The 288,358-nt window shown below is 44.1% G+C and overlaps 1 protein-coding gene and 2 pseudogenes across 1 annotated transcript; 1 reads left to right on the top strand and 2 right to left on the bottom strand.

Moving 5' to 3' along the window:
• The first annotated feature begins 35,124 nt into the window (after positions 1 to 35,124).
• Positions 35,125 to 42,001, top strand: LOC148511719 (N-alpha-acetyltransferase 40-like; annotated as a pseudogene).
• An 89,691-nt stretch (positions 42,002 to 131,692) lies between these two features.
• CHRDL1 (chordin like 1) lies at positions 131,693 to 288,076 on the bottom strand. The gene is made up of 10 exons (XM_088482924.1): positions 288,029 to 288,076; positions 246,047 to 246,146; positions 221,704 to 221,816; positions 219,443 to 219,536; positions 173,874 to 173,941; positions 164,243 to 164,420; positions 160,283 to 160,477; positions 147,891 to 148,052; positions 147,679 to 147,768; positions 131,693 to 132,612 (listed from the first exon to the last, which is right to left on the bottom strand). The coding sequence occupies exons 1-10, from the start codon at positions 288,032 to 288,034 to the stop codon at positions 132,482 to 132,484; spliced, it is 1,137 nt and encodes a 378-aa protein (XP_088339050.1). The 5' UTR covers positions 288,035 to 288,076; the 3' UTR covers positions 131,693 to 132,481.
• On the bottom strand, positions 258,020 to 258,138 carry LOC148511718 (5S ribosomal RNA; annotated as a pseudogene).
• Positions 288,077 to 288,358: the final 282 nt, after the last annotated feature.

The following is a 288,358-nucleotide window of genomic DNA, read 5'->3' as shown; positions in this document are numbered from 1 at the left end:
ATATTGCCCGAAACACTTCAGAATTCATTCTGCTGCTTTTGTCAGCACATCATCAATAAATACAAGGGAACCAGTTCCATTGGCAGCAATACATGCCCACGCCATGATACTACCACCACCATGCTTCACTGATGAGGTGGTATGTTTTGGATCATGAGCAATTCCTTTCCTTCTCCATACTCTTCTCTTCCCATCACTCTGGTACAAGTTGATCTTTGTCTCATCTGTCCATAGGACGTTGTTCCAGAACTGTAATGGCTTTTTTAGATGTTGTTTGGCAAACTCTAATCTGGTCTTCCTGTTTTTGTGGCTCACCAATGGTTTACATCTTGTGGTGAACCCTCTATATTCACTCTTGTGAAGTCTTCTCTTGATTATTGACTTTGACACATATACACCTACCTCCTGGAGAGTGTTCTTGAGTTGGCCAACTGTTGTGAAGGGGTTTTTCTTCACCAGGGAAATAATTCTTCTGTCATCCACCACAGTTGTTTTCCGTGGTCTTCCGGGTCTTTTGGTATTGCTGAGCTCTCCGGTGCATTCTTTCTTTTTAAGAATGTTCCAAACAGTTGATTTGGCCACACCTAATGTTTTTGCTATCTCTGTGATGGGTTTGTTTTGATTTTTCAGCCTAATGATGGCTTGCTTCACTGATAGTGACAGCTCTGGATCTCATATTGAGGGTCGACAGCAACTGATTCCAAATGCAAATGTCACACCTAGAATCAACTCCAGACCTTTTACCTGCTTAATTGATAATGAAATAACGAGGGAATAGCCCACACCCTCCATGAAATAGCTTTTGAGTTGATAGTCCCATTACTTTTGGCCCCTTAAAAAGTGGGAGGCACATATAGAAACCGTTATAATTCCTACACCGTTCACCTGATTTGGATGTAATTACCCTCAAATTAAATCTGAAAGTCTGCAGTTAAAGCACATCTTGTTTGTTTCATGTCAAAGCCATTGTGGTGATGAATAGAGGCCAAAATATGAAAATTCTGTCAATGTCCCAATATTTATGCACCTGACTGTATATCTCTATATATCTCTATCTATCTATCTATCTATCTATCTATCTATCTATCTATCTATCTATCTATTGATGGCTTGGAGTATTTAGCTCAGTAGATGGGTGTCAGTGGTGCAGTGTTTAGAGCTCAAATGAGGACCCATGCAGCTTTTCCAGGTAAAATAAATGGAAATGGTACTTTAATGTCAGCATAATCGGGAAAAAAAAATAACAAACGTCTAGCCCAATCAGGGCAACTAACTCACTTCTTCAACCCTCTCTACCGAGGGTGCAGCTAATCTGCTAACAAAGTCTCTCACAGTCTCTGTGCCTTCCCTCTATCCTCCAGGTATACAGTTGGCCCTGGCTTCCTCGGCCTGCAGCCCAGCTGCCTCAATGTCACTCAGTCTGAGAGTTTGTGGTCCCCCCTTGCCTCCTGCAAGGTCCAGACACAGGCCTCCTGGCCCCCAATGGATCGCTCAGCTTCACTGGGCTCTCTACTGCCACAATCCCACATGGACTGTTTCCCACAGCAGCCTGACTGGTCTGCCTTCAAATCAGCCCACACCTGAGCTCTATCCACAAGGCAGCCCTTACACAACTTCCCAGAATCCTTTTCTTCTCTGTGTGGGCGTATCTCTCCTGCCCCACACAGAATCTGCTGCTCACCAGTGCCATCTCTGGTGATACTGCCTCATATCCCCATCCCCAGTTTGAAACCCCTTCATTCAGCGACATGGGACGAGGCATTCTCATTACGAAGTCCCTCTTCATTATTCTCAGAACCATCCATCGGATCCAAGATCATCCCAACTCTAATCATTTCTGGGGGTCGCATCCTCCAAGTTCCGGAGGTAATTTTTCTCCTTACTTTATTCCTAACTTTATAGTACCAATCGTGGTGCTTGCTTTCTTTATGCAGTACTTGAGGCTTACCCTTGGGTACTGCAACAGGCATTAAGAACTTGAATGTAATTTTTTCCAAAGGGACATACTTCATCTTTACTCTTGTCACTTAAACCTATTAAAGGTACATCTTTAACCTTCAACCTTAAAGCCCTGTATTGGCTACTGGCATATTTCACTGATGGCCCCTTGAAAGAAGAGTAGCTAACGTTATCCTGAGAGTCACCAGCATCACAACTTATGGACCTTGGCTTTATGTCAACCGACAACGTACTGGCACAGTCACCCTCAGATTCCGGACTCCCGTGTCCACGCAGGATACTTGAATATTTACTCCACTGATCCACATCATTTATCTCACGGCTTTGATGGCTATCTGCCACTTCATTAAGGCATAGATCTCTTGGATTTTCTTGTGCTCCCAATTTTTGAGCCTTGAAAATATAATGAACAATTTCAACATGTTCCACCAGCACAGGTTGAAGTTCACTCTCCAAAGAGGTCTTTATTTTCTAATTCACTTTAGCTGGACTTCTTGCTTCCCGCAATTCATTGTTTGTCTGTTGCTCATCACACAAGACACTCGGCACCGGTAGCATATCACTCTGCATGCCAGCCTTTTCAGGATCAACTTGAACCAATTGCTGCTTGTGGTTATGTACTTCTGCCACACTGGGTTCAGCAAAGACATCAGACGCCATTTTAGGTCCAGAATCCGACTTCAGAATGTTATTTAACTTCTTTTCCTGTTCTGATATTCTCACTACCATGTGAAACTTTATTTGAGTCATAGACAGCCGCTCTTCCAGCTGAGCAATTTTTGCCATTGCACTTTCCAACTTGTTCTCTGATTGCCACAGACTGCGCTCCACAACTTCATGTTCAGCAAGTCTCAACTTTTGTACAATTATTTCAGAGTCTGCCAAGTCCAATTCACTCTGCAACTCCAGTTCTTTGGTACTCCTCTCCACTTGGAATCTTTACAACTGGTTCTGTGTACTTAGTAGACACTTCTCCAGGTTCTCACTCTATTCTTGCAACTTCCAAGACCTGCCATGGGCAAGGTTAAACTCTCTCTCCAAAGATTCACTTTGCTTTGCGGCTTTATGCAGACTTTCCTCGAGTAATACATTTCTTTCTGTCAGACATTCTGAAACTGCTTTAGCTGCAAGTAAATTGGAATGGAGAGTTTGTACTTGCTCCTTACACCTGACTTTAAGACAGACCATCTCCATCTCTTTTCCTTCATGGTCAGTTTCCCACTGAGCGCGAGTCTGCAGCATCTGGAGATACTTCACTTTTACTTCACAAAACTTTTCCACCAGAGAATTTCTCTCAAATTCACAATCTTCAAGTTTTACTTGAGTGGACACAATTAAAGAGTCTTTTTCTTTTAACACCAGAGTCAGATCCACCACTTTCACTTGCGTGTGCTCTACATCACTCTGATGTCTCTGGACACATTCTTTCAACTCTTCTACTTCCTGCTGAAGTACCACACACTGTTGCTGCATTTCAACAATATCTTGCTCTAATACATCATATATTCCTTGGGTCCTTGTATGGTTTATCACCCACAGTGCAACCTTCGTAGTGCGCCCACCATGGCTGCCTCACCTGGTACACTCGTGGATGGGATGAAAAATACATGGACCTGACTATTATGTTGAGATTCTACTCCTAGCATCAGGATTTTGCAACCACCCATTTTGTGTCATCTCTTCTAGGCATAACCTATTCCACCCAGGGTAATCCTACGTAGTGCACCCAAGATGGCTGCCTCATTTGGTACCTTTGTGGGTGGAATATATAACCCATGGAAGTTATTTCTCAAATGTCTGCACCAACCCCACAATATGCTTTTTGTGCTCTCTAGGTTTTGGTTGATTTAAATTATCTCGGTGTGGTTTTCTATTCTTTTGCAACACCAAATCCTTGTACAATGTACCATGTTTTCTGATGTCTGTAAAGCGACTTTGAGCCCTATGGGAGAAAAGCGCTATATAAATAAAATGATTATTATTATTATTATTATTATTATTATTATTATTATTATTATTATTATTCTCTGCTAGGAGCACATCATTCTCATACTTTGTAACACATTGGAACATTTTAGCCTCCTCAAGGCGTTCAGACATAACCGCTAATTCGAGGTCTGTCTCTTTAAGAACTTCACATTTTTTTATTTCTTCCTGCTCAAATGCCATTTTCAAAGACGACAACTCACTCTGTAACGTCTTTTCAATTTGCGCATGCAAAAGCTTCTCTTTTGTAGACTTGTCCTCCAAGTCGCTTATCTGGTCGCAATAGCGCATAAGTGTTTCATGCCAAAATTCACACAGAGAGTCAACTTTTTCCATGCTGACATAGTCCTCTCTGGACGGACCTTGCACCATACACTGGCCACACACACTGACATCTTTATTCTGCATTATAAATGTCTCTTTCAAAGTAATAACATTGTCTAGCACATCAATTTGAAAGGATTCACCACAGAGAATTTCAAACAGCTTTAAATCCCTTCCATATAACTGACTTTCTTTACATTCAGACTATAAACTCCAGCCCGGGTTTTCCATCTCTCTAGATTGAGAATGCAACTTTGTAGAATATTTCTTTTTGTTTCCCATGATTCTTGGCACAAAAAATACACAGAAACAATTTGTTTTTTGTTTTCATTGTATCACTTTGTCTTCACAAGTATTTTTAACACAGCAAAACATTTTTCTTCATGTGGCACTACAATTACTAGCATGTATCAAACAGCCTTTCAACAGGAACCTCTGCTCCCTCAGTACCACACCTTGACTTGAGCATGAGAAATTCACCAGGATAAACCACACAATTTCTTTTAACCCTTCCAATGCCGAGGAAGTGCACATTTCTCTTCACAGGCACAGTATATACTGCATAACTGGTCATTTCAATAAATTTGCACACCTTTAAACCAGGATTTGTAGGCATGCATACAACTTTTCCACAAAATACTTCAACAGATCTTTCTTCACTCACCATCTTGACGAGCCTTTCATCACGAAGGTGCAGTGAGCCTCCTTTTGTCCACTTACTTGCTGTAATCCATTTTTTCCCTTTGCAGAGCTGTCTTGCGTAGATGTTTGTGCATAGAATCTTTATGCCCGCATTCTCCACCAAACTGTGATGACTTGGGGTATTTAGCTCAGTAGATGGGTGTCAGTGGTGCAGTGTTTAGTGCTCAAATGAGGACCCATGCAGCTTTTCCAGGTAAAATAAATGGAAATGGTACTTTAATGTCAGCATAATCGAGAAACAAAAATAACAAATGCCTAGCCCAATCAGGGCACTAACTCACTTCTTCAACCCTCTCTACAGCTAATCTGCTAACAAAGTCTCTCACAGTCTTTGGGCCTTCCCTGTATCCTCCAGGTATACAGTCAGCCCTGGCTTCATCAGCCTGCAGCCCAGCTGCCTCAATGTCACTCAGTCTGAGAGTTTGTGGTCACCCTTACCTCCTGCAAGTTCCAGACACAGGCCTCCTGGCCCCCAAACACCCAGCGCAAGCGCATCCACTAATGTCCAGCCTGCTTACCCAACGGTTACTCCAGGGCACTACACGCGGATAATATCTCTATAAATCCAAACATTAAAATAATCTAATAGCCATATAATAGAGCGCACATCCATTATGTCCCCGAGGTGAGTGACTCCAACAAGGTGCCATATGTGACAATACATAAACTAAAACTTACACATTTCCCAAAAAAAAAAAATAACATAAAACAATAATACCCATGAACAAAGAAATATTCACATAAAAAAAATAAAAAACGAATAATCAATAATCAAAGCATGAATGAACCACTAATAAAGGACTATCACCTATTGCTCATAAAAAACATCTAAAATTGATGTTCTCATTTAACCCTCTTGGGGCAATCGTGTCCAATTTAAATAGCAAGTGTGCTTCCCTTTGCAGCAGCATTTTGTTCCTGTCACCACCCCTATCAGGCTTAGAGACATGATCGATAAGATTGGACTTTAGTGTAGCCACCTGATGTCTGCATTGCAGAAAATGACGTGCCACAGGTTTGCCACTCTGCCCATCATGCAAGGCTTGCCTAATGGAGCTCCTATGGTTAGCTATACGTTCACGAAAACTTAGGGATTTGTGTCAATGGCCGCAGGTACAGTGCGAGCACCTTGCAGGTGGAAGACAAGAAGGAGGAGTTCATTCATTTTACATACATAATAAATATATACATTATATATATGTATATATATATATATACACACACACAAACACACATATATATATATATATATATATATATATACATATACACACACATACATATTGTCGAAGCTGGATGATTGGCTGAGATCAGATCTTTGAAAATATCTGAAGACACCATGTTTGCGTTGTCTGCACAACGCCATCTGGCATAGTCTGTATAATATTGTGTACGGCGCTATTTAGTGTTGTGTACATCTGCCATGTTACTGCACACTGTTAAAGTCTTTACATAATAAATGCGCGCGGATACACATATGTATTTAAAGTCTTTATATATATTTAAAAATGCAAGGTTTGGTCAGTGTTGGGAGACAAGTCTTGTGGACATGTCTGTGACTAGTAATTGAAAAACACACACATATTGTGAGGTGCAGACGAGTGTTTTGAATGAACCATTGTCTTTAAGTCTGACTATCATTGTATGCCTAAAGGAACTAGCATTTACATTCCAAATAGGCTGGAGAGGCCTTTGATTACATTGTGATTCCATCAAGTATCTGCTGGCCATCTCTGATCAGAACAACTCCATTGTCTGTCATTTTTGAACTTAGGCCCTCATTCAGAGCCACTCGTAAGCGGTCGTACGCTCGTACTCATCCAATGTTGTTAAACCACGCATGCGTCGGTGTAACAGTGCGTATGTGCGTACGGCTGTTTGCGATAATTTTTTCAGTCGTTCGTCGAATAGCGAACAGGAAGTGACATGTCAAATGTTATTGACAGAACTGTCCGTTTTGGGGCAGTGACGGGGGTGGAGATGGGAAAACGCAGGCGTGACGAGGCGTTTTTTGGGCGTACATAAATTATCTGATGCGAACGGCCAATGTGAACGGAACAAGTGTTACGTCACTGTCTGATCCACTTTCCATTCAAACTGCTCGCTCAGCTTGTGGTCTGGTATTCTCTACCGCAATGACGATGGTCTTTTCGTTCTTCCCGTGGCTCATCGATGGTTTCCAGATTTATCAATTGAGGCCTCAAAAACAATCAGTTTTGAATTGCAAAAATGCTTGTAAGGTGTTTAGCAAATAGCCTTTTTTTAGTTGCAAAAAACCGTACGCAGGTGAACTACTCAGCTGATAATTTCTGGGTCAGACAACCAATTATCTTACAAATTTATTTTACATTTGCGTGTTTTTGCCAAATTTTTTTTTTTTTTTTCCGGGCAACAATGTTGTACGCAGGTTTGTTGTTTTTCTTCATTTATTAGGGGCCAAGAAAACAATCGTCCTTTTGTTTTTTGCTAAGTGTTAATTAAAACTCATAAATTGTTTTTTACCCTTGGTTTATTTTTCCCTAAAAAATGTTTAGATTTCCGTTGTATTGTTTGTAATGTTGTTTGCGGGATTACCTTTTTACCAGTTTTTGAATAAATTAACAATAGAATTGTGCAGATTTTCAACAGTATTTTTTTTTATTTTTGTTTATTTCTAAACAAATTTTGGGGAAATAAAAAAAACTTGATAACGTAAAAACAAATAACAAATGATTTTAAAAACACACAAACAAAATAAGTGGCATTTGAAATCCACAAACAAACACAATTAATAAAAAATTCACAAGATAGGAGAGGGAGGTTTTGGGCATTAAGGAATATGAGGCAAACACTGAGAAGGATTGTGGGAAAATTAGCCAGTGCTGTCATCGCCTTTTGGCACGTTTGGCCGGGTAGGGAGGGAGCCTGAACGGGTCCGGGATGTCCTTCTGCTGACCTGGCCAGAGGCAGATGTTGTGGCCTCTGGACTAGGCATAGGGCTAGGCACGTTTGGAGGGATGGCTGATGTTGTGCCAGAGGTGGAGGGTCCTGATGTTCCGGCAGGAAGGGAGGCTAGCTCCAACATGTGCTGGCGAACGAGCTGCTCCAGGGCATTTGCTATTTGCATGTTGGCCCCAGTATTTTCCGCCAGGGCCTTAGCAATGGTCACGTTGGCCGCAGCACTTTGCTCCAGGGCGTCCGCCACCCGTAGCAGATTGGCGTCCATCCTCAGCAGAATCTCGGTCTGCTGATCCGTTTTACTATTGAGATCAGTGAGGAGGCCCACTGCCTGTGAGGGGGAATGCCCTAGACTGTCTGCCACAGGGTCTACAGCCGGATCTACTGCTTCCTCCCCTGCAGAGCCAGCAGAAATTCTGCGGCCAAAGCTCCCCTCTGGAGCAGACTCATCCGCCTGTGTCTCTGTGAGAAAAAAGAGAAAAGAGTAACATTATAATCTAGATATTGTCCCAAACACATTTCTGAGTTGTTAACATTACAACATTTACCTGGGGCAACATGAGGAACCTCAAAGTCTGGCATGTCGGTATCCATGTTCGACACGCCAAACACCTCCTCATCCTGCACACACCCCTTGGCCAGCTCCTCCAAATCTGTGAGCTCCAGTGACACAGGGGTGGGACCCCCACCTGTCCCCCCTGTATACCTAGCCCTATCAGCCAGTTTTTGCTTGAGCCGATATCTGAAGTCTCTTCATCTGTGGGGTAAAAAGTTGTCATTATTCCTGCAGTATTTGGACCTGTAAACACTTTTTACTAAAATTTAGTTTTAAGTACCGGCGTTTGACCTCCCGGGTTGAACGTTCACAATCACCCACCCTATTGACACCACTGGCTATGTCATCCCACATTTTCCATTTCTGGCTTGCACCCATATTCCTTGGTGCCTGTGGCAGGTTGTCATCGCACATTTGCACCAAAACCTCCATCTCCTTTCTTGTGAATTGTGGCCGCCTTTTTTTTTTTTGTTTAGTTGGCCTAATAGGCCAGCAGCCTCTTCCATGGCATCCTCCACTCCTTTTTTTAAAAAGATTGTAAATATTATAATGTCAAACGTTGCCCAAATTATTGTTAAGCATAATCCTTTAGTCCCAAAAAGACAAATACTTACCTGGTGCCTCTTGGCCAGTGCTTTGCTGCTCTGTAGCCATTTTTGACTTTCAGGTCTCACTACAGCAGACCGATTGGGGTTTTCAGTGACGTTTTTATACATGCGTCAGCATTATTCAGCCGCATCATTGATTGTACGCTCCTATTGTCCGTCCTTAATTTGAGCAGGAAAATAAAGACTATTTATGGCTTGGTGTGACTCGAGTCGAGGTGGCGGGTTATGAATGTTGGAGGTTTGGCGTAGGAGTTGATTGTTGGCGGTATTTGGAGTTTGATGTGGATTTCTTCACTTGTGATCGTTTTGTTTGTTTTCTTACTTATTTAATTTCCGTTCGCTTTTTTTTATTGTTTAGCTTTTTTTTTTGGAGTTTTTGAGTAAGTCATTTTAAAAACCACCGTAAAAAATAATAGTAAATAGTTTACAAATGTTAGTACTTATTTTTAATTTTTTTCTTTTTACAGTTATTTTGGCATTGCCCCATTGAAGTTTTTGTACTTTGGGATATTTGTCTGTTTTTGGTAAGTGTTTTTAGTTTCATGAAGTTACAATTTCGATGTGTTGGTCTTCGCATATGTTTCGCTAAGTAATCTTGTTTTTTTTCTTGGACCAATCATGTCTTACCACTAAATATAGCGTACTCTTTTGCTAAATAATGTTTGAGTTGTTTTTAATTTAAAATGAACGTACTATTTAGCGCACTAATGTCTCCTTATTTTACTGTAAAAAATGCGTACTATTTAGCGCACTAATGTCTCCTTATTTAACTGTATAAATTGCGTACTATTTAGTGCACTAATGTCTCCTTATTTTACTGTAAAAAAATGCGTACTATTTAGCGCACTAATCTCTCCTTATTTTACTGTAAAAAATGCGTACTATTTAGCGCACTAATGTCTCCTTATTTAACTGTATAAACTGCATACTATTTAGCGCACTAATCTCTCCTGATTTTACTGTAAAAAATGCGTACTATTTAGCGCACTAATGTCTCCTTATGTAACAGTATAAATTGCGTACTATTTAGCGCACTAATGTCTCCTTATTTTACTGTATAAATTGTGTACTATTTAGCGCACTAATGTCTCCTTATTTTACTGTAAAAAAATGCATACTATTTAGCGCACTAATGTCTCCTTATTTTACTGTAAAAAATGTGTACTATTTAGCGCACTAATGTCTCCTTATTTAACTGTATAAAATGCGTACTATTTATCACACTAATGTCTCCTTATTTAACAGTAAAAAATGCGTACTATTTAGCGCACTAATGTGTTTTTTTGTTTCATTGTAAAATCATATTTTACCACTAAATGTAGTGTGCGATTTTGCAAACTAATGTGTGCTCCCTTCTCTATTTTTTACCCAAAAAAAATGTGTTTACAGTCCAAGTTTCCCAAAAAAAAGCTAAAAATATTTTCTACTTTTGAAATGTAGGTTGTTCTACTCATGACAAGACCCCGGCCTGTAAGCATCTTTGGATTTCTTAGAAAAGATAAGTATATTTTTCTTTACACATTTGTCTAAAACAATAACTGCCTGGCTTACCATTTCAAGTTGATGTTGGTCGTATTATATTGGCCATGGTTCCAGAACCCGACCAACCTCAACTTCGTCCCAGGCGTAGCCCTCGTAGGCGTGCAAGGCCCCAGATATATAGAACACGTGTCACCCTTTTTGGAATGCCAGATGATGAGGTATTAAGACGATACCGTCTTCCTCCCCAAATCATCCTAGACACTCTCTCATTAATAGAGAGTGATCTTGAACGGCAAATTGACAGTCCTACAGCAATACCACACTTACGCAATTAATGTCGGTGCTACATTTCTGTGCCTCAGGATCCTTTCAAACCACTGTGGGAATAGTTGCCAGAATCTCCCAATCCTCCTTTTCAAGGATCCCGAGGGCAGTGATGGAGGCCATTTTTAAACACCTCCATCATTTTATTAAAATGCCATTGGATATGGGTTCCCTTAGTGTGGTGAAGGCCAATTTTTACCAAATAGCTGGCTTCCCACACATCATAGGGGTTGTGGATGGCACTCACATACCACTTCAGCCTCCAGCAAGGCTGGAGGCTATTTTTAGGAACCGCAAACACTTTCATTCACTGAATGTAATGGTGGTATGTGATGCCTCCCTCCAGATCCTGTCCCTGAATGCCAAATTCTCCGGGAGTGCACATGATTCCTTCGTAATCTGGCAATCAGGGATTTGGCACAAATTAGACAACCTACAAGCTGGTGATGCGTGGCTTCTGGGTAAGTTGACACCTTCTGTTGCAACCAATGCAAAGCTTGTTACACAATGGTCCTGATGTTTGTTTTTGTTTTTTCACAGGAGACAGTGGTTACCCTTGCACACCCTGGCTGCTCACTCCTTATTTGGCTCCCACACCAGGGCCACAAAGTGAGTATAATTCCATAATTACAGCCACCAGGCAGGTGGTGGAGCGCTGTATCGGCCTTTTAAAAGGCCGATTCAGATGCCTCCACCGCTCTGGTGGCGACCTCATGTATTTGCCAGCTACGGTTTCGAAAATTGTGGTCCTGTGTGGGATATTTCACAACATCGCCATAAGGAGTGGTGTCCCAAGCAGCCAGAGGATGCCTTGCCTGAGGATGGCCCCCCCGAGGTTGGTCGGAGGTCAGTATGTGGGGGGGCCATACGCAATGATGTGGTGGCCAGATTTTTTAGGTAATTATTGTTAAAAATTTAGTTAACTGACACAATGTAGACATGTAAGATTTTAATGGACAATTTTAATTTGTGGTTTTTTTGTTGTCTTTTATTCCATAAAATTAACCGAAAAATCGATGCCTACTAACTGATCCAAAAAATTGACTTCATGTGGCCACATTGGATATAACTTCTGCAACAATTATTTATTTGCCTCATTTGTGGATTCATGTTGGCATGCTACTTCTTCAAACAGTTCTTGATTGTTGTTATTTTGTTATTTTTGGTGTTGGTTGTATTTTTGAGTGTGTTTTCACTGTGTGAATTGATTGTGACAATTCACTGTGTGTTTATTATTTGTGGGGAATACATTTTTTTGTTAACGTTCAAAAAACATTTCCTTCGTAAATTACAAGCAAGTGTAACCTGGTCCAAAAAAGGCAAACTTGCTTAATGGCTAATCCTGTAATGTGTTAAGTTGTAAAGTATTTTACCATGCTTTGTGGCTGAAAACAAACACCAAAGGTATTATGGTGAATCAGTATGTTTTCTAATCTAGGCCTAAGCAAGTTTGATTTAATATTTACATTACCCAACAAAAAAAACAAACCAAAATTGCTGGTAATTCTACAAACCTATTGGTATTGTTAGGTGTTTAATGTGCCAGCTTACATACTTACTTGAGCTTTCTACAATCTAATTTACATTACTTAAAAAAACATGCTCCAATAGTCGACTTATGTAAGGTTAAACAATCTAATATTTACAGACAAGGAATGAGACTTTAATAAATCAAAATATATTTTATTTTTTTAACATTTTTAGTGCGAAAAAACTAAATAATTAGTGGCGCAGGAGCGCCAACATGTGATCCAGGATAACGAGCATGCCTACAACATGGCCCCTCAACCTGTGCAAGCCATCCTGCATTTCTTGCATCTGCCTCTGGTCCTCTGTGGGTTTAAAATATGTGTGGATTACTAAACTGACACCTTAATTTATGTGTTACCAAACAACTTAAACATCAGACTATACTTTAAAAAAAGAGAAACAAATAAAAAAAAACAAAGTAATGGCAAACGCAAAGATTGTATAAATAAAAACTTAAAAAATTACACATAAAAATACAACAAAAAAAAGGGAGAAGTACGCCAAAATACTACATTTGTTGGTACCGTAAACAAGAAAGACACAAGTATGAGTGTTTGGACATGTGTGATATGTGTAAGGGGAAACATCCTAGACATTGTTTGGCAAAGATATATATCCAAAACATTAGAAATACTTAACAAATTGGAAATGCACAGGCAAAAGGACAACATCACCCAAAAACAAAAAAATCCAAAAGCAACCATAGTTTAAAAGGGAAACATACCGGTCAGAATGATGACTGGTCCAGGAGCCCCAACATCGTCCTCCTCTGAGGTGGGCCAGTGCTGGTCGGATGGAGGAGGGGTGATTTGGCTTGGTGTGGAGGGGGAGGAAAAGAGAGGGGAGGGTGATGAAAAGAGAGGGGGGGTGGAGGAGAGGGTGAATTTTGAGGGATGGGAATATTATGAGAGGGAGGGGCATCACGGTCTGGCCGGGTCTGTGGTGGAGGGGGAATTTGGGGAAGGTTGGGGAGAGGAGGTTTGGGTGGGAGTGGGGGATAGGGGACGAGGCCGACGTAGTTGATGTAGTAGACGTCGTAGTCTGCGCTCAGCCCCTAAATGATGGATAAAAATTTTTAATATTAATAATTTTTTTGATCTTGTAAAAAATTTACACAACCAAAATTTTTCAAAAAAGCACAATACGGAAAACATTCACACGCAGGTATGTCCTAAATGAAGAAACAGGGCTAGACGGAAAACATGCACACGCAGGTATGTCCTAAATAAAGAAACAGGGCTAGACGGAAAACATGCACACGCAGGTATGTCCTAAATAAAGAAACAGGGCTAGACGGAAAACATGCACACACAGGTATGTCTTAAATAAAGAAACAGGGCTAGACGGAAAACATGCACACGCAGGTATGTCATAAATAAAGAAACAGGGCTAGACGGAAAACATGCACACGCAGGTATGCCATAAATAAAGAAACAGGGCTAGACGGAAAACATTTCTGACGCAAATTGGCCAAAAGGCGTGGGGATCTGCGGTGGAGATCTGACCAGCGCCTTTCGAGCTGGCTGATATTGCGGCGGTAGCCCAAGTTACGCAGCCGGCACCGCACGTCCGCATAAGATTGCCGCTTGCGGCGGTTAGTGATGGGGGGCAGATGCGACATAATTCTCCGGTCCATCACATCTGTGAGGACCAGGAGTTCTCTGCGAGTAAATGCTGCGGCTCTCATGATGGCAATGATTTTTTCAACACAAAACAGTTTTAATAAAGGTACCAGAAAAAATGTGATTGGCTAATGTACTTTGAAGCACTGTATTGGTTATTGTATGAGTCATGTGACCTACACCCTCACAAATATAATGTGAGTTATGATAGGCTTGATGCAGTGACATGCGTAAGCTAATTTAAATATTATTAATAAAGATGAAAAATCTGCATATAAACTAACGCAAAACAATAGTAGCATTCAAACAAACTTTAAAATTTGAAGAACCATCCCCTTGGTACAAACGTGCGTATTCTGCGGAAAGAATGACACACACGAACAATACTAAAGTTTATTGACGGTGAAAAAAAAAACAGATTGCAAAGATGTGAATACCAATTAAGCTAATGAATATAGGCCCTCATTCAGACCCACTCGCAAGTGGGCGTACGCACGTTCGCCGTACGTAAAAAAATATTTAAATTCAAGCACTCGCTCGTTTTTTCCTACGCAGCTAAAAATCCGCCCCAAACTCAGGCGACCCCCTCCTCTGACTAACGAGCGTGCCAAATAGCGAGTGTACATCCCCGAAATGGCTTGAAGGGAACGCACGCACAAGTACCAACCGGAAGTGGGACTGTCAGATTCCAATTACCTGCTCGTTTTTTCGGCCTACCTCCCTCAATCGTATCATGCCAATCAATGTATCAATTAGCTTAATTTTTTTTTTTTTTTCAACACAATGCAATAAACTTTAATCTTGTCCGTGTTTGTATTTGCTCGCAGAATACGTACGGCTGAAACCTTCGCTTTTATTGTTCCAAAGACATGTTAGCCCCAATTAAACAATTGTTCTATTTGTTTGTCCCCCCACAATTTTTCTGTGGTTCATTTCTTTATTTAAATTTGCTTACGCATGTCACTGCATCAAGCCAATCATAACTCTCAAGAGATTTGTGGCCCTGTCGAACACATGACTCATACACTAACCAATAGAATTTGTCCTGTTAATTTCCCAAATACATTAGCCAATCAAATTTTTTTGTGGTGCTTTATTAAAAATATTTTGTAAAAAAAACACCATTGCCATCATGAGATCCGCCGCATTCACCAGGCGCGAACTGCTGGTGCTGACGGAGGTGATGGACAGGAGGATCACCAGTCAGCCTCCACCCATCTCCAACAGGCGCAAGCGTTCCGCATATGCGGAGGTACGTCGACGCCTGCGCTCCTTCAGCTCACGCCGACATATTGGCCAGCTGGAGCGCAGGTGGTCGGACCTGCACCGGCGAACGCCCCGCTTGCTGGCATGCTTTCGCATGCAGATTGCGGAAAGTAAGTGTTCTGGACTGTGGTTTTCAAGTTTATCTTGTGGGCCCTAACTGCGTGTGCATGTTTTCATGTCTGTCCTATTGAGTCATTGTAGTCATATCTGCATGTGCATGATTTCATGTCTGTCCTATTGAGTCATTGTAGTCATATCTGCATGTGCATGTTTTCATGTCTGTCCTATTGAGTCATTGTAGTCATATCTGCATGTGCATGTTTTCATGTCTGTCCTATTGAGTCATTGTAGTCATATCTGCATGTGCATGTTTTCATGTCTGTCCTATTGAGTCATTGTAGTCATATCTGCATGTGCATGTTTTCATGTCTGTCCTATTGAGTCATTGTAGTCATATCTGCATGTGCATGTTTTCATGTCTGTCCTATTGAGTCATTGTAGTCATATCTGCATGTGCATGTTTTCATGTCTGTCCTATATTTATTTATTTATTTTTTTGGTTTCCTGTTGAAACTAACAACAATTTTTTGGTCATTTTTTAGGGGCACAGCAAACACTACGGCGGCATCGCCACACAAGACGCCGGTCCCGGCCTCTCTCTCCAACCCCCAATTCCTCTATTCCCCCCTCCTCCCCAGACCCTGTGGCCGAAATTTCTGCCCTACTTCCCCTCCAGCCCAATTCCCCCTCTCCTCCATCCGTCCCTCCTCCAAATACCCCCTCCCAGGATGGCGAAAACACCTTGCCCCTCGGGTTGGGGAATGTAGCCACCTCCGAGGTGGTCCAGGGAGTGGCTTCTGGCTCTCTCGTTTTGGAGAACGGTATGTTTTTAAAGTTTATTTTGGACACCACAAACTGTTTGTATGTAATCATGTGTCGTCCCCATTTTTTTTTTATTTTTTTCGCCTTAGGGTATTTTTGGGGGTTGTCTTTACCTGTTCCTGCTGATGTCACCATACACATATCACACCTGTGTGCCTTTTTTTAGGGCCCTTGTATTTTTGGCATACGACATTTTGGGGTTCTGGGTTTTATCCGTGTAATGTATTTTTGGCCCACAAGCTTGTAAGTTTGTGTTTGCTTGTTTTTTGTTTTTTTTACAATGTTGCTTCATTATCGATTTATTAATCCCCAAACTTTTGTCACCCACAGAGGAACAGAGGCATCGGGAACAGATTGAGAATTGTGTGGGCCGTATGCGGGAGCAGGTCACCGGGCTAATGCAGGTCCTTGACCATCTGTTGGTCCTCCTTCGGAATTAATTTTTTTTTTTTTTTTTTTTTTTAATTGTTTCTTAATAAATCTGTTTAAAATCAAGCTCTGTCTCATGTGTTTGGAGTAAATCCAAGATTCTTTACACTGACATAAGTAGACTCTTCCAGCAAGGTTTGCCCCAGAAACTCACTACAGATTGTGTGTTGTATTTTGAATGCAAACAGGCACAAGAAACACCTCCCAGTACCAATGTCATTTTCCTTTTTTGTGGTGGTCAACATGATAGTTTACACCATTTTTCAGGTTCCTATTTGGTGGCCAAACTGCTTAGGACAATCTTACGAAGGCAACTGATTGTACACGATTCCTTGTTGTGTTGGTTAGTACCCCGAAAACATATTACATTTTAGCTCCACTTGCTTCATTACTGGGTTACCCCTTAGGTAAAATTAACGTTTGGGATTTTGTTTACACTTGCTTCTAACGTGCCCAAAAAGGAAACAAATTACACTCTCCAAATATTTATTCACAACAGAAATCAAAATACAAAGTGGTCACTCACAAACAAAACACACAGTGATAATCAGAAAAACTCCACATACCAAAAACACTAAACAAACACACAACAAATCAAGAACTGGTTGATGAAGGTCCATGCCCACATGATTTCACAAATATGGCGTTGCAATATTGGTGTCCGAAAATATTCCCGAAGTTTCCACAGAAAGGTTTTTGAAGGGTAGCAGGAAGTAGTCATCGTGGGAGTGCCAAAGATTATGCAAACAAACAGAAGATGGTGCAAGAATTAATACAAAAAAAGATGAACGTTAAAAAACCGTAACACATTGGGTATACACACTGTTGTTTGATCAATAATTACCTAAAATATCGGGCCACCACATCATCGCGTATGGCCCCCCCACATACTGACCTCCGACCAACCTCAGGGGGGCCATCCTCAGGTAAGGCATCCTCTGGCTGCATTGGAACACCACTCCTTATGGCGATGTTGTGAAAGATCCCACACAGGACCACAATTTTCGAAACCATATCCAGCAAATACATGAGCTCACCACCAGAGCGGTGGAGGCATCTGAATCGGCCTTTTAAAAGGCCGATACAGCGCTCCACCACTTGCCTGGTGGCTGTAAGTGTGGTATTAAACTCACTTTGTGGACCTGGTGTGGGAGCCAAGTAAGGAGTGAGCAGCCAGGGCATGCAAGGGTATCCACTGTCTCCTGTGAAAAAGAACAGACAACATCAGGATCACTGTGTATCAAGCTTAACATTGTTATGTACTAAAGGTCTACACTTACCCAGAAGCCACGCATCACCAGCTTGTAGGTTGTTTAATTTGTGCCATATCCCTGATTGCCGGATGACAAAGGAGTCATGTGCACTTCCTGGTAATTTTGCATTCAGGGACAGGATCTGGAGGGAGGCATCACATACCACCATTACATTCAGGTAGTGATAGTGTTTCCTGTTTCGAAATATGGCCTCCAGCCGTGCTGGAGGCTGAAGTGGTATGTGAGTACCATCCACAACCCCTATGATGTGTGGGAAGCCAGCTATTTGGTAAAAATTGGCCTTGGCCACACTAAGGGCACCCATATCCAAAGGCATTTGAATAAAATGATGGAGGTGCTTGAAAAGTGCCTCCATCACTGCCCTCAGGATCCGGGAAAAGGAGGATTGTGAGATGCCTGCCACTATTCCCACCGTTGTTTGAAACGATCCTGAGGCACAGAAATGTAACACCGCCATAAATTGCGTAAGTGGTGGTATTGCTGTAGGACTGTCAATTTGCCGCTCCAGATCACTCTCTATTAATGAGAGAGTGTCTATGATGATTTTGGGAGGAAGACGGTAGCGTCTTAAAACCTCATCATCGGGCATTCCAAAAAGGGTGACACGTGTTCGAAATATCTGGGGCCTTGCACGCCTACGATGCCTACGCCTGGGACGAGATTGAGGTTGGTCGGCTTCCGGGAGCATGGCCAGAACAATCCGCCCTAGATCAACCTGAAATGGCAAGATTGTAATGTAAGGCTTTGGACCCACCCCAAAAGAAAATTCAAAACAACTTAGCTTGATGATACCATCCATTGCTGCTTACATGCCGGGGTATTGTCATGATACGTCCAAACTGAAATTAATCACAAAAATTATTTGAAAAATTTCACTCTGCATTTTTGTTTCTAAATTTTGTGATAGACCAAACTTAAAATATGCGAAACACACATTTGGCAAAAGAGCAAAACGACATTGCACACAGTACATCAAAATGGGTTGAAATGTTTGCCCAAAAAGCGAAAGGGCAACCTCAAAAAAATAAAAATTATTAATAAGCATTTAAAAATGCGCAAATTAGTTCGCAAATACAAGTCACAATAGTAAGTAGTAAAAATGCGCAAATTAGTTCGCAAATACAAGTCACAATAGTAAGTAGTAAAAATGCGCTAATTAGTTCGCAAATACAAGTCACAATAGTAAGTAGTAAAAATGCGCTAATTAGTTCGCAAATACAAGTCACAATAGTAAGTAGTAAAAATGCGCTAATTAGTTCGCAAATACAAGTCACTATACAAACTGTGAAAAATGCGCTAATTAGTTCACAAATACAAGATAAAAAATGGACTTACCAAGAGCAAATATATAAGAGTCCAAATCAAAAGGTCTTTGGGTCCGAAATTAATCAAAAGCTAAAATATATGAAATTATTGATCCAAAATTTACAAAAATGAAGAAACACAATGAAACAACAATTGATCAAAAGTTAGACTTCACAAAACTTACCAAATCAAGAAACGAGGTAAAAAAAATAAAATTCAAAAAAGAGAACGGAAAATAAAAACGCAAATCTACCAAACAAAATAATCTCCAACCGCCAACTCCTTTATACGCAAACAATAAACTCCAGCCAAGGTATCCTCCAACAATCCAAAAACGCCACCTCGACTCAAGACACACCAAGCCATAAATAGTGTTTCGTTTCCCGCACAAATTAAGGAGGGATCATAGGAACGCACAATCAATGATGCGGCCGCAAAATAAGGACGCATGTATAAATACGTCACGAAAACACATTAAAATTCTGGGGTATTTCTTGATTGGACCTCAGACATGGCGACAGACCAGGGAAACAATGCCCAAGAGTCAGGCGGTAAGTCTTTCATGCATTTTGTATCAATGATTTATTTGAAACATAAGATTGGGCAAGTTGTGATTTTGAGAAATCTGAATATTTACACAAAGGTGAGGAGGATGACATGGAAGAGGCTGCCGGGCCCAGTATTCCGGCCAAAGCTGCCAAAAAAAAAAGGCAGCCACATTTCACAAGAAAGGAGATGGAGGTTTTGATACAGAAGTGTGTGGACATCCTGCCACAGGCAGACAGGAATATGAGTCTAAGCCAGAAGGGGAGAATGTGGGAAGAGGTAGCCGTTGCTGTCAATAGGGTGGGTGATTATGTCCGTCTAGCCCGGGATGTCAAACGGCGGTAAGTAAACACTTGCCCCCCCTAAAAACAAACACCATTTTAAACAAAAGGATAATGGCTTCCATTTTTTCCCACAGATGGGGCGACTTCAAATATCGCCTAAAGCAAAAACTCGCGGACAGGGCTAGGCATGCAAGGGGGACAGGTGGGGGTCCCACCCCTGTGTCATTGGAGTTGACCGATTTAGAAGAGCTGGCACAGGGGTGTGTGCAGCCTGTGGAGGTGTTTGGCGTGTCCAACATGGATACGGACATGCCAGACTTTGCGGCTCCTCATGTTGTCCCAGGTAAATCTTTGGATGTTATCAACTATGAAATGTTATTGTGCCAATATGTAGATTCTAATGTGAGGCTTTTCTCTTTTTTCCTAACAGAGACACAGGCGGATGAGTCTGTTCCAGAGGGGAGCCTTGGCCGCCGAATTTCTGCTGGCTCGGCAGGGGAGGAACCAGTACATCCGGCTGAGGACCCTGCAGAAGCCAGTCCAGGGCAATCCCCCTTGCAGGCAGTGTCCCTCCTCACAGAACTCAATTTCAAATCGGATTTCCATACGGAGATTCTGCAGAGGATGGACGCCAGTCTGCTACGGGTGGCTGAGGCCCTGGAGCAAAATGCTGCGGCCAACGTGACCATTGGTCAGGCCCTGGCGGAAAATACCAGGGCCAACATCCGCATCGCCAATGCCCTGGAGCAGCTCATTCGCCAGCACATGGTGGAGCCGACCTCCCTTCCTGCCGGAACATCAGGATCCTCCACCTCTGGCACAACATCAGCCAATCCTCCAAATGTGCCTAGCCCTGTGCCTAGTCCAGAGGCCACAACATCTGCCTCTGGAAAGGCCAGCCCGATGACATCCCGGACCCGGTCTGGCGCCCTCCCTCCCCCATCCAAACGGGTGAAAAAACGATGACAGCAATGGTGACTTTTCCCACAATCGTTCTGTGCTTGGCTCATATTCCTTTCTGGTCAAAACTTCCCTCTCCTTTCTTGTGAAATGTTTTTAAATTTTTTTTGTATGTTTATGTCAACAGTTATGTTGGGCCAATTTGTTTGATTTTGGGACATATCTTTGGCAAAAAAAGATGATCCCAAATTTTTAATTTTTTTTAATTTTGTTTGAGCAATAAATTGAAACAAAAAATCTGACATTGGATTGTGAAATTATTGTACAAATGGGTTAAATTTAATCCTGGACCAAAAGGCAAAAACTGGGAAAAAACAAAAAAACAAAAAAAAAAAAATGGGCTCTTTAAGGAACGTTTAAAAAATCATATAACGAGGCAAATTCAAGAGGCAGAAATAAAATGGTGCGAAAATTAAAACATGATGACATTATTGTTACAATAGGCCCTAACCACCAAATTGAGGGCAAAATAAACCCTCACAAATGTACGCAAATTGATTGTGTCATCCTGACATTAGCAGCTCTGATTTCCACCTGCGTACGGTTTTGTGCTATCCCAAAAAACTGATTTCAAAACACATACCAAGCCGGTTTTCAATCCAACACTAATTGCTTTTCAGCCCTCCCGCGATTAATCGCAACAACATCGTGGAGTCCCGGGACGGAGGAGAAGGCCATCGCCAATGTGGTCGAGTAATCCAGACCCTAAGCTGTGCGAGCATTTTGAAGGGAAAGAGGATCATCCAGTGACGTATGAGTCGGTCCGAACACATTTTACGCTCGCATTTGCTAATGTATGTACGCCCCAAAAACGCCTCGCCACGCCTGCGTTTTTCCATCTCCACCCCCGTCAACACCCAAAAACGCCCTGTTCTGTCAATCACATTTGACAGGTCACTTCCTGTACGCTATTTGACGAACGAGACCAAAAAAGCTCGCAATCTGCCGTATGCACATGCGCACTGTTACACCGACGCATGCGCGGTTATTCAACATCGGAACGCAACGAGCGTACTGCTGTTTGCGAGTGGCTCTGAATGAGGGCCATAATTATTGTTATTAATCGATTCAAGTATGTTTGCAGAATGAAATAGCAGGCAATCGAAAAATGACAGGCCCACTTCCGGATTTGACTTGTGCGAGCGTTCCCTGCAACCAAAGAGGAGACGGACGGTTGCTATTTAGAACGTTCGCTAGCTAGAGGAGGGGTTGGGAGACTATGGGGCGGAAGATTAGCTGCGAGCGCACATACGAGCGAGCGCTTGAATTTACATTTTTTCGCTCGTACGCTGAACGAACGAACGGCTACTTGCGTCCGGCTCTGTATCAGGCCCTTAGTTCAGACAGAAGTAATATCAATAATAACAGTTACTGGATAATATTATATATATATTAGGAATGTGCAGGCTCGGATAGGTTCGAGTTTGCACGTGGAGTTCGGATTTTTCCCTCCAAAAAAACGGAACTCAGAAAGAGGCAAAACGTCATCTTGCACGGACGAACATCATCATTCCTGGACTTTTGTCCAGGAATGATGATGTTCGTCCATGCAAGATGACGTTTTGCCTCTTTCTGAGTTCCGTTCTTTTGGAGGGAAAAATCCGAACTCCACGTGCAAACTCGAACCTATCCGAGCCTGCACATCCCTAATATATATATATATATATATATACATACATACATACACACACACACGCACACATATACATATACAGGTTGAGTCTCCCATATCCAAATATTCCGAAGTACAGAGTATTCTGAAATACGGAATTATTTTGGCATGACTGAGATAATGAAACCTTTGATTTTTGATGGTTCAAAGTACACAAACTTTGTCTAAGGCACAAATTATTAAAAATAATCACCTTCACGGTGATGTGTGTATAAGGTGTATATGAAACAAATAAATTTCATGTATGTACACAAACTTTGCTTGAGCCACAAAATTATTGAAAATATTGTATAAAATGACCTGCAGGCTGTGCGTATAAGGTGTATATAATACATTCTGTGTGTATATTTGGGTCCCATTCCCAAGATATTTTATTATGATATTCATATATTCCAAAATATGGAATATTCCATTATCCAAAATACCCCTGGTCCCAAGCATTTTGGATATGGGAGACTCAACCTGTATATGTATATTATGGCCCGTATTCAATTTGAAGCGTTTAGTCCGTATCCGCGTTAAGTTACCGCCGATTACATAATTATCGCCTGTTTTGGTTTTCCTCCGTATTCAATTTGAAAGACTTTCCGCCTAGGCGGCAAGTCAATGCAATGGAATAGGCGGTAAAGTATCGCCTATGAATAGCAGGCGGTAAAAAGTGCAGAATTGGGGTTTTGGGGTGCAACATTTCGGTAACCCCCCTGCAGCCTTCAGACAGCCCCCCCAAAGGTAATCTGTGTCAAAAAAACTTAAACAAAAAAAACTCAAGGACACCCCAAAAATTTACTTTGAAAAAGGGGGCGAAAAATTAAAATGTTGAGGTACAAAGTTAAAAACTAGCGAACTTGACTCTGGGGGGGTCCCCAAGTATGCCCCAAGTGTTTTTTTATTGCAGGTGTTTGCGGCAGGTGAATTTTTCATGATTTTTCAACTTCACTTTAGCAACTTTTAAATATGCTGACCCCCATTTTCAAGTACCCCAAATTTGCTGGGATAACTTATTTTCTGGAAAAAATACTCCTAAATACTATTCTGCATAAGGTATAGAAAAACGCTATTTAGCAGCTATTGAGCCTATTTAAAAACACCAAATACCTTCAGCAAGCCAAATCGGGGGGTACCATAGTGAACCCACATGTCAGAGCATCATTTGGGGGGTGACAGGCTGATTTCCCCAAAAATGACAGTACTTTCCGCTTCTTACAGTATCGCCGGGTGCCGTTTACGCGTATTTTCAAATTGAATACGGGGTAAAGCACGCACGCAAGCGATACTTTAACCCCTACAAAAGAGGCAAAGTCGCGTTAAGTCCGGGCCGCATTAACTTAACGCGGCTTGGCTCAAATTGAATACGGGCCTATGTATATATCCATGACACTGATCCACATATATATACACATACACTTAAGCGATCGCATGTGTATCCACAATGCGTGCACACATATACTCAGTTGCTATTGTAAATATAAACACACACGCAGCGCATGTTTGCGCTGTACACAACCCCTGCACACAGAGCAACTTTTAGGCTGCGTGTAGACGCACAACGCATACTTACATATAAGCAGAAATATACATGCACTTATAAAAAGTTCCTTTACATTAAATGTGATATTAGAGGTTTTAGTAGCACATCATTATTTTGTGAAATGTATGTATATGATTTTTAAGATATACAACATGGTAGACATGGCATGTTTGGTACTATACAGACACACTGTTTATTTCCATATATATCCGAATCTATCAGCGAGGGAGTCGCATCTTGCGTTCGATGGCTATGGATTATAGGAAATTATTGGTTAGAATGTATACTCTAATGTAGTGCCTTTAGCTAGTTTAAGCCAATTAAAGAAAGACAATGTAATCTCAAGAGACTGTGGAGAATTGGGACATACCCCTAGTGAACTGTCCTATGAACTACAGCGTACTACAAAGACCAAGAGCAAGAACCAATGGAATCATGTTTGTCTGTCTACATTGTTGTTATCATGATCTGTTAGGGTATATAACCTGTGTCCCGGTCCCAGACAGTAGCCATTCTTCTTGGATGACCACAGGCTTCTGGATTGACGACTGTTTACTGGGACCAGTACGCATGCATATGTATCCAGCTGTACCTGCGTTTATTTAGGGGTAACGACAATACAGCATTCATAATTTATACATATATACAATTATACATACACATACTGTATATACACACATTATATATAATATATATATATATATATATACATACATACACACATATATAGTGTGACAGTCAGGATAGGGATCCCTCTCCTGGGGTAGATGGACTCCCTCGTTACACACACAGTAGCCGCAGAAGCAAGATACAAGCCAGGGGTTCTCGTACAAACTGGTCGGCGCCAGTTTTATTGTGCAAAATGAATATAAACATAAACAAAACATAAGTCCTAGCCCGGCTGGGCACTAGCTGCCCACACCATCAACCGAACACATGCACAGTACTTACAAGGATTATCACCAAGTGTCTCTGGACAGGCTAGTCTACCTGCTCTCCCAGGTGTAAGACACTGCACCAAGAGATTACACAGCTCTTATGAGCCACTTCCAGGTAAACCACTAATTGGCCTGCTCCCAGGCCAAAAGGCCCAAAACCTGGAGTGGCCTGTGGATGGAGCCCTCCCTCTCCTCACATCTACACCCCCAGGACCCAAACTGGCTTTTCTCTAAAGCCGACATTTCTAATCTCTTTTTCCCAAGCAGACTTCTCCTGGGGGTTTCAGAACACATATGACAGGAACCTAGGACATACATATAAGCCATTCCACACTTCTCCATGGCTTCTGTCACAATATACACATGCACATGTATGTATGTATATATAAAAATCACACACATGTACACACAGACGCAGCACTGACCAACACCACTCTTTACCCCCAGTATCCAGTGGGTGCCCGCCCCTATCCCAGCTAGAGTTACATTACATATGTCCCTCACTCACCTGCCTGCCATAAATGTGTATGTGCAGCACAGCTAATGCCACCTGGTCCGATGCTGGGTGCCTAGAAGGGAGGCAGAGCCGTGAGTTGTCACGACTCTGCAAAGGCCCACGGGAGGAGTGGCCGCGTCTGGGCATGCGGCTATCTTGTCTCCTAAGTTCTGTAGTCAGAATGAGCATCTGGGCAGAAGCTCATTCTGACCTGGTCAGGCAGCCGCTCACGGTCACGGTCACATGACCGGCCAATCACTGCACTTCCAGATCGGTGATGAACTCCGATCACGGCAGCAGGAGGCGTGGTTAGGTAGAGGTAGGCGGGGGGCAGTGTCAGAGAGCCCTGGAATGCCCCTAGGCATTTTAGTCGCCCTAGGCATTTGCTTATAATGCCTAGTCGGCTCTGCCTGTCACTCACTCTGTGATGGATTCCTATCTGCATGCATAATTGCAGTGCGATGCATACGGCCAATCTGCGTACATAGTTTCAATTGGGTCAGCTGCTGAATCAGGCCCTATATATATATATATATACATATATATATAAATAAATAAATAGATGAAAATTCAGCGCCAATTGAAAAACCACAATAGGATATATAGGAGATAGGGAAATAAGGCACTTTTAAAAAGAGATTAATCAATAATAACCTTGATGCACTCCCCGTCTTTCAAAAGGGTGTCAGCTCTATCAGAAAAATGGTGTCAGTTGGATTCTGACACCTAGAAACTATATCATTAAATGGATTTGATATCGAGCGCCTGAAAGTGCTGAGTGCCTTGTGCAAATAATTAATTAAGTAATTGAGGGTATATTTCAACCACTCTCACAATGCAAGCTGCAGTGTATATGTGCAATAATCAGTGCAAGTTTCATAAAACACATATATTAAAAATAAGAATTAATACTAATAACAATATAAAGTGTTCTGGTGCATTTAAAGTGTCATTGTGCATATATAAAAATCACAATGATGTGCTGATATTACTAAAAAAGGGTATACAATTTATTTCAAGATTACAACAGAAACTGTACAATAAAGGTTTGCATAGCAAGCATGAACTTGGACAACATCAAGTAAGAAAAATATAAAAAATATCTAAAAAAAAATGGAAAAAAAAAAAAACTATAACATTTTTTTTAAAGAAGAATATGGAGCTTATCTCAATTTTAAGAAGGTCCTGGAAGGCTGGATTGCACTGGCCCAACACATTTAATCTATTCTCTAGACTTCTTCAAGGGGATGTCCATTGTGTGCTGTGTCCCTGTATTTATACCCCTTTTCTTGATATGCTGAGTTACAGGGGCGGGGTTTTAGTGTGACATCACTTCCGGGTACTAGATGTGCTATGTAATGCACATAGCAATCGATGAGGGTCTATCCACAGGACTAACAACTGTTGTTCATATTGTGCCCTTTTCATCAGGGCCCTAGCAAGTAACATTGCCAATCGTGTATAAAAAATGGTGCTTTAAACTACATGTCCATAGACATTCAGTGGCAGTCATCTTTTTGGATCCCTTATGTTCATTAAGACTCTCTTGTGGTGGTGGCCATTTTGCTGTATCCCATTATGTGTACTTCGGCCATTTTGCTGGATTCATCTCTGTAGATCTATTGTGCACTCATTCCCATGGAAATTTATCGGCAACCATCTTTTTGGATTCTTTGTACTCATTTGACAATACGTTTTTTATGTCCTATTGTGATTATTTCAGCCAATTTACTGGGTTCTCATTTAGTTCTGTTGCCCATTTTGTTATGTCGGATATTTGTATATATGGCAATTCTTAAATAAAAAAATATGGTTATGACATCTGTATCCTACCAAGAGTTTTTATTGTGGGATGGTTTTTCCTAGATATAAAAGGTGTCTCGTGGTTGATTCCTAGGTATTCAAAAAATAATGATTAGAAAGCGTAAATACAACACAGACCCATAAGGTTTTTTTTTTTTAACTAACAGACTTTATCATGAACCAATAATTTTTCTATTTATATTTGAAATTGATATAAGCAAATGAATATCCCATACACTTGTCCATTAAAGACAAAAAACATAGTTAATATTTGGTTACATGAACCTACATATACACATCTTAGTATAATGGAGACTTACAATTTGGAAAAAACAAGGATGAAATAAGACTCAGAGCCTGACCAATTATGAAACCAGATTTATTATATGCATATATTATAACTACAGCACCTGGTATTCTTGGGAGGTCCCCCATCCCAATACTGACCAGGCCCAATCATGCTTAGCTTCCAAGATCAGACATTTACATATTGGTATGGCTGTAGATGAAGTAGGCACTTATTTTATCCTTTTAAAAGGGTTCAGGTTTAGAAACTATTTCAAATGACTTGTTAAAACAAATATTTTAAAATCAATAAGAGTTTAAAATCAATTTGTTTATAAAAAAAAAAGGAGCTATCTCATCGTTGTCATTAAAACCCATCGGAGTTAGAGTGTTCAGCTCAAATATCCAGAACATCTCCCGTTTTGACAACTTATTGCTCAAATCGCCTCCCCTTTCTCCCAATTTGACATGTTCAATAGCTTTAAATGTAAATTCTTCTGGATTGGATCCATGATGCGAAATAAAGTGTTTTGAAACCATGTGGCTTTCAATTTTATGTTTAATATTTCTGATGTGCTCCTGTATTCTGAGCTTCAAAACTCTCTTCATTTTGCCGACAAATTTGATGCCACATGAACATTCTAATAAGTAAATTACAGACGTTAAATTGCAGTTCATGAAATTTTTCATTTTGTATTCCTTTGTGTTATAGTAATATTTGAAAATGTTCCTTTGTGGATGTAAATACCTGCAGACATTGCATCTGCCATATTTGTAACATCCCAAGCACATTGGTAGCATCTCATTTCTATTCAGGGGGCCCTTAGTTAGCATCCCGGGGCCAGAGTATCCTTTAAATTCTTGGCTTTTTTGAATACCATGGGGGGTTTTGGAGGTAGTATATCCTTTAGTACCGGATCCATTAATAACATTTTCCAATGTTTGCATAAACTTCCCTTTATTTTCTGTTCTTGTGCACTATAGGTTGTAATGAAGGGAATCATTTTATTTGCTTCTTCTTTTGCGTTATATGAGAGTCCGATCTTACTAGGTTCTCTGTTTTCTGGGTTGCTTTTCTTAACAAATCACTCGGGTAGTCTTTGGTTCTAAATCTCTCTTGATACACTTCAATTTGCTGGTTACATATATCTTTGTCACTGCAGTTACATTTGATCCTATGAAATTGGGAGTATGGTATGTTGTCCTTCCATCTCCACAAATGGTTGCTTTTATAATGAAGGTAACTGTTGGTATCCACTTTTTTAATTAAGTTTTTTGTTGTGATGCTATTACCTTCTCCCATTAATACCAGATCGAGGAATTCAATTGAGTGTGCGTTTATGGTTGATGTGAATTTCAGGTTCATGTTATTCTCAGAAATGTGGGATAAAAAGGATTTAAAAGTTTCCTCAGGGCTTACAGCGCACCCCTCCCCAGCGTGCCAAAGTGATTTATTTTTATTTTTTTGTGGCCATGCCTCCCACAATTAGGCCACACCCACTGCTTTACCCGGGCTTGGCCGGGCTCTCTATGGCCCTGCCTGCAGTCACTCCTCACCAGCCCTCAAGGCTGTAATGGCCGCAACTTGCCAAGAGTTCCAGGCCTCAAGGCTGTTGCAGGACTGGTTCCTTCCTAATCATAGCTCTGTATTCCATTACTACTCATCCCGGAGGCTGCATCAACAATCAACTATCAATTCTTCAGTCAGTGGCTGCACCACCAATTATCAATTATTCAGCCAGGGGCTGCACCAATTATCAATTCTTTAGCCAGCCAGTGGCTGCACCAATTATCAATTCAGCCAGGGGCTGCACCAATTATCAATTCTTCAGCCAGTGGCTGCACCAATTATTAATTCAGCCAGGGGCTGCACCAATTATCAATTATTCAGCCAGCCAGGGGCTGCACCAATTATCAATTCAGCCAGGGGCTGCACCAATTATCAATTAATTTATTCAGCCAGTGGCTGCACCATTTATTCATTCTTCAGCCAGGGGCTGCACCAATTATTAATTCAGCCAGGGGCTGCACCAATTATCAATTAGTTTCTTCAGCCAGTGGCTGCACCAATTATTAATTATTCAGCCAGGGGCTGCACCAATTATCAATTCAGCCAGGGGCTGCACCAATTATCAATTCTTCAGCTAGGGGCTGCACCAATTATTAATTCTTTAGCCAGCCAAGGGCTGCATCAATTATCAATTCTCCAGCCTGTGGCTGCACCAATTATTAATTCTTCAGCCAGGGGCTGCATCAATTATCAATTCTCCAGCCTGTGGCTGCACCAATTATTAATTCTTTAGCCAGGGGCTGCACCAATTATTAATTCTTCAGCCAGCCAGGGGCTGCACCAATTATCAATTCTTCAATCCTCATCTTTGCACAGTCCTCAACTCTATTTATCACTCAGTTTTGAGCCAGCTAGCTGGATGCAACCATTTGGCCCTTAACTAGATGAAAAAAATCATTATTGTGAGCTGTGAGGTGGTCAAAATTGACTGGAAACGAAAGGAAATAATTATTATTGAGGTTAATAATACTGTAGGAATAAAAAAGGCCAATTCTATGTGATTTTAGCTGTTTTTATGATTTTTTAAGAAAAAATCCAGATCCAAAACCAAAACCAAAAAACAAAACACGGAGGTGAGGTTTTGGCAAAACCCATCCAGATCCAAAACCAGGGGAGATCCAAATCCAAAACCAAAACACGAGGGTCAGTGCACATCTCTAATTTAAACTAGGGGTGTGCGCCGACCCCTTGTTTTGGTTTTGAATCTGTATCTCCTTCGTGTTTTGGATCTGGATTTGCCAAAACCGCCCTTGTGTATTTTGGTTTTGCATCTGTATTTTTTCTTTAAAAAAAGCATAAAAACAGCTAAAATCATTTAATTTGGGCCTGTTATTGTTCTTACAGTATTATTAACTGATGAGGGGTGTTTTATTTTCCTCCTTTCTTTTTGTGTTTGGTTCTGTTGTTTGTACCTGCCGGCAATTGCCAGCTTGTTTAATCCCAATATTTCTGAAGCAAATATTCTATTATTCGTTAAATAACTAACATCAAGTTATACGTAATATATAAAAAGAACCGAACGGAACCGAGTAGAACCGAGCCTGCACATCCCTAATATATATATATATATATGAACTCGCAACAGGTTTAACCAGAATTATATACCCTTTAAATCATTTGGATAATAACATTGCACGCAAAGGGGGTCATTCAGAGCCGGTCACAAGCGCTGAGCACTCGCAACCGACTCGATGTTGCCCCACTGGGCATGCGCACGACGGAGCCGGCTCTGTCGTGCGCATGCGCTAGTCCCGGCTAGCGACGGATGCTCCGTCGTTAGGGGTCTCGCAGCAGATGGGGCGAGCTGTCAATGGTGAGTGACAGCTCGCCCCGTTTGGGAGGCGGGCAGGGTCGTGCCTGCCCAAACTGAGGCGTTCCCACTGGAACGCTTGCCGTTTGGGGGCGGCCCCACTGACATCATTGCTGATGTCAGTGGGGAGCTTCCTGCTCAATCAGAGCAGGAAGCTCCCTGGGGCTTACGAGTGCCCAGACCCAACCTTAGGGTCTGGTCGTAAGCCGCGATGGTCTTGACTGTTGCGATCATCACCCATGTCGGTCGCTGGAGCTGTGGGTGTTAACCCACAGCTTAGCAATCGACAAGGAGGCGGTCATTCAGGATGCAAGCGGCCGCCCTGATTCAGTGCGACAGCTTGCAACTAACGACCGCCTCTGAATGAGGTCCTAAATGTGTTGAAGTAAAGTGTTTTTATATTCATCAAATCAATCCTCATAAAACAGTGTTTAAACTTAACAATACTAGTCAAGATGCAATCAGTGATGAGAGAGAGAGAGAGGAGAGAGAGATGTAAGAGAGATAGATAGAGAGAGAGAGAGAGAGAGAGAGAGAGAGCGATGCAAGGGGGATGGTGAGTACTATATTCAAGATGGCTGCTGAGAAAGCATGGTGAGAGTGTGTGTGGGGGTTGTTAGGCCCATGTCCTATTGTCCAAACCGCATGGTGCCTAGACAAACTCAATTTTGAATGTAAGAGAAACCCTCATTGAAACCTCCCCTAATGCCATAGTTAATTATATAAGCAAGCTGAATATTATATACCAATTGCTAACACATCAGGCAAACACTGCACCATATATTATTCCAACATGCACAACACAAGCTGATTCCAATGTCCAACAATATCATCCCTTCACAGACCTCATCCAAAACCCACTAATCGTGGGGAGAGGGAAGGGCCCAAGCACATGTTCTTCCTTTGTTTGCACAAAAACTGCAGACTCCATCTTGGAATGTGGGGGTCACCATTATCCCATTCAAAACTGTTATTAATTCAACTTCCATGATATAACACTGATACCAGCCTATGATTACATCCATGATACTATACAAACTTATTCCGATACTATAACTTTGTATATTCCATTTCCATCAAATCCCTCTAGTGAGCACCATATAATAGCTACTATGATCGCAACACTAGCAATTCACAACTCCATTGAATCAAGTACATGGTACCAGGCCCATATCACAAAAGGAACAACACATGGAACCAAGTATGAATGTATATCTCAGTCAGGCCTCATCCATAACAAAACAAAGACTCCAATATGAACATTACTCTAACAGACTAGGGGGCCTATTCATTAAACCTAAAAATTCTCTGGAGATAATTAGCTTTAGAACTCTCATGGAGTTCTAGCTAATCATAGGTGGAATTCATCATTCCACCTCTCCATAAGTATCTATTCCGAAAAGCTGTCATTTTTGCGATGACAGCTTTTCGGGAAATAGATACTTTTCCCTGCCTACCCTACCTTATCGCATCTGGAAACAGTGCTGCGCATGCGCCGTTACATCTGTAAAACCAGCGCATGCGCAGCACTGCCTACAGATGCGTTAAGTTTTAAGGACATTTTCCTTAAATAACGTTATTTTGGTGTTCATGAACAGACTTAACACAGGAGACATCACAGATATCTCCTTGCTAAGTTCCCCTGCGTTAATTTCCACACTCCCCATACATTAGTATGGGGATGTGGAAATTGTGGTATTCATCAAATTCCGAAAATTATCAATTTTCGGAATTTGATGCAGTTACTATTCGCCACTGTGAGGTGGCGAATAGCAGAATCCACTTACCTGTATCCGTGTGTGCAGGTCCCCTGACGAGTCCCTCCGGCGCTCTGCTCCGTCCTCAGGCTCCGGAGGCTGGTCTGTCATGTGTGCTCCCCAGCACAGCACAAGAAAGGTTAGAAAAAGAAAAAAAAATATATATTTTTTTCTAATCTGTCATGTGGTCTGCTGGGAAACCACATGACAGACCAGCAGGACGGAGCTGGAGGCTGCTGCGCGGACAGGTAAGTCGGGGGGGGGGGGGAGGTGAGCGGAGGGGGGTGGGGGGGTCGGTGGGGTCGGGGGGGTACGAAACTTAACGCATCTGTAGGCAGTGCTGCGCATGCGCTGGTTTTACAGATGTAACAGCGCATGCGCAGCACTGTTTCCAGATGCGATAAGGTAGTGTAGGCAGGGAAAAGTATCTATTTCCCGAAAAGCTGTCATCGCAAAAATGACAGCTTTTCGGAATAGATACTTATGGAGAGGTGGAATGATGAATTCCACCTATAATTAGCTAGAACTCCATGAGAGTTCTAAAGCTAATTATCTCCATTGAATTATTACGCTTAATGAATAGGCCCCTATAATACAAACTTGTTACACATATCTCACTATCCAAGGCATAACCAATGTATTACAGCTTGATAACATTGCTGTTATCACAAAGATTCCACTATGAATTACAATATTAATCAAACTATCACCATGTTACTAACTACAGTAGAGATTATTACCCAATATCATTATGCCATTAATCCAATAATTTAGTGTATTTAGTCAAATACTTATCGTAGTTTGAGAAGATATCTCCAGGCCTCCTGGGGACTGAAGCTGCATTCTTAGACTTTGGTCATCAGTCAGAGAGGGAGCATATCTTTCTGTGTCTTCCTCCAAGTGTGTGTGCCTGCATCTGTGAGGGACCCTTTGTTTGATCTGTGAGCCTGATTCAGACCCGCTCGCGAGCGCTGAGCGCTCGCAAGCGGGTCGATGTTGCCGAAGTGCGCATGCGCACGACGGAGGCGGCTCCGTCGTGCGCATGCGCGAGACCCGAATAACGACAGCCAAGCCGTCGTTATGGGTCTCGCACCAAAGGGGGCGGCTCCGTCGTGCGCATGCGCGAGACCCGAATAACGACAGCCAAGCCGTCGTTATGGGTCTCGCACCAAAGGGGGCATGCTGTCGATGGTGATTTACAGCACGCCCCCTTTGGTGGGTGTGCCGGGGGCGTGGCTGCCCAGATGGAGGCGTTCCCATGGGAACGCCTACCGTCTGGGGCCGGCCCCACTGACATCACTAGCCAAAAGCACTCCAGGGCTTGCGGCAGATGAGACCCTACCTTAGGGTCTCGTCGCAAGCCCGATGGTCGCGATGGTCTTGACCATCGCAACCATCATTTTGGCAGCTCGCTATAGCTGTGGGTGGTCACCCCCAGCTATGCGAGTGGCCAGGAGGCCGCTCCAAAAAGTAAGAGGGCCGGCCCTAATTCAGAGCAAGCGTTCTGTCAGAGCGTCCGGCTCTGAATCAGGGCCTCTGTGAGAATCCAACCGTTTTGCTATTACCTGATAGGTGTGTTCAAAAAGGGGGTGTTTCAATCCTTTACTTTGAAACTCATGTCCAATCACCTGTGAGGAGGCTTGAAGAGGAAAAAGCCTCTTGCCGTGGGTATGCTGTGAAGTGTGAACACCTTAACAAATGCTAATTAGATTGTAGTTTCAGTTAGCATTTCTATTGATATGCTGGTTTCTATGTAAACTTGTTCTGAGACCTGGCTCTGGGATGTGATTACACACATATATATATTTGATTCTAGTTGTACAATGAATTATTATTAATATATTCTATATATATGGTGATATTTTAATATACACACTGTAACATTAACCTCAATAACATTATTTCCAGTAATTTCCAGTCAATTTTGACCACCTCATAGCTCGCAATATTGATTTCATCCAGTTTAGGCCAAAAGGTTACATCCAGCTAGCTGGCTGACAAAGCTAAGTGACAGCAGTGGGCGGCACTAACATGTGGCAGTTCAGCTTCTAACATGGCACAGAGTGGCACTACAGTGGTAGAAAGGATGGCAGTTTAATAAACTAAACGACCCCTAGGAAGTTTAAAAACCAATAATGTGTTATTTAATCAAGAACTAGGTCAGAAGCCCTAGGAAGTTGGAATATGTTTATGGAATGAAGACAGGGAAAGGATGGAAGGATTGACTTGTTTTTAATTTATTTGTTTTAATGTTTTGATTCTTAAAAAAAATGCATGAGCTTCTTCTCCCCCTCAAACACTGAACTGAACTGGGCTTTAGAGTATTACGTCATCAGCTACGTCATGGGGAGGAAATCTGTATGGGCAAAAGAAAAAAAACAAAAATGCCAAGAGGAACGTGCTGCAATGGTAGCTGTGTGTGCCATGGTGCAAGCAGCCAATCAGCAGGGTGACGTTTGAGGAGCCTTTCCAGTCTTTAAGCATAAGAAGTTTGACAGAAATGGGTTGAATCTGTCTATAGAGTGCTGCAGAGTAAGACTCTAGACTGGGTATCAGGGGTGTATCTAGGGATCCGAGTGCCCCTGGCAAGGTAATGGACTAGCACCCCCCCCCATTATTTCAGGAAGTGCCTCCAGTAGTAGTCCCCTCTATGCAGTTCCCCCAGTAGTAGTCCCCTCTATGCAGTGCCCCCAGTAGTAGTCCCCCCTATACAGTGCCCCCCAGTAGCGGACATCCCCCCATAACGTACCCCCAGTAGCGGTCTCCACAATACAGTGCCCCCAGTAGCGGCCATCCCTCCTCAAAATGTGCCCCCAGTAGTGGCCCCCACAATACAGTGCCCCCAGTACCGGCCATCCCCCCCCAATGTGCCCCCAGTAGCAGCCCCCAAAATACAGTGCCCCCAGTAGCGGCCACCCCCCCAAAATGCCCCCAGTAGTGGCCCCCACAATACAGTGCCCAAAGTAGCGTCCATCTCCCTCATAACGTGCCACTCCCTATACAGTGCCCCCTAGTAGCCACACCCCCCCGTGTTGTGCCAGATAAAAAAACACAAAGAAAAAAAAAGCAACTTACCTGATCCCCGCTCCTGCTTATGACTGCCACTGTCCACTCCTCCGGGCCCGCTTTCACTCTGCACTATGGGATGGGAGAGACGCCATGATGTCTCTCCCATCACCCACTGTGGAGGGAGCCGGAAGACGGAGCTCATGAGTGAGCTCCAGCCGGCTCCCTCCGTGGACGATGCAGTAGCCAATGAGAGTCTGCCTGACTCTCATTGGCTGGCTGCTCTAACAAATAGACCGCTCTCACTGCTGTCTGCCCTACACTTGGGGCCCAGGAGACTAGTGGGGCTAGTTCAAGCCCCTAGGGTAGTCTACCCATTGGCTGCTGGTGGCACTGCCGGACGGCGCCCCCCCTTTGGCCGGCGCCCCTGGCAGGTGCCATCCTGGCCAATGGGTAGATACGCCCCTGCTGGGTATTTGAACTCACAAAGACAAATATGCAGCTGCTATGTGAACAGAGCGAGTGGGGATGGAAGGAGTGGGAAAAACGCATAGAGCTGACAGATGAACGTGCCTGGTACCTTATTGCCAGAGATGAGCTTTCTGCGCCTGTTGCTTTTGTGCACTTCAGATTTGACATGGAGTGAGGGGATGAGGTCCTTTATTGTTATAAGGTGCAGTTTAAGATCCATGTCCACAGGAAAGGATTGGGGAAATTCCTGGTACAAATCTTACAGATGAAGAAAGTCGTCGTTACAGTGTTCAAACTAGGGGTGTTTTGGTTTTGGATCTGGATCTTGCTTCGTGTTTTGGATCTGGATTGGTTTTGCCAAAACCACCCTTCCAGGTTTTGTGTTTTGGTTTTGGATCTGTATTTTTCTGGAAAAAAGCATAAAAACAGCTAAAATCACAGAATTTGTGGGTTTTTCTGTTCATATGCTATTATTAACCTCAATAACATTAATTTCCACTCATTTTCAGAACACCTCACAATATTGTTTTTAGGCCAAAAGGTTGCACCGAGGTAGCTGGATGACTATGCTAAGCGACACAAGTGGGCAGCACAAACACGTGGCCCATCTAGGAGTGACACTGCAGTGGCAGACAGGATGGCAGTTTGAAGAACTAGGCCCCAAAGAGTACATAATGCAAAAAAAGAGGTGCAAGATGGAATTGTCCTTGGGCCCTCCCACCCACCCTTATGTTGTATAAACAGAACATGCACACTTTAACAAACCAATCATTTCAGCGCTAGGATCTGCCACACGACTGTGGCTGAAATGATTGGTTCGTTTGGGCCCCCACAAAACAAGCTGGCAATTATTCTGTCCCTGCACAAACTGGCTCTACGGAGGCAAGATGTCTTCCTCATCCTCATCCACTGATTCCTCACCCTCTTCAGTGTTGTGTACATCCTCATCCTCACAGAGTATTAATTCGTCCCCACTAGAATCCACCACCACAGGTCCCTCTGTACTTTCTGGAGGCTGGTCTAACCGGAATAATTGATAGTTCATTTTGATGAACATCATCTTCTCCACATTTTGTGGAAGCAACCTCCTACACCTTTTGCTGACAAGGTTCCCAGCTGCACTAAAAACTCTTTCGGAGTGCACACTGGAGGGGGGGCAACTTAGATAAAATAGAGCCAGTTTGTACAGGGGCCTCCAAATTGCCTCTTTTTCCTGCCAGTACAGGTACAGACTGTCTGACATGCCTACTTGGATGCTGTCACTGATGTAATCCTCCACCATTATTTCAATGGTGACAGCATCGTATGCAGCGACAGTAGACATGTCAGAAATTGTTGGCAGGTCCTTCACTCCAGACCAGATGTCCAAACTTGGTTCTGCCTGCCCTTTATCACCGCCAATGGGTTGGTTAGGATATCTAAGTTGTTTCCTGGCAGCCCCAGTTGCGGGAGAAAATGAAGAAGGAGCTGTTGCCATGTCACGTTCCACTTCAGCTGACATGGTTTTCACCAGCAGGTCTTTGCACCTCTGCAGGCTTGTGTACACCGGAAAGAGAGAGGCTTTAAACCTTTGGATCAAGCATGATGGGCAAAATGTAGTGGTCTGATTTCAACAGATTGACCACCCTCGAATCCTGGCAAAGCAAGTGAAGGGCTTCATCCACATGTCCCACATACCGAGTGGAATCGCTCCATCTTAGCTCCTCCTTCACTTTCTTCAGCTGCTTCTGCAAAAGCTTGATGAGGGGAATGACCTGACTCAAGCTGGCAGCATCTGAACTGACTTCACGTGTGGCAAGTTTGAAGGGCTGGAGAACCTTGCACAACACGGAAATCATTCTCCACTGTACTTGAGTCAGGTGCACACCCCCTCCTTTGCCTATGTCATAGGTGGATGTAAAGGCTTGAATGGCCTTTTGCTGCTTTTCCATCCAAGCATATAGAGGGGTGAGTTCCACCACGTTACAACCTCTTGCTTCAGGTGATGGCAGGGCAGGTTCAAGAGTGTTTGCTGGCGCTCCAGTCTTCGGGACACAGTCGCTGAATGGTGAAAGTGGCCCGAAATTTTTCGGACTGCCCAAAGCGTCTCCTGCACGTCCCTGTCATTGTGTAAGCAAAACATGGGACGTGCTGGAATTTGCCCAAATGTAATGCCCTCACAATATTGGTGGCATTATCAGAACTCACAAAACCCCAGGATAGTCTAAGTGGGGTAAGCCATTGGACGATGATTTCCCTCAGTTTCTCTAAGAGGTTGTCAGTGGTGTGCCTCTTACTGAAACCGGTAATACACAGCATAGCCTGCATTGGAACGAGCTGGCATTTCTGAGATGCTACTGGTGATGCTGCTGTTGTTGCTGCATAAGGCAATACATCTACCCAATGTGCTGTCACAGTCATATAGTCCTTAGTTTGCCCTGTTCCACTTGTCCACATGTCCGTGGTTAGGTGGACATTGGGGACAACTGCATTTTTTAGGATACTGAGGACACTTTTTCAGACGTCTCTGTACATTCTCGGTATCGCCTGCCTAGTGAAGTGGAATCTAGATGGGATTTTGTTTGGTACTGGAGACACACTACCTCCATCAATTGTCTAAATCCCACTGCACTAATGGCGGATACCGGATGCACGTCTAACACCAACATAGCTGTCAAGGAATCAGTTTTCTGCTTTGCAACAGAATGAATGCTGTCGTACTTCATCCTCCTCGCATAGGCCTGTTGGAGAGTCAAGTGCTTAATAAAAGCACTTGACTCTGTAGGATGATGAACGACTCCCAGTAGCAACAGCAGCAGTAGGCGTAGCAATGCAGGATCCTCTGGAGAAATCCCGGATAGGAGAGGAGTCAGTCATGCCAGTGACATGGACTGCAGGACTACTTCCGATCCTGATTGAGGAGGAAATTGATGAGGAGGGTTGTGGTTTGCAGGCACCTGGATACAATAGGACAAAGGGATTTAGGTGGCACTGGACTGCTTACGGTCTTAGGCACAGTTTCTGAACTTGACAGTAACGTTTTATGAACGCGCTGCAGGTGACGTGTAATGGAGGATGTTCCTAGGTGGTAAACGTCCTTACCCCTTCTTATTACACCTTTATTTATTATTATTTATTACCAGTTATTTATATAGCGCACACATATTCTGCAGCAGAATATTACAGAGAATATTTGGCCATACACATCAGTCCCTGCCCCGGTGGAGCTTACATTCTATGTTCCCTACCACATGTGCACACACATACACACTAGGGTTAATTTGTGTTGGGAGCCAATTAACCTACCTGTATATTTTTGGAGTGTGGGAGGAAACCGGAGTACCCAGAGGAAACCCACGCAAACATATACTAACTCCACACAGTTAGGGCCGTGGTGGGAATCGAACCCATGACCTCAGTGCTGTGAGTCAGTAATGTTAACCATTACACCGTCTGTGCTGCAATAATCTACATATGGCAAGACAGTTGTTGTCCTGATTTGGATAGAAATATTTCCAGACCAAAGAGGTGGATTTTTTGGTCTTCTGCCCAGGCATGACGATGGGCTTTTTCATCCCACGGACAACAACTGTCTCCCCCGGTGCCTGATTTAAACAAACCACATCACCATCAAAATCCTCCTTGTCAAGTTCCTCCTCAGCGCCAGCTACACCAATATCCTCATCCTGTTGTACTTCAACAGTGACATCTTCAATTTGAATATCAGCAACCGGACTGTGGGTGCTCCTTCCAGCACTTGCAGAGGGTGTGCAAATGGTGGAAAGAGACACCTCTTCCTGTCCAGTGCTGGGAAGATCAGGCATTGTAACCACCACCACACTTGGACTCTCCTTGGGGATTTGTGATATCTTCTTAGAACGCACAGTTCTTTGCTGTGCTTTTGCCAGTTTAACTCTTTTCATTTTTCTAGCGGGGAGGGCTTTCATTGCCATGTGAAGCTGAACCACTAGTCATGAACATAGGCCAGGACCTTAGCCGTTTCTTGCCACTCTGTGCCGTAAATGGCATACTGGCAAGTTTACGTTTCTCCTCAGATGATTTAAATAAAAATTTTTGGGTCATTTTACTGAACTTTGGCTTTTTGGATTTTACATGCCCTCTACTATGACATTGGGCATCGGCCTTGGCAGATGACGTTGATGGCATTTCATTGTCTATGTCATGACTAGTGGCAGCAGCTTTAGCACTAGAAGGAAGTGGTTCTTGATCTTTCCCTATTTGATCCTCCAAATTTTTGTCCTCCATTATTTTTATGGAGTGCATTAATTTTGTGGAGTGAATAACCCCTGTAAAAATTCTTTGGATGAATTGCAGCTTACACCACACAGGATAGCCCCTATAAAAATTATTTGGATGAAGGACAGCTTACACCACATGGGACAGCCCCTGTAAAAATTATTTGGATGAAGGGCAGCATACACCACACAGGACAGCCCCTGTAAAAATTATTTGGATGAAGGGCAGCTAACACCACACAGGACAGCCCCTGTAAAAATTATTTGGATGAAGGGCAGCTAACACCACACAGGACAGCCCTTGTAAAAATTATTTGGATGAAGGGCAGCTTACACCACACAGGATATCCCCTGTAAAAATAATTTGGATGAAGGGCAGCGTACCCCTACACCACATGGGAGAGCCCCTGTAAAAATTATTTGGATGAAGGGCAGCTTACACCACACGGGACAGCCCCTGTAAAAATTATTTGGATGAAGGACAGCTTACACCACATGGGACAGCCCCTGTAAAAATTATTTGGATGAAGGGCAGCATACACCACACAGGACAGCCCCTGTAAAAATTATTTGGATGAAGGGCAGCTAACACCACACAGGACAGCCCCTGTAAAAATTATTTGGATGAAGGGCAGCTAACACCACACAGGACAGCCCTTGTAAAAATTATTTGGATGAAGGGCAGCTTACACCACACAGGATATCCCCTGTAAAAATAATTTGGATGAAGGGCAGCGTACCCCTACACCACATGGGAGAGCCCCTGTAAAAATGATTTGGATGAAGGGCAGCTTACACCACACGGGACAGCCCCTGTAAAAATTATTTGGATGAAGGGCAGCGTACACCTACACCACACAGGACAGCCCCTGTAAAAATTATTTGGACTGAATATACAGCACAGGATAGCACCACTGGACTGATACAGCAGAGCAGGTCACCCCCAGACTGATACAGCAGCACAGCACTACTGGACTGGACTGATACAGCAGAGCAGGTTGATATGATACAGCAGAGCCACTTTCCCTCAGAGACTACACTACACGTCCTCTCACTACACTCTCCAAGACTGGACTGAAGATGGCGGGGCGGGAGGTGCGAAATGTGCAAAGTCCGGGTCTCGCGAGAATCCGACACCAGAATGATGACGTTTTGCCTTGTTCCGGGAACCAGGTATGGCGGGAAAACCCGAGCTGGACGGTTCCCAGCTCAGATCGGGGGGGCTCGGGGGGTTCAGATTTCGAAAATCCAAACCCGCTCATACCTAGTTCAAACACAATCACGGTGCTTACCACTTCTTCAGAGATGTATTACAGCTTGAGATAGATGAGACCTCTCCCAGTGTATCAGGGTGCTGGAGTGATGATTGCATGTATGAGATTCGGAGCCACAAGACAAAGTTTGGAGACACTCCCCATTCACATTCAGGATATTGTGCAGGCTTCTGCCACTGAATAAGGTGGTGGATGATCACATGGGAAATTATGGGAGTTCAAGAGGACACAGCGATTGTCAATATCTTCTGTTTTGTGGGGGGTTCTACTCACCTAGATTTTTTTTATTTTAATCTAGTGATGTTTAAATACTGCGTTATTGTGTACATGCGTGTGACTTACGCCACCGCAAGTCCCTTTAACAGTAAATAAATTCTTGTTTCAATCCACAAAAAAAATGTTTTTGAAGGTAGATCAATGTAGGATCAAGTTCTTCAGTTTATGAAAGACATCTTTGATCTGGATGAGGTTTTTTTTATACATCTAATAGAAATGTGGTGGCCTTGCTTGTGGAGGTGCTGCTAGTACACACTGTTAACAGACGTTTACTTTGTGCTCAGGGAGGTTGTTAGGGATAATGGGACCAAGACTTGCTGTTTACATCAGAGGGAAGCAGCCTGTAGCTCTCCGGCTAAACTAGAACTCCCAGCATCTGTGATGTTTGCTGGGCCTCCTGGAAGTTATCTGTCAACAACAGGTGGCATGCTTCAGGCTACCTCAGCTGGAATTACTATGATTTACTGCTGGCCGCATAGCTGGCAGTTCAAATCCCAACAGCGGAAGCCCGGAAGGGGTGAAAATCCCGAAGCTACAAAGGGTAAGTATCGCTAACCTTTTTTTACCCCCTAACCCTAACCCTTCTTTAGGGGTGACTCACCCTAACCTCCCTCCCAAGTGCCTAACCCTAACCCCCTCTAAGTGCCTAAACCTAACCCCCCCCTTCCCCGCTGCCTAAACCTAACCCTCCCAGGGGGGGTGCCTAACCCTAACCTCCCCCTGGGGTGTCCTAACCCTAGCCCCCCTTCCCCTAACCTAACCCTAACCTCCCCCCGTGTGACTGTCTGCGCCATGCGCCCGGCTTACCTTCAATCGGTAAGCCAGGTGTCGGGCTCCCGATGTAGGTCTAATGACAGGCGTCGGGATTTCGACGCCTGTCATTTGTACCTTGCCGGGATTAGACAGTCGAGAAGCCAGTGGTCGGGATTTCATCTGTCGGCTTCCCGACTACTTCCCCCTCAGACTGCTGTATGCACTGTATGTAACATGTAAATATGTATGTAATTTGAATGACCAATATACATAACTAATTTTTGTATTAAACATATTTGCACTTTATTGCACACATTCTGGTAGGAAGATGCTCTGTGCTGCTGCTCATATTTCTGGTTTCTCTCATGAGACCCACCATCTACATTATCCAGTTATTCCACTTAGAGTCACCTACAAACAGAAGGGGCAGGCATTTATTGAGCCTAACCGTTATTTATAACAGCCTATCAATTCACAAGGGTCCCGGGGAAACCGGTTGGGGTTGGGGGAGAGCAATTAAAAAAATTAGGTACATTTGAAAATCTACCATGTTTTGCCCACCCCATCAACTTGGTAATTCAGATTTAAAAAAAATATAAAAATGAAAGAAGCATATAGGAGATGTTGTCTGTGGCCATAACAATTTCTGGACATTCATAAACTATAAAATTAAAAATGTAAGGCAGCAATGCCCCAAACAGCACATAATGCCAAGAAAAGAGGTGCAAGATGGAATGGTCCTTGGGCCCTTCCACCCACCCTTATGTTGTGTATAGGACATGCACAGTTTAACAAAGAAATCACTTCAGCGATAGGGGCTGCCAATTGTGGCTGAAGCGATTGGTTTGTTTGGGCCCCACAAAACAAGCTACCAATGGGCAGGTGATATTGCTGGCAATGATCTCTCCATGCACAAACTGGCTTTACATAAGCAAGATGTTGTTGCCATTATCATCTGATTCCTGACCCTCATCAGTGTGTGCATCATCTTCACACAATATTAATTCGTCCCCGCTGGAATCCACCATTACAGCCTCCGGTACCTCTGTCATTTTTAGACATAATTGGCAGTAAAGGTCTTCCTCGTGGAATTTGTAGATCATCTTTTCCACATTTTGAGGAAGTAGCCTCCTATGCCAATTGCTGACAAGATGCATGGCTGCGCTGAAAACTCCTTCTTAGTAAACACTGGAGGGTGGGTAGCTCAAGTAAAGCAGAGCCAGTTTGTGCAAGGGCCTCCAAATTGCCTTTTTTTCCTGCCAGTAGTCAAACGGACTATCAGACATGCCTATTTGGATGCTATCATTAAAATAATCCTCAACCATCCTTTGAATGATGACCATATCACATTAATGGTAGGCATTTCTTTTGTACAACTGTAAGCAGGACCAAGAGAGCAGCAAGCCGCCGGCAAGTGACATCATCACCAGCTGCTGTGGCATGCTACAGTCGGATCCCCACAGAGTATACTGGACAGCAAAGGAGGAAAAGATCGCATGCTGCAAGAGTCCCAAAGTAACCCATAGGTAGGGGCAGTCAGGGACAGTAGCTAAAATATCTCAATCCCTCCTAATCATCTGGACATTTAATATCATTGCATCTCCTGCTCTAACATTGTTTTTAAAAGAGTTTTAAACATTGGAGTCTCTCTTTTTACCTATCCTAATACCCTTTTCCCCTCCCTGCTTGTCTTGCTGGTGCATACTGTTTTTATTTATTTAATTATTTATTTTGCAAAAGGAAAAAAAAAACGTTTTTACTATTTTTAACATAGATCAATAGGAACTAACAATAGTACTTAGCGCTCAGTCATCCTATTACCTTGTCTAAATTGCACTACACTGAGCTGCTTACATATAAACAGCGCAGCATACTATTATCTACCTCAATTTCTTTTAGACCCGACCAGATGTCAAAACTTGACTCATCTGCATCATCAGTGGGTCTTTTGGGAAAGTTTTTTTTTTTCCGGCAGCCGCACTTGCTGGAGAAACTGAAGGAGAAGCCATTGCTGCATCACGTCCTGCTTGTGATGACAATTTGCTTACCAACAGCTCTTTGCATCCTTCAGATCTGTGTCCATTGGGAAGAAAGACACAACGTATGACTTAAAACTAGGTTTGAGCACAGTCGCCAAAATGTATTGCTCCGATTGGAAGATCCTGACAACCCTTGGATCTTTGCGAAGCAAATAAAGGATTTGATCTAGAAATCCGACATATTTAGCAGAATCGCTTCATTTCAGCTCCTCCTTCAGTTTCTCAAGCTGGTTTTCCAACAGTCTACTGAGGGGAATTACCTGACTCAAGTTGGCAGTGTCTGAACTCACTACACAGGTGGCTACTTCGAACGGTTTCAGCACTCTGCACAACACAGAAAGTATTTTCCACTGAGCTTGAGTAAGGTACATTCTCCCTCCTCTTCCTATGTCATACTTCGCTGTGTAGCTTTGGATGGCTTTTTGCTGTTCCTCCAGCTACTGAAGCATGGAAAGGGTGGAGTTCCACCGTGTAACTACCTCTTGTTTCAGCTGGTGACCGGGAAAATTCAACATTTCTTGCAGGTGCTGCAATCTTCTACATGCACTTGCTGAATGGCGAAAATGCCCAGAAATTTTGTGGGCCACAGAAAAATTTTTTTGCACCACCAAGTTAATAGTGTGAGCAAAACATGAGACGTGTTGGAATTCACCCAGCTGTAATGCTCTCACAATATTGGTGGCATTGTCAGAAATCACAAATCCCGAGGAGAGTCCAAGCAGTATGCCTCTTAGTGAAACCTGTGATACACAGAGTAGCCTGCTTCTGAATGAACTGCTTCTTCTTAGATGCTGCTGCTGCTGCTGTTGGTGCTGCTGAAGGCAATACACCCACCCAGTGGGCTGTTACAGTAATGTAATCTTGCGTTTGCCCTGTTCCACTTGTCCACATATCTGTGGTTAAGTGGACAGTGGGTACAGTGGCATTTTGGAGGACAATAATTAATTTTTTTAACGCCCCTGTACAGGCTGGGAATTGCTTTTCTAGTAAAGTGGAACCTAGATGGGATTTGGTAGCAGGGACACAGGGTCTCAATTAACTGTCTAAAACCCACTGCACTAATGGCGGATATCGGATGCACATCTAATACCAGCATAGATGTTATGGCGTTAGTGATCCACTGTGCAACTGGGTGACTGCTGTCATATTTGCTCCCCCTTGCAAAGGATTGTTTAACAGTCAATTGATTTTTTTTAACTACTACTAGTAGTCTTCCTGGCCCCCTTCTGGGATGAAGATCCACTCCCAGCAGCAGCAGCAGGTGTAGTGCTCAATACATCTTCTGAGGAATCCAGAATAGGAGAGGACTGAGTTAGCCTTATCAAATTGGAGGCAGGACTACTTCCGATCATGATTGAGGATATTGTTGATGAAGGTGTTGCTGGTGAAGATGGCATGTGTTTGGATCTAACAGAGGGAAGGGAGATAGCTGACGCTGGACTGCTTGTTGTTACTTTTTTCACAAAAGTTTATGAATTTTGCAAACACTTTTGATGGATGAGCTGTAGATGACGTAACAGGGAGGAGGTTCCTAGATGGTTAAGGTTCCTACCTCTACTTACTCTGGCTTTACAATGGGTACAAATGGCTTGACAATTGTTATCGGATTTGGGTAGAATTATTCTATACATAACGAGTGGATTTTTTTGTCTTATGCCCAGCAACAACTGTTTCCACTGGTGCCTGATTTACATAAACAACATCTTCATCAACAACATCCTCATCACTAACATCCTTATTAGAGTCAGCTACACAAATATCCTCCCAATCCTGGTGCACTTCCAAATAAGCATCCTTGATTTCTATGTCAGCATGTTGACTTGTGCTGCTTATCCCCACATCTGAAGAGGATGAACAAGTGGTGGAAGGAGGCTCCTCTTCGAGTACAGTTTTGGAAAGGCCAGGCTCACACGTCACCTGCCGACACACTTAGACTCTCCTCAGGGATTTGTGACATTTCTGAGCACACATTTGGTTATTGTGCCTTAACTATTTTCATATTTTTTAACTGTCTACAGGTAGGAGGGCTTACATTGTCATAAGAGGCAGAACCACCAGTCATAAATAAAGGTCAAGGCCTTAGCCTTTCCTTACCACTTTGTGCAGTGAAAGGCATATTGAGAAATTTTATGTCTTTCTGCAGCTAACTTTCCCTTTGATGTTTTTTTCTTTACCACTGTAAAAGATTACTTCTTTGATTTTAGATGCCCTGACTTAAGCCCTTAGGCACCGGCCTTTGTAGATGACGCTGACGACCTTGTATTGTCATCATCACTGCTGTAAGCAGCTGCAGCACTAGTATGTGGTTCCTGCTCTCCTCTCATTTGATCGTCCTCCATATCAATAAACTTACACTGTGGTCTGGCTGGCAGTGTCACCAAACAATAATAGTGTAGCTAAAACAAACACAAAATTTTTTTTAAAAATATTTATTTTTTTATTTTTTGTGGAATGATAATTTTATGTAACTTTTATTTATTTTTTTAGGATGGGGAAGAGCACCCCTGGATGAGGCAGCAGCCCCTTGATGAACAACACAGCACCCCTTTATGGACAGCAAAGCACCCTTGCGGAGTGCGGTCAGACCTGCAGAGTCTCAAAGTATCAAACACATGGATGATAAACTGCAGTCTGGCTGGCAGTGTCACTGAACAATACTAGCGTAGCTAACACACACAAAAAAGACTTAAAAAAAGATCTTTTATTTTTTATTTTTTGTGGAATGATAATTTAACTTTTATTTTTTTTACACTGGGGAAGAGCACCCCTGGATTGACAGAGCACCCCTTTATTTACTGCAGCCCTAGCCCCTTGATGGACAGGACAACACAACAGCACCCCTTTATGTACTGCAGCCCCCCTTTATGTACTGCAGCCCCAGCCCCTTTATGGACAACACAGCAACAGCCCTTTATGTACTGCAGCCCCAGCCCCATGATGGTACTGCAGCACCAGCCATTTGATTGACAGCACAACAGTGACACAGCAGCACCCCTTTATGTACCGCAGCCCCAGCCCGACAACACTGCACCCTTGAACAACAGAGAGAGAAACAGAGAACACATGCAAAGACAGAGCAGCACAGAGCACGTCTGTCCTGTACACTCTCCACAGCTGGAGTGAAAATTGGCACCGATCACCGGGACCTTTATACAATCCAAAACCTGTGAGACTCTGTCAGTGGGATGATGACCTTTTGCCTCATTTTGGGATCTGAGTTAGACGGGAAAACCCGAGCCGGACTCGGATCCTGGCCCGGATTGGGAAGTTTGGGTGGGTTAGGTTCTCGGAGAACCGGACCCGCTCATCTTTAATTTAAACATTAATAAGTGAAAAACCCTTCTAACTTCCATGTGCAAGTTAAAGAAAACAATTTTCAATCTATGCAACTCCCCAAAATACATGGCCTACATAATAATTAAATCTAGAAAATCATATGAACAATGACTTTATTTGCCAAATCATTCTAATTAAATGCCTCCAAGTGCATGATTATTCATTGGGAGGGGTGTACAAGAGGTTCTGCACTGAGGGCCTTAATCAGACTTGGGAATAGAGTAAGAAAGAGCAAGTAATACCCCTTTTCCACCAAAATCCTGGGTCCGACCCTTGTTTTCGAACATGGTTCCAACCTGTGTCAGATTCGTGTCAGACCCTGTTTACACTGCACCTTGGACTCGGATTATTCTCAGGTCAGACCTCGTTTACACTGCACCTTAGTCCCAGGATATCCCTGGGTCGGCCTCGTTTACACTGAATCCGGATGTGCCCTGCAAAATCTTTGTATGTCATTAGCAATTACCTTTTTCAGGCTCACAAAAATGAGGTCATAAAAAGTGGGTGGGGACTGCTCACTGAAGCTCCAATCAGCAGCTTTTTTGCATGACCCAGGTCGGATAACCCAGGTCGCGCTGCTTACACCACATCGTTACCCGGGTTCGACCAAGGTAGCTATCAGTGTTGGATTCCCTGGTCACTTGACCTGGGTTATTTTTTAATGACCCTTTTACACCAAGCCGTGAACCGGCAATAACCCGGGTTATTTGGGCAGTGGAAAAGAAGTATAATTGTGCATCTTGGTAAAACCATGCTGCATTGCACGTGCGGCAGTATTAAAATGTGCAGAGAGATTTAGATGTGCGAGGGGTGGCCCCGATGATAAAAGCAACAGAAGGGTAAAAATATGTTGCACAATTCTTCTCACATGAAGCAGAAACATCAACTACTGCACCAGCCCTGGCATATCCAAGCTGCCCAGAACCCTCCACGGACATGGTTTATTAGGGTTCCAGTCAGAAATTCCATACCAGAATGTTGACTTGGATGACATCCACCAATGTCAACATGGTCAGCATATTGTCATTTTATATGTTGATACCAAATTGTCGACATATAAAATGTTGACATGTTGGCCATGTCGGCATAGGTGGATGTCAACATTACGTTCATGTCTACATTCTGAATATCAACATTCTGGTGTTGAAATTCTGACTGGAACATTCAGAATAGAGCTGGGATGACAATGGTCAATCACTTCTGGTGTGTCATATGTGTTAGGGTTGGACTACTGCAGGAACACTTAAAGCCAGGGTCTGCAGAGTGAGATGTGAAGATCTTAATCATTTCTACCTACAGCCCTACTCTCAGCCCAAAAGTACATTATAATGTACTAATTCCATTATATGATCCAGTCTTTAGAACACCACACTTAATATAATGTGAGTTCTGGTTTGTGTTTTGTGAGATGTAGAGAGCATTGTACTACTTTACATTATTTTTCAGGGTTGGGTATGGGATGCCGGCGGTCAGAATACCGACACCGTCATCCATAAACAGTTAAGATACCGACAGCTGTCGGTAAGTATCCTAACGCTTACCCTACCCCTAAACCTAACCCTCCCTCCACCCACTCTAAACCTCCCTCCCTCCCTCCCTCCCCCTAGTACCTAAACATAGTTCTCCCCCCCAGTGCCTAACCCTTAATCTCCACCTAGTGCCTAACCTTAACCCTTAATCCTCCTCCTAACCCCACTACTTACAACGGGGATGCCGGCGGTCGGTATGGTGGCATCAGGATTATGATCTGTGTCGGGATTCCGGCGCCGGCATTCTCAGCATCAGCATCCCGTACGCCAGGATATAAACTACATCTCTTTTTACAGACTTAAAATATGCATTCCCTAAATTGGGATCTGTGTCACTGTAGTTATCATTTCATTGGCTAAACAATATAATATACAACAACAACAATAATAATAATAATAATAATAATAATAATAATAATAAGAAGAAGAAGAAGAAGAAGAAGGATAACAATAATAATAATAAAAATAAGAATGATAATAAAAATAAGAATGATAATAACAATTATTATTATTATTGTTATTATTACTGGGAAATCCAGCAGACAGAAGGTTAATTGCAGTTGAAGTTGGTGTTAAAATATTCCAGAACAGTCACAGTATTTGGACTCTCATCCTTTGGATGCTGACCTGGCACACAGACCTGTTTTATTTCTGATATATTCACTTTTTTTTTTCTCATACAGAGCCAAACCTAATGAAAAAGAAATCCTTGTTTGGTAGTGTACTGTAGGTTTTAGGAAGTGTTGAGTTGGTTGCTTCCGACCCCGTCATCATTACAGGATCCTGGGGAGTACAACAGCTCTGGAATCCAAGTACAGCTCAAGTCCTCTTCTGCCAGGAGTGTGATAGGCCTCATTCATAAGGATCAAACACATCCACTTTGCACCGAAGTGGAACTACAGGAAACCTGATATTTGTCTGTTTTAAACCCATTTTATTTTTGTTATAGCCCATAAACTATGTTTTGGGTTTTTTTTGTAACCAAATTAAGGGTGATGAGGTTATAATATGTGGCGTAGACAACAATGATACAGTATGCATATACTGATGTGGTTTATGCCCATGCAGAGAGCCATGTATTGTCAGTCTGTCTGTCTATATAAATGTAATATACCAACGTGTAAAACATCACTCACTTATAAAAGGTTTACTTCTGGAGTGACTAATTAATACATATTCCATAGACAAAAAACCTTACAGTTTCACATGTCCCATTAAGGCTTCATCAGACTTGATATGAAATGTCACAAAACCAACTGAATTTCTGCCACTCAAATTTAAAAAAGCAATGAAATTCTGATCATTAAGGCTGATGCCTTAATGGACATGTTCCTTGCGCAATACAGATATGGTATGTCATCACACCCTGTGGTTAAATGCAGATTCAGCACTATCACAGAATGAGATTGCTGTCATTCACAAAATGGTGGAGCAGCTAATTCACAGAATTGTGTGCTCACTGGAATACACACATAATAGGGCGGCCAGCGGGACATCTGGCGGAAGCAGGGGGATCCAAGCTTGTCACCTAGCAACCTGCTTCCGCCGGATGTCCCGCCGGCCGTGCTACATGGACATCCAGCGCTGCAACAACCTGAGTTATTCAATTGTTCACTCCTTTAAAAGGTAAGCACTATTGCATTTTCACGTTTGTTAATGTACAGTCCTGATGAAATGGTCTTAGGACCTTGAAACGTCGATTTCATCTGTGCCTTATGCTTTTGTTTATTTAAACACATTTGAACACCATTGGAATCAGGAGTGCCACTTCATTTTTTTCTTACAAATGTGGTGCTGCCATGCATCGCTATAGGAATTCCTTGCCTACATTAATTTAGGAGGGCACCCTACATTACTCAGTTTGGCCGGGATGTACTAAAGGAAAAATGCGATAAAAACTCTGTTTTCTGGGGTTTTATAGCATTTTCGTATGTACTAAGCCCCAGCCGCCCTATTATCGGTGCGGAGGGTTACCCTATAGAAGCCTATGGGCTTCTTACTGCATCCTGCACCTGATGCTTCGCCACCGCCCCGCAGACGCCCAGCACTGGCCCCCACTCACCTTAGTTTACTGGTCACCAGCCCGTGCTCCTCCTAGGTCCTCCGCTTCCTTCTCCTCCTAATCTTCTTCCAGGTGCAGGGAGGAGGAGGAGGAGCTCGGGACTTCCTGCAGAGGTCACCAGTAGGAAGTTCCCGGGGCTCGGAGGGGGCGGAGTCCCACGCAGACCCCCCTCACCGGGTGTCGGCTGCTTCGCAAAGGGCAGCTCTTATCGCAAGAGCTGGTGGAATGTACCCCGCAAGCTTAGTACATCCCGCCCTTTGTCCTGAGTGCCGAATAAAATAGACTTTATATATATATATATATATATATATATATAAAATTCAGAGGGGCTCTACACTCACCATAATAACTAATATTAATAATAATAATGAACAGTGGGGTTTGAATTGAAGCATTTAAGCATTTACGCTTGCAGACCCCGTTAGTTATGGTGAGTGCATAGCCCTGTGATTTCTATTTAAACAATGTGGCCACATACCATGTTGCACCTCAAATCTAGAAATGGTGAGTGCTGTGGATTAGTGCTATCTATCTATATATATAAACTACATATATTATACAACTGAGTGCAATTTAATTTTGATACTTTGTAATTTTGCAGGGTAAATCGGAGTGCAAAACTGTGTTGTTTTGTGGGAGCAAGTAACGAGGTACAGTGTCCCTGCATGTCCCGGATGATACATCCGGCCGATAGGATCGCTTTTTGCAATGCGATCATGGGCGTTACTGGCATGCCTGATGCATAGCTGTATATACTCATCATTACCACCAGGGCTGTATCTGTCAGTGTGAGGTCATTCTTCACACAAACCTTCAGTGCAGTCTCCATCTTTATAATATAAATTACTGCTGTTATCTCTTATCTCATGTCTCTGGTATACAATGGGAGAGCTGTAAAGCATTTTTCTGTGTTACTATGTACATTAACAGCAGGGGATCTATACACAACTCTAATGCGATCACTTCACCTCTCGTTTAGCACTACTGCGCATGCAAGGCCTGCTGACCACAAAGGCGTGGGTGTAGAGTGCCGGGCATGGATGCTACGAATCCCTCTCCATAGGCTACAGTGGCTTTAGATACCAGGGCCAACCTTCGGATGCATCACATTCCAGAGCCTGGTAAATCTGGCAAAAACATCCCCCATAAAAACCTACGGGAGCTGCTTTTGTGAGCGAAAACAGGGGTCCGCAGCAGATACCCCCTATTTACTTTAGTAAACAGGCCTAACAGAAACAAATTCATATATTCTATGTTAGTGTGTTTGTATATATAGATAGGTATATATATGCACCATATTTATTTTCTCTCTTTTGAAGGAAGGAAGGCGCCAAACTCTAACTTGCTGTCAGAGTTCAGCCGGGGATCGGCCGTCCCTTACCGTCCCGCCGGCTTCCTCTGACTTCCCGGGCAGTCGGGCAGCTGGTGTGGCGACGTGGGAGGTGCTGAGCATGCTCCCTGATGCTGGTGTCTCGGGCGGCCTGGTGCGCGGGGATCGGAGTCCCTGTCATGGGCGCCGCCATGACACTTCCTTTTCTGACTGTCCTTCCTTCCCTGACAGTCTGGCCGGTCAGCTGATGCTGTGGACCAATCAGTGGGCTTCCAGGGGTATATATCCGGCTCCTATGTATCAGGTAGTTGCCTGAACAACCATTGTCGCTGCTAGTGTTACTAGTGGTCTCTCGTTCCAAGTTCCCTTGCTTCCAGTGATCTATTCCTGTGTGCAGCTATATTGTTTATCTCACCAGTGCTTTACCACCTCATCCTGTGTACAGCTATATCGTCCATCTCACCAGTGCTTTTCCATCTCAGCCTGTGTACAGCTATATCGTCCATCTCACCAGTGCTTTACCACCTCAGCCTGTGGCCAGCTATATCATCAGTGCTTTACCACCTCAGCCTGTGTGTAGCTATATCATTCATCTCACCAGTGCTTTACCAACCCATGCCTGTGTGCAGCTATATCATTCATCTCATCAGTGCGTTACCACCTCGCCTGTGTGCAGTATACCTACATTCCACCACAGCGTTACCACCGCCGCCTGTGTGCAGTATACTATCCATTTCACCAGTGCTTTACCATCACAGCCTGAGTGTAGTTATACGTACCAAAATCTCCAGCGTTATAATCTCTGGCTGGCTCCAGTACTACTACCCACCTCGTTACTGGACTCTGTGGTCCCGACCTACATGTTACAGTATTGCACCGTGGTGCACTCTTTCTGACTGGCAACCCGGTAGAGTGTGTCCGCAGTGCACACTTCCTTGTACCTCAAGTACAGTGTCCCTACGTGCCCCTTACTGGCATCGACCCTTTGGGCCACGAGTGTTCGTCTCTCCTTTTTCCCGCAGACTTTGGTCACCTAGTCAAAGGACCGCGACCTGCTTACGAGGTGCAGCTCAAGCCCATATCCCGATTGGTGGGGTCACTGGTGAACACCATCTCGTGTGTTAGATTCCGCACCTTTGACTAGGTCTCGCCAACGACCAAGACCCGTGGATGCGGAGGTCAAACATTCAGGCCCCTTGCCTCCATTTCCTCCCAGAGCCTCAGGCCTCAGCTTCCAGAAAACCGCCTCCCAGCGTGACAGTTTGTTCAGGCCCAATGGAAGCTACAGGCTCCCCAGGTACTGGGAATCTCCAGGAGCTAACGGCTCGCATGGATAACCAAGAGGCGGCACAGCAACATGTGGCTCAGTACCTACAGGAATTATCTGGTCAGCTCCTGTCTATTCAGAACACTCTGGCAGCTATGTCTCATGCTCCACCTTCTGTCGCTCCTACGGTTTCTCCTGTATTACCTTCGGGGGTCGTTCCTCAAAAATCCCGTTTGCATTTGGCTACTCCCGAGAGGTTCGATGGTACTCCTCAATGATGTCGTGGTTTCATAAACCAGTGTGAGATCCAGTTCGAATGCCTACCCCAGAATTTCCCTACCTCCCGGTCTAAGGTGGCCTATGTAATTTCATTACTAACCGGTGCAGCTCTGGATTGGGTCTCCCCCTTGTGGGAACGATCAGATCCGCTCGTATCTAGATATGAAGAGTTCATGGCAGCTTTCAAAAGGATCTTCGATGAACCCGGGAGATCTGTCTCTGCTTCTTCAGATTTGCTTCGTGTCCGTCAGGGTACCCGGTCCGTCGGGCAATATGTAGTACAATTTGAAACCCTGGCGTCCGAACTAAAATGGAACGAGGAAGCACTTAAGGCAGCCTTCCTACATGGCTTATCTGAGAGGATGAAGGATGAATTGGCATCTAGGGATTTACCTCCCACCTTCTCGGATGTTATATCCCTCTGTATTAAAATTGACCTTCTCCATAGAGAGCGGTGGGGAAATAGGGGGCGTGGAGATCGTCCTCGGGATCGCCCATCCTTGGGAGGTTATTCCTCTCCTTCCTTCTCTAGCAGTGAGGAGCCGATGCAAATTAACAGATCCCGGTTAAGTACCGCCGAACGGAACCAGCGTTTTCAAAATAAATTGTGCTTGTATTGTGCTGCTCCGGAGGACATATTAAGGAATTGTCCTGTATTTGCGGGAAACGCAAAACCCTAATTGATGTTGGGACCATGCAATTGGTGGTTATTTCTGACTCCTCCCAAATAAATGACAGTTTATTGCCTGTGTCGCTCTCCTACCGGTCCAGGACAAGGATGGTTAAAGCCCTTGTGGATTCTGGGGCTGCCGACAGTTTTATTTCTAAGTCACTGGTTCAGACCCTAGGCATTCCGGTGGTTCCATTGCCAAACAGATTACTGCTCTCTGGTGTAGATGGCAAGACCTTGCTAGGGAGATCTATTTCCTCAAAAACCCTGCCAGTGTTCCTCCAGATTGGATGTCTGCACCAGGAGACAATTTAATTTTTTGTTCATCCCGGCCTATGAAGTAGTTCTAGGCCTCCCCTGGCTACAAAAGCACAATCCTACGTTTGAGTGGTCCAGTATGCAGATTTTATCGTGGGATCCAAGTTGTTTCCATGGATGTCTCATCCAAGACGCTCTGTCACTGTCCGCACTAACGCGGTGTCCTCCAGTGGAAATATAAGCTTCCCCCCCGTCTGACAAACCCAAGTGTTCCTCTGTTCCCGGTCTACCAGCAGCTTATCAAGATTTTGCCGATGTATTTTGCAAACAGGCTGCGGATAAACTTCCACCTCATCGTTCCTGGGACTGTGGTATTGAGCTCCTGCCAGGGAAGAACCCTCCTCGGGGTCGAACCTACCCATTATCAGTTCCTGAAACAGCCACTATGGCGGCATATATAAAAGAAAATCTAGCTAAGGGGTTTATCCGGCCCTCCATTTCTCCAGCAGGGGCAGGGTTATTTTCTTTTGTTAGTAAGAAGGACGGCGGGCTTCGGCCTTGTATTGACTACCGTGGTCTCAACCAGATTACTGTAAAGAATCGATATCCTCTGCCTCTGATTCTGGAGCTTTTTGATAAAGTTCGCGGTGCCTCTTTGTTCACCAAACTTGATCTGCGGGGTGCGTATAATTTAATACGTATTAAAGCTGGAGATGAGTGGAAGACAGCTTTTAACACCAGAGACGGCCACTTCGAATATCTCGTTGCCCTTCGGACTCTGCAATGCCCCAGCGATATTTCAGGGTTATGTGAATGAGATCTTCTGGGATGTCCTCTACAATTTTGTTATAGTCTATTTGGATGATATTCTAATTTTTTCCAAAAATTTGCAAGATCATCGCCAGCATGTCCGCGAAGTCTTGTCACGCCTCCGGAAGCATAATCTTTATGGAAAAATATCCAAGTGCCTTTTCGAACAAACCTCGGTACCCTTCCTAGGGCACATCATTTCTGGAAAGACCCTCCGGATGTATCCGGAGAAGTTAAAAGCCATTTCTGACTGGCCGTTACCAAAATCCTTGAAGGCTACTCAACGCTTCTTGGGTTTTTCAAATTATTACCGGAGGTTTATACCAAATTTTTCCACACTGGTGTCACCTATCACAAATCTCACAAAGAAGGGTGCCAATCCCATTCGCTGGCCAGATACTGCCATCCAAGCCTTCCAAAAATTAAAAGAAGCCTTCTCCACTGCACCTATCCTGTGCCAACCCCAATTGGACAAACCGTTCACAGTTGAGGTAGATGCTTCTTCAGTAGGGGTGGGGGCAGTACTGTCTCAAATCTCAAGTGATGGAAAGTGCCATCCCTGTGGGTATTTTACTCGTAAGTTTTCCATTGCCGAAAAGAACTACGGAATTGGTGACCAGGAACTACTAGCAATGCGGTTAGCTTTAATGGAATGGCGGCATTTGTTGGAAGGAGCCAACTTTCCAGTTACCGTGATCACGGATCATAAAAACTTAATCTACCTCCAAACGGCTCACCATCTAAATGCTAGACAGGCCCGTTGGTCCTTGTTCTTTTCAAGATTTAGTTTAAAACTTCAATTTTGTCCTGGCAGTCTAAACAGAAAAGCTGACTCTCTCTCACGGTCTTTCTTGTCCAGCACTCAGGAAGAGGATCATGAATGTTCCCGACCAATTTTAGATCCTGTAGTCTTCGCCTCTACTCAAATTTTGACTCCTCCCCCAGGGAAAATTTTTGTGACCCCAGAACTATGGGGAAAATTACTAACTTGGGCTCATAGCTCTCTGTTTGCTGGCCATTCTGGTATCCTCAAGACTTACAAGTTCCTTCAGCGTTCCTATTGGTGGCCCACAATGAAAGGGGATATTCGAGAATTTATTCTTTCATGTGTAAAATGCGCTCAGCATAAGACTCCCCGCAAGAAGGCAGCAGGTCTCCTGTGACCCCTGTCCATTCCTAATACTCCTTGGACCCATATATCCATGGATTTCATCTCTGAACTACCATGCTCCCAAGGATAAAATACCATATGGGTAGTGGTGGATCGCTTTTCTAAGATGGCACACTTTATTCCATTGATGGGTCTCCCTTCTGCTCCTCAGTTGGCAAGAGTCTTTGTTAAGGAAATATTCAGGTTGCATGGACTTCCTAAAGAGATCATTTCCGACCGCGGAGTTCAATTCGTAGCTAAATTTTGGAGAGCCTTATGTAGCACTTGTGGAACCAAGTTAAAATTTTCTTCAGCCTACCATCCACAAACTAATGGGCAAACCGAAAGAGTTAACCAAGAGCTGGAGACTTTCATAAGACTCTTCGTTTCCTCCTCACAAGATAACTGGCTGGATCTATTACCTTGGGCAGAATTTTCACACAACTTCAAATATCACACTTCCTCCAAAGCCACTCCTTTTTTTACCGTGCTTGGGAGACATCCTCGAGTCCCAGATTTTCAAAATTTACCTACAGTACAGGTCCCTGCAGTTTCTAAATTGGAGTCTTTCGCAACCATTTGGAAGAGGGTTCATTCTTCTCTGAAGCAGTCGTCTAAGAACTACAAAAAATTTGTGGATAGACGACGTGTCGCAGTTCCACTGCTGAGAGTTGGAGATAAAGTCTGGGTATCCTCCAGGAACATCCGATTGAAAGTACCCAGTATGAAGCTAGCCCCGCGCTTCATTGGTCCTTATCGTGTTCGCAAGGTCATCAACCCAGTCGCGTATAAGTTGGAACTCCCTCCTCAACTAAGAATATCCAATACCTTTCATATTTCTTTGCTGCATCCTCTAGTGCTGAATCGTTTTCAAACTTCTGCTCCCAAGTTACCTCAAGTGCAAACTTCTCAAGGTACAGAGTTCGAGGTAGGGAGGATTTTGGACTCTCAATTTACCAAATCTAACAACCTCCAATATCTCATTGACTGGAAAGGGTACGGTCCGGAAGAAAGGGCATGGATCAGAGCCACCGATGTTCACGCGCCTCAAATGGTTCGAGCCTTCCATATTAGATTTCCTGGTAAACCTGGTGGGTGTCCAGTGTCCACCCTGAAAGGGGGGGTACTGTCAGAGTTCAGCCGGGGATCGGCTGTCCCTTACCGTCCCGCTGGCTTCTTCTGACTTCCCGGGCAGTCGGGCGGCTGGTGCGGCGACGTGGGAGGTGCTGAGCATTCTCCCTGATGCTGGTGTCTCGGGCGGCCTGGTGCGCGGGGATCGGAGTCCCTGTCATGGGCGCCGCCATGACACTTCCTTTTCTGACTGTCCTTCCTTCCCTGACAGTCTGGCCGGTCAGCTGACGCTGTGGACCAATCAGTGGGCTTCCAGGGGTATATATCCGGCTCCTGTGTATCAGGTAGTTGCCTGAACAACCATTGTCGCTGCTAGTGTTACTAGTGGTCTCTCGTTCCAGGTTCCCTTGCTTCCAGTGATCTATTCCTGTGTGCAGCTATATCGTCCATCTCACCAGTGCTTTACCACCTCAGCCTGTGTGCAGCTATATCGTCCATTTCACCAGTGCTTAACCACCTCAGCCTGTGTGCAGCTATATCATCAGTGCTTATCCACCTCAGCCTGTGTGCAGCTATATCATCAGTGCTTTACCACCTCAGCCTGTGTGCAGCTATATCATTCATCTCACCAGTGCTTTACCACCCCAGCCTGTGTTCAGCTATATCATTCATCTCATCAGTGCGTTACCACCTCGCCTGTGTGCAGTATACCTCCATTCCACCATAGCATTACCACCGCCGCCTGTGTGCAGTATACTATCCATTTCACCAGTGCTTTACCATCACAGCCTGAGTGTAGTTATACGTACCAAAATCTCCAGCGTTATAATCTCTGGCTGGCTCCAGTACTACTACCCACCTCGTTACTGGACTCTGTGGTCCCTACCTACGTGTTACAGTATTGCACCGTGGTGCACTCTTTCTGACCGGCAACCCGGTAGAGTGTGTCCGCAGTGCACACTTCCTTGTACCTCAAGTACAGTGTCCCTACCCTTACTGGCACCGACCCTTTGGGCCACGAGTGTTCGTCTCTCCTTTTTCCCGCAGGCTTTGGTCACCTAGTCAAAGGACCGCGACCTGCTTACGAGGTGCAGCTCAAGCCCATATCCCGATTGGTGGGGTCACTGACGAACACCATCTTGTGGGTTAGATTCCGCACCTTTGACTAGGTCTCGCCAACGACCAAGACCCGTGGATGCGGAGGTCGTACATTCAGACCCCTCGCCTCCATTTCCGACCCGCAGCCTCAGGCCTCAGCTTCCAGAAAACCGCCTCCCAGCGTGACACTTGCCTCCAGGCAACTAGGAGGAATCTTTGCCACTGCTGGAGATGATATCTCATTCCAAACAAACTGGCTACTCCTGTTGGTGGTGTAAGCAGTATTGATCATACATACATATCTGGCGACACATGTATTTTCTGTGTGTGCTCAAAGAGGAAGATCACAGATGTAACGAATTAATAAGTCGTGTTTATTGATTTAGAATACACACAAGGTAGAGAGTGCAGCGAAATGAAGTAAGAATAGGTCACAGATGAGTAATCAAGGTACTACAGCTACACACATGAAATATCAACGGCAGATATATCACTGGAGCAGGTCTTGAAGTAGAATAGAGTACAGAATGCATAGATATCACACAAATATCAATGAAAACGAGATGCAGGTGATTGTCAGGAACAGGGGCGTAACTAGGCGTGTGCGAGCAGTGCCGGCACACAGAGTGCAGGGCTCTGTGGGTGGTACCATTGCTGCCCCATGGCCCTTGCTTCTGGCTAGCAGAGTTCCTGGAACATCACCCTGAAGCCACTATCACTGCGGCATTCCTTTGAACGCTCTAGAAGACACCATGCCATCTGTGCAGCCACTTGGAGCATCCTCAGAACGCTCCAGGCAGTACTGCACTTCCAGGTACCGCACCCTCTGCACAACATAATGACATCATGCGCTCAGGGGGCAGGGCCGGCACAGCGTGCACTGCCATCCTGCTACAGCACTAGTCAGGAATCATGTATCAGCATGGGTCAGGTTGCAGAGTAAAATAACGGGAAGCAGTCGGGAAGCCGACGGACGGAATCCCGACCGCCGGCTTCCCGACTGTCTAATCCCGGCAAGGGCTAAATGACAGGTGTCGAAATCCTGACGCCTGTCATTTTACCTATGCCGGGAGTCCGACACCCGGCTTACTGATCGAAGGTAAGCCGGGTGCCGGGCGCGGACAGCTGCGGGGGGGAGGGTTAGGTTCGGGGGCTCCCAGGGGGGACTTTGGGTTAGGCACCACCCGGGAGGTTAGGGTTAGGCTAGGGGAAGGGGGGGTTAGGGTTAGGCACCCCCCGGTGGGAGGTTAGGGTTAGGCATCACCCCAGGAGACTTAGGTTTAGGCACCGGGGAAGGGGGGGTTAGGTGTAGGCACTTAGAGGGGGGATTAGGGTTAGGCACTGAGGGGGGAGGTTAGGTTTAGGCACCCTTAAGGGAGGGTTAGGGTTAGGGGGGAGGTTAGGTTAGTTTATACTTACCTTAGTGCAGTCAGGATTTTCACCCATGTCGGGCTGCCGCTGTCGGGAGTTGGGTAAATCATACCGAACCCTAAAATAACATATGCAGGACAAACTACTGTAAGATGGAACAGTCCAGGTTTACAATTTGGTAGTAGAAATAACACCTCTAGAATACAGTACAATGATTTCAGGGAGACTGAATTTGACAATGATCACATACCTCATATACCTTATCCACCTCTCTGAGCACCTTCTCCCCAACACTTTGTATCTCCAGCACCCCCCCTTCCCACCCCATCACTGTGTCTCTCTGGCACCAGCACCCCTGCCACTGTGTCTCTCCAGCACCAGCATGTCTCATATTTCCCCTGTGTCTCTCTGGCACAAGCAAACACCCTCATTTCTCTATGACTCACCAACACCCTACCCCGCTGTCTCTCCGGCTGTACCACAATCCCTCTGTGTCTCAACAGCCCATAACCCACACTTACCTTGCCTTTCTTATGCTGCTCTTTTTCACGGTTCCTCTTCCATCAGCAGTGTGGCATGACATCATGTCACACATGCTGTGAAGCAAAAAAATAAAAACTTTATTGCACCGACCACTGGGGACGGACTCTCTCTTCATACTTGTACCACTTCAAAGGCACACACAGGCTGGGCAGGCGGCAGCAGAAAGGTACTGGGCTGGACTCTGTGGACTCCTGAATGGCTGGGTCCCTCAAAGTCTCAAGGCCCAATACAGGTGTTCCACCTAGTCATCGGGTGTGCCAGTCAAGCAATAGTAGAAAGAAACTTGTAGCAGCTCCAGTAACAGGAGACCAGACATGAGGAATATAACCTGAGGAACTGGTAGGGAATGCTAGGAGAAGCTGCAGTGTATCAGATGTGCACAGGTGATGGTAATCAGAGGCTCTGGATGAATATTAGCTACTTTATTGCATGTTCATAGCAGCACCTGGCAGAAGGAGATATACTCAAAAAAACACAGACACAGAGAACAATCCATAGAAGGCAAGCACTAATGTCTCTTCCTGCAATGGGCATTAGCAGAACAATAAATTATATAAGGAATTGTTATCAGCAATGAGACACATGTGATGTCAACTGCACAGGTCACTGCAACAAAGCAAGAACTATCACCAGCATGAGACCCACTGTCACTTCTAATACTTTCTCATGTCATCGCACCTTTATTTAGTAGCCAGCTCCCAGCTTGAATCTCACCCACATCTACCCTTGTTTCTCCCCATAGGAATATAAACTGGATAAACATTAATTTGTACAACAGTGATTACAGCTCGAGTCACTCGTAACTGGTTCCTGAATCTACATACTCTTCTGTTATTATATTTGGGGGTAAATTTACTAAAGTGAGAGTTTTTAGAAGTGAGTTTTAAAAGTGATGTTGCCCATAGCAACCAATCAGATGCTAGCTATTATCTTCTAGAAGGTGCTAGTTAAATGTTAAGTAGAATCTGATTGGTTGCTATGGGCAACATCACTTTTAAAACTCACTTCTAAAAACTCTCACTTTAGTAAACTTACCCCTAGGTCTCTATTTGATTGACTGAACAACAGGTATTTTTGTTACTTGATTTGTATCCTTCTTAAGTAAAACGTAGGAAAAAATTGCTGCATGTTTATTATAGAAGAAACACTAACTTTACCAGATGTGCACACTCATGAGTTACCAATGCCCATCCTGGTGTCTCATAATTTATCTGCAGCAGCGCTACTGAGGCAGCCATCCAATCAACACTACTACCAAGAAAGGTTAAGTCGCTGGGTACCCTCTCTCATTAATGAGAAATATCAGTGCAATATCCCTTCACAATCTTAAACATAGCCATATGCAATCACAAAGGCTTTGTATAACATCACCATGTTATTATGTTCAAGTACACAGAGTATGGCCACGAAGGGTCAGACACTACCTTACAATGCTATGTGCTTTGTCATGGCATGAGTCAGGGCCACAACTAGGGGAGGGCTGGGGGGGGGCACATGCCCCAGGTGCCAGACTTGAGGGGGTGCCGAGGAGACGTCAGAAACAGGACTGGACAGAGAGGGGCCTGGGTGGCTGCAGGGTTGATTTGGAGCCGCGTGCCCACATCGTAAGGCAGCCCCCTGCAGCCCTTGAGATACACAGTGCTGCCGTCATGCTAATGTAGTGCTGGTTCGAAGCCAACCGGAGTTCGCAAACCAGCAGTCAATCAGCATCGGCTGCTGATCCGCAAGCTCCTATTGGCTTGCAACCTGCCGTCACATTTGAATGATGGTGACACTTTGTCTCTCAAGGGCCGGTGCAATCGTGTGGCACTAAATCCACACCTGCTGATGCAGGGACACAGGGACAAGGTGAGAGGCTGCTGGAGGGACACAAGGGGGGGAGGGCATAACGTGTAAGGAGCATTACTTTGTGTTGCATAATGTTATAAGGGGCATTACTGTGTGTGGCATAATGTGTAAGGAGCATTACTGTGGTATAATGTGTTGCAAGGGGCATTACTGTGGCATAATGTGTTATAAGGGTCATTACTGTGTGGCATAATGTGCAAGGAGCATTACTGTGTCAAGGAACCACACACCATTTTTGGGAGCAAATGTCCTCTTTGGGTTTTTTTTTTGCGGTAAGCGGGGGTGGGGGATATTACTGCCTTGCACCAGGTGACAGAATTTCTAGTTTCGGCTCTGGCATGACATACCTTGACTTCTTTATGTCAGTTCATGGGACTGGGAACCTTAGTGGCCAGTTGTTGAATACTGGAAGCAGAGACATCAGTGAGGTGTCTGGAGTAAAAGACCCAGGGGTTAACTTACAAACTCAGTGAGATATAAGGTCATCAGGTTGGGTTCCATTGCTAAACCAAGCTCCAACCCAGACCATACTTATCTCCTCTTCTAAAATTACTTGGAGACTTCGGAATAATGAGGAATGCTCCTGTTCTCCAAGAGAGTGGATTAGCCTCCCAAGCTCAGGGCCTTAACTAGGGTAGTGCGACCTGTGCCATGGCACAGGGCACCGCAGGATGGGGGGGTGTTATTTGGGCCTGTCAATCTTCTGTTTATTGTTACAAGTCGCCGGCAAGACTTGTCACTCTCTGACACTGCGGACATCGCGTCCACTACTTCTGCCTCCCGTGTGCGAACTGCACCATCAGCTTCTAAGCAACCTGGACGCCGTACGACGTCATGGGTTACTGGGAACACGGGATGATCATCCATTTATCTGATTGCTTCCTCACCCTTTTTATACCAGGCAGCTTTGCCAGCTATAGCATCTCCGTACGTGCCTTTCCAGTTCCTGTTGCCAGACTCTATTTCCTGTGAGTTCTCCCAGCTTTTCTGCATGGTCTGTTGGCTCTGCAGCCACACTACCGGCTCTCTAAGCCACACTACCTGCTCTCAAAGCCGCATCTCACCATCGGCTCTCCAGCCACACTACTGGCTCTCTAAGCCGCATCTCACCACCGGCTCTCCAGCCACACTACCGGCTCCCAAAGCCACATCTCACTACCGACTCTCCAGCCACACTGTCGGCTCTCAAAGTCACATCTCACCACCGGCTCTCCAGCCACACTACCGGCTCTCAAAGTCGCATCTCACCATCGGCTCTCCAGCCACACTACCAGTTCTCAAAGCTGCATCTCACCACCGGCTCTCCAGCCATACTACCGGCTCTCTAATCCGCATCTCACCACTGGCTCTCCAGCCACACTACTGGCTCTCAAAATCGCATCTCACCACCAGCTCTCCAGCCATACTACCATCTCTCTAAGCCACATCTCACCACCGGCTCTCCAGCCACACTACTGGCTCTCAAAGCTGCATCTCACCACCAGCTCTCCAGCCACACTACAGGCTCTCAAAGCAGCATCTCACCACCAGCTCTCCAGCCACACTACCAGTTCTCAAAGCCGCATCTCACCACCGGCTCTCCAGTCACACTACCGGCTCTAAGCCACATCTTTCCACTGGCTCGCCAGCCACATTACCGGCTCTCAAAACTGCATATCACCACCAGCTCTCCAGCCATACTACCGGCTCTCTAAGCTGCATCTCATCACGTGTTGCCAGGCTCAATGTTTCCTGTGAGTTCTCCCAACTTTGCTGCATGGTCTGTCGGCTCTGCAGCCACACTACTGGCTATAAGCCACATCTCACCACCAGCTCTCCAGCCATACTACTGGCTTTCAAAGTTGCATTTCACCACCGGCTCTCCAGCCATACTACCAGCTCTCTAAGCCGCATCTCACCACCAGCTCTCCAGCGATACTACCGGCTCTCTAAGTCGCATCTCACCGGCTCTCCAGCCACACTACAGGCTCTCAAAGCCGCATCTCACCACCGGTTCTCCAGCCACACTACCAGTTCTCAAAGCCACATCTCACCACCAGCTCTCCAGCCACACTACTGGCTCTAAGCTGCATCTCACCACCAGCTCTCCAGTCACACTACTGGCTGAAGCCGCATCTCTGGCCCTCAAAGCCACATTCTAATCTACTGATGGACTAACTGTGCTTCAGTCACTGACTCTTTAGCTGTCACTATCTACTCTGGTCTTCCTAGGGGATCTGTGTAAACCCTTACTACCCTGAGTGTAAGTCAGTACCGGAGAACGTAATCTGTTCTAAGGGAACAATGGGCAGTTGTTAGTGGTGGAATACTCATCCACTGGGTTCTAGGGGTTTACATGGGGTACCTATGGTAACCGTAACATTTATTATCATTCTCACTTGTAGCTTCCTCTTACTTTATCCCCAGCATGTCCTGGCCTCCCCTATCTCTTCCCTGGCCCTTCCCCATGAGGCCATGCCCCTTTTTTGTGTGCATTATGTCTCTATTTGAAAAATAAGGGGGGTGCCAATGCTCTTTTTGGCACAGGGCACCAAAAAGTCTAGTTACGGCTCTGCCCAAACTGGAGAATTGGAGATCCGGAGGCTTGATGACGCTCCTACCGATAATTGGGGTCACCATTGCCATGCCCTCCATGGCCTGAAGCCACAAATAGCTAAATTCTACAAAAGGATGGGGCCACAAAGATGCAATTCCAGATGCCATGCCCCCCCATACTTCTAACCTGCCTGGATCTACCAGAGAGATCATCTTCAAAGTAGGCAAAGTATGATTCCTGCTCTCAGGGAACAGGAGGAAACATGAGATTGACCCAATCAAACTCCCCAACAAATGAGTGTCACCCAATCACTACTGCCCCAGGACTGTGGAAATTCAGGGGTGTGAAAAGGATTGTGTTCATATCATTGCTAGGTTCTTTTGCTACTTTGATTGATTTGGCTGGAAGTTATGGCTTTTGCTGGACTGCCTGGACAAGATCACTTGAATAAAAAACTATTTATATACTATTCTGTTTCCCTGATGAAAAGGTGTTAGTTGACTTTTGTGTGTGAGGCTGCATCATTTCATTTCATTTCTCTGGAGAGAGCAACTCCACTGCCGGACATCCCACTGCCTCACTGATTGCAGTCCTCACAGCGTAGCTTTGGCTGTGTCCCACGACCGCCGGAGCGGCCAGTCCTCCTGGTACACATGTGTGTAACCACTCCGCACACTCCTTGGCACTCTCCAGCTGTGTACCAGCCTCTCACCAACAGGCTGGCGCCGCATCCTTCTCTGGAGCAACATACCATCATTGCCTTGGGGTGAGCTTTGACATGTGAGCTATTTAATATAGGACTATCCATATGCTATCCGGAAAATTTGCTTCATTTAACTGACTTTTATATACTTACTGCAATTCATTTTTACCATCAACCATATACGGATCCATTTAATATTTTGGTCTATCCCAACCAGGCTATCTCCTTGGAGCTTTACATCTTGTATTTGGGAATAGATATCTAAACTAGGGGTGAGCGGGTTCGGATTTCTGAAATCCGAACCCCCCCCCCGAGCCCCCCCGATCCGAGGCAGATCCGAGTCAGGCTCGACTTTTCCCGCCTGACTCGGATCTGAAATCGAGGCAAAACGTCATCATCCCGCCTTCCGAGTCTCGCGGGTTTTGGAACCTATATAAGGTACCTGCGTCGGCGCCATTTTCTCACTCGGCTGTGGACAGTGAAGAGGGAGGGTGGGAGCTGGGCTGGCTGGGCTGTGTAGTGTAGTGTAGTGCAGAGTAGTGTTGTGCTGTGCTGTGCTGCGCTGTGCTGCTGTTGTCCACTACTTCAAAGTCCATAGGGGCTGGCTGTGTTGTGCTGTGCTGCTGTTGTCCATAGGGGCTGTGTCCACTCCTCCAAAGTCCATTGGGCCTGGCTGTGTTGTGCTGTGCTGCTGTTGTCCATACTAGCTGTGTCCACTCCTCCAAAGTCCATAGGGGCTGGCTGGACTGTGTTGTGCAGTCAGTTGTCCATAGGGGCTGTGTCCACTCCAAAGTCCTGTGCAGAGTCCCAGTCCTAAAGGGGTGCTGTAGTGTTGTCCAGGGGATGCTCTGTCCATCAGGGGTGCTCCCCCCAAGTGCTAAAAAAATAATATATTTTCTGTGTTTGTGAATTGTGTGCGCAGTAGCCGCACGTGCATCAACAAAGTAGTGCCAAGCGTGCGCCTGTGTCATAAGTAAAGGGCCGGCTGGCTTGACCGTTAAAGGGTGCTGTAACCCCCAAAGTACACTCCAGTCCAAACCAAAAAAAAAATTATTTTCTGTGTTTGTGAATTGTGTACGCAGTAGCCGCACGTGCATCAACAAAGTAGTGCCAAGCGTGCGCCTGTGTCATAAGTAAAGGGCCGGCTGGCTTGACCGTTAAAGGGTGCTGTAACCCCCAAAGTACACTCCAGTCCAAACCAAAAAAAAAAATATTTTCTGTGTTTGTGAATTGTGTGCGCAGTAGCCGCACGTGCATCAACAAAGTAGTGCCAAGCGTGCGCCTGTGTCATAAGTAAAGGGCCGGCTGGCTTGACCATTAAAGGGTGCTGTAACCCCCAAAGTACACTCCAGTCCAAACCAAAAAAAAAATTATTTTCTGTGTTTGTGAATTGTGTGCGCAGTAGCCGCACGTGCATCAACAAAGTAGTGCCAAGCGTGCGCCTGTGTCATAAGTAAAGGGCCGGCTGGCTTGACCATTAAAGGGTGCTGTAACCCCCAAAGTACACTCCAGTCCAAACCAAAAAAAAAAATATTTTTTGTGTTTGTGAATTGTGTGCGCAGTAGCCGCACGTGCATCAACAAAGTAGTGCCAAGCGTGCGCCTGTGTCATAAGTAAAGGGCCGGCTGGCTTGACCGTTAAAGGGTGCTGTAACCCCCAAAGTACACTCCAGTCCAAACCCAAAAAAAAATTATTTTCTGTGTTTGTGAATTGTGTGCGCAGTAGCCGCACGTGCATCAACAAAGTAGTGCCAAGCGTGCGCCTGTGTCATAAGTAAAGGGCCGGCTGGCTTGACCGTTAAAGGGTGCTGTAACCCCCAAAGTACACTCCAGTCCAAACCAAAAAAAAAATTATTTTCTGTGTTTGTGAATTGTGTGCGCAGTAGCCGCACGTGCATCAACAAAGGAGCAGCGCCAAGCGTGCGCCTGTGTCATAAGTAAAGGGCCGGCTGGCTTGACCGTTAAAGGGTGCTGTAACCCCCAAAGTACACTCCAAAGCAAAAAAAAAATTATTTTCTGTGTTTGTGAATTGTGTGCGCAGTAGCCGCACGTGCATCAACAAAGTAGTGCCAAGCGTGCGCCTGTGTCCTAAGTAAAGGGCCGGCTGGCTTGACCGTTAAAGGGTGCTGTAACCCCCAAAGTACACTGCAAACCAAAAAAAAATATATTTTCTGTGTTTGTGAATTGTGTGCGCAGTAGCCGCACGTGCATCAACAAAGGAGCAGCGCCAAGCGTGCGCCTGTGTCCCATAAGTAAAGAGCCGGCTGGCTCATTTCTTAAAGACTGGTGTAACCCACAAAGTGCACTAATCTCCAGCAAAAATAAAAAAATATTTTCTGTGTTTAGCCGCACGTATATATCAAATCGATATAACATAAATGGAGAACCAAACTTTCTCCGATAAAAATAAAATAGAGAAAGATCAAGAACCACTTCCTCCTAGTGCTGAAGCTGCTGCCACTAGTCATGACATAGACGATAACATGCCATCAACGTCGTCTGCCAAGGCCGATGCCCAATGTCATAGTAGAGGGCACATACAATCCCAAATGACAAAGTTCAGGAAAATGACCTTGAAAAAAACATTTAAATCAGCTGAAGAGAAACGTAAACTTGCCAATATGCCATTTACGACACGGAGTGGCAAGGAACGGCTAAGGTCGATCCCTAGTATGTTCATGACTAGTGGTTCAGCTTCACATGACGATGGAAACCCTCCTCCCACTAAAAAAATCAAAAGAGTTAAGCTGGCAAAAGCACAGCGAAGAACTGTGCTTTCTAAGAAGATATCACAAATCCCCAAGGAGAGTCCAAGTGTGGTGGTGGTTGCGATGCCTGACCTTCCCAGCACTGGACGGGAAGAGGTGGCTCTTTCCACCATTTGCACACCCCCTGCAAGTGCTGAAAGGAGCACCCACAGTCCACTTGCTGATATGCAAATTGAAGATGTCACTGTTGAAGTACAACAGGATGAGGATACTGGTGTAGCTGGCGCTGAGGAGGAAGTTGGCGAGGAGGATTCTGATGGTGATGTGGTTTGTTTAAATCAGGCTCCGGGGGAGACAGCTGTTGTCCGTGGGATGAAAAAGCCCATCACGGTCATGCCTGGGCAGAAGACCAAACATTGCACCTCTTTGGTCTGGCAATATTTCTATCCAAATCCGGACAACAACTGTCTTACCAAATGTACCATATGTAAAGGTGAAATAAGTAGGGGTAGGGACGTTAACCACCTAGGAACATCCTCCCTTATACGGTACCTGCAGCGCGTTCATAAAAAGTTACTGTCAAGTTCAGAAACTTTGGCTAAGACCGTAAGCAGTCCAGGGACACCTAAATCTCGTTGTCCTGTTGTATCCAAGCGCCTGCAAACCACACCATCAACTCCCTCCTCGTCAATTTCCTCCTTAGTCAGGATCGGAAGTAGTCCTGCAGGCCATGTCACTGGCATGACTGACTCTCCTATCCGGGATTCCTCCGGAGGATCCTGCATTGCTATGCCTACTGCTGCCGCTGCTGCTGTTGCTGCTGCTGGGAGTCGTTCATCATCCCAGAGAGGAAGTAGGAACACCACTACTTTTACTAAACAATTGACCCTCCAACAGTCCTTAGCGAGGAGGATGAAGTACGACAGCAGTCATCCTGAAGCAAAACGTATAACTGAGGCCTTGACTGCTATGTTGGTGTTAGAAGTGCGTCCGGTATCCGCCATTAGTGCAGTGGGATTTAGACAATTGATGGAGGTAGTGTGTCCCCGGTTCCAAATCCCGTCTAGATTCCACTTCACTAGGCAGGCGATACCGAGACTGTACAGAAACGTCAGAAAAAGTGTCCTCAGTGTCCTGAAAAATGCCGTTGTACCCAATGTCCACTTAACCACGGACATGTGGACAAGTGGAACAGGGCAGACTAAGGACTATATGACTGTGACAGCCCACTGGGTAGATGTATCACCTTACGCAGCAACAGCAGCAGCGTCACCAGTAGCAGCATCTCAGAAACACCAGCTCGTTACAAGGCAGGCTACGCTGTGTATCACCGGTTTCAGTAAGAGGCACACCGCCGACAACCTCTTAGAGAAACTGAGGGAAATCATCGCCCAGTGGCTTACCCCACTTAGACTCTCCTGGGGATTTGTGATATCTGACAATGCCACCAATATTGTGCGGTCATTACATCTGGGCAAATTCCAGCACATCCCATGTTTTGCTCACACAATAAACTTGGTGGTGCAGAATTTTCTGAAAAGCGACAGGGGCGTGCAGGAGACGCTTTGGGTGGCCCGAAAAATTTCTGCCCACTTTCGCCATTCAGCGACTGCGTGACGAAGACTGGAGCGCCAGCAAACACTCTTGAACCTGCCCCGCCATTACCTGAAGCAAGAGGGTGTGACACGGTGGAACTCAACCCTCTATATGCTTCAGAGGATGGAGGAGCAGCAAAAGGCCATACAAGCCTATACATCCACCTATGACATAGGCAAAGGAGGGGGTATGCACCTGACTCAAGCGCAGTGGAGAATGATTTCCGTGTTGTGCAAGGTTCTCCAGCCCTTCGAACTTGCCACACGTGAAGTCAGTTCAGACACTGCCAGCTTGAGTCAGGTCATTCCCCTCATCAGGCTTTTGCAGAAGCAGCTGGAGAAAGTGAAGGAGGAGCTAAGACGGAGCGATTCCGCTCGGCATGTGGGACTTGTGGATAAAGCCCTTCATTCGCGTTGCCAGGATTCCAGGGTGGTCAATCTGTTGAAATCAGACCACTAAATTTTGGCCACCGTGCTCGATCCTAGGTTTAAAGCCTATGTGGTGTCTCTCTTTCCGGCCGACACAAGCCTGCAGAGGTGCAAAGACCTGCTGGTGAACACACTGTCAGCTGAAGCGGAACGTGACACGTCAACAGCTCCTTCTTCATTTTCTCCCGTAACTGGGGCTGCCAGGAAAAAACTTAGGTATCCTAAGCAACCCGCTGGCGGTGATGCAGGGCAGGCAGGACCAAGTTTGGACATCTGGTCCGGACTGAAGGACCTGGCAACAATTTCTGACATGTCTACTGTCACTGCATATGATACTGTCACCATTTACAGAATGGTGGAGGATTACATCGGTGACAGCATCCAAGTAGGCATGTCAGACAGTCCATACCTGTACTGGCAGGAAAAAGAGGCAATTTGGAGGCCCCTGTATAAACTGGCTCTATTTTACCTGAGTTGCCCCCCCTCCAGTGTGTACTCCGAAAGAGTGTTTAGTGCAGCCGGGAACCTTGTCAGCGAAAGGCGTAGGAGGTTGCTTCCACAGAATGTGGAGAAGATGATGTTCATCAAAATGAATTATCAGCTCTTCCAGGGAGACCAGCCTCCAGAACGTACAGAGGGACCTGTGGTGGTGGATTCCAGTGGGGACGAGTTAATACTCTGTGAGGATGAGGATGTACACACTGAAGAGGGTGAGGAATCGGTGGATGAGGAGGATGAGGATGACATCTTGCCTCCGTAGAGCCAGTTTGTGCAGGGACAGATTAATTGCCAGCTTGTTTTGTGGGGGCCCAAACGAACCAATCATTTCAGCCACAGTTGTGTGGCAGACCCTGGCGCTGAAATGATTGGTTTGTTAAAGTGTGCATGTCCTGTTTATACAACATAAGGGTGGGTGGGAGGGCCCAAGGACAATTCCATCTTGCACCTCTTTTTTTTCTTTGCATTGTGTACAGTTTGGGGCCTAGTTTTTCAAACTGCCATCCTGTCTGCCACTGCAGTATCACGCCTAGATGGGTCACGTGTTTGTGCCGCCCACTCGTGTCGCTTAGCATAGTCATCCAGCTACCTCGGTGCAACCTTTTGGACATAAAAACACTATTGTGAGGTGTGAGGTGTTCAGAATAGACTGGAAATGAGTGGAAATTAAGGTTATTGAGGTTAATAATAGCATAGGAGCAGAAAAACCTACAAATTCTGTGATTTTAGCTGTTTTTATGCTTTTTTTCAAAAAAATACAGATCCAAAACACAAAACCCAGAACCCAAAACACGGAAGGGTGGTTTTGGCAAAACCAATCCAGATCCAAAACACGAAGAAAGATCCAGATCCAAAACCAAAACACAAAACACGAAAAGTGGCCGGTGCACACCCCTAATCTAAACACATTTTTTCTTTATTGATATTTCTGTATCATTGTTTACAGCTATGTGATACATGAGTTGCTACAACTGGTGCAGAGTGTCTATATACTAATTTAATAAATTTTTACATGTTGATATTATTGCTTTCATTGATATCCAGTACTGTATTAATTACATTTATAATAAACGTTTCATGCAATTACATTTATATCATGGTTTATATGTGATACTAGCGCCATTCCACCTTCTTCTATTTTATACAATGAAATGGTGATATTGTGAACCCATTGCTATTATGCAATCAATCATGCAATGTAGAATCACAGATAAATTTAGGAATATAGAAACAATTGATTGTCTTATCTTTTACAGTAGAAAAAAAATAAATAAATAAATATGTTGTCTTGAGGAAGGGGTGACTTGCACCTTGAAACATCGACCTAATAAATTCCCTCCATTGAGGGTATCTGTTTTCACCAGACTCCGAGTGCCGCTTATACATTGTTGGTATATATATATATATATATATATATATATATATATAGGCTTACCGGGATGTAGTCGGCAACCCGGCATGCGGGATGCCGACAGTCTATATACCGGCGCCAAAACCCCGACAGGCCAGGATCCCGACACCAGTATCCTGACTGACAGCATCCCGACGGTAAGTATTGGGGTGTTAGGGGGAGGTTAGGGTTAGGCATTAGGGGTAGGGTTAGGGTTAGGCACTGAGGAGGGAGTGTTAAGATTAGGGTCCAGGGAGGGGGAGGTTAGGTTTAGGCACTAGGGGGGAGGTTAGGTTTAGGGTACAGGGAGGGAAAGGTTAGGCTTACCATATCATCCCTTTAGACTGGGACACTCATGGATTACACAGGTTCTGTGGCTGATTAAAACCAGGTGAAATCAAGGCTTGTCAGCCAGCCACAGAACCTGTATAATTCATGAGTGTCCAGAATTAAAAGGACAGTATGGTAAGCCTAAAATATGTAAATAAATATATATATATATATATATATATATAATTTTTTTTTAATAAAACAAAGGTTAACAAGCATAAACCACCAATGAAGAGCTGGAAATACTTCTGTCTATATCGGTCTGCCAGATTTTGGGAACTTTTTCAAGACAAATTGGATTGGAAAGGTTCCAGCTGATTTTGCCTTGAGAAGCCCCTGAGAGGAGTGAAACAGGTGCTGATAGTAGCTTTTTATCTGTTCACTAAGGTTTTTGTCTTTTTTACCCTTTGTTTTAAATAAGAAAGATTAATTTTGCTTTATTCTGAACAGGCCAAATGCATTGTTTGTTCTATATTATTGGCATGGGTACAGATACATCTGCAGTGCTATCAACAGACTGAGTAAAAACATCCTGAGAATGCAAGCTCTATTGCTCCTCCTGGTGAAGCAGGGGCCTCATTTATAAGTTACACAGGATAACCGGGGTATACTTCCTTGGTATTACAAAGAAGCAGGGGCCTCATTTATAAGGTACACAGGATAACCGGGGTATAATTCCTTGGTATTACAAAGAAGCAGGGGCCTCATTTATAAGGTACACAGGATAACCGGGGTATAATTCCTTGGTGTTACAAAGAAGCAGGGGCCTCATTTATAAGGTACACAGGATAACCGGGGTATACTTCCTTGGTATTACAAAGAAGCAGGGGCCTCATTTATAAGGTACACAGGATAACCGGTGTATACTTCCTTGGTATTACAAAGAAGCAGGGGCCTCATTTATAAGGTACACAGGATAACCGGGGTATAATTCCTTGGTATTACAAAGAAGCAGAGGCCTCATTTATAAGGTACACAGGATAACCGGGGTATAATTCCTTGGTATTACAAAGAAGCAGGGGCCTCATTTATAAATTACACAGGATAACCGGGGTATAATTCCTTGGTATTACAAAGAAGCAGGGGCCTCATTTATAAGGTACACAGGATAACCGGGGTATAATTCCTTGGTGTTACAAAGAAGCAGGGGCCTCATTTATAAGGTACACAGGATAACCGGGGTATACTTCCTTGGTATTACAAAGAAGCAGGGGCCTCATTTATAAGGTACACAGGATAACCGGGGTATACTTCCTTGGTATTACAAAGAAGCAGGGGCCTCATTTATAAGGTACACAGGATAACCGGGGTATAATTCCTTGGTATTACAAAGAAGCAGGGGCCTCATTTATAAGGTACACAGGATAACCGGGGTATACTTCCTTGGTATTACAAAGAAGCAGGGGCCTCATTTATAAGGTACACAGGATAACCGGGGTATAATTCCTTGGTATTACAAAGAAGCAGGGGCCTCATTTATGAGGTACACAGGATGACCGGGGTATAATTCCTTGGTTTTACAAAGGTGTGCCTAGATGACCTTTCTCAGCACACATTCTTTGATAATTATCGGCACTAGTCACACCCTCAGACCCCAAAAAACTAATTACCGCATGCTGCTCTTCTTTCGTGCAAATCACAAGTGGGGCAGCCAGTTTTTCTTGCACTGCAGTCACAAATTAAATGACGTAACACGTTCAAGCCTGCACAGCAGTGACTGGGGAGACAGCGACCTAGTACGGAAAGCGTTGATGACAATTTTTGACTCACCCTCGTATTATCAACACTTTCATTAAAATAAACCAAATGTACTTTCCTTTACAGTAAGGGGTTATTAGGATTGCCTTTTTACATAGAGCAGAGGTTTTAAAACACCACCATTACAGTCCACGTTTTAAGGATAGCCATGCTTGAGCATAGGTGATTTAATTAGTGCCTCAGGCAATTTGATTTAACCATCTGGACTCAAACATAGATATCCTTAAAACCTGTAGAGCCTTACCAATAGGTGGTATTCAGGTTCTCGTTAGGGCTATTGTTTTAAAGCAGCTAATAAAAACAGGAGTAGTCAACTCCAATACCAACCAAGAATATACAATAAAAATGGCAGCGCTAAAGTATAAAATATGTAATAACTGTGGATTATTCTGCAGAAAGCTCAATATTTACTAACAATTTATGAAACTATTTAGTAATACAACAAATACAGATAAAATCATTTAAGATCAATTCATCACATAAGTTGCAAAGTACAAGAACCAATAAATAAAATAATGCTTGTTCCTATTCAATGACTGCCTGGAGGCCGGGCAAATAAAAAATATGGACGCCCTGCTTCAGAGCGAGCGCACGCAAATAGCGTGCGCCTCTGAATCAGGCCCATAGTCCACCTTGTTATACATATTTATACTCCAATAGTACCAAGTTTTGGTTTTAATATTATGAACTGTATATGTTCAAATAAATGAGTTTTTATTTATGTTACTCTTGGATTATTTATGTATTTATCCATATTTTGCTTTTTATACATAGAAGTAATCCAACACGAGTTTGAGGTGCAAGCAGGTGTGTGCTGGGAATATGTCTTTTTTCTCAATTACCATATCTTTTGGGGCCAGTAATGTTCCCTATCCACCATTATTCCAATAGCAGCAACTGAGCCCTCAGTACTCGTTTATTCGTGTATACAGTATGTGTTAGAAGAACTAGCGCACCCACAACAACTCTTTTTTCCATAATCCACATAATTGGTAATTACCATAGATTCACCACTGGAGGAAAAGTCCTGTGCTGGTAATATTTGGTAATGATCCAAAAAGAAGGGGAGATAAGTCCTCACCAGATATGTGGTATTTTCAGTGGAGCCTCATCCACAATTGGGTAAAGATTCACCAATGTCCAAAAAGGTCCAAGCTTTCGATGGTAAATAGTCCAGTACTGGTCCAAGCATTTCCACACATGGTGTGGTGGTTCTTGATAGGAATGAGCATTGACGCATTTCGCTGCTGTTTCTGTGTAGCTTTATCAAAATCCTTAAAACCTGGACTGTAATGGCGGAGTTTGGGAACGTCTGACATAGAGGACATTTCTGTGCTTGACTAAAGCTGGCCACACACTAGACCAACTTACATCCAACCAGCCAACTAGTTGATTGGTTGGAATGAAAATCTGGTAAGGTATGAAAGCAAATGACAATCAGCAATATGCTCCCAAATGCTGGAAAATCGACAAAAACTGGTGTTTGAACAATTGTTTAGATCAAACATTTAACAAACTTGTCTGACGACTATTTTCATCTGTTTTCTGGCATTTAGGAGCAAATTGCTGATCATTATTTACTCCCAATCCTTACCAGATTTTCATTCCAACCAATCAACTAGTTGGCTGTTTGGATGAAAGTTGATCTAGTGTGTGGCCAGCTTTACATTGTGTAGGATGTGCCTAGAAACGCCACCATAGTGGTACTGTAAGGAGCATTAACATCATAGGTTAAGGCTCGTTTTCCATTATCTTAGAGCTTGTGCAAAAATGAAGCATTTTTGCAGTGTGTAAGTCACAACAAGGAGCAACCCTGCAAAGGCTTATTCATTATTACAATGCTCTCTCCTACTAGTTTATTATAATCGTTTCCCAATGTATTTGCTATATCTATGAAATTTTGAATTCGATGAACCTGTGACCTGTCCATGTGTGCCGAAACTATAGAGTATATTTGTTGTGAAATTTAAACTGAAAACATCTAATTAAGAGAAAGTAAAGAGAATCCTCTAATAAACCCCCATCTCCTCACATTGTGCCACAATGAGACTACAGTATATTACAAATAAGGTGCAGTATAAATTCTGTGCACTTCATTTCAAATAATATACATACAGATATACATTTAACACATCTAGAAATACATATAACATAAATACATGGAATATACAGTATTACTGTATAGTGATCCACTTGCAAGCCGTACCTGTAGGAGTCCTAGATAACATTTCTGGGCTCTGCGCTGTTTGGCAGACTTTCACAGATATTAGATTGTTTGTTGACAACATTTTTCTTTCAATATATCTCGGATAAAACTGAAGACAATTACTGACTGAATTTTTAAATTAGTTTTACAATGAGGTCATTTTCCGCTGTAAACAAATTAATAATTCACAATAAAAAATGTCAGCACTGCATGTTTAGGATAGTTTAGATTATTATGTGCTATTTTGTTATGTGCCAACACTGCCGGAACTCCCACACTGAGGACACCACCAGTACCCCTGCACTGCCGACACTGTCAGTACACATGCACTGAGGACACTGCTGGCACCCCTGCTCTGCTGACACCGCCGGCACCCTGCATTGAGAACACCCCTGCACTGCCGACAAAGTCAGCAAACCTGCACTGCGGATACTGCTGGCACCCCAGCTCTGCCGACACCGCCAGCACCCTGCATTGAGAACACCCCTGCACTGCCGACACAGTCAGCAAACCTGCACTAAAGACACCACTGGCACTGCTGACATCGCCGGTACCCTTCAATGAGGACACTGCCAACACTGCAGCACTGCCATTCCATGTACTGAGGACACCGTTAGCAACCCCTGTACTGCCGACACAGACAGTAAACCTGCACTGAAGACACAGATGGCACCCCCACTCTGCTGACACCACTGATACCCTGCAGTGAGGACACTGCCAGCACCGCAGCACTGCCATTCCATGTACTGAGGACACCGTCAGCAATTTACACTGTATAACACACTGTATCTGTGTTGGAAATTGGTAGCTGAACTGCCACATGCTAGTGCAAAAACAAAACACGGAGGTGAGGTTTTGGCAAAACCAATCCAGATCCAAAACCAGGGGAGATCCAGACCCAAAACCAAAACACGAGGGTTGGTGCACATCCCTAGTAAAAAGTACATTTAACAATATTTCTAAACTTGTGACATGCTTGTGATATGTATATGGTGTGGTCACAATGGGCTCTATTTACTACAATCCGCATATTGAATGTGGATTGTAGTGTGATATTACCGAGTGAATTCGCATTCCGAATTCAGGCAATATCACAGGGATTTACTATAAATCCCTTGCAGGGACAGAGCTTGCGATAAAGCTTTGTCCCTGCGGATCCCATCCGCACTCTAGTCGCGGTATTTTCGGAAAAAATACCGCGACTAAGAGCCCGCGCATGCGCCAACCGACCACCGCTACTACCCCCCCACCGACGCTAAGCCCCGCCCCGGCACTAAGCCCCGCCCCCCACGACCCCCCCTCCCCCCCCGCGACCCCCCCTCCCTTCATTACACTTACCTGCATCCTCCTGGCCTCCGGTGATCTTCTCCGGGCTTCCCGATCAGGTGATCTCCCATACTGCACTGGGACCCGATCACCTGATGACCGGGCCCCAGTGCACTGTGGGAGACCAGCTGACCGGAGAGGAGCCATCACCGGAGGCCCGATCACCGGTCCCTGGATTCAGGTAAGGAAAAAAAAAATGTTTCATTTTTTTTTCTTTTTTTTACAGTAATCAGCTTGCGGTCTACTTAGAACACACAGCTGATTACTGGTACCGGCTCCCGCCTCTGCTCTCTCCGTTAGAGCAGAGTGGGAGCCCGGTAACCGGGGGAGACCCTGGATAATGCCACCTCCAGGTGGCGTTATTATCACAGGGCTTCCCCCGGTATTTTTTTACAATTTATTTTTAGTAACTTGCACACAGATCACATTTCCCATTACAATTATGGGAAATGCAATCTGCTTTACTAAAAATAAGTGATACTGGGGGTTGGAGTAGAATTTTACTAATTCTACTCCAATTGCCCTGTAATAACTACAGGTGAAACTAAAATAATGTGAAAAGGGTGTGAAAACACCCTTTTTCACTTTATTTTAGTAAAAATAATGTTAATAAATAGAGCCCTATGTAACAGTTTCATTATACAACTAGCGACCCGCCCTGGCTTGCATGGGAGCAATAGCCCCAGCCCCCTGCATCTAATAACAACCTACGCCATGTCACCAGAGGCGTCACTAGGGTTGGTGTCACCCGGTGCTGTAACCCCTACCACCACCAAACTGTAAAAAACCCCTCAAATACAGGATTTTTATGGGGGTGGATTCCACATATACATACACACATATATATATATATACACATATATATAGTTCCACAATCTGCTGGCACTCCTTTAGACACAAAGTGAAATGGCTCCGTATTAGTGTATTCAAAATCAACGTTTTCGGGGTCAGCACAACAAAGGGGTGCTGACCCCGAAACGTTGTTTGGAATACACTAATATTTTGTTGATTTAAGCCTCTGAGTGCCGTTCTTTTGCTGGAGTATTATATACACACACAAATATCTATATATATATCTATATCTATATATATATATATATATATATATATATTAGGGGTGTGCACCGGCCACTTTTCGTGTTTTGGTTTTGGATCTGGATCTTTCTTCGTGTTTTGGATCTGGATTGGTTTTGCCAAAACCACCCTTCCGTGTTTTGGGTTCTGGGTTTTGTGTTTTGGATCTGTATTTTTTTGAAAAAAAGCATAAAAACAGCTTAAATCACAGAATTTGTGGGTTTTTCTGCTCCTATGCAATTATTAACCTCAATAACCTTCATTTCCACTCATTTCCAGTCTATTCTGAACACCTCACACCTCACAATATTGTTTTTATGGCCAAAAGATTGCACCGAGGTAGCTGGATGACTATGCTAAGCGACACGAGTGGGCGGCACAAACACGTGGCCCATCTAGGTGACACTGCAGTGGCAGACAGGATGGCAGTTTGAAAAACTAGGCCCCAAACAGTACATACTGCAAAGAAAAAAAAGAGGTGCAAGATGGAATTGTCCTTGGGCCCTCCCACCCACCCTTATGTTGTATAAATAGGACATGCACACTTTAACAAACCAATCATTTCAGCGCCAGGGTCTGCCACATGACTGTGGCTGAAATGATTGGTTCGTTTGGGCCCCCACAAAACAAGCTGGCAATTAATGTGTCCCTGCACAAACTGGCTCTACGGAGGCAAGATGTCGTCCTCATCCTCCTCATGCACCGATTCCTTGGATAAAACAGGAAAAAGGGATTTAGGTGTTCCTAGACTGCTTACGGTCTTAGCCAAAGTTTCTGAACTTGACAGTAACTTTTTATGAACGCGCTGCAGGTGCCGTATAAGGGAGGATGTTCCTAGGTGGTTAACGTCCCTACCCCTACTTATTTCACCTTTACATATGGTACATATGGCAAGACAGTTGTTGTCCGGATTTGGATAGAAATATTGCCAGACCAAAGAGGTGGAATGTTTGGTCTTCTGCCCAGGCATGACCGTGATGGGCTTTTTCATCCCACGGACAACAACTGTCTCCCCCAGAGCCTGATTTAAACAAACCACATCACCATCAGAATCCTCCTCGCCAACTTCCTTCTCAGTGCCAGCTACACCAGTATCCTCATCCTGTTGTACTTCAACAGTGACATCTTCAATTTGCATATCAGCAAGTGGATTGTGGGTGCTCCTTTCAGCACTTGCAGGGGGCGTGCAAATGGTGGAAAGAGCCACCTCTTCCCGTCCAGTGCTGGGAAGGTCAGGCATCGCAACCGCCACCACACTTGGACTCTCCTTGGGGATTTGTGATATCTTCTTAGAATGCACAGTTCTTCGCTGTGCTTTTGCCAGCTTAACTCGTTTGATTTTTTTAGCGGGAGGAGGGCTTCCATCGTCATGTGAAGCTGAACCACTAGTCATGAACATAGGGAAAGACCTTAGCCGTTCCTTGCCACTCCGTGTCGTAAATGGCATATTGGCAAGTTTACGTTTCTCTTCAGCTGATTTAAATGTTTTTTTCAAGGTCATTTTCCTGAACTTTGTCATTTGGGATTGTATGTGCCCTCTACTATGACATTGGGCATCGGCCTTGGCAGACGACGTTGATGGCATGTTATCGTTTTTTATTTTGTTTGGAGTGCCCTTTGGGGGTTACAGCACCCTTTAGCGGTCAATCCAGCCGGCCCTTTATTTATGGGACACAGGCGCACGCTTGGCACTACTTTGTTGATGCACGTGCGGCTACTGCGCACACAATTCACAAACACAGAAAATATTTTTTTATATTGTTTGGAGTGTACTTTGGGGGTTACAGCACCCTTTAACGGACAAGCCAGCCGGCCCTTTACTTATGACACAGGCGCACGCTTGGCACTACTTTGTTGATGCACGTGCGGCTACTGCGCACACAATACACAAACACTGAAAATATTTTTTTATTTTGTTTGGAGTGTACTTTGGGGGTTACAGCACCCTTTAACGGTCAAGCCAGCTGGCCTTTTACTTATGACACAGGCGCACGCTTGGCACTACTTTGTTGATGCACGTGCGGCTACTGCGCACACAATTCACAAACACAGAAAAAAATATTTTTTTTTTTAGCACTTGGGGGGAGCACCCCTGACGGACAGAGCACCCCCTGGACAACACTACAGCACCCCTTTAGGACTGGGACACTGCACAGGACTTTGGAGTGGACACAGCCCCTATGGACAACTGACTGCACAACACAGTCCAGCCAGCCCCTATGGACTTTGAAGTAGTGGACACAGCCCCTATGGACAACAGCAGCACAGCGCAGCACAGCACAACACTACACTGCACTACACTACAACACTACACTACACTACACAGCCCAGCCAGCCCTAACTCCCACCCTCCCTCTTCACTGTCCACAGCCGAGTGAGAAAATGGCGCCGACGCGGGTACCTTATATAGGATCAAAAACCCGCGAGACCTGGAAGGCGGGATGATGACGTTTTGCATCGATTTCAGATCCGAGTCAGGCGGGAAAAGTCGAGCCTGACTCGGATTGGCCTCGGATCGGGGGGGCTCGGGGGGGTTCGGATTTCAGAAATCCGAACCCGCTCACCCCTAATATATATATACACACATATAAATATACACACACACATATACATAAAAATATACATACTCATGCATATAGATATAGACACATATATATATATATATATATATATATATATATACATATACAAGCATACAAGTCGCATATACCTTAGACACACACACACACATATGTCACACATATATATACATATACACACGCATATGTCACACATATATTACAAACAAACTTACCTAGCAGCAGATCTGATGGGGACAGGATCTGGAAAGGTGGCACCACCATGTAATTAGGCTCCTCCGACTCATTGGAAAATGCTGCGATTTGCGGGTCAATCAGGAGGGGGCAGGGCCAAATGCCGTTATTCTAATGGAATCGCGTCATATTGGCTCCGCCTCCTCCAGATTGACCTGCGAAATGCGGAAATTTGCCATGAGGGGGGCGGGGCTTAAGAACATGGTGCTGCCCTGGTTTGCACTTAAGTCTGTCAGAGGGGGTTTTGCAGGCATGTGTGTGTGTGCATCTTTTGGTATCACCCCCTTGGAGGGTGACAACCGGTATGGCTCGCACCCCGCTAGTGACACCATTGCATGTTACCACAGTCCACTGCATCTCACCACATCCACCTGCATCTCACAACAGTATCATGCTTCTTACTGCTGGCCCCTGCATCTCACAACAACCTCCTATTTCTCACTATTGCCCTCTGCATTTCACCACAGCATCCTATATTTTACCACAGCCCCTTGCAGGGCTGGACTGGCCATCGGGCACTTCTGGCATATGCCAGAAGGGCCAATTGCCTAAGGACCGTCTCGAGTAGGGGTGAAGCAAAAGACCCCCGCCCTCCACCCAACGGCTCTGAAATCACTAAGATTTCACAGAGACAGAAGGGGTGGAGGCATGGATGGGCCGGCGGCTGCTGTGCTGGGCCGCGAGAGACGGTGGCATGACTTGCGGCACGCCCCCTAGATTAAACAATGCCCCCCTTTACACGCGAATGCAGGGCAGACTGCCAGGGCTGAAATACAGCCCCAGTCCATCCCTGGCCCCTTGCATCTCACCTCAGGCCTCTGTATCTCACTCCTGCTTCTAACCACAGCCCCCTGCATCAAACCTAGAGAGGCCAATCCCGGGATCGGGATCGGCGGGTTCTCAGGATTTGAGGCCAAAATTGTTGGGAATTGAATTGGAGTCTCCAATCATGGGATTAATTTTTGCATACTGCTACAGTATTAATTTGGGCCGAGCCGGGCCCGGCCCCGGCTGCCCTGCTGTTTGCGGCGTGACGTCATGACTATGCAAAACTTCATCCCCGGGCTGGTCAGTAAGTGCTGGTTTGTTTTATTTTTTATTGTTTTTGTAAATTCTGAATGAGGAGCGGGGGAAGGGGGGAGTGGAGGCAGGTCAAATTTAAATACAATTCATTCCCGGAATTGAAAAAATGGGTCAGGATTGGCCTCCCTAATCATACCACAGCCTTCTGCATCTCACCACAACGCCCTGCTTCTCACTCCTGTCTCCTGTATCTTTCCAATTGTGATGTACTGACTGGTTTGTACAAAGCTGCACCAATAGCACCAGGTTCAGGTGTGTTCGGATTGCTTTGGTGGGCGATTTCCCCGTGTTCAGATAGGACACACCGTGACAGAGAGGCAAGCCTGAATTCCCCTTTTGCAGACACAATGACCAGTCAGGAGGGAAGGTGCAACGCAATTTTATTATTTGTTAATAATTAACAACAAATGACAGGAGATATTTACCATTTACAGATGGAATGAAATTAATTACACTATTCAATGACAAGGTATTTATTTATTACCTCCCCGTCATCTACCGGTGACCCCAGCTGGCAAGCATGTGAAACCAACAAGAACCACAATTCCTGCAGAACTTTACTTTACCAAAAAAAACAAATGAGAGACCTAAATATGAAACCTGCTGGTCTAGCTTGAATCAATGGTGCTCCGGCAGTCCATAGCTGTGAAATACAGCCTGGGGTAACGCTCCCTTTTTGCTGAGAAAAACGTGGGAAAACACATGCAGGTTGGATAGGTTCTTGTAGTGCGCCAGCTGTAACAACAAATAGTCTATGCAAAATAATTAGCTGCAAGCAGGGTTATGCACCTGCAGGTTGGATAGGTTCTTGTAGTGCACTGGCTGTACCAACAAATAGTCTATGCAAAATAATTAGCTGCAAGCACGGTTATGCACTTGCAGGTTGGATAGGTTCTTGTAGTGCACCGGCTGTACCAACAAATAGTCTATGCAAAATAATTAGCTCCAAGCAGGATTATACCCATGCAGGTTGGATAGGTTCTTGTAGTGCACTGGCTGTACCAACAAATAGTCTATGCAAAATAATTAGCTGCAAGCACGGTTATGCACTTGCAGGTTGGATAGGTTCTTGTAGTGCACCAGCTGTACCAACAAATAGTCTATGCAAAATAATTAGCTCCAAGCAGGATTATACACATGCAGGTTGGATAGGTTCTTGTAGTGCACCAGCTGTACCAACAAATAGTTTATGCAAAATAATTAGCTGCAAGCAGGGTTATGCACCTGCAGGTTGGATAGGTTCTTGTAGTGCGCCAGCTGTAACAACAAATAGTCCATGCAAAATAATTAGCTGCAAGCAGGGTTATGCACCTGCAGGTTGGATAGGTTCTTGTAGTGCACCAGCTGTAACCACAAATAGTCTATGCAAACAATTAGCTCAAAGCAGGGTTATGCACCTGCAGGTTGGATAGGTTCTTGTAGTGCACCAACTGTAACAACAATGTAACACAGTCCTTGAGCCTTGAGAAAATAGGGACAACAGTCTTCCTAATTGCCTGTGCCACAAATTACTATCACCAGAATTGCCAGCCGGGGTTACACAGGGCTAAATAAACAAGTAATATACATTACATCAGCATGAATGGACTTTGAAATGGTTACCGGGCCAAATAGTGTATAAGAGACAATTTACATCAACACCAATACGGGTAAATACTCAAACATTTCATGCAAGCAAAATATTAATCAGCATTGACAATAATAACACAGTGAGCAGTGAACAGCTTTATAGAGTATTATAACAGATAAAGGGCCACGGAGGGCCACTATCAACCCTTTAGCTAACACATGATCAAGCAGTAAACAGAGCCAAATACATATCACATGGCATTACATTTACTTTAAAGCTAGACATAAAATACTTTATACATCACCCACAGTGGCATTGGACATGAGCCAACACCCATAAGTCACGTCCCCTCCTGGACATGAGCCAGAGGTTCACAGGAAAGAAAATGTCCACCAATACAATAATTGGGGAAAAGAGGGGGTGACCTATCTTTTACTTCCCCCCTATTTCAACATTACACACACACTTTACCTAATTTAAGATACGATGACCCCTTTCTACACCCAGTTGTGTGGGATTCTAACCCCCATCCCAGCTTTTACACAAAACCTAGTCTCCCAGCCTAATCATGGTTAGCCACAAGGTAAACGATAATGCAATAGACCCCGGGAACCCAGATAGGATAGGTGTACAGAGGGGCAGGACCTTAATGGAGGGAAGATAGGACCTGTGGAGGGACAGAGTATAGGGAGGTTCTGGTATGATCTCACCCCTGGCAGTGGCTGTTCAACCTCCCACGATGTCCAGGGAAACTCCGGGATGCACAGCACCGCACCAGAGCTCCCAGCTGCAGACCTCCGGCAGGTATTTTCCCAGGAGCAACAAGTGCAAAATCCCTTTCCACAGGGGCTCTATCCAGCAAACATACAGCAGCAGGTGGGGTCCTGAAGCACTCTTCCTCTGGGGCTATCTTTTCTTCTGCCTGTGCGGGTGCCAGCAGGGTTTTCGTCACTGGCGGGACCTTTTCCTCAACTGGGGCTTCATCTGCGACGATGGAGTGATGAGACCTCCTTCCCAGGCAGCTCATCTTCTCTCCCAGCATGCACAGACTTACACATGCGGTGCTTCCTGATAACGGGCACTTAGGAAGGAAGTCCTTTATTCAGAGGGGGCTTCTTCCAAAGCAGGGTCCTCTATGCAAATCCCCAGGCAAGCTTCCTCCAGGGACTCACATCCAGCATCAGAGCATCTCTCCTGGCAGATTGGAAAGGTAGCCTTCCGGGCTAATGTGAAGTCTGGTAATTGTAATCCAGGGCAAACATAAAAGTTATAGCATCCTTATTTTTACAGCTCCAAGGGCACTCCAATGAAAGTCCTTACAGACAGCACCAGGTGCAGTATTTGTAATCCAGGATAAATGAAAGGGGTTACTGCACCCCTATTTGTACAGGTCCAGGGACACTCCACAGCAACTCCTTACAGACAATCATTTTTCAGAAATTCCTCCCAGACTCAGCACTGAGCCCTGAGGAGGGTATTTCTCTCCCTCACTCTCCTCCCTGTCGGTCCGGCATCTATGAGTGGACAGAGGGAACCCAGCAACAGGCCGCCTACAGGGATCTCTGCCTGGACACCTAGGCTGCCAATCAATGGGGCAGGATTTTCCCTCCAAAAATGGGTTGCTGACCAAGGGGCACTTTCTACCTCCCTGTCTGCACATGCTCAGTAAGGTCTGAGGGAGAAAGGTCAGCAAGAGTTCACTGTATTATCCTATGGGGCCAATGGTGCTGTATGATCTTGTATATATATATATATATATATATATATATAATGACAGAGGCTAAAGAACACCTAAGTGTCTCCCTGACTGACTAAAGGGTAACCCCATAACTATGGGGGTATCACACAGTGTTATCACAAACTTCACTGCTGCTGCCCTTCTGGGAAGGGCAGGAGGATCATGGATGAGAGATTTTTATTGTGTGCTACCCCCAAGCCTGGTAGTACTTCATTGTAAGTACTTTTATATATGTAATATGTTTTAACCCCTGTTGGGATTACCTGGTAAAATATATACTGTATATAAGTATGGAAGTAATGTTGAATGCCGCTATTAATGTGTTGGAGGTCAGGGTTGCTATATACATTATGCTATTATGACACTCAATGCTAGTGCCATTACTGGACTTCTGCACACCCCCAGCAAGAAGGGAGTAGTCTTTTCTGGCAGCCCAGTGCATCAAGCAAAGCGGGGGGTCTCGTGGCAGGGACTCGCCCAAGAGACTAGTATAGGGGAGCCTTCTTTTCCTATTGATAGTAATAGAAGCTGCTGCAGCAGGAGACCCGGTGGGAAGAAGCCAGCGCGTGCAAGGGAACCTGGATGGAGGCTATAAAAGGGACTGCCCAGCTGACCGTTGGGAGTCCTGAGGCGTGGAGAAAGAGGAGTAGAGCTATGCCGGAACATTTACCTGAGAGGCCGCGGTGAGTGAAAGATGGAGCAGTGGCAGCCGGCTGTCAGCAGCACTGGAGCAGCGGGGACTTCCTGTGAGCGCAGGAGGAGGAAGCGGATCTGCCTGGCTGAGAGGCGGGTCAGGGGCAGTGGCCAAATAAGGAGGCTGGGACCTGAACAGTGCAGCTGGCTGGAAGGGTGGAGCTGCCCTAGTGAGAGAGACCGTCATTGCCACTACAGGAGATGCCTGTAACCAATAACAAGCACAAGTAGCGCTCCGCATTACTGCAGTGTCACCCAGCCTACAATAGCACACATAGCTACCTATGCAAGGGATTTAGAGATTCTCCACATCATTGTATCTGATAGTAGAATTCTGATTTACAGTGTATGTAATTGTCACTGTACAACTGTTAATAAAAATTCCACTTGTTTGGTACTAATTGGCATGAGATACTGAGTAGCCATATGGCTAAGTTTCTATTAACGAACAAGAGAAGCAGCTATAGAAGTGTTCCTGAGAGAGATTCGAGTAAAGTGTAAAATACCCTCAAAGACACTATTAAGCTGAAACTTAGGAATTAGGGTGTGTGACACAGTTAGGTTAGGGGGTCCCTCTCCTGGGTAGAGGACTCCTTCCTTACACACACACACAGCAGCAGGGAAGCAGCACACCAGTCTGGATGCAAGTACAAGCTGGTCGGCGCCAGTCTTTATTGTACAATGACAGAAATATAAAGAAAACATAAATATAAATCCTAGCCCTGTCGGGGCACTAACTTCACAGGTAGTTCCCTCACTACCAGAACCTGGCAGGGCCTAATGCCCTCGCCAGCAACAAAGCACAGCACAGTACTCACAAATAGGTTTTTCAAGTGTCTCTGAGCAAACTCCCTGCCTGCTCTCCCAGGTGAGACAATCAGCCCTCAACACACTAGGCTTATATTGGCCACTCTCAGGTGGAAAACTAACAAGCCTGTTACCAGGCTAAGAGAACCGAAACCTGGAGTGGCCGTGGGTGAAGCCCTCCCTCTCCTCTCACCCACAACCCCCAGGTCCCAAACTGGCTTTTCAAAAAGCCGAAACTCAAGCCTGCTACACTGCAGACTCTCTCCTGGGGGTTTAAAACACAAAAGACAAATGTACCTGCCACAGACCACTTTACCAGTGATCCTATCACATATCCCCCCCCTTTGTTTCGACCTGTGGGGCGGAACAACTGAAGCCCCCAAACAATGAACGCGTGACAATGCGTCAGCATTGGCCAGCTGGCTTCCTGGCCTGTGTTCCACTGAAAATTTAAAGTTTGTAACGCCAAGAACCATCTTGTAATTCTCGCATTACTGTCCTTATTTTCAGACATCCACTTCAGAGGGGCATGGTCAGTGATCAATTTGAACTTTCTTCCGACCAAGTAGTACCTGAGAGCCTCTAACGCCCACTTTATGGCCAACGCCTCCTTCTCCACTGTGGCATAGTTTCTCTCATGTACATTCAACTTTCTGCTAAGATAGAAAATAGGGTGTTCCTCACCCTCCTTGTTCTGGGACAGGACCGCTCCTATACCTATTTCTGATGCATCGGTTTGTACTATGAATTCCCTTTCAAAATTAGGAGTCATCAGGACTGGTTGGGAACACAATGCTACTTTCAACTCCTGAAAAGCTTTCTCTGCCTCAGGACTCCATTCTACCATGACTTTTTGTTTGCCTTTGGTCAGGTCAGTCAGTGGGACTGCCATGGTGGCAAAGTTGGGTATAAACCTCCTGTAGTACCCCGTAATTCCCAAGAAGGCTCTCACCTGCTTCTTATTCAGAGGCCGTGGCCAGTTTTGTATGGCATCAACTTTATTGAGCTGAGGCTTTATCAGGCCTCTGCCAATGGTGTATCCCAGATATTTTACTTCCTCCATGCCTAGACAACACTTTTTTGGGTTGGCTGTCAAACCTGCCTTATAGATGGAGTCCAACACTGCTTGTACCCTGGGTAAGTGAGACTGCCAATCTGGACTATGAACGACCACGTCATCCAGATAAGCAGCCGCATACAGTCTATGGGGCCTTAGAATCCTGTCCATCATTCTTTGGAAGGTAGCAGGTGCCCCATGTAGCCCGAAGGGCAACATCTTGTACTGAAACAAGCCCTCTGGCGCTGAAAAAGCTGTCTTTTGTTTGGCGCTCTCGGTTAACGGTACTTGCCAATACCCTTTGGTTAGGTCAAGAGTGGTTAAATACCTTGCCATCCCTAGTCTCTCAATCAGTTCATCCACTCTTGGCATCGGGTAGGCATCGAATTTTGAAACACTGTTCAACTTTCGGAAGTCATTGCAGAAACGCACACTCCCGTCGGGCTTTGGAATCAACACAATGGGACTTGACCATTCACTTTGTGATTCTTCAATAACCCCTAACTCTAGCATATTTTTAATTTCTTTCGACACCGATTCTCTTTGTGCTTCTGGTAACCTATAGGGCTTTAGATTAACTTTAACCCCTGGGTCAGTGATGATGTCATGTTTAATGACCGAGGTTTTCCCAGGTACGTCAGAGAACAGCACCCTATTTCTAATCAGAAACTCCTTGACCTCTTGTTGTTGAATTGCCGACAGGGTTTTTGCCACTGTCACTTCGGGAACTAAGGGCCCTGGACTTACTGGAGGGTCTCGGACGGCCGACAGTACCGTTCTATCTTTCCAGGGCTTTAACAGATTTATATGGTATATCTGTTCCGGCTTTCTTTTCCCCGGCTGGTAAACTTTGTAATTGACCTGTCCCACTCTTTCTAAGATTTCAAAGGGCCCTTGCCATTTAGCCAAAAGTTTATTTTCCACAGTGGGAACCAATACTAATACTCTGTCCCCAGGAGCAAAACTGCGTAACTGAGCATTGCGGTTGTATACCCTCTGCTGTGCCTGTTGAGCCTGTTCCAGGTGCTCTCTCACTATCGGCACTACCGCAGCAGTTCTCTCCTGCATTTGAGAAACATACTCAATCACCGTTTTGTAAGGACTAGACTGCCCCTCCCATGTCTCTTTGGCAATGTCTAGTAACCCCCTTGGGTGTCTCCCATACAACAAGTCGAAGGGTGAAATCCCGGTGGAGGACTGGGGAACTTCTCTTATGGCCAACAATAAATACGGCAATAAGTAGTCCCAATCCCTACCATCCTTGTCGACCACTTTCCTAAGCATGTGTTTTAATGTCTTGTTAAACCTCTCGACCAGCCCATCAGTTTGGGGGTGATAAACCGAAGTTCTTAACTGTTCGATTTTGAACAGGCGGCATAACTCTTTCATGACTTTGGACATAAACGGTGTACCCTGGTCAGTTAGTATCTCCTTAGGTATACCCAGCCTGCTAAAGACATGAACTAGCTCTCTGGCAATGGTCTTGGTTGACGTATTGCGCAACAGGATCGCTTCCGGGTACCTGGTAGCGTAATCCATTGTGACCAGAATATACTGGTGTCCCCTGGCAGACTTCATTAAGGGTCCAACCAAATCCATCGCTATTCTTTCAAACGGCACCTCTATGATAGGCAATGGAACTAGTGGACCCTTAAAATGTGGCCTGGGAGCATGATACTGACACTCAGGGCAGGATGCGCAAAAGTCAGATACCTCTTTATGAAGCCCGGGCCAGAAAAACCTCTGTATTAGTCGCTCAGTGGTTTTCTCTACCCCTAGATGGCCTGCCGTTATATGACCATGGGCCAGATCCAACACTGTTCTTCTGTAGGCTTTGGGAACTATTAGTTGTTCCACAACATCTTCCCCCTTCTTAGTCACCTGATATAACAAATCCTGACACATTGCCATGTGGGGATAGAACAAAGGACTATCAGGGCCTACGGGTTTACCATCAACTACTTTTACATTCTCCCTGGCTTTTACCAAAGTAGGGTCATTCAACTGCTCCACGGCAAAGACCTCTCTTCTGACCTCTAAATCAGGCAGACGATCACCTGGCCCAACAACACTTCCCACCTCAATGGGAGGCACATCAGTTGGCGGGCCACCGTCACGTTCCACATTCTCTAGTTCGCCAACCATAGTAGAAAAAGGGAATAACTCTGACTCAGAAGAAACTCCCTCCTCCACTACATCGACAACCTTCTCAAATGGATCGGGGTTGTTCACCTCTGGAACAAAACGGCTTTCCCACAACTTCCAGAAGTGAGCAAAGTCTCTCCCCAATATTGCATCGTACACCAGACCATGCACCAAACCCACAGAAACTATAGCAGAGCCACATGGTGTCTCAATGTTCACCTCGGCCGTAACATAATATCGAGTATCCCCATGTATGCAGGTCACACCAACAGTTTTCCCTGTATGCCTCAAGGGGTTCACCAGCTCAGCTTTTATAAGTGTCACCAAGCTACCAGAGTCTAACAGTGCCTCTACTCGGTTGCCATCTACAGTGAGTACACACATGTGCTTATCAGTCTCAGCCTGCCGGTCAGCCGTACAGGCTATCTGTGCAGAGAAAGACCCCCTGCGGTAGACATGAGCAGTATCACATTGCATAGGTTCAGTTGTAAGTGCACAATTAGCGGCAATATGGCCGAAGCCACCACATCGGAAACACTGAGTCATATTAATGTCTAGTCGTTTACGGGGCAAGAACCTTCCCGGCCTGGCAGGCCTGTCTCCAGGTTCTACACCCTCAGTCTTAGGTACATTCCACCGCCCAGCACCCTTCTCCCCTGGAACAGTCTTACCAGTGTCTCTGGGAGTTCGCCGGTGCGCCATCGGGGCTCGGTGGGGCATACTCATCAGCTCCTCAGCCGCCACGTACCTCTCCACTAGCTAGACCAACTGGTCCGCGGTCTTAGGGTCTGCATGGCTCACCCACTTGCGCAGTCGCGGGTAATGATCGCAGGTACCGGTCCATCACGACCCTTTCCACGATCTGTGGTCCCTTCAGCGTCTCGGGCTGTAGCCATTTTGAGGACAGATGGATGAGGTCATGCATCTGTGAACGTGGAGGCTTGTCCATATGGAACTCCCAGCGGTGGACCCGTTGGGGACGAACAAAGGTGGTGACTCCCAAGCGAGTTAGAATCTCCTGTTTTAGTTTTTTATAGTCCTTGGCATCAGCCAGGCATAAGTCGAAATATGCTTTTTGTGGCTCCCCAGACAAAAAAGGTGCCACCAGACTTGCCCACTGCTCCTGGGGCCAACTCTCCCTTTCGGCCATTCTTTCAAATGCGGCGAGATAGGCCTCCACATCATCGCCCGAAGTCATCTTTTGGAGGAAGTGACTGGCTCGTACGGAGTGAGTGGTGGTGGGAGGACCAGTATTAACATCTCTGGGCTGGGCGACCAGGTGCTGTACCACCTCTCTTATGGCCTGGCTGTTTTCCGCTAAGGCCTGGCGGTTTTCCACTAAGGCCTGGCGGGTTTCCTCGATGGCGACCTGTTGTTGCCTGGCGGATTCCTGCTGAAGTTTGTTAGTCTCCTGCTGAGCCCTGGTAGCTTCCTGCTGAGCTGCTGTAGCTTGGAGCAAGGCCTTAATAATGTCCTCCATTTTGTCCTGGGGTGTAGGTTGGAAGCTGAACCTTGCCTCTCTGAGCATTGGCTGACGCCTCCTCTATGGGACTCCAAGGACACAGTGTTATTTCCACACTCACAAATTGGGTGTCTGTCCCTTTAATTTTTAAACAGAAAGTTTTCCTCTCGCTGCAACTTCAGTGTGTGTGGTTGCCCGCATTCTCCACCATATTGTGACACAGTTAGGTTAGGGGGTCCCTCTCCTGGGTAGAGGACTCCTTCCTTACAAACACACACAGCAGCAGGGAAGCAGCACACCAGTCTGGATGCAAGTACAAGCTGGTCGGCGCCAGTCTTTATTGTACAATGACAGAAATATAAAGAAAACATAAATATAAATCCTAGCCCTGTCGGGGCACTAACTTCACAGGTAGTTCCATCACTACCAGAACCTGGCAGGGCCTAATGCCCTCGCCAGCAACAAAGCACAGCACAGTACTCACAAATAGGTTTTTCAAGTGTCTCTGAGCAAACTCCCTGCCTGCTCTCCCAGGTGAGACAATCAGCCCTCAACACACTAGGCTTATATTGGCCACTCTCAGGTGGAAAACTAACAAGCCTGTTACCAGGCTAAGAGAACCGAAACCTGGAGTGGCCGTGGGTGGAGCCCTCCCTCTCCTCTCACCCACAACCCCCAGGTCCCAAACCGGCTTTTCAAAAAGCCGAAACTCAAGCCTGCTACACTGCAGACTCTCTCCTGGGGGTTTAAAACACAAAGGACAGGAATCTGGGACAAATGTACCTGCCACAGACCACTTTACCAGTGATCCTATCACAGGTGTTACAATTGCAGCTACCGTAAGCATTATCACTAACATGTCCCTGGGGCTGGGGCACCTATGCATAATTCCGCAGCCTCTATGTGCACCCCTCCCCAGCTGCTGAATATGGCAATGAGCAATGTCCTTTTTGCACAATGTACCCTGTATTTCCTCTGTTTTCTGTTGAGCTTCCTCACTGTGGTGCCTCTGTCCGAGAACAGCGTTGACTTACAGTACATGGGAGGTGCCTCTTGTTCACCAAGGGCATGTGGCTGAGCGGGAGAGGGATCACTTCATTGTGGAGGTGTTGGCCGGAGTCCGCCTGCAGGTTCAGCGTAGGGATGGACATCAGAATCCGATGGTTACTAAACATCAATGTTTGTGTTCCGATGGTAGTATTTTTAATATTTGATGGTGGCAGTCCATTGTTTGCCACCACCGAATGCAAATCGTTCCATGGTGTTCCGATTTATTAAATTCCTGATAGCTATGCCTCACCTGGCTCCTTCCTGGCTGCTATATCAGGGCATTTTCATGGGTTCGTTGGTGGCTGTCTCTCTAGGCCTGATTCAGATTAGGGAATAGAGTAAGATACAGCAAGTAACTCTTACTTGGACAAACCATGTTGCAATGCATGGAGTGCAAATACATACTTTTGTTTGTGGGGTAAATACTGGCTGTTTTTGCATGCAGCCTACAAATGCTGGATAGCTTTATTTTTAAATATGAATTAAGATTTCAGTCTGAACATACCGCTGCATGGGGTCGTCAGCCACATCGTCAGATTGGACTGCATGTACAAATCATGAGGCGATGCGGCTGATGACCCCACGGGAGCGCGCGATGCACAATATAGTGCATACACACTGCACGATTTGAACGATTTGTCATTCCAATGCATCGGAACCGGCCAAATCGTTAACAATATCGTGTAGTGTGTATCTAGTTTCACTCTATCCCCAAATCTGAATCAGGCCCTCTGTCTGCCTTAGATTTGATCCAGTCCCTGACTCCCTCCCCTCTCTAGGCTGCTGATAAGCAACAGGGCACATTGCTAGCTCTGATTGGCTCTCACTTTATTATTTCAGCACTATGGGCAGCTACACTATTTCAACTTGGTGTAAGATTAGATTTTGTTCTGTGACTGCTTGATTAAAATAGTCACTGCTTGGTTCTCTTTTGTCACAGATGAATAGTTCATAAACCTAAACCTCCCTCGACCAATGCCGAATAGGATAGTGAAAACCCCATCAAAATCCATCTAGTGGTTCAAGAGATTAGCCCAAACAAACAGGCAGGCCCTAGAACCAGGGACTTTATTTTAAATATGTAGAGATATATAAATCTGCTTCCCAGATTATGGGGACCAGGGTTGCTGACAGCTCTGCTAGGCCTATGTACAGGGAGGGGTTGTGGTCAACCTGGGGAGGTGTGGTTAGACCTCGTCCTTGCAGAAAATAAAAATGTAATATACCCACTTACCCACCCCTCTTGGCGCCCATGATAGGGACTGCTAATTACTTGACATGATTAGTCACAGGATATTGTAAATTTTTCGAGACGGGAGACTAACTTAAAGCCCCCATACATCTGCAATGGATTGGTGCAATTTGGCGATTTGGTGATGATTGTCCCAATAAGTCGCCAATATATGTGCTTCCCCCAAATGACGATTGTGATCACAATGTATCCAACATGCTGAATTTATCTGATCAATCGGGGCTGTACATTGCTAACATATGGTAACATTCTGCTGATTTGCCGACCGTTACTAGTAAAATGATGAGGCTTTCGAGATTGGCAGATCTGTTTTTCCTGAAAACAATCTGCAAATCACTAAAAAAACTTTGCTGGTCGATGGCTTTGGCAGTGCGCACGTACGGCGTGCGCACTGCGCGTTCGCGAGCCCCGGAGTGAGTGGGAACTTCACTCGCTTGGGGCTCGCAGCAAAACGGGGCAGCTGTCGATGTTGACAGTAGGCTGTCAGTAGGGCGGCTATCGCCCCCAAACGGCAGGCGTTGAAGGAAAGCCTGCCGTTTGGGGGCGGCGCTACTGACATCACACTGGGGGCGGCCCTACTGGCATCATCGCAAGCCCGATGGTCGTGATGGTGGCGACCATCGCCAGGCAACCCGCTAAAGCTGTGAGTGGTCACCCACAGCTTAGTGAGCAGCCTGGAGGCCGGTAAAAATTAAAAAAACGGCCCGCCCTGATTCAGAGCAAGCGCTCACAAATGGCGAGCGCCTCTGAATCAGGGCCTGAATACATTGCATGTGAAATGCAGCATTTTTCACACAATGATGCCTTTCAACCAGCACTGTCATTTTTTGCACCATGTGATACAGTATATATCTGAGGCAACTACAAGATTTAAAGAGCGGGTTGTGGTTCCAAATGCTTGATTTTGGAAGAAAAAAGCACTTACGAAATATATTAAATAATGAGTGAATTAGAAAATTCAATAATAAAGTATGTTAAATAAGACGATATGCAAGAAAAAGGAATGAGGCAAAAATTAATCTCTACATTAATGTAAAAAAAAATCTGCATTAAAATTAACCTATTTTACATAAGTCCATCTTTACTATCTTACCAAATGAATATAATACTTTGTAAATTAATTCAAAGTCTACAAAATGAGTATAAAGGGCATTTCACCAATTTCCCAATTGGACCGGAACTGCTGATCCGCCAGTTGTAAATGCCGACCTGTGGCCATCGATGGTCATCGATCCATCAGGGAATTGGTGAAATTCTATATGTTAAAAAACCCTGATAGTTTTCGGGAAAGCACTGGAGCAGAATGCTGTAAAGCAGTATTAAGCAGGTAACTGAACAGGTGCAGAATGCAAAACAGAACCAGAATCTACACAATGATCTGGCCCAAATAGAACTATGGAGCAGGTTAAATTAGGGCAGGTAAAGGTGCAGCCCATAGCTGTTGGATCAGATAATTAACACAGGCTTGCATGATACCAAACAGAATATGGGACCAGACTGGCTGAAACATAGCCATAGTACACACAAACACTAAAGCTGCATACACACACAACAATTTTTTTAATGATTATCGTTAAACGATATCGTTTAACGATAATTGATGGCAAAAATCGTTCACTTTCTGAGTCAAACGATGAACGATTATCGTTCATGCTCGTTCACGTTTGTAGTTTGTCGTTTGTAGTTTGTCGTTCAGTCAGACTTGTCAAATCAACGATTTTCATTAAGGGAATATGCAAAAATCGTTTGTAGTTCATAAAAATTGTTCATGACATGTAGTAAATGAACAACTTTAGTAAATGATTTTAGTACATTTTTTCAAGGGAAAAAACCGTTTACTCAAATCGTTCATTAAAAAAATCGTTGTGTGTGTATGCAGCTTCACACTTTATTTCATAATGTGGTATGACATTATATTGTTTGTGACATTAAAAGACTTGTCACATTATACAGCATCTTCTTTGTAGCAGCCTAGAATTAGCTACAGGAAAAGAACATAGAGCATTGCAGAGAAGTCTTCAGTGGTAACAAGAGAGATGCAATTTCTTTGGTTTGATGTTCTAGTGCTACAAAAACCATGTGCTGGGTAAAAAAGAAATAAATAAATATACTCTTTTAAATTGCTGGCATAAAAAAGACTACAATCTGATGTCCTGCTCATTCTCCTCTTACTGTATATTTCTGCATGTCAACAGTCCTACTTAGAATTTATGGCAGTATGTTACATTAATAAGGCATGTGATAGTCTAACCTCCTTTACATAACTGTTGTTATATTTATATTATTGTTTACAAAGCGAGCATAGGGTGCTTATGTATTGGATCACAAAGTGATGTGACTGAATGCTCACTGCGGCTCAGCAGCAGGACCTATAGAGATAAAGAGGTCCCCACCTCCCTTAAATAATGTTCAAACTCTAGATTTAGGTCTGTGCTTGGTATGTGAGGTGATATGGTGGTAGTGGATGGTAAAAAGAAATGAAGAAATATGGTAAATGTGTATAAAATCCTTTATTTTGAGTCACAGTGCTCTAGGATTGTTGTACTCTAGTTACATATGGGGGGGGATGTATCAAGGAAATATGGGGGGGGGCTGGGATATGGGAAGACAAACAAATAGGTATATAATGATTTGTGTGAGGGGAGGGGTCTGGCCAGATAAATAATATGTCCGGGGTATAGGTAAGAAGCCGATAGTGGGCGTCCCTCACTTTCGGTAGATGTTAGCTAATTCAGTACTAAAGTCAGTCACAGTTAGTAGCAGTCAGGGGGCATGGCCTATGGTAATTATGCCACGACACCATTTTGGTTGCGTGCGACTTCGCCGCGCACGAATTAAGGCGCTTTACACCAAGCCAGAACAGTGCGCGGGTACCCGTGGAGCCGGCCCTGATATTAGCATAAAAATAGTAAAAAACAGTAACATCACGGATTGAGGTCATAAAGGGAATGAAAAGAAGGGCTGGGGAGGGGGAGAGATATGCAAGTGGTGGACGTATTCTCGGTGATAATGCTGGGATACGGATTGTAGTGCTCTGGTTAGGGAATGAGGGTCATTATAGAGGAAGGATCTGGGTGTGAAGGGGACATGGGAATCTTTCTCTGTAGAGTCATGGGCCCACACAGTAGTGAAGAGGTCAGGTCCGTCACGTAGGTAGTAGGTAATCATTTCCATGCATCCAATGTGCTAGACATGGTTCTTAACCACTGGGAGTAAAAGTGGTTCAGTTCACATCGTGCAGATGCAGAGCGGGAGGACAAAGGAGTTGACGGTGGCGGGCGCAGGAGCGGGAATTCAGGTAAGTGTTTTTGTTTGTTTTGTGTGTGTGTTTGTCTTATATATGTAGGGGGACCACTACTAGGGGCACTGCATAGGGGGGCCCAAAGCATATTCTAGCGCCTGGGCCCACCACTCTTTAATTCCGCCACTGCTGTACATGTATATTACATAGATCAGTTTGACAAAGTAGCAAAAAAGTTTTATAGGAATATTTTTTATTTTCCACGGAACACTGATTGCTGGTTAATCCATCATGATACCAGAGACCTCTGAAGTGCATTTATTTTTAACTTATCACTTTTATTGGATTACATTTTTGTTACAAATGTCCTGCCAATAGCCCATGATGAGTGGGTTACTCCACTGGCAAAACATTTTGCCAGAATTCATAGGAATGTGTTATACAGAGATGAGGGTCTAGGAGCTGCTTTCTTTCAGCCAGGATTTTACATAGATTGATTTAAAGCAACACAACATTGAAATGAAAAAATAAAACAAAGCGAGTAAGCAATTAATTTTATAGGCATTCATCTATTAGAGCAATTTGTCTGCTGACAGGTTCTCAATTCCACCATTTACCCAAGTTCAGAGGAAACATGTAGACAGAACTATGGGCTAAGCCGACCTGGGGGTAAGCTTAAATGCATCATTTGCACCAAGTATAGGCTGGTACAAGTGCCAACTGCCAATGATCATAACTAGTGTCAAGTCCAGCATATGAACAAGGGGCAGGCTCACTGCAAGATATGTTCAACTCTGTATACCGTACATGGGAAGATACGCACTTATCTCAGTGTATGCTATGCAGGAGCATACAGTATACTCTGCATCAGGCCCAATATGTCCACACACCAACTCTGCTTCATTGCTATATTTCACTCTGCAAATTTCAAATCTGCTAATATATTGTAAAATATCTCTATATAAATAAAATAAAGTCCCTATTTTAGGGGTGTGTCTGTTGGTTTGGGCTAATCTCTTGAACCACTGGACGGATTTTGATGGGGTTTTCACTATGCTATACATCATTGGTCGAGGAAGGTGTAGGTGTATGAACTGTTCATCTGTGACAAGGGAGGTGAGCAGTGATGATTTTAGTGAAGCAAGTCACAGAAAAAAATCTTGCACCAAGCTGCTGTATAGGAGGAGCTAGCTGGGGTGCTGAAACAGCAAGCGAGCATCTGAAACATGGAATGAAGCAAATCACAGAAAAACTGTTGTGCTGTGTGAGTGACTGACCACTGCTGCAGGGCCAAGGGATGCGCTCTGATTGGCTCTCTGAGACAGTGATAGCCAATCAGAGACAGCAATGTAAATAAACAAATCCTAACGCGCTGTCAAGAAGCTGCTGGTAAATGGGGTTGTCTGTCCCAATAATAATCACAGAGAATAAAGAAGGATACCAGCGCTAGTCAGAAACATAAATGATGGACGGTTAATCAACCATTAAACATTTATTACATTTCTAAAATATGCACAAAAGTATCTCATAAAGTGCTCACAATGAATATAAAAAAACATGTAAAGGTAAAATATTATCGCTCAAATCTGCTCCTGTGATATTTATACTGGAACTGGGACTCTCTCCTCTGTATCCAATATGGAGTATATTAAGTAGCAAGACATTACCAATAGGTGGGTCACTGACTCTCAAGAAGTCCTTAGCATCCAGCATGCAAATTATGGGTTGAAGCAAAGTCCACCAGGTGTCCTCAAAGGCTGCAGGTTATTCCAAGAGAATATAAAAGTACAACATAGGTCCAATAAGTCACAGGAGTCCAGATAAAACAGTCTCAAAGCATTTTGCTGGGCAATAACCACCCAGCTTCCTCAGGAGTATGTGTAGTGGGTCACAGACAGTCCTTTATATACCCACTGTGTGATTAGAAAACACAGAGCACTTGTGGTTAAAGTATACAACAATAATAAAAAAAAAGGTCCATCAATTTTAAACTGAAACTATAATAAAGCAATCTTACCATATCCCCAACTCATAAAAGTGTGTATTTCAATCAAAGTATAAAACAATCACGTACTTACACATAATAATACATCGTAATTGGCATTTCCCAATGGCAGTGCTCCGATCACGTGATCTCATCCAATCGATACGGCAATGGGCAATCATGCGACAGTAAACAATAACAGATAGTGTCGGCTTGTATCTTACTTCAGTGTATTCCAATAACGTGACTCGGAACAGTCACTCGGTGCGGAACTCCGATCACGTGACTGGAAATAGTCAAGCGATGCGGAACTACCCAGTCAAAGGAGGTAATAGGTATAGTTGGAAGGAGTATGGGAAAAGATATTCTCATTTCGATCAGATGATGGGTGATGCAGGGGGAAATTCATTTTATATATCACTATCGAGAAATACTACAAAGCTGCCCGATTTGATCATATATTACACCAAACATTGGTGAGTGGAGTAATCTGTGGAATATTAATATCAGATGATCATGTGTTCAGATCTTTTCATAAAGATACATTGTTATCAATAAATGGAAAAATCCACATAAAAGATACAAAGAAATACATACAAATATCAAATATATATAAATACAAAGAATACAGAACAACCCAGAGAGGCTCAACTAATAACAAAGATGAGTTCCATAGACTTGTTCAAACCCTCAGGGTGTAAGGAATTCAAATTTAACATCCAATAGACCTCTCTACTACACAATTTATTGAAGGTTCCCACCCCTGGATGTTAGAGCAATTATTTTGATTCCCATAATCCATAAACAAGTAGGGTCACTATTATGTTTGACATTAAAATGTCTTAGGACACTATGTAAGGTGCTCCTATTAATAATGTTCCTTCGGTGTTCCATGCACCAGGTTCTCAGGGGTCTGATGGTACGAGCAACATAAAACAGCCCACAGTCACATGTGAGTAGATATATAATGAAATTGGAATTACAATTCATGAAAGAATTACATTTATAGTTTCCTTAGAGATAGGTTTAGCAATTTCTGTGGTCCACCTAGCCATGTGGGAACACAAGGTACATTTAGGTTCACCACACCTAAAAAAATCCGAACTCATTATTCTGTTTCAGTACCCTATAGTTCCATGAAATCATTTCTTTAATCTCACGGAAACCATTAGTGTACTAAGAAAAAAAAAACATCTCTCTATTGTTCCCCTGAATTGTTTCCATATACTGATGTTCCATTAATTTCTTGGGACACAGGAGTGGTCTCTGTTCATATAAAGAACGTATGTGTACACCTTCTCTATTAAGGTCTCGGGGTATCCCTGTTGTCTAAAGATATTTAGCATATCTCTAGCCTGGCTAGAAAATGCATCTACTGTGGAACACTTTTGTCGGAGATGCATAAACTGTCCATTCGGTATATTGCACTTCCAAGGGGCAAAGTGTGCACTTTTATAATGCAAGTAAGCATTGGTGTTAACTGGTTTCATAAAATTTGAGGAAATGATTCTCCTTTATAATGAGTCTTGAGGGTCAGATCCAGAAAGTCAACCCGGTTCCTATTATAGGTGAAAGTGAAGTGAAGTTTGTAGGAATTGGTGTTAAGGAAGGTGACGAAAGAGGTGGTATAAAGCAAACCCCCATCCCAAATAAAAAATAAATCATCTATATATAACGGTCATAGAAAACTAGGCGTGCCACTCAGTCACCTCCCCCACACATAGGTCTCCTCAAAATCCCCCATGTATAGATTAGCATAACTTGGCGCGAACTTGGTTCCCATGGCCATGCCCATCACCTATAAATAATATGTGTCAAGAAAAAGAAAATAATTATGTGAAAGAATAAATGAAATGCATTGCAATAATAAATCCCTGTGTTCCTCTCTGAGGTCACATCCAATGTCAACCATTTGAAAAGGACTTCCAAACCCTTGTGATGGGGGATATGGGTATATGATGCTGTACGTCAAGAGTGAGAAATACATATGACAATTTCCATTCAATAGAACGAATCAGAAATAAGAAATAAGTTGTGTCCCTAAAGGCACACATCCACTAGAAGACAGGCAAACATCTGCACGATTACAACATTGTAATTGTGCAGTCGTTTGTCAGTCTGTGATGTGCCTACACTGAATGAGCAGTGTAGGCACATGAATCATCTGCAAACATGTTGAACCTGATGTTATCATCAGGTTGTACAACATATTTGTCCAATGATAGATTTTTCTTAACGATTTTCAAACGATTATTGGACGATTACTGAACGATTGAACGATAACTATATTGTTATTCAATCGCTCAATTTAATTGTTTAGTGGATGTGTGCCTTAAGATGTGACCTCAGAGAGCTAACACAGGGCTAAAGATAGTAATCCAAATAAAATGAAAAATTAGAAGTCAAAGAATAAACACCCAAAATAATAAGGTGGCTAGGGGGTGAAGTAAGTGACTAGTGACTCTTAGCGAGAAAGTTAAAGGTGGGGACAGTCGGAAATTGGGGTAATAGGAACACTGAAGAAGCTGGATGGTTATTGTCATGACCAGGGTTTCTCGGCATGGTGGTCGATGGGTATTAACTGTGACGGGGGGCGTCTGGCGGTGGTGCTGGTGTGTGGCGAGGGGCATTGGCTGTGCATGGTTCTGTGCGGGCATGCTGTCACGTTGGGCTGGTGAGGCCTGGCAGTGCTTCCATTCTGTTTGGCATGGGCACCGCTATCTTGCCTCCGGCCATGTGATTTGCTCACCCAATCCTGGTTTGTCACATGCTCTCTCTGGCCAGTCATGGCACAGCACTTGGTATTTAGGGAGGTTCAGAGCCTCACTTCATTGCCAGTGCAACGTGTTTCTCAGCATAGCTGAGAGAGAGTTCCCTGTGCTCACCACCTGTTACCTGTTAAACGCTACCTGCCTGCCTGCTTGTCCGCTCCAACCCTGCTGGACTACCCTGCATCCTCCATTACCTTCCCCTTGCCTGAGTACCTGAGTCCTGCTGATCACCCTTCACCTTGCCTCCACTGACACTCTTCTGGATATTTCTTCCTCAGTCTGCATTCTTCATTAATCAGTCACCACCTGGACAGTTCCACTTGTCTGCCACCACCTGGACATTTTCTATTAACCAGTCACTACCTGGACATTTTCCATTGCCTGTCACTAACTGGACTTTTTCCTATTTTCTCACTACAGCTCCCAAGTGCACTTTAGTGCTATGCCCAGACTTTCTGTTTTACCACATTCATGTCTGTTAAGCCACTCCTGCTCCTGCTAACACCCCGGGTCTACAACAAAACCAGAACCTCAGAGTTATTGCCCAGCGAAACGCTGTGAGACTGTTTTATCTGGACTCCTGTGACTTATTGGACCTATGTTGTACTTTTATATTCTCTTGGAATAACCTGCAGCCTTGGAGGACACCTGGTGAACTTTGCTTCAACCCATAATTTGCATGCTGGATGCTAAGGACTTTTTGAGAGTCAGTGACCCACCTATTGGTAACATCTTGCTGCTTAATATACTCCATATTGGATACAGAGGAGAGAGTCCTAATTCTAGTATAAATATCACAGGAGCAGATTTGAGCGATAATATTTTACCTTTATATGGATTTTTATGTTCATTGTGAGCACTTTATGAGATACAGTACTTTTGTGCACAATTGTGCATATTTTAGAAATTGAATAAATATTAATGGTTAATTTTTTAACTGTCCATCATTTATGTTTCTGACTAGCACTGATATTTTCTATATTCTCAGAGACAGCAGTGTGCCCGGTTGCTTAGCAGCAGCCTAGAGAGGGGAGGGAGTCTGGAACTGCGCAGGGTCACATCTGAGGCAGACAGATAGTGAGAGACAGCTTACAAGGAACCCATGAAGATGTCCTGATGCAGTCACAGTAGCCAGGAAGGAGCCAGTGGCGGCATAGCTATCAGAAATATTTACAAAAAAACCCCAAAAATGTCGAACACCATCAAATGATTTCCATATGATGGTGGAAAACATTGAACCGCCATCATCAAATGGTAAACACACTATCATCGGAACAAAAGTATCAATGGTTAGTTACCATCGGATTCCGATGTCCATACCTACGTTGAACCTGCAGATGGAGCCCGAGACACTACTCCTCCACTGTGAGGTGCTCCCTCTCCAGCATGATGTTCCCGCTCAGCCACATGCCCCCAGTGAACAGGAGACACCTCCCATGGAAGACAGCGCTGTTCTCGTACAGGGGCACCACAGCGAGTAAGCTCAACAGGAAGTCCAGGAAATACAGGGTATATTGTGCAAAGAGGATATTGCTGATTGCCATGTTCGGCAGCTGTGGTGGGGTTTGCATGGAGGCTGCGGAAATATGCACAGGTGCCCCAGCCCTGGGGACATCATACTGCTAATGCTTAGGGTAGCTACAATGCAAATCTCTCATCCATGATCCTCCTGACCTTCCCAGTACATCCCAGTGGCCGGTCCCCAGGTAACTGCAGGGCAGCATCATTGGGGGTTCTGGTGACAAAGGTGAGATGCAGGGGCAGGAGTAAGAAGCAGGGGGTTGTGGTGAGATGCAGGGGACTGTGGTGAGATGAAATTGCTAAGAAGAAAGAAGTAATTTGGCAGTTGGTATCATCTATATCAGGGACGGGGAACCTCCTGCCTGGGGGCTGTATTGTGCCCTCGGAATCATTTGGTCTGGCCCTCTGATATTTTTTCTACTAGCCTCATCTGGCTAGCAGGGTGCCTAGAATGGCACTCTGCAATTAGAATCTGTGCCGCAGTGCCGCCTGGAGCGTCCTTAGGACGCTTCAGATGGTCACACTGCTGCCCCCTACAGCTTCTGAGGATGCTCCGGGCATTGCTGTAATCACCGGCGATTGTGGCCACGTCCCGTATGATATCACGCAGAGGGGGCGTGGCGTACACCGACCCGCGAATGTTATATATCAAAATGGCCCTTGGCAGTAAAAAGGTTCCCCACCCCTGATCTATATAATATTTCTGAGTGCTTATATGAATTATATGACTGCTGGAATATATTTTATCCTAATTGCAACATAAAAGTTGGGTCCAGGTGAGGTATCCGGAAACCTCCATCATTATAACTACAGGCCCAATGTTACTGGACTTCTGGTAAGCCTCCACCTTGCATCTTTTAAAAAATTTCTTATAAATGTGCTTACCCATGTAATGTGGGCATATTATTAGGTGTATGTAAAAACAATAAGCTTAGTGTGATAAATTGCACTATGTTTTCCATATTCTTCTCTCCCTATATGTTTTGAAAATTATCTTTTATTTGAGTCTACTGGTAGAACGACATCATCCACACTCTACAGTTAAGGAAAGTATATATCCTTTATTTTTCTGCAGCAAATGTCATAGCGCATTTGAGTGTATCTATATTTGTCATTGTGTATAGTTTGTGTTATAGTTATAAGGGTGTAACCTTTAGATCATTTGAGTGCTGCAAGTGTTGTAAGTAGCGCTGTGTGTTCTCCAGATCCACAATCACTTCTAGTTGCAGTAATGTTTCAGTGTTTGCTGTCATACCACTTTCAGTCCAAAAGCCGGGGCTTGGACTTTGCTTTTTCCCGGGTAATTGAACATGAGTTGGACCCAGATCACAGCTCCCAAAAACCCATTCACACTCCACCTTGGTCTCGGGTTACCCCCTTTCACACAGAACCCATGTGAACTCTGCCAAATGTGTGAGTCATTACACGTGGATGTTTTGTTACAGGTTCACAAAGATGAGTTATGAAAAGTGGATGTTAGCACGTGCACTGCTGAATGCAGATTCATGATGGTCGGGAATCTGTGCAGGCACCAGACCTGTACATTGCATGTGCAGTACGGGTCCTGCATGATCACACGAAGAGTGGCAGCGTACTGTCAGAAATTGACTATCGGCTGCCATTTGCGGGTGGAGAGGGGGAGGCAACTGCCTCCGTTTACCACAAGGGAGGTGTGTCACTGTCATTGGGGGGGAGGGAAGAGGCCAGGATCTCCATCGGCTGATGGAGATTTCCTGGCCTCTTTCTTGTATCTGTGGCGGCCAGCTTGTGTTACCCCATGGGTCAGTCAGCCGGATGATGATGTTGTTGCAGATTATCCAATGCTGCTTCCTTGTACGCCTTCTATTGCATTATCATAATTGCAAGGGCGGAATTGCAAAGCTGCATGCATGCAGCTTTGCAATTCCGTCCTGTGCTGATTCAGACCCAGAATTGCTGCAGAAGGCTAGGTCACCCATACAGGCTCGTCAAAGACTCTTTTGAAAGTTCCCAAAATACTGGCACAATTATTCACCAGCAGTTAATTTCTTTCCAACAGGGGGGATGCCCAAGTTAGGGCTTGTCCAGAAAGCAAGGAGATGATGTAGGCCACCTTTATTCTGTCTGTAGGGAAATTAAAAGTATGAACTTCACACTGAATCAAGCCCTGGTTCAGGTTTTCTTGACAACTTTTGAGATCTCCTTAAAACTTTGTAGGGTTGGATATACGCAGTGAAGAAGATGCTCCTGCAGCTGGTGTAGGCACCACAGAAGTAGTTGCAGGCTTTGCCTGAGAAGGCTGTAAAGACTCAACCCGCTGGACAAAAGTCTGTAGGGTCTGCATAATCTGGACCTGGTTTCACTCTTGTTCATCCACTCAGGACAGCAGATTTTCCAGAAGTTCCTTAGGTGAGGGATTACCAGTGGCATCCATGTTTATGGCACAGTGCACTGTCACAACTCACAGATGGATAGAATGGATGCTGACCCGTGCAGTGAGATTGCCTAATACCCGGAACAGAGGTGTGGAGTCTAATGTGCCCTGCAAGGAGGTTTGTGCTTTGCTGTGCCCAACATGCAGGTCGTGGCCCTCTGTTTGGGCTCCTAAGTATGGGACTGGTAGACATTGGAATTGGAACAGAACTTGTTTCCATGAGGTATTGGAAACATGGTCATCAGAAAGATTAAAACCAGGCGGGCAAACACTGTCCCAGGATGGAGGCTAAATCAAGTCAGAAACAGGCCAAGGTCAACATTAGAAATCATAAAAAACAGTACCAGGGGTTTTAACAGAATCAGATACGACAAATAGCCAAAGTTAGGAACTGAAGATCAGGTAATATGTACAAGGACACTAGAACGCTGGAGCAAGGTATTGTACTCTGGCACTGAATAGTGCTCAGAGATTCCTTTTAACGGTAGGGATTCAAATTTGGCGCCATCGTGATCTTACACTTCAGGCACACCCGCCCCTTTAATTACAAGCAGAGTGGCTTGAACTCGGAGCTGCAGCTGCCTGTAACCACAGCTGCCCACTGCAGCTGGAGAAAAGGGAGAACTGGACAGCCCACAGCAGCCATCAGCAGAAGGACAACTTCACTGCGATGGTCACAGGCTGACACCAGCCCACATGGGACGCCCCACAGCCCTGGGAGACCAGTACTGCCAGACATGGTAAGAGGGTTTCGGTACACTGTGACAGTCAGCTTTATGCGGCTGCTTAATGGTGTTGGAACTGGAGGGCGACACTGAGTCCACAAAAAAAGAGGGATGTCTCTATCAGTCCCAGCTGGGACTACTGATGCAGGAACTTGAGTGCTGACTGGGTTAGTGTATGTATGTGTGTGTGTGTGTGGGGGGGTTAATGAGTGCTGGCAGGGTGAGTGTGTGTGTGGGTTTATTGAGTGCTGGCAGCGTGAGTGTGTGCTTAATGAGTGCTTGCAGGTTGAGTCTGTAATTGTATGTGGAGGGTTAATGAGTGCTAGCAGGGTGAGTGTGTGTGGAAGTTTAATGAGTGCTAGTAGGGTGTGTATGTGTGTGGGTTTAATGAGTGTTGACAGGATTAGTGTGTGTGTGTGTGTGTGTGTGTGTGTGTTATTGAGTGCTGGTAGGGTGAATGCGTGTGTGGGAGGGGGTTTACTGAATGCTGGCAGGGAGAGTGTGTGTGTATGGGGGGGGGTTAATGAGCTCTGCCAATAGGTGTGTGTTAATGAGTACTGGCAGAGTGAATTAATGTGTGTGGTTAATGAGTCCTGGCAGGGTAAGTACTTGTGTTAATGAGTGCAGAAATGGTTAGTGTGTGTGCGTGGGGGGAGGGGTTTCATGAGTTCTGGCAGTGTGTGTGTGTGTATGTGTGTGGAGGCGGTGGTTAATAGGTGGTGACATACTGTATTAGGGCACAGAAGTGTTGCATACTGTTGTAACACTATGTATATAATATAGGGACTGCTATAAGTTATAACTAACTGTAAGTTCAATACGTATATGTACACTTATAATTTACATATATTTATCTGGTAAAATTCTATCTGTCTTAAAGAAAATAAATAAAAAGAATAAGACAAATATATATCTATGTTTAATATGCTATTTCATTTATTTACAGTGTTCATTGCTTATGTATATTGTTGTCATAATGTGACTGGAATAGCCTGGGAGGGGGAGATATGCTGCATGAGATGTGCTGCAGGAGTAGAGGAACACATGGCCTGGGAGGGGGAGATATGCTGCATGAGATGTGCTGCAGGAGTAGAGGAACACATGGCCTGGACAGCTGTGTGGGGGAGGAAGGTTCTAGTAGCCCTCGAGCCTTGTTAACTGTCAATTAGCACTGTAAGGGCTCGTGCTGTAGGCGGGAAATGAGGGACATGAGCTCCTCTCTGGCTGTCTCGTGCCTCTGTGATAGGGGTATAAAAGGGAGAGCTGTCACAGCACCAGGAGCTTTAGCAGTTCGCTCCCTCAGAGCTCACCCCCTCAGTGCAGGTGCTGCAGCTATAATCACACAGCTATAATCAGCAGCAGCCGTGCACAGGGAGTGTGTGGCTGGAGTGGGAGTCCGGGTCTCACCTTATTAGGTGGCCAGTGTGTGTGACAGCAGCGTCGGGTGGTCAGCTGTGCAGGATCCCGGCAGCCTTGGAGGAGCAGTGCAGTAGGAAGCCAGCAGTGACAGGCTAAGCTCCGCCCAGTTTCCCACTGACCACTAATCACAGCATCACAGTGATGAGTTGGGGGAGTGTACAAACTCAGCAGCAGCAGCAGCAGAAGGGAGTGTCCCCCTCAGCCAATCACAAAGCTGCCTCATCGAGTGGTGAGAGTGAATATTAATGACACCAGCACCACATATACAGAACACAGGAGACAGGGGCTGAGATAGTGCAGGAGAGAACACTAAGGCTTATAGCTACATAATAGCTACCATATAACTGCCTGTTTGTGCTAGTAATCCAGAGCTTGGTGACTATACCAAACGTTACTGTTACACTGCCCCTCCATATAGCCCTGGACTGTAAAATTCATATCTGGACTAAGAGCGCCATCTAGTGACCAAAAGTGGTATAACATCTAACTAACTTTTAATGAACATATCTTACAAAGGAATATAGCTAAAGAACTGAAAAAAGGCTACGGGAAGGATACAAAGTTTCACTAAGTCCGTGACTTTAATGTTCAGGCTCGGCTCATGAAATAAACTGAAATATTACCTGCACTGAGGCTTCATCTAACTCAATAGATATATATGCATATATATACCCAGTATAAAATATCTACATACAGCATATGAACACTGATGAAAGACTATTCAATATCGTAGTTATATGAGCTCATATACAATATACATGTTTTTGTTACCATTGTAGATGGATAGATTGTTATTGTTGTATTTTCTTTTACTCTTTGTATAAATTCCTATATGAATTATACTGAAGATCGAAGAAGGAAATAAACTAGTATCATATGAGATACACTCAGAGGTTTGTGTAAGTGGTACAATACGTTTAAATTATATATGTTCACCGTACATTTGGAGGTAGTAAGATATTACTGATATTGGTGGGTTTTCCCAAGTAGGCCCATAACTACTACCAATACTTGGGTGGAGGCACTGATATTAGGGTACACCACCAGTATAAAAATTAAAGGTGGATATATATTAGGCACCAAGGTAATTAGTAACCCATATTCCCTTTATAGAGGTAGAGGGGGGTTACACTGTAAATATGTATTAGGGCATAGATGTGTGGCATAATGTATTGGAGGCACTACTGAATGGCATATAAGAATGTGTGGCACATGTGTGGCATATTTCATGGCTATGTGGCATACAATAATTTTGGTGCACAGCTGTGTGGCATATGTAGTGGGGGCACAAATGTGTACAATTATGTATAGGGGGCACAAATGTATGGCATATTATGTAATGGAGGCATATTGGAGGCATTGGTGTGTAGCATAATTGTGAATTGGGGAGACAGCTGTATGGCATATAATTAAATTGTGGCATAGATGTATTATTATGAATTGGGGCAGTGTTATGAGGCACTGTATGATTTTGGGACTCTGCTGTGTGGCATATTAGTTGCAGTATTTCTATATACTATATTATTAATTTGGGACACTGCTGTGTGGCATATTATAAATTGGGGTCACTAATGTGTGGCATAGTATGAATAGGAGGGAGCAGGGGTGGTGGGAGAAATGTTGCCTAGGGTGCCCAGAAACCTTGCACCGGCCCTGACTGACAGCCAGGGAACTTGTAGAGTACACTGTCAGTCTGTTACGTTCCAGCATTCACTGTCACTCTGTAAAGCTCCAATGTTCACTGTCAGCCAGAAAAGCTCAGGAGTACACACTAATGCAGTGAATCTCCAATGCACAGTCAGTTAATTAAGCTCCAGTATTCTTTGGCAGTCAGTAATGTTCTGGCGTTCATTATCAGCAATTTAAACTCCAGGATACACTGTAGGCAGCAAAGTCACACAGTACATAGCCATGCAGAACAGCTCTGATGTTCACAGACAGTCAGAGAGGTTCAAGTGCTGACCTGACACAGATCAGGCCCTGTCCTAGATAACGGAGTTATGAGTGAGCAATATCAACATGCCCTCCCCCAGCAGTGTCTTAGGGCTCTATTTACTACATACAATCCACATTTGTAATGCAGATTGTAGTGTCATATTACCGACTGAATTCGCATTGCGAATTCAGGCAATATCACAGGGATTTACTACAAATCCCTTGCAGGGACAGAGCATGCGAGAAAACTCTGCCCCTGCGAATCCCCTCCGAAGCCTTATCACGGTATTTTAGAAAAAAAAATACTGTGACAAGTGCCCCTCGCATGCGCCGACCGGCAGCCGCTGCTACCCCCCCTCTTGCTAAGCCCCGCCCCATTGCTAAACCCTGCCCCCTGCGATCGCAGAAACCGCCCCCCCCCCACGACCACCCTTCCCTTAATTACACTTACCTGCAGTTATCGGGCCTCCGGTGATGTCCTCTGTCGTCCGGTCAGGTGACGACTGGACCCCAGTGCAGCATGGGAGACCAGCTGACCGGAGGGAGGACATCACAGGAGCCCTGATCACTGGTCCCTGGACTCAGGTAAGTTTGTTTTTTTACTTTTTTTTTTTTTACAGTGAATCAGCTGTGGTCTGTTTATACAAAACAGCTGATTACTGTGGCCAGCTCCGGGCTCCGCTCTGCACGTTAGAGGAGAGCAGGAGTCCGGTAACCGGGGGAGACACAGGTCTTTCCCAGGTATTTTTTCACATTTTATTTTTAGTAACTTTGGTCAGATCACATTTCCCATTACAATTATGGCAAATGTGATCTGCTTACTAAAAATAAGTGATAATTAGGGGTTGGAGTTGAATTTTACCAATTCTACTCCAATTGCCCTTTAGTAACTGTAGGTGAAACTAAAATTATGTGAAAAGGGTGTGAAAACACCCTTTTTCACATAATTTTAGTAAAAATAATGTTAATAAATAGAGCCCCTAATGACATCCAGCAACTGTGACCAGCATTGCAGAACAATTTTGGCACTATGAGGTGGCCCTACTTTGAATGTTATCTGTACCAACGAACAGTGACATTTGAGGTGAGGTATTCAGCTTTTTTCATGGAAGGCTATGCTTTGTTAATGGGATATATTAAGTAAGAGAATCTAGAAAAACCCTGAATATTGCAATTAAAAATATAAAATTCACAGTGTCACAACTCTGCTCATGGCCAATGCTTTCTTCTGTGATCACGTTATGAGTAGTTCATTATTATCCATACAATAAGTGAACTTCCTGCTAGTTAATTTTTCAGAGCTGTGAATCAGTCTCAACAAGTAATTTACTGCATGACAATTATATGTGATTGCCTAACTGATCTCTATTCTGGTTCTTGAAGTATTCACTGGAATACAGTATTTATGTGCTGTGTGTTTACAGACCCTCCAACATGACCCATTCCATTAGGTACAAAATGCTCTGCTCCCGGACTTCCTTCTTAATTGATAATTGCAGTTGAAACACCTGTCTCATCAATTAACTAGCTCAACACAGGTGACTGCAATCATAAATTAAGAAGGAAGCCCAGGAGCAGAGAATTTTGTACCTAATGGAATGGGTCATGTTGGAGGGTAGGTGTTTACCACAAGATATGACTGCCTTCACAGTTCAATGGTCCGAGAAAACACTCTGTTATTGAAAGCTGTGGTCATTGTTACGCCTGCCCATACTTCAAAGACAGAAACATTATGCAACTTTCAGTTTCCCAGTCTCATTTACAGATTTAACACATACATAGCAGCCTCTATCAGCAGTGCTGTGAAGTGGACACAAGTTAGTGATGGGCAGCACCATTCCTTGCCAAAAGCTCATTAAGGATGGTGTCTGCATTTAGTGAAATCTGCACACATGACATCCACGTCTCACATCAAATGAGCATTCCTCTTTTGTTGTGCCCTACTGATGCTTTCAGCTAGAAGAATCCAAGTCTACTCAAAGGCCCAGCTGTGAGATGAAGGTAATGGGTTTAAATAACTCACATACTGTAGGCCGAAATCCCTTAATGACCGGACCTCGCCTTTCTCTTGATACATTTTTCAAATCTCAGTAAGCTCAGATCGTTGTCCATAATTTCAACAGAGAGGTCTTTGTTCCTGTTACCAGCTGGGACAATTATGTTTAAGGTGCTTTGTTAGTTGTCTGAATAATTAAAATATTAGGGTGCTTTTAGAAGGAATTGTTCATATTGGAGTCTGATTTAATACAGAGATAAATTAGTCTGTTTAATCTGGAATGCAGCTATGTATTGTTGACACAGTTTAAATCTGTGTTTGCACTGGAAAAATGGTGACTGTTAATAAATAAATAACTAAATAATAATTGTTGTAATGGATCCTTTAGAATGTAAGCTCTCACGAGCAGGGATCTCTTCCCTCATGTGCTTCTCCTTAAATTTACTTCTACTCCTTACTCCCCACAAGGGCACCTAACACTTGACTGCTAACTACCTGCTGCTTATTGTGAGTGCTTAGGGCCTGATTCAGACCCACTCGCGAGCGGCTGTGCGCTCGCAAGTGGGTCGATGTTCTGGACTGAGCATGCGCACGACGGAGGGAGCTCCGTCGTGCGCATGCGCCAGACGCGACGAGCGAAGGAAAGTCCTTCGCTCGTTGTGTCTGATCAAAGGGGGCGTGCTGTCGATGTTGATTGACAGCATGCCCCCTTTGGTAGGCATGCCGGGGGGGTGCCTCCCTGACGGGGGCGTTCCCACGGGAACGCCTCCCGTCAGAAGCCGGCCCACTGACATCACTAGTGATGTCAGTGGGAGTGATTTTGGCTCTGATAGAGCCAAAATCACTCCGGAGCTTGCGGTTGAAAACCTCAACCGCAGGCTCCGGCTCGCAGTTTCGATGGTCGCGATGGTGACCCACAGCTATACGAGCGTCCAGGAGGACGCTCCATTTTCATGGAGGCCGGCCCTCATTCAGAGCGTGCGCTCTGCTCAGAGCGTACGGCTCTGAATGAGGGCCTTAGTTTTAATCGATGTTGCAGCAATGTATATAAACCATGTCCTTGTCCTGCACAGTAATGTACTGTAAGTTACTCATTTCTTGTTCACTTATTAGTTTATGTACTCTGTAAGGCACTGCGGAACACTTGTGGCACCATATAAATAATGGATTATAATAATAATAATCTCTAATTAATTAATGGGTGGGTGCACCCTAGAGTGATAATATCACAGAAAAACAAAAGTAGTGCTCTAATGGATGAGGCACACAGAAGCTATGAGAGAAGACTAAAATAGAATGTTTAATGTATATTGGGCCTGATTCAGAGCTGTTCGCTATTTGTGGTCGTTCATTCAAAAACAAGGGGTGGCTATTCAAATGATCCGTTCGCAAATTGCAGTCTGTTCCCACCTCTAAGTCTGAACGAGCGAGCAAAACATACGCTCGTTTTTTTGATAAAAACGCCCCCTGGCCGCACGCACCATACGTCATGTCCGCTATTTATTAGATTAATCGAGTACATCGTACAGCGTATGAACTGCTCGCTATTCTTGTGGTTGGTGTTTTCAACCGCTATTTTGCGAGCAGTTCTGAGTCAAAAAAAACCAAGTGACGTGGTCAATGACGCTGCTGTATTAATTATGCACTCCCTTAAAACGCCCGTTTTGACCTTTAAGCACGCCTGCGTTCGGATCTCCACTCCCCGTTTTCAAGCACCTTCCCCTGTTACCACCCACATATGCCTCATTCTGTCACTCAAAATAGCAGGCCCTCGCTATATTGCGTACCAACGATTTTCGGCCGCACTGACTGGTTCGCGCATGCGTACTAAAAACCGTACGCATGCGCAGATGTGCGAACATCGCTCGGAACGAGCGTACTGCCGCTAGCGAGTGGCTCTGAATGAGGGCCATTGTCTAAAAATTGTGACACATCAACATACAATAGAATTATTATAAAACTCAAGATGAATAAACCTTGTAGGATGAGGGAAGGGTCCAGATGGGCCACTTTAACTAAGAAAATACAATAGGTAATGATTACAGACACGGTTGTGGAGAGGGAGTACAAGATGTGTCCAGTTTGTGGTGAGCTTAAGGTGAAATATGGAGTACTCTGAGGGTGACATAGGGCTCTGTTTATTAACATTATTTTTACTAAAATAAAGTGAAAAACTGTGTTTTCACACCCTTTTCACATTATTTTAGTATCACCTATAGTTATTACAGGTCAATTGGAGTAGAATTAGTAAAATTCTACTCCAGCACCTAAGTATCACTTATTTTTAGTAAGCAGATTGCATTTCCCATAATTGTAATGGGAAATGTGATCCGACCAAAGTTACTAAATATAAATTGTAAAATAATACCGGGGAAAGCCCTGTGATAATAACGCCCCTGGAGGTGGCGTCATCCAGGGTCTCCCCCGGTTACCGGGCTCCTACTCTGCTCTAAAAGGCAGAGCAGAGCCTGGAGCCGGTCCCAGTGATCAGCTTGTGGTCTATACAGATGGCAAGCTGATCTCTGCTAAAAAAAAAAAAAAAGTAAAAATTTTTTTCCACTTACCTGACTCCATGGACCGGTGGTCGGGGCTCCGCTGATGTTCTCCCTCCGGTTAGCTGGTCTCCCATGGTGCACTGCGGCCCGGTCATCAGGTGATCGGATCCCAGTGCAGAATGGGATATCAGCTGACCGGAGGCATGGAAGACATCACCGGAGCACCGATGACTGCAGGTAAGTGCTATTAAGGGAGGGGGGGTCGCGGGGGGGGCCGCGATCGTGAGGGCGGGGCTTAACGATGGGGTCAGGGCTTAGCACCGGGGGGGGTAGCAGCGGCGGCCGGTCGGCGCATGCGCGGGCACTTTGTCACAGTATTTTTTGCGAAAATACCGTGACTAGTGTGCGGAAGGGATTCGCAGGGACAGAGCTTTCTCGCAAGCTCTGTCCCTGCAAGGGATTTGTAGTAATTCCCTGTGATATTGCCTGAATTCGCAATGCGAATTCAGTCGATAATATCACACTACAATCTGCATTACAAATGCGGATTGTAGTAAATAGAGCCCTTAGAGTGAGAGTACACTCAGATTTAAAATATGTCTGCACCAAGGTCAGGTAGAGTTCCTATGAAAATATGATTAGTATAGCAAGTCTACTGCGCTCAACACCTATCTGTGGCATGTGTGAGTGTAATCGAAAATCTGATGAGAACTGGAATAGCTGAAGAGTATCTTTATTGGGTAATGTTATACAACGTGTTTATATATATATATATATATATATATATATATATATATAATTTTTTGTGGATTCGGCACCTGTAAAAAGTAACAGTGAATAAAAGGTATGTGGTTCAAATTTATAAAATGTAATGCGGATAAACCCAATAGATATAATCTGAGCGGGCGTCAGCTCCGTGTCAATGATATGTAGTATTGGTGAAAATACTACCTTGTAACTGGAGAGAAAGGGGGATTGACATAGGGTGACAGTTCTGCTATTAGTGTACACAGTAATAGTCAAATATAACCATAAAGTCTAAACAGACAATTATCAATAAAAAGGGCTTAAATAAAGTGCATGATAGTGAATAAATTAGCAGTATTTAACAGTGAGATAAGAATGATAAAAATACAAATATAAAATGAAAAAGTAAACAATTTATTCTAGACAAGGTAAAAGAGAATATAAACATATAATGGGGCCCCTATACTAGGGAAACCTCATTCAATAAAATACAACACTTTAAATAAATACAGGAAAAGTTTGTTTTGGAATGAGAATAAAATGGTAGCTTCTCTGTGTAAAAGTATAAAGGAGACTGCATTTAGTCTTCAGGGCAAGAGATTGGTTTCCAACGCATTTTGGGCCTGATTCAGAGCCGGTCGCTATTTGCGCTCGCTCGTCCAGAAAATAGGGGTGGCTAATCAAATGAACCGTTCGCTGTTTGCGGTCTGTTCACGCCTCTAGGTCTGAACGAGCGAACAAAACTTGCGTTCGTTTTTTTGGGAAACTACGCCCCCTGTCCGCTCGCATCCTACGTCATGTCCGCTATTTATTAGTTTAATCGAGTACATCGACCAGGGTATGAGCTGCTCGCTATTCTTGTGGTTGGTTTTTGCTACCACAATTTTGCGAGCAGTTCTGAGTTAAAAAAAACCAAGTGACGTGGTCAATGACGCTGCTGTATTAATTATGCACACCCATAAAACGCCCGTTTTGACCTTTAAGCACGCCTGCGATCGGATCTCCACTCCCTGTTTTCAAGCACCTTCCCCTGTTACCACCCACATACGCCTCATCCTGTCACTCAAATTAGCAGGCATTCGCTATTTTGCGAGCACATGAATTTCGGCCGCACTGACTGGTTCGCGCATGCGTATAACGATCCGTACGCATGCGCAGTTGGGCAAATATCGCTCGGAGCGAACGAGCTGCCACTTACGAGTGGCTCTGAATCAGGCCCTTTGTCTGCTGACTTCTTCCTGGGATGAAGGTTAGGGTATGATATCCACTTATTTATATCCCTTTCACCTTACATTAGGTACTAATTACTTCCGGGTCACAGTTCAGCTGCACACCTGGTATTTACCAATTATACAGCGCATCCTTATGGAAAACTTAAAATATAAGAATAGTGACAAGCCATAAACATTGGATCTAGGATTTGATGCTAAAATATATAAATAACAAATAGTTCATCTTCAAATTAATGTGCTTCCGCCCACGGATCCGGAGCGATTCGTCACTTCCGCCCTCACGTATGTACAATTCAGCCAGGTCCTCGCGTCATATCCGGTCATGTGTTCTGCTCTGGGTTCTCCCCGACTTCCGTCTTAGCTTGACGCCTAAGTCCACGCTCCTGTAACGCGTGTTCTGATGGCTTCTGCCATCAGTCCCATGTATGGGGTGGACTTCCGCCCTTAATTTTCGGCTCGTAGTTTGTATATAATATATTAGGATGCCCTCTTATTTATATTTCGGGAATCTCTAAAAATAAGCAGAATCAGTCATAAGTTTTATGGCTTCAGAATTATAAAACGCAAAGTTATTCATTGATTCGGTTTATCATATTTCCGGTAGTAGTACTATTAAGTGATTTGTTAAGCAATTAATAAGTCAATAAAAAATATATAAAATATATGGTAAAATTGTAAATGAAAAGGAATGTGTGTTTGTGTTTAGAAAACGGGACGAAATAGATATAGTGAAGTTCGAAATTCTCAAGATTCTTAGTTCTGTCCATTAATTAGCCCTTCTGTTTGAATCATTTGAAGTAGATGATATAAACTGATATTCCAGGGATTTTTGTAATAAACGTCTTTTTGAAGACACTTATTCATAATTCTTCAGGTGATACAATCTTGGAATAATGAGGTTAGCTTTCTGGACTCTATAGTAGCTACAACACCAGCTCTTTCCAGGAGGTCTCCCATCCCAGTACTAGCCAGGCCCAGTCATGTATTACTTCCAAGATCAGATGAGTTTGGGCATACGCACACTGGTATGACTGTAGATATTCCTGAGTCCCCTCATGTTATCATCCTTATCACCACTTGGATTTTGATAGTAGTTTCTTATGAAATGGGTTTATCTACTACACCTGGCATTCTCTGGGGGTCTCCCTCCCAGATACTTTCCGGGCCCAAAAACGTGATTACCCCACAGGGCAATGAACGATGGTAGAGCAGTAGTAATCCATTCTCTTGTCTTCTTATCACAGGAAGGGTGCTATTTCGTAATTCTCGTTAAATCCTTTAGGAGCCATGGTGTTAAATTCAAAAATCCAATACATTTCGTGTCTGGATAGGAGGTTCCCTAGATCATCTTCTCTTTCACTCAGGGTTACATTTTCAATAGCCTTGAATGTTATGTCTTCAGGGTTGGAATTGTATTTGATGAGAAAATGTTTAGAAACTGCGTGGCCCTCTACTTTGTTCTTAATGTTTCTGATATGTTCTTGGATGCGCAATTTTAATGTTCTTTTGGTTTTCCCAACATACTTTGTTCCACATGTGCACTCCAACAAATAAATAACTAAGGTAGAATTACAATTCATAAAACTCTTAATTGGAAACTACTTTGAGCCTTCTGAATTCATAAAGGTTTTTCGTGTGGGATGCAAATATTTACATATATTGCACCATCCACATTTGTAGCTGCCCTTACAACTTAGGGTTCCACTTAAAATTCCCTTGTTTTCTTTCCTCATGAGACTTGGAGCTAAAATGTCTTTTACATTTCTGGTTTTTCTAAAGACAATCTGTGGTTTAGATGGTAGTACTTCCTTAAGGACTGGGACCATTAAAACAATATTCCAATTTCTGTTCAAAGATTTTTTTATCTTATTTTCATGACCGTTAAAATTAGTGACAAACGGAACAATATCTAAGTTGTAAGGTCAGCTACAAATGTGGATGGTGCAATATATGTAAATATTTGCATCCCACACGAAAAACCCTTATGAATTCAGAAGGCTCAAAGGAGTTTCCAATTAAGAGTTTTATGAATTGTAATTCTACCTCACTGGTATCTACAATCATACCAGTGTGTGTGTCCAAACTCATCTGATCTTGGAAGCTATACATGACTGGGCCTGGCTAGTACTGGGATGGGAGACCTCCTTGGAAGACCTGGTGTTTTAGCTACTATAGAGTCCAGAAAGGTACCCTCATTATTCCAGGATTGTATCACCTGAAGAATTATGAACAAGTGTCTTTAAGAAGAACTCTTGAAAAAGAAGTTTACTACAAAACTCCCTGGAATATCAGTTTATATCATCTACTTCAAATGATTCAAACAGAAGGACTAATTAATGGACAGAACTAAGAATTTTGAGAATTTCGAACTCTACTCTATTTCCTCCCGTTTTCTAAACACAAACACACATTCCTTTTCATTTACAATTTTACCATATATTTTATATTGACTTATTAATTGCTTAACAAATCACTTAATATTACTGCCATAAATGTGATAAACCGAATCAATGAATAACGTTGTGTTTTATAATTCTGAAGCCATAAAATTTATGACTGATTCTGCTTATTTTTAGAGATTCCCGAAATATAAATAAGAGGGTGTCCTAATATATTATATACAAACTACGAGCCTAAACAAAGGGCGGAAGTCCACCTCATACATGACACTGAGGGTGGAGGCCATCAGAACACGCGTCACAGGAGCATGGACTTGGGCATGGGCGTCAAGCTAAGACAGAATCGGGGGGTTACCCAGAGCGGAGCACATGACCGGATATGATGCGAGGACCTGGCTGAAGTGTACATACGTGTGGGCGGAAGTGACGAATCGCTCCGGATCTGTGGGCAGAAGCACATTAATTTGAAGATGAACTATTTGTTATTTATATATTTTAACATCAAATCCTAGATCCAATGTTTATGGCTTGTCACTATTCTTATATTTTAAGTTTTCCATAAGGATGCGCTGTATAATTGGTAAATACCGGGTGTGCAGTTGAACTGTGACCTGGACGTAATTAGTCCCTAATGTAAGGTGAAAGGGGTATAAATAAGTGGATATCATACCCTAACCTTCATCCCCAGGAAGAAGTCAGCATACGAAACACGTTGGAAACCAATCTCTTGCCCTAAAGACTAATCGCAGTTTCCTTTATACTTTTACACAGATAAGCTACCATTTTATTCTCCTTCCAAAACAAACTTTTCCTGTCTTTATTTATTGAAAGTGTTGTATTTTAATGAATGAGGTTACCCCATTATATGTTTATATTCTCTTTTACTTTGTCTAGAATAAATTGTTTACTTTTTAATTTTATATTTGTATTTCTATCATTCTTATCTCACTGTTATATGCTGCTAATTTATTCACTATCATGCACTTTATTTAAGCACTTTTTATTGAGAATCGTCTGTTTAGACTTTATGGTTATATTTGACTATTACTGTGTACACTAATAGCGGAACTGTCGACCTAAGTCAATACCCCTTTCTCTCTCTCTCTCTCTCTCTCTCTCTCTCTCTCTCTCTCTCTCTCTCTCTCTCTCTATATATATATATATATATATATATATATATATATATATATATAAAATGCAGTCAGGCGACACTCACATAATATATAAAGTAAATAGTCCCCGGTGCCTCTAGTAGGTAATCCAATGATAAGATCCCAATATCGAATAACAATGTGTGACGGCACTCAGGTATATAAAAAGAACCACAGATGCAGGTTATATGCCAATGTTTCGATGTCAATTTAATACATCGTCTTCAGGGTACAAAATACAGTGACAAATACACTAACCTTATAGCTTCCACCAACACCACGTGTGGCCCGGTCAAACAAGGTCAGAAGTCTTTATACTGTGATCCCAAATGGTGCAAGTATCGATGCTGTTAAACAATTGATTAGTGATAATCCTTTCTACTCTGGTCCGAATATTGAGTTGGTGGCTGACTTCCTGGAGATGATCTTCACATGTAATTATTTTCTGCATGATGGGAAAGTGTATCTACAGACCATGGGCTGTGCGATGGGGTCCAATGTGGCCCCATCGTACGCTAATTCCTATATGTTTGTGGCTGAGCAATCCATTTTATTCATGGATCCCTATGTATCTAGCAGGATTAAATTCTTTGCTAGATACATAGATGATATATTTATGATTTGGACTGGGTCGGAAGAGAGTCTTTTAAATCTTATTCAGAAACACAATAGGTCCGATAGTCCTATTAAGTTCACACATGAGATCAGTGTCAGGACCAGGGGTGACAGGCTGCTGAGATCGCGGCGCTTACCGCTCTGGGTGCTGTGGCATGGTGTTTCCAGCAGAGGTGCAGGTTCCTGGAGAATAGCGCTGGGTGCTGTGAGTCTCCGCAGACCAAGGGCTTCCATCTGGAGGCAGGTGAGAGGGGCTGAGACTGGCAGAGCTTCCACGCTGTGACCACTGGGCGCGGCCATCTTGGATTTGGGTCACATGTCATTTCTGGCCAATCAGGTTCAGTCTGGGCTGGGGAGGCTAGCAACCAATCCTGCACTACCTGAGGGTACTAAAGGGCTGTCAAGAGGCTCTTTAGTTGCCAGTGCAACGTCTATCACAGCGTATGCTGTGAGCTAGTTCTCTGTGCTCCTTTGCTCATTTAAAGTGTCAGTACCAGTGTGTTTCTGCAGACTTCCCTCTCAGCCTTGGTGCAGTTTGCTCCTGTTACTACCTGTCTCCTGATCCCGTCTACCTGCTATACCCAGCCTACCCCGGGTCTCTGAGTTCCATCAGTGTCTCGCAGCCTGGTTCTGATCCCGTCGCGTGCCACTGCTTCATGAGTCATACTCCCCTAAGGCCGGCTGCCTTCAAGTACCAGCAAACAAGTCCTCATTCCTCATCCGACTCCACTCCGGGTCCAAGCGCACACCAAGCCATGACAGTTTGCACTGGCCAGATGGATTCGGCCAGTGGACAGGCTCTGAGGGCCGACTTGCTCCAGGGTATCGCCAGTCGCCTAGAGGGACTAGACGCGTCTCAGCGCCAAATGGCTCAGTTCCTGCAGGAAATGTCTCTTCATCAGGATACGCTGCAAGCTTCCCTGGTTACTGTTAATTTGCCTGCTGCCACAAACCAGTCAGCAGCTCCAGCTGTCCCTGTTCCACCTGCACCATCTCATTTGCACCTTCCGACTCCCAATAAGTTTGACGGGAACCCCAAGTTGTGCCGAGGGTTTCTCAACCAGTGTGACGTCCACTTCACACTATAGCCTGCGAACTTTCCATCTCCAAAATCCAAAGTGGCATATATAGTGTCTCTACTGACCGGTTCTGCCCTGGACTTGGTTTCGCCTCTCTGGGAGAGGTCCAACCCGTTACTAGACAACTACTCTGGATTCCTCACGTCCTTCCGGAGGATTTTCGATGAGCCCGGCAGAACAACCTCCGCGGCGACGGAAATCCTGCGACTTCGCCAAGGGAACCGACCAGTCAGTCAGTATATCATTCAATTTCAAACGCTGGCTTTGGAACTAAAATGGAATGAAGAAGCCCTGACTTCCACCTTTTGGAATGGATTGACAGATCGCATAAAAGATGACCTCGCCACTCGTGATCCGCTGGCTACCCTCAATGAGCTTATCTCCCTTTGCAATAGAGTGGATTTGCGGTACAGAGAACGCCAGAGTGAAAAAACTAGGGGAGATCGCTTTAGGTTCCGGCCGACCACTACTCCAACCCTCCCTCCGTCTGAACCTGCGGGTGACGAACCCATGCAGATTAACCGGGCCCGCCTCACGGTAGAAGAACGGCAAAGACGCCGACGAGAAAATCTATGCATGTACTGCAGGGAGACCGGTCATATGGTTGCAGCCTGCCCACGTCGTCCGGGAAACTCCCGATCCTAATCTGTGCCGGAGACACCAGGTTAGGAGTGATGTCTCCGTCTCCGTCAAAAAATGAATCTACCCTCTCCATTACTTTTGAGATCTCCACTGGTTCTAAAACTGTTCTCTCTCTCCTCGATTCAGGGGCCGATGAAAATTTTATCACCGCTAAACTTGTCCAGAGGCTCCGGCTTCCTGTCTCCTCTCTCGACCACACCATCACTCTATCTGCTGTAGATGGCACTCAGATTACCAACGGAATCGTCTCTCAACGTACCCTTCCTGTGCCAGTTCGTATCGGAGCTCTCCACACTGAAACTATCCGATTCCTAGTAATTCCCAAAGCCTCCCATGAGGTCATCCTTGGATACCCCTGGTTACGCAAGCACTCCCCCAATATTGATTGGGGCACCATGCAGATCTTGTCCTGGGGAGAGACTTGTCAAGTATCCTGCCTTCCTCAAATCAAACCCGACAAAGGTAGTTACATTGCAACCACTACTCCAATTCCCTACCAGTATCGCTCCTTCTCCGATGTCTTCTGTAAGACCAGAGCCGATATTCTGCCTCCTCACCGGGAGTGGGACTGTCCTATTGAGTTGATTCCTGGCAAAACTCCTCCGCGAGGTCGTACTTACCCACTCTCCCTACCCGAGACTGAAGCCATGTCAGCATACATCCAGGAGAACCTGCAAAAGGGGTTAATTCGACCATCCTCCTCACCGGCAGGGGCAGGATTCTTTTTTGGGTCTAAGAAGGATGGAGGCCTGCGTCCTTGCATCGATTACAGGGGCTTAAACGATATAACCATCAAAAATCGCTACCCGATAACCCTCATTACTGAACTTTTCGATCGAGTACAAGGTGCTACTATTTTTACCAAGCTGGATTTATGAGGGGCCTACAATCTCATTAGGATACGAGCCGGGGACGAATGGAAAACAGCATTCAATACTCGAGACGGGCATTTTGAATACCTGGTAATGCCTTTTGGTCTCTGTAACGCTCCTGCTGTGTTCCAAAACTTTGTGAATGAGATCTTTCGGGACTTACTATATATCTCTGTGGTAGTATACCTCGACGATATTCTGATATTCTCCTCCAACATTGTCAGACATCGATCCCAAGTCAAGGAGGTGTTAACTCGCCTACGAAAGAACCACCTGTACTGCAAAGCTGAAAAATGCATATTTGAAGTTCCCTCAGTTCCCTTTTGAGGTTACATCGTTTCAGGTGCCGGCCTTGAAATGGATCCCCAGAAAGTTCAGGCAATATTGGACTGGTCTCGTCCGAATTCTTTGAAGGCAGTACAAAGATTTTTGGGCTTCGCAAATTATTATCGAAGGTTTATCAAAGGATTTTCCACTCTCATGGCACCCATTTCCGCCCTAACTTGCAAGGGGGCAAATCCATCCCGATGGCCTCCAGAGGCTGAAACTGCCTTTCAACTCTTAAAGCAAGCCTTCATTTCCGCCCCCGTGCTGAGACAACCCAACATTAACTACCCATTCTTTCTTGAGGTAGACGCCTCTTCTGAAGCGGTAGGGGCAGTACTATCCCAGAAACTCGAGGATAGCAAGTTTCATCCCTGTGGCTTCTTCTCAAAGAAATTTTCCCAAGCAGAAAAGAATTATCCCATTGGAGAGCAGGAATTATTGGCTGTGAAACTAGCTTTTGAAGAGTGGCGTTATCTTCTTGAGGGCGCGATGTATCCCATCACCGTTTATACAGATCATCGGAATCTCCTATACCTAAAAAATATCCAGTGCCTGAGTTCCCGCCTGGCTCGATGGTCAATATTCTTTTCTTGTTTCAATTTTACTTTAACTTTTCGCCCAGGCTCACTAAATCAAAAAGCAGATGCCCTCTCTCAATCACTCTCCTCCGACGCAACTTCCGAAAGTCATAAGGAAACTCCAGTTCTAGACTCCAGAGTATTTACTACCACTTGCATTCAACCTCCTCCCGGGAAGACATTTGTGGCCTCAGACATGCGCAAGCAGCTTTTGAAGTGGGCTCATACCTCTCGTTTTGCCGGACACCCAGGCATACGCAAGACCTTGGAATTCCTGCAACGATCATACTGGTGGCCTGCTATGAAGTCGGAAATTGAAGCTTTTATCGCCTCCTGTCCACAGTGTGCTCAACATAAAAAATCCAGACAGGTTCCTGCCGGCACACTCCTACCTCTGTCAGTACCAACCCATCCTTGGACACACCTTTCCATGGACTTTGTAACGGATCTACCTGTTTCTAATGGGTTTACCACCATCTGGGTAGTAGTGGATCGTTTCTCCAAAATGGTTCATTTCGTTCCCCTAAAGAAGTTGCCGTCTGCTCCAGAGTTGGCTCAGTTATTCGTCGACAACATCTTCCGTCTCCATGGACTTCCAACTGAGATTGTTTCCGATAGAGGGGTACAGTTCATAGCCAGATTTTGGAGAGCTATATGTTCTATCTTTCAAATCAAACTGAATTTTTCAAAGGCTTACCATCCTCAGTCTAATGGGTCTACAGAGAGGGTCAATCAAGACCTTGAGACTTTCTTAAGAATTCACATGCCTTCATCACAAGACAACTGGGCGGACACCTTACCCTGGGCCGAATTTGCCCATAACAGCTCTTATCATTCATCTACGGGGCAAACCCCATTCTTTGTAGTTTTTGGACTGTATCCCAGAGTACCAGAGTTTCAAGAATTGCCAGTCTTCGATGTACCAGCAGTGACCTCCACCCTACAGAAATTCTCTCAGATTTGGATTCAGGTCCATTCCTCCTTACAAAAAGCCTCTCTTCGATATAAATTAACAGCGGACAAAAAAAGGAGAGCGGTGCCCAACCTAAAAACAGGTGACTTAGTATGGCTATCCACTCGTAATCTTCGCCTTAAAGTGCCGTCTATGAAATTTGCTCCTCGTTTCATCGGTCCTTTTCCCATCGTTGAAGTGATCAATCCAGTAGCCTATAAATTAAAACTTCCGACCTACCTCAAAATACCAAATTCCTTTCATATTTCTGTGCTGAAACCTCTCATACTGAATCACTTTCGCAAGACTCTGCCACGCTCCCCCAAAGTCTTGACTGAGAGGGGTGTAGAGTTCGAGATCAAACAGGTCCTGGACTCTCGTTTTCGTTATGGGCAACTCCAATATCTACTGGATTGGAAAGGTTACGGTCCCGAAGAACGTTGCTGGGTAAAAGCTGAGGATGTCTACGCTCTTCGCCTAGTGCTTAAGTTTCACTCTGAGAATCCTGGTAAACCCAAGAAGTGTCCAGAGGCCACCCCTAAAGGAGGGGGTACTGTCACGACCAGGGGTGATAGGCTGCTGAGATCGCGGCGCTTACCGCTCCGGGCGCTGTGGCATGGTGTTTCCAGCAGAGGTGCAGGTTCCTGGAGAATAGCGCTGGGTGCTGTGAGTCTCTGCAGACCAAGGGCTTCCATCTGGAGGCAGGTGAGAGGGGCTGAGACTGGCAGAGCTTCCACGCTGTGACCACTGGGCGCGGCCATCTTGGATTTGGGTCACATGTCGTTTCTGGCCAATCAGGTTCAGTCTGGGCTGGGGAGGCTAGCAACCAATCCTGCACCACCTGAGGGTACTAAAGGGCTGTCAAGAGGCTCTTTAGTTGCCAGTGCAACGTCTATCACAGCGTATGCTGTGAGCTAGTTCTCTGTGCTCCTTTGCTCATTTAAAGTGTCAGTACCAGTGTGTTTCTGCAGACTCCCCTCTCAGCCTTGGTGCAGTTTGCTCCTGTTACTACCTGTCTCCTGATCCCGTCTACTTGCTATACCCAGCCTACCCCGGGTCTCTGAGTTCCGCCAGTGTCTCGCAGCCTGGTTCTGATCCCGTCGCGTGCCACTGCTTCATGAGTCATACTCCCCTAAGGCCGGCTGCCTTCAAGTACCAGCAAACAAGTCCTCATTCCTCATCCGACTCCATGCGCACACCAAGCCGTGACAATCAGCAGTATATCTGTCAATTTTCTAGATGTTTGTATTAGTATTGATGATGGTGCATTACACACGACTCTTTACTGCAAACCAAGTGACAGGAATACTTTCGTGCATGCCAATAGTTTTCATCCAAAATCCATGGAATATGGCCTCCCGTATTCGCAATTTTTACGGGCTCTACGTATTTGTAGTGATTTGGAATCAGCCAAGTCACATATAGATCTTATGATAGATACATTTATCAAAAGAGGCTACAGCCGTAACTCTCCGCTGAAGGCCAAAGATAAAGCTCTATCTATATTGAGGAATACGTTGTTGAAATCTAAGGTAGGATCTATCGATAATACTACCAAAAAGATGCCGTAGATTAATCATTTTAATGTCGATAGTGGTAATATTCGTAATGTCACTAAAAAATGATGGCCTATTGTCAGGTATGATGAGGAGTTAAACCTTGGAAATGTAGATATTATGCTATGTTATACACGCAATATTTGTGACTGGCTAGTAAAAGCTGACATCACTGATAGATCCATGAGGGATCCTGGACACTTCTTGCAACGCAGGAATGGTTGTTATAAGCGTCTCGGATGCTTAACCTGTAGCTATTTAACAGTAGGTGACAGTTTTTGTCACCCTTTGAGTGGCAGACGATACTTGATCCGACACCGCTTGACATGTACTACTAGATATGTAGTTTATCTTATTACATGTCCATGTGGCATGAGCTACATTGGTAAGACCGAGAGAACCCTTCGGGAATGAATGGCTTTGCACCGTTCGGCAATCAGGGCTACGATTAAGACTGGTACGAGTGAACAGCCTGTGGCGAGGCATTATGCCCAGGCCGGTCACAATCTATCCACATTACGTTATATGTTGATAGATCATATACAGGTTACGAGTAGAGGAGGTAACAGACCACTGAAACTATTACAATGTGAATCCAGGTGAATCTATCGACTACGTACTTTGAGTCCTAGAGGTTTGAACGAAAATCTGGGTCTGCACTGCTTTATATGAAGGATTTTGTGATTTAGTGCTGTAGATTAGATGCATATCTAGACGTTGTTTTGATGTATATTGTGCCCACTGACGTCTGTCGGGGACACTGTTATCTTATCCATGATCTTGAGGATTATTACTAGCAAGAATTTAATGCTTGATCCGTTATCCCCTATAATAAGATAATATAAGAATGTGTCTTATACTGCTATAGATTTTGAAATACATTGTTGTGTCATTGAGGTAATAACTTGACTATATTTGGGTTTCCTGTATTCAGAATCATGTCCTGATGAAAAGGCTTATGGTGGGTACACACTACACGATATGTTCCCTGAGCGATATCGTGTAGTGTTGTCCCCGGCAGGCTGTGCTCAGTGTCGTTCATAACATTGAGCACAGCCGCTGAACGATATCATTAACGATATCGTTCAGCGCCGGGCTCTCTCCCCCATTCCCTGACATGCAGCAACCTGACGAGATCGTCAGGTTGGCCTGCATGTCAGCCCGATGAACGATAATGACGAACGACCCGCGGGAACGCGCGTCGTCATTATCGTTCATTTTTTTGGGGTTAAAAAAGGACGATAAAGTGGACGACTGAACGATAACGATATCGTTATCGTTCAGTCGTCCACTTTTTCGCCCAGTGTGTACGCACCTTTACAGCCTTGAAACGTTGACATATGGATGTTATTATGTTGCTGTATCAATAATATATATTGACTTTATTCACCTATTGGAGTGCCGCCTTCCTTTTTTATTGTGCTGGGAGCATACCCAAGCCAGAAGGATTTCGTGTATACATTTCTTTAGGATGGCACCTGTGTTCCTACCCTCATCGTCCTGATTGCCAGGCTCAGTCTACTATATATATATATATATATATATATAACCAAATAGAAAAAACTGCACATCCAGCTTGTAATGTGTAACGGGAGGTGCTCCACTAGGGCCAAACGAATTGACCAATACATAAAATTTACAGGCAAATGGGCACTCTCAATGCAAAAAGATAGAAAAGTTTTATTAGCTCACAATGGATACAGAACTGAACAATATCAGAGTCTTCACAGAGCTGCTGGGAATCTGTGTGCCTTATAGTTTCTGTGTATTTGTCGTGATAAGTATAGTCTCTAGTTGTACGAATGGTGCTCGCTACCCGGAAGGTAGAGTAAAGTTTAAACAGTACCTTAATGGTGTGCAGTGAGCAGCGTCCCGCTTATCTGCTATGCGTTCTCCCTGATCCTGTGGTGCTGCTTGGGCTGCAAGACATGCGGTGATGGACGGCAGTTTCGCCAATCAGGTATGTAGGTGCTGTCTGGTGCAGAGTTTCAGCTGGTTCACTTCTCAGGCAGAGATGCTGCCGGCAGTTATCTTTGTGGGGATCACCGTCAGGGCTTCGATTTGGTGGAGGTGTCCACTTTTTGGGTGGTGCTCGCCATCTCTGTCTCTAGTGCAGGACTCTACTGCGGGGCACACACCTCTTGCTTGGGCTTTGCTTGGCTTGTTACACACGTTGTCTGGTGTCTTCCGGGTCTTGGTCACGTGACACAAATGCCGGTCACGTGTCCATGCAATTTGGATGTTCAGAATGCAGGCGGCGGTAGTGGCACTTTAACAGGTGTGTGTGTGGTTTGCAGTAGACTTGCTATACTATTCTCCTAATAGGTCAGGGCGAACTCACTGTCTGCAGCACTCCCCGCCACACTACCAGCATCCAGTGCGCAGGGTACCCTTCTATGCTCATGAAAATATAATTAGTTGTCTCATGATGTGTTTGGTGCATGGATGGCCACATACAGGCTGTCTGTCTCCTTAGGTTCATCAATAGTTTGAGTCCTTAGACTGGAATATGAATCACAGATCACTTGGTTAGCTGCTTTCCACTATAAGGTCTGTTCACACAGTCCAAAGGGGCTACAGACCAGTACAGCGGCCAATGGCTCTTTTTTTTCATATTCCATTAGCAATATTTACTTCTTGCATATAAAGTCTATTTAAACAAAAACAAAAGTAATGTGACGTTATTACTTCCTTTTTCCACCATTTCTGAGGACTTGGAAAGGCAGTACCCACAACACAGGGAATGGTTGTGTAAATGTGCCTTCTTGGGGGCTTAAAAATGTTATTAAATAATCTACTCCCCAAAATAAAACTTTGTTTTTGCGTGTGGGTACATATCTAGGCACATGCCCCTAGCGCGTACTCCATGAAGAATGCTCTGGTCTCCCAGCTGTTCCCAATCAGATGATGTCATGTTTTGTAATTCAACAAACAACTCAAAAGGCAAAAGTGTCATTTACACTGGAGGAAACAAAATTACATAAGAACAATCATAGCACTTAGCGCTATGTTCTGACTTTTATGTGGTCCCCTCTGTGGTTCTGTGAATTGTGTCATTGCAGCCCCAATCCCTACTGTACAATTCCTGGCTTTCTGCAGCGGTGGGCAGCGCCATGATAATGCAAAGCAAGCCCCTGGACCATCTACTTCCTTGGGGTGAGGAGAGGGTGAGAGTAGGCAAGTATGATTTATAGACATCTAATATATAACAACGGATCTATAACGGTGTTATCCTCATCATCTTGCACAATGATACAAGTGAGATTCCTGGTTGTGGTTTAAGACTTAAAAATATGACAAAGACAACAGAATAACAAGTTTTGTACAGTTTTAAAAAGGTTTAAGAAATTGGTGATTTATTTACTCCAGAATACTGTGTGTATCTAACCACTCCAGCCACGGTGGTGTCCAAAGTCACGTGCAAAAACATTTGAAAATACCTGATCCCATCAAGGCTAAAGTGTTAAATCCAAGTTGTGCTGGCCCAGTAGAGGGACTTATAGGGGCCGCTCACTTCTTCATTTATATTAATGTCAGATTGACATGCAACACAAAACCTGTACAAAGTAAGCTCAGTGAAATGTAAAAGAAATGGCGATCGTTACACAACTAAGGTTATATAAAATAGGGAACAACTTCAAATTTAGTGGCAAAATCATACAGAGCTTTGTCTGTGCTGATACACTGTGTCAGCACTTGGAGGAATGGCCAGTCGTGCACGCAGATATATTTACACAGACGCGTGCACATACGCAGAAATTCTGTATTTTCTTCATTATGAGCCCTCCGTTCTTCTATTTAGTTATGCTTATTCCATTGATTTGAGCTTTCCAAATAAACACTTTTTTTTCTCATAAAGAAGAAACCTGTGTTTTTTTTCACCATTGGTGCCAGCCCTCTAAGGCATAAGAGGAAACATTTAACTGCTCACAGACTTGGATCTGCCAGTTACTTTCTGCAACACACCATGCCTAATAGTCCCTGCACACTGGGTCTGGCGACAATGTTGATTTAAGCAGAATGAGCCTGTAGTCCGGCTACACATCCAATGTCTTTAGGCAGCCTCTGGTTTTCTCTTCCCGTTCAGTATTTTTGCTCTCAACAATGACCCTTTTCAGTCTTGTCCAGGTACAGAACCTTCACCAAGTCTTCCAGCTCTGTCCGGCAGATTCGAGTCTCACACATGTGGCTGATCTGAGCTTCTCCTTCACTAAAGATTTTCCACTGGCCTTAAAGTAAAAAAGAAATGGTGATTTATTTTTGTTTTGTGCATGAGCCTTAATGGCTGATTGACATTTCAGGTCTTATATAATAGGGTGCGAGCTGCAGCTGCTGCAGGAACTCCTGTGAGTCTTCCCGTTTTTTTAAAGCCGCAATCATTTTAAAGGCAACTAGGTTTTGCCTTTAAAATGATTACTGCTTTAAAAATACGGGAAGACTCACAGGAGTTCCCGCAGTGGCTGCAGCTCACACCCTATTACATAAGCCCCGAAATGTATATTGATTAGATATAGAAATGACACTATGCAGCATTAGAATAGACAACAATGCTATAATGCTGCCTCTCCAGTGCCTCTACAGTTATACTGGGTGCATACTGGATGATAGTAATATAGCAAATAATAAAAGGATTTGCTTCATACTTCGTACAATTTTACAAAGCTCTATGCACACTATGGGACTGATTCTAAACTGTACGGAGGCAAACCGCAAGTTTTTGCTTACACCGCATTTACACATTTTTCGAATGTCCAACCTAATCTTAGTTGGACGGAACATGGGCTGATCTGTCTTTACGTGAATAGGACATTACGGGGCGGCAACTGGGCGGTGACAATGCGGTCGCACATAACCGGCCTCAATTGTGGGAGTGTCATGGGATGTTAACAGCGTGCACAGTGAGGGGAGTTCTGTGTCTGATGAATCTCTTGCACCTAGCATGGGTTTGGTGCAAGTGCCGATACTAATGATGATGGTTAGAGTGGGCGGAGTAAAATCAAAAGGCGGCACGGATATCCACTTGCAGGCGTGCATCTTGAAATAAGACCCTGTATGCATACATCGGCATGCTGGGTGATGAAATCCCGCCGCTGGAATCCCGAACCAGGGACAAGACACCGGTGCCAGAATCCCGACACATTAGGATAGATTTCGACACCGGGATCCCAACAGCCAGCATGCCAATGGTAAGTACAACGGGAGCCCTTAGGTCTTAGCCGCGGAGGGGGGAGGGTTAGGTTTAGGAACCCCAGGGGGGTTTAGGGTTAGGCTACAGGAGAGGTAATGTTAGGGTTAGGTTAAGGACAGGGGGGGTTAAGGTTAGGCACCACTGGGGGGGTTAGGCATTAACGGGGAGGGTTAGGTTTAGGCACTAATGCTAGGGTTAGGGTGTGGGGTAGGGAAGGTTAGGTACACAACAGGAGAGTTAAGGTTAGGGGCTTAAGGAGGGAAGGTTAGGGTTTTTACAGGGTCGGACTGGCCCACAGGGGTACAGAGGAAATCACCAGTGGGCCCCACTGCCTGAGGGCCCCTCACCCTCTTCTATGGTCAGGTTCCAGCCTGTTTATAAGTTTCATTATACTGAATTCCCAGGATTTTGGATTGTTGTTATCTACATTATCACAAAGTAGTATTTACTACTATATATTTATAAAGGGGCCCACACCATGCACTCTCTAATGGTTAGCCATGGCCCTGTGTTGGCTGGCCACACCCTCTCGGGTGACTGGTTACACCCCTTTAACATGGGCCCCTACCACTGCATTCACCCGGTGGGCCCTTTACCTTTACCATGTCGGGATTTTCAGCATCGGGATACTGCAACAAGTGATTGAAGTGTCTTTTGCATCCACAAGACTCCTTACTGACAGTTATTAGTGCAGCATGATGAAAGGTCATGTATTGTTTGGCCAGACATGGAATATCTGACTATTTGGGGGACAGCGGGGTGACATTGGTGCTTCACCAAAGCTTTGTGTAAATCTTAATGTCCAAGAACAGCCACACGGTTTAATAATTTGCCCCTAGAAATGTATGTGTCGAAAAATGTCAATATTTACTGACTGTATGTACTGTATAGTTTTGGTTATTCTGTATATAATATGTCATTTTAATACTATAATATTATCTTATTCTCTGAGCCTTATAAGTTAATATGTTTTCGCAATTAGATTCGAAAATACAAAATATGACAAACCATAATCAGGCTCAGTGAGCATGTCAGGATAAGAGCCGTAATGCATAAGGCACTGCGCACAGTGCACCTCATATCATTGCCATGCATTGCACCTACCCAGCAATGTGTCTAATGTTGGCAATTATGACAAAGGTTGTGCACTTAAATGTTAATCATGACTTGAATTAGAACAGCCTTACATACTTCCAGGTAGGGGCATTTAAAGAGAGGAAGGGGCTCATGTGCAGCCTTCGTTTGGGCCTCTCTCCTCTGACAGCACACAGAGTGGGTCTCTGGGAAAATGGTGCCTGCGCCTTATTCCCGGAAATCTCTTTGCTGCACATGCGCAATTCACAGTGAAAATGGCCGCCGACAGGTGAAAAGGTAAGTATAAACAAATATGGGTACAGGGTGTGCAGTGTGGGCCCCCCAGGACCCATTATAAATATCCCCTGCTACCAGGGCCATTTTTGAAGCAGAACGCTTTTCCTGAAGGTCTGTTGAAAAATGACAACATCGGGAACTGCGTTCTGGAACCGTGCAATTGCTAGCAGCTGCCTTGCTGAGGTCCCGGATAGGCTGCGGCTATGCGTGACCACTGTAGAGTAGGGGTGTGCACCGGCCACTTTTCGTGTTTTGGTTTTGGATCTGGATCTTTCTTCGTGTTTTGAATCTGGATTGGTTTTACCAAAACCACCCTTCCGTGTTTTGGATTCTGGGTTTTGTGTTTTGGATCTGTATTTTTTTGAAAAAAAGCATAAAAACAGCTAAAATCACAGAATTTGTGGGTTTTTCTGCTCCTATGCTATTATTAACCTGAATAACCTTAATTTCCACTAATTTCCAGTCTATTCTGAACACCTCACACCTCACAATAGTGTTTTTATGTCCAAAAGGTTGCACTGAGGTAGCTGGATGACTATGCTAAGCGACACGAGTGAGCGGCACAAACACGTGGCCCATCTAGGAGTGACACTGCAGTGGCAGACAGGATGGCAGTTTGAAAAACTAGGCCCCAAACAGTACGTAATGCAAAGAAAAAAAAGAGGTGCACTATGGAATTGTCCTTGGGCCCTCCCACCCACCCTGATGTTGTATAAACAGGACATGCACACTTTAACAAACCAATCATTTCAGTGCCAGGGTCTGCCACACAACTGTGGCTGAAATGATTGGTTCGTTTGGGCCCCCACAAAACAAGCTGGCAATTAATCTGTCCCTGCACAAACTGGCTCTACAGAGGCAAGATGTTGTCCTCATCCTCCTCATCCACCGATCCCTCACCCTTTTCAGTGTTGTGTACATCCTCATACTCACAGAGTATTAATTTGTCCCTGCTGGAATCCACCACCACAGGTCCCTCTATATGTTCTGAAGGCTGGTCTCCCTGGAAGAGTTGATAATTCATTTTTATGAACATCATCTTCTCCACATTTTGTGGAAGCAACCTCCTACGCCTTTCGCTGACAAGGTTCCCAGCTGCACTAAACACCCTTTCGGAGTACACACTGGAGGGGGAGCAACTCAGGTTAAATAGAGCCAGTTTGTACAGGGGCCTCCAAATTGCCTCTTTTTCCTGCCAGTACAGGTACGGACTGTCTGACATGCCTACTTGGATGCTGTCACCGATGTAATCCTCCACCATTCTGTCAATGGTGACAGTATCATATGCAGTGACAGTAGACATGTCAGAAATTGTTGGCACGTCCTTCAGTCCGGACCAGATGTCCAAACCAGCCCTTGACTTCTGACACAGGCGCACGCTTGGCGCTGCTGCTGTGTTGATGAACGTTCGGCTACTGCGCATACATTTCGCACACAAACACAGAAAAAAAAGAATTGTTTATTTTTTGTGGAGTGCACTTTGGGGATTACACCACGCTTTAACAGACTTATGGGACACAGGCGCACGCTTGGCGCTGCTCCTTTGTTGATGCATGTACAGTGCACACAGTTCACAAACAGAAAATATTTTTTTATTTTGTTTGGAGTGCACTTTGGGGGTTACACCACCCTTTATCAGATGAGCCAGCCGGCCCTTTTCTTATGACACAGGTGCATGCTACTTTGTTGATGCACGTGCGGCCACAGTGCACACAATTCACAAACACAGAAAAAAATTTTTATTTTTTTTTGGAGTGCACTTTGGGGGAGCACCCCTGATGCACAGATCACCCCCTGGACAACACTACAGCACCCCTCTAGGACTACAGCCTTTATGGGACACTGAACAACAGAGGCCAGCCAGCCCCTAGAGACTTTGGAGTGGACACAGCCCCTATGGACAACTGACTGCACAACACAGCCCAGCCAGCCCCTATGACAGCAGCACATCACTGCCCAGCTAGCCCCTATGGACAACAGCAGCACAACACAGCCCAGTCAGCCCCTATGGACAACAGCAGCACAACACAGCCCAGTCAACCCCTATGGACTGAGTGGTCACAGCCCCTATGGACAACAGCAGCACAACACAGCCCAGCCAGCCCTAGCTCCCACCCTCCCTCTTCACTGTCCACAACCGAAGTGAGAAATTGCGCCGACGCGGGGACCTTTTATAGAATCCAAAACCCGCGAGATCCGGAAGGCAGGATGATGACGTTTTGCCTCGATTTCAGTTCCGAGTCAGGCGGGAAAAGTTGAACCTGACTCGGATACGACTCGGATCGGGGGGGCTCGGTGGGGTTCAGATTTCAGAAATCCGAACCCGCTCATCCCTACTGTAGAGTCACACAGGTACTGAGCAGACAGCTTCCAGTAACCCTCCATGCGGCCCTGGGAAGAGGAGGCGGAATGGTGTGCTACAGGTTTGTGCTTCCTGAGCAGAGCAGTTTGTGGATGCATCATCACAGTTACGGCTAAGGTGAAGCCTGGGGAGCAGTGGCTGTAAGACATACGTGTGAGATCGCCGAGACTAAAGGCGCATATCCACTACACGATATAAATGGACAATTTAGTGATAACGACATTGTTATCGTTCAATCGTTCATTAATCGTGCAGTGAATATGCCCGCAACGACCAGCCGCTTGTCGTTGTCGGCATCTGCAATCGCCTGAACATACTGCCCAACCTGACGATATTGTAAGGTTGTGCATGTTCGTGGATGAGGAAGGGTCCCTGCACTGAATGACATATCGTTCAGTGTGGGCACATTATCCACTGCACAGTATAACGAACTATTGAACGATAACAATGTCGTTATCATTCACTCGTTCTTTCATCGTGTAGTGGATATGCACCTTGAGACTTGGAAGGGAAGCCCAGCCTGTAAACAGTTTATCAGCCTTTGCTGGCCCTATAGCATGATCCGGACCTCAGCGGGAAAGAGATGGCATTGTTATGGCTGCAGAGATTGGTGAAAGGCCTGGTGTGCTGGCTAGGAACAAGGCTGGGAGCCATCACTGCTGGGATACCCAGCCTCCTGTGGGAGAGTATGTGCTCTGCGCTGCGGAGGAGGAGGCAGCCTACCCTGGGATACACGGTGCCAGGCAGCTCCATGCATGCTTTGTTTGCAGGTATTCTGCTCTGGCACCTTGCTATCATGAAGCCTGGAACAGTGTGGTATGTAGTGAGCGGAGGACACGTCCAGTGGGACACATTACTGAGTGTGTGCAGGAGATATGACAGATCCCTATGTTTGGGGCATCTTGTTCTGGGGCAGTAGGTATGTCCTGCTTGGGTAAGGGCAATATAGAGCAGGCTTAGGCAAATCACAAATGCCAGGTTACCAGAGTCCTTTCCCTTAAAGTCAGAGAAATTCTGCGGTTACTTACATATTCTCCTTACTGCTACCCCTTTACCAAACTGTGCCACTAATGCTGCTGAACCCATCTCCCCATGTGTTCCTCTGAATGTGTGTGTCTCTGACTCCCACCCCCAACCCATGAATGCCTCTAACCCACCTCACCATATCCCCTCACCATTTTAAACTGTGATTGTGTGGCTTTCCCTGTATATTTAGTATGTTTTCTGGTTTTCTGTGGTTGTGTATGTGAATTTACAGCAGTTTTCTCTCCTATATTTCTTTATTTGTACAGTTTTATATATTATATGATAGATTGACATGTTATAATAACACCCACCCCCACAACCCAAACTTTGCCAATTTTTTTTTTAATTGGTGTAGGCACCAATTGATGCCCCACTGCCACTGTAGCTCCGGCCACCTCAACCACAGCACTACTCATCTCTACCCTCTTCCCCCAGGCATTCCTGAACTTATTATTATAGAAAAATAGCATTGCATACTTCTATTTATTAAAAGGAAATACCCACCTGCAAAAACAGGTGCTAGAGCTTCTAACCATTTACCAAGCCCTCCCTGCCTGCTCAGCTTTACCGAAAATATAATAAATACTTAAAGGATCTTTAAATAAATAAAAATATTTTAGTTGTAATCAATAAACAAATAGTACAGGCACAAGTGATAAGGTAGGTAAGTTGGCATGTGAATGTTACAGATCTTCTTAAGTATATTACAGCATGGCTTACAAGTTACAATGCTTGAATGGATAGTTAACATATTCCACTGCTTGTACTAAAAATTATGTCTATCTTTGCAAAGATGTTAAGCATTGTGGCATGATATGATTGGTAAAGCTATTACTGTATCTCTAAACTGTTATATGTATTCTTTTTTAAACTTGCTTAAGTTACTAAAGCTGGCCATCGGCGGATCGCCCCGATAATTGTAGCGTGTGGGGGGGCGACCGAGGGTTAAATATTGCTCGGTCGGGCATGCCGGATTGTCCAGCATGCCCGTGCGATGCGATATTTACCGGTAAACTGTCGGCCGCATCGGGCAGTGTATGCCCAGCAGCGGCCGACAGACAGATATTTTCTGTGTTCCTTCCTACGGAAGGAACAGGGAAATGTCTCCTCCACCGGGGGCGGAGCGCGGATGTCAGGCTGATACACTGTGAGAGAAATCTCACAGTGTATGCCGGCGACATCTGCGGCTGGCAGGCTGCCAGATATAATGTCTGTCGGTCTGACAGACATTTTATCTGGCCATGTATGCCCAGCATTACATAAAGTTAAAATGTTTTAAGATGCATACAGTATCTCTGCTGCTTCTATTTATTTTCTTTGTCTTGGTTTTCCTTTACTAAATCTTTCACAAAACATACATAGAGTACTGTACCTATAACACTGTCATTTTCAGCATAGATCTGACTTATTCCTTATATACAGCCATGGACAAAAGTTTTGAGAATGACACAAGTATTGGTTTTCACAAAGTTTGCTGCTTCAGTGTTTTTAGACCTTTTTGTTAGATGTTACTATGGTATACTGAAGTAAAATGACAAGCATTTCATAAGTGTGAAAGGCTTTTATTGACAATTACATTAAGTTTATGCATAGAGTCAATATTTCCAGTGTCGACCCTTCTTTTTCAAGACCTCTGCAATTCGCACTGGCATGCTATCAATCAACTTCTGGGCCACATACTGACTGATGGCCGCCTATTCTTGCCTAATCAATGCTTAAAGTTTGTCAGAATTTGTGGGTTTTTGTTTGTCCACCCACCTCTTGAGCATTGACCACAATAGGATTAAGGTCTGGGGAGCTTCCTGGCCATGGAACAAAAATTTCGATGTTTTGTTCCCCGAGCCACTTAGTTATCATTGTTTCCTTATGGCAAGGCACTCCATCATGCTGGAAAAGGCATTGTTCGTCACCAAACTGTTCTTGGATGGTTTGGAGAATTTGCTCTTGAAGGATGTTTTGGTACCATTCTTTATTCATGGCTGTGTTCTAAATCAAAATTGTGAGTGAGCCCACTCCCTTGGCTGAGAAGCAAACCCACACATGAATGGTCTCAGGATGCTTTACTGTTGGCATGACACAGGACTGATGGTAGCGCTCACCTTTCCTTCTCCGGACAAGCGTTTTTCCAAATGCCTCAAAAAATCTGAAAGGGGATTCATCAGAGAAAATAACTTTACCCCAGATCTCAGCAGTCCAATCCCTGTACCTTTTGCAGAATATCAGTCTGTCCCTGATGTTTTTCCTGGAGAGAAGTGGCTTCTTTGCTGACACCAGGACATCCTCCAAAAGTCTTCGCCTTACTGTGAATGAAGATGCACTCACACCTGCCTGCTGCCATTCCTGAGCAAGCTCTGCATTGGTGGTGCCCCAATCCCGCAGCTGAATCAACTTTTTAGGAGACAGTCCTGGCACTTGCTGGACGTTCTTGGGTGCCCTGAAGCCTTCTTCACAACTATTGAACCTCTCTCCTTGAAGTTCTTGATGATCCAATAAATGGTTGATTTAGGTGCAATCTTACTAGCAGCAATATACTTGCCTGTGAAGCCCTTTTTGTGAAAAGCTATGATGACTGCACGTGTTTCCTTGCAGGTAACCATGGTTAACAAAGGAAGAACAATTATTTCAAGCTCCGCCCTCTTTTTAAAGCTCTCAGTCTGTTATTCTAACTCAATAAGCATGACAGAGTGATCTCCAGCCTTGTCCTCATCAACGCTCTCACCTGTGTTAACGAGAGAATCACTGACATGTCAGCTGGTCCTTTTGTGGCAGGGCTGAAATGCAGTGGAAAGGTTGCTTTTGGGATTAAGGGCCTGATTCAGAACTGCTCACGAGTGTATAGCGCTTGCAAGCAGGTCAATGGTGGCCCAGTGCGCACGCGTGGCACGCGCCACGCGCATGCCCTGTAAGCGAGTAAGAACTTCACTCGCTCCGGGGCTCGCAACAAAACAGGGCAGCTGTCGATGTTAATTAACAGCTTGCCCCATTTTGTAGACATGTGGAGGGGTGGTTGCACAAATGGAGGTGTTCTCGAAGGAGCACCTGCCGTTTGTGGGCGGCCCTACTGACATCACTTGTGATGTCAGTAGTGGACTTCCTAATCTATTAGAGCAGGAAGTCCATTCGGCATTGCGAGTGCTAAGACCCTTCCTTAAGGTCTCCTCGCAATGCCGATGGTCACGATAATCGCGACCATCACCAGGCCACTCGCACAAGCTGTGGGTGGTCACCCACAGCTTTACAAGCGGCCTGGAGGTGGATTAAAAGAAAAATCTGCCCTGATTCAGAGCAGCACTCGCAAATAGCGAGCGCCTCTGAATCAGGCCCTAAGTTCATTGTCATGGCAAAGAGGGACTTTGCAATTAATTGCAATTCATCTGATCACTCTTCATGACATTCTGTAGTACTGTATATGCTAATTGCCATCATAAAAACTGAAGCAGCAGGCTTTGTGAACACCAATACTTGTGTCATTCTCAAAAGATTTGGCCATGGCTGTACAGTAGTCAAACTATATTATATCTATAAACTAAAAAATGGTTTCTTATCTTAATTCAGTAACTAGCACTAAATTTTCCATTGCAGTAATAACAATTAGTAGAAAATGTAGGTTATCGCCAGGGCGTAGCAAATAAGCTTGTGCTTTGAGACATAGGGCTCTATTTACTACAATACGCATTGGTAATGCAGATTGCAGTGTGATATTACCGACTGAATTCAGGCAATATCACAGGGATGTACTACAAATCCCTTGCAGGGACAGAGCTTGCGAGAAAGCTCTGTCCCTGTGAATCCCCTCCGCACACTAGTGACGGTATTTTTGCCAAAAAAATTTCGACCGGGCCGCCACTGCTACCCACCCCCGATGCTAAACCCCGCCCCAAGCCCCACCCACTGCATCCGCAGACCACCCGCAACCCCCCCCAGCTCCCTTAATTACACTTACCTGCATGATCCGGGCTCCGGTGATGTCCTCCATGTCCTCCGGTCAGCTGACATCCCATACTGCACTGGGACCCTGTCAGGTGATGACCGGGCCGCAGTGCAGCATGGGAGAGCAGCTGACCGTAGAGAGGCCATCACCGGAGCCCCGATCACTGGTCCCTGGAGTCAGGTAAGTTTGATTTTTTTCTACTTTTTTATTTAACTTTTTTCTTACAGTGTATCAGCGTGTGGTCTGTTTAGACCACACAGCTGATTACTGGGGCCAGCTCCGGCCTCTGCTCTCCCCGTCAGAGCGGAGCAGGAGTCCGGTAACCGGGAGAGACCCTGGATAACGCCACCTCCAGGTGGCGTTATCACAGGGCTTTCCCCGATATTTTTTCACATTTTATTTTTAGTAACTTTGGTGAAATCACATTTCCCATTACAATTATGGGAAATGCGATCTGATTACTAAAAATAAGTGATACTTAGGGGTTGGAGAAGAATTTTACGAATTCTACTCCAATTGCCCTTTAGTAACTGTAGGTGAAACTAAAATAATGTAAAAAGGGTGTGAAAACACCCTTTTCACTTTATTTTAGTAAAAATAATGTTAATAAATAAGAGTCCATAAAGAGATGCCTCATTATGAAAGCTTTCAATATGCAGTATTCTAGACAACATAAGATCACATTTTTTAATATAACAAATGAAGTGCCGCATGCAAAAAGCTATCCATATATTAGTTTGTACACTGTTAAATGCACATTTGCAAATGTAAATATGCTGCCTGCTATCACACTTGGGCCATGCCAGCAGTTTTAATAACGTGAACTCATGAAATGTTTTCCTAAACGTCTTCACATTTTGTATATGATGAGGCGAGAGGATGAAGGGGTTATCTAACCATCTTCTGAAAAATAGATGAAAGTGTTATGGCCTAGAGATCATAGTAACAATGTTATTTTAAATGCTGGTAGTCTATTTACTGATATATTTTGTGGATAAAAGTGCTATGTCCAATTCATGTCAAATGCCAAGTATATCTTTAACTGTAAATATCTCAATTTCTTCTAAACGTAACATAACATTGTCATTCACTCTCCTCTTCAAATATTTATAATGTTACATATGGCAGAAAGTGGACATTGGGACATTTGTCGTTTGTGTCACATTTACTTTTTTTAATACATAGGATTATCTGCATCACTTTCTCTATGAAATGCACTTATACTGCAAAAAAGGTATCCCATTGAATGTGATAGGAAAATGCCAATTGCTGCAGATGGTGTATGAATCTGTTGTCTTGTGTAGCCTCAAAGCACTGCCCACTAAAACAGAAATACATTCAAATACACTGCATAGGGCATAGGGAGCAGCCCCAGACCCCGACATGAAGAGGGGTGTGGCCAATCTGGGAGGCGTGGCCATGCTTCTTAAAAACGGGCAAAAAATAGTATGTATGGTGCAACAGATCACATAGCCCTGCCTACACCTTTCCACATCTTTGATTGTCACAACTATTATATTTAATATGACTGGTAATAGATTTAATAATTTATATGAATTTGTATATATCTGGTACAGATTGAGTCTCCAATATCCAAAATGCTTGGGACCAGGGGTATTTTGGATAATGGAATATTCCGTATTTTGGAATATTTGCATATCATAATGAAATATCTTGGGAATAGGACCCCAATATACACACAGAATGCATTTATGTGTTATATACACCATATACACACAGCCTGCAGATAATTTTATACAATACTTTCAATAATTTTGTGGCTCAAACAAAGTTTGTGTACATACATAAAATTCAGTTATGTTTCATATACACCCCATACACACAGCCTGAAGGTAATTTTATACAATATTTTTAATAATTTGTGCCTTAAACAAAGTTTGTGTACATTGCACCATCAAAAATCAAAGGTTTCATTATCTCAGTCATGCCAAAAAAATCCATATTTCGCAATATTCCGTATTTTGGAATATTTGGATACGGAAGACTCAACCTGTACTTGATTTACAATACATATATCTTTTAAGATTACATGCATATATATCATGTATGATTATGTAAGAATGATTAGGAACTGCTGTCCCGACTACCTCAGGATGCTATATTAGTAGAATGAATGCCTTCTCTATGTATTATAGATACTGTGTTTCAATTAGATTGAATATTTATGTATCTGTCTGATGGTAACACTTTTTGATCAATTTGATGGATGACTACATAAATAAATTATCAACATGCACAGATGCTTACTTATAAGCCTCTATTTTGTCCATTAGTCTAATTTAATATGATTTGGTCACAGTCACTCTGATTGTTATGTTCCCGATATAGGAGTGATTACTATGTTAATTATGGACAACAGCAGGCACCACCGGAAAGTTGCATAGGATAATTCATCAACTAAACTATGCATTTGTGACTATTATATTTTGAATCAATCTATCAATGTTTCAATGTGATTTTTTAAGTTATGGGATCAATCCACGCTCTTTTTTACAATTAGCACCTTCGCTACCTCTGATCTTGACAGCTGTATATGAACATAGGCCATATCAGTAAATATGGTGATTAACCTCATGACTTTGATGCCTGATGGATGCTTTTAATTTGTAATTCTTAATTTAGGTGACCGATATAGTTAGAATTGTGCCTTATGAATTTAATCTAGTAAGGATGTTGTCTATTTTCACTGGTCCTTTAACCTGATACGCTAAAACATAGCAATAGGATTGCCTTTCCTATTTAATACTACAGGGTTAACCTGATTAGCTGACTAGCATAGGAACAATGACAAACTCCGCCCTCCTAAGTAACGCCACTCCGAATGGGCACAACATGCGCATTAGGATTATAACCAATTACCGAACAGCTGGAATTATTTAAATCCGGGCTTTACTATCAGTGCTGACAGCTTCCTTGACAAAGCTTGCTTCCTGTGAAACATGCGTCGGCCTGTCAGCTGGGGGGGGCCTAAGTGCGCACTACGAACCCCCACACCACTGTTTCCATTGTGCCAATTGACAGTGACTCTCATTCCTCATCCTATACTCTGTAAGACGTTGAAAAGCAGAATCTGGCTTGCAAGTGCACATACTGTGACTTTCACATCTAATTAGAAACAATAGATTTTTACATTCTACCAGGTAAAATGGAGGGGCGTCTCCAATTACCATAAATCCATTGTGATTATTATTGAGGATTGGTACATGGTCATCAGCTTTTAAAAAGTACTGTGTGTTATTTCACCTTGTTATTATGTATATGTATATGTTACGTCATATTTTGCCTTTTTCACACATGAGGGTTAATCCTTCATGTTCACCCATTTTCTTTTTCATGTTAATTACTGTGTGTTGTTTATGCCTTGCCACTGACTGTGAATCATATTATTGGTGGATTTATGTTTAACATGTAAATGGCAAATATTCACATCACAAAGATAGTGAGTACACAGAATTCTTATCCAATTGGTCTGAGTTAAAAACATGCGATTGTGACTCTGTACATGGTGATCAATTTATCAGAAGACCTTAATTGCCGGTATTATGTGCCGGTATTGATGACTACTATTTTTTGCTAATTATTATCTTTGAATGTGAAGTATTATGCATATGTGATACTATAAACATTTTTTTTCTATATTAGAAGAATTTTTTGAGGAACAACTGTGTGAGATTAGATATTTACTGTCATTCTGGTTATACTATAGACATTCACAGTGGGCATAGATAGTATTTGTACTTATTAAATAGTGTACACGGCTATACACATTGTTATTTACTTTAATTAATCTTTTTTTGTATTTTCGTTTCTGTCTTGCACTATTTTTTCTATGGTTGTCATTCTACACCAGGCTGTAATTTAAAATTATATCTAATAAAAGGTATGTTTTCAACATATAGACTCCCCCCCATCTTTATTTTGGGGTGTGCCCCATTTAGGAGTTCTTTTCTATCCTGGTCTTCTTTCCCCCTGCCCTCAGCAGCCAGCACCTATAGGGAGATACTTAATCCTGAGTGCACACACCCCCTGCCCTCACGTTCCCTCATCCTCGCCACTGTACTGTGGGCATCGTAGACACTCCTCCAAGCCTAGGCATGGGTAATTAGCACCCACTCCAGTTCCCCTCCTCCCTCAGCTCCCCTGGTTATAGAACTATGTAACTTACAGTACCACTAGGAACAGCTTATTCTATATCGGGCTGTAGCAAGGGGTGTGCGACCGATGCCACCACCCAATACGCAAGGCCAAGGTGACGGCCTGGTCAATGCCCCACTGGTTGTCTTTTCCAGCTTGCGTGGTGTCTGGAAGGCACCCTGCTGCACTGGAAGACACAAGTCTCCTCCTTAGGATGCATATTAACACCTGCTTGATGTCATTATGTCACATGCACTTGGGGCGGGAGGTGAAGCTCAAGGCACATATGCACCCTGCTACAGCACTGATTCTATGCACAAAAGTAGATTACAATGTATTCATGGCATTATATGTTACACCCTTTTATAATACTGTCCTCGCTATAGTGCCCATTTTGGCCTAGATTATATGCTGTAGTATAAAATGGGAGCACTGCATGTGCAGTTTCACAACAATAAGACTTATTGTAATTTCTAGCAAAGGAAAACAAATTTCAATAATGCCAAAATTCCCATCCGGCCCCTGATCTTTACTCCTCCTGCTATGGACGTGGCTCTGCCATGCACCTATATTCAGTATTCTCTGCAAACAGACAAAGAAAGGACACAAGCAGGAGACTAAAGTCACAATCCAGGGAGCAAGTGTCTCTTATGCTTCTCTACCACCTTATTTTGTTTTATAGGTGACCACCAGTATGTATTATGGGCCCATTATTATTGGTTGCAGTGGGGCCCTGAAAACTCACTGCTTATTTTTCTATGCAATCTATCGAGTTCTTTATGCTGGTACGGCCGCTCTGTCATGGCATGGTTTCTGTGCTAGCACTAATAGTTCTGGAGAGCACGCAGGTTTCTGAAGAGATCCCTCTTAGCACTCCGATAGCTCTGTCCATTGGAAAGAGAGTGCTAACGCCATGTGAAGACGGGGTTCCCTATTGGTTTTCAGGGTCTGATATATTCCACAACTGCAAAGACTCTACATATTGTATGGGAACAGCGGTGTGTGACAAGTTTGTGATCTGAGCTATAGCCTGCATTAAACATATTATAAATAGGCAGAAAACATAAATCATGCAAAAACTTGATTATAGGGTACTACAATCTTGGTGAATAGGCCCCATAATCTCTAAGGCTGCTTGTCCCCTCTATGTTACAAGTGTGAGTTAGAAAATAAATGCCTGAATAGACACATCATAAAATAAAGCTTGTTGGCTTTAGTACATTGAGGTTTTTTATCTCACATACAAAGACATGGGAACTCACTTGATGTCGTCCTTGTTATCTGTTTAAATTCCTGCTGTTCTTCAAATTCTTCCTTAGACATTTTTTCTGTGTAAAACTGGCGCAGGACACCTAAGGAGGACAAGGGCTCATTGTGCTTAGATGGAACAAAACACGTGTGTCTGGTCATGTCTCTGCTAAATCATTGCTGTATCCAAAACGTGTAGTTGCTGAATCTCTTATGCTCTTATTACCTTTCTGGATTATCCAGACATGAATATCCGCTACTGGAGGCTCCTCTGTCACCACCGCTATTTTCCTGACTGTTTCCCTTTCCTCTAGTGATACGGACTCATAGACAGGGATGGTCTCTTCACATAAGTAATCTTTGTCACCTGAATGTGGTTCTATTTCCTCTGTAACAATACACAGACAAAAAGCTAATAGTTATTATTAACCCTTTTGTAACTGAGTATACCGTAAAATATATGTAGCCAAAAACATAGTAACCCATATACAGTATGTATGCAAGTGTAATTACTAGGAGTGTGCACCGGCCACTTTTCGTGTTTTGTGTTTTGGTTTTGGATCTGGATCTTTCTTCGTGTTTTGGATCTGGATTGGTTTTGCCAAAACCACCCTTCCGTGTTTTGGGTTCTGGGTTTTGTGTTTTGGATCTGTATTTTTTTGAAAAAAAGCATAAAAACAGCTAAAATCACAGAATTTGTAGGTTTTTCTGCTCCTATGCTATTATTAACCTCAATAACCTTAATTTCCACTCATTTCCAGTCTATTCTGAACACCTCACACCTCACAATAGTGTTTTTATGTCCAAAAGGTTGCACCGAGGTTGCTGGATGACTATGCTAAGCGACACGAGTGGGCGGCACAAACACGTAACCCATCTAGGCGTGATACTGCAGTGGCAGACAGGATGGCAGTTAGAAAAACTAGGCCCCAAACTGTACATAATGCAAAGAAAAAAAAGAGGTGCAAGATGGAATTGTCCTTGGGCCCTCCCACCCACCCTTATGTTGTATAAACAGGACATGCACACTTTAACAAACCATTCATTTCAGCGCCAGGGTCTACCACACAACTGTGGCTGAAATGATTGGTTCGTTTGGGCCCCCACAAAACAAGCTGGCAATTAATGTGTCCCTGCACAAACTGGCTCTACAGAGGCAAGATGTCATCCTCATCCTCCTCATCCACCGATTCCTCACCCTCTTCAGTGTGTACATCCTCATCCTCACAAAGTATTAACTCGTCCCCACTTGAATCCACCACCACAGGTCCCTCTGTACGTTCTGGAGGCTGGTCTCCCTGGAAGAACTGATAATTCATTTTGATGAACATCATCTTCTCCACATTCTGTGGAAGCAACCTCCTACGCCTTTCGCTGACAAGGTTCCCGGCTGCACTAAACACTCTTTCGGAGTACACACTGGAGGGGGGCAACTCAGGTAAAATAGAGCCAGTTTGTACAGGGGCCTCCAAATTGCCTCTTTTTTCCTGCCAGTACAGGTATGGACTGTCTGACATGCCTACTTGGATGCTGTCACCGATGTAATCCTCCACCATTCTGTCAATGGTGACAGTATCATATGTAGTGACAGTAGACATGTCAAAAATTGTTGCCAGGTCCTTCAGTCCGGACCAGATGTCCAAACTTGGTCCTGCCTGCCCTGCATCACCGCCAGCGGGTTGCTTAGGATACCTAAGTTTTTTCCTGGCAGCCCCAGTTGCGGGAGAAAATGAAGAAGGAGCTGTTGACGTGTCACGTTCCGCTTCAGCTGACAGTGTGTTCACCAGCAGGTCTTTGCACCTCTGCAGGCTTGTGTCGGCCGGAAAGAGAGACACCACATAGGCTTTAAACCTAGGATCGAGCACGGTGGCCAAAATGTAGTGGTCTGATTTCAACAGATTGACCACCCTGGAATCCTGGCAAAGCGAATGAAGGGCTTCATCCACAAGTCCCACATGCCGAGCGGAATCGCTCCGTCTTAGCTCCTCCTTCACTTTCTCCAGCTGCTTCTGCAAAAGCCTGATGAGGGGAATGACCTGACTCAAGCTGGCAGTGTCTGAACTGACTTCACGTGTGGCAAGTTCGAAGGGCTAGAGAACCTTGCACAACACGGAAATCATTCTCCACTGCGCTTGAGTCAGGTGCATACCCCCTCCTTTGCCTATGTCATAGGTGGATGTATAGGCTTGAATGGCCTTTTGCTGCTCCTCCATCCTCTGAAGCATATAGAGGGTTGAGTTCCACCGCGTCACAACCTCTTGCTTCAGGAGATGGCGGGGCAGGTTCAAGAGTGTTTGCTGGTGCTCCAGTCTTCGTCACGCAGTCGCTGAATGGCGAAAGTGGCCTGAAATTTTTCGGGCCACCCAAAGCGTCTCCTTCACGCCCCTGTCGCTTTTCAGAAAATTCTGCACCACCAAGTTTATTGTGTGAGCAAAATATGGGATGTGCTGGAATTTGCCCAGATGTAATGCCCGCACAATATTGGTGGCGTTGTCAGATATCACAAATCCCCAGGAGAGTCTAAGTGGGGTAAGCCACTGGGCGATGATTTCCCTTAGTTTCTCTAAGAGGTTGTCGGCGGTGTGCCTCTTACTGAAACCGGTGATACACAGCGTAGCCTGCCTTGGAACGAGCTGGCGTTTCTGAGATGCTGCGACTGGTGACGCTGCTGCTGTTGCTGCGTAAGGTGATACATCTACCCAGTGGGCTGTCACAGTCATATAGTCCTTAGTCTGCCCTGTTCCACTTGTCCACATGTCCGTGGTTAAGTGGACATTGGGTACAACGGCATTTTTCAGGACACTGAGGACACTTTTTCTGACGTTTCTGTACAGTCTCGGTATCGCCTGCCTAGTGAAGTGGAATCTAGACGGGATTTGGAACCGGGGACACACTACCTCCAGCAATTGTCTAAATCCCACTGCACTAATGGCGGATACCGGACGCACGTCTAACACCAACATAGCAGTCAAGGCCTCAGTTATACGTTTTGCTTCAGGATGACTGCTGTCGTACTTCATCCTCCTCGCTAAGGACTGTTGGAGGGTCAATTGTTTAGTAAAACTAGTGGTGTTCCTACTTCCTCTCTGGGATGATGAACGACTCCCAGCAGCATGCCAGTGACATGGCCTGCAGGACTACTTCCAATCCTGACTAAGGAGGAAATTGATGAGGAGGGAGTTGACGGTGTGGTTTGCAGGCGCTTGGATACAACAGGACAACGAGATTTAGGTGTCCCTGGACTGCTTACGGTCTTAGCCAAAGTTTCTGAACTTGACAGTAACTTTTTATTAACGCGCTGCAGGTGCCGTATAAGGGAGGATGTTCCTAGGTGGTTGACGTCCCTACCCCTACTTATTTCACCTTTACATATGGTACATATGGCAAGACAGTTGTTGTCCGGATTTGGATAGAAATATTGCCAGACCAAAGAGGTGGAATGTTTGGTCTTCTGCCCAGGCATGACCGTGATGGGCTTTTTCATCCCACGGACAACAACTGTCTCCCCCGGAGCCTGATTTAAACAACAACACATCACCATCAGAATCCTCCTCGCCAACTTCCTCCTCAGCGCCAGCTACACCAGTATCCTCATCCTGTTGTACTTCAACAGTGACATCTTCAATTTGCATATCAGCAAGTGGACTGTGGGTGCTCCTTTCAGCACTTGCAGGGGGCGTGAAAATGGTGGAAAGAGCCACCTCTTCCCGTCCAGTGCTGGGAAGGTCAGGCATCGCAACCACCACCACACTTGGACTCTCCTTGGGGATTTGTGATATCTTCTTAGAAAGCACAGTTCTTCGCTGTGCTTTTGCCAGCTTAACTCTTTTGATTTTTTTAGTGGGAGGAGGGCTTCCATCGTCATGTGAAGCTGAACCACTAGTCATGAACATACTAGGGATCGACCTTAGACGTTCCTTGCCACTCTGTGTCGTAAATGGCATATTGGCAAGTTTACGTTTCTCTTCAGCTGATTTAAATGTTTTTTTCAAGGTCATTTTCCTGAACTTTGTCATTTGGGATTGTATGTGCCCTCTATTATGACATTGGGCATCAGCCTTGGCAGACGACGTTGATGGCATGTTATCGTCTATGTCATGACTAGTGGCAGCAGCTTCAGCACTAGGAGGAAGTGGTTCTTGATCTTTCTCTATTTTATTTTTATCGGAGAAAGTTTGGTCCTCCATTTATGTTATATCGATTTGATATATACGTGCGGCTAAACACAGAAAATATTTTTTTATTTTTGCTGGAGAGTAGTGCACTTTGTAGGTTACACCAGCCTTTAAGAAATGAGCCAGCCGGCTCTTTACTTATGGGACACAGGCGCACGCTTGGCGCTGCTCCTTTGTTGATGCACGTGCGGCTACTGCGCACACAATTCACAAACACAGAAATTAATTTTTTTTTTGGTTTGGACTGGAGTGTACTTTGGGGGTTACAGCACCCTTTAACGGTCAAGCCAGCCGGCCCTTTCCTTATGACACAGGCGCATGCTTGGCACTACTTTGTTGATGCACGTGCGGCTACTGCGCACACAATTCACAAACACAGAAAATAATTTTTTTTTTGGTTTGGACTGGAGTGTACTTTGGGGGTTACAGCACCCTTTAACGGTCAAGCCAGCCGGCCCTTTACTTATGACACAGGTGCACGCTTGGCAATACTTTATTGATGCACGTGCGGCTACTGCGCACACAATTCACAAACACAGAAAATATTTTTTTTTTAGGTTTGGACTGGAGTGTACTTTGGGGGTTACAGCACCCTTTAATGGTCAAGCCAGCCGGCCCTTTACTTATGACACAGGCGCACGCTTGGCACTACTTTGTTGATGCACGTGCGGCTACTGCGCACACAATTCACAAACACAGAAAATAATTTTTTTTTTGGTTTGGACTGGAGTGCACTTTGGGGGTTACAGCACCCTTTAACGGTCAAGCCAGCCGGCCCTTTACTTATGACACAGGCGCACGCTTGGCACTACTTTGTTGATGCACGTGCGGCTACTGCACACACAATTCACAAACACAGAAAATAATTTTTTTTTTGGTTTGGACTGGAGTGTACTTTGGGGGTTACAGCACCCTTTAACGGTCAAGCCAGCCGGCCCTTTACTTATGACACAGGCGCACGCTTAGCACTACTTTGTTGATGCACGTGCGGCTACTGCGCACACAATTCACAAACACAGAAAATAATTTTTTTTTGGTTTGGACTGGAGTGTACTTTGGGGGTTACAGCACCCTTTAACGGTCAAGCCAGCCAGCCCTTTCCTTATGACACAGGCGCACGCTTGGCACTACTTTGTTGATGCACGTGCGGCTACTGCGCACACAATTCACAAACACAGAAAATAATTTTTTTTTTGGTTTGGACTGGAGTGTACTTTGGGGGTTACAGCACCCTTTAACGGTCAAGCCAGCCGGCCCTTTACTTATGACACAGGCGCACGCTTGGCACTACTTTGTTGATGCACGTGCGGCTACTGCGCACACAATTCACAAACACAGAAAATAATTTTTTTTTTGGTTTGGACTGGAGTGTACTTTGCGGGTTACAGCACCCTTTAACGGTCAAGCCAGCCGGCCCTTTACTTATGACACAGGCGCACGCTTGGCACTACTTTGTTGATGCACGTGCAGCTACTGCGCACACAATTAACAAACACAAAAAAAATATTATTTTTTTAGCACTTGGGGGGAGCACCCCTGATGGACAGAGCACCCCCTGGACAACACTACAGCACCCCTTTAGGACTGGGACACTGCACAGGACTTTGGAGTGGACACAGCCCCTATGGACAACTGACTGCACAACACAGTCCAGCCAGCCCCTATGGACTTTGAAGTAGTGGACACAGCCCCTATTAACAACAGCAGCACAGCACAACACAGCCAGCCCCTATGGACTTTGAAGTAGTGGACAACAGCAGCACTACACTACACTACACTACACAGCCCAGCCAGCCCTAACTCCCACCCTCCCTCTTCACTGTCCACAGCCGAGTGAGAAAATGGCGCCGACGCGGGTACCTTATATAGGATCCAAAACCCGCGAGACTTGGAAGGCGGGAAGATGACGTTTTGCCTCGATTTCAGAATCCGAGTCAGGCGGGAAAAGTCGAGCCTGACTCGGATCGGACTCGGATCGGGGGGGCTCGGGGGGGTTCGGATTTCAGAAATCCGAACCCGCTCAACCCTAGTAATTACTCAGTGCATGGCCACCAAGTGATCTGTCTGACTCCAGGAACAGGGGACGGGGCCTTGTGTGGAGGTGTGGCCATGCCGCATTGTGGAAACTGGCACCTTTTACAGAAGATACAGCTGCTGAAGGGGGTATGGCCACATCATCTGGTGCACATTGTTACATTCTCTTGGCAGGTCTGGGCACCTAAACAAGTTTAAACCTACCTGGAGGCATAACTAGGTATTTGAAGGCCCCATAGCAAAAGTTTGTATGGGTCCCTATGTACTAACCAATGGTGACAAATGTATATGACACATGCAACATTGAAAAGGAAGATGGGCCCCATAGCTGCTGCACCCCTGCACCTATGGTAGTTATGCCCATGAACCTACCCCATCCCCTCTCAGTACCCCTGACTGCACACAGTATTGGTTGTCTTTCATTTTGCAGAAATGTGTCTATTTGTGTACCTTGCACTTACAAGGAGCATGATCTCATTCAACTTATCTGCCCCCTCTAACTTCAGTCTGGTATTAAATGACATGGTGGAAAAAGTTAAAAGGTCACCACCAAGCACAGCCATCTAACACTCTAAGAACATTCATTTCATTCCTTTCACCGTTTCAGCATTTCTCGTAAAATTCTGCTAGATTTAGTCTCATTTGTGGTTTCAGAAAGTGAGGGGAAACAAATCCTGCCTATTATTATGTGTGGGACTTGGTGTATTTGAAGCTTTTTTTGACACTGAGCACTTGGCATTGGCATATTGCCGTTATTAGTAAGTCTTTCTCGCTGGGAGGGAGGTCCAGGTGGGCGGATTGGGGGCATGGTACAGCAACTTGCGTAATCACAGCCACGTCCACCAATGCATTTTGTTTAGATTTTTTTAAAACTTTTTTTAAAAACTTTTTTTTGCAGTGATCAGCGTGTGCTCTGTTTAGACCACACAGCTGATCACTGGGGCCGGCTCCGGACTCTGCTCTCCCCGTCAGAGCGGAGCAGGAGTCCCTGGATAACGCTACCTCCAGGTGGCATTATTATCACAGGGCTTTCCCCGGTATTTTATCACAATTTATTTTTAGTAACTTTGGCCAGATCACATTTTCCATTACAGTTATGGGAAATGTAATCTGATTACTAAAAATAAGTGATAATTAGGGGTTGGAGTAGAATTTTACGAATTCTATTCCAATTGCCCTGTAGTAACTTTAGGTGAAACTAAAATAATGTGAAAACGGTGTGAAAACACCCTTTTTCACTTTATTTTAGTAAAAATAATGTTAATAAATAGAGCCCTATAACCCATGAAGAAAAGTGAAAAACAAGTCCTTCTGCAGGAAAAAAGTTGTTCTCTGGCCGCCTGCAAACCAAGTAACTCCTGAACCTAAATGCTGTGTCAGGTAGTATTTGTGCACGTAAAAACATGATCAAATTTTAAAAATATATATATAATTGGAGAAACTAAAATATTACTCCCCTATGGAGATAAGACATGATGTACATAGCTCTGGAAAGTGATAAATTGGAAAGTGATAAACTACCAGCCAATCAGCTCCCAATTGTCATCTAACAGGCTGTGTTTGAAAATGACAGATAGGAGCTGATTGGTTGGTAGTTTATCACTCTCCAATTTATCATTTTTCAGAGCTTTGTACATCAGCCCCAAGGTAAGAAAAAAGTGTAAAAATAAATAGAAAATAAAATATATAATAACACAAATATAAATATATTTATACACTACGTTTAATATGGACACCCACAGTGGATCATTGTTTTATGTAAATATCTTATTGTAAAAAGTAAACACTACAATTAAGTATGGTAGCATAGAAGCTATTATTGTGATGCTCCCCAAGAACCCTTTTTGTGCCGCAGCAGGTGTCGATCTAGACCCACATGAAAGCGCTTTGCCTTGCCAGAGGATGTTAATAGAACAGAGATGACTGCTTTATCCTAGCACTGAATCTAGGCATGGGATCACCTTAGCTGACCTGTGGGAAACTCATCAAGAATTTGACATTCTTACCAGCCAAGTAAAGCTGATATTTATCCAAAATTTGAACTGCATGTACAGCAATATGATACATAGCATTTTCACTGCTAGGAGGATATGTACATCATAATACCTACTGGAAGTAAATGGGTACTTTTTGAAGAAATAGTGCAAACAGTTTTAAGAAAACATTATTAAATTGTGGTGATGATAAAGGTTTTACATCTGAGTCAAAAATGACAATCTGTGCCGTCCCGTCACACCTACACGTGGCATAATATGATGAATAAATGAAACTTAAATTTAACAATATATTGAAAATCAGGTAACCTTGGATTCACCAAAAGAAGATTGGCTCTATATAGACTCTAATTGCCCTTCTGACCCTTATTGCGGCCGTTATTTCAGCGGTGTCAACACAAGAAGTCAGCAATATCCAAATGTAAAATGATCCATCCTCGCCCAGGATAGAGATCCATGACAGGGGCAGTATGATGAGATATGTCTAAACAGCAGGAGCCCTGAGCCTCTCACTCCCTACTGAATTTACAAGTAAATATTTAGCTTGTACTGATGTTACTTTTATATGTGAACAAAAAGTGACTAATTTTAGTTAGAAAGAATCTACTATATAAAAGCGAAAATTTGTCCTTCTGTCTCTCTATACAAATCCACAGTTTACAAGCCAAGATCGTGAAATTTTGCATACGTGTGTATTAAAACATGGCGGAGGCAACTAAAAATATTTGAAATCAAAATTAATTAGTGTTAATTTTTAATTAATTAAAAAACCACAATTTTTGCAGGCCGCTCATTGTGGGGCCTTGCACTCATTACTGCTGTCTGCTGCCTCCAGTGGTGATATTTAAGAGCTTTCTTATCTCTACTATTTATACTATTTCTGTCCTTCTGTCTTTCTATACAAATCCACAGTTTACAAGCCAAGATCGTGAAATTTTACATACGAGTGTATTAAAACGGGGCCTTTATCAAGGACTCCTTGATAAAGGCCCGTGGCCGAAACGCGTTGGAAAAAACAGCACCCCACACTCTTTACCGCTACATACGCTCTCCACAACCAACCTGGCACCGCACGCATACAGGCTGCAGAGGATCCAGCACCACAAACATCCGGCAGACCCTGGGCCCCCTCCCCCTGCCCTCCCGGGCTCTGCATCCAGTAATCCAGATTGACCCCATGGGACCGTGGGGCTGAACCACATTGATGCTCTCCGCATCCACCTACCTCTCACAGCATCACCCAGTAACTCTATCAACCTCTATGGGCACCCGTCTGCTAGACACCCTGCGGGCTCGCGGAGGTGTCACACACCACCTAGCCACCACCGGGGATCACCGCATCCGCCATCCATACCACGGTCCTCACACCACCTACCGGTAGGTAATCAGATCCCTGAGATAGTGCGGGACGCCACCTACAGTGACAATCCTGGACTTTTGAACACCACTTATCACATCCCGGTTCCGGAAGACTGTTAGACCATAGGTCCAGCAGGGGGACGTGCAGGAGTAAGGACCACAAGGAAAGGAGCCCCCTCAAAGGGTCCGCTCACTCCCTAACCAAGGATTGCACAGAGACATTTGCATATCTCCACACCATATATGGAACCACATAGGGAAGCATTGTGTCTTACCCAATAAAATAGGTTTGGATTCCACACACATTGTCTGCCTCATCATTTATTCACCTACACTCACCCACTGACATTATCTACCATTAGCCTCATCACTTATATCTCTCTCCCCTCCAGCCATCCCCCCACCCATCCTCCTCCATCTGTCCTCCCCCCACGCCACTCACCCAACACTACACGAAGGAGCGCACGTGTATCCCTTAGTCCAATTATCTGACCAGCAGGCCTTGGTACTCCTGCCTCACATTGCTGCACCTACACACGTCCCAACACAACCCGCCCCCCCAAGACCCTGATACCCCATCACTTCACCACCACCTGAAGCGCGGCTCACCACCCATTCTTGCCTGTCTATCTTCCATTGTCTACCCAAACATTGTCTATCTAGACATTGTAGACCTAATGACCGGATACCCTCCCACTGTGACGCTCTAACACAGTTACAAGATGGGAACGCGCATGTGCAGTAGTAACTTCAGTGACCATCTTGCTACAGGGAATGAAGCCTTCATCTTCAACAGTATTTAGTTTAGACAATGGGGCTATGGGGCTGATTCAGAGTTGTACTAAAACCCAATGGTTGGCGTACAACTCAGATGTTTGAAGGTCTGCGCATGCGCAGGATCTGTACTGCGCATGTGCAGATCTGCTTCTGCGAGCTTCTGTTCTAAAGATTATGGGGTCTATTTACTAAGCAATGTTAGGAGACAGAGTGAAAAGTGATAAGAAAGTGATAAGGTGCCAGCCAATCAGCTCCCAACTGTCATCTCACAGGCTGTGTTTGAAAAATGACAGTTGGGAGCTGATTTCTTATCACTTTTCACTCTGTCTCCTAACACTGCTTAGTAAATATACCCCTATATGAGGTATATGTTATTTATTCCAGGTATAGAATGTATTATTTATTCCATATAAAGTATTGTAATCCAGGTCCGTCTAAAGATTGTTCTACGATCATTCCCTTATTGATTATCTTATAATTTTAATGTATGTAATTATCACTTCCCATTAAAATGGAAAGTTTAAATTGTATTCACAAACATTGGATGTAATGTGATATGCTGCAGACATCACATTGATGTTTATAAGCAGTATTTATACTTATAGTTGATACAATGGGCTCTATTTATTAATATTATTTTTACTAAAATAAAGTGAAAAAGGGTGTTTTCACACCCTTTTCACATTATTTTAGTTTCACCTGTAGTTATTACAGGGCAATTGGAGTAGAATTAGTAAAATTCTACTCCAAGCCCTAAGTATCACTTATTTTTAGTAAAGCAGATCGCATTTCCCATAATTGTAATGGGAAATGCGATCCGACCGTAGTTACTAAAAATAAATTGTAAAAAAATACCGGGGGAAGCCCTGTGATAATAACGCCACCTGGAAGTGGCGTTATCCAGGGTCTACCCCGGTTACCGGGCTCCCACTCTGCTCTAACGGGAGAGCAGAGGCGGGAGCCGGTACCAGTAATCAGCTGTGTGGTCTAAGCAGACCGCAAGCTGATTACTGTAAAAAAAAGAAAAAAAAAATGGAAACATTTTTTTTTACTTACCTGAATCCAAGGACCGGTGATCGGGCCTCCGGTGATGGCTCCTCTCCGGTCAGCTGGTCTCCCACAGTGCACTGCTGCCCGGTCATCAGGTGATCGGGCCCCAGTGCAGTATGGGAGATCACCTGATCGGGAAGTCCGGAGAAGATCACCGGAGGCCAGGAGGATGCAGGTAAGTGTAATGAAGGGAGGGGGGGGTCGCGGGGGTCCGTGATCACGGGGGGTGGGGCTTAGCATCAGTGGGGGGTAGCAGCGACGGTGGGTCGGTGCATGTGCGGGCTCTTAGTCGCTGTATTTTTTCCGAAAATACCGCGACTAGAGTGCGGATGGGATCCGCAGGGACAGAGCTTTATCGCAAGCTCTGTCCCTGCAAGGGATTTATAGTAAATCCCTGTGATATTGCCTGAATTCGCAATGCGAATTCACTCGGTAATATCACACTACAATCCGCATTCAATATGCGGTTTTTAGTAAATAGAGCCCAATGTATTTTAATATTCAGCACTGTGTATCTATTGATACTTATAGTTGATACTATGTGTTTTAATATTCGGCACTGCTATTATTATAATATCTTATTATATTAAAATTCTTTATAGGGAATCTACTGTCAATAGATTATTATATATTTTAGCACATAAAATAATACAAGTTATATTTTATCCGATTCAATACTGTTGTAATACTATTGTATGTAAATTAGGGATAAGTTCACTGAATAAGGAAACCCCTTCCTTCATTTCTCTCCTAAAATTGAATAATATAAGGGGCATCAGTACTCCTCTGATTGACAGGATGTGATTGCAGAATAGTGCTATGGGAAAGGTGCAGGTGTGTCAGTGCAGGCGGCTGTGTACATAAACGCTCAGCCAGAGGCATTTGAGGCCATTGTCAGACTGAGAAACTGCCCCTGCCATAGGGCTGGTGCAAGTTGTGATGGTGCGACCGATGACGGCATATAAGAACGCACCAATTGGTATTATAGCGTCCTTGCACATTCGGCCGCATGAATGTACACAAGGGTCAGACTTTGTAACACCAGGTTGCAGACGGGCGACCACCGAAAGACGCTGCTGCATGCGCTTCTGCAATTGTTGGATCTTTGCATATGTCCCCAGTTAGAACTTTTTTATTGAATGCATTTTACGCCTGCAATTCAGCCTCAGCCACAATATTTATAACCTCACTTCTTACAAGCAGCTGAATGCTGGTGTAGTTTGACGTACCTGGGCAAACTTTACAGCATTTTCCATCTATTTTCTGAGGATAATTACACGTGTATTGCTCTGGGCAGCTGATTTTCTTGCACTCCTGCTTTGTGAAGTTACACGTACACAGCACACATTCCACCACTCCAAAGGCCCGCAAGGTAGGGTGCCAAGACTCTCCGTGGGAGTATGTTTTCCCATGTGAAATGCATACTGCAGGGAAGATGGCAAACACAGGCACATGTTGGTTGATAACTGACTGTTCCCTGGTGAATTTATCAGGATACAGAATTAAAGAATGGAAAAAGTGTTCATCAGTTAAAGGGGACGATATGGGACGATTACATTTTAAAAGAGAACTATAAAACTGCAAACCAGCCATATGTCACAGAGGGGTAATGGTCTATTTTTTACTTTCCAAAAAACGTTCTCATGAAATGAAAATAAAAACGGTTTGTTAATTATCATACAAGTTATTTTATTGTTGCATTACTTGAAATGTCTCATTTGCAATATACATGCTTTGCAATTGTGTGCAGTCAAACACATTACCTAACTGGGTGTAATATTAGTCAAACACATTGACCAATATTACATGGTATTCATCATCATATAGCATCAAACACAACCCAGAGCTAAGATAATTGAAGCAAGAATGTAACACAAAATACTAATGCCTACTGTAACAAAGATAATTGTACGTTGCAGTTATAGGCTATAAGATAATCACTACAATCCCAAATAGAGGAAACCACAGGCTTCCTCCCCTCACGTACAGCACAACTTGCACAATTTCCATATAATTATTTTCAATGTCTCATGTCCTGACCTCTATTTACCATGTCTGCCTTCTCTCCATCTCCACACTTTCCTCTTCCACTAAAGATTATCTGTCCAACCAGCCAACTAGTTGATTGGTTGGAATGAAAATCTGGTAAGGAATGAAAGCAAATGACAATCAGCAATTTGCACCCAAATGCCAGAAAATGGACAAAAACTGTTGTTTGAACAAATTGTTTAGATCAAACATTTAACAAACTTGTCTGAAGACCATTTTCATCTGTTTGCTGGCATTTAGGAGCAAATTGCTGATCATCAGTTACTCCCATACATTATCAGATTTTCATTCCAACCAATCAACTAGTTAATTGGCTGGACAGATAATCTTTAGATGTGTGGCCAGCTTTAGCTCAATGTATACCTACTGTAACACACTCGCTTCTACTCAACTAACATATTCTATTCAATGTGTCACATCCTGACCCTGCCTTCTCTCCACCTCCACACTTTCCTCTTCCACATCAGCCTAATTCTTCCGCACTCACCCTCTTAGCTCCATCTATACCGACTGCAACACACTCGCTGCTACTCAACTAACATATTCTATTTGGGTTGTAGTTAAAATGATGACAGCCAGAATGTCAACACTGGAATGTTGACACAGACATAATTTCGACAGGGAACATTTCAATAGTCACAAAATAATGTGCTGACATGCAGACTGTTTACATGCATGATGACATTATGACCATGTCGACATTGGGCCTGATTCAGCTTGGATCGCAGTTGCTAATACGCATGCAACGGGCTGATTGTTGCGTACTGCACATGCGTGAACCGGCCACTGCAATCGGGACTGCGATCAGGACTGCGATCACAGTGGTTATGCACACCCATCGCAGAGTGATTGACACGAAGTGCTATTTGTGGATGGTGATAGGGGAGTGGTCGTGCCAATGCGTTTCAACACTGTTACATGGGAGTGCAGAAATTATCCACTTCGATACCCTACGTAGCCAGAGGCCTCATAGCATGCGCTGAATTAAGCAATTCCTGAGTGAGGTGTGGCCTGCCTTAACTGTGCGTATGGGTCCGATGTTACTCGATTGTACCATCGGACCCATGGTTAGGAGTGGTTACCTCCTAACCACTCCCACTGCTACTCACCAGAAAGGAACCCCTGATAACCTTAACAACATCGGCCTCCAGCCACTTTTACTAAATGCATTGTTTTATCTTTTTGACTCCTATTCTGATTTTTCTTCCATGTCCTTATAATAATTGTTGGAGGGTTTTGTTATTGTTGCCTTGGGAAATGCCACAAAGCTGCTCTCTGAATACGGCTGCAATGTAATGCAGAGAGCAGAACTGTGCTGCAACAAAAAATAAACAACTTAAAGGAGACCAGGAAGATAAAGCAATACATTTAGTAAAAGGCGCACGTGGTAATATCATTTGGAGGTGGACATCCTCGCAGGTCTCCATACTCGAGGTGACATAGTTTATGATCCTAGTTATGTGAGGCTATACTGTATCGGTACATTAGGCAATCACAATGTTCCCATTATTGTGATGAGAGAATACGGTGCAGGTTATAGGGTCATATACACCATGTTGTACAATGACAGCGGAGGTGGTGGAAAGTCTGCCTGTCATCTCCACTTTAACTAGTTAGTGGCCAGTATGAGGGTCATAGTGATCCTCACGTGGGAATAAAAATTATGTATTCCTTAGAGGGATCTTGTATACAGTCTCCTCTCCTCAGTTATATTATATATACTGAGATAGTTTATCCAGCACATGAAAATAATTCTAAATTCTAACCTGAAAACAGAATCATGACTGATAAATTAACTATATTATGATAAGGAGTTTTTACAGTTATTTATGTCACTGTTTATTTTAGCATGATTCCGACTGTCCAGCTATTGTTTACTGCTGTCATTACTTTTATAATAACAGTATAAGGCTTATTTGTAAATGATGTAAGCAACACAAATCAGCAGTTACCAATACTGACTAATCAGACATTTACATTCAATAGACTAACAAACACCAGACATGACCAAATCTAATATCTGATACTACTCCCCGATCTCTCTTATAGTTACATTGATAAAGTTTTTCACATAACTAAAGAAAATACTTATCCCATTTGTGTTATAAAATCCCCAGCAGATGTATACATTGTATTCTTCACTTTCAATTGTTTTGAAAGTGATTCTGATATGTGTCCTCTATTGTCAGCATTAACAAAGTAGTGTAAACTGGCATGCCAGCTGCTACAAAGTCCAGGTTACACTAAATCTGTATTAACTGCACACAACATTCAGAGTTATAGCCAATTTGGCCACAGATGTAATAGGCTGGAAATTATTAGATCGGCACGTGTTGGTAGATTTAGTCCAACAACAATGTCTATTTTAATAAATACTTGAATTGAGCAAACAAATAAATGAAACAACCCCCAACATCTCTTCAATACTTTACTTAGAAGTAATTGCTTTATAAGTCAAATCCTTTATTTTAGTATTTATATATATATATATATATATATATATATATACATATATATATATATATATATATATATATATACTGTATATGTATATATTAGCTGAAGTATCCGATGTTGCCCGGGTATAAATCTTCAAGTTATTACGTTTTCTTAAGTGATGTCGTCCAAATCCATCTAATAGAAGGCTCAGAACAGGCTCAATGGGTAAAAGTTCTGGCCGGTGCAGTCCGCCGTGAAGTCCCCAACCATACCATTAGGCATCCCAGACCAATTGCCACCCTCTGTGAAGACCCAGTGAGCCTGTTCTGGGCCTTTAACTAGATGGATTTGGATGGCATCACAAAATAAAACTTAACTTGAATATTTAAACCCGGGCATACCTGGGTACTTCAGCTAGTATATATATTGAAAAAAAAAACAAGAAGAATGGAAACTACAACTGATGATCATAAAAGTAAATTTCTTGGTACAGGGTTTTCTGTGCAGAATTACTTTTTTATACATGTAACAGAAGGTACAATCTCAATTTACTTTTACAATTCTCCTGACCAAAAGTGGGTGTTTCTTTCTGATTTAGGTTTGGGTTTAGGGTGGAATTTGGGTATTTGTCCCCATTTGGCTTGAGTAATTGTTGGGAGGTATGCTTTTTATTCTCCCTTCTTTGGAACATTATGATATACCTCTCCCATGCTTATGGCTGTTATTGATGACTATCTGCACAATGGTCCCTGAGGCTTGTTGTGGTTCTGCCATGACCCCACGATTACTTCTACTGCTGGTGTGCTTGAGTGAGCTTCCTGTCTGTCTCAGCCAACTTGAGCCAGATACATGGTCATAAGAGCGCTGGTAAGAATGTCTCTGTATAAATGACAATAAAACAGAGAGAGAGAGATAGAAAGAAACAATTTAAAAATAATTTCTCCACAAATCTGATCAGGAACCTAGAATACCTGAACTTTAACTGATACAATAAGGATCAACCTGAATGCAGAAGTTAAAAATAGAATTTATTCATTTCTATCTGAAAAATTGTTTTATTTGCATGTTCTTCTGTGCCTGGTTTAAAGATTGGGTCCTAGTGTTCTTCAGTCTATCATCTTCATTCTTCATCCTCATGTTTATCAAACTGATATGTTAATAAAAAAATGTAATCACCAACATCTTGCTCCATATATATATATATATATATATATATATATATATATATATTACACCTACATCGATACTGCGTCCACCTATCTATGAATCAGGCCTTAAGTACTATGATAATATATGGTACAATGCATGGTGCAACTCACTGTATCAGTCTTCTGTCCTTTGCTTTTTTGCCCAGGTTAGCATCTGAATTGCACACAGCAGCTACATGTAATGCCAGCACCAGAATCCAGGGTAGCTGTGAATTCTACTTTTATCACATTAGTAATGTAAATAAGATGCATATATTGTGAAAAAGCATATGGGGGGACGCTTGATGCGGCATAGTAGAAAAGTTTGAGACGCGCCAATCATTAATTTTCTAGAGTCAATTTTGACCACCTCACAGCACCTGAAATCACAAGGGAGGAACCTAAATGCAATCTAAAATACACTGTATCTGGTTTTCAGATCAGATTCAGAACCTGCGCGAAGACCCAAAGTGATCCAAGCTGGGACAGCTCATCTCTATGTAGGATACAATTAAACACTGAGCCAACATAATTTTTTTCCCATTATAAGAAAGAAACCTTTAAGTTAGAACCTGCCACAAACCCACTACAATCCCGGCCTATAAAATGACCTCTGAGAGGCAAGTTTGTCCAAAGCTCTGCATAGATCTATAGGATCTGTGCAGGATTATATATATAAAAAATGTAAAAAGTTTACAAAATATACAAAAAAACGGCATTGGCCCTCAAATTGTTAAACCTAGGCTGCTAGTAGAAAATTATCTGGACAAGTATCGCGGAGACCCCCACCTTGATTTTCCTCTAACCAGCACTAGACTTGTCCAGTCTAGTGCTCTGGTTCTATTATTATTATTATTATTATTATTGTTTATTTATATGGCGCCACAAGTGTTTCACAGGTACATAAACAAATAGGTTCATTTACAGTGACTTACAGTACAGTACAGTACAATACAATACAGGACATGGATAATATACATTGCTACATTCGCGACCATAACACCCAGATAAGCAACAATGCAAAGCAACCAAGTGTTAGAAGTAGATGAAGGTAGAGTAAGGAGAAGCACAAGAGGGTAGAGGGCCCTGCTCATAGGAGCTAACATTCTAAAGGGGAGGGACAGACAAACAGGTGTTACACAGATGGGGTAGGCAGGGAGGAAGGAGTATGTAGCAGCAAGTTAAGATGAGAGCTGGAAGGCTTTGATGAAATAGTGGGTCTTGAGAGCCTGTTTGAAGGATTGAAGAAAGGTGGAGAGTCTTATGGGAAGCGGGAGAGAGTTCCAAAGGTGGGGAGCAGCGCGGGCAAAATCTTGGAGGCGGGAGTGGGAGGACGTAATCAATTGGCATGAGAGGCGGCTTGCATTAGTTGAACGAAGAGGGAGGACAGGAGAGTGAAGGGAGATGAGATCAGAGATGTAAATGGGAGAGGAATAGCTGAGGGCTTTGTAAATAAGTGTGAGAACCTTAAATTGGGTTCTATAAGGGAAGGGGAGCCAGTGTAGAGCTTGTAGGAGAGGGGAGGCAGATGCAGAGCGTTTTGAGAGGAAGATGAGCCAAGCAGCAGCATTGAGGACAGACTGGAGAGGGGAAAGAAGAGAGTTGGGGAGGCCAGATAGGAGGAGGTTACAGTAGTCCAATCTGGAGATGACCAGTGAGTGTATGAGGGTTTTAGTGGCATCCTGGGTGAGAAAGGGTCTAATCTTGGAAATATTTTTAAGATGAAAACGACAGGACTGTGAGAGATTCTGGATATGTGGTTTGAAGGAGAGGGAGGAGTCTGGGATAACTCCAAGACAGCGCACTTTGGGGCTAGAGGAGATAGTTGTGCCATCAACTGATAAAGAAATGGTGGGAAGTGTGATTATGTAGGGGGTGGGAAGATGCTCAGTCTTAGACATATTAAGTTTAAGAAATCTCTGGGACATACAGGAAGAGATGGCAGAGAGATAGTAGGCCCTGGCAGCAATTTTTGACACCCTAGCATGCTGGTACTAGTTATGCACATGGATAAAATTGCCATTACCAATAGTGCTGGTTATGCACAGGAGGGGAAGCCTGCACTTTTTTGTGGATGCGACTTCCCCTGGGGAAGCTAGCTCTGTTAACAACTGACCTGAGGCTGGTGGAGTAATGGTGGGGGGACCCCCACAGAGCAGATCTCACCTCTATGGTTCCACCAGCTCTGGCTGGTCAAGCCTATTGCTGGTTAGTGGGGAATTGGGGGGACCCCAAGCTCTTTGTCCACCTGATTTTTCCACTACCAAATTAGGGTTAACCCTTTGCTGCAAAGTGGGGCTCTTAATCTGCAGCAAAGTGCCCTTACTTACCTTCTCCCCCAGGCACTAATGACCAGTGTGGAGTCCCAAGTATCAAGAAGCCGTCCCCTGAGCTGTGATATCGTCATTTTAAAGTAAAAAAAAAAATGTCACAGATGGGGAGGAACTTAAAGTACCACTAGCTCCCCAACTCTTGCACCTACAGTGATGTAGGCACCCTTGCTTGATAGAGGAGAGTGTCCTCTTCCAAAATGTGCCCCCATACAGATTATTGCCTGTGATCAGTGTGATCTCCAGACAAAAGCCTCTGCACTACAGAAAAGTCATCAAATCCAGGGATAGGGGAAGGTCTCCCCCAAGCCTGGCATTCGTAAAATCATGGTTAACCATTTTAGAAAGTCTAGTGTCTAGTGATCACCTATGATGACCAGATGTTACACTGCGCTATGGAAAGCATTGGTTTTCTGTATATTGGGGGGTGGGCTGCATTGGGACACCACTTAATGGAGGTGGCACAGCAGATACACCAGTATCAAAGCCCTGGTAAGCTACTAGCATGCTGGGACTGCCCCGAAGTCCACGTGATTTTCTTTTTTGTCATTACAGTAACTTGTGGGGGTGGTGGGGTTGGGGCTGCCTTGGCCGTCTGGAAGCATCTGAAGTGGCCCCAACATAAAATTATCTGGTAGTGACACATGTATGTGTGTGTATGTTTGATGATGGGAGGGTGGCCAATGTGTTCAATAATGTTGCACCTAGGGGCAGCCTGACCCCTATTTCTGCCCCTGGTTCCGTATCTGTTTTCATTATGACAAAGAAATGCTGAAGATCCTGTGTGTTTCGACAGATAGTGTACTGCTGTATGTGGCTAGATTGATAGCTACTGTATCTCGTCAGTGGTATCTACAGGGGGGGCTCACCCGGGCCGCTGCTGTTACGATTCTCACTCGAAGATTAGATTGCAGGACTGCTGACAATGGACAAGACTGGGTAGAGGTGTGGCAGTCCTTCCACAACTGGAGCTAGCTGGAGTGAGGCTGCAGAAAGATGATACAACACAAGCAGTGGCATGTCACTATGGTATAAGACATGTCTAGGGACTATGATACAGTTGGATGGTAGACAGGGGCTGACTAAACACAGGGTATGAGTTGCAAGGCAGGAGCGACCAGGACTATGATATGTAGGATTTCAGACAAGACTGGACTGGCAAGACAAGACGGGCAATACTAGACTGACAAGGACGAAACAGGCGTGGCTGGGCTGACAAGGACAAAACAGGAAAAACAGAACTAGAGGGTTGAGGTGCAACTTGACACAAGATGGAACGTCCGGGAGGGCCGCTGTGAGACAAGAACTATACGCTGCAGCCTTGATAGTTGAAGTGCGACTTGAGACTGGATGGATCGGACTTGAGGGCCGTGGCGACTGGAACTTGGTGATGAGGCCTAGAGGGCCGATGTTCACCTTGAAACAGGACGGAGCGGCCTTGAGGGCCATGATGACTGGAACTAGGTGCTGTGACTGAGACAGGACGAAGCAGCCTTGAGGGCCGTGGTGAGACTAGAACAATGTGATGCATCTGAAACAGAACGGAGCGGCCTTGAGGGGCGTGACGTGACTGGAACAAGGTGATGCGGCTGAGACAGGCAAGGAGCAGCCTTAAGGGCCATGAAGTGACTTGAACAAGGTGATGCGGTTAAGACAGGACAAGCGGCCTTAGGGGCCATGACGTGACTGGAAGTAGATTATACGAAAGAGAGAGGACAGTAAACAGATTAACTTTAGACACGTCAGGAACAATGACTGGAAGCAGCACGGATGAGAACACTGCAAACTTGACTCTGGTGAACATAAACAGACATGGTTTGATAGTCAATGGTTATGCAGGCTGTGATGCGGCCTAGCAGGCCAAGATGCAGGAACCAGATGGCAGACAGGTGCACTCAGACACAGCAGGAGTACAGGCTGAATGACACACAGCCAGATCAGACAAACAGGCACTGGGAACTGGAACAGCAGAACTTGGTACACCGGCTAGAATTCAGGTTACTGAGTACAAGACCACATACTCTGGAAGTCAGGCAGTGTAACCGGCATGGAGTTAAGGGCTGGCTGTAACTTAACAGATGCAGGATCCAATTAGAGCAAATCCCTGCAAGCCTCCCTAATGACAGACTAGTATGTAGCTGGGTTCAGCACAGAGAGACAATTAATTAATGTGCAGCTGAAGTCTGGACACAGACAGACAGGCAAGATACAGCTTAGCTGAAAACAGACTAGACAGGATTTCCAGCTGCCTGCAACAACCAGAACAAGACATGATGCAGTGTCCCAGTAGTAACTGGGACAGTATGACTGTGAACTGCCATCAAGATGATCTGTTAACCGCAGGTCCTAACAGCTGCAGCCTGGGGGGTGCAGCCACAGTTACTCCACCAGCGCTATACTAGCCAGGGTCAGCAGTCATAGTCATCTAGCAAGCTGCAACTGCTGTGCACTGTCTATCCTGGTGGATGGGAGCACAGTTGTAGTACACCACCCGGCCCCAGATATAAATGTCTGGATTCCTTCCTCTCTCCTCTTTGAATGTCAACTCGGACATGACGTCATCACGTCCGTCCGACATTCAGGAGGAGCGCGGAGATAGGAGCAGAGCAGTGCCTAAGCACCCATCATGGCGCGTTCCTAACTTGGAGGGGAGGGTGTTTGACTGAGTCAAACTAGGAATGGACATCGGAAGCCTACCATCATATGATGGCAGAGCTTCCACCATTGAATCTTTCGATGCGCTGGTAACTAACCATCGCATCAAAAGAATTTGATAGTGAAAACTATTTATATGAATACTCAAGAGGCGGGATTGGGGGCAGGGCTCGGAGCCAAAGCAATAAACAAACAAAAAACAGCTGAGCCAGACAGGCAGAGGAGGAGATAGATACACTGTCACTGCCACTGCTGCTGTGTCACAGCTGACACTATGACCTGCTCACGGACCGTGGGCACTTAACAAAACAACAAAAAACTGAAGTCTAAGATGTGGGAGGGGTGTTTCGGGGGGAGGGGGGAGATGAGACGCATCAGACAAGTTTAGTTTGCAGAAGTGTCTTCTCTAGTACGTGCCCTTTACATCCCTAGGTTTCTCAGTGTCCACTAGATTGGATGTTAGAGAAATAGAATTTATTCCATCTCTGCTGGTGTAAACGTTGGTAGCTGTCTGTCTGTGTCTGGGAGTGACTGCTGCTGCAAGGTCAGGGCTGCACACTGATTGGCTCTCACTGTCTCAGAGAGCCAATCAGAGCTAGCAGAGTGGGGAGGGTGGTAGGGACTGAGGGTCACGAACGAGGCAGTGAGAGACAGCCTCCAACGAACCCCCAGGACCTCATTCAGGGGTAGGGGGGTGGCCAGAAAAACGGAGGCGTTCCTGAAGGAATGCCTGCCATTTGTAGGCGGCCCTACTTACATCACTGTCAGTAGGGAGCTTCCTGCTCTGAAGGAGCAGGAAGCTACCTGGGGCTTGTGGTAGACGAGACCCTACCGCAAGAGTCTCGTCGCAAGTCCCGATGGTCTCGACCATCGCGACCATCACCTAGTCACTCACTAAAGCTGTGGGTGGTAACCCACAGCTTAGCGAGTGGCCAGGTGGCCACCTTTCAAAAGAAAAGCGTCCGCCATCATTCAGAGCGAGTGCTCGCTTTTTTGCGAGCTGCTCTGGATGAGGTCCTGTGTGCATGGAAGGTTTAGGCAGAGAATACATCAGGTGCTTGTTGCTCCTGTAACTGAAGCTGGTGTGTGTCACCTGGCTGTGCAGAGAGTGTGTGTGTGTGACTGAGGGCCTGATTCAGACCGCAATCGCTTGCTTCCCAAAGGGGCCGGGTATGCAAATTCCGCCATCACACTGTGTGGCGTAAGGACGCCCTCTATGTCTTAGAGAGTGACAGCAGTGTGCGTACGCAGGAGTATAAAGCTGCCCACCTTTCTCTCTTAGCACACGTCATCTCCAGGAAGTGTGCAATTAATCAGGAACATCAAGACTCATCGGGGCTGCACGCAGCACCTGAGGTAGCTCCTACCCCACCGCAAGCACTGCAATCAGTTCAGGCTAAAAAACAACCAAGTGACGTGTTCAATGACGCTACTTTGCTAATTATGCACACCCATTAAACTCCGTTTTGAGGCTCAGACACTCCTGCGTTCGCACATCCACGCCCCCGTTTACAAGCACCTTCCCCTGTCACCACCCACAAACAGCACTATCTGTCACTTAAAGTAGCGTCCAGTCTGTGTAGTACGGATGCACGATTCCCGGCCACAGTGACTGGTTCGTGCATGCGTATTTTGACGCATAAGCAGATGTGCGATAATCACCTCTAGCGAGCGCAGCTTAGCGACCGGGTCTGAATCAGGCCCTGTGTGTGTGTGCTGGGGGTCCTGTTACCTTGTGCTTGTGTTGTCCCTGGCAGCGGCACAGACTGACAGGGACATCGCCCTGGGCACCGTAGCCTTAAAGGGTGCATCCCTGCGCTCACAGATGCCAACTGAACCTATGGCCCAGGCAGCGTTGGGCTCATCTTCAGGCTCAGACGTGGCCTAGGATTCTCTGGAACCAAGCGTCTGGGAATCCAAAGGCGCTGTACTGATGATGTCACTGCCACCTATCTGCCACTCTAAGGAGCTGATTCAGACCCGCTCGCTAGGATGTGATCGAATGTAATGGGTTTCCTTTCCCATGTTGGGGATTTCTTCAGAGGTTGATTTGACAAAGATAGTAAGATTCCACAAGGGAAAGGAAAAGGGCTTTTGGGGAGTAAGAGGCATATTTAATTAACATTATTTTTACTAAATTAATGTGAAAACGGATGTTTTCACACCCTTTTCACATTATTTTAGTATCACATGAAGTTACTAAAGAGCAATTGGAGAAGAATTAGCAAAATTCTAATCCAAACCCTAATTATCAAATTTTTAGTAAGCAGATCACATTTCCCAGCACGTATCTGCATCCAGGGACCTGTGATTGGTGCTCCGGTGATGTCCTCTGGGGCTCCAGTCAGCTGGTCTCCGGACTCCTGCACTGAGCAGCTGTCCAGGATCACAGTGCAGGAGCCGAGAGACCAGCTTACCGGAGCCCCAGAGGACCTAACCGGAGAACCAATCACCGATGGTATCAGCAAAGTAACTATCTGTCTCTTTGTTCCAGTTCTCTTTGGGCCTGATTCAGAGCCGCTCGTAAGCGGCCGCTCGTTCGTTCCGAGCGATGTTTGCCCAACTGCACATGCGTATGGATCGTAATACGCATGCGCGAACCAGTCAGTGCGGCCGAAAATCGTTTGTTCGCTAAATTGCGAATGCCTGCTATTTTGAGTGACCGGAGGAGGCGTATGTGGGTGGTAACAGGGGAAGGTGCTTGAAAACGGGGAGTGGAGATCCGAACGCAGGCGTGCTTAAAGGTCAAAACGGGCGTTTTATGGGTGTGCATAATTAATACAGCAGCGTCATTGACCACGTCACTGGGTTATTTTATAGTCAGAACTGCTCGCAAGATTGCGGTAGGAAAAAGCAACCACAAGAATAGCGAGCAGTTCATACGTTGGTCGATGTACTCGATTAATCTAATAAATAGCGGACATGACGTAGGATGCGAGCGGCCAGGGGGCGTAGTTATCCAAAAAACGACCGCAAGTTTTGTTTGCTCATTCAGACAGAGGCGTGAACAGGCCGCAAAGAGCGAACGGTTCATTTGAATAGCCACCCCTTTTTTCTGAACGAACGACCGCAAATAGCGTCCGGCTCTGAATGAGGTCCTTTGTTCCCATCTTCCTGCCCTTTGTTGTGGGTAGTTTGTTAGTTGTGTGGCGGTTAAAAATGGTAGCTTGGTTGTTTAAGTTAAATTTAGTTTTAGCTTAGTGCGTGTGCTCTCATTGCATTGGCGTATGTTGTGAACCAATTGTCCTGAACGGGAAATGTTTACAAAAATCGGGAGCCTCCCGCAAAAATCGGGAGGGTAGGCATGTATGTGTTTACACCACCTGAAAGGTTGAGTTGTGGTTAATGGAGAATTGACCACCAACATTTGGTTTTGTGTGCGTGTTTTTTTGTCCTGTCCGTTCTTTAGTGCCACCACCATTTCAAAATGAAAAATGTCAAATTTATTATTTGTCAATAAAATGTGATAAAACCTTTAACAATAGCACTGTTGTCCGTGATTTTATTGTTAATGGTTTAAGTTATATATATTAATTTCAAGAGTAACATTTTTAGTGTAACACAAACATAAACCGTTAGTAAGTTTATTATGTAGAGTTGGATATATGTCTGTGTTGGTTATGTAAAATCTGTATGTTCACCAAATAAACATTGTATGTCCCCTTATGCAGATTTTACTGCACCTTTCACTTGGAACTCCTTACAAATGGATATGTGGGATCGGGTACGGATGGGCCTGAGGTAGACATGGATGTAGAGACATATTCACAAATCAGGAGGCGTATTTCTTGTGGGTATTTGAGGGCTGGTGCTATGATAGTCAGTGATGATGACGACTATACTGTAAGCAGCTCTAGATAGCCACTTCTGATTGGCTGATTCTTTATTGCCTCCTCAGGTATGGGTGCTATATTTGAAAAAGTCTACATTTGTGGACCAAACGCCTCAGTATGTTCGAGCGACTGATCTTCTGTCCGCCAGGTTGACTCTTGCGAGGCGTCTAATTGAACCTCTGCACATAAATGCCCCTTTTCATGCCTATGTCTTTTTCTGTTTATGTTTGGGTGCAAATGCATCCAACTCTACAGCTCTGTAAAGACTAAAGAGGGATACTATTCATATAATATCTCTGTACAAGAGACCAGTTAATATCCACTTACAGCTTCTCTGTTTGCTGGTTGTCGAAAAGTCTTTGGTTCATGGTGCTCCCACGATAACATTCCTTCTCCTAGACAGGTAATAAAAGGAAACAACCCATCAGATCAGGGCATCAAATGCAGCTAAACAGAACAAAATCATTTGGATTCATCTACTTATCTATTATCTCACCTTCATTTGTGAAACAAATTGTGTGAGGCCTAGGGATGGACATCGATCTTCGATGTTTGCCGACCATCGACTGTTTTACTTGTGATGTTAGTGTTTTTACCATTCGATGGTGGCATTCCTATGTTTGCCGCCATTGAATGGTAATGATTAGATGGTGTTGTGATGGTTACTTTTTTTTTTAATGCCGAGAGCTACGCAGCTCTCAGCATCAGGTATCTTGCCCCGCACCCAATCCCACCCAATTCCATCCCCAATGCCGTCCCCTGTAAGCAGCAAAATAGGGTTATTGCGCAAGCGTAAGAAGGGCATTTGGTGGAAGCTCAGCCATCATTTGATGGTGGGCTTCCGATGTCCATCCCTAGTGAGGCCTTATGCAAGCATGAAGGCAACTATAATGCAAGAGAACTTCCAAAAGTTCTATTTTCTCCAATGGTAAATCGTTTCCATAAAAGTTCACAAAGAGAACTGCATCTGTGCCTGTATTTACCAGTTAATATTCACATACTGGTACAATTGGATAGAATAGAAATAGTACAACTGTAGTAGAAACATGGGCACATGCTACATAAAATGCTCCAGTGCCATCCAGCGCAGGGGAGAGAAATATAAGGCAGCTGATGCATGGTTTGTAATTTATGCTAATAAAAAAATACATGCAACAAAAGCTTCTATCAGTCCATGAACTGAGATGTGTATGGCTTCACACCAGCAGCTTTATATGCAAAGCCTGTAACAGGCCATGTTTTTAATTATTTGTATTCCTTGCTAAATACACATTCACTTTTAGGCATCATTAAACTTAAAAAAACCTCTCTAATACAGCAGAAACAACACTTCATTGTTATCAATCACACTAATAACCATAGGCGCTGTTATGAGGGGGTGGGGTGGGCGTAAGGGCTGGCTCGCCCTCTCCAACATTTGGGAGGCGCCTGACAATGAATCCAGGCACACAGTGTACTGGACAAGTGCATTGTGGGAGCTAGGGGCCTAATTCAGAGATGTACGCTAACCCGATAGTTAGCGCATACCTCTGATGTTTAAAGGACTACGCATGCGCATGCCCTCCGACTGCGAGTAAGCTCGCAGTGTGTCCCAGCCGCAGCCTGATTGATAGGCTGCGGCGTTTGGGAAACGGAGCGTGGGCGTTTCCTCTCAGCGTTCCCGGAAACAGGGGCGTTGCCTCCATTTTCCGGGAGGGACCAGGGCAGGATCTACGTGGGTGCATGCAGACTTCCTGGCCTCACAAGCTGCCAGGACCCGGCCAGGCTGTGGGATATGTGTGACATGTACCTTCCACCATACTTACCATTCTACACCAACAGCAGCGTTGCCTGTGTGGGGGTGCAGAATGAAATCAGGCCAGGTGGCTTGCTACGTACTCTCTTGTAAACTGTCCTCCCTGTTGATGTAAATACTCTCCCTTTTTTCCATTTGCCACCACTGTATTTGGCCGATATTGTGGTAGTGCAGTCTATGATGTTTTTCATTGCTAAAATGTCCTCTGCCATATAGCAGTACTAACTAATGTATTGCAAGTGTCCAAATGTGTACACCCTGTGCCATACACCTTCCTTCAGGACCTATATGCAGTATGTAATGTCTGAAAACATGGTCAAATATATAATTACTATTCATCTACACCATAGTTGCCGACTTTCTGGCTGCTCCTTCCGGGAGGGAGCAGCCAAATCGGCAGGGCAGCGGGGGGGAGTGGCCAAAAGGGGGCGTGTCTGGATGGGTGCCTGTCATTTGTAGGCGTCATGGGGGCGGGGTCACACGATCGCATCATTTTGGCCCCGCCCACACTACACAATGCCGATAATACAGGCATTGTGAAGCAGGGGGCGGGGCCAAAATGATGCGAATCACGTCACTGGCTGCCCTCGCAGCGGGGGTTAGTAAATTGCGGGATATCGGGAGGCTCCCGCCCAAATCGATCTATACTATACTACCTCTCTCTCTCCACATATACATTTATGTATATTTAATTGTGACATAGAAATATTAACTATAATAAAATATAATCAATTTATGTTTCAAAAAAAATCTATTTTTTTTTGTTCAAAAAAGTTTTATTTTTAAGATTATGCATAGTTTACAACTTTTTGGGTATATAATACAACAATAATTCTGATTCTCCCATATCCAAATATTCCGAAATATGGAATATTCCGAAATAAAGAATATTTTTAGCATGATTGAGATAATGACACCATTGCTTTTTGATGGTTCAATGTACACAAACTTTGTTTAAGGCACAAAATTATTACAAATATTGTATAAAATTACCTTCAGGCACTGTGTAAAAGGTGTACAGTATATGAAACATAAATGAATTTCATGTATGTAAACAAACTTTGTTTGAGCCACAAAATTAATAAAAATATTGCATAAAAATATTGCATAAAATTACCTGCATGCTGTGTGTATAAGGTGGAGCTCAATTGAAAAAGCCAGCACGTAGTGAAACGTGCGTCTTGGCGTAGACGGGAGCCCCCGGGGCACACAGGGAGTCTCCATCTGGGACACTGTCGCCGCTACACGCCACCCTCTCTCAGGTACTTTTTTATTCTGGGTCATACTGCCCGCGCCACCTTATCAATGTTCCCACTGCACTATAAGTATACATCAGTGGGGTGAAAGTGACTACGCGGATAGGCTGACTCCCATTTGACTTTTTCAGAGGGGGGTTGTGGTTCCGAGGATAGCGTACTGAGGGCCTGATTCAGACCTGCTCGCGAGTTCATATCGATCGCAAGCGGGTCGATGGCCGGGCTGTGCGCACGCGCGAGCCCCATAGCTAGTGAATTTTCACTCGCTGCGGGACTCACTATAAGACGGGGCGGCTGTCAATTGTGATTGACAGCTCACCCTGTTTTGTAGGCGTGCATGTTGGGTGACTGGACAAATGGAGGTGTTCCTGAAGGAACGCCTACCGTTTATGGGCGGTCCTACTGACATCACCAGTGATGTCAGTAGTGAACTTCCTGCTCTATTAGAGCAAGAAGTTCACTGGGGCTTGCGGTGGATGAGACCCTACCACAAGGGTCTCGTCGCAAGCTCGATGGTCACGATAACCGTGACCATCGTCAGGCCGCCCGCACACACTGTGGGTGGTCACCCACAGCTGTGCGAGCGATCTGGAGGCCGGTCAAAAAAAAAAAATGAACATGCAACACCAAAGGTGTGATTTAGCTGCTACAATGCCCCTGTCAACTACAGTATGTAGGGAGGACTATCCACCCACTTAAAAGTAGGCTAAGTGAACACATGCGTAATATCAGGAAAGGTTCTGTAGAACACCCCATTTCCATGCTCTTTCTTGTTGTTATTTCTATATTTATTGGAGATTGACTGTCTCCACACTGCAGCAGCTGGGATTAGCATCTCTTGTCAGCGCCCTCTATATTCATTTATAGTCATCTTGCCACTGTTTTAAAAATACTTCACTTTGGTATTCTATTGGTGCTATTATTATGTGGGTGGGTCCAGCGGTCCTCCTGACAACTTAATATTTGCGTATCTATTGACTGTACACATATACGTGGACCACTGATACAATCCACTCATTTTTTTATGTATTGTCCATTTTTGTCACATGTTCTGTCCTTTGCATATATTGCTTTTTAATAGAACCAATAAAAGCTATATTTTATGTTTAACTAACCAAGTAGAACTGGTGCCCCAAACCAGAGAGAGTACTTTTCTTTCCCCCTCCTTACCTGTGTGTATAAGGTGTAAGTGATCGGGCGGCAAGTGAGCGATTGGGTTTGATCCCCACTGGATCTTGAGGTATCAGGGATTCCCTCTTACCATCAGTGACCGCCTGTCACTGACTCCACTCACTGCGCAATGGGTGGGTATGTAGCTGCCACCACCAAACTCCTACTATCAGTGTTTGGAACCGCTTCTGACGTACACCCAGTCTCCTCCTGCCAGCACCTGGAATCGCTTCTGTTGCATATGCGTCGACGATCTGCAGCCATACCTCCTGATTGGTGTTGACTGATATCCACTGATCCCTCTCAATGGACCAGGCTCTGCACGGTAGCTTGGAGACGCTGGGCTCAATTCAGAACAGCCGGAGAACTGAATAGAGTTTGGCACAATTCTGTTGTCGCAGACATTGTAAAGACAAAGATGTTTATTGCTCAATAGTCTTAAAAAAGACTCTTCCCCTCAGCTTAAGGGGGTCAGCATACAAAAATGTTACAGCAGTTCTTCATGTTCAAAAAGATACAAACTCACAGGCCTTCTTTTATGCCACTCCAATATACATTACCACAGGGGGTAAGTCAGCCCTGTGGTTTTGAACCAATCAACTTAAGTGCATGTTCCTTTCATGACCAAGGTATGCTCACCTTTAACATTGTCCACTATGGACAGTGGGGAGTGGTCACTACCGTGCCTGAGCCCACCCACAGGGCTCGACGACGCCTCCAGCTCTGTCACATCTGGGATGAACAAATTGTGCCCTCCATAATGAACTTCCAGGAATCAGCTAAGGGACCAAGCCAGCTACCTCTGGCCTGAATCTCAGCTCTAGAGGTTGGCAGGATTTCCTGGCCACAGAGGTGAAGCTCTTTGGAGCTCCCTGAGGGCAGCCTGTTTCCATGGAACGGGGATAGGGGATCCAGCAGCCCACACAAAGCCCTGGATCCCCTGGGACTTCCAGGAAAACATAGGCAAGTGCAATTTCCTTTAAATTATACACTTAAACCACTTCAACTTAATACATACTGTACATTTAAACTTATTCATGCTTTGTGCCTGGTGCCCTGCACCAGGTTATAATCACCACAGCATTGCAGCACGGGACATGCTGTTCCAGCTCAGTGCTGCACATATACTTTAACTAATGTTTATACATTTCATTTAAACATTTATACATTTTAAATATTTTTGTTTTATACATTGCCCAGCTCTGGGCACCCATAGACCTGCAGTCTGGGACTGCTGGACTTTCCCTGGGTGCAGCGCAACGCACCGCTTGCCTCTGCCCTCACTCCCCCAGTGTAGCACAATGCACAGCATCCCCGGGATTGAATTCCTCTTGGGGCATCGGGGGTGAGCTTCTACAAGTCCCGGCAACGTGCTGTTTGCTCTCTGCGCCGGGACTTTAACCTGCACGGTGGCTGCTGGAGGGAGGGGGTTCCGGGTTGTGGCACACAGCCAGCCTTACCCCAGCGGTCGGTTCCTAGTGCACAGCCCCTGCCCACAGTGCTGGGGGTCCGGAAAGAGGGCTCTCCCTGTCTCCCAACGTGCAGCCACTAAGCTTGGCTACCTTGTACTGTAGTGCTAGGGTGCCCAGGAGCCAGGCACAGAGACATGCAGCCCTGGGACTAAGTCCCAGCTGCAGTTGCTCTCCCTGCACTGTGGAGCTGGGGCGCCGGGAGTTTGGCTGCCACCTCTGGAGTGCTGGAGGGCCGGGAGACCTGCTTCCAGTCCCCAGCAGTTGGCACTCCGCCCTGCAGCCCAGGACCACATCCTGGCTGCCGGGCTCTTTGTGCTATGGCCCTGTTTCAGAGCCGCTCGCTATTTGCGGGTGTTCGTTCTAAAACAAGGGGTGGCTATTCAAATGAACCGTTCGCTAATTGCGGTCTGTTCATGCCTCTAAGTCTGAACGAGCGAACAAAACTTGCGGTTGTCATTTTGAAAAATACGCCCCCTGGCCGCTCGCATCCTACGTCATGTCCGCTATTTATTAGATTAATCGAGTACATCGAACAGTGTATGAACTGCTCGCTATTCTTGTGGTTGGTTTTTCCTACCACTATATTGCGAGCAGTTCTGACTATAAAACAACCAGGTGACGTGGTCAATGACGCTGCTGTTTTAATTATGCACACCCATAAAACGCCCGTTTTGACCTTTAAGCACGCCTGCGTTCTGAATTCCACTCCCCGTTTTCAAGCACCTTCCCCTGTTACCACCCACATACGCCTCCCTCTGTCACTCAAAGTAGCAGGCATTCACTATATAGCGAACAAACGATTTTCGGCCGCACTGACTGGTTCGCACATGCGTATTAAAATCCGTACGCATGCGCAGATGTGCGAACATCGGTCAGAACGAACGAGCGGCCGCTTACAAGCGGCTCTGAATCAGGGCCTATGTCCCCCGTTGCAGTGCACCGGGGATTGGCGTCCTTCATTGCCACAGCCGCTGGAGATAATCCGGGCTGCGACACTTAGATACAGTCTCCCGATGCTGTGTACCGGGGGATAACACACATAATTGCTATGGCTGACGGAGGGGGTCCGGGCCGCGGCAAAATACAAGAAAAGTATATTTTTTAAAACACCCGGCACCTAGCACCGGTAAAACATTTTAACCAAATGTCGCCTGGCACCTAGTGTTCTATTTAAAAATGGTGCTGCAGCATGGGCGGGATTAACCCCTTCAGTGCCGCGGCAGCCATTTTAACCACATTTGGTTGGGCACCGGCCACAATGTATATAAATCATGAATGTATTCTGTGTTTAGATTTGGGTCCCATTCCCAGGATATTTAATTATGGTATGCAAATATTCCAAAATACTGAATATTACGATATCCAAAATACCCCTGCTCCCAAGCATTTTGGATATGGGAGACTCAACCTGTAGTGATATATATCACACTTACAGTCCTATGCCAACAATGCATCACATGTCAACATCCACTAGCGCACACAGGGGGGGGGGTTCTGAGAACCCAGAACCCCCCCTGACAGACTGGAGAGCAGGTATCATCTTCTTAAGCCCCGTCCTCTTGTGACAAAATGCTGCGATTCGCGGGTCAATCGGGAGGTGACGGAGTCAATATGATGTGATTACATTAGAATTGCATCATTTGGCTCCGCCCCCTCCCAGTTGACCCGCAAATCATGCCATTTTGTCGCTAGGGGGAGGGGCCTAATGACATGGTGCCAGCCTGCCAGGTCCCGTCCTTATCAGGTCTACAACCTGCATCTGCTGCAAGGTAAGTGTATGTGTAATGTACAGTCAGGTGCATAAATATTGGGACATTGACAGAATTTTCATATTTTGGCCTCTATTCACCACCACATTGGCTTTGAAATGAAACAAACAAGATGTGCTTTAACTGCAGACTTTCAGATTTAATTTGAGGGTAATTGCATCCAAATCAGGTGAACGGCGTAGGAATTACAACAGTTTCTATATGTGCCTCCCACTTTTTAAGGGGCTAAAAGTAATGGGACTATCAACTCATAAGCATTTTCATGGACAGATGTGGGCTATTCCCTCGTTATTTCATTATCAATTAAGCAGGTGAAAGGTCTGGAGTTGATTCTAGGTGTGACATTTGCATTTGGAATCAGTTGCCGTCGACTCTCAATATGATATCCAAAGAGCTGTCACTATCAGTGAAGCAAGCCATCTTTAGGCTGAAAAATTAAAACAAACTCATCAGAGAGATAGTAAACACATTAGGTGTGGCCAAATCAACTGTTTGGAACATTCTTAAAAAGAAAGAACCTATCGGAGAGCTCAGCAACACCAAAAAACCCGGAAGACCACGGAAAATAACTGTGGTGGATGACAGAAGAATTATTTCCCTGGTGAAGAAAAACCGCTTTACAACAGTTGGCCAAATCAAGAACACTCTCCAGGAGGTAGGTGTATATGTGTCAAAGTCAACAATCAAGAGAAGACTTCACAAGAGTGAATATAGAGGGTTCACCACAAGATGTAAACCCTTGGTGAGCCTCAAAAACAGGAAGACCAGATTAGAGTTTGCCAAACAACATCTAAAAAAGCCATTACAGTTCTGGAACAACAGATGAGACAAAGATCAACTTGTACCAGAGTGATGGTAAGAGAAGAGTATGGAAAAGGAAAGGACCTGCTCATGATCCAAAACATACCACCTTATTAGTGAAGCATGGTTGTGGTAGTGTCATGGCGTGGGCATGTATTTCTGCCAATGGAACTGGTTCCCTTGTATTTATTGACGATGTGACTGCTGTCAAAAGCAGCAGAATGAATTCTGAAGTGTTTCGGGCAATATTATATGCTCATATTCAGTCAAATGCTTCAGAACTCATTGGATTGCGCTTCACAATGCAGATGGACAATGACCCGAAGCATACTGCAAAAGCAACCAAAGAGTTTTTTAAGGCTAAAAAGTGGAATGTTATGCAGTGGCCAAGTCAATCCCCTGACCTGAATCCAATTGAGCATGCATTTCACTTGATGAAGACAAAACTGAAGGGAAAATGCCCCAAGAACAAGCAGGAACTGAAGACATTTGCAGTAGAGGCCTGGCAGAGCATCACCAGGGATGAAACCCAGCATCTGGTGATGTCTATGCGTTCCAGACTTCAGGCTGTAATTGCCTGCAAAGGATTTGCAACAAAGTATTAGAAAGTGAAAGTTAGATTTAGGATTGTTTAGTTTGTCCCATTACTTTTGGCCCCTTAAAAAGTAGGAGGCACATATAGAAACCGTTGTAATTCCTACACCGTTCACCTGATTTGGATGTAATTACTCTCAAATTAAATCTGAAAGTCTGCAGTTAAAGCACATCTTGTTTGTTTCATTTCAAAGCCATTGTGGTGGTGAATAGAGGCCAAAATATGAAAATTCTGTCAATGTCCCAATATTTATGCACCTGACTGTATGTGTGATATACAGTAGATGTGTGTGTAAGGCGTGTGTGACATTATATATACACGTATATATACACGCAGCATTCCAGTTAAATAAACATAAATGGTGCTTTACTTCCAGCATGTGAAATCAGGAAACAGAAAAATAATAAACGAACCTAGCCCTTGTTTAGGGCACTAGCTCACTTTTTGAATCCTCACTATTAAGGTGCAGCTAGTCTGCAAACACAAAAGTATAAAGTCAGCTTAGCCCTGTTTCCTGCAGGTTAACACAGGCTCCGGCCTGGTCTTCAGTTGGCTGGCTGCAACAGCCTCACAGTCTGGCCTGCTTCCTTGCAGGTACCATAGCTCAGTCCCAGAGTTTGATAGCCTCCCCTGTATCCCACAGGTCCAGGCTCAGACCTCCTGGCCCTCACTGGCTTGCTAGCACAGTGAGCTCTGTCTGACTGGTCTGCCTCAGTCCTCCCTGGACTGAGTTCACTGGGCAGCCCTTACACCTCTTCCCAGAATCCTTTTCTTCTCTGTGTGAGCGGATCTCTCCTGCCCCACACAGAATCTGCTCTGCTCACCAGTGCCATATCTGGTGATACTGCCACAATATATATATATATATATATATATATGTGTGTGTGTATTTATTATTTATATACTGTTTATATGAGTGTCTGTGTGTGTGTGTGTGTGTGTGTGTGTGTGTGTGGACACCCCCCAGTAAAAATCCTGCGTTTGCCCCTGACATCCGGGACTGTTTCCATGTGATGCATTGCTGGCATAGTCCTATATGAAGGCATATGCTACTATATGTTTGCATCAACAGAAAATTGGAGTCTGGCATTAGGTGCAAAACAACAATTCCCCCATCCCCCTACCACCCTGTAACATATAAAACGTATCTATTCAGAGACATTGTACTTGTCACAGCATTCTTGCATTATCTGGGTATATAGATAATACACTTGTGTAACATGCTCTTCAACTTTAATCATTTTTTGGGAAACTAATGTAAATTTTTGCCATATTTTTAATGCTGTCATGTAACTGCGCCATTTTCGATTCCGTGCTTCTGTCTTCACTTGAACTCTCTTGTGGCTTTATGTCTGCTCCCTCTGTGTCCCCTTCCATACTTTCATCTACAATTCCTATGACATCTACATGGGAAGAGAAGAACAGAATAATATGTTAGTGCAAAATATTATGGAGATTTTGGAACTTCCACTTTACTGCCGCTGTACGCTCACCTTGGTCACTGCTGGATATCACTTTGTGGTTTTGGCCCCCTGATGTGCTGTCTTGTGCAGTGTGGGTGATATCAACTGTAGTGGGAAAGAGAAGTGATATATTCAGCTATAGATACAGGTAGGACATACAGTACTGTATATGTGATAATCACCAAACCAAGAGTGGTGTGCTTTTACGTATTTACCTTCTTGTTATTCTTGCTTTATCTACACACAGGTACTGGAATCTAGAATGATTGATTCTTTTTCCAGAACATTTGTTCTTTTTTTCTATTTTTGAATTCTGCAAAGAAATGACAATATCACCTACAGATGTCATAATTATTAAAAAAAGAAAAACATGAGTTTTTGAGAATGATTTCCAGACGTTTCTGTGCTCACTTTTTTGATGTTTGCACATATTTCTTGAGTTTGTGCTGCTCCTTGTGCTTGAGACAGGGTTGCCGACATTGATGCTGCCCCCTCCGGGAGGGGGCAGACTGGCCGGCATAGCAGGGGGGCGTGGCCGGGGACATTACCCGGCATTAGGGAGCGGAACAGGGGGCTTTATTGTGACCCCTTCTTTCATTCTGAAGCAGGGAGCGGAGCCATGATGATGCAAATCAGCGTCAATAGTGTCATTAGCCACTCCATTGCAGGGGTGTGTGTGTGGGGCTGGGGGTACAGGGGATAGGTGGCTAGCCAGGAGACTTGACAGCTTTTCCAGGCAGCTGGGGACGCCACCCAGTTTTCAAGAGCCTCCCGCCCGTTCTGGATCAGAGGGCAAGTATGGCTTGAGATCAGACCATCATTTTTCTATTTGGTATTTCAATCGTTTTTTCCACATTTTTCCCAGAGACTTTGAATCAGTCAGTGCATTATTATTTCTTTTTGGTAGTTGGTCTTGGGGTAAGTTCTCTGGACACAGGGCTTGATTCAGAGATGAACGCAATGCCGATATTTTCACTGAACGACAGACTGTCTGCTATTGCAGACTACCCCATCAGCGCATTCTCTACCACTCGCCTAGCTTGAGACCATGTATAATTAAAAATCCTTGCCTCTCTAGTGAGTGTCCTTTGTGGGTACGGTTTTAAAACTCGTATACAAGGCAAAAGCCTCAACAGCAACAAAAACAAAATTGAGGCTATATGTATTCTGCTGTCATTCTGCCAAGTTGAGTGCATTGTTTTTAAGCTTGTCATGGAACTGCGTCTGTTCCAAAGCCCCATCATCTGCCACTTTGCCATTTTTCCCAATGTCCTCAAATATAAATTCATATTTGGCATTGACAAAGGCCATTAGAACAATACTAAGGAAATCTTTGTAGTTGTAGAAGTTTCCTATATTAGTACATGGCATTATATGTTTCCTGTCTTCCACACAATTAGGGAAATTCCATTGGTTGTCGAAATTTTTGCCAAGAGGTAGCCACTCTTCTACCATTGTAGGAAGCTGAAAAGAAAAATATAGGAAATGTAATCTCAATTGTCACATTACTTATTTTATATATTCACTTTCTTTTACAGCCATCTGTGTATCTGAAGAAAATGACTTCAGCTGCTATTGAGGAATCTGCAGACAGTCATTACCAGTACTGTGTTCAATCCCCATCCGTGGTACCCAGCAACCTTCCCAGCAACCCCTATGTTCAACCATCAGCATGTCTTACAGCAGCCTCAAGTACACCTGAGGAGACAATTAATATATGTGTGTGGGTATATGTGCTGGCGCCCTCCTAAAACAAGCAGCCTGTACGTTTTTAAGCAGTACCCTTACCGCATAATATAGATCAAAATATATATAGAAATAAACATGTCAAAGGTGCTTTAGATGACCAAAACAGTTCTATTTGACACTTTCCTTTAACTGTCAATGAAAAGTCAGTTTTTCCTTTTTCTCACATGAAGTGGATACAACAGACTACGTTCAGTCGAAACTTCACCTTTCAATATTTGTGGTGAATGGTGCTTCTTTCAAGCTGGTCATTTCTGGGACTTCTTTTATGGTGTACACGACAGTGAGTCCCCAAAATGTAAGAAAAAATTATAGAAAAAAATTATATATGGTGCTGCACATTTAAAGAAACAAAATTTATTAACAGAAAAATAAGTAAAAAAAGTATCCTGACTAGGTAATGAATGCATGTTCAAAGATGCACAAATACAGCATACAATTTTCCAATAATACATTCCTTGGCTTAGATATGTATTGTGTGGAACCGTACCTTGATAGCTCCAGTGTAAGGAGCAATAATGCAAGCATAAACGGGAGAGCTCCGGATTTCTCCCCATAATTTCCAAGATGGAAGGCAGGAGTATGTGTCCACTATCCCCATTTACCAGTCAGCTATCCAAAGGCAAATTGGATACAGGTAAGACACCAATGGCGGCATTGGTGTCTTACCTGTATCCACTTTGCCTTTGGAAACTTACTGTTCGATACAGTGATAGCTGACTGGTAACTGGGGATAGTGGATGCATAATCCTGCCTTTCACCTTGTAGATTAAGGGAAGAAATTCTGAGCTCCCCCGTTTACACCTGAGGAGAGGCTGCAAAAGCCTGCATCAAGGAGGTTATCAGTGTAAGGTCATGGCTTTCCAGATACTAGAGTCTGCCAACAGGCTCATGGCCATGATGGAGGATGAGCAAGACCATGTGGGGAACGACTACGCAAAGAAACTGCGGGATTTGGATCATGCGACCCAGGCAGAGAGGATCATCAATAATGTCTGTTACCGGGCCAGCGTAGGGAGGCTTACCCAACATACCAGGCTCACAGATGGCCCCCTATGCCCCAGCCGACAGAGTTCAGACCAATCTGCCCTGCTCCACTGCCCCCAACAACCACATACCTACTAATAAACTACCCCCAATATGGCCACTATAATATGCCTTCACCTGCACCTTCGGTGCGCACACTCCATCCACTGCCAACAAAACATAGCACCCCATTATATATATTATACTGTAAGTTAATAGATTCTTAATTTAATAAAAAAAATAATTTGTTTTCAAAAACTGTGTGGTTCATTTGTACCTTCATGTATTGCTCCTGCAGAACTTCAACGATGGCTTCACAGGTCTCAGGTATGATCTATCTATCCCATGGCCTGAGACGATATAGCTTATCTGCTGTACCGCAGATAAGCCAGTGTCCTTCCAGTAGCCAGATAGTGCAGCTTAGCCACCAGTCTCTGCTCAGCAGAAATGGGTCTTCTCATATAGGTGTCCTCCCTTTCTAAGAGCGGGGTGACCAGCTGGAGAAGTTCCTGGAAGAATGGGCCATCAATACGAAAGAAATTCCTGAAGTCATCAGGGTTCTTCTCACGTATCTCCTTAACCTCTGCAGCCAATCCCTGGTCCAGCAACTCTGATTCTTGCTCCTCTTTTTCTTCATGATAGCTTGCATTGTTGTTACCATAGCAGCAGCAATATATGCACGTGCCTTTCTTTTTCTCAAACTCATTATAGGGAGTGAAACGAATGAACGTATTCAGCTCTCAACACTTGTATAGATAATGGCACTGCAACTACTCCAGTTCTCTTGTCCTCTTTCTGGAGGTTTGTTTTTACTCTGTAATCATGCGTCTTTCCAGCCCATTATGGTAATTCTTGGTACATCTGCTGTGAATGTAGCCTGGAATTGGGAGAGTGAAGTCCATCGAACCATCGCATTGAAAGAGTGATCGCAAAAGTTTCTAAAGAGCTTTATCAGAAGATAAGGGAAAATGAGTTTGCATATTTGTTTATTTTGACCATATTTTCCAACTCACAATAAATATTATTGACACCTTCTAAAGTAATATGACTAAACAAAACCAACTTAAATGTGCAGCTACTGTATTTATATCCTACTGAAACCTGTGATTTTTTTATTTATTTATAAGAACATTTTTTGTTGTTGGTTTTTATTCATAATAAGGTGAAGTCTGAGCATGTCTTCCTATTCTGGATGTAACCAGCCCAGCATTGTGTATTCTCATGTGTGGTATGGATGCAATGTGTACTGCACCTAGTGCTAAACTTATGGCATACTTGCCGACAATCAGCTCCAGCCTTCCGGGAAAGAGCTGATTGTCGGCTAACAGTGGGGGCGGGCATTGATGTCACATTGGGTGCGGAGCCGGGGCGGGGGCCATCCATTGACAGCGTCATCGTGGCCCCGCCCCCTCTTCACAATGCCGTTATTTTCTGCATTGTGAAGCAGGGGGCGGGGCCACGATGCGGGGGTTTCCAGTTTTTTCTGGGGGGAGGTCGGGAGGGTCGCAGGATTCCGGGAGGATTGCCTGCCTTTCCAGGGGGCTGGGGGCGGCAGCCGAAAATCGTGAGGCTCCCAGCCAAATCGGGAGGGTAGGCAAGCCTGACTTATTGCATTATTAGTTGTTGCATGAATTGCTGGATTGAAGGGATTGGAACTCCCTATGTTTGAATTTGGGTGGAATCTGACGTTGTAGTCCCTATATGTGTGTGTTCATGGCTATACACAGGGCGGCCACATGGCGCAAAGTTTACGGCGCTTGATATGTATATTTTTTTCATCCTTGAATTTTTTCTTATTTTATACCTTTATAATATTAATATTTGAAGTGGTGTGTGCATATAGTACAGGGAATAGCAGGGTGTATACACTGGGCTCGATATTATGAGATGCGAGTTGGGCCCTGTAAGCCATTCTCACAGCGAACTACAGCTCCCAGCAGCAAGCGGTAACCATCCTCCTCCTCTCTCACAGATAACTTGTCTGAACAGGGATGCGCTTTTGGCAGCATGTGTTTCTGGAGCTGCGCAGTTGTGTCTGTGAGTGATGTGACTGGCAGTGAGCAGTGTTGTCCGCAAACAAAGACTATGGGGTCTATTTACTAAGAATAGGGGGAAAAACGCTAAAGACAGAGAAAATCCCTGTACATACCGCTTCTCAGTATGTACTAAAGGGATTTTCTCTGCCTGCAGCCTGCCAGCGCTAAGTACAGGCTACAATATCACACTGCACCTGGGGCACTTAGCGCTGCCATAGACACATATGGCAGTGCTAAATGTCCCAGGTATTACTAAGAGGAGATGTCACTTACCGTCTGCTGACTTCTCCAGCGCTGATATTGCCTCCTGTAGCTGGAGAAGCAGGACTTGAGCTGTGTCAGGTTGGCCGTTTGTTAATAAAGTTTGTTGACAAAAAAAAACAAATCCTCTCTGCTTCCTGATGCACGGAGACCTGGTGATGGTGAGTCCAGTGTCTCTTACTGTGCTGCTTACACCGCCGAGGGGGTGACTTAACGTTCACCCTCCTCGGCTGGTCTATTATTAGTAATACCTGCTGTAGCCAGCTCCTGCTTCACATCACTAGCAGGCGAAGCAGGAGCGGCAATAACTCCATGTTAAGTTGACTGTTAGTAAATAGACCCCCAAATCAGCAAAAACAAAGACCTCTCAGGCTTACTGATCTGTCATCAGGTAGTTGGTGAGGCGGGTTCGCAAGCTGCCTCTTAGGGCGCGACAGTCAGCAATTTAAATTATATCTTTGCCCCCCAACCTAAAAACACTGTGGCGCCTCTGCTAATAACCATGTGATAAACCTGTAGAACTAGAACCATATGTTTCATCTATAACAGCCACCTTTCCCATAAAGCCAGATATGCTCATCAGTACTTAGATGCCGTCAGGACTTCAGCTTGGGTAGTAATGGCTTATCTGGTCAACAGAAATAGATCCACTGACAAGGTTAAGTATAAATGTTGCAAATGGAGTAACTGAGAGACATAATTTACCATAATTTACCGACTTTTTTAAAACTCCCTCTAGGAGTCGGCAGCAGCGGGAGCGGGGAGCAGAGACAGTGGGGGCAGTAGCAAAAATGGCAGCTGGAGGAGGTCTGCGCATGGCCATTTCCCAGCTGATGCAGCTCCTCCTCATGGGCCTTTGCGGAGTATAGTAGGTTGAGCCTGTCTGCAGGGAGACACACAGTGCCGAGCTGAGCATAGAATGAGGAGCGCAAGTATTTAGCTTACTTGACTTACAGTACAGATAGACACTAATTACAGATCATTAAAAACCTTTTTCTATTGAAATGAATAATTGTAGCAATATCTCCCTACATATTGTGAGTCTGGATCGGGACAGCATTGACTGGGTGTGTCTGCATCACAGATTGGCTGCAACAATGCACTAGGGGACATGCCTAGTACTGAAAAGCAATAGACTGCAGACTGCACCCCTTCTGTCCCTCTCAATCACCTTTTTACTACCACAAGTACCAGTGGCAGGAAGCACCCAATCACAACTACGCTGCTATGCAGATCATTGCTGTATGGGTCATACCTCCAAACTGTCAGGCAGATCATGACCAGATCATGACCAGGAAGTCCCAATAGTGACAGTGGAACATATATGACTGTCTGCCCCGCCAAACTGGTGTTGGTTGGAAAGTATGGTATTGCTGTGACACATTACTATATATAATGCAGAACACTGCAGAATGTACACTACCGCACACCATCCATGTATACATAGTATAAATGATATGCTATTCTCTATAGTCTTTTGAGATTTTTATTTAACTAAAGCCTCAGAGCACTGGCACTGAAATTGTAAAATCTAGTTATGGACTAAAGCAATTATATATGTTTAATTGCTTGAATTATTGTCCCATAAATGATCAGTGTTTGAATTTGGCCTGTATACAGTGGTATGTCATATCACCACTTCTACTGCTTCTATTATAATACAATCACATTGACTTACATTTTCCATATTACCACTTCTAAATTCCCACTTCAATCACGGTCTATGAATTAAGTTATTTACAAGCTCTGTTCTTGTGGTCGGTTACATACAGTACAGACTAGGTCACTTTAATGAGGTGAAACTGTTAATCGTTTTAATCTGTTTCTTAGTGCTTTTAACCTTTTTTTAGCTCTATGTTGGTACTGAGACACAGCGTCAGTCTGGCTGCTTCAATACATTACATAACAATTTATTAGTGTCTGCCAGACTAACTAGAACTGACTTGTTCTCCTACAAATATTCTGCTGTTCAAAATAAATAGCTTGGATTCAATCACAGCATTGTCTCATGTCCATAATAGCAGATTATTAATAATGTTATAAACTAGAACGATTATCCAGTGTGCTCACTATCTCACTCACTAATAATTGTCTTACAGGCAACTGTCAGTATGGAGTACTGTCCAGTGTGTAACGATGTCCAGTGTGTAACGACCTCGTAAGCAACGGTACCCGGCGGGGTGCTGACATCGGCAGGTGCATACAGACTTGCCGATGCCGTCAGCGATGGCGTAGGCCATGCTGCATTCGGCAGCATGGCCCTCGCTAACGATGTCGCCCGTCGGACCTGCAGGTAAGTCCGAGGTCAATGTCATTGATGACGCACAGGAGCGCGCTTCAGTGACATTGAGGATACACACTAGACAATGTGCCCGATATAGATATAGTCCAGTGTATAGCCAGCATTAGAGATTCATAACTCAGTTTACTAACTTGCTGAACATATTTAGAAAAGTGTAGCCTCCCAGGATATCTCCATCCATCCATACATGGAAAGAACAACTTTTTAATCCCTATAACCATTGAACATGTAAAAAAAATAGCTAAATTATGCAATTTGCAAATTACCGTCGCATATTTTAGCTCTCATGCCCATCCAAGCTACTTCAGAGACTTGCCTACACCCTTCACACACTTTCTTCACTTGCACAACTTATTGGACCCCTTCAGTCTGGCTTTCATTCCCAACACTCCACAGAGACAGCACTAATGGTTTGATCACTGCTAAGTCTAAATGCCATTACTCACTTTTTATTCCACCTGCTCTTTGCTTCTTCTATCAGTTGGAGAACTGCAAGGCTCAGTCTTAGGTCCCCTGTTTTTCTCAAACTATACCACATCTCTTGGCAAACTTATCAGCTCTTTCGGATTTCAGTATCATCTGTTTGAAGATGATGCTCAAATCGACCTATCCTCTCCAGTTTTCTTACCATCCATGGTGGCCCACGTTATTGAATGTCTTTCTGCTATTTCATCTTGGATGTCATCTCATCACCTCAAACTTAATCTTTCAAAAACAGAATTTCTGATGATAGCAGGACAATTCTACCCCACAAGCCCGCTGCCTAGGTGTCATCCTTGACTCTAAACTGTCTTTTGTTCCCCACATTCAATCTGTTTCCAAATCCTGTTACATACATCGAAGACACTGGAAAAACTCTAATTTTAATGTAGCAGCTAGGATGATCTTCCTCGCAAAATGTTCCACTTCTTACACTTTGCTTTGTCAGTCCCTATAATGGTTTTTACCAAATTCAGTATAAATTACCTTTGCTTACACATACGGCTATTAATCAAACTACACCAACATACATCTTTATGCTGATATTAAAATATCTCCCATCTCGACCCCTGCTCTGCAAGATCCACACTCATCACATGCTTCCATTCATGATTAAAGGACTTTTTTGGGCTGTACCGACTCTATGGAATACCCTCCCAAGCTCAACAAGACTTTCTTGTAGTCTCCAAACTTTCAAGTGTTCCCTGAAACTCACCTCTCCAGGCAGATGATCAAATCCTAGAACCACGCATGTCACCTCCATAAGCAATGCTACCCAATTACCTCCCCTCTATGCAGTCCATACATAAGGTTACATATAATCCCTTTCTGCACTTTTCTATACTAATTTTATTTATTCAAACTGGATTTTGTTTTTAAACTCCATACATAGTGCCCAGAAATAGTGCACATTCACGGATCTCCATAACTAAAAGACGCTATGATAGGTTTAATGGATTTACCAGCATCTTTTTTGCTTTATATTTTATTACTTTTAGCTAGCATTGAAGGTACATCCATACAGAGCTTTCATTTTAAGTTTTTTTTTTGTAAACTAATTAGCAACCTCAATGTTTATGTAAGCCTACATATTATAAATGTGATGCCAATCAGGGACAAATGCAATACTGATGGGGGTGGGACCGGGGACTTTGCATCATTAGGCTCATAGAATCTCATAATTTTAGCCTTGCCCTTCCCCATAGACCCATGAATTGTGGCATTACACAGATTGTGGACCCATGGCCAATGTGAGAAAAAAATCGGTCTGTCTGCAGAAGAGCCTAGGTACTCGGAAACCCCCCCTAAGTGTGCTAGTGCCAATATATGTATAATTCCATTACATTAAAAATGTTGAAATGAATGAGTACAATTAATGAATATGTGTATTATGAAAAATAAGCCTACTGTAAATAATTGTTGACGTTAGAAGTCCCTTAGGAATGTGTAGAACCCCACAAAAACACTTGAGCTTTACACAAGCACTGAGCTGATGAAGATTAAGGGCATGATCCAGAGGTGGACCCACTGCCATTGCCGGACGTAGTGGCAGTGGATCCTTCAGAAAACCCCTAGAGCGCATGCGTTACCCTTAGTTTATACACAAAGATGTTATTGTGATTGGATCTGACAGTTAGTAATAAATGTAAAAGTCACATTTTCCTTATAAAACATAATTATATACAAATACCCAGTTCCAGATTAAGGTCTGTGGGGGCCCCATGGGCGAAAAACTTGTGGGGGCACCTACAGGGGCATATTAAGAGAGGAGGGGGCCGTGTGCATCCCCGTCTAGGGCCCCCTCCTCTTTCCCCAGCGGCCAGCAGCAGACGAGACGTGGTTGACCGGTGGCTGCAGCATCAGTAGACTCCTGGCACTAGTCTGTGCCCAGAGTCTACTGCGCATGCGCAAAACGCAGGTAAGTATTAGAAAATATGGGTGCAGGGTGTGCGGTGCGGGCCCCGCCTAGACCAAGGGGTCCGTGTGCACTGCCCACCCTGCACCCATTATGGATACGCCCCTGGGCCCCTATTAATAAAATGATCAAAGTGATATATACAGTATACACCTAAAATTTAGCTTCATTGTACTTGCTTAAATATATATAGATATATAGAACTCTTTGCCCTGTACAAACAAGTTTGTATGTATATATATATATATATATATATATATTAGGGGTGAGCGGGTTCGGATTTCTGAAATCCGAACCTCCCCGAGCCCCCCCGATCCGAGGCAGATCCGAGTCAGGCTCGACTTTTCCCGTCTGACTTGGATCTGAAATCGAGGCAAAACGTCATCATCCCGCCTTCCGAGTCTCACGGGTTTTGGATCCTATATAAGGTACCCACGTCGGCGCCATTTTCTCACTCGGCTGTGGACAGTGAAGAGGGAGGGTGGGAGTTAGGGCTGGCTGGGCTGTGTAGTGTAGTGTAGTGTAGTGCAGAGTAGTGTTGTGCTGTGCTGTGCTGCGCTGTGCTGCGCTGTGCTGCGCTGTGCTGCTGTTGTCCACTACTTCAAAGTCCATAGGGGCTGGCTGTGTTGTGCTGTGCTGCTGTTGTTAATAGGGGCTGTGTCCACTACTTCAAAGTCCATAGGGGCTGGCTGGACTGTGTTGTGCAGTCAGTTCTCCATAGGGGCTGTGTCCACTCCAAAGTCCTGTGCAGTGTCCCAGTCCTAAAGGGGTGCTGTAGTGTTGTCCAGGGGGTGCTCTGTCCATCAGGGGTGCTCCACACAAGTGCTAAAAAAATAATATTTTTTGTGTGTTTGTGAATTGTGTGCGCAGTAGCCGCACGTGCATCAACAAAGTAGTGCCAAGCGTGCGCCTGTGTCATAAGTAAAGGGCCGGCTGGCTTGACCGCTAAAGGGTGCTGTAACCCCCAAAGTACACTCCAAACCAAAAAAATATATATTTTCTGTGTTTGTGAATTGTGTGCGCAGTAGCCGCACGTGCATCAACAAAGTAGTGCCAAGCGTGCGCCTGTGTCATAAGTAAAGGGCCGGCTGGCTTGACCGTTAAAGGGTGCTGTAACCCCCAAAGTACACTCCAGTCCAAACCAAAAAAAAAAATATTTTCTGTGTTTGTGAATTGTGTGCGCAGTAGCCGCACGTGCATCAACAAAGTAGTGCCAAGCGTGCGCCTGTGTCATAAGTAAAGGGCCGGCTGGTTTGTCCGTTAAAGGGTGCTGTAACCCCCAAAGTACACTCCAGTCCAAACCAACAAAAAAAATATTTTCTGTGTTTGTGAATTGTGTGCGCAGTAGCCACACGTGCATCAACAAAGTAGTGCCAAGCGTGCGCCTGTGTCATAAGTAAAGGGCCGGCTGGCTTGACCGTTAAAGGGTGCTGTAACCCCCAAAGTACACTCCAGTCCAAACCAAAAAAAAAAATATTTTCTGTGTTTGTGAATTGTGTGCGCAGTAGCCGCACGTGCATCAACAAAGTAGTGCCAAGCGTGCGCCTGTGTCATAAGTAAAGGGCCGGCTGGCTTGACCGTTAAAGGGTGCTGTAACCCCCAAAGTACACTCCAAACCAAATAACAAAATATTTTTTCTGTGTTTGTGAATTGTGTGCGCAGTAGCCGTACGTGCATCAACAAAGTAGTGCCAAGCGTGCGCCTGTGTAATAAGTAAAGGGCCGGCTGGCTTGACCATGAAAGGGTGCTGTAACCCCCAAAGTACACTCCAGTCCAAACCAAAAAAAAAATTATTTTCTGTGTTTGTGAATTGTGTGCGCAGTAGCCGCACGTGCATCAACAAAGTAGTGCCAAGCGTGCGCCTGTGTCATAAGTAAAGGGCGAGCTGGCTTGACCGTTAAAGGGTGCTGTAACCCCCAAAGTACACTCCAAACCAAAAAAATTATTTTCTGTGTTTGTGAATTGTGTGCGCAGTAGCCGCACGTGCATCAACAAAGTAGTGCCAAGCGTGCGCCTGTGTCATAAGTAAAGGGCCGGCTGGCTTGACCGTTAAAGGGTGCTGTAACCCCCAAAGTACACTCCAAACCAAATAACAAAATATTTTTTCTGTGTTTGTGAATTGTGTGCGCAGTAGCCGCACGTGCATCAACAAAGTAGTGCCAAGCGTGTGCCTGTGTCATAAGTAAAGGGCCGGCTGGTTTGACCGTTAAAGGGTGCTGTAACCCCCAAAGTACACTCCAGTCCAAACCAAAAAAAAATTATTTTCTGTGTCGGTGAATTGTGTGCGCAGTAGCCGCACGTGCATCAACAAAGTAGTGCCAAGCGTGCACCTGTGTCATAAGTAAAGGGCCGGCTGGCTTGACCATTAAAGGGTGCTGTAACCCCCAAAGTACACTCCAGTCCAAACCAAAAAAAAAATAATTTTCTGTGTCTGTGAATTGTGTGCGCAGTAGCCGCACGTGCATCAACAAAGTAGTGCCAAGCGTGCGCCTGTGTCATAAGTAAAAAGCCGGCTGGCTTGACCATTAAAGGGTGCTGTAACCCCCAAAGTACACTCCAGTCCAAACCAAAAAAAATAAATATTCTGTGTTTGTGAATTGTGTGCGCAGTAGCCGCACGTGCATCAACAAAGTAGTGCCAAGCGTGCGCCTGTGTCATAAGTAAAGGGCCGGCTGGCTTGACCATTAAATGGTGCTGTAACCCCCAAAGTACACTCCAAACCATAAAAATTATTTTCTGTGTTTGTGAATTGTGTGCGCAGTAGCCGCACGTGCATCAACAAAGTAGTGCCAAGCGTGCGCCTGTGTCATAAGTAAAGGGCCGGCTGGCTTGACCGTTAAAGGGTGCTGTAACCCCCAAAGTACACTCCAGTCCAAACCAAAAAAAAAATTATTTTCTGTGTTTGTGAATTGTGTGCGCAGTAGCCGGACGTGCATCAACAAAGTAGTGCCAAGCATGCGCCTGTGTCATAAGTAAAGGGTCGGCTGGCTTGACCATTAATGGGTGCTGTAACCTCCAAAGTACACTCCAGTCCAAACCAAAAAAAAAATTATTTTCTGTGTTTGTGAATTGTGTGCGCAGTAGCCGCACGTGCATCAACAAAGTAGTGCCAAGCGTGCGCCTGTGTCATAAGTAAAGGGCCGGCTGGCTTGACTGTTAAAGGGTGCTGTAACCCCCAAAGTACACTCCAAACCAAATAACAAAATATTTTTTTTGTGTTTGTGAATTGTGTGCGCAGTAGCCGCACGTGCATCAACAAAGTAGTGCCAAGCGTGCGCCTGTGTCATAAGTAAAGGGCCGGCTGGCTTGACCATTAAAGGGTGCTGTAACCCCCAAAGTACACTCCAGTCCAAACCAAAAAAAAAATTATTTTCTGTGTTTGTGAATTGTGTGCGCAGTAGCCGCACGTGCATCAACAAAGTAGTGCCAAGCGTGCGCCTGTGTCATAAGTAAAGGGCCGGCTGCCTTAACCGTTAAAGGGTGCTGTAACCCCCAAAGTACACTCCAGTCCAAACCAAAAAAAAATTATTTTCTGTGTTTGTGAATTGTGTGCGCAGTAGCCGCACGTGCATCAACAAAGTAGTGCCAAGCGTGCGCCTGTGTCATAAGTAAAGGGCCAGCTGGCTTGAACGTTACAGGGTGCTGTAACCCCCAAAGTACACTCCACACCAAATAACAAAATATTTTTTCTGTGTTTGTGAATTGTGTGCGCAGTAGCCGCACGTGCATCAACAAAGTAGTGCCAAGCGTGCGCCTGTGTCATAAGTAAAGGGCCGGCTGGCTTGACCGTTAAAGGGTGCTGTAACCCCCAAAGTACACTCCAGTCCAAACCAAAAAAAAATATTTTCTGTGTTTGTGAATTGTGTGCGCAGTAGCCGCACGTGCATCAACAAAGTAGTGCCAAGCGTGCGCCTGTGTCATAAGTAAAGGGCCGGCTGGCTTGACCGTTAAAGGGTTCTGTAACCCCCAAAGTACACTCCACACCAAATAACAAAATATTTTTTCTGTGTTTGTGAATTGTGTGCGTAGTAGCCGCACGTGCATCAACAAAGTAGTGCCAAGCGTGCGCCTGTGTCATAAGTAAAGGGCCGGCTGGCTTGACCGTTAAAGGGTGCTGTAACCCCCAAAGTACATTCCAGTCCAAACCAAAAAAAAAATTATTTTCTGTGTTTGTGAATTGTGTGCGCAGTAGCCGCACGTGCATCAACAAAGTAGTGCCAAGCGTGCGCCTGTGTCCTAAGTAAAGGGCCGGCTGGCTTGACCGTTAAAGGGTGCTGTAACCCCCAAAGTACACTCCAAACCAAATAACAAAATATTTTTTCTGTGTTTGTGAATTGTGTGCGCAGTAGCCGTACGTGCATCAACAAAGTAGTGCCAAGCGTGCGCCTGTGTCATAAGTAAAGGGCCGGCTGGCTTGACCATGAAAGGGTGCTGTAACCCCCAAAGTACACTCCAGTCCAAACCAAAAAAAAAATTATTTTCTGTGTTTGTGAATTGTGTGCGCAGTAGCCGCACGTGCATCAACAAAGTAGTGCCAAGCGTGCGCCTGTGTCATAAGTAAAGGGCCAGCTGGCTTGACCGTTAAAGGGTGCTGTAACCCCCAAAGTACACTCCAAACCAAAAAAATTATTTTCTGTGTTTGTGAATTGTGTGCGCAGTAGCCGCACGTGCATCAACAAAGTAGTGCCAAGCGTGCGCCTGTGTCATAAGTAAAGGGCCGGCTGGCTTGACCGTTAAAGGGTGCTGTAACCCCCAAAGTACATTCCAGTCCCAACCAAAAAAATAATAATTTTCTGTGTTTGTGAAATGTGTGCGCAGAAGCCGCACGTGCATCAACAAAGTAGTGCCAAGCGTGCGCCTGTGTCATAAGTAAAGGGCCGGCTGGCTTGACCGTTAAAGGGTGCTGTAACCCCCAAAGTACACTCCAAACCAAATAACAAAATATTTTTTCTGTGTTTGTGAATTGTGTGCGCAGTAGCCGCACGTGCATCAACAAAGTAGTGCCAAGCGTGTGCCTGTGTCATAAGTAAAGGGCCGGCTGGCTTGACCGTTAAAGGGTGCTGTAACCCCCAAAGTACACTCCAGTCCAAACCAAAAAAAAATTATTTTCTGTGTCGGTGAATTGTGTGCGCAGTAGCCGCACGTGCATCAACAAAGTAGTGCCAAGCGTGCGCCTGTGTCATAAGTAAAGGGCCGGCTGGCTTGACCATTAAAGGGTGCTGTACCCCCAAAGTACACTCCAGTCCAAACCAAAAAAAAAATAATTTTCTGTGTCTGTGAATTGTGTGCGCAGTAGCCGCACGTGCATCAACAAAGTAGTGCCAAGCGTGCGCCTGTGTCATAAGTAAAAAGCCGGCTGGCTTGACCATTAAAGGGTGCTCTAACCCCCAAAGTACACTCCAGTCCAAACCAAAAAAAATAAATATTCTGTGTTTGTGAATTGTGTGCGCAGTAGCCGCACGTGCATCAACAAAGTAGTGCCAAGCGTGCGCCTGTGTCATAAGTAAAGGGCCGGCTGGCTTGACCATTAAAGGGTGCTGTAACCCCCAAAGTACACTCCAAACCATAAAAATTATTTTCTGTGTTTGTGAATTGTGTGCGCAGTAGCCGCACGTGCATCAACAAAGTAGTGCCAAGCGTGCGCCTGTGTCATAAGTAAAGGGCCGGCTGGCTTGACCGTTAAAGGGTGCTGTAACCCCCAAAGTACACTCCAGTCCAAACCAAAAAAAAAATTATTTTCTGTGTTTGTGAATTGTGTGCGCAGTAGCCGCACGTGCATCAACAAAGTAGTGCCAAGCATGCGCCTGTGTCATAAGTAAAGGGTCGGCTGGCTTGACCATTAATGGGTGCTGTAACCCCCAAAGTACACTCCAGTCCAAACCAAAAAAAAAATTATTTTCTGTGTTTGTGAATTGTGTGCGCAGTAGCCGCACGTGCATCAACAAAGTAGTGCCAAGCGTGCGCCTGTGTCATAAGTAAAGGGCCGGCTGGCTTGACTGTTAAAGGGTGCTGTAACCCCCAAAGTACACTCCAAACCAAATAACAAAATATTTTTTTTGTGTTTGTGAATTGTGTGCGCAGTAGCCGCACGTGCATCAACAAAGTAGTGCCAAGCGTGCGCCTGTGTCATAAGTAAAGGGCCGGCTGGCTTGACCATTAAAGGGTGCTGTAACCCCCAATGTACACTCCAGTCCAAACCAAAAAAAAAATTATTTTCTGTGTTTGTGAATTGTGTGCACAGTAGCCGCACGTGCATCAACAAAGTAGTGCCAAGCGTGCGCCTGTGTCATAAGTAAAGGGCCGGCTGCCTTAACCGTTAAAGGGTGCTGTAACCCCCAAAGTACACTCCAGTCCAAACCAAAAAAAAATTATTTTCTGTGTTTGTGAATTGTGTGCGCAGTAGCCGCACGTGCATCAACAAAGTAGTGCCAAGCGTGCGCCTGTGTCATAAGTAAAGGGCCAGCTGGCTTGAACGTTACAGGGTGCTGTAACCCCCAAAGTACACTCCACACCAAATAACAAAATATTTTTTCTGTGTTTGTGAATTGTGTGCGCAGTAGCCGCACGTGCATCAACAAAGTAGTGCCAAGCGTGCGCCTGTGTCATAAGTAAAGGGCCGGCTGGCTTGACCGTTAAAGGGTGCTGTAACCCCCAAAGTACACTCCAGTCCAAACCAAAAAAAAAATATTTTCTGTGTTTGTGAATTGTGTGCGCAGTAGCCGCACGTGCATCAACAAAGTAGTGCCAAGCGTGCGCCTGTGTCATAAGTAAAGGGCCGGCTGGCTTGACCGTTAAAGGGTTCTGTAACCCCCAAAGTACACTCCACACCAAATAACAAAATATTTTTTCTGTGTTTGTGAATTGTGTGCGTAGTAGCCGCACGTGCATCAACAAAGTAGTGCCAAGCGTGTGCCTGTGTCATAAGTAAAGGGCCGGCTGGCTTGACCGTTAAAGGGTGCTGTAACCCCCAAAGTACATTCCAGTCCAAACCAAAAAAAAAATTATTTTCTGTGTTTGTGAATTGTGTGCGCAGTAGCCGCACGTGCATCAACAAAGTAGTGCCAAGCGTGCGCCTGTGTCCTAAGTAAAGGGCCGGCTGGCTTAACCGTTAAAGGGTGCTGTAACCCCCAAAGTACACTCCACACCAAATAACAAAATATTTTTTCTGTGTTTGTGAATTGTGTGCGCAGTAGCCGCACGTGCATCAACAAAGTAGTGCCAAGCGTGCGCCTGTGTCATAAGTAAAGGGCCGGCTGGCTTGACCGTTAAAGGGTGCTGTAACCCCCAAAGTACACTCCCGTCCAAACCAAAAAAAAAATATTTTCTGTGTTTGCGAATTGTGTGCGCAGTAGCCGCACGTGCATCAACAAAGTAGTGCCAAGCGTGCGCGTGTCATAAGTAAAGGGCCGGCTGGCTTGACCGTTAAAGGGTGCTGTAACCCCCAAAGTACACTCCAGTCCCAACAAAAAAAAAAATTATTTTCTGTGTTTGTGAATTGTGTGCGCAGTAGCCGCACGTGCATCAACAAAGTAGTGCCAAGCGTGCGCCTGTGTCATAAGTAAAGGGCCGGCTGGCTTGACCGTTAAAGGGTGCTGTAACCCCCAAAGTACACTCCAGTCCAAACCAAAAAAAAAAATATTTTCTGTGTTTGTGAATTGTGTCCGCAGTAGCCGCACGTGCATCAACAAAGTAGTGCCAAGCGTGCGCCTGTGTCATAAGTAAAGGGCCGGCTGGCTTGACCGTTAAAGGGTGCTGTAACCCCCAAAGTACACTCCAGTCCCAACAAAAAAAAAATTATTTTCTGTGTTTGTGAATTGTGTGCGCAGTAGCCGCACGTGCTTCAACAAAGTAGTGCCAAGCGTGCGCCTGTGTCATAAGTAAAGGGCCGGCTGGCTTGACCATTAAAGGGTGCTGTAACCCCCAAAGTACACTCCAGTCCAAACCAAAAAAAAATATATTTTCTGTGTTTGTGAATTGTGTGCGCAGTAGCCGCACGTGCATCAACAAAGTAGTGCCAAGCATGCGCCTGTGTCATAAGTAAAGGGCCGGCTGGCTTGACCGTTAAAGGGTGCTGTAACCCCCAAAGTACACTCCAGTCCAAACCAAAAAAAAAATTATTTTCTGTGTTTGTGAATTGTGTGCGCAGTAGCCGCACGTGCATCATCAAAGTAGTGCCAAGCGTGCGCCTGTGTCATAAGTAAAGGGCCGGCTGGCTTGACCGTTAAAGGGTGCTGTAACCCCCAAAGTACACTGCAAACCAAATTACAAAATATTTTTTCTGTGTTTGTGAATTGTGTGCGCAGTAGCCGCACGTGCATCAACAAAGTAGTGCCAAGCGTGCGCCTGTGTCATAAGTAAAGGGCCGGCTGGCTTGACCGTTAAAGGGTGCTGTAACCCCCAAAGTACACTCCAGTCTAAACCAAAAAAAAATTATTTTCTGTGTTTGTGAATTGTGTGCGCAGTAGCCGCACGTGCATCAACAAAGTAGTGCCAAGCGTGCGCCTGTGTCATAAGTAAAGGGCCGGCTGGCTTGACCGTTAAAGGGTACTGTAACCCCCAAAGTACACTCCAGTCCAAACCAAAAAAAAAAATTTTTTCTGTGTTTGTGAATTGTGTGCGCAGTAGCCGCACGTGCATCAACAAAGTAGTGCCAAGCGTGCGCCTGTGTCATAAGTAAAGGGCCGGCTGGCTTGACCGTTAAAGGGTGCTGTAACCCCCAAAGTACACTCCAGTCCAAACCAAAAAAAAAAATATTTTCTGTGTTTGTGAATTGTGTGCGCAGTAGCCGCACGTGCATCAACAAAGTAGTGCCAAGCGTGCGCCTGTGTCATAAGTAAAGGGCCGGCTGGCTTGACCGTTAAAGGGTGCTGTAACCCCCAAAGAACACTCCAGTCCAAACCAAAAAAAAAAATATTTTCTGTGTTTGTGAATTGTGTGCGCAGTAGCCGCACGTGCATCAACAAAGGAGCAGCGACAAGCGTGCGCCTGTGTCCCATAAGGAAAGAGCCAGCTGGCTCATTTCTTAAAGGCTGGTGTAACCCACAAAGTGCACTACTCTCCAGCAAAAATAAAAAAATATTTTCTGTTTTTAGCCGCACGTATATATCAAATCGATATAACATAAATGGAGGACCAAACTTTCTCCGATAAAAATAAAATAGAGAAAGATCAAGAACCACTTCCTCCTAGTGCTGAAGCTGCTGCCACTAGTCATGACATAGACGATAACATGCCATCAACGTTGTCTGCCAAGGCTGATGCCCAATGTCATAATAGAGGGCACATACAATCCCAAATGACAAAGTTCAGGAAAATTACCTTGAAAAAAACATTTAAATCAGCTGAAGAGAAACGTAAACTTGCCAATATGCCATTTATGACACGGAGTGGGAAGGAACGGCTAAGGTCGATCCCTAGTATGTTCATGACTAGTGGTTCAGCTTCACATGACGATAGAAGCCCTCCTCCCACTAAAAAAATCAAAAGAGTTAAGCTGGCAAAAGCACAGCGAAGAACTGTGCTTTCTAAGAAGATATCACAAATCCCCAAGGAGAGTCCAAGTGTGGTGGTGGTTGCGATGCCTGACCTTCCCAGCACTGGACGGGAAGAGGTGGCTCTTTCCACCATTTGCACGCCCCCTGCAAGTGCTGAAAGGAGCACCCACAGTCCACTTGCTGATATGCAAATTGAAGATGTCACTGTTGAAGTACAACAGGATGAGGATACTGGTGTAGCTGGCGCTGAGGAGGAAGTTGGCGAGGAGGATTCTGATGGTGATGTGGTTTGTTTAAATCAGGCTCCGGGGGAGACAGTTGTTGTCCGTGGGATGAAAAAGCCCATCACGGTCATGCCTGGGCAGAAGACCAAACATTCCACCTCTTTGGTCTGGCAATATTTCTATCCAAATCTGAACAACAACTGTCTTGCCATATGTACCTTATGTAAAGGTGGAATAAGTAGGGGTAGGGACGTTAACCACCTAGGAACATCCTCCCTTATACGGCACCTGCAGCGCGTTCATAATAAGTTACTGTCAAGTTCAGAAACTTTGGCTAAGACCGTAAGCAGTCCAGGGACACCTAAATCCCGTTGTCCTGTTGTATCCAAGCGCCTGCAAACCACACCGTCAACTCCCTCCTCGTCAATTTCCTCCTTAGTCAGGATCAGAAGTAGTCCTGCAGGCCATGTCACTGGCATGACTGACTCTCCTATGCGGGATTCCTCCGGAGGATCCTGCATTGCTACGCCTCCTGCTGCCGCTGCTGCTGTTGCTGCTGCTGGGAGTCGTTCATCATCCCAGAGAGGAAGTAGGAACACCACTAGTTTTACTAAACAATTGACCCTCCAACAGTCCTTAGCGAGGAGGATGAAGTACGACAGCAGTCATCCTGAAGCAAAACGTATAACTGAGGCCTTGACTGCTATGTTGGTGTTAGACGTGCGTCCGGTATCCGCCATTAGTGCAGTGGGATTTAGACAATTGCTGGAGGTAGTGTGTCCCCGGTTCCAAATCCCGTCTAGATTCCACTTCACTAGGCAGGCGATACCGAGACTGTACAGAAACGTCAGAAAAAGTGTCCTCAGTGTCCTGAAAAATGCTGTTGTACCCAATGTCCACTTAACCACGGACATGTGGACAAGTGGAACAGGGCAGACTAAGGACTATATGACTGTGACAGCCCACTGGGTAGATGTATCACCTTACGCAGCAACAGCAGCAGCGTCACCAGTCGCAGCATCTCAGAAACGCCAGCTCGTTCCAAGGCAGGCTACGCTGTGTATCACCGGTTTCAGTAAGAGGCACACCGCCGACAACCTCTTAGAGAAACTGAGGGAAATCATCGCCAAGTGGCTTACCCCACTTAGACTCTCCTGGGGATTTGTGATATCTGACAACGCCACCAATATTGTGCGGGCATTACATCTGGGCAAATTCCAGCACGTCCCATGTTTTGCTCACACAATAAACTTGGTGGTGCAGAATTTTCTGAAAAGCAACAGGGGCGTGCAGGAGACACTTTTGGTGGCCCAAAAAAATTCTGGCCACTTTCGCCATTCAGCGACTGCGTGCCGAAGACTGGAGCGCCAGCAAACACTCTTGAACCTGCCCCGCCATCACATGAAGCAAGAGGTTGTGACGCGGTGGAACTCAACCCTCTATATGCTTCAGAGGATGGAGGAGCAGCAAAAGGCCATTCAAGCCTATACATCCACCTATGACATAGGCAAAGGAGGGGGTATGCACCTGACTCAAGCGCAGTGGAGAATGATTTCCGTGTTGTGCAAGGTTCTCCAGCCCTTCGAACTTGCCACACGTGAAGTCAGTTCAGACACTGCCAGCTTGAGTCAGGTCATTCTCCTCATCAGGCTTTTGCAGAAGCAGCTGGAGAAAGTGAAGGAGGAGCTAAGACGGAGCGATTCCGCTCGGCATGTGGGACTTGTGGATGAAGCCCTTCATTCGCTTTGCCAGGATTCCAGGGTGGTCAATCTGTTGAAATCAGACCACTACATTTTGGCCACCGTGCTCGATCCTAGGTTTAAAGCCTATGTGGTGTCTCTCTTTCCGGCCGACACAAGCCTGCAGAGGTGCAAAGACCTGCTGGTGAACACACTGTCAGCTGAAGTGGAACTTGACACGTCAACAGCTCCTTCTTCATTTTCTCCCGCAACTGGGGCTGCCAGGAAAAAACTTAGGTATCCTAAGCAACCCGCTGGCGGTGATGCAGGGCAGGCAGGACCAAGTTTGGACATCTGGTCCGGACTGAAGGACCTGGCAACAATTTCTGAGATGTCTACTGTCACTGCATATGATACTGTCACCATTGACAGAATGGTGGAGGATTACATCGGTGACAGCATCCAAGTAGGCATGTCAGACAGTCCATACCTGTACTGGCAGGAAAAAGAGGCAATTTGGAGGCCCCTGTACAAACTGGCTCTATTTTACCTGAGTTGCCCCCCCTCCAGTGTGTACTCCGAAAGAGTGTTTAGTGCAGCTGGGAACCTTGTCAGCGAAAGGCGTAGGAGGTTGCTTCCACAGAATGTGGAGAAGATGATGTTCATCAAAATTAATTATCAGCTCTTCCAGGGAGACCAGCCTCCAGAACGTACAGAGGGACCTGTGGTGGTGGATTCAAGTGGGGACGAGTTAATACTTTGTGAGGATGAGGATGTACACACTGAAGAGGGTGAGGAATCGGTGGATGAGGAGGATGAGGATGACATCTTGCCTCCGTAGAGCCAGTTTGTGCAGGGACAGATTAATTGCCAGCTTGTTTTGTGGGGGCCCAAATGAACCAATCATTTCAGCCACAGTTGTGTGGCAGACCCTGGCGCTGAAATGATTGGTTTGTTAAAGTGTGCATGTCCTGTTTATACAACATAAGGGTGGGTGGGAGGGCCCAAGGACAATTCCATCTTGCACCTCTTTTTTTTCTTTGCATTATGTACAGTTTGGGGCCTAGTTTTTCAAACTGCCATCCTGACTGCCACTGCAGTATCACGCCTAGATGGGTCACGTGTTTGTGCCGCCCACTCGTGTCGCTTAGCATAGTCATCCAGCTACCTCGGTGCAACCTTTTGGACATAAAAACACTATTGTGAGGTGTGAGGTGTTCAGAATAGACTGGAAATGAGTGGAAATTAAGGTTATTGAGGTTAATAATAGCATAGGAGCAGAAAAACCTACAAATTCTGTGATTTTAGCTTTTTATGCTTTTTTTCAAAAAAATACAGATCCAAAACACAAAACCCAGATCTGGAATGGTTTTGCCAAAACTACCCTTACGTGTTTTGGGTTCTGGGTTTTGTGTTTTGGATCTGTATTTTTTGGGGAAAAAAACATAAAAACAGTTAAAATCACAGCATTTGTGGGTTTTTCTGTTCCTATGTTATTATTAACCTCATTAACATTAATTTCCACTAATTTCCAGTCTATTCTGAACACCTCACACCTCACAATATTGTTTTTAGTCCAAAAGGTTGCACCAAGGTAGCTGGATGACTATGCTAAGCGACACGAGTGGGCAGCACAAACACGTGGCCTATCTAGGAGTGACACTGTAGTGGCAGACAGGATGGCAGTTTGAAAAACTAGACCCCAAACAGTACATAATCCAAAGAAAAAAAAGAGGTGCAAGATGGAATTGTCCTTGGGCCCTCCCACCCACCCTTATGTTGTATAAACAGGACATGCACACTTTAACAAACCAATCATTTCAGCCAGGGTCTGTCACACGATTATGGCTGAAATGATTGGTTCGTTTGGGCCCCCACAAATCAAGCTGGCAATTAATCTGTCCCTGCACAAACTGGCTCTACGGAGACAAGATGTCGTCCTCATCCACCGATTCCTCACCCTCTTCAGTGTTGTGTACGTCCTCATCCTCACAGAGTATTAATTAGTCCCCGCTGGAATCCACCACCACAGGTCCCTCTGTACTTTCTGGAGGCTGGTCTCCCTGGAAGAATTGATAATTCATTTTGATGAACATCATCTTCTCCACATTTTGTGAAAGCAACCTCCTACGCCTTTCACTGACAAGGTTCCCGGCAGCACTAAAATTTATTTTGGAGTATACACTGGAGGGGGGGGCAACTCAGATAAAATAGAGCCAGTTTGTACAGGGGCCTCCAAATTGCCTCTTTTTCCTGCCATTGCAGGTACGGACTGTCTGACATGCCTACTTGGATGCTGTCACTGATGTAATCCTCCACCATTCTGTCAATGGTGACAGTATCATATGCAGTGACAGTAGACATGTCAAAAATTGTTGGCAGGTCCTTCAGTCTGGACCAGATGTCCAAACCGCCCCCTTGACTTGCACACTTTGGGGGTTACACCACCCTTCAACAGACCAGCCGGCCCTTGACTTATGACACAGGTGCATGCTTGGCGCTGCTACTTTGTTGATGCACATGCAGGTACAGCGCACACAATTCACAAACACAGAAAGAAGAATTTTTTATTTTTTTTTAAGTGCACTTTGGGGGTTACACCACCCTTTAACAGACTTATGACACAGGCGCACGCTTGGCGTTGCTCCCTTGTTGATGCACATGCGGCTACAGCACACGTGCATCAAACACAGAAAGAAGAATTAATTTTTTTTTTGGAGTGCACTTTGGGGGTTACACCACCCTTTAACAGACTTACGACACAACGCACGCTTGGCGCTGCTCCTTTAATGATGCACGTGCGGCTACAGCGCACACAATTCACAACACAGAAAGAAGAATTTTTTATTTTTTTTGAAGTGCACTTTGGGGGTTACACCACCCTTTAACAGACGAGCCAGCCGGCCCTTTACTTATGACACAAGCGCACGCTTGGCACTGCTCCTTTGTTGATGCATGTGTGGCTACTGTGCACACAATTCACAAACACAGAAAAAAAGAAGAATTGTTTATTTTTTGTGGAGCGCACTTTGGGGTTACACCACCCTTTAACAGACTTATGACACAGGCGCACGCTTGGTGCTGCTCCTTTGTTGATGCATGTGCGGCTACAGCGCACATAATTCACAAACACAGAAAGAAGAAAATTTTTTTTGGAGTGCACTTTGGGGGTTACACCACCATTTAACAGACTTATGACACAGGCGCATGCTTGGCATTGCTCCTTTGTTGATGCACGTGCGGCTACTGCGCACACAATTTACAAACACAGAAAAAAAGAAGAATTGTTTGTTTTGTGGAGCGCACTTTGGGGTTACACCACCCTTTAACAGACTTATGACACAGGCGCACAATTGGCGCTGCTCCTTTGTTGATGCACGTGTGGCTACTGCGCATACATTTCACACACAAACACAGAAAAAAAAATTGTTTATTTTTTGTGGAGCGCACTTTGGGGGTTACACCACCCTTTAACAGACTTATGACACAGGCGCACGCTTGGTGCTGCTCCTTTGTTGATGCACGTGCAGCTACAGCGCACACAATTCACAACACAGAAAAGAAGAATTTTTTTTTTAAGTGCACTTTGGTGGTTACACCACCCTTTAAGAGATGAGCCAGCCGGCCCTTTACTTATGACATAGGCGCACGCTTGGCGCTGCTCCTTTGCTGATGCACGTGCAGCTACAGTGCACACAATTCACAAACACAGATATAAATGTTTTTTTTTGCACTTGTGGGGAGCACCCCTGAGGGACAGATCACCCCCTGGACAACACTACAGCACCCCTTTAGGACTACAGTCTTTATGGGACACTGCACAACACATCCCAACCAGCCCCTATAGACTTATGGAGTGGACACAGCCGCTATGGACAACAGCAGCACAACACAGTCCAGCCAGCCAGCCCCTATGGACAACAGCAGCACAACACAGCCCAGTCAGCCCCTATGGACTTTGGAGGAGTGGACACAGCCCCTATGGACAACAGCAACACAACACAGCCCAGCCAGCCCTAACTCCCACCCTCCCTCTTCACTGTCCACAGCCGGAGTGAGAAAAGGCGCCGACGCGGGGACCTTTTATAGAATCCAAAACCCGCGAGATCCGGAAGGCGGGATGATGACGTTTTGCCTTGATTTCAGTTCCGAGTCGGGCGGGAAAACCGGAGCCGGACTCGGTTCCCGGCTCGGATCGGGTGGGCTCGGGGAGTTTCGGATTTCAGAAATCCGAACCCTCTCATCCCTAATATATATATAATTATATATATATATATATATCTACATAGATCTATATAAATAATTTCACTTGGGGTGGACAACTACCTGCCTATCTAGAATGTAGACTGTCTAGCAGCAGGGCAGGGAAACACTGTCAGTCTGTCGCAGTCTGGCAGTGGCTTACTGTTTAGATAGGCGCAGAGGAACTCGATGATTGAAAGAGCGCCTTGGGCATCTCACTCACGGTGTAGCAGCGCCTCACAGTCGTTGTCCTTACCCTGACTGTAGAGAAGCTCGGCGGTCGCTGTAAGGGAAAGCTGAGCCACCGAATAAGGGTACTGTAGGGCAGCGATTCGCCAGTGATTTAATGGTAGTGGGGGAGTGTGTCAGTGTTTGGGGGCCCCTGGACGACTGCCCCATCCGCCCCCCCATAATTCGGCCCTGCAAATGAGGGACTTTTATCAAATCTTCTAAGGAGGAAAAATGGAGGTATGGCACATTGTAACCAATCATATTCTACTGTACATATTAATTATCAAGTACATTCTATAAAATGATAGCTATGGGCAGTGGCGTAACTAGGGTATTTGGAGTCCAGCAAGACGAAGGGCGTGGTCACTGAAAATGGGGGCTTGTCAACATGACACACCACAGTTTCTCGTCACTCTGGGAACATCCCTTTATATTCCATATGCACCTTAATGCCCCCAGTAGTAGTGCCCATTATACAATGCCCCAGGTAGTAGTGCCCCTCATTCAATGCCAGCTGTAGTAGTTCCCCTTATGCAATGTCCCCCCGTAGCAGTGCCCCTTATGCAATGCCCCCTGTAGAAGTGCCCCTTATGCAGTGCCCCTTATGCAATGCCATCTGTTGTAGTGCACATTATGCAGTTCCCCCTGTAGTAGTGCCCCTTATGAAATGCCCTCTGTTGTAGTGAACATTATGCAGTCCTCCTAGTAGTGCCCCTTATGCAGTGCCCCCAGTAGGGCCCCTTTTGCAGTGCCCCCAGTAATGCCCCTTATGCAGTGCCCTTAGTAGTGCCCATTATACAGTGCCCCAGTAGTAGTGCCTCTTACACATAAAACACACAGACACACACGGACATACCGCCGCCAGCGTGTTTGTTTTAGTGTGTAGTGCTGAGGACCGCACTGCCCTGGACTGCCCAGGACACGTGCCCTGCTCGACCCACCACGTTACGCTACTCGCTATGAGCAACACTTCCACATGACCTAGAATGCCTGATAAGATTTCCCCTAAAATGGATATCTTATTTCAAGCATTAGTCAAAAGAAATGTCACTTAATTAATAGATGGGAATGATTACATAACATAAAGCTGCAATGCTAATGGTATAAGTGCTATCAGGTGGAGGGGTCAGTACACAATCAGCCAAACAGAAGCAGCTAGCCAGTGCTGCTGGTGGTCATCACCATCAATGTGCATTGCTCCACCAGCCCTACAGTAAATATAAAAAAATAGGCCTCATAATGTTCCTATATGAAGATGCAGCTACATATTATGTACATAGGTTGTCAGTCCCCATTACATCAGCAATACAGAAGAATGTGGATTCATTATGTGCACACATTGTTGTATGATCAGCACAGTAATGCATTCTTACACATACATAAAATGGGCCTACATCCACCTACTCATTGAGCCCCCATGTCTTTTTTCCATCAACCATGATATTTTATTTGTTATTACAAAGTATTCATCTGGCCGGTGTCCCAGACATCTAACAGCTTGGTCAGGTTATAATTGCTCATTGTGACTTAGTTTGATTTCTGGAAATCACTGCACATTTAATACTCTCCATATACAGTAAAAGTGTTTGTTGCCAATTGGGAAAGGTCACAGGGTGAAATCTATATTTAGTAACAGAGCAAAGACGGCTAAACGCTGGAGAGAAAATAAAAATGGTGCAAAATCTGAGGGCCTGATTCAGCAATTCTCGCAGTTGCTAATACGCACGCAATCAGCTGATTGTTTTGTACTGCGCATATATCGCAGTGCGCGTGCTCGAACCTGCCACTGGGATCGGGACTGCGATTGCAGTGACTACACAGACCCCATTGCAGAGTGATTGACAGCAATTGCCATTTGGGGGTCTTAAAGTGGTCGGCGAACGCAAGCTTGCCAGTACGTTTGAACGCTGTTGCAGGGGCGTGCATAAATTAGCCTAAATTAGAGTATCAGAAATCACTGCAGAACAGAGGGGGTGATTCAGCTGCGGACGGATATGCTATAGGAGCTGCTGCATGTTAGCAGCTGCGATAGCTGTAATATGGTAATACAGCAAGAAGGATTACTGATCCAAGCTGTGTCGAGAGGACACACCATCAATCCATCTGTGATTCCTTTGCCACAAATGAGTGTAAGAGGCCAGGAAATCCCAGTCAGCCCACGGAGATCCTGGCCTCTCCACTCCCACCCCCTCAATGGCGTAACTATAAATGTTGCTCCCCCATTCCACAAAAGTTTCTGGCACCCCTCCAAGTGGGCCTCATCCCCTTTTACATTTTTACCCTGAAAAATAGATTCTTAACACTTCCCATGTGGTGGGTATTATGAAGGAAGGGATAAATTACAAAGAATAAAATAAAATCTATATAATTTTGCTAATTTTAAATGATTATGGCATAAAATGGCATATAAGAAGACTAACATTCACTAAGGCAATAATGGAGGAGAGCAGGCTTGTACAGAGCAACAGAGGCAGTGGACTCAGGGTAGATCTATGATGCCTGTCATACTGTATGACAGGAATGACTGTGCAGGTAACAGTGGATAGCTGGCTGCTAGCAGAGCGTGGAAGGCACCTCTCCAGCCAGACGCCCTCCAGCACTGCATACCTTGCTTACCGCATCGCGCCCCGAAGGGGTCCGTTGCTATGCCACTGTCACCCCCAACAGCGGCGACATGTCTCTGTTTTGGTAAATCACTGACAGTCTGCTTCTGGACTGCATGCGGGATCGCAGACCCATATTGTACATGCGCAGAACGGGTCAGGCGCATGCGCAGATTCCTGATAATCGGGAATCTGCATGATCCATGTCACTGCGTCTGCAGCTGAATCATCCCCTGAAATCACTCTGCAGACCAACATTGAAGGCCATGTCTAGCAGGACTGCCATCAGGGAGGGAATGTCGGCACTGGAATCCCGTTCCCGGGCAGAAGGGGGCCCGTCCGCAGTGGCACTGTGTGGCAGCGATCAATCTCCCCTGCTGTTTATAATCTCCATATGCTAAACTTGGCCAGGTTTAAAGATTGTGGATTGATTATGCTGTCTGCCACAGTCTGAGTGTGACAGTGTGTGTATGAAGCCAGCCCCTCAGCCCTAGAACCTGTGTAAATTAAGAGTGTCTCGGTTTTATGGGATTATGTGACAGTGTGTGGCCCTGACGAAGTTCAAACTTAAACGAAAACGTAATCCTGGTCAAGCTACACCATGCAAAATTTGGTGGAGCTAGGTACAAAACCCTGGGCATGCATTAAGGGCAAACAGACAGACACACATACTTTCTCGCTTATTATATAGATATACAGTAATACATATACTCCTTCCCTTCTTACAAGTCCTGCGTTTGCCCCAGTGTTTATTAGACTTTTTGGATTCAAAGTCACTCGTAATGCTAATGTTCACCGCATTTAGCAATTTTTTGCATGCTGGAAAATCCCTATAAATTTGTACAGCGCATGCATTACACGGTGAACGCAAATAGGCACAGTTGTGATTGAGACACATAGGGGCAGATGTCCTCAGCTCTGGAAAGTAATACATTGGAGAGAGATAAACTACCAAACAATCAGCACTTAACTGTCATTTTTCAAAAACAGCTTTTGACGTGTCAGTTAGGAGCTGAGTGGCTGGTAGTTTATCATTCTCCAATGTATCATTTTCCAGAGCTTAGTACATCTCCCTCTATATCAGAAATGTCTTGGAAAAGTGGTGGGCATTCCCGGGCAGTGACTTTGTGTGCACAGATGCTTCATTGTTCACATAGGAGGCCATACTCAGACGAAAAATCTGCACCTGTCCTAGGGCTGGTGCAAGTTTCAAAGGTGCGACCAGTAGTGACGTCTAAAGATGCACCAGGCAGTATTGCAGCGTCTACAAATGCTTAAAGTGGGCGTTTCTGTCCTTGCACACTCATATGCACAGATGTACAACCGGGAAGGGATTTGTAGCGACTTTTGCATAAAGTCACAGACAGGTGATAGTCTAAAGACGCAGCCGGATCTGTCTCCAACGCTGAATCAGCCCCTTTATGTGATAACCAGCAATTCATGTAACAGGCTGTGACTTCTTATACTAATTATATTTTCTCTATATTGGGTGATTATAAAATGAAACAAAGAGCCTCACTACCCGTTACAATTGCTCAGTTTTTCAGATTAAATGAATTACTTAATATGAAGATGTTATAAATAAGATATTGTTATCTTCAATTCCCAGCATGGTTTTGTGACATTGCTATATTGTTACCTTATACTTGTGATTCCATTAGATAATGTTGTCCTATGTGCACTTTAGCCTAAATAAGTTTAACTGAAACAACCTGTTGTATTGCTGCTGTATTTTATGACAGGGATCTATTTTATTAGATTATTTGCTCAATTTAGCTGCAGCAAAATTTTTTGTTAGGCTGAGGGCTAAATCGTCAGACTCTATATATACTAAGAAACAGAGCTCACAAATTCCATGCTCAATGGGAGCATATTATCATTAGTGTTACATACTGTATGTGTTTTCATTTTTCTTCTGGCTTAAAAAATATAACAGAAAATGGAAGTTGGGTAACCTAGAGCTCTTGGTATTCTCCGCAAGTTGTTTTTACTTGCTCCCCCTTAAACTATAACCTAGAGGTCTCTAACCTCATGTACAAGGGACAAAAGAATGAGGTCTAACGCTATAGGATCTAAACAACTTGTATGGATGTACCATACAAAAAGGGTAAAAATAAGGGGTGAGGACAAAAGAAACAAACAGAAAAAGAACAATCAAATAGAGTGACCTGTTAAAGACTGAACTATGGGCCTGATTCATTACGGATCGCTATTTTGATCACAGCTGCAATTACGCACGCTGAGCCACTATGAAAATATGCTAATGTTTGCAATCACTATCCCGTAGCAGCCTAACATAAGGACGCCCACTTCCCTCTACTCACATCCGTAATACATTGCAAGTCTGCGAAAGCATCGGTAACATCGAGTACCATCGGAGCCTCACGCACTATTACAACAGGTCTGACCTTACTCAGAATTTGCTAACCTCATCGCACGCAGTGAAAGCTCAAGCTGTGTGTGGCATCGCAGTGGCTAATTTATGCACGCCCCTGTAACAGCATTCAAACGCACTGACACGCCTGTGTTTCGCTGACCACCACCCCCGAAGGGTCACTTCCTGTTAATCACTCTGCGTGGTCTCTGCGATCGCTGTATGATAATAGTGTAGCCTTCGCACGCGCGTACTGCGATGCATAAGCATGCGCAGTATGCAACAATCGGCCGGCTGCGTGCGTTATTACAGTTGCAATCCGGCCCAATGTATATTATTCTGCATAGTCAAGAGATAATTTGCCTTTGCCATTTTAACAGGTCCACCTATATAGTTTAGAGAGCCAGATTGTCATTTTCTTTATAGAGTGGCCCAAGGACATCAGTAAGATGGGGTACAAATATTTAATATTATGGACTCTCCAAGCAAATTTATGCTTAGGTTTTAAAAGATCCAGCTGGACCTTGGACACATGGAGCGGAGGAGCCTCTGTCCTGACAAAATGCCTGGACAAAATTGATCTTTAACCATAAATTTGAGTCTACAACATCATCGGAAAACAAAGAAAATTTAAAGTCTCGTTGGCTCGGTGCAATTTTTAAGTAAAAAATGATCACATCTAGAAAAGCTGTATAAGCAGATTCGAGTGTTGGGGTCACACAACAGGACAGTGTGGTATTTTGGATTTCCTGTATCTTGTTTTTTTCTTTTAAAAGCTTTACAACATTTCAGCTCATTGGCATTAAGCAAAGTAATTCCACAAAAATAAGTACAATATTTTAGCACTTCTCACTTAGAACCCATGGGAATTTAGTGACTGCCTGGAACACTTAAATAGCTGGAGCTTTTGGAATTGTTGTCCTAGATCTTTTTTTTTTCTTTTCAATCAAACTTGGCACTTTCCTACTTCCCAGGGGTAAATAAATCCCTGGTAATGATAGGAACTATGTCATTCCGGTGTGTGTTATTTCCGCCACATGCAGAGAAGACATAAAAATGCCCAAGAAATGTTTTTTTTTCTATTAATGAGTACAACACCAGGTCCAATTTTGTAAAAAAAAAAAAAAAAAAAGAGTAAAATCTCTGCTTGACTGTACACATTTTCAGATAATACAAAAGTCTCTGCTTCTAGTACGTAGTATTTTTCTTCTACTTCTAGTATTCATAGTACACAAATGCATAAAAAAAAATAAAAAAGGGAAGATTTATCAAATCTTAGAAAGTAAAAAAGTAGAGAGAGATAAGTACCAACCAATCAGCTCCTAGCTGTCATGTTAAATATGTGCTTTATTGGAAATGTAGGTGCACCACAACCGATCGAGGAGCTTAGCACCACCAGTAACGGTTTCAGGTAGTGCCATTTTTGCTTGCTGTAATTAAGGTCCATCTTTTTTTTGTGGGTTTTTTTTCAACGAGAATAACATTTTATAAAATAGTTTCTGATCATTACATTAAAGTTTTATAAAAAGTATATTTTCCAAGATTCAGTTTAATCTAGGAAGCTCTGTTTAACATATTAAAATTAAAATGTGTAACAAGCTCATGACAAAATGTGTTATAAAGTACTGAGTATAGAGGGTAAAGGGGTAAGAAGGATAAAGTAAAAGGAAGCAGCAATAGAGGGCTCTCACTATTCTCACTTTCTAGAATGTTCCAAATTCCCATATACACGGGTTATGGCAAAGTTCCCTATTACTTGAGGGTATCCATTAACTCAAGAAATAGAGCCATTTTCAAAAAAAATATTATAATTTTTTAATTCAGCAACCCCAAAATACCCTAAATTTGTTAACAAATCTAAACTAAACTATTTTTTTTCTTTTGTTGGGCTGTTTTCTAAATTGTTATTGGATACACTCAATGTTGTATTTTATTTGTGGTCTAACATACTGTATGTACTCAGGGCCAGATTAACAATGGGGCGGGTAGAGCTGGAGCTCCAGGCCCCACCATTGAAATAGGGCCACATGATCTGCAGGAGCTGGACTGGAGACGAGAAAAAAATATTTTCCTGTTACAGCCTGGCTGTCAGTGGCCACTCAAGACCCGCCCACTGAAACCGCAACCCCCTGCCTGCCTGCCTGCCAGCCCACCGGCGTTAAAGAACCGCTGTGCCTGTGCCTCATAAGCCTTCCCTATGATGCAGTGGATGCACACATTTGCTTGGCCCTCCCCCTCACCATGTGAAGCCACACTGCGTGACGTCAGACAAGAACCGCCAGCTGTTCCATCATTCCCAAGAGAAACTAAGCTCAACTCTGTGAAGGTGACCTGAGTGACTGAACTGATTGGGGACGGGTTGCAGCTGGTAGTCGAGGAAGAGGTGTCTGTGTCAGTGCAGTGCCTCTGAAGAAGGAATGCTCCCTCTGTAAGTGCACTGCCACTGACCAAACATTTGAATAATTGTTTTGTGATATATGGTAATATATGTATATAGAACAAAGGTTTGGCAATCCAAAAAATAAACAAGCAACTGATGCCGGTGTCCTCACAAAAACAGATGAATATAGGACGAAGGTGCGGCACTCAAGGCGTAGATAAATAATTCAAACAAGCCATTGGCGATTTCAACGTTTCAGTTATTATAAACTGTCATCAGGAAAACATATATGTGTATATATATATATATATATATAAGTGTATGTATGCATGAATCTGTGTTTGTATGTGTGCATATATATATATATATATATATATATATAAAGTGTGTATGCATATATATATTGTATGTGTCTAAGTGTATGTACGTGTGTGTGTGCATGAATATATTTATATATGTATATCTTTTTGTACCCTTGAAAATGGCACCTTTATAATTATTTTGTGATTTTTTTTTGCACTGTGAGCTCTCTCTTCTCATTGTTTGTTTGATCTGTGGCTGGTGCAGACTGAAGGGGGTGGAACTGCATGGGGCTACATACTATATATTAATTTGAAGCTCTGAGATTTGGGATTTGTCTGCATAGTTTTGCATGTTCAAAATGTCATGCCGAAACATAGTGGAGAGTCTGGAGTGAACGCCCTTTGCACATCATATATGAGGCTGCAGCCTATCCGCCGTGTTCGCTTGTAGGTGATACTTCCAAGCTGTGAAAACCTTCTGGGATAAATTACATATTCGTTGCAGAGTGTATGTATATATATATATATATATATATTGTATGTGTGTGTGCATGAATATATATATATATATATATATATTTACCCTTGAGGAAGTCTGTGGAACAGACAAAACGCGTTGGGGAGCTCCATACCTGCCTTATATGAACTTACCTAAGAGACTTACTATTAAGATAGACATTGAACACTTTACCATTTATTTGCATAAGTTTGCACTAAAATTTTTTTATTGTGCTTAGTATAAAATCCCTCTTTTAGATATCGATTTCTTGTTACATTTATATTTTTTATGTTCCTTTCTTTTATATATTATTGTTATTATTAATTTAATAAATATTGTTCATATTTATATATATAAAACTTATAATATATAATTGAAACACATTATCAGGTTCATTCTATACATGGAGATGCATGTTTTGTAGCAATATTTGCACATCTTTTCACTGACACTTTATTAATACTAGATTTACCTTTTCAGCTCATTTATTATTTTTTAGAGAATATTTTTAATAAGGTATATAGGTAGTTTCAATTAGAATTTTATCATCTACTTATTTCACTGTTGTTATTACAAACATGTTTTAATTTTATTTATTGCACTAGGGCACTGTATATTTATTGTATTATATGATATTGTTATAATAATAAGATACACTACTTTATTTATTTACAATTAAGCACTGTTGTCGTTACACACTTTAAAAAAAAATATATATATATATATATCCGTTTGCCGGAGGTGGGCAGACCATATGGTTTAATCAAGCACAGTCACAGGTATTTAAAGTCTTTTATATTGTATGTTGTTTATCTGTGTGTTCCTGAAAACGGGTTCTCCGTATCCCGAAACGTTGAAGTAAAACACGTTGTTTCACCCCAGTGTAAAGTCTCCGGAGTGCCGCTTTGTTTGCTGTGGATTATATATACACACATATATTTATATTATGTCACCTCATTCTCTGTCACATCCTCCACTCTGGCTGGCCTCTGTCCACTCTCTGCAGTTCTGACCCCTCGTTGATTTTCCTAGATACTGTACAACCCCCTTCGCTCAGTCCTGCCAAACTCCCCCTTGCTCCATCCCGCTCCCTATACTTACCTTGTTGTATTGTTGTATACAAACACACACAAATATATATTATGTGTATACAGTAAGCAATCGGAGACAAACAAATGCAAATACCCTCACTAGAGGGATTTTATTGTGGATCACACAATTAAATCCCTCTGGTGAGGGTACTTGCATTTGTTTGTCTCCGAGTGCCGCCTGTTCTATCTCCTGTATCTATTGGGGGTGCTGTCCCCTGGGGAGGGCACCGGAGCAAGATTGGGCAGACTGCCTGGATTTTTTAAAGTGGAATGCCAGAGCATTTGGACTATATATATATATATATATATATATATATATATATATATATATATATATATTTGTGTGTGTCTGTATACAACCCCCACTGTCACACCCCCTATGGCAACACAAAATATGCCTTCATCAATTTCAGCTCCAGGCCCATATGAACCTTAATCAGGCACTGTATGTACTATAATAAAAATTGTCATGTTTCAGATATGTAATATTTCTGCTTTGAATATGTACCTTTCTGATGCCTTTAATGCACAGTCATTATACAAAAACTAAAGTAAATATGAAAATTAATTACAAATGTGAACCTTAGAACTGGTATACACAGCAATAGAAAACAGAGTGATAAAGATGATGAAAGCTCTACATGTCATGTCACACATGGGCAATACAATACTAAAGTAGGTTACCCTTACCTGTGCATCGTGGGCAGCACAGCTGAGGAACATAGACTGGGTTAGCACAATGAAGACTTGGGCATCTCACTCTACTGCATAATACATTTCCACCCTGCAAGCAGAGGTTTCTGGTCATTATCTGTACTAATGGGACATGTATCAGCTTTGTGCTGAATATAAAGATAGATTTTTTTAAGTACTGTACTTGAATGTTGTGTGAGTTATTATGTAAACAAAGCTTGATTTTGTGGATGAGGTGGGTGATTAATGGGGGACATTGCATTGGAATACTCCTGGGAGTAAATTAATCTAAAAGAGGCTGCAGCGTTGCTGCCATTCTTGACCTCAGGTGGGAGAGCAAGTTGGCAGGGGGTACTTTTATGATTTTTAACATTATCGGATAAGGGGCTTTACACCTTCTTGTGCTGTAATGTTATTTCTCCATGTCATTATTTCAGTAAAATGTTATACATGAAACAAATCATTATAAAAAATGGACTGGGTATACAATAATTATATATAACTGAAGTCTAATAGTACAAATGTAATCTAAGCACCTGGTGAGAAACAGTTAAATCCCACTTGTATAGTGACTATTAAGCTGCTTAGGCATAGTTAACAACATTGTGTGTCATCTTTCTGGGAGATCTCTGGAGGTTTAAGTGAGATGTTCAGCGGGTATGTCATTGTGATCTGTGTCACCGTGGTCCCGCCCAGTACTGCACCATGCCAGGAATTGCAGCATCATGCAGCAGAGAAGGGGATTGACAACGCCCCTACATAAAGCTGATCATATTAATATACTGTACATACAGAACTGTATATATATATATATATATATATATATATATACACACTGTACAGATGCACCCAGTTACATTATGGCTGACCACATCACAAACGCGCTCACGCATCACGCCATGCAATTCCCCGCGCCTACATACGCTACGGTATGTTATGGCGTGCATTGCAATTGTACCATGCATTCCTATGGGGGCACAGGTTCGATCGCAGTGCGCGTGTCTCACACCATGTGTGGGTCGATTTGCCGGCCAGTGCCAGCAGCAAGGATGTAGCTTGGCATATCTGTATATATATATATATATATATATATATATATATATATATAATATAGCAGTCACCTCCTCCACTCCACCAGGGGTCCATGATAAAGCAGCACTCCAATAATGTAGAAAGTGTTATCAACGCATTTAATGGGCAAAAGGAACCATCCAGTTAAAGTTTACAGATACAATACTTATCATCATAATGCATAGGGAACATATAGCTTAAAATCCCAGCCCAACAGTTTCAGTGTATTACACCGGTGGAGTTGAGAAAGTGACTGCTTTGAACTACTATTACCAAGCACCCTCCTAGGTGAATTAAAGCGTGTGGCTCTTCATAAGTATATATATACTGACTGAAGTACCCGACATTGCCCAGGTTTAAATCTTCAAGTCATTAAGTTTTATAATGTAATGTCATCCAAATTCATCCAGTGGAAGGCCCAGAACATGCTCCCTGGGTCAAGGTTCTGTCCGGCGCACTTCACCGTGAGGTCTGACCGGGACCCCAACGACTCCATTAGGCATCCTAAACCAATTGCAACCTCTCTGTGAAGTTTCCATCCAAATCAATCCAGTGAAAGGCCCAGAACAGGCTCCCCGGTTCAAAGTTCTACTGAGCGTCCCCGAGTCAAAGTTCTGCCCAGCGTACACCAACGAGAGGTCCAACTGGGACCTCAAACCCCTAGTATGTCTTCTGGGATCCAATATTACCACTCAGTGAAGTTTTCATCCAATTCCATCCAGTGGAAGGACCAGAACAGACTCTCTGGGTCAAAGTTCTGTCCAGCGTCCCCGGGTCAAAATTCTGCCCGTAGTCCCCGGGTCAAAGTTCTGCCCAGCGTGCACCAACGGGAAGTCCAACCGGGACCTCAAACCCCTAGGATGTCTTCTGGGATCCAATGTTACCACTCTGTGAAGTTTTCATCGAAATCCATCCAGTGGAAGGCCCAGAACAGACTCCCTAGGTCAATGTTCTGCCCAGCGTACACCAACGGGAGGTCCGGCTGACACTCTAACCCCCTTAAAACCTGGCCATGAATCAACTGGACTACCTCATGCTGGTTTCATCCCAATCGGTGCAGGGGTGTCCGAATGCATAACCGGACAGACAAATAAACAGACCAATGAATATTATATGTAAGATCTATCTATCCATCTATCTATATATACATATACATACACACAAACATTGTAATATTAACATTTTACCTCCCGACACAGACAGTTAACACAATAGACAAGTCCATAAGGTTCCAGGTAAGGGTGCCATCTCTCTCCAACTCGATACTTCCTGTCTTGGAAGACACAGTATGTCTCTGAATCTACAGGGATGAGAGAGACAACTTTCAGTTATATTCTCAGGCAGCAGTGTATATCATTGGTAAATAAGTGGTTTGGCTAAAATCAGGATTCACATGGTTGTGACTGGTATCCACTATTAAATGCAATACATAGAAAGTTAATGAAATATCTGTGTGGGTTCTCTGGTTTGTGTCTTTTGGCTTTTTAATAACATACTTTAATGTTCCCAGCCTCTGGAGCCTAAGTAAATCTAAAGGGAGCAGTGTTGGTATCAGTGACTACTGGGAATGCTATATAAGCTAGATCACAGAAGAACTACCCATTAGATCCTGAAATTGGAGGTAACCCCAAAGCTGTCAGCACCTCTGACTGTGAAGTCTACCAAGGAGCCAAACACTTCGGCTGAAAGAAAACCTTTCACAGTTTGGCAGCTTTCACCACCACAGTTGAACGCCAGGGAAGGAGAGAAAGCAGCTGAGAAGCACAGACCTACACTGCTACAGCTTAGAGTGAGAAATGAAATGTTGATTTGCAACCATGAAAGGTTAATCAAAAATAAGATAAAATGGATGAGTCCATAGGACTCTTGTGACTTTTTTGTTGACAATGTATCCAACAATATATTTAAAAAAAAAAAATCATAGGTAGATTAAGTGTAAAATGCATCGTTGTGACAGCAATAATTTCTTAAAGTTGTTCTCTAGAGAACTTTACAAATTGATTACAACTTAAGTAATTCCAAAACTACAAATATACAGTGACCCACAGCAACCGATCAGCAATATGGATCAGCCCATATCAACCAATCTGCAATATCCAGTAACCAACAACCAATCAGCACTATGCAGGAATCCATAGCAAGCAATCAGCAATATCTAGGAACCCATTACAACCAAATCAGCAATTTGCAGTAACCCATAGCAACCAATCGGCACTATGTAGCTCTGGTACAGAATGAGTTAGATTAATGAAAGCAAATGCTTAGTCAGTTGCTCATGGTAACTGCAATTTGCATGTGGCACCATCTAAGTAATCCAACTTTCTCCTCATTTGTAGGTAACAAATGTTACTTATTATTGTTGGCAAAAGTAAAAGTGTTACCTCAAACCCGTGCCAGCTTTTACACTAAGGACAACCCTCTTAATTACAACTTTCAATAAAATGTTCATCAATTGGTCATAGGTTTTCATTTAGATTTTCTTCCTTATTGATATTAGTTAATGTGTGCAGATAAATATTATCCACTATGAGATGTGTTTGGAGAGCATGACAGGCACCTTATTGAAGGGAGTTCTAGAGGCCGAATTACTGCTTCGTAGAGTCCAGCTAAATCGCATGTGCGCAGTCTCCTCGCTTCAGGTTCATTAGATTATTTTATCCCACCAAACACAATCTTGTTCTTGCATAAGATGGCAACATCAAATTCTGCATGGAATGTTCTGGAACACTGAGTACAAATGCCCATTATAAGGTGCAAGAATAGCCTCCTCTCACAGTTAGCATCATCCTGTCACTGTCACATTGCTTTTACATCACATGCAACAATCACAGTATAAAACTGGAAGAAGCTACAAATGACCACAAGATGTAAGCGCGTAACCCAAATAAACATGTCAAATACGGCACCAGAGGTTCTTGCAGTATCTCTTTTTAAAACCTCTAAAGACTGATGATGTTTAACTGTAACAATTCCATAGGACTCCTGTTGCTGAAATTAGTGGCACAAAACAAGAAAAGGATTTATGAAACTATTTAACTTGGCAGCAAATAAATAAAAGCTTCCCCCCCAGTAAAATAATAACTACCTTTATAAACATTATCTTTGTTTCCATGCCAGCTGAGCAAGCTCTTGTTATGATTACCAGGAACTATTTTCACAGTGTATTCTTATTTCGCTATTTTGTATTATTTTATCTTTCAAGATTGTAGTGAAAACACTGGTTGCTATATTGTTTTTAAAAACATGAACGTTGTTATTGTACTCGTATTTTAGTCGATCAATTACTGCAAGTTTGGCATGGACTCCTGGGGGTTTACAGCTCTGCTGTGTAACTGCTATTTTAGTACATTTGTCCTGTTGGTAGGGATACCATATAAGCCATTTAAAGGTGGACACATATGAAATATGCACAAAACAAGTACACATATGTTTGCACCTGTGGATTTTATATGTGCCTATTTTTAAGTGGCTGGCCTGGTAATCCCTACTTAGAGGGAGTTCCTTCCAAGTACAGTATTTTTTAATTAGAATAATGTGTACTTTAGTGGTTAGTGACAGTGGGCCCCGGTGCTGGAATCATGATAGGTGGGGGTGTGGTTGTTACTGTGGCCCCCTCTCAGAGACCCATGAAGCAGCAATTAGGCCACAGAGAATGTACTTAGGACATGTACATGAAGCAATTACTCATGTTATTCAGCTTACTGAAGCTCCATCTACTGATGAGACCATCACTGCTGTCCTACCCGCAAGGTCTATTTTAACAGTTGGTCCCCTTTTTTCTATGACCTTACTACTAATTTGTTTGCATTTAACATTGCGCTAATTCCCACACCCACATATGGAGGTAAGGGCTATACTTTATAATTAGAATAAAATGCAGAAAATGAATGTAATGAATGTAAAAAAAGAATGCAGAAATTTGACACAGATCATGTTATATCACCCAGCAGTTTTGGTAATGCAGCAGTATAGTACTTTAGATTTTTGGAGGTGACAGTATCAGCAGGGAGTACCAGTGATGGAAAGCCCTAGTGGTGGGCCTTTGTATGGATATGTCTATATGCCAAGTTTGTTTGCTTATGCTAATGTATACAGTCCACGGATCTACTCAAGGGCATATGTGGCTTTGCAGCTTCTATGGGAGTACACATCCCAGTCATGCTTGAAAGCCACAAGTTACCTATACCCTCTAAAAGGATCTGCTCATACATAGGGTCTCATTCAGACCCGGTCGCAAGCGATGAGCGGTCGCAACCGGGTCGATGCTAAGGCCCTGTGCATGCGCAGCGGCCACACTGCGCGTGCGCAAGCCCCGGAGCTAGAGATAAATTCTCTCGCTCCGGAACTCACTAAAAAAGGGGCGGCTGCCGATGTTGATCGACAGCTCTCCCCGTTTTGTAGGCGTGGCGGGGGGGGTGGCTACACAAACTTAAGGAACGCCTGCCATTTTGTGGGCGGCCGCACTGACATCAGCAGTGATGTCAGTGGGGAGCTTCCTGCTCGATCAGAGCAGGAAGCTCCCTGGGGCTTGCGGTTGCCGAGACCCAAACTAAGGGTCTCGTCGCAAGCCCCGATGGTCGCGATGGTCTTGACCATCGCGACCATCACCCTGGTCGGTCGCTAAAGCTGTGGGTGGTAACCCACAGCTTAGCTAGCGACCAGGAGGCCGCGCTTCTCAATACAAGCGGCCGCCCTCATTCAGAGCAATGGCTCGCAGTTTGCGACCGCCTCTGAATGAGGGCTATAGTCCCCTGTTTCCACTATAATGATTTACAGAGCACTTGTCACCTCTGTGCTGCCTGTCACCTTTTATTAAATAAGTGCTTTGAAAGCTCTGTAAAATCCAACTGCTGCTCTGGGTTCAGCATCTTAAACCCAGCTAGCGCATAAAACAGGCCGGCTATCTTGATAATCTCTGCTACACCCACCTCCTGCATGAATGGACAGAGTGCTGTTAGTATGCTTTTCACATAATATCTGCGCTTTTCATCTTTCTAGTGATGAAGAAAGGTTGTTAATTGCTTTTCCTTCAGTACCTGAATTAATATCACAAGGTAGTCTTATTTCATATTAGTCTAATTGTTTTACTTTATTTGGCACCTACAGAACGAGAATAATTTTATATCCTGGGTAAACAAATCACAAGAGTGTCTGGGTTTTAAATTTTTTAAATGAGGGAATTATGCGTGAAAGAAATTAGTCTGCACAATTATAGTTACATCCTTACAGAGTCCCTTAATGACATGGTTAAAGGGTTGTGTCTAGATCCCCTTCAGTTAATGTACCGGGACGTGATGTGAGGGCAGAAGTGCGGTTCCATGCCATTAAAGCGCTGTTACAGTAGAAACTTGTACCCTCACGGGCTCGCTTTCCTCGCAATGCTTCAGGCACGGTGGCTCACCACAGGTTACTATTCCCAATAGATGTCCATGTGGATAGTAAATGATGATGTCAGGGTACATTCACTGAAGGAGATCTATCCCCAACAATGGTTAGAGCAATGGAATGAGCAGTCACCACCCACTTTCATGACCTCATCTTTGTGTGCCCAAAAAACAGTCTATTTCATATGACACACAGTATATTCCAGGGTAGAGCTTATTCCCCTTCATTGTAAGGACCTCAAAGTGACGTGAGGTGAGAGCGGAAGTGTGGTTCCATGCCGATAAAGCCCACCTAAAACATAAATTTGTCCCCTCGCGGACTTTCTTTGCTAGCCATGCTTCGAGCTCAGTGGCTTGCTTCGCTCGCCACAGGTTTATATTCTCCCTCTATGTCCATGTGGATCGTAGAGAATGACATTGGAGAGTAACTGATGACATCAGGGTCCTCTCTGTGAAGGGCATGTAGATGCTACCTATATTCTAGGGCTAACCCAGGTGCAGTGTTAAAGGTATCAACCTGGGAATAAGCCAGGACCAAGGTGCTGTGTGAGAAAGGGGGTTAGGAGCTGCAACCCAGGTTAAAAAATCTGAGATAAACCCAGTTCCAAGCCCCGGCTTACAGCGGTATTAGGAACACGTGAACAAAACATCATCTTAATGTCACCAAATGATCCATCACCAGCATCTCCATATTGTTAACTGTCAAATGTTTAACTGAACCCCTGGTATATGATTTATTTTTTACAGTCAGAGGTGTTAATTAGCTCATGCGGTCACTGATTGAAATAAAAGATAAATAATTTCCACACAGAAGAGCTGTGCATCTTCTAAACCGTGCCCATAATATTCTAAGGTGCAGAATCGTCAGGTCTGTGATTTATTAGAAAGCTGAGATATTCTGGGATGAGATGAGACATTGAGAGCTGCAATAATGTGGTCCAATAAGCAGTATATAGTCCAGCGGACCCATGAATTAGTTAGTAGTAAAGCTATTTAAAGGTCATTAATTGCATTGTCGGATTTCCCTCATTATTGGCTGCCTGACAGATCTTTAACACACTGTAGGTATCTGCAAGGAGATCTGTCAGATGAAGGCCCTTCAATGTTGAAGCTATTAAATAATATAAAAATAATATTAAAATAATAATATAAAATCTGATCCACTCACCGGCCAGTGACTTGATCTGATTTTATATTATTATTTTTATATTATTATTATTATTATTATTATTATTTCTTTATTATTAAACTTCCAATAAATTAGCGCTGTCTATTGTTTTTCTGCAGGGGGTTATCAGTTTACAACCACCCTTTGTACTTCCTACGGCCCCATGGGACCTAGATCTAGTCCATTTTTTCTTACAGTCTTCTCTGTTTGAACCATTAGAGACTGTGGAGTGTAAGTACCTCTCATGGAAGGTGGTACTTCTCCTCACCCTGGTCTCAGCCAGGAGGGTGTCGGAACTTGGGGCTGTATCCTGTCATCCTCCATACTTGGTCTTTCATGTGGATAGGGCGGAACGCCGTATAAGGATGGAATTCCTTTCCAAGGTGGTTTCTGCATTCCACATAAACCGATCTATTGTGGTGCCGGTTCTTCCACAGGATTCACCAACCTCAAGATCCTTGGATGTCGTTAGAGCTCTCCGGATCTACGTGGACAGGACTGCAGCTCTACTGAAAACTGACTACGTGTTTGTCTTGTATGATGCTGCTTGTCCTTGTTGGCCAGCTTCCAAACAAACTCTTGCATGATGGATCAGCCTGACCATCAGACAGGCCTATGTAGCCTCCCCCAAGGAACCTCCATTTTCCATTACAGCGCATTCTACTCGCTCAGTGGGTTCCTCGTAGGCAGCTGCTTGTGGGGTTTCCATGGAGTTGTCGGGCAGCCACTTGGTCCGGCCGGCATACTTTTGTCCGGTTTTACAGTTCTGACACCTTTGCAGCCTCTGCAACGCAGTTTGGCCATGCTGTTTTGCAGGGTCCTCAGCGCTCTCCCGCCTGTGATGTCCCCACTGTCATGAAGCCTCCAGTGTCTCCTAGTGGACAAAGGAGTAAACAGGAGATTGGTACTTACCGACAAATCCCTTTTTCCGATTCCATAGGGGACACTGGATGCCCACCCTGTGCTGTTTCCTTCCTGCAATGGTTATTGTCATTATATGTTATGACTGTTATTGGTGTTTTCTTTATTTTGCTGTCTTTCTCAGACCTTTTACACGTTCCGTGTTGTGTGTTGTGATTTGTACTAGTTTCACCTCCTCCTCTTCCATTTGTTTTTTCCAGCTCTTCTCGGGCACAGATTCCTAAGACTGGGCTTGTAGGGGGGTATAGAGGGGGAGGAGCTAGTCAAACTTCTAAATTTTAAAATGCCAGCTCCCACTTAGCACACGTCTATACCCCACTGTCATGAAGCTTCCAGTGTCCCCTATGGAATCGGAGAAAGGGATTTATCGGTAAGTACCAAAATCCTGTTTTTTGTTTGCATAGGAACAATAATTTCTTATCTCAAGTGCAGTGAGATAATTAGCAAAGCTCCTTTGTAAGGCTGCTGTTGTACCTTTTCTTGTATAAATAATAGCTTGTGTTTATGTTATTTTTAACTGGTTGAAGTTCTAAGCATTGTAGCTTGTGTTAGGCAAGACTATAAATATATACAAGACACGCACACGCACACACAATGATCCCTATGGCTACATGCATTTTCATATAAGGTTTCTCTTGGACACTTATATGGAGCCCTTGTAAAACACAATACATGAGCAAACCCTGAACGTATCAGTTTGTTTTCATCAACAAATAGATACTACTAACTTCTTTAGGGCTCATCTACAGTTGGAGGCAAGTTAATTTTATGACACGCCTCTCAGATGTAGCAGTACACGTTCACTTTACCATAGCGCACATACAGTAGGTGGTGCTTTCACAATCTCCCTGAAATACTTTTTCAAAAGTAGGCAAGTGTGAAATATATATATATATATATATATATATATATATATACACACACACACACATAATCCACTCTGCGGCACTCCAGACGAATAAATAATGAACATTAAACCGCTTCTGTTAGCAACTTTTCAGTGCATTTATTCATTCGCACTTTTGTCAAGCCAAGTAATATCACAATACAACACTTACCCTCCTTATAAAGCCACCATACATCTAGCTCATGGGACGCAACTACTCACTTCCGGTGCCCGCAGGCAAACAGAAGGGAAGTGACGTATAAGCTCAAATCACCATAGTAACCCGCATATACAAAAGACAAAACCATTAAAATCACAATGTAGCAAAATACTACATCAAATTCTACATACAAACATTTTTTTTAAACACATATATAGAATATAATGTTTAATAAAAAATAACTGTGCCCGGATGCCTTTCGTCTAGGCCGGCCCTGGTCACCGGTTAGCGCTTTTGGACTCCCACTCACCGTCAGTGACCGCCTGTCACTGACTCCGCCCACTGCACCGTGGTCGTTTACTGAAGCTGCCACCACCAAACTCTACCATCAGCGTTTGGAACAGCTTCTTATGTACAAGTAGGCTCCTACCGCCGGCGCCTGGAACCGCTCTGCTGCATATGCGTCGACTGGCTACGGCCACACCTCCTGTTTTGTGTCGGCAGGGGGCTTGAGCTTCGGAGATGCTCGGTTCAACCCAGAACAGTAGGAGAACGGAATAGCGTTTGGCGCAATTTTGTTGGTCGCAGGGTATAGATGTAGTCGAATTTAAAGGCAAAAGGTGTTTATTTGCTCAAAGTCTTAAAAAAGACTCAACCTTCCGAATGAAGGGGTACATTCAGCATACAAGAAATCTTATCAAGTCAGCAGTTCTTCTCCACAAAGGATCTTCAGAGATGTACAACATACAGGGCTCACAGGCCCTCTTTTTATATAATTCTTACACACAAGATCAAAGGGGGGTAAATCTGCACTGGGTTCCACTCAACCAATCATGATTCCTCACATAATATAATTTAACAACAACATATTACATTTCAAAGGAGTCGCCCAATTTCCTCCTTTCTAATCCACCCAAAATCAGTTGGCTTCCTAAAACATAATTTGAGTTAGCATATACTGTCTCTCAAAAGGTAAATATAATGCAAATTTCAAGGGCATTTGTCCTTTTACATATCTACAACTAAAACCAATTTTGGGTTTCCCAGTTTTAACACCTTCTCAGTTCTTAGGAAGTTACACCCAATAGGAGCTCCTTAAAAAACAAATTGTTTTTGTCCACACTTGCTGGGTATTCAACACAGAGAGACGCAGAGGAGACTTCCTAGCCTGCATTTTAATGAAAGTGATGTAAATGAAGGGTTTGGCCATATGACACTATTCACACCTTCACACAGCAAGCTACCATCCAGGTCTCATCTGGAGTTTACTGACCACAACAAGGGCCTGATTCAGACCCACTCGCGAGCGGCTGTCCGCTCGCAAGTGGGTCGATGTTCTGCACTGAGCATGCACACGACGGAGGGAGCTCCGTCGTGCGCATGCGCCAGACGCGACGAGCGAAGGATTTTCCTTCGCTCGTAGTGTCTCTTCAAAGGGGGCGTGCTGTCGATGTTGACTGACAGCACGCCCCCTTTGGTGGGCGTGCCGGGGGCGTGCCTCCCTGACGGGGGCGTTCCCACGGGAACGCCTCCCGTCAGAAGCCGGCCCACTGACATCACTAGTGATGTCAGTGGGAGTGATTTTGGCTCTGATAGAGCCAAAATCACTCCGAGCCTTGTGGTTGAAAAACTCAACCACAGGCTTTTGTACGCAGTTTCGATGGTCGCGATGGTCAAGACCATCGCGGCCATCAAACTGCACGCTCGTATAGCCTGTAGGTGGTGACCCACAGCTATACGAGCGTCCAGGAGGATGCTCCATTTTCATGGAGGGCGGCCCTCATTCAGAGCGTGAGCTCTGCTCAGAGCGTACGGCTCTGAATGAGGGCCCAAGTCTTTCTATTCATCAGACTGCTAGGAAATGACAATCAGCATCTAAGTTCCTGCACTCACAAGCTGGTCATGTCTTATACAGGAATATTCAAGAAGTGCATTTTCCTTACAAAATATACATTTAAAATCATATATTTTAAATACATTCACATTTCATGCGTGTGCACAGCATCAGGCTTTGCACCCTGCAGCACTGAAGCTCAGGACCTGCCGTCCTGGCTCAGTGCTGCCCATACCATTTTAAATACGTTTTTATCTTTTAAACACTCGGCGCCTAGCGCAGAGTACACATTTACAATGGGCGCCTGGCGCCTTTTGTCCTTTTAAAAATGGCACCGCAGCACGGGGGTTAACCCCTTCAGTGCCGCAGCTGCCATTATACATGTGGGGGCGGCCTCCGGCCACAATAACATTAACAAAACATCACAGAATATTGTATTATGTGCTACTGAAAATACCTATATGGGACAAATATATACCAATAATGCCCATATAGGGCCTAATCACATCTTACTAACTTTATAGTGTATTTGTCACTAGTGCAGCAACATGGCATATATGTTACCAACCTACCAGAGCCAGATGTTTGTGCACTGCTCTGTGTTGGTGTGCTAAAATGGTAGAATTAAATAATTAACATAGCAGAAATTACATATGAAAACATGTGAATGTATGAATACACCCCACATCAATACAATATTACGTCAAGATCATAAACTCAAATGCAACACTGTAATCCTAATGTCTCATTGAGACCCCGAGGAGACAGAGTATCCAATTTTATAAACCACTGCGTTACACATTGTAACAATCTACGCAAGCGGTTGCCTCCTCTAGTAAAAGGGGGAATGTGGTCAATAATTCTATACCTGAGAGACGCAAGATTATTTCTAGCTGCAGCAAAATGTCTCTCCACTGGTTGCTCACCAGAACCAGTGGAAATAGCTGTTCTAGTCGCAGACCAATGTTGTGCCATGCGTTCTCTCAATGTACATTCGGTTTTACCTACAGTACATATACCTTAGAACAAGGACAGGTGATTGCATAAACAATAAATTTGCTGGTTCACATTAAGTGATATTTTTTGTTAAATTTCTCCCCTGTATACTGATGACAAAATGTAGGTCCTGGTTGTAGGAATCTGCACGTAGTGCAGTTCATGCATTTAAAACATCCTAATTTGGGGGTACCCAGAAAGGTAGTTTTACATGTTTTTCTCAGTCCTGAAATGTCATTACGTACTAAATAGTCCCTGAGATTTTTACCCCTACGATAGCAGGTCATTAATCTGGTGTTATGTAAGGGTTTGAAGTCCTTATCTGACGTAATAATAGGCCACAATGCCCTGGCCTGTTTATTAATTGATGCTCACTCGCACCCAGGAGAAGTTTTCTGTGGACCCATGAACGCAGAGTACTTCAACTAACCCTGACACCTTTTCCACTGGCCTGGGTAGGACAGCCTCTGAGATCAGGGTTAGCTCACTACCTGAGTCTATAATAGCTGGGAGTTCTCGGCCATTCAGTAACACAGTTTCCCACATTAACGGGGGTCTGGAATCCAGGGGTACCATTGTGCAAAAAAGGGGTAGGTAGTGCCCATACTAGCAACCCCACACTCCATAGGTTCTGTTTTTCTGGGACTGTCATACCTTACATGACCTGGCTTTCTGCACTCATAGCAAACAACCCTGGCATCTCCAGTGGTGTTTCCTTGAGGAGGGGTGATATTCAGGGTCACAGGCCAATGGGGTGCCATCTTAATAGGTCGCCCATTCCCTGATTTCTTTTCTGGCATTTTTGTCATATTTTCTGTGGTGTCATACTGCTCCAATACAGTAATTACTTCCTCTAAATTCTGAGGATCAGCGTGTATGACCCAGCGCTGCATATCCCGCCCTAGGGTTCTTATACACTGGTCAACAACCACTATCTCTACAATCTGAGCATCAGTGCGGTCTTCTGGTTGAGGCCAACTTTGCCTCTGTCTGGCGAGTTCTGCCACCTGCTTCCGAATTGGGACCCCTGGTAATAAGGCCCATTCATGGAATCACTGCGCTTTCCCAGAAGGAGTGAGACCTGACCTGGCCAGAATGGCACTTTTGACTAGGTCATATTTCTCTGCATTAGCAGAGGACAAATCAGCATAGGCTTTCTGAGCCTCACCAGTGACATAGGAGACAAGTCTATCAGCCCAAGTATCTGCTGGTTACTTTAAATGCTGAGCAACCCTCATAAATATTCACAAATATTCCTCTGGGTCATCTGAAGTGGACATTTTCTTCAGATCCCCTGCCCCTGTGCTGCCCATTGATTGGGTCACTAGCTGCAACATTTGTTCCTCTGTCTTTTGGTGAGAGGCCAACAAATTTACCATAGTGTGAAAAACTTCCTCCATTTTCATAGTGGGAGGAGTAATTAGGAACTTAGGGGCTTTTAGATTAGAGCAATGACAAGCCAGTTTACACAAATAAATATATCTCTTCCTTTCAGCAAAGCAACAGTTATTCAAGTTAACACAGAAAAAGAAAACTGCTATTTTTTTCTTCAGCATTACAGGGGTTAAACAGAACACAGGGGAAAACTTATTTTTCTCTTTCAGCACTGCAGTAATTAAACCTCAGTATGTGTCTTGCTTTGTTCAAACAGGTGAACCTAATTAGACAGCATAAACACTAGCCTGTGAACACACTAATCAGGATTTTGATATGTCTTAAGCACCTTAGTAAAAACAAACAAAAGGAAAGTACTGTAAGTTTTCTTTCCTCAGTATACACACAAACAGCAGGTTACACAATGTCCTTATTATTACCGCGTTTTTTCTGGTTCACCAGCCATACTGAACGTTTTGCCTTGTCAGTTCCATAGGCATTCCGTGATTGCGCTGCGAGATAGCAGTGCAGTTCCCCATATGGGCACACCAAATGTAACAAGGGGTATAGAAATGAGGACTCCAGACAGGCAGGTACTAGGTAAAGCAGTGGCTTTTAATGGCGGCAAACACTGCACCTTAGCATACGTGAGCATAGGCCTGGACACACACCGGCACATTACAGAATGTAAGCAAACAAACATAAAAGGTTCCAGCACTCCTTGTGCTTAGCAGTCAGCAGTGGCTTGCAACCACAATTGGCCATGCTCTCCCAGCATAGCCTTTGGACCCTGGCACTACAACACTGTAGCTACTTCCTGGCCGCTAGTCAGCATCAGGGCAATGAGCAACAGATGTGTGGGAGTTTTAAACCCTTCCTGTGCTGCTCAGTGATGAGTTTTAGCTGGGCCTGTGCAACTGTGAAAACATGGAGCTCCACCATATTATTGCAGCTGCAAAATGTGCAGGTCTTGTTCTCCTCTCCCTTGAAGAGAGATAATCCCACCAGAATGTGGGCAATTCAGGTGAGAGACCACCCCACACCGCAATATATATATATATATATATATAGTATATATATAGATATATATACAGTATATATATATATATATATATATATATATACTGTATACTGTATATATATAATTATGTTTTGCTGCTCTGTCCTCTACTTTCGTCATCCATCTCAGTGCTTGAGCTGACTCATTCGCTTAAATTCCTAGGAAGGAAATGGGATCACGCTTTCTGTGAGTCATTGACTAGCCTGCCAGTATGGGGAGGAAGTATAACCTCCAGGAGTCTCTTCTAATCCTACTATTAATGATGTTGACCTTTGCGAGTGCCGTGTTTTGATCCTTGTAGCTGTAAATAAAACCCTCTTCCTTCTATAAATTACTCAGGTGCTTCAGGAGCCAGCCCTTCCCATCATATAATCCATATAAGGTGAATCGTCCAGTGAATGAACGGTTAAGGGAATTCTCATACTTAAGGGAATGGTGTAAGTAAAAGATACTAGATAAAAACTATTTTGAGATGTGCCATCATTATTACTATGTATAATTTTAAAATACATTTTTGCTTTAAAGATTGAAGGAATAGTTAGAATTTTACAACAAACAGGGGAAGTGTAGGAATTACCAGTGAATGAACGCACAATGCTAGCAAATGAACAGACAAGTCCAGTAAATTAATAATATGACTTACATCAATAAAACACAGTCACTAGATCTAATCTAATATTGTATGTACTAAAATATAAGATTACTGTATTAAACCTGACATTTTGTTTGTTTGTTATACATTGTTTGTGGATGTCTAAATAAATGCAGTATTACGCTATGGGATCCCCCTCTGTTTGAATTTTTTCTATATACACCGGATGCAAGAGAGGGAGGAGCAATGGAAGGAGACATAAACATCGGTGAAACGAGATTATTATACGCTCCTATACATGCCCCATTGTCTACTTATTTATGTAGACCACATCTTCTGGTAGGCAGAACTATAGAGAATACCTGAATATTGTACCACTTGTTAAATTGGGTTACACTAATGTAACATTTCTTCTGAGTCTATATTTAGATTTCTCATTTATGGAGTTGGGGATCACTGAAAAGAACAATAGGACCTTGTGAAATTATCTCAGCGCCGCAGGATCAAATTGGTGATATTACCTTGTTTGTGAATTGCTTTTGGGAGTGTAAGGTGAACACTACTGCACCGATAAGGATCCATTGGCAGCGTCATAAGGAGCGCACCAATTAGAAACACAGCTTTGTATTTTTCATTCACTGGCTGATTTACCCTACTTACATTGCTGTACCTAACATTAGGTATGTACTTATGGAAGTCACCACAGGGATATGACAGTAACAGGGGTATTCAATATGGGTGCGATAACATCGTTTTTGCGTTAATATCGGAGGTATGACGTCATTATCGCTGGTTTGACTTTTACACCGTATTCAATTTCAAGACTTATCGCAGTTTTGAAAAGTCTTTGATAAAAAACGGGGATAACTTTTCACCATTGAATAGGTGTCGAAAAAAAGTGCAGAATTGGGGTTTAGGGGTGCAGGCTTAAAAAAATAGCCTGCACCCCTGGGAATGACATTTAAAAAAGAACTGTGTCAAAAAAAGTAAAAAAAAAAATAGGGACACCCCAAAAAAATAATAAAAAAATTGGGGTGAAAAAAAAAAATGGGAAAAAATTGTTTAAAAATAGGGAAATAGGTTCAGGGCTATTCTGCAAGTATGCGGCAGGTGTTTTGAAGAATAGAATTATAGCGGCAGGTGCACAAATGCAGAACTTTTAAAAACTTACTTTAGGGACATAAAAATATGCTAGTACCCATTTTCATGTACCCCAAATTTGATGGGACCACTTAAAAAAACGAAAAATATAACCTAAGTGCTCTTCTGCATCACTTCTTTAATGTCGGAAAAAAAACACCTGCTGCGGCTATTTAAATCCCCGACTTTCAATTAAAGGCTAAAACGGGGGTACCCATAGTGTTCCCCCATGTTTTTACTACTTTAGGGGGGTCTTACAGTTTTTTTAAGGAAAAATTCGTAACTTTACGCAAATCCAACTTCGGAGTTTCCCGTTTTCGTTAATTTTATATTGAATACGGGGATAAGCGGGAGCGCGCCCGATACTTTAACGCAGGTAAAAACTCCGATATGAAACGTTAACTTCGACAGTGAAGTTAACGTTTCATATTGAATACCCCTCTAAGTGTGTAAGGATCAAGTGACTTTACCAGGGTAGTTTTACCAAAAGAGTTAAACATTCTTTCACTGATTATTTAAAAACAAACTAAAACAATGTTTTAATCACATGAACTATATTATTTGAGAGATCCTGGCATACCACACACCGTGCCCTCTAATTTCTTTTAGGCTCTAACAACAGGATTGTGCAATGAGATGGCAAAAGCTGCCACACAAAACTATTATCAGTGTCTCCTTTACACTAAATCCTTTCCCAAATCACTGTGCTAACCATCAGTACTGTCAGAAAGTGATCTTAATTCATCTGCATCAAGCAAGCTTATTTACTATCATCTGTGGCCGACAGACCAAAATACCTAATAGTGTCAGGGGCAGATTGACGGCATCATGGGCCTTGGGCTGAAAATGTTAAAGGGCCTATACTGAGAGAGGGAGGAGCTGTGACCAGACCCATCTGGCCAAGGACATCATCAGCATGGCGGTGGTGCGGGATCTGGGGCATCACAGCACTGTCCGACGTCGGAAGACCTAAAGGGGACGCGGTGGCCATGCAAAAGAGCTTAAAGGCAACCCCTCACCCCCCCCCAAGTAAAGGTGCTGGCTAATAATCTATTATAACAATAGGTTTCTTGTCTTTATTTTAAGATTTTTCTTTACAGGTGGACTGCAGGTGCCAGCAGGCCCTTTATGTTTGTACATGCTGGCACCTGTTGTTCTTCAAGTGCCAGCATGCTGTGGCAGACCTGCTGGGACCTATAGGCAGCCTATATATAGAAATTTTAAAGTACAATGAACCCCATCCCATTTTCCGAGGACTTCCAGCCCTGGGCTGACCAGTTATGGGGCTAGGTAATGTGATGGCAGGGGGACCCCACGCTGTGTGTCCTTCTGCTATTGCATTACCACTCTGGCTGGTTCAGCCTGGAGCTGGTTTTTTCCTCCTATTTTCCAATACTAAACCAGGCATATAGGTCCAGGGCTGATTTTGGAGGGGGAGGGGGAGCTATGTATTTTCTTCTTTAAATGTAACCTTTTCTTTAGCCTGCACAGATCATATTGTACAATCTAGCTCAGCCTCTTATTATGTATATTTGTGTGTGAGTAACAGTTTCTTTCAGCAGACTGTTTCAGTGAATGCAGACTGGAGGTCTGCTGAAAAATTGGACAAGTGTGTACGCATAGATTGGATGTCGGATCTGCGAGCAGGTCTGCAGAAGGATGTGATCTGGAGTCTAATCTCCTGAGGATTGGACAAGTGTGTACCCATCTTAAAGGGGCATACACACTTGTCGATATTCTGGACGATTGAATGATAACGATATCGTTATTGATCAATCGTTCCAAATATCGGCTAGTGTTTATGCTAAAAACGACCAGTGATGCACGCTCCCGCTGGTCATTTACGATAACCCCAGCCGGCTGTACATGCAGCCTAATCTGGGGTTATCGTGGGCAATGCCATGCTGCTGTCCGCTCGCAAGTGGGTCGATGTTATGGACTGAGCATGCGCACGACGGAGGGAGCTCCGTCGTGCGCATGCGCCAGACGCGACGAGCGAAGGAAAGTTGTGTCCGATCAAAGGGGGTGTGCTGTCAATGTTGATTGACAGCGCGCCCCCTTTGGTGGGCGTGCCGGGGGCGTGCCTCCCTGACGGGGGCGTTCCCACGGGAACGCCTCCTGTCAAAAGCCGGCCCAATGACATCACTAGTGATGTCAGTGGGAGTGATTTTGGCTCTGATAGAGCCAAAATCACTCCGGAGCTTGCAGTTGAAAACCTCAACCGCAGGCTCCGGCTCGCAAATTCGATGGTCGCGATGGTCTCGACCATCGCGACCATCACAATGCACGCTCGTATAGCCTGTGGGTGGTGACCCACAGCTATACGAGCGTCCAGGAGGACGCTCCATGAAAATGGAGCCCGGTCCTCATTCAGAGCGTGCGCTCTGCTCAGAGCGTACGGCTCTGAATGAGGGCCTTTATTTTATACCATGTAGAGATTGATATGTATTATCCAGTTTATCCAGAAAAATTTATATAAGCCCTGTTTACTGATACAAAATTAAATGTTTACTTTTTTTACCATTCCTATTTCATTTATGTGAAAAATGATTATTTGGCATGACAATAAATAAAGCACAGGGACAGATACTTGACGCATACTTGCCAACTCTCCCTCATTGTCAGGGAGACTCCCTGAAATAGTAGCAATCTCCCTGTCTCCCTGAAGAGTCTAGCAATCTCCCTCATTTCATCCTTACCCCCATTATGAAGCTGTTATATTAAAAAACAGAGATATATACATTCAAATGGGATCATTAGTGTCATTTCCTTGCATTGGTTATAAGGCACAATGATCCCTATGAATTTCTGCAAAGTATTATTGTGTTTTCATCAACAAACAGATCTTACAAACTGCTTTTGGGCTGGTTTACATTTGGATGTAAGTCAGGTTTAGGACACGCCTCTCAGATGTATCAGTACACGCCCACTGTAACACGTGCTTATAGGTGCTGCTTTCACAATCTCCCTGAAATGGTTTTTTAAAAGTAGGCAAGTATGACTTAACGTGGTTGGAGTTGCCCTAAGTGGAGACTGCTTTGCTCATGGACAACCCTTTTGCGTGTCACGTCAAAACTAAGGGGTCTATTTACTAAGCGTGTTAGGAGACAGAGTGAAAAGTGATAAGAAAGTGATAAGGTGCCAGCCAATGAGTGCTGGCACTGTACACAAATTAAGACAAATCATAAATATTACGATGAATACATGGAGTTATTAAAGTACCACTCTACGGGGTCATTTCAGTTAGTTGCAATGGGAGCAAGTTGGCATTTAAATAGCATGGAAACGTCAGCATCAGAAGCTAAACTTGCCCCCTCCTGGCCCAATGTCGCCCTTGTCTTCCTTTTTTTTATTTTGTATGCAGCCCTATGGAGCTGCGTATGGAAAGCAGCACGTTCTGAGTTACCATAATTACGGCACATAGCTGCACTTACTCACAGGGCAAGCCGCCTATAGGGCTAATTGAATCGACCCCTATAGGTAAAAACAAATAATAATATTACTGACTTTGCATTAAAACATACATTTATTTAACCCCTAAAATAAATAGGGTCTATTCATCATCACTTAATTTCTACAAAAGCAGGTGAAAATTCACATTTTCACCTGCAATTGTAGAAATGAAGTATTCGAGCCATTCATCAAAAAGGTAATGCAGGAGATATCACAGATATCTCCTCCTTACCTTCCTCTGATGGAATGGCTCGCTGTCCCCATAGAATAGTATGGGAACAGAATTCATTGGGGCTCTTGTGCACATGCATGACCTATAGGTCACGCATGCACACTAGTGTCACTGCAGTGAAAAGATCCACTGCTCTGAAAGGAGCAATGAAGCCACTCGCGGGGACAGCTGATTTTCGGATGAGCTGTTTCCACGTCGGAGCAATGATGATGGGGAGGGCAGGGGTGGTGCCGGAACAATTTTATGTTGACACCCCCAACATAAAATCGTTCCGACGACCCTGCCCAGGCCTGACAATCTCCCTCTTCCCTCCTCAATTACTGTATAAACAGTCTCAATCCTGACAACTTGCTCCCAGACCTGACAAGCTCCCCTTCTCCCTCAATTACTGTATAATTAGTCTCAATCCTGACTACTCCTTCAATTAAAATCATGTTGCAGAACTGCCCCACCCCCAGACTTGACAATCCATCATTTTCCCTCAATTAGAATTATGTTACAAAACTGCCTCCCTAAAACTGGCAACCCCCTTTTACCTCAAATAAAATAATGTCCCAGAACTGTCCCCCCTTTAACCATATAACTTCTCCCTGAGTTACCCAATCATGTCCCAGAACTGCCCCCCTCCCCAGACCAAACAATCCCCCCTTCTCCCTCAATTAAAATCCTGTAAAGAAACTCCCCCCCAATACCTGACAACACCCCCCTTCTCCCTTTATTAAAACAATCCTACTGCTGCTATGGTTACTCCTTTCTCCGGCGATCGCCATGAGTCTACATGGCCGTTTGCATTACAGATTCCGTTGATTGGTGGATAGCTCCAGCCATTCACCAATCAGCGTTTAGATAATCCTAAAACTGTGATTGATGGATGCACCAATCGATAATGCTGGTAGCAGTAATGAAAACACAAATAGGAGGCGCTGTAGCACTGGGCTGAGAATAAGACAATCTATGGCAGCTCAACCACAAGAGAGGTGGCTAGCCTCTATAGATTACCACAAGAAAAACAAACTAGTGGGAGCGCAATGTGTCATAAATAAACCCAGGTGGTAATAATAATTAAAGAGTAATGGGCTCGACTGAATGAAAAAGTATAACTAAGACGTTAATGAATAAAATATAATGTACATTTAATAAACATAGATGACATATAGACCATAGTTGGTCAGCGATATATATTAAAAAGATATATTGCTGTGACTCTCAAAAGAGTGTTGAAAGACATATATAGCAGAAATTACACCATATGTAAATACACAGTATGAAATAAAAACAAAAACACAAAAAGACACTTATATATAAAAAAAAATGTGGAATGGTTCAATCGGTAAATAGATGGCTTCTAAATGAATAGAAGCAAGGTTAAAAAACAGAGTTTGTTGAAGTAATTCAATCAGGCTCCTTTGATTGTCATATATGGTTAAATAGGCACGATCATGCAAAAAGTCATAATAGACTCATATGGATATAATCACACGTTAGATGTGTGATAGATATGGATAGATGAAAGCCTATGGAGCAAATAATGAATATACCTGCACTGGTATGGCAGTGATCGAGTAGCGTGGTCAGAGGGCAGTGTCCGGAATGCCGCTCTGCAAATCTGTGCTGTCCGCTTGAAGGATTGAATCCCGTCTAGTGTTTGTCAGGCTCTGTCTGCACACTGATAGTCAAAGTGTGGTTTCCATGATACCGATCTCTGGCTGTGCCGGTCTCTGGCTATTGCGGATCAGGCACTGGTGCTCCGTATTGCCTATGTAATAGCCGGTCTTGGCTGTCACAACTCCCGCTGTAAAGTGAACTCACTTAGGGGTATTAACCTGATGGTGGATATTTGGTGCATCTGTTTGTATATATTGGAGAAAGTTCCTGAATATCCACCAGTAAGGTAACCTGTAACCTAACGTGTTTCTCAGCCTTAGTGGGTCTGGCTGTTTCCTCAGAGGTGATAGACCTTACTCCAGGGAAGGGGATTTTATAGTGTAGGCAATAAATGTAATTAGAGACAGGTGTGTCTTTGTATTCATCTCCGCTTGTTAAAGAGCCGGCAACATTCTCAAAACAAAATGACACAGATAGAAAAAAGAAATGTTTAAAAAATAAATAAATTGTTGCAAAATACAAGGCAAACAAAACCTTTATATGCACAGATACCATTTTTCATATAAAAAGTGTCACATATCATTATGTGCATAATTAAATGCCAGATTTATATACACTTCATTGTTAATTGGACTGATATAGGAAACAGATAATCAATATGTTCAACTCAAAAAATTAAAAAATATAAAGTCAATATATAGTTTAATAAAAATCCTATCTATATCAGAAATGCTTATGCGTCACATATGAATCTATATAATGGTAATATCAAATTACATAATACAGTATTACAAATCATAAAATACTAATGTACCTATTTTAGCTTTACACGGAACTTCAGTATAGGTATCTCACAATATGCAGAGATCAAATGAATAAAAATTTAAAATAGTACATAACTGGAAAAGATTACATATATAAGTAAGTAAAAGACGTAATTAACGCAGAAGGGCGCGGACATACCCGCCGTGCTGAGATATATTTAGACTCAGCACCGAGGGGATGCCGGATCCGATCTGCGTCTACATATTCAAAATAAAAAGTCTCTCCTTCGTGTTATATCTTCAGATTCAGACTCGGTCCCTCCGCAGGGATCTGCGGTCTAGACCGAGAAGAAATTCATCAGATATTATTTAGTTCTACAGTGTCGTTAAGGCCAAACGGAGTAAGGGTATTTAGTTTAAATATTCAATATGCTTCTCGTCTGCATAAGGATTTATATCTGTCTCCACCTCTTGGTGTTGGATTCACTTTTTCAATGGCCATAACTTTAACACTTTTGTTATTGATATTTTTTGAACAGTTATTTACATGTTGTGAGAGACTATGTAACTTGAAACCTTTTAGAATATTATGTCTGTGCTCTAGAAACCTTATGTGCAAACTCCGGGTGGTTCTACCGATATATTGAATCCCACATTTGCACTGTATCATATATATCACATATTGTGATCTACAATTCAGAAAACCGGTAACATCAAAGCTCTCGTGTGTGTTAAAGGAAGTGAATTTTGTGCAGTTTTCAGTATATTGACATGTGATACATTTTTCGTGACCACACTTGGAAAAAACCCTTGGGTTTAGATGATAACCAATTTGAACCAATTGCAGTGTCTTTGCTGGTAAACAGACTTGGGGCTAGTTTTTGTTTAAGGTTCATAGCTTTCCTAAAAATGACTTTGCTTTTCTGTGGAAGGGAGGAGCTTAAAAATGTATCATGTAACAGGATGTGTGAATTTTTTTAAATAATATCAGTTATTTTATTTGCAGCTGAGTTATACTGTGTGATGAAATATAAAGTTTTATCTGTTACTTGTGAGTCATTGGTTCTAGTCTTTCTAGTTGATTTGAAATTTGTTTTGTGTAAAAGGGTAGATCTCGTACAATTCTGTGCCTCATTTATGGCTTTATCTATAATATATTTAGGATAACCTTTCTTGATAAAAGCTAAATACATATCTTTACTTTGTTGAGTAAATGTTAAGTCATTTGAACAATTTCTCCTCAACCTAAGGAATTGACTTTTGGGTATATTATTTTTCCATGGTCCAAAGTGACTGCTGTTATAATGAAGGTAATTTTGACAATCCACTTCTTTAATGTACGTAGATGATTGGCGTTTGCCAGCAGAGACACATACATTAATATCCAAAAAATTGATGGTTTCATAATCATATTTATGAGTAAACTTCAACCCAAGGGTATTCTTATTCAAATGTGTAACAAAATCAATCAGTGCATTAACAGTGCCATCCCAAATAATAAAGATATCATCAATATATCTCCCATAGAGGACCAAGTTCGCTCCGAAACATCCAGTCCACACATGGTGTTCCTCAAAGAGGCCCATGTATAGATTGGCATAACTCGGAGCGAACTTAGTCCCCCTGGCCGTACCCCATGTTTGTAAATAAAATTGGGCATCAAATGAAAAGAAATTGTGCTCTAAAATAACTTTATAGAGGATAATAAAAAATTGTGTGTTTCTTCCTTCAATCCTGTATCTGCACTTAAATAGTGATTAATGGCAAGTAATCCAAATTCATGTGGTATGTTTGTGTATAGTGATTCAACATCACATGTTAATAAAATGTAAGTATCTTTCCATATGATAGTATTTATAATTTGTAGAAATTGAGTAGTATCTTTTATATAGGATGGAAGGTCCGCACCCTTCTGCGTTAATTACGTCTTTTACTTACTTATATATGTCATCTTTTCCAATTATGTACTATTTTTAATTTTTATTCATTTGATCTCTGCATATTGTGAGATACCTATACTGAAGTTCCGTGTAAAGCTAAAATAGGTACATTAGTATTTTATGATTTGTAATACTGTATTATGTAATTTGATATTACCATTATATAGATTCATATGTGACACATAAGCATTTCTGATATAGATAGGATTTTTATTAAACTATATATTGACTTTATATTTTTTAATTTTTTGAGTTGAACATATTGATTATCTGTTTCCTATATCAGTCCAATTAACAATGAAGTGTATATAAATCTGGCATTTAATTATGCACATAATGATATGTGACTCACTTTTTATATGAAAAATGGTATCTGTGCATATAAAGGTTTTGTTTGCCTTGTATTTTGCAACAATTTATTTATTTTTTTAAACATTTCTTTTTTTCTATCTGTGTCATTTTGTTTTGAGAATGTTGCCGGCTCTTTAACAAGCGGAGATGAATACAAAGACACACCTGTCTCTAATTACATTTATTGCCTACACTATAAAATCCCCTTCCCTGGAGTAAGGTCTATCACCTCTGAGGAAACAGCCAGACCCACTAAGGCTGAGAAACATGTTAGGTTACAGGTTACCTTACTGGTGTATATTCAGGAACTTTCTCCAATATATACAAACAGATGCACCAAATATCCACCATCGGGTTAATACCCCTAAGTAAGCTCACTTTACAGCGGGAGTTGTGACAGCCAAGACCGGCTATTACATAGGCAATACGGAGCACCAGTGCCTGATCCGCAATAGCCAGAGACCGGCACAGCCAGAGATCGGTATCGTGGAAACCACACTTTGACTATCAGTGTGCAGACAGAGCCTGACAAACACTAGACGGGATTCAATCCTTCAAGTGGACAGCACAGATTTGCAGAGCGGCATTCCGGACACTGCCCTCTGACCACGCTACTCGATCACTGCCATACCAGTGCAGGTATATTCATTATTTGCTCCATAGGCTTTCATTTATCCATATCTATCACACATCTAACATGTGATTATATCCATATGAGTCTATTATGTCTTTTTGCATGATCGTGCCTATTTAACCATATGTGACTATCAAAAGAGCCTGATTGAATTACTTCAACAAACTCTGTTTTTTAACCTTGCTTCTATTCATTTAGAAGCCATCTATTTACTGATTGAACCATTCCACATTTTTTTTATATATAAGTGTCTTTTTGTGTTTTTATTTCATACTGTGTATTTACATATGGTGTAATTTCTGCTATATATGTCTTTCAACACTCTTTTGAGAGTCACAGCAATATATCTTTTTAATATATCGCTGACCAACTATGGTCTATATGTCATCTATGTTTATTAAATGTACATTATATTTTATTCATTAACATCTTAGTGATACTTTTTCATTCAGTCGAGCCCATTACTCTTTAATTATTATTACCACCTGGGTTTATTTATGACACATTGCGCTCCCACTAGTTTGTTTTTCTAATGCTGGTAGCAGCCTGCAGTGTAGTGAGGCTGCACCACTGCCTGTGTCTGGACTGCGGAAATAACTGGTGCTGGGAGGCAGGCAGAGAATGCTGCTTGGCCATTCCGATCACGGTCGAGGAGCATCATTTGCCTACCTACTGGCCTTGGCCCCAAATCCTTTAAAGTGTACTGGCACAGGGGGCAGATGCCCCTCGGCCCAACCTGCCCTTGATGATGATGATCAGTAACAAACCAAACATACGTATAGAGGACAGTGTACCACAAGAAATCTATAGCTCTGCATACATGGAAAGTGGGAGCATATGTGCCCAAGTCTGTGAACCCAGAGAGAGAACTGTCCCTAATCTAAAATCTAATTTTTTCACTCAGAAACACTGCAGTTTTGTTGATGTCAACCCATAAAACATTCAAGTGCATGTCACTGTTATATGTTCGTTGCAATGTGCAAAATGCCAGCCAACAAGTCATATATATTCTATGAAGATGCAACTTTTAACTTACTCTTTACAAGTTCCAATCTGCACCCATCCATTAGAAGCAAGAACAGCAGGCAGAAAAATAGATACTTCTTCTCCATACTCTTGTAAGTAGAGGATTCCAGCTGCCAAACATGTGAGAAAAAATAGTGTATGATCAACACAAAGTTGTGAACAAGATTGTTTTAGATAACAATGAGCAGATTACAGTATGACATGGCATGTTGGAACTGATGTATCAGGACAATAGATACTTACTAAGCTAAGGTTAAGGTGCCTACACACTAGACAATATTTTGCACGATTTGCCTGATTTTGATGCATCGGAATGACAAATCGTGCAAAATATGTCAAAATCGTGAGTGTCCCGATGCACGTACCCGCGGGTCGTACATCATATCTTCACATCTTGCCTACAACAGGCAAGTTCTGCCAATCTAGTACACGACGCACTGGAAATCATTAAGGACGCACGATAGATCGTTGGTCAGATTGGACACTTTTAAGCACCATATCGTGTCCTGGAGTGTTGAGAATCTGCCGGGGACAGTTCAAGGGAAATCGTTCAGGACATTGCATCGTTTCCCCATTGTCTAGTGTGTAGGCACCTTAACATTATTGTTAATATGCTGGATACAATCACATTGGGCATCCCGCCACTTATCGCTTGCATACCGGCGTAAATGAAATCACAAAGGACAGCTCTCCCATTAAGAGCTGTCCTTTGTTCTTTTATGACTCAGAAGTCCTTCTGCGCATTCTGGAGCTTGGATGGCATTGCCCACTGCATCCAAGCCCCAGAATGTATCGCATTCTGGGGCTTGGTGTATATGCGGTAAGGGGCAAAACACGCAATAGTGCATCCCGCAAAACACGCAGTAGTGATCGCAAAACACGCAATAGTGCATCCCGCCCATTGTGAGCTCATCCAAAACACATGAAAATTCAGTTTATCATTTCAATTTGTGTCTCAAGTTTGTCAGTAGCTCCTAGTGGATTAATTGGTGGCCTTCTTATATAGTATGGCTACTTATATAGAAAACTCAGGTTAGGTTTCCTACATAACATTTAATCTACATGTTAACTCTTCTAGGATTAGCGACTCCACAGCAAAAAATTGCAAAATCATAGCTTTCTTTCTGGAGGAAAGTGAGATATCAAATCAATAGCTGATCAATTCCATTGTATTACATAGTGGGCCTGATTTATGTTTGGACGCTGAATGGGGATCCCACACAGTTTTCCAATTATCATAACATTTGTGCATGTGCAGGACCCGTTCTGCGCATGTGCATAACGGGTTTTGTGATGTTGCTCTCAAATATCAAAGTTTACGAGCCAGGCCATCATCCGAGACCAAAATATATGAAAAGTTGTATAGACCACCACACATGCCATCAGACCACCACACATGCCTCTTCAATGGTCATCAGATTCTGCCACAAGCCCATAATTGCCGCAAATTCAAAACATTTCATGCGATAGTGCCCCAATTCATAATATGCCACACAGTATATCCCAAATTCATAATATGCCACACAGTATGCCCCAAATTTATAGTATGCCACACAGTACGCCCCAAATACATAGTATGCCACACAGTAGTGTGTCCAATCAATAATAATAATATTTTAGGGGAAAATTTTAAAATAAAGCCAATTAGGGGAGCATGATTTTGTTGCCAAATGGGCTGGATGGAATATTAGAGCGCTCCATAATCTATACACATTGTTGGTTAAACTCTTAAAAAATCTTGGCATATAACTAACACCACCAGGTTCTTAACCCTGTGGGCTTTCAGTTGTGCCTTTTGATTGTACAATAACTGCTTGCACAATCCTCTGAATGCTTCCATCTATGAAGGTTATTCACAGTGAGACATTGTTGACTGGTGCTGCACCTGACAGGCGGGGAACATTGCTATTGAATGACATTCCAGGACCCCTCCGGTGACACCTGACGCGAAATGCACACTAATGGCAATTCGCGATTAAGCTACATACTGTAATCAGGCCAGGAATAATGGTTCTATACTCCCCAACACAGGCAATTTACCTCACTATGGATCCCGTGTAGTGTGCATCTCCTGGTGGCTCACCTTTTGCTGACGGTGATAGCCATGCAGCATGATCGGTCAGACCAGGCAACAGGATCACCTACTCTCACAGCCCCAGCCTCTTCAGCATTTATGATACTGGGACTGGGTTTGGCAGAGCTGAGCTGAGCTCTGCAGTGGGAGATTTGAAATTGGTGGTGAGTGGAGACAGAAAGAGTGCTTACAAACTTCCTCCTCCAATCCAGAAACAGGAGTGGGTCCTTGTTCATCATGACTATCCATTGCTACATACAACGTGGAAACCTCCCTCTCATCAGTCACAAGGTCTAGACTCAGCTAATCGGGGTCAAACTACAGAACTGACCACAACAAAATCTAGTCACCTGGACACAAATTTTAATCTCCATGGCGACTGGGAATTCATCTCTTTTAAACAACAACAAAAAAAATCAAGCAAACAAAAAAGAATAACAAAAAAAAAACAGGAAATCACATTAATGCAGCATTTGATATTTGTTACACATACATGTGCAGTTGCAAAGTAAAATGCCAGGAAGGAGGTAGATAAGAAGTCTCTTTGTCCAATCATAATAGAGTGGCCTAAGGCCATAATGGTAAATTGTGCAGCACAAGGCATCCTGGAGGACCAAAGACGTAACAAGCAAGCGTTAGCATCATCACAGCAAGGACCAAAGCGGGACTCACAACACTAATCTTATGGTATTTATGTACAGCTTTCCTATTTTGTATACATATATCTCATATAGCCAGCTGTGTCGCTAACCAATGCTCACCATGCTTGAAGTAAGGGGCACTCCGGCGTGAGCCAAGCTCTGATAATGTGTCAGGCCCTGGTATTGATTTTCCTCAGTTATGGGTTCTGTGGCAGAATCCACAATGTGGGCTGGTGGCAGAAGACGAGGTGGCAGTATATAAGCCTTCCTTATAGGTCACTCCCAGGTGTTGGCGAAACCTAGTCTGAGGCACGGAGTCTAATCCACTTGATGGTATTCACCAGTGACCCATCTAAGCGGGATATGGATTTCGCTGCACCAAGTGAACAGGTTGCGGCCCTCAGAGTAGTACCTGAGAGAAACAAGGAGACCAGATACAAGATACTAAAATGTAGGTGCAGGCACTGGCCAATCAGAGAAATTACTGAGAAGTGATGGTGGAAGTGCTCCGGAGGGAATACTCAGGAATAAGAGTAGCAGCTGCAGTGAAACAGATGCTAAGTAGCGATGAGAAACGACTCTGGTCTTCGAAGAGCAATAGATAACTACACCGGGTATCCAGATGCTGATTAGTGATGGGGACAGCTGTACACCAATGGGTAGGTGCACTGGGAATCCAGATGCTAAATAGCGATGGGTAACAGCTCCGGAGATCTTGACACTGTATAGCGATGAGTAGGTGCACTGGGAATCCAGACACTGAATAGCGATGGGTATCAGTAAGGAATGATTTCCTAATAGAGAACTCTAGAATCAATCACTAGAGAAGTGAAGTTGCACAGGCGATTTCCTGTTCCTGAAGCCGAACTTAAGTACCCTAAGGTAGCTGGTCATAGGATGCAGAGATCAGCTGAGTGACCGCAAGACTACCATTGGAGGGGGCTAGATCAGGTGACACAGACCAACATGGCTGCGCCTACGAACGCGATATGGAGACGCAGTATGGAAGTCCTAGCAGACCCTGGGGAGAATACTCAGTCCACTATTCACCCGCACGCCTGGCGTCTGACCGCTTGAGAGATCAAAGACGCCGATCCCAGGCCACAACCTGATATAATGACCTTTGCTAATGTGGAGAGACAAACACAAGGGGGGAAAACAATTGGAGCCGTAACTAAATTACAGTTCGAAACGTACACCCAAAACCCATACACTACCAGGCAGCTCCAGAGCATGCGCCAAAAGTCACTCCCTGTCAAACCACATTTGGGACATTCAGCAGTACCGTGTAAGCCCATAATAAAAAGACCCAGTGGTGAATAATAAACTCTGTGCGTATTGTGTAACATAAAAGTGTATCTGCTGGTAACTAAGATGCAAATTAGCATGATAAATATTAGCAATCAGCTGTTTACATCCATCATCAGTAAAGGTCCCAACATCCACTTCCCACTTCAACTTTATAGGAAGGAGAAATTAAGCATGGAGTATAGAGAGGAGATCAGATTTCTCAAATTCAAGCCTATAAGTATTAAACATATGGATGCAGGGTGTGCGATGTGGACCCCCTTGGACCAAGGGGTCTCTGTGCCCCGCACACCCTGCACCCATTATAGATACACCCCTGCATATACTTGAAAGACAGCTGGGACAGTGCACAGGCTGAATGGTATAAACCAATATTCGGGAAAGCCATCCTTTGTGTTACAGGCAGGGAGGTGGCATATTTGCAATATTGCCATTAAGAGGTTTAGGCTGACCAACAACTCATGGGAAAAGCAAAGAAAGCTTGTTTCAGGATACCAAGTTAGCACTTTGTGTTTATTGTAGAACATCACACTACAGCTGTACTCCATCCAGGCCTAAGTTGGGAAACAAGCACATTGTAAGGGTGCTGAATATTCCCAAGAGTAAATCACTTGCCTGGGCTTGTTATTAGGGACATCACTACTGGTCTAGCTGTGTAATCTTAAGCCTTAGAGGTCACCTCGTGAGGGACAAAAATTAAAATGATGAGTTACAGGGTCTAGATTCATGTGGGGAAAAAAAACAAAATTAATGGATTGGAGAATGTAGAATCGTGAGGGATGAAGTTAATAAACAGGCAGCAAAACAAGACACTTGAATCACTACCAGAGAAACAAATTCTGTCTTTACGTGAGCAAAGATGGTAAAGGTGGAAGCCCTCAGTACTAATGGTGCATTACCACATGTCTTCTGTAGTTGCTATTGTGGTGGATCCTAAAAAAATTATCAGAATATTTTTAAACATTTCAACTGACATAAATTATATAGTAATTTACCACACTAACAGAACTGTATCATTTGTGCTTCAATTCATAGCCTCATGCTAGGGATGAGCCAATCTATTGGCATGCAACTCATGTCCTTAAATAGACTGCTGACTTTAATCCATTACATCAGTTGGCTTTAGTATAACTTTAGTAAATTTGGCTTAAATGCTTGAACTGTTTTCAAGAATGAGTGATAATTCTTTTGATTGAAAGCTAGAGTCATACTAAGGACTATTTGAAGCAAAAATGTAAATCAGCCCAACACCAATCACACCACTCCTGATTAACTAGATTACCAACAAAATACGTAGGTCGGTTATGGTCTGCTGAGCTCTGGACACCCCTTGGAGCCTAAGGCACGTATTCATTTTGAGGCTAGAAGTCCAGACTTTTCACCTGCTGGACTTTTCGCCTCCTTCGCCTATTTTCCAGGCTGAAAAGTATCGCGCACGTGCCCGCTATTCCCCGTATTCAATTCCAAAGTAGGTATAATCGGGAACAGGCGAAACATTGATCGGCGAAAAAATATGTGAATATTCGGGAAATAATTGTAGGACCCCCCTAATGATGTCCAGACCTGGGGGATCACTATGGGTACCCCCGTTTTTGGCTGCAAAAGAAAGTTGGGTTTTTAAACAGCCGCGGCAGGTGTTTTTTTCTCGTCTTTGAAGAAGTGATGCAGAAGAGCACTTAGCTTTTTTTTCGTTTTTAGAAGTGGTCCCATGAAATTTGGGGTACATGAAAATGGGTACTAGTATATTTTTAAGTCCCTAAACTAATTTTTAAAAAATTCTGCAAAAAAGCACCTGCCGCTAACAGCCTATTCAAGAAAACACCTGCCGCATACTTACAGAATACCCCTGAACCTATTTCGGTATTTTTAAACACTTTTCCCAATTTTTTTTTCCTCCCAAAAATGTTAAATCAATTGTTGGGGTGTCCCATTTTTTTTTAATTACTTTTTTTTGCACATTTCGTTTTAAGGGGGCATTCCCAAGGGTGCAGGCTATTTTATTTATGCCTGCACCCCTAGAACCCCAATTCTGCACATTTTTTCGTCTTCTGAAGGTAAGGGAAAAATGATCCCCGCTTTTTTACATTGACTTTTCGCACCATCTACCAAAAAAACTGGAATTTTCGGGAAATGTGCCTGGAACCCCTCTAAAGATGTCCAGACATGGGGGATCACTATGGGTTTGAAATAGCCGCGCAGGTGCATATTTGCGGCTATGAAGAAGTGGTGATTTTTTTTGGGGGGGAAAAATAACTATTCCTATCAAATTTGGGGTACAAGAAAATGGGGGTAAGCATATTTTCAAGTCCCTAAAGTGCAATTTTTAAAAATCTTCAAAATATACCTGCCGCTATCACCCGCATTGAAGAAAACACCTGCCACATACTTCCGAAGAAGTGGTTTTTCATTTTTTTTACACCAAAATGTAAAAAAAAATGTTGGGGTGTCCCGATTTTTTTTTTTTTACTTTTTTTTACATAGATCGTTTTAAGAGGGCATTCCCAAGAGTGCAGGCTAATTTTTTTAAGCCTGCACCCCTAAACCCCAATTCTGCACTTTTTTTCACCAGCTAAAGGCTGGCAAATATTTATCCCCGTTTTTTTACATTGACTTTTCGCACCAGCGAAAAGTCGATGTAATTGAATACGGGGATAATTGAAATAGGCGAAAATGACGGCGTTGTCCTTGTTCTCCATTTTGCCGATACCGACATTTCGCCTCAAATTGAGTATGGAACTAAATGTATGCTGGAAGCTCTCACTGTTATAGAGTGCAGCATTGAAAATTGGATGATTTATATTTCAAAGGTTTGTTGTGTATCCATGAGATAAGTGAACATATATTGTTTTCTGTGTAAAAAGTGAAATCAAGTCAGAGCGCCTCAAAGTGCTTTGTAATGTAAATAAATTATGTGCAAAAAAGAGCAAAAGAGTAAGCAAGTGATTTAAGACTAGATACAAAAGACCTCTAGCTGAGGTCTATAGACAAACAATAGATCTAGACCACGAATGTATGGAATAAAAAATACATATTTAATAGTAACATAGGACATAAAAAAATGGATAAAAAGATATCAAAATAATAAATAGCAAATAATTAATTGATGAAATAGACAAAGTGCATGTGAATAAATAGATATAGGGCTTATCTTATTTTATGTGTAGAGGATAGCAAAATCAGGTAGGGTACACGCTCCCAACGCGTTTTGTCACCAGCGGACTTTTGCAAGGGGATAATGTTTGCGAGTGAGATGTAGCTGTATTTATACCCTAAAGATTTAAGGTAATTTACTGCATGTGAGTGTAATCGTGACCTCACTTCCTGTGGTGCTCACTTCCGGTGTAAGCAGAAAGTATTGTGTCAATTGATATTTTTAGTGTTTCTATCGGATATCGTCTATATGGTGTCATATGTACAGAAAGTAGGGATGTGCGCCGGACCATTTTTGCCGGATTTGGATTTGGTTCTAATTCGTCGTCCGGCTTTGGATTTGGATTTGGATTTGCCAAACTGCGGTGACTGGCTTTGGATTTGGATTTGGATTTGGATTTGGATTTTTTTACAAAAATTGACAAAAAAAGCTAAAATCACATAAATTGGTCTTTTTTTTCTTCCTAGAGTATTATTAACCTCAATAACATTAATTTCCAGTCAATTTAGACCATATCACAGCTTATAATATTGTTTTCAACATTATTGGCCAAAGGTTGCAGTGAGCTGACTGGTTACTAAGCGACAAAGCAGCGGCACAACGACACAGACACCACAGTATAAAGCACATCTATGACACATTGCCCCACAGCAGTGGCAGAAATGAAAAGTAGTGCACCCACCCAGTGGGGTACGGCCAGCAGAGTCACAGTACTTGTTTACAAAGTGTGCTACGGCCCTAGGAGTCACAGTGCACAATCTTATTAGCATTACACCGCACATAGGGCCTGATTCACATTACACCATAAAGTAGTGTCTCTTATTTATGTTACGACACACAGTAGTGCCCCTTTTACACAATGCCCACAGTAGTGACCCTTTTACACAATGCCCACAGTAGCGGTGTCCCTTACACAATATCCCCCAGCATTGGTGCCCCCTATGCAGTCCCCTTAGTAGTAGGGTCCACTATGCAGTGCCTCCAGTAGAATGCCCCCCAGTAGTATGCCCCCCATTAGCAGGCCCCCCCAGTAGTATGCCCCCCATTAGCATGCCACCCAGTAGTATGCCCCCCATTAGCAGGCCCCCCCAGTAGTATGCCCCCCATTAGCATGCCACCCAGTAGTATGCCCCCCCAGTAGTATGGCCCCCCTAGTAGTATGGCCCCCCCAGTAGTAGGCTGCCCCAGTAGCAGGCCTCCCCCAGTAGTAGGCTGCCCCAGTAGTAGCCCCCCCTGTAGTATGGGCCCCCCCTGTAGTATGGTCCCCCCTGTAGTAGGCTGCCCCAGTAGTAGCCCCCCCAGTAGTAGTAAGCCCCCCCAGTAGTATGGCCCCCCCCAGTAGCAGGCCCCTCAGTAGTATGGCCCCCCCAGTAGCAGACCCCCCCAGTAGTATAGCCCCCCCCAGTAGCAGGCCCCTCTGTAGTATGGCCCCCCCAGTAGCAGACCCCCCCAGTAGTGCAGACCCCCCCCCAGTAGTATAGCACCCCCCAGTAGCAGGCCCCTCTGTAGTATGGCCCCCCCAGTAGTATAGCCCCCCCAGTAGCAGACCCCCCCAGTAGTATGGCCCCCCCAGTAGCAGACCCCCCCAGTAGTATAGCCCCCCCCAGTAGCAGGCCCCTCTGTAGTATGGCCCCCCCAGTAGTATAGCCCCCCCAGTAGCAGACCCCCCCCAGTAGTGCAGACCCCCCCCAATAGTATAGCCCCCGGCCCAGTAGCAGGCCCCTCTGTAGTATGGCCCCCACAGTAGTATAGCCCCCTCAGTAGCAGACCCCCCCCAGTAGTGCAGACCCCCCCCAGTAGTGCCCCCGGCCCTTGCACAAATAAAAAAATAAAAAATAAAAACTTACCTGTATCCCCGCTCCCGCGCCGTCCGCTCTGTCACACGCTGAGGAGGGAGCCGGAAGACGGAGCTCATGTGTGAGCTCCAGCCGGCTCCCTCCGTGCAGCAGCCAATGAGAGTCTGTGTGACTCTCGCTGGCAGCTGTGTGTCTGTGTCTGTGTAGGGCAGAGCGCTATCACTGCGCTCTGCCCTACACGCGAGGAGACCTGATGTCGGATTCTCTAGTGAGAATCCGACATCAGGCGGCCGCTGTTCGGCCCCGAACGGGGATCCGAGTCAGGCGGTGAACACCCGAACAGGGTTCGGGTGGACTCGGATCCCCAATGTTCGGAGCGGTTCGGATTCCACAGAATCCGAACCGCTCATCTCTAACAGAAAGTAAAAAAAGGGAGTAGATCCAATAATATGGTGATTTGCATGTCAAAAAGCAGCAAAGTCCCAGATCGTTATTTTGGCTCTTTGTGCCCCACTTCCTGTCTGGATGTCTATTTCATTCCGCATATTGTGCCCCAGTTCTAGTATTGGCGTTGTCCTAGTTCTCCATCAGGTGGTGTGCTTAGACGACTGCGCATGCTTGTGTCCTCCATCTTTAACTGTCCATCCTGGGCCTTATATCCCATCTGCTGGAACGCGGAAGTGGTGGATATGGACCACAGTGAGTGTCACGTCCTGTCTACTGGAACGCGGAAGTGGTAGACTTGGAGCGCAGTTCTTCAGCCATCTTTATGGGATCTAGAGAAAGTAGTGGGATGCAACTTTTTGGCCATCTTTTTGCTGTCATAGGTGGATAGCTCTCTCTTCCTAATGATTGGCTATGAAATAAATAGCATTAGAAGGATGGCAAATGTGGGGTATTCTATTACATATCGCTGGGTTAGTTTGGTGTGTAATAACACATATATCCAGAAAAGCCATTATATGCAGAAAAAAATAAAAAATAAATATAGAGAACCATTGAGATAACTCAAGCTTACATAATTATAGATAGATCTGGTTCCATTATAAAATATAGAAAAAGGGAAATGAGTACGAGATAAATAAATAATAAATAATACAACACATGTAAAAAAAGATAATATAAATATTACATTAAGATGAATATGTGCTAAATACATTATAAAACAGATGAACATGAAAATAAATATACATATAGAATAGATAATATATGTAGAGCAAAAGTACAGATGTAGATCATAAAATATAAAAGGGTAAATATGTGGCTGGTTACTCATTTAAAGAACGAATGATACTGTTCCATTTAGTGTGATAAGGCAGATATCTTGTGTTAGAAAAACCTCCAGTATAGAGAACCGTATATATGATAACACTAAAAGTATATATATATTTGTTCAAAGTGTACCAGGTAATAGAGCGACTGACGTATAAATAGAACGGTTTTTGTGCAATAGTGCTTGCAAGTATGGTACATACAACATGTGTTTATATTTATAAGATGTGCAAATAGTGCTTGCAAGTATAATACATACAACACGTGTTTATAAAAATAAATAACACATTTTAATATAAAAAAGGGGGGACCTACATAGGTTAGGTCCATTTGAATGAACACAGCAGGTGCAATTGTTAAATATATACAAAGTGCAATCGTGATAAATCAATAAATCAATAAATATGCCTTATATAAAATTCATATATTCATATAAAAGTTAATAGGAGGATATATAAATATATAAAAAACAGGAGAAACATATAAGGTCAAAGCATAGAAAGATCAAAACATATTAACAATTTAAAACTGATATTTAAAAGGTTCTTAAATTGTTAAAAAAGGAGGTAAATAAATAATCCAAGAAGTAGCTTAGAAGGTATAGCTTATCTGTATCAGTTCATTCAGGCAAAGGCAGCTTTCGCAACGCGTTTCATACGTTTAGGGACTTCATCAAGGGGTACAGACATTCAGTGGTTATCGCTTTATATATCCACTGTTAAACAGGATTAGAATGTCTCATCATGCTAATTAGTGATGTCACTTCCGGTTTGTTAAAATCGGAATTAGGTAAATTCTCTTTACTCTCATTAGTAGATGTAGGTAATGGGAGTTTGTGGAGTGATAGAAGTCATTTCAAGATGGTTTTGCAATTACAAGCCATATCCTGATCGTTTGCCAGCTTGCGTTCTAGCCCGCTTCCACTTCCGCCCACCGATGTCATCATTACCGGTTCTGGCGTGTGCATAGGTGCAACATGACGTTCTCTCCTAGCGCCCGCTTCATGATGACTCGGCCGCCATGTTGTTGTGGTCCGTCTGGTGTCCGCATCATGATCACTTAGCCGTCATGTTTTCGTAGTCCGTCTGGCCCTTTTCAGCTATAGTCGTAAGCATCCTCAGTTAGTAATCTCACTGCTCCCACTCTGTGTTATGGTCATGTATCACATGACCTTTCTCCGCATCATCGTTGCTAGGGTTACCCGACTGTTATTCCTTTAGGTTCCGTCCGCAACTAATGATGGTTAGAGAAGAAAAACATTTTCAGCAATTTAACTCAGTTAAAACACGCTTTACATGCCTAACTATCACATGAATCGGCATGATAACTGGAAAATTTATTACACTTGTAGCAGGACGAAAAATATGTTCAATATAAAATTAGAAGAAAAAGTACTAGTTCCTATGTATATGAATCCCAGAGAAATATTAGTCCATGAGTCAAGGTAGAGATTGTGTATTTCTGATATTTTGTGAAAAGTACTCAATAAAGAACAAAGAAAAAATATACATAATAAAAAGTTTTTTTAAACATATTTTGGGGGAGTCCAATGTAGATAGTCCATGAAAAGGTAGAAAATATATATTCAAGTCGATAATTCAGTTCTTCTTAGATGTCCAGACAGTGGATTGAAGATGTAAGAATGGCTTTAGCAGAGTTCGTGATTCTTCGGCTTGCATGTGGCCCCTCTTCCTTAATAAATGGTCTGAGTGGCTAATCTGTGCTCTGCTGTGGATAACATCAACTACAACACTGGGTATTCTCAGGAGGTCCCCCATCCAAGTACTAACCCAGCCCAATTGTGCTTAGCTTCCAAGAGCAGACGAGATTGGGCGTCAGTACAATGGTAAGGTTGTAGGTAATACAGGGTATCCACAGCTACCAACTCATCCATTATAGGAAAGGGGCAATCTCATAACTTTCGTTAAAGCCATTTGGAGTCATCGTGTTTAATTGGAAAATCCAGAACATTTCGCACTGTGAGAGTTTCTTGCCAAGGTCTCCTCCTCTTTCCCCCAAGGTAACTTGTTCTATGGCCTTGAAAGTTCATTCTTCAGGATTAGATCTATGGTGACTGATGAAATGTCTGGATACTGCGTGTCCTTCAACTTTGTTTTTGATATTGCAGATATGTTCTTGAATCCTTAGTTTTAGGGTTCTTTTGGTCTTCCCTATGTACTTCAGACCACATTGGCATTCTAATAGATAGATGATCAAAGTTGAATTACAATTCATAAAGTGCTTTATCTTGAATTCTTGAGAGTCGTTGTGATTATAAAAGACCTTTCTTCTTGGATGGAGGTATCTGCAAATATTGCAGCGGCCACATTTGTAGTATTCCAGACATGGAGGAAGTATGTCATTTTTTGCTTCATCTCTCAGCATACTTGGCACCAAGGAATCTTTTAGACTTTTTCCTTTTCTGAAGAGGACAGTGGGTTTAGGAGGAAGAATATCTTTTAAAATTGGGTCCATGAGCAGTAGATTCCAATGTTTCTGGAAGCTCCCCTTGATTCTGTTCTCATGTCCATTGTACCTGGTCACAAAAGGTACAAAATTCTTTCTGTCTGTAGTTTCCTTATATTGCAAAAGGTCTTGTCTCTTCAGATTTTTTGTTCTTTCGGCTGCCTCGTTCAAAAGTGCCACTGGATATTCTTTCTGCGTGAACCTTTCAGTATATATTTTGATCTGGTCTTCGCAGTCACTCTCTCTAGTGCAGTTCCTCTTAATTCTGTGGAATTGGGAGTAGGGAATGTTGTTTTTCCATTTCCTTAGGTGTCCACTCTTGCAATGTAAATAGCTGTTGGTATCCACCTCTTTTATGTGGGTTTTGGTGGTCACTTTCCCTCCCTCCTGTTTCAAAACCAAATCCAAGAATTCTACTGAAGTGTCACTAAAATGGGACGTGAATTTTAAAATCATGTCGTTGTTCTCAATATGTGTTAAAAATTGTTTAAAAACCTCCTCTGTTCCATTCCAGATAATGAGGATGTCATCAATGTACCTTTTGTACATGATTATTTTATCCTTGTAGGGATTGTTAGTGTACACATATTCTTTCTCCAAGTGGCCCATAAAAATATTAGTGAAACTTGGTGCGAAAATAGTGCCCATCGCTGTGCCACACACTTGGCGATAAAACACATTTAAAAATTCAAAATAATTGTGTTTAAGTATAAAAGTCATAAGATCACATAAAAATTTGCAGTGGTTTGTACCCATATGTTCATCTTCCTCCATAACTGCTCTGTAAGCATCTACACCTTTTGTGTGTTCAATGCAGGTGTACATCTATAGTGATCCATTTGTAAGTGTCTTTCCATTAAAATTCTTCCAAGTTTTGTAATAGATTCATAGTATTTTTTAAATAAGAATCTAGTTTGATCACATATTTCTGCAAGAATACATCCACATATTCTGAAAGGTGTGAAGTGAGTGAGTCAATGCCTGCCACAATAGGCCTTCCTGGTGGATCAATCAAGGATTTATGGATCTTTGGTAGAAAATAAAAAATGGGGGTAGTGGGATTGGTTGTCATCAGATATTGATATTCTTCTTTACAGAGGGTTCCATTATGGAGGCCTTGTAGAAGTAATATTCTGAGTTCCTCTATATATTTATCTAGAGGATCCTGTTGTAGCGTTGTATACAAGGCCTCGTCTCCCAACAGTCTAGTGGCTTCCTTCAGATAGGCTTGTTTATCCATAATAACCAAGCCCCCCCTTTATCAGCTTGTATGATGATAATCTCTTTTTTCTTTTGTAATTCTTTGAGAGCATGTTTTTTGTCGTTTTTAAGGTTCTGCCTAGATATCTTCTGTATGCTCGGTTCACATAGATCCTTCTTCACTTTTTCATAAAAAATTTCTGTGTGACTGCTTTCAACTCCAACGGGTAGTAGGTTGATTTGCCTTTTAATCCAGATTTTGACATTGATTCAAAATTCTTAATTGATGCCGTTTCCTTCCTTAGAAAATGCCTTTTCAGAGTTTAATTCCTCACATACTTATTCAAGTCTATGAATACTTTGAATTTATTCATGTTTGTGTTTGGTGCATAATTGAGTCCCTTGCTAAGTAGATTTATTTCTGGTTTCGTCAAAATGTGCGAAGAAAGGTTGAAGATGCCCTTGCTTTTGAGGTCTACTGGAAGTTCCTCCTTTTGAAAGTTCTTCCTCCCATTGCCCCGTTTTCCTCTCCTTCTCTTATTCTTCTTTTTAATGGTGATGCTACTGTAGCTGTTTCTTTCAAGAGAGAGTTGACTGGGTCGTGCCATGTGCTTGGGCCCGGTGATAAAAAATGTTGTTCAATGTCACTGTTTGAATCCAGTCTCTGTAGTGTAGAAAATCTATTCCTTAGATTGGGTCTGAATTTTGGTGATGGTCTGGAATCTTCACCCCTAGAACTAATCAAAGTCCTCTGTGGTGGATATTTCCAATGCTGTTCGTTCCTGCTCTTATCGATTCATTGCGTGTGATTCGTAGTGGTAAATCTGCTCCATTTCTTAATTTTGTTAGTAGCATAGTCCTGTTTGTCTCTTAGAAATTTCCTTTCTTTGCCTTTAATGACTGTTTCCTCTATTTTCTCTAGCTTCTTTATGAGAACTTTTTCATTTTCTTTATAATTCTCCTCTGATTTAAATTCCTCCATGATTATTTCTTTATTCTTGATCTCCTGTTCCAGCTGTGTCATTACAGCATTTTTCTCACTGATGATCAACTGCATGAGATCTAGGGAACATTTATGTAGAATTTTGTCCCATTTTTCAATAAAGCTCTATTTGTCGAGGCCAAAGATTGGATTCTTAAAAATTCTTCAACCTCTAGGGACCCTGTTGACAGATATATAATGCTCAAGGCCTTTGATGTCCCACCATGCTTTAATTTCTTTAGTTAAAAGTTTTTCCATATCCCAAAAAGTGATAGTTCAAATTTTCTATTGGAATTTCTGTGACAGGCGTTGTGCTGGTCTCATTAAAGATCCTCTGACATAGGTCATTCCTTCTATTGGCTCTTTCATTCATTCAAAACATTTTTATATATAATGACAATGACCTAAGGAGGCTGCCGAGGTACAATAAACCAAAAGTAGTGATATTTTAAAAGGGAAGGATCCCGGCACCAACTTAGAGATATAAAGAGGACTCTTTAAAAGGTGTATCAGTATACGTTCTCCCTTCAGGTAAAAGGGTGTCTGCTATACCCAGAGTAATAGGATTTTTGGTGAAATCCTTATGTGTAAATGTTCAAAGTGTACAAGGTAATAGAGCGACTGATGTATAAATAGAACGGTTTTTGTGCAATAGTGCTTGCAAGTATGGTACATACAACATGTGTTTATAAGATGTGCAAATAGTGCTTGCAAGTATAATACATACAACATGTGTTTATAAAAATAAATAACACATTTTAATTTTAAAAAAAGGGGGGACCTACATAGGTTAGGTCCGTTTGAATGAACACAGCAAGTGCAATTGTTAAATATATACAAAGTGCAATTGTGCTGATAAATCAATAAATCAATAAATATGCCTTATATAAAATTCATATATTCATATAAAAGTTAATAGGAGGATATATAAATATATAAAAAACAGGAGAAACATATAAGGTCAAAGCATAGAAAGATCAAAACAGTAACAATTTAAAACTGATATTTAAAAGGTTCTTAACTTGTTAAAAAAGGAGGTAAATAAATAATCCAAGAAGTAGCTTAGAAGGTATAGCTTATCTGTATCAGTTCATTCAGGCAAAGGCAGCTTTCCCAACGCGTTTCATACGTTTAGGGACTTCATAAAGGGGTACAGACATTCAGTGGTTATCGGTTTATATACCCACTGTTAAACAGGATTAGATTTTCTCATTATGCTAATTAGTGATGTCACTTCCGGTTTGTTAAAAATCGGAATTAGGTTAATTCTCTTTAGTCTCATTAGTAGATGTAGGTAATGGGAGTTTGTGGAGTGATAGAAGTCATTTCAAGATGGTTTTGCAATTACAAGCCATATCCTGATCGTTTGCCAGCTTGCGTTCTAGCCCGCTTCCATTTCCGCCCACCGATGTTTCATTGCCTGTTCCAGCATGTGCGTAGGTGCAACATGACATTCTCTCCTAGCGCCCGCTTCATGATGACTCGGCCGCCATGTTGTTGTGGTCCGTCTGGTGTCCGCATCATGATCACTTAGCCGCCATGTTTTCGTAGTCCGTCTGGCCCTTTTCAGGTATAGTTGTAAGCATCCTCAGTTAGTAATCTCACTGCTTCCGCTCTGTGTTATGGTCATGTTGTATCACATGGCCAAGTTGGCGCCGAGTTCCTTCCCTTTAAATATATGTATATTTGTTGAGCTTGATTTCTTCCAGTACAGGGGTGGATTGGGATGGAAAACCAGCCCGGGAAATTTATGGAAGCAGCCCTAATTGGGGCGTGGTCTGATGAGGGGGCGGGATCCCTCCTCATAGGGCCTGATTCTGAGTTGGACGCAGTTGCAGCCTTCCTTCTGTCTTTTACTGCAGTTTCGTCTGCGACTTTATGCTAATACCGCTACAATGCCCTTCCATGGTGTACATCCACGCTCCCAAATGTGCAAGGACTGAGACGCCCACTGTTCATGGCTACAGATGCTGCAGTCATGCTTTGTGTGTCTTAGATGCCACCATCGGTCGCACCATTGAAACTTTCACCAGCCCTATGCTAGGTGCAGATTATCCATTTGAGTATGGCCTCCAATGTGAGCAGCCACTTTCAGCAACACACCCACGACTCTAGAGTAACATGGCCATGCTGCGCTACATCTGCATCTAATAAGCCAAAAACCTATAACTGCCCAGGAATGCACATCACATTTCTAATTCACTTCTTTGTGTGTGCATGTGAATAAGTACTGTGATTCTGGCCCTGATTCAGAGCCGGACGCTCTGACAGAGCGCTCGCTCTGAATCAGGGCCGTCCTTCTGTTTTTTTAGAGCGGCCTCCTAGCCGCTCGCATAGCTGTGGGTGACCACCCACAGCTATAGCGAGCGGCCAGGATGATGGTCGCGATGGTCAAGACCATTGCGACCATCGGGCTTGCGACGAGACCCTTGTGGTAGGGTCTCGTTGCCGCAAGGCCTAGAGTTTTTTCGTCTCTAACAGAGCCAAAAGCACTCCCACTGATATCACTTGTGATGTCAGTGGGGCCGGCCCCAGACGGTAAGCGTTTGCATGGGAACGCCTCTGTTTGAGCAGCCACTCCCCCGGCCCGCCCACCAAAGGGGGCGTGCTGTCACTCAACATCGACAGCACACCCCCCGTTGGTACGAGACCCAGAGCGACGGATTGCCAGTCGCTATCAGGGTCTCCCGCATGCGCATGACGGAGCCGGCTCCGTCGTGCGCATGCGCAATGTGCCACCATCGACCCGCTTGAGAGCGCATAGCGCTCGCGTGCGTGTCTGAATCAGGCCCTCTGTACGAACGCCATCAGGATGTATATGTGGTGCAAATCAGATGAAAATATTGCTCCACTGCATCCAACATTATCACTGCGTCTGACTCAGAACCAAGCCCACAATGCTGTATACCAGTGGTTCCCAAACTGTGCGCCACAGCACCCTGCGTACCTCAGGGTGGTGGTCCAGCACCAAATCAAATTCTTTATTATGCGACAAAATAATGCCACGTATAACACATAATGACACAGAGTAATGTCCTTATAACAAATTATGCCACAACATGCCTCTTATACAGTGCCCCCTGTAGTAGTGCCCATTATGCAGGCCCCCCTGTAGCAGTGCTCATTATGTAGGCCCCCCTAGAGCAGTGGCCCTTATGTAGGTCCCCTAGAGCAGTGCCCCTTATGTAGGCCCCCCTAGAGCAGTGCCCCTTGTAGCAGTGCCCCTTATGCAGCCCCTCTTGTAGCAGTGCCCCTTATGCAGCCCCTCTTGTAGCAGTGCCCCTTATGCAGCCGCTCTTGTAGCAGTGCCCCTTATGCAGGCCCCCCTGAAATTGAGCCCCCACCCACCAGTACTACTACTCACCTGACTCGCCGCCATCCGTGATATCCGTCACACTGCCGCGCTGACTGGATCTAACATGATCCAGCAGGCATGGCCGCACAGGATACTCAGCGCACGGGTGACGTCATGACGTCATCCGTGCACTGCATGACTGGGAATACTGGCCTTTGAAGAGATCGGAGGCTTCCTTAGCCTCCGACCACTTCAGAGGCCAGCGTGCTCAGTCTGGCAGTCCGCCACCAAGCCACCGCATCCGCTCACTTCCCTGAGTCCTACCCCCATCCCATGCCGGTGCAAGTCCTGCCCCCTTCCTGGCTCCTGCGCTAGTGGGCGCGCTGGCTACTGGACTCGGAGGTGGAGCCGTGAGGTGTCACTCACGTGCTCCGCAAAGGCCCATGGGAGGAGCTGCTGCAGCAGCCCTCCCGTGGCCATTTCACAAATTACTGCTGAATGAGCTTCTGCGCCCATTCCAGTATATGTCATCTGGAGTATGTAAAATCCAACATTTCATATATAGTAAACATCTTCGTCTTGTTCCTAGAGTGTATACAAATTGCATCCCAATTCCATTGCTATAACATAGAAGGAGCGGAATGTAGTGTCAATAGTTTGTAGCATTATATAGGTTCAAATTCAATTGAGATGATTCGAACACTACACCATTGCTATAGAACAACAGGCACCTTGTGGCTGGGGTTCACCAGGGTCCTCTGGGAGCAGCAAGGGGATGTTATTATCCTGACGGCAGAATGCCGGCTAGGGATTTATGACAGGCGTCAAGATACCGAATACGATCATAATCCCGACGCTGGAATGCAGAACAAAGCGGGGCTGAACGTGGTAAGGATGGGCGCCCGTCCTCTTAGCCGCGGGGGGGGGGTATAGGGTTAGGTTTAGGGCACCCCAGGGGGACTTAGGGTAGGCACCCCCGTGGGAGGGTTAGGTTTAAGGTGCGGGGAGGGGGGTTAGGTTTAGGCACTAATGGAGGGGGGTAGGGTTAGGCACTAGTGGGGTAGGTTAGGGTTAGGCACCCCGAAAGGTGGGTTAGGGTTAGGGGGGAGAGGAGAGGGTTAGCTGTACTTACCTCAGCTGTAGGGATTTCCTCCCTTCGGCCAGCAGCTGTCGGGATTTGAACCCCATTCCAGCAGCAAGGGGGTCTTCCACTCCAACCGGGGTCCTCTTCTACCCGGCGGCAGATTCTGATCTGCAGGCACTTCTCCAGTCAGCGGCACAGTCTTTCAGGGTCCTGCAGGTGCAGGGTCCTCTACAGGTCCTCTCTCGGCAAACCAGTCAGCAGGCACCGTGTCCTCACTCTTGCAGATGGGTCACTCTTAGTGACAGCAGCAGCAGCCACAGGGATCCTCCACTGGTCAGCCGTTCATAGGGCCTGATTCAGAACCATTCTCGAGCATTGAGCGCTCGCAAGCAGGTCGATGTTGGCCCAGTGCGCATGCGCGAGACCCGGATAACGACGGGCAAGCTGTCGCTCCGGGTCTTGTACCAAAGGGGGCGTGCTGTCGATGTTGAGTGACAGCACACCCCCTTTGGTGGTCGGCCTGGGGGCGTGGCTAGCCAGGCGGAGGCGTTCCTATGAGAACGCCTACCGTCTGGGGCCAGACCCACTGACATCACAAGTGATGTCAGTGGGAGTGCTTTCGGCTCTGATAGGGCCGAAAGCCCTCTAGGGCTTGCGGCAATGAGACCCTACCACAAGGGTCTCGTCCCAAGCCCGATGGTCGCGATGGTCTTGACCATCGCGACCATCTTCCTGGCCGCTCGCTATAGCTGTGGGTGGTCACCCACAGCTATGCGAGCGGCCAGGAGGCCGCTCTAAAAACCAGAGAGCCGGCCCTGATTCAGAGCGAGCGCTCTGTCAGAGCGTCCGGCTCTGAATCAGGGCCTTATAGTTCATACAGGCACAGCAAGTACGAGTCATCATGTCGGGGTAGTTCACAGTGGGGTCCTCTCGCTTCTTCACTTGTCTCTGGAGCCAGAAGGTTGCCTCACGCACTCCGGCACAGAGGCACCGGCTGCTAGTCTCTGGTCTGCCACATTCCGACGTCCAAGACCCTGCTGCCGGACCCGTTGCTCCCATGCTCCTTACTGTTTACATGGTGGAGCTGCTCCACAGGTACAGTATGTTCCTATTAGTGTGTCCTTTTTCTCTCCTGCTGCGATTCACTGGCTGCTGCAGGGTCTACCTCAGGAGCCCAGGTCCTAGCCATGTCACTGGTTCCCGAGCCCTCACAGCAGCCTGCCTCTGCGGACTTCTGCCCTGTAACCTTGGCCACTAATCCAGGGGACCCAATTTCTCGGGGTTTACAGTTGTTAGGGGTAATCCGCCCTGTTAGCGCAGACTCAGTGACAGCCAGGCAGACAGGGTCAATTAAAGTTTAATTCCTGCTATGGGGCTTGACGTGACATATATAGATAAAAATATACAGTATTTTACAGCTGGGGGATTTGAGGTGACCCTTTCTAATAGTTGGGGTGACCACACTAGTGATAAATAGTCAATGCAGAACCTATTCTGGTCAATATACAATGCAAAGCTCAAAACATAATGTATACTTACCTACTCTCTCCATCCGGTATGCAATTGGGATGCCGACAGTCTTAATGCCGACCGTCGGCATCCCGACTGTCTAATCCCGGCAGGGGTCTAATGACAGATGTCGAAATCCAGACGCCTGTCAATTTACCTACGCCGGGAGCCCGACTCCCGGCATCCTGATTGAAGGTAAGCCGGGCACTGGGCGAGAGGGGGGAGGGTTAGGGTCTCCCGGGGGGGATTTAGGATTAGGCACCCCATGGGAGGATTAGGCTAGGGGAAAGGGGGGTAGGGTTAGGCACCCCCCCGGGAGACTTAGGTTTAGACTGCGGGGAATGAGGGGTTAGGTTTAGGCACTTACAGGGGGGGTTAGGCACCTGGGGGGGAGGTTAAGGTTAGGGGGGGGTTAGGTTAGCAAATAGAAAAAATACTTACCTGTCGGGATCTTCACTGCCGATCTTCCGCTGTCGCCATCCGGCGGTATTTCATACCGATCCCCTCCATCCTGCCCATTTCATTAGGAAGTGGGTGGAAATTTGTCAAATAGGCAGGCACCCACTTCCTACTGAAATGGGCAGGATGGAGACAATACCATGAATTGTGGGTCTGCAGGGAGAGGGTGGTGCCAATAGGAAGAATAGCTTCATTTTAGCCCCACCCCCTATGTATACTACTGTAGTTTAGGGATGGACATCGGAAGCCCACCATCATATGATGGCAGTGCTTCCACCATTGAATCTTTCGATGCGATGGTAACTAACCATCACATCAAAAGAATTCGATGGTAAAAACTATATGACTAGTCAAGGGGCGGAATTGTGGGCGGGGCTTAGGTGCGGGGCTCGGAGTTGGAGAAAAAAAAAACCGGAGCCAGGCAGGTAGAGCTGAGTGAGGAGGAGAAACACTGTCACTGCTGCTGCTGCTGTGTCACAGCTGACACTGGGACCTGCACACAGACCTGGACACTTAACAAAGTAACAAAAAACTGAAGTGTAAAATGGGAGGGGGGGGGGGTTCTGGTTGCTCCCAGGGAAGAAACATTTGGCTAAAGAAGGTATCAGAGGGGTCACTACCAGCCAGGCTGCTTAGTCCTCAGATGTGTGATATGTGAAGGAAGGGAGAATGTAGGATCATGAAGGAGGAATTGGATATACTGGAAAACAAACCTTACAGCACCAGCAGAGACATTACTGTCCATAAACATTGGTAGATGTCTGTGAGTGACAGCTGCTGCAGGGCCAGGGCTGCACACTGATTGGCTCTCTGAGACAGTGAGAGCCAATCAGAGCTAGTATCAGTCTAGAGAGAGGAGAGGGGCTGAGGGTCATGTCTGAGGCAGTGAGAGACAGCCTCCAACGATCCCAGCAGCATGACCATGGAGATTTTGAGATGCAGAGACACAGCACAGAGTAGCCAGGGGAGGCATAGCCTTTAGGATTTAGAGAATAGAAGCCACCTTCGGAACACCATCGAATGATTACCATTCGATGGCGGCAGACATCGGAATGCTGTCATCGAATGGTAACAACACTAACATCGCAAGAAAAACATCGATGGATGGCAAACATCGACCATCGATGTCCAGTGTAGCTCAGTGGTTCCCAAACTGTGCGCTGTAGCATCCTGGGGTACCTCAGGACCCCTGCAGGGGTGCTCAGGCTGGTGGTCCAACACCAAATAAAATTATTTATGATCAATGTAATGTAAATATGTAGGCAAATAGAAGCTCACACCTAGAGCAGTGCCCCTTGTAGCAGTGCCCCTTATGCAGCCCCTCTTGTAGCATGGCCCTTTTGCAGCCCCTCTTGTAGCAGTGCCCCTTATGCAGCCGCTCTTGTAGCAGTGCCCCTTATGCAGCCGCTCTTGTAGCAGTGCCCCTTATGCAGGCCCCCCTGAAATTGTGCCCCCACCCACCAGTACTACTGTCCACCACCACATAACTGACCATACGGATGACATGTCAGCCCAATTTACTTCACTTTACTACTTCTCTACATTTTTTCTGAGTTTCTCAATAACAAACTTTCGGCTTAGGGGTGCCGTGAAAGAAATACTGATTGTCTAGGGCGCTGTGATTCAAAAAAGTTTGGGAACCACTGCTGTAGCTAGTATACAGTTATCGTTATGAGGTAGAGCTCCTTCTAATAAACAATATACAAAGCATAGCTTATTTTGGTAAATGTACAATGGAGACTACCATTCTGGTGACCAATGCAGATTAAATTGACAGTATACAGTGTAGAGCTATATAGCTATAATACTTGACCAGTATCCAGTTAGCCCAATGCCATTCACACTCTATGACATAGTGCTAATGGTAAAGCATTTACAAGGAAAGTGTATAGTTTAGTGAACTCCTTTTGGCTTCTAAATGCCAACAAAAGGAAGGTAAGCATTTCATTCAATAACATTGCTGGTTGCTAGTCCTTGTATATGTGAGTGTTGGGGTATATATAATTGGAAATGTCAGAGATGCACTTAATTAAATAAGGCACAGATGGGGTGAATTCACATCTTAGGATCTTGTTTCTTTTATTGTTTATACTCCATGAAAAGTGTAGAGATTGTTATAATGGCTTTGATTATCAGTATTAGGGTAAAGATAGAGACGCCCTCTGCCTGACTAGCACCCCTTTCACCTGCCCTTAGGTGTTTTTAATTAGAATGGGTCCTTGAATTGCAATCTACACATTGGAAAGGTAAGTCCTGGATAAATTGATACAGTATAATGTGCCAGTAATAGATATGTTAGGGACCCACCTGATAAGGGTCACCGTGACGTGGTAAGTGGTCATACATGTTTGAACAAAAATGTGCTAAGAAATCTCATTTATACTCTATGAAAATTGTAGAGTTTATAGCAATTGTTTTGACTATCAGTATTCTTTGTGCTTCGTGTGCACACCTGCTCTTTCTTTTATTTATGCATAGTACCACAAGTCCCAGAATGGTAACACCCCTTATGTTTAAAATGAGGGTGTGCAGATCCGTTCCCCCCTCCCATGTCCTTTATGCAGTTGCTATGTTATTATTTTTTCCACTTAAGATGGGCACACAGGCATACTTCACAACATTGAAGTTACAAAATCAGGACAAAATAAGCCAGCCCCATCCACCCAAACTAATCCAAGCAGCCACCCGTACATTTACTTATATGTGCTTCCCAATAAATCTCTTCCCTTTGCAGGGGTCAATGAATTGGGAAAGTGCAGCTAATATCTGAACTGCTATTGGGTGTCACTGTACTGTGACCAATGTATCACCACCTCTAAATGTCAGCTAACACAACAATCACTTTTCAATATAACAGACAAATAATTGAATTGGCATTTCCAAATCCATTGGGACAAAGTAATTTTTTTGTGTTTTGTTCATGATATTGCTCTGTTGGAGTCAGTAAATCTAGTGTTTCAAGTTTGTTTAAACCTAGTGAAATTGTATATGTGTCATGACACTACATAAGGAGAAATGCATACGACATTTAAAAACAGCACCATGGACCTGACAAATTATTGATTAGAAAAAATTTAATTTGTCAAGATAAAATGAGAGGTTTACAAAGACCATTGGTAAACAAATGTGAATGTGTAGATGGTTTGTCTAATTAGAGTGTGGATTTTTATCAGGGACGTGCAGGTAAAGTAGGCAGGGGAGGTATAACAATTTTATTATTTTTTATAGATACTTCGCTGACCTTATTTTAAAAGGATTTATTGAAAGTTATATTTTAATGTGGATTTACAGTGATGTCACTACCAATATAATTACACTAACAAATACAATTAACAATATCTATACATTACAGTGGTTTTTGAGTGGCCCGACACAGGAATCCTTTTTTCTTTTTCTTTTTGACATGCCTCCTGATTGGTGGAAGGTTTCAGCTGTCCACCAAATATTGGGGGGGATCTCCAATTACATTTATTGGGGAATAGGCCACTCCATCCTAGGGTTGGGGCATCGAAGGCTCAATATTAATGTTACAGTTGATGCCGCCATTGAGACATGACCATGACCAGCTAAACATATCTGCAAAACATTGTTTGCCAATAATGATGTATTGTAAAAGCACCCACATGCAGAGCTGGATGGAGAATGCCTTGTCACACCCCAGTTACATCTCCTCCATTGTAACTCTGTTTCACCCGTACATGCTTGGTTCCAGAGCATGCACAGTTCGAAAACACGCAAGATATGCTCCATAAACAGGTGTATGTACAACTATGCATCAAGCCCATTATGTCACTGTTAAAGGTGCCTCCTGAAGCTGTGGTGCTCTAGTGCAGCCTTTTCCAGTATAATTTGTTGCGCTACAGGAGGTGGAAAGCAACTAGACTCCTAGGGGTAAATTTACTAAGAATCGAGTCTGGGAGAGTTTGCAAACTCTGGAGAGTTTGGTCATTTTTTCCCACTCTCCAATTTACTAATGTCAAACTCTCGAGAGAGATCTCCTTTGCTACGGGAAAATACTGGAGAGTTAGCAAACTCTCTTCAATTCACCATCGGCAAAACTTGAGAACCTTTCCACTAGTTAAGATAGGATTCGGGAATTTACCAAGCAGAGAGTTTCTAAACTCTCATTAGAAGGGAGAACTCTGATGTAAAAACTTGTGAAAAAAATTCACCTGCCTGTGATCTGCGGGTTTGACAGAAACATACACAGATCACTGTGATCCATGTATGTTTCTGCCTATAAATAAAATTACGGGGCCAGTACTGGTTTTAAAACTAGGGGGGGAAAAAATGCATAGGGTACTCCCTATATTTAAAACCAGCACCGGACCCAAAATGTGGGAACTGTGAGTAGCCAGAGCCAATCAGCGGCCGCTCTACAGTTAGTGGCTGCTGATTGGCTGGCGGGACGTGGGAAACCTTGTGACGTCTCGTCAGCTGGCATTCGCGAGGTATCTGTATGTGTGGCAACACACATACAGATACTGGGTCCGTCTGGTCGGGATTCGTTTTTTGTTTTGCCAAGTCCCGGGGATCCTACGGAGACCAGCGCCAGGATCTAGGTGAGCATATAATCTTTTTTGCAGCTACAGCCGTGGAATCTACTGGAGAAGAGGACAGAAACATCTGGCAGCAGGTAAGTATGTGTGAGTGGGTAGGTGTATGCAATAAACTTTACTAGTCACTGTGTGTGTGTTTTGTATTTATTTAACTATTTATTTTACAGTGGGTGTACGGGGGTGGCCGCTTGCTGGCACTTGTAGTTCCACAGGTGCCAAAGGGCAGGCATGCTGGCACTTGTAGGTCCACGTTAAAATACAATAGTTTAATTCTATTCTTTACATTATTATCTCCGTACCCAACGCTCTAGGGGTGAGGGTAAGAGCCCCAGGCTTCAGTCCAAGCCTGGGGTTAATGGAGAGGGGGGACCTGAGATCCCTGGCATGGGCTGATAATGCTGTGGCCTTGGAGACCCGGTAATAGGGTCTCCGGGCTGCGGCATTACAGCCTGGCCATTTTGTTAAAACCAGGACTGGCCCTGCAGCCTGGTGTTGGTTTCTAATTTACGGTGGAACCCTATACATTTTTTTCCCCGTAATTTTAGAAACCAGGACTGGCTGGCAAATTCGGGACTGGTTAGTTAAGCTTTAGGGGGGGACCCTATGTCATTTTTTTAACAAACATTGAACCCGTTTTTTTTACAGCTACAACACAAGCAGCCTTCACATATCTCACTGATATGTGCTGGCTGCTTGCTTGGGAGACTTTTGCAGAGAGAAGACACTGCAATCTCGGGTGAGTAATCTCCTGCAAAACCTGCTACTCGGGAGAAATCTCATTCTGCTTCATCATCGGACATCTCACTCTCAGCTAAACTCACTTCTTGGTAAATATGAGAGTCTCAGGAGCCTCAAATCACCTGAGTTTCGGCGTAGCTAATCGAGTTGAAAAAAAAGCAAACTCTCCCAGACCCGATTCTTAGTAAATTTACCCCCTAGAGTGTTTATTAAAAGAACTAAAAGAAAACTGTTGATATGCTGCGAATTCTACAATAAAATACTTTTGCAATTGGTTTTTATTACTGTATCTGTATTAATCATTGCCAGCTCCTTGTTGTTCCTGTATCCTTCACTGTTTATTTATTTACTCAATTGCACAAGCCAGTGATTAGCAATGGGCTTTCATATCCACCATGCTCTTGCAGAATGTTCACAGGCGTGATGCACAAGTGCACATATACTTGCAAATGTGTGCTGTAAGCAGGGATTCAAATCCCAAACTCATTTTGATTTTATTAAACAATAAAGGGAAAAGGGAGAAGGAACTTCTGCATAAGATAAATGTAAATTTATATTTCCATCAAGATGATCCCCATTTCTATGTAATGTGCTAATGCATTTATTAAGGTGGGGGTGCTGCCAAAAGACAGTTATTAAGCATGTAAAGAAAAAAGAAGAAAGAAACGTCTTTTTTGTTGGCGCACTGTAAGTTAATATTTAAAAAATAACCTTTATTTAATATTAAAACTTTTTTTTATATCAAAGCCTCTCTAATTATTGAAGCAACCTTGTCAAGTGAAATATAAAACAAAACAAACACAATAATATATTCAATAATAGAAACAAATAAAAAATTTTAATATTAAATAAATAAAGGTAATTTTGATTTTAGGATTACCGGGATCCAATCTCGGAATTTGTCCTGGGATTGTGTTTAATGAAACAGCTCCTGGCCTCTCCACAACACCCCACAGCGCCACCCCCCTGACGGTGGTGGCACTGCTCTGTTTTGAGATGCAGAGGCCCTCGCCAGCCCCTCCCCACCCAGAAATGGCAGCAGACTGTCAATCACTGACAGTCTGCTGACGGACTGTGTGTGTGTTCACAGATCTGTTCTGCACATGAGCAGAATGGGTGTCCCCACTGCAGTGAAAACTGCTTGTGGCTGTAATTGCAGTCATAAGCTGTGCACCCTGTGGAGTCTCACTCTAGCACATGTATTCTGTCAATTTAAGTTAAATGATCAGAATATATAATACAATCTCCTCTATTGACTGATAACAATGATTCAAAGGAGATAAAAGCTAGATCCTAGGTGCCATACATAAATAAGGCAGTGTCAAAGCAGCTACCCATTAATGTCAGATAGTGCATCACTAAAGCATTCAGTTCCTCCAATGGGACCTCAATGCCCAACATAATACTTCTGCATACTGCACTGGGACCCTGTCACCTGATGACCGGGCTGCAGTGCAGCATGGGAGACCAGCTGACCGGAGGGGAGACATCACCGGAGGCCCGACCACCAGTCCCTGGAGTCAGGTAAGTTAATTTTTTTTTTACTTTTTTTTTACTTTTTTTTACACTGTATCAGCGTGTGGTCTGTTTAGACCACACAGCTGATTACTGGGGCCGGCTCCGGGCTCTGCCCTCCCCGCTAGAGCGGAGCAGGAGTCCGGTAACCGGGGGAGACCCTGGATAACTCCACCTACAGTTGGCGTTTATCACAGGGCTTTCCCCGATATATTTTTTTACAATTTATTTTTAGTAACTTTGGTCGGATCACATTTCCCATTACAATTATGGGAAATGAGATCTGATTACTAAAAATAAGTGATACTTAGGGGTTGGAGTAGAATTTTACGAATTCTACTCCAATTGCCCTTTAGTAACTGTAGGTGATACTAAAATAAAGTGAAAGGGTGTGAAAACACCCTTTTTCACTTTATTTTAGTAAAAATAATGTTAATAAATAGAGCCCTTAGAGAGTTTTATTAAGCAAAATTACAACTGACATAATGCACTTCTTTGACTTGGAAAAAACTGGAACAAAGAGACAGAGGGTCTCATTCAGACCTGGTCGCAAGCGCTGAGCACTCGCAACCGGGTCGATGTTAAGGCCCTGCGCACGCGTAGCGGCCGCACTGCGCGTGCGCAAGCCCCGGAGCGAGAGAGAATTTTTCTCGCTCCGGAGCTCACTACAAAAGGGGCGGCTGTCGATGTTGATCGACAGCTTGCCCCGTTTTGTAGGCGGGGCGGGGGGGTGGCTACACAAACGGAGGTGTTCCTGACGGAACGCCTGCGATTTTGTGGGCGGCCGTACTGACATCAGCAGTGATGTCAGTGGGGAGCTTCCTGCTTGATCAGAGCAGGAAGCTCCCTGGGGCTTGCGGTTGCCGAGACCCAACCTTAGGGTCTCGTCGCAAGCCCTGATGGTCGCGTTGGTCTTGACCATCGCGACCATCACCCTGGTCGGTTGCTGAAGCTGTGGGTGGTAAGGAGGCCGCACCAAAAAAAAAAGCGCCCGCCCTCATTCAGAATGAGCGCTCGCTTCTTGCGAGTGCCTCTGAATGAGGGCCAGATTTCCATACATCACTCCATTAAATACCCCATGACCACTCCCCATGAACATTCATTGGCTGCATAAGACCAGCTAAACTTAAAGGGGCAATAGCCAACACCTTATTAAACTGGCAACAGTCAAAACACTTGTGATTTAATGTCCCTCATGCTTAATTGTCAGCCTTCGGGCTTACAGATAATCAATAACATATTACACATAAATGGACAATCCATAGATAATCAATGACATATTACATATAAACAAAAACACATAAATAGCCAAACCATAGATAAGGAAAAACATACACTTTGGCTTCAGTCACACCATACAGCCCCTCTCATGAATTCAATTGTTTTCTGCACGCCCATTCTTACAGCAGGCACCCACATTTCTGCTCACACCCTCCAGAGGTGGCGAGCAGAAGTGTGTGAAAAGTTGGCCCTTTTCGCATCGCACCCATAAATTTAGACAGGTTTATCTGCTTTGCTTGGTTAAACCCGGTGCTTTTGGGCACGATAATTAACAATTGAATTGCTCTGTCGGACGCACATTAATTAACGCCGCCCAAAGAACAATTGAATCGACCCCCAAAATGTGCATTTTGTTTGCACAAATAAAACAACTAGAAGCAACAAAACTACTTTGCTAGACCAATTTAATGTGCAATATTTGTATATCTGTGTGCAAATGAGTCTTAGGGGTATATTTACTAAAGTTAGAGTTTTTAGAAGTGGAGATGTTGCCCATAGCAACCAATCAGATTCTATCTTATATTTAACTAGCACCTTCTAGAAGATAATAGCTACTGTAGAGTTGAATTGGTTGCTATGGGCGACATCTTAGTAAATTTACCCTTTAATCTGTATACGTAGTGCTATGATGCCGCAGCCTTTACTCACGCCAAGTTCCATTGTGCTTCATCTGTGACTTTTCAGGTGTTTATAACTAATTCCTGTGTAAAGTCGCAGCCCAGCGTCTGCAGTACACTTTAATTGTTTTTTCACTGTGTCTGTGATGCAAACTGTAAAGAAAAAGACGCAATGCCACCCCTCTCGGACTGGCTCAAATGGCCGAGTGTTTCGCGCCATATGGCATACTGAGGCTAATGTGTATGAGGACACATCTGTATAAACAAAAACACAAAATATGGCAAGTGTAAATATCTAATGACATTTTTTTATTTGTTTTTGTTTGTTTTATTAACTTATGAACTCGTTCCTTGCACTGTATAAATTTGTTAGATTGACATACATCTGTGCTTTTCATGCCGTAGAGTTTATGGAAAAATATGTAAAAGGTTTTATTTAAAAGAATCTCCTTTCTGTCCAAAAATAAATCCCATTAATATGTTCCAAATGAATTAGTCATTTATCTATACAGCTTAAGTAATGGGATGAGACACATCAAAAGGCTTCTACTTTCCAACAATGTGACCCCTTCTGCTACATCTATTAACAACAGCACCTATTGCCAGGACCAAAAAAATTATTTTTCCAGGAATATTTAACAAAGCAAAAAACTCTCCATTACTAAGTTTGAACTTTTACATAATCTACTTCTATATATCGATCTATCTGCGTAGGTAGAACGATGGAGACCCCATATAAAAATTTCCACGGGCCCCGTACTCCCTCTCCCACCCTCCTCTCTAAGCGGGCCATGCACCTCACAGAGCAGGACGGGCGCTCAGTTCCTGACCCCTGTGGGGCGGCTTTTCATCTCTCCTAATATATGCTGGAAGGAGATGTGGCCGTGGTCCGGGGATGTTCCAGCAATCTCAGCATGACTACTCCTTCTCCTAGCATCAGTGAGAAGAGACGCAGCCAGCCGGGACAGTAAATGTACTGCCCTGCAGCGCTAAACTGCTAATAAAAAGCCATCCACAGGGCTTAGGAGATGAGTGCCCACCGGCTGCCAGTGTAACTCGGTGCAGGGGTGGGGCTGAGCCATGACGCAATGGAGGTGTGTGGGTCTAGGGGCGTGATGATGCGATTGTATCATCATAGCCCCTCTCCACAATGCCACGATTACTGATATTGTGAAGCGGAGGGTGAAATTGCTTAATTGGACGCCTGTTTTGCCCACTTCACTATGGAAGGGTGAATCCAGCCTCCGGGAGACTTGCCCACTTTTCAAGGTGGCCAGGAGCACCACCCGATTTTTGGGAGCCTCCTGGAAGGTAGACAAGTATAATCTATCATCTATCTATCTATCTATCTATCTTTCTATCTATCTATCTATCTATCTATCTATCTACCACCAGCGTCGCAGATGTGATGACGTTGCAACGCTGCCTGTCAGAGAGAGGAATAGAGAAAAGCGAGAATGGCAAGAAGGAGTCTGGAGGTAAGTTAATTACAGAGGAAGGGAAACACAATACAAGATGCACAGGTTTCCACAGGTGCATGGCGCTGCGAGAGGTCATTTCAGTTTTGATTAAATCCCCTGCACAATTAGCATAAAGATCAGTGGCATAACTATAAATTTTGCTCCCCCATGCCAAAAAAGTTTCAGGCGCCCCCCTCCTGCCCAACTCCCCCCCTGCCCAAAGATCAAACACACCCAAAGACGACGTTTAAGGTGTGTGGTTACATGATACAGCAACGTGCCTTACACATTATGACACACTAAGTAATGCCACTTACAACACAGTGTGCCACACCGGAATGCCCCTTCCAACACATTATGCCACACAGCAATGCCCCTTACACATGCCACCCTGTAATAGTGCCCCTTATGCAATGCCCCCTGTAGTAGTGCCCATTATGCAGGGCCCCCTGTAATTGTGCCCATATGCAGTGCCCCTTGTAGTTGTGCCCCTTCAAGTAGTGCCCCCTGTAGTTGTGCCCCTTCTAGTAGTGCCCCCTGTAGTTGTGCCCATTTTAGTAGTGCCCCCTGTAGTTGTGCCCAGTAGTTGACCCCTGTAGTGAGCCCCCTGTAGTTGCCCCAGTAGTGAGCCCCCTGTGGTTGCCCCCAGTGGTGAGCCCCCTGTAGTTGCCCCCAGTAGTTGCCCCAGTAGTGAGCCCCCTGTAGTTGCAACCAGTAGTCAGCCCACTGTAGTTGCACCTAGTTGATCCCAATAGTGAGCCCCCTGTAGTTGCCCCTAGTGAGCCCCCTGTAGTTGCCCCCAGTAGTGAACCCCCTGTAGTTGCCCCCAGTAGTGAGCCCCCTGTAGTTAGCCCTCTGTAGTTGCTCTCCCCCCCCCGCTCGCACATAAACACACAAAAAAACAAAACAAAAAACACAAACACTTACCTTTATACCCGCTCCAGTGCTGCTGCCGCCCATACCCCGGCGTCCGTTCCTCGGCACTATGGGAGTGACGTCATGACGTCACTCCCATAGTGCTCTGCGGGACCCGGAAGACGGAGCTCACTCCTGAGCTCCGTCCCCGGCGTCTGCTCCTCGGCACTATGGGAGTGACCAGTACCATGCTTTGTGCTGCGTTTTATTGTACTTAATCTACGACTTTATATCCAGTCCTTTGCATCAAAAGTACTAATCTAGTGTACCTGCTATGCTACAAGTGACTTTGTATGCGGCTAAAAGGCAAAATTCAGGAATTTAATTTGTTGATGGGGTTTTTCTTCACCAGGGAAATAATTCTTCTGTCATCCACCACAGTTGTTTTCCGTGGTCTTCCGGGTCTTTTGGTGTTGCTGAGCTCTCCGGTGCGTTCTTTCTTTTTAAGAATGTTCCAAACAGTTGATTTGGCCACACCTAATGTTTTTGCTATCTCTCTGATGGGTTTGTTTTGATTTTTCAGCCTAATGATGGCTTGCTTCACTGATAGTGACAGCTCTTTGGATCTCATATTGAGAGTTGACAGCAACTGGTTCCAAATGCAAATGTCACACCTAGAATCAACTCCAGACCTTTTACCTGCTTAATTGATAATGAAATAAAGAGGGAATAGCCCACACCTGTCCATGAAATAGTTTTTGAGTTGATAGTCCCATTACTTTTGGCCCCTTAAAAAATGGGAGGCACATATAGAAACGGTTGTAATTCCTACACCGCTCACCCGATTTGGATCTAATTACCCTCAAATTAAATCTGAAAGTCTGCAGTTAAAGCACATCTTGTTTGTTTCATTTCAAAGCCATTGTGGTGGTGAATAGAGGCCAAAATATGAAAATTCTGTCAATGTCCCAATATTTATGCAGCTGACTGTATGTTGTTTATAGAATTGTAGTTATGGTTTATATATCTGGGATGTGAAATACAAATGTGGTTTGCTTGGCATCAGATGATACTATTAGTTGATGAAAACCAATTATTAGATCAGTATCTTCTTAACTGAAAGTGTCATCATTTTAAAATGTATAAAAGTATTTAAAAACCTGTAGCACAAAAGGACTTATAAAATATATTGCATAATTTATATTTCAGTGTATTTTGGGATAGTTATTCATGGTAAACCTGTCACCTACAAGAAGGCAGACATTTTTTGGGTTGGACCAACATGCATAAGAAAGCATCATTTAAAGATTCCATTGCAGTTTGTCTATGCTAAAAGAGACTTAGGTCCTGATTCATTACGGATCACTAAAGCGATCGCAACTGCGATTACGTACGCAGTCCCACTTTTAAAATATGCTAATGATTGCTATTGCAATGTCATCGCAGCCTAACATAAGGATGCCCACTTTACCTTACACACATCCGCAATACTTAGCAAGTCTGTGAAACCATTGGTAACATCGAGTACCATCAGAGCCTCATGTACACTTGCACAAGGTCTGACCTTACTCAGGAGTTGCTAACCTCATCGAACACAGAGAAAGCCCAAGGTGGGTACAGCATCGCAGTGGATAATTTATGCAAGCCCCTGTAACGGCATTCAAACGCACTGGCGCACCAACGTTTTGCTGACCACCCCCCTGTCACTAACCCCAAACGGTCACTTCCTGTCAATCACTCTGCGATGGGTCTGCGTAGTCACTGTGATCGCAGTGTGATCGCAGTGAAGCTTTTGCGCAGGCGCAGTAAACAATCGGCCGTCTGCATACTTAATCGCAGTTGCGATTGGTAAGGAATCAGACCCTTAAACTGTAAAGCCACCTAATCTGAAAGGAATTATGTGACGTTTCATAGTACATAATATAAATTCAGTAATTGTCCCTCTTCACCAACATTTTTGGATCCTGTAGATTACAGGTTAGGTCCCTGCTTATAATATATAGGCAGTTATGTGTCTTATGATCAATGAGCAACAGAATGACTGTCAAGTTTTGCCCAACGCAAAAGTTTTGAGATGATGCCAATTATACTGGCACAAGACTGGCATTCTTTAGGAAGTTTGGGGTTAGGCACATTTTGGATGGTTGAGTCCTGCTATGACATGGATCCCACGTTGCGGGTTTCCAAATTATAGTGGGATCAGCTCTTCCTTTCAGCCTATACTGGCTGCAGATTTTACGGAGATTCCAGACCCGCTACAAGTGCTACTAGATGCCAGATGTTCCCTGTTGTCATTGTTAAGTTGTGGATATTTGGCGCATCTAGTATTGTGGCCACAGGTGCTCTAAGCAACTCAACTCAAAATACACAGATTAAAATGCAGTTGTGAGGCTTGCACTTTACCTTAGCCTAGAGACAGGGTTGGAAAAAAAACAAAACCCTGTTTTTTTGGTTGAAACCATTTTTTTTGTTTAAACCATTTTTTTTGCATTAATGTTTAAATTTAAAAAAAAGAATCTTGCTATGTATTAGAAACCTTGATCAATCACGTTTTAATGCTTTCCAACATTAACAATCCAAAGTTATTATTAGAATGTAAGCTCTTACGAGCAGGGCCTCTACCCTCTTGTGCTTCTCCTTACTTTACTTTCACCTACTTCTTACCCCCCACCAGGGCACCTAACACTTGGTTGCTTAAGCTCTGTTGCATATCTAGGTGTTATGGTCACTAATGTAGCAATGTATATTATCCATGTCCTTGTCCTATATTGTACTGTAAGTCGGTTGTCAAATTATTTGTTTATGTACTTTGTAAGGCGCTGCGGAACACTTGTGGCACCATATAAATAAAGGAAAATAATAATAATAATAATAATAATAATAATAATAATAATATGATTTATTTGACATCTTTCAATAAAACCAATTTTAGATTAAACATAATTAAAAAAAACATGCAAAAGCACTTTTCAGAGAAACACACAAACACAAAAAAGGAGTTAATCATTAGAACTGGAAATGTCACTGGCATTAAACATTTTGAATAATAACACTAGTTTAGAGGCCTTTTGAGTTCCCAGTCTGTTTCGAAGCTTCGAATGAACTAAACCAAAAGAAGAAAAAATTCTTTCTACACTAGCTGAAGATGCCTGAGCAGTCAGAAGTTGTTAGATAATGGGAAATACAATGGGGTTAACTTCTTTTTGCTCATCTACCATTCATAAGATGATACTTGTGACACCACAGAGACTAATGCAGCGTACACATGGTCAGATAACCCATCAGATTTTAACAATAACGATCCTATCGTTATCATTAAAATCTGACAGTTTCTGCCCCCTGCAAACGATGGTAGTTATCAACCATCGTCTGTAGTCCGTGCATGCAGGCCAACCAGGTCGATAACGACCAGGTTAGCCTGTTTACTATAGGGACCCGCGATCGTTAATCGAGGGATGTTATAGTCATTAGGGGGTTAATGCATGTGTCGGATGCTCGATAACAATCATCCAACACATGCAGGACGATTAGATAACGACAGTTATCGTTATCTGATTGTCCCCCCGTCTGACCGTGTGTATGCACGGGATCGGTATGAATGACCGCCGGACCTATGTCCAACGGTTCAAATCCCGATACCAGAAGACTGGCAGGACTGAAAATCCTGATTGTTAAGTATAGTAACTACACCTAATCCTATCCCCCACCTAACCCTTCCTTAGGGGTGCCTAACCCTAACCTCCCCCCCTAGTGCCTAACCCTAATCCCCCCTGTAAGTGCCTAAACCTACCCCCTCCCCTTCCCCACAGCCTAAACCTAGCACTGAAACCTAACCCTCTCCCCCAGCGGCTATCCGCGCCCGGCGCCTGGCTTACCTTCGTTCGGTATGCCGGGCTTCGGGCTCCCGACGTAGGGATAATGATAGGCAGCAGTATTTTGACACCTGTCATTAGTTCCCTGTCGGGATTAGACAGTTGGGAAGCCGGCGGTCGGTATTTCGACAGTCGGCTTCCTGACTGCATCCCGTATGCACCATAAGTCTTTCTTTCTAGCACTCCTTTCAGTAGGACTTAAGGTTTTGAATTGAAATACAAAGGTAAACATGGAGATTAAACCACGAGGTGTTTCTCTGTGTATTGCCTGTTTTATGTGTTGGTGTTTACTCTTTAAGATTGAGAATGTTAGCTGTGTTTCTTTTTCCTGCCCTAAGGGATTGATGGGGGAGAAGTCTTAGCTTGATGCAAGGCAGATTTAGCACCTCTCTCATCTGGTTCATCCTCCCTATATCTTTGTAGTGTGTGTGATTTACTGCATTGGTTCAGCTTACTCAGATAAAGACCACAAACAATAAGAATGTGGAATAATACCAGTCATCGTGTAGTGCCTGTAGTCACAGCATAATAAAATAGAGTGTTTTTTTTTTTTTTTAAATCATGGTTTAAACCAGCCAACCCTGCCTAGAGATCAACAGTAATCAGTCCTCTATGAGGCAACTTGTCAAATGTTTTTGCAAAATGCACTGAGGCAGCCCATAAATGATCTGCTTCCACTCTGTGTAGGCAACAGATGCATTTTATTACACTACAATCGTATAGAGAATTGAGGCTCATCAGATAGTTACAGTGACCTAGCATACAGTTGGCAAACAAAATTGTTCCACCTATTTTATTAAAATTTTTACATACCAGGCTGAGCATATAAAAGCTGACCTTTGGTATGGGGCAGGCTTGCCGACATTTAGCTCCCTCCTTCCGGGAGAGAGCTGTCGGGCTTACACAGCCGGGGGCGTGATGCGGCCAAAGGGGGCGGGGCCCGGCAGCTGACACGTCATTGGGGGTGGAGCATGGGGGCGTGACAGCGCAAACGTGTCATCGTGGCTCCGCCCCCTCTTCACAATGCTAATTAATGGCATTGTGCAGCTGTGGGCGGAGCCACAATGACGCGATTCAACGCGAATCATGTCACCGGGCCCCCCGCTGCCGGGGTTTTCACTTACAATCGCGGGGGGATGCGGACACATCGCCGGGGGCTGGGAGGCTTGCCTGCCTTTCCAGGGGGCCGGGAGCGGCACACGATTTTCGGGAGGCTCCCGACCAAATCGGGAGGGTAGGCAAGTATAGTCTGGGGCAACATGGCATATGTACAGCTCACAGTCACAGACCATATTAAATCCACCACTTCCATAACAGTGATCTAGTACAAATGCAGCCCCACTTAGGAATGACACAGCAAGCTTAGTGCCAAAAATACTAACACTGAACAGTGCAGAACCCTCATGAAACAAGTTATTTATGTGTAAGGTACGGAAGGAAAAGTGTTACACAAAACAGACTATTAAAACAAATATTTGCCATAATATAAGATTGTGATCTCAGTACTTCCCAGCGTGACTGAGTAACCAGCATTTGGTGGTTATGCCGTACGTCAGCTGTCACAAATATCCTTCCTTGCTGAGACACAAATGTCAAACTCCAACTTCAAGTTGTGATTGCGTACTGCATGATGTCATCCGTGAAACTGGGATAGAGAATGTAGGAAAGGGACAAGAGGTCTTTGTAAGCTACGCTGCATAATTGGGACTAAACCAACACAGAGACAGACAATGCTTATTAGTATTACACTGCTTTTCTTCATACATAAAGTATGTTTTGTGTGTTTGCTTATTCTAGTACAGCAGTGCCACCTACTGTAGCAGGCCAGAGGCAACTACAGTGATCAGTACAGTACATTGTGTCCAGACACAGAAATACAGTACATACATTTGTTTCCTGTAGCTACTGAAAGCGCTTAGTGAAAAATCTTTGATTAACCAATACAGTTTACAAACAGATCTAAGGCCCTCATTCAGAGCCGCTCGTTAGCGGCAGTACGCTCGTTCCGAGCGATGTTTGCACATCTGCGCATGCGTACGGTTTTTAGTACGCATGCGCGAACTAGTCAGTGCGGCCAAAAATCGTTTGTACGCTATATAGCGAGTGCCTGCTATTTTGAGTGACAGAATGAGGCGTATGTGGGTGGTAACAGGGGAAGGTGCTTGAAAATGGGGAGTGGAGATCCGAACGCAGGCGTGCTTAAAGGTCAAAACGGGCGTATTATGGGTGTGCATAATTAATTCAGCAGCGTCATTGACCACGTCACTGGGTTATTTTATAGCCAGAACTGCTCGCAAATTTGTGGTAGCAAACACCAACCACAAGAATAGCGAGCAGTTCATACGCTGGTCGATGTACTCGATTAATCTAATAAATAGCGGACATGACGTAGGATGCGAGCGGCCAGGGGGCGTTTTTAACAAATAAACGAGCGTATGTTTTGCTCGCTCGTTCAGACTTAGAGGCGTGAACAGACTACAATTTGCGAACGGAACATTTGAATAGCCACCCCTTGTTTTTGAACGAACGACCGCAAATAGCGAACGGCTCTGAATCAGGCCCTAAGATTCATGCTGCAAGCAAACTGCAGAACACTTTTATTTTGCAAACTTTTCCAGACAGCCATAAATACTTCTGTTAGATTTATTCACATCTGAGATATCTGAAACAATGTGAGATACACGTGTCCTCATTCACCCAGCAATTTTGCACCCTATGGCGCAACATATTTGGCGTCACTTAGATGCTACACCACAGATAGATTGTTGTACTTATTCCCGAATTTTGGCTTTTAGCCGCATACAAAGTCACTTGTAGCATAGCAGGTACACTAGATTAGTACTTTTGATGCAAAGGAATGGATATAAAGTCGTAGATTAAGTACAATAAAACGCAGCACAAAGCATGGTACTGGTCACTCGACTCTGAACTCTGGGCCTGATTCAGAGCTGCTCGCTGTTGGCGAGCGCTCGCTCTGAATCAGGGCGGGGATTTATGTTTTTTTCTTCTTCGGGCCGCTCGCTAAGCTGTGGGTGACCACCCACAGCTTTTGCGAGCGGCCTGTAGATGGTCGCGATTATCGCGACCATCGGGCTTACGAGGAGACCCTGTGGTAGGGTCTCAGCTCTCACAAGCCCGAGTGGACTTCCTGCTCTAATAGAGCAGGAAGTCCACTACTGACATCACTAGTGATATCAGTAGAGCCGCCTACAAACACCAGGCGTTCCTTTGGGAACGCCTGCGTTTGCTCAACCACCCCCCATAGCCGCCTACAAAACGGGGCGAGCTGTCAATCAACATCGACAGCCGCCCCGTCTTGTAGCGAGCCCCGGAGCGCTCATTGGGGCTCGCGCATCCACACGCCGGACACGGTGCATGTGCATGGGGCAAACATCGACCCGCCTGCGAGCGCTGTGCGCTTGTGAGCGGGTCTGAATCAGGCCCTCTGTCTTTTGCTTTTTTCCCTAGACCAGGTCCTGAGTCAAACACCGCAGTACATGAAATACCAGCGTCAGTAGTCAGTGCACCTTTGCACAGACAGACTCTCATTTGTCAGACAGACTCTCATTTGTCAGACAGACTCTCATTTGCTGCTGTGTCATCCGCGGAGGGAGCAGGCTGGAGCTCAATAATGAGCTCCATGTGCCGGCTCCCCCCGGAACATGTGATGGGAGAGACGTCATACGTCATGACGTCTCTCCCATGCCGGAGAAGAGCAGCCGGGGCTCAGAGCAGACAGCAGCGGTCGCATCAGGAGCGGGGATCAGGTAAGTTGTATTTTTTTCGTCCTTTTTGCGTTGGTTTGTGTGTGTAAGCCTGGTACTACAGGGGGGGCACTGAAATAGGGGGTGGCCGCTACTGGGGGCACTTTATGGGGGGGTGCCCGCTACTGGGGGGCACTGTATAGGAGTGGCCACTACTGGGGGCAATTTATGGGGGTGGCCACTACTGGGAGCACTGTATAGGGGTGGCCACTACTGGGGGCAATTTAGGGGTGGGTGGCCACTTCTGGGGGCACAGTATAGGGGTGGCCAATGCTGGGGACAATTTAGGGGGGTGGCCACTACTGGGGGCACTGTATAGGGGGGACTACTACTGGGGACCCTGTATAGGGGGGTCTACTACTGGGGGCACTGTATAGGGGGGACTACTACTGGGGACACAGGATAGAGGGGGACTACTACTGGGGTCCACTACTGGGGGGCACTGTATGGGGGGACTACTACTGGGGGCACGGTATAGGGGGGCTACTACTGGGGGCAATGCAGCATGGGGGGATTACTACTGGGGGATTACTATAGGGGGCACTGCATAGGGGGGGGCGCCAGTCCATTACATTGCCAGGGGCGCTTGGATCACTAGATACACCCCTGCACCTTTGCACTAACATTTTGTCTCATCAGTGATGAGAAATAAGACACAAATTTGAAGAAAAAGTCTCTAGTGAGAAGCAAAGTGCAGCTAACTTTCAAGTCCATGGCACGCCAAATGGGGCTACTGTGCGATTAAAACAATTTACTGCAAAAATAGATATAGATCTGTCTATCTATATGTCTGTCTAACTATCTACACACATGCATTTGCAGGATGAGTACTTGTAGAGTATATCAGATTTATAAGTGGGATCATCATTATTGTTTATGGAAGTATTTTGTTCAGTGATATTGCACAAAGAATTATCAAATTCCTGCAACCATAAATTCATATATATAAGAAATGAAAGAGCGGATCATTGTACATGCGGATCATTTTTATAACAGCCATGTGTTCTAGCTGCAAGCAGTCTCCCTGAGCGAGCTAGTTTTAGACATTTAGTGCATGATTTGCAACATACAAGGTAGATTGTAGACCTATGTGGACTGTTCATCACCATCTCTTAGCTAATATTGTTATTCTAGGATGAGCATTGGGTTTTACTATAAAATTGTATTCTTGACATTCATTTTTTATAAACATCTTTGTTGACTTTAAATGACTTTTTATGCAATCAAAACAAGCTTATATTATTTCCTAGTATCTGAATTACTTCTTAATAATGTCACTTCTGCGTTCAGTCTCAAAGTCCTGTCAGTGCACATGTTCTGCGGACCCGTCAGTTTGATCAGTGTGATCAATTTCTATTTGTAAAGTCACCATGGCTAAAGTAAATGCCATCAAAATAAAGTATATTTTATTATATATGTATGCTATAAATAAACAAATTAAAAAATGATATATGCTGCCATATTCACAATAAATGCAATTTAAAAAAAGAATGAATTATCCTCCACAATCTTCTCTTGCAATGTATCCATAAAAGTCTGAATATACAGTAAGGTAGTATCACAGAACATGAGTACATAAGCCTAATAACATCAGTCAGTGCCTTTTAACAATGCAGATATTACACATAAGTTTGTTAACAGAACCTACACAATCTGTATAAGTGAAATGTGTAATGTGTTTAGAGGAGTACAACTCCCAGTTATAGAAACATATAGTAAAGAAACAGAAGGAGCTGGACAGTATCATATTTTTATGTGGGAGAATTTGATATACAAGACTCCAAACATGTCACTATAAAAGACTACAATGTATATGCGGATCATTTTTATAACAGCCATGTGTTCTAGCTGCGAGCAGTCTCCCCGAGCTAGCTAGTTTTAGACATTTTAAATCACCTTAATAAAACCTGGTATATTCCAATTTCTGATAAATGTGCTAAATTATGAATATACATTAAGATAGTGATTATGTTAGTATTATTATATACATTATATGCAGATGTACTAGACAGATCTTTTAAACTATTGATTCATGTTTATATATATATATATATATATATATATATATATATATATAGTACACAGAGAACTCACCTTCATTGACAGTCTCAGTGTTTGGTACAGGTCTGTCCCAGTAGATTTGTAATTAATAATCCAGTGTCCCTTTACAGTCTCTGTGGCACTGTACAGTCCTGTGCTTCAGAATAAAGCTCCTTGGCTGTCCCTGGGGGAGTTAGATGCAAGCAGAATGTGTAGAGAGAGAGGGCAGAGCTTGTATCTGACTGACTGACTGATTGATTGCCAGAACAGGGGTACCTGCCTCCCCTTCTCCTCCTCCTTTCATCCCACCTCGCTCTCTCGGATTGCTGGACACCTGCCACTGGCCTGGACTGAAGGGGTAGATGTTCAGCCACCCTGAGAACA

The sequence above is a fragment of the Taudactylus pleione genome, unplaced genomic scaffold (genome assembly GCF_031769625.1).
Source record: "Taudactylus pleione unplaced genomic scaffold, aTauple2 ptg000296l, whole genome shotgun sequence".
NCBI classification, from domain to species: domain Eukaryota; kingdom Metazoa; phylum Chordata; class Amphibia; order Anura; family Myobatrachidae; genus Taudactylus; species Taudactylus pleione.
The sequence above is the reverse complement of the archived record's forward strand: the minus strand, read 5'-3'. Positions and strand labels throughout refer to the sequence as shown.

Excerpts from the sequence above, each read along its gene's own strand:
- CHRDL1 (XM_088482924.1), bottom strand. Across the intron at positions 221,817-246,046 it reads CAGATTGGAACTTGTAAAGA|ATTCAGAGACATACTGTGTC; the intron begins GTAAGTTAAAAG and ends TCATCCCTGTAG. Across the intron at positions 164,421-173,873 it reads AACCAGCAAACAGAGAAGCT|AGACATTCTTACCAGCGCTC; the intron begins GTAAGTGGATAT and ends TCATTTATACAG.